This window comes from Mytilus edulis, chromosome 2 (genome assembly GCF_963676685.1).
Source record: "Mytilus edulis chromosome 2, xbMytEdul2.2, whole genome shotgun sequence".
Classification (NCBI taxonomy): domain Eukaryota; kingdom Metazoa; phylum Mollusca; class Bivalvia; order Mytilida; family Mytilidae; genus Mytilus; species Mytilus edulis.
The window spans coordinates 69,411,161-69,692,320 of NC_092345.1; the positions used below are offsets into that span (position 1 = coordinate 69,411,161).

Below are 281,160 nucleotides of genomic sequence, written 5' to 3' on the forward strand. Positions count from 1 at the left end.
GTATGATGATTTCATGATCACACGAGAACAACTGACAATGGTCTGAATGATTAAGAATTGTGCAATTCTATATAAAAAAAAAACAAGTAAATAAATAAATTTATTTAAAACCGAACTGTAAGAGAACAATTGAATAATTGTTTCCATCCATTGAAAAAATAAAAAATAAAAATAATTGGAAGAAGATTTTTATTTTATTTATTCCTTTCAATGACTCTATCACTTGGCACTAGTACTCCGTATTTTAGTGGCACCTAGTTATTTGGCCCAATATGCTCAAATTGTCATGTTTGCTGAAGTTATTACTTTAAAAAGCAGATGGAAGGAAGAATCAAATAAAACTAAAAGATAGCGATATCTCAGTAGCATGGGTTCGAATCCCGGCGAGGGAAGAACAAAAAGTTTGCGAAAGCAAATTTACAGATCTAACATTGTTGGGTTGATGTTTAGACGAGTTGTATATACACAATGTACACAGCCATGTATCGCCATCATTGCTGGTGATCCGATGGATAAATCTGTTGTAGAGTTGTCACTGGTTCAGACGTACTTATAAATATAATTATTTTCTGTGACTGTATCTTACATTAATTTGTAGGATCCTTTACTATAGATAATTTAGCTGATCTGTAAAAATAACATCTTCATGCCTTATATATCATGTACTGTAGTACGACGCTAGATTAAAACTGACGTGGAAAGGTAACACCCGGCCACCGAAAGCTTCATTTTTATGAAGCCCAGGTGGTCGTGTGGTCTAGCGCACCGGTCACAGTGCAGGCGATTTGGTGTCACGATATCTCAGTAGCATGGGTTCGAATCCCGGCGAGGGAAGAACAAAAAATTTGCGAAAGCAAATTTACAGATCTAACATTGTTGGGTTGATGTTTAGACGAGTTATATATATATATATATGTCGTGTACAAGTTGCGATTTTGTACAGGTTATAACATGTACAAAATGTTTGTACATGTTATACTTTGTACAATGCCAAAATACAAGTTATAACATGTACAAAAGTACCTCATACATGTTATAACATGTACAAAACATTGCTTAAAAATGGTTTTAACTTGTACAAAATTTGAAAAATAAAAATATGTTTATATTATTACAAGACATGCCAATAACCTCAATAATATTTTCATAATTTTTTTGTTATTGTCCATTCATGTAAGTGTTATACCTTTTTGATACAGTTAATGACCAGTTTGATAGTTTTTATAATTACTTAATACCTTAAAGATTTTTAAATACACATGTAGTCAATAAAAATTTGAAGCAAGTTCTGTATCAAAGAAACCTGATAGTGAATATCCTTTTACCGAGATAGAACATAATACCAACACTGAAATTGAAACTGACAAAACAATGTCAGAGACGGACATTAATACTGACACAATAACTGAAACTGATGGTGAATTGAATGGCCATGATTCAGCAGACTATAATGAACAAACTATTGAGTTAGAAACAGAAACAATGGTAATTGAATGAAGTGATGCTAACATGAATGGTGAGGAAGTATCAGCATGCCAACTTCTGGTATACTTTCTCGAAAGAGGGCGCTTTCTGGTGCTGGTATTCCTGCTGTTAATTACAGTGAGGGTTTGTCTGAAATTTTGACATCAAGCGTGCACGAAAGGGGCCCTTTCTGGCCAGCAGGTACAAGCTGAGGCCTTGAGAAAAAACTAAAAAAACTAGATAAACTGTTCTCTTCCAATGTGATAACGTTATCATTCCTATTCCGTCCATTGACATAGGCTCTGCCGATGAGAAAAAAATAACAGGTGTGGTGATGAATGTGAATGTACATGGCGGCTATAAAATTGGAATTAAAGACTAAGTTGGACAAAAAACGGGACACTTGAGTAGGAACCAAGTTAAATTTCTTACAAATGCAACTTTAAATGTGTCTGAAGTCCCAATGATGATGCGTACGATATCATTTGAGGGTAAAGTTTTGTGCATTGTCAGTGTAAGAAAGGCAGTTGAAAATGTAGAAGAATGAAAGTTGTGTGCAACTCAAAGGCGTTGACAATATATATATATCTGTTCATTTTGATACACTTATACCATAGGAAAATCACGTACCGTTATGCCTACCCCTGCAAAAACAATAGAGTCCTCTGGCTTGATATGGCAGTCTAGGGTTATATAGAAAATGCTATGTAATAATCTATAAATAATGTCTAAAAATAGCAACAATCAACATCAAATCTATTTAGGCGTGGATCAGCTTGTGAAAATAAACTGCTACCGTTACTGAATTAAATTAAATGAATGTTTAAGAATATAACGTAACCACGCTAATTGAAACATTAAAATATTTTTCTATAAGATTTTAAATAGAACCATTTGCTTGACACACTTGCTTCATCTGGCGTGGGCATCTATCAATTAAGATGAAATCTGATGCATGACAATACCGGAGGAATTTCACTTACCGTTATTCTTACCTCAGCCAAAACAATAATCCAAATTTCAAAATAAACGCAAGTTAGGAATTTTCTGTATCAGATAATGTATTCTTCTGAAAAGGTTTGCCTGAACGGAGTGTGAATTGAGGAACGTAAACACCACTTTATGTCACATGATTCAAATTATCAACATTAAGTTATCATTTCCTAGCTGGTAAACATACATAGCTTACCTTTAAAATCAAGATTTATATGTAAAATAAGTCAATAATACACGTAAGCCTAAATATTGTTACTCTTTATTACCTGTATTAAAGATTTGCACAATGGTACTAATATAAGATGATGAGTTTTTGGTGGGGTTCGTGTTGCTTAGTCTTTTAAAAAGTTTTCTATGTTGTATCTTGTGTACAATTATTTGTCTGCTTGTCCTTCTTTTTTGGACATGGCGTTGTCAGTTTATTTTCAAACTATGAGTTGAAATTTTTCTTTGGCATCTTTCGCCCTTCTTTTATAAAATCGTGTTGACAAATATTTCGGCACTAATAAAATAGCGTTCGTCAGTGCGAATAATTTTAACAAGAATAATTGTTTGTGTAAAATAGCTCAATTTCTACATTTTGCAGCATTAGAAAATACTGTAGCACTTAAAATATTTAAGATTCAATGAGTTGTCCCCAACACATTAATGTGTACAAAACATATCTGTACTCAGTTCATAATCATCTAAAATATAAGCTTGATTATTAACTTCAACACAACAGACTTCGGGTAAGGGTTGTGGCAAGTGACTGTCCTCCGAAATAATCGTCCGGTTAACTACTTTTCTGGTGGATTTGCAAAATGAGTGTTTTGCAAATTAAAAGTGTCCAGTGTTTACAGATTTACTTATCAATACAAGAACGTATAATGATGGCATATTTAGGTCAATGACATTTGAAATGTTTAGGGCTGAGAGGGGTATTAATATATCATAATATTACTGCATTTGTTTTGTAAATATCGAATTTGAATTGATAAATGGCACATTTTGAAATTCATTTGTCGTAATTGATGATCGGCACTTAATACTCAACATCGTAATCTATTCTTACAACAATTAACCCAAAATCCAAAACAAAAACAAAATACCGCCAATCATTTTGAAAAAAGAAGCAACAAAACAGAACTGTGAAGTCATCTGAAGTTGTGTTAAGAAGTACAAAATAAAGAAAAATTAGAAACCGTGAAAGCCAGCTATAAAAAAATCTGTGCAAATGTAAGATAGAAAAAAGAGGGCATGTTATACACTTATTGATCACTAGAATTGACACTTTAAAGGAGGGGCGAAACAAACCAGAGGGACATTCAATCTCGGGAATATTGTATCAATTGGGTGATATGTACTCCGTATGCAGGCGCTGCTTGAATGTTGTTACATAAAAAAAGGAAAGTTCACAATTGGGAAGCTAAAATCATCTCTTTTGTCGTATAATTTTGTTTTCAACCGATCCTCATTGTCAATTTCGAGATGTAATTCAAGATATGAGACAGACTTTACTGTATCTGTTGTATCCTTTATCTTTAGTTCGATGGGATAGATGCGTTCAACAATGTCACCAAATTTTGAATTATTTAATGAGAGAACATCATCTGTATAGTGGATAGTAGAGTTAAGGGATATTGCTAACTTCTTTTCTTTCTTCCTAAATGTAAGATTTCTAGAATTGATCTTTATGTTTTTATAGTTAAAAATTAAAAAAAACTCCACTGTTTGTTAGTTCTATCCATAACAGAAAATCATTTTCAAGCGTTTCCATAAGAGAAAAAAAGTTTTGTTTGCCTTTTTAAAACTAGTTTTAGGACAAGCAAAACAGAATGTATGTGAGAAGCAGTTAAATGATAGAACACATGTGTTTGCCTTTTCCTCAACTTTCTTAAAATATATACTGGGTTCTTGTATTCACTGGGTATTTCCCAATCACTTCACTCATTTTATACCCAAAATTTATTACTTTTGAAAAAAAAATCACTATTCATAGTTTTCTGTACTATAAAAATGGTTATAGTTTATTTTCTGTACTATAAAAACGGCTATAGTTAGTTTTCTGTACTATAAAAACGGTTATAGTTAATTTTCTGTACCGACTGAACATTTATTTTAAGGTAAAATTATGTTTAAAAGAAATATTTTTTTAATACTAGTATAGACTAACAAATAAAGATGCAGATATACGATAAAGTCCCAAAACAAGATAAATACATATTTTTGGCAAAACTTTCGTTTACCTTAATTTTTCAAATAACATGGACAGACGGACATAAAACAACACAGTTAGACAAATAAGGTAACAAATTCAGATAGCACAATAGTATTATACAATGTTGTTTACAATGAATTGACAAATTTAGAAACACTAGTTAAAAAATACAGTTTTCTTATGTGATCGGTGACCACCTCTGAGCTAAACTGTCCGGAATATAGTCTTTCAACAATTCGAGAGAAAGTTTAAGTAATGCTTCTTGATTTTCAGTATTTCTAAAACAAAAGATAAAGTATATGGATTATATAAGATTATACATTTTCACGACCATAGGAATATAAATTATACAATAGTTAAACGATGCAGGTTCAGCAAATCAGAGGAGACTCTTATACAAAAATGCATCAATGATACCATGAATGTGATTTTGTATGTCAGCATCTGTAGCATATGGCTGTTACTAGACTGCAAGTTAAAATATTTTTAACCAAATTACGATTGACAAAAAAGCTTTTTTCTGAACTTATTTTCATAGTCAGTTAGAACCAAAGGCTGATAGAAAAGATGATGTATAAAACATTTGCAGCAGGTGTATTACTGAAAACTTAATCCATTCTAGTATAAAAACTAGGGAAATGGAACATTTTACAAAAATGCATCATATCATCCGAGTTTCGATCAAAATGCAAATATAGTCAATGCGTAAAACAAGATTCGTAACCGCCGTGTAAAAGAAATTATTGTGAATGAAAGGTGTTTGCAACGCATTCCGAACTGGTATGTGACTGGGGATGATTCAAAGCGTAACATATTGTTAAAATATTAGTCTGTTGTTGAAATTATTGTTTTCCTCCTGATGTCTGTAACAGTGTTATTTTAAATAACCATTGAGTACTGTCATTTCTCATTTACTAAAGATATTGTTTTGTTCATGTATATCATATTCACAACAATGTTATGAGAAACTCCCACCAGCCGGTGTAAATTTATGGATAACAGATAATATGTTACATAAGTTCTTTTTTTGTAAATTTTAATTCTTTTTTTGTTGTTGTTGACCTTAAAATCTTGTTTTCTTTTTTGTATAAATTGTAAGTAACTTATTTCAATGTGAATTGTTTTATCAACCTTTTTACGATTTGTTATTGCAATTTATGTCCCCTTTGGGTTTGAAAAAGGTAAATGAGCAAAAGTGCATCGTTTTTCCTGTCGAATATAGAAATTTTATTCTTGATAAAAGCTTATTTTAAGTGTACGTTTTTAGTCTGAAAATAGATAAGTTGAAAAGAAAATTCAGTTTTCTAAATGTTAAATAGTGATTAACACATGACATGGGCAAAATCTCTTTGTTCTTACTGTACTATAATCTGGATAATGCACAGCAAAGGTGTGCATTAACTACCTCAGATATACTGCACAGTTCAAATCTATTTTTACCTTTAGGGGCGGTTCCTAGATGTTGACAGGGGCGTTATTCTATCAAATTAAAAAAATATATCACCGAGTGTAGCGAGACTAAAACAATATTGACGATTTTAAGGCAAAACACGATACTTTGTCCAATCCTAGGGTGAACGATATGTTCGTCCCCACTCCCGAATCCGACTTCTGCCTTGAAATTGCGACAAAATTAAACTTTGTACAAACATCGTAGTTTCAAAATAGGAAAAAAGAAAGGTTTCTCATTCCTTTTTTTTTCATCTGAGCTTGAACATAAAAATTTTATTATATTTTGCGTACAACATAAATCTTAAATCAGTGTTTTAAAGTCAAAAAGAGAGTTAAAACAATGTTTGGTAATTTCCGCCAAAAAAGAAATGTATCTAAGAATATCCGAATAAAAGAAATCTGATTTGGATTAGTTTTAGACTCAATGGAATTTAATATAACGACTTTTTCAATATCTATTCCTAGCTGGAGATCAATCAGACTTCATTTAGATGGACGTGTCTTAAAAATTAACACAGTAGATACAAAGAAATTTGGGGGAGGGGGAGGAAAAGATTGGAAAGAGAAACGTATTTTTTGTTTATTCAACATTTAAAATTTAGGTAATATGACATCTTCCTCGGTTTATCTTTCTCTATTAAAGCACATCATTGATGGAAAGATATTCAAAAGCAATTAATCTAAACTCAATAACCCTTTCAGTTATGATTTTTTTTTTCATACAACGATTTGAAGGTACTCAAATTGTCAAAGTCTTAATCGTCACTTATTAAATAAAAAAAATGGGAATAGATTAAACAGAAACATTAAGAAAAAATCTACCATTAAATCGCAATTTTACAAAAAGTCTAAACCCCAAAAAAGTTGTCAATTTAAAACTCACCAATGAAAGTCGTATTTCCCCCTTTCTTAGGATCCGTGGATTGCGGAAAATCGTCCACATCTAAAACGTTCACGTAAATTAATGACGTCATGTGTTAAAACAGTTATTGGCCAATCAAATCGGTATATAGAATTTAATCTGCACGCGCTCAGGATGACCCTTTAACCCGAACTCCTACGTCGTTCGGGTTAATAAGGGTCACCTGAGCTGTGCAGATTAAATTCTATATACCGACTTGCTTGGTCAATAACTATAACATATCATTCAATATATAAATAAATCATTTTTGTCAAAGTTATACGGTATATGTTGTTATAAGTTATAACGAAAGCAGAAATGAATCAATAGTTCTATGAAATTTCCCTCATTTTAACAATTGTATTTACCTAGACTGGCTAGCTGTAGTTTTTGGTTTACAATCTACATAGTACACATCTCTAATTCCTTTAAGCTCAGGTGCTATTGCCGTGTAAATCTCAGTTTCTGCTCCTTGGAAAGCATTTCTAGCGCAACCTAAATGGACATTATGATAAATAAACTCATTATAGATATACCAGGATTAAATTTTGTATATACGCCAGACGCGCGTTTCGTCTACAAAAGACTCACCAGTGTGACGCTCGAATCCAAAAAAGTTTAAAAGGCCAAATAAAGTACAAAGTTGAAGAGCATTGAAGACAAAAATTCCTAAAAGTTTTGCCAAATACAGCTATGGTAATCAAGTCCTGAGGTAGTAAAGCCTTAGTATTTAACAAATTTAAAAGTTTTGTAAACAGTAAATTTATAAATATGACCATATCAATGATAATTTATGTCAGCACAGAAGTGCCGACTACTGGGCTGGTGATACCCTCGGGGAATTAAAACTCCACCAGTAGTGGCATCGACACAGTGGTTGTAAATAAACTCATCATAGATACCAGGATTAAAGTTTGTATTTACGTAAGACGCGTGTTTCGTCTTCAAAAGACTCATCAGTGAGGCTCGAATCCAAAAAAGTAAAACCTTTATACTAAAAGGTAAAATCACAAAAATACTGAACTCCGAGGAAAATTCAAAAAGAAAAGTTCCTCATCAAATGGAAAAACTAAAAGCACAAACACACCAAACGTATGGATAACAACTGTCATATTCCTGAGTTGGTACCGGCATTTTCTTATGTAGACTATGGTGGATTTAACTGGTTTTAAAGCGAGCTTAACCTCTCACTTGTATGACAGTCGCTTTAAATTTCATAAAACTGACATCAATGATTGAACAAACAAAAAAAGATAAAACAGACAAACATAAAAAAAAATAGGGGTACACCAGTCAACATTGTGTTTACATTTTAATCACTATAAAAATGAAACAATATGTCAACAAAGAATTAAAAAAATTATAGACAAAACACATTAGCAAAAATGAAAGACAGGAATACAAAAATTTACGATATTACAAGAACGGAACGACAGGATAGTACCAAGTGACGTGAAATGGATATTAGAAAAAATTTAATAAACAATAAAAGTAATAGTTTACAAAGACAAATAAAAGGACACTGTTACACGTAAGATTATAAACAACGCCATTACGTAGACTCTAAACGTCAAGCTCATCTTATATTATATGTGAAGTTGATATAGGGATTCGTTTTAAGAGTAAATAGTTATCACAGGTACCAGTGTTATAATTAAATACGCCAGACGCGCGTTTCGTTTGATGTGTTTTATCATTTGATTTTGCCATTTGATTAGGGACTTTCCGTTTTGAATTTTCCTCGGAGTTAAGTATGTTTGTGATTTGACTTTTGACGTCTACATAAGACTAGACATTTTTGTAGACACATCATATGGTCATTACGTCTGACAACATGGAAAAAGAAAGATCAATTTAACGTTTTCTGTAAACTTCGTGATAGACAAAAGAAAAGGATTCATTAGGAGCAAAATGAAAAACGTTGGTTGAAATAAAAAAAAAGATTCTTACCACAACAAATGAAGCATTTAACAATTGACGTAATACAACAAGCACCAGATTTGTCGAAATTCCTCTGAAACTCTGTTTTCACAACTCCAGGATGAATAGATAGGATTGACACATTGGTGTCTTTCAACCTTTTATTCATAAAATACATCTGCATAACCTGAAATCACAATCATGATATATATGAAAACGATATATGCTTCTTATGAGAAAAAGTAAGAACCCAAAAAATAAAATTGCAGCTTTTGTAAAGGGGATTGCAAAATAAACGATGATAACAATAAGGAAACAAGCTCAACGTTTATAACAATAGAACAACATACAGCATTTTATAATTCAAATAGTACATTAATGTTACATTTCAACTCGAACATGTCACATACTTATAAAACCTATAACTAAAACTTCAACATTGCCATCGCCATCGCCGGCAATAGCATGGAAAACATAAGCTAAAGAACACTAAATAAATGTCTTTTAAATAAAAAAATGAAAAATAAATTATATATTTAGCTTAAGAAATAAAAAAAAAAATTAAAAACGACGTTTACACATTTTTGTTCGATTTTTGTTTGTCTGTATCTACAAGTTCATTGAAAAAAGTTTTTTGCGTCCAATGAATTGGTTGATTTACTGACTAAAGGCTCTAAATAGCATGTGTTGCGCATCCAGGTTTATGATCATCTTCAATAATGCACTCTCCAACATTTTATACCAGAATATAATTTATGGATAAAATCTTTAAATGATGTGTATTGTTGGTCAATTCTTCTTTTGCCAGTTTTTCTCTATCTTTAAGATTTGCCAAAATTGTAGGAATAGTAAAACTCACAATTTGAGGGCAATAGCTTCTTAGGGGAGTGAACGAATGATATTAAGTTGTTTGTCTTTCTTGTCTTGCTGATAATATTTGCTTTAAAAGTTTCGATCCCCTCTATCAGAATATAAAAAAATGGATAAAGGGGGTTTCATCCATGGCACAATTTCAGTAAATGTGCAGTACTTTTGAAAACTTACAAAAAGCAAAGAAACAACGATTGTAATGCTGTTCTTCATCTCAAAATCAGAGAGGATTAAAAAAAAACAAACCAAAAAACCTCACCTCACTGCAAGTTTAAGACCCCCCCTTCCCCCCAGCACCGGCTGTAGTGGACTTCTTTGAAAAATTGATTCGAATAGACTTTTTAAGATAGTGCCTTTAAAGAGAACAAGCAAAAATGCAAACAAGAGTAACAAATAACGTTAAAAGAAAATAACTTCAATAAGGAGTTGACTGACGATTAAGGTCATGTGGCTTATTTGTAGATCTTTTTTGCTTCATAAAGCTGATAACTATTCATAGAAGTTTAGCTAGCTATAAAACCAGGTTTAATTCACTATTTTCTACATAGAGAAATTCTTGTACCAAACAATATGAATGGCCTTTGTTCCATTCATTCGATGTGTTTGAGCTTTGATTAGTTTAAACATATTGATTTATAGTCGATTGGGAAATAAGTATGAACTTATATTAATCCCTTTCTACTTTGCGGATGCGAATGCTGCCTTGTAGCGATATTAGCCTGCTCTTTATCGAAATCTACAAGGGTGTATCTTGTGCCATGTGATTTATGCCATTTGACACGAAACTTTCAGTTTTGAATTTTCCCTGGAGTTTTTTGTTGTCATATCACCTTTTCAACATAATAGTCAATGATGCAACGTCACAAATCAGTCAATTGACCATGTTGACTTGTTTGATCTTATCATGCTCATACTTGTTGATTTTAAAATGTTCTTTTTACCTATCTTTTAATTTATCAATTATTCATTATCAATATTCCCCAATGATGAGAATGGCTATGTTTGTTTTTTTCCCAGGTAATTTTAGAGAGGAATATTTAAATGATCTACAATTAAGAAAATTGACATCTTTGAAATAAAAAGAAATAAAAAAAACTAACATACAAACCTGATACAGTTTACTATAAGCATAATATCCCCCTTCGTCATAAGAACTTGGTTTCAAATCTTTTCCTTGCACCTTTGAAATGTCAAACGGTGGTGCAAAATCATGCACACTACTTGAAACCATAATAATTCTACAGTCGTCTGAACCTGAACTTTCCATCAGAGGTATTAGGTGTACGCATATAAGGAACTGGCTAAGATAGTTGGTCTGTAAAAAAAGCCACATGAGTCTACATCATTTGCTTACGTTTGTTTTATAGCATAAACACCATTTGCAATATGACATAATTAAGCTGTAATTGTTATTTCCCTTCTTCTGTATTTATGAATTAAGTATTCACATTATTTATTTTATTTTTTATAAAAAATATCTGGTTGAAATAATGTCTATGTTTCTGCGTTGAATACGTTAAAAATGTATACTGCAATTTTTAAAAGCAATAGTCCAAACACAAACGAACTATATATTGTGTGCGCCTGCCCAACGTCAGAAGCCTGTAAATCATTTCGTTGCTGTGTTACATATTTGCTTTTCGTTTAATGTCTATCTGATTATAACTGTTTTTTTATATTTCTATATTCCTTTATAGTTTTGAGAAGATAGACATAAAAGCAAAAAAAAAAAAAAAGAAGAAAATGTTCTATTCTTACATTACGGAACAAAACGAAAACACATTATTATTATGAAGAAGATTTTAAGGACAGTTAACGACGACGGGACATAATTTTTGCATACGCTCATTAAACCTCAGAGATTAGCCGACCTTAAACACAACATATTAAAGTATATTTAAATAACTTTGTAAAAGAATACTACCTGAAATACCAATTCGTTTCCGTCTTCTGTCATTTCTGAAAATCAACAAAAAAATAAATTTACGCTTTATAATACATTTTGTCAACTTTTTACTTTTGTTCCTTGATTTTTCCTTAATGGAATCAGAAAGGTATAGTCGTAAAATATAAATATATGTAAAAATAAACGAAAAGAAAGATTGAATTTATCAAATGGTTTTGATTAATAGTTTTTTTCCAGCTTCGTGCCTAAGAAAATTGAATACTGGCCATATTCTCTCAAATTGCTATTTGCTAACCTACATTTCTTTGGTATGCATTATACAAAATGTAAGTTGGAGTACGTTGGTCCCTCATAACACGGAAACCTTGATAATTATGCAAAAAGCATTGTTCCAATACTACTTAAGCACTTAAACAGTCGAATCCACTGACAAATCCGATCAAGACTCATCAACTAAAATTAAACCTCATTAGAAATAGGTAATTATTTGCGACGAATATCCAGAAAAGGAACTAATAGGGATCAACAATCTTTTTATTAGGTTGTTATAAAATCTCACCAGATTCAAAATGAAAGAAATCTCATAAAGTAGTAAATCTTCACCAACCGTGTGAAACTATTAGTTTTAACCCTTCTAAGATCTTCTAATCTTATACAATAGATCACACATCTGATTGAAAAGCGCAGACAGGAATTCTAGTATAGAATTGTAATAGGGGGGGGGGGGGGGGGGGGATTCAAAATTGGACTGAAAATATATGTTATAGTTATTGACCAAGCAAGTCGGTATATGGGATTTAATCTGCACAGCACGAGATGACACAATAACCCGAACGACGTAGGAGTTCGGGTTATTGGGTCATCTCGTGCTGTGCAAATTAAATTTCATATACCGATTTGATTGGCCAATAACTGTTTTAACACATGACGCAATCAATTTACGTGAACGTTTTAGAAATGTTGACGTCATTCCGCAATCCACGGATCCTAGGAAAGTTTCTTGTAGGGTAAAGCAAGGCGAAAATACGACTTTGGTAAGTTTAAAATTAATATTTTTTTTCATATTTCTAAAATTGCGATTTAATGGTATATTTTTTTATCGCTTCCTCAGGCTTGAGTAAATGATAAAAAAAAAATGTTTTGTTGATTAAAATATTTCCGTTAAATTTATTCCCCATTTTTATTTAATTGGTGACGATTAAGACTTTCACAAACTGTGTACTTTCAAATCGGTGTATGAATATAAAAAAAAATAACTGCAAGGGTTATTGAGTTTAAATCAGAATAATTGCTTTTGAATTTCTTTCCCTCAATGATATGCTTAGAGAGAAAAAGAAACGAGGAAGATATTATATTATTTAAATCTAAAATATCAAATAAACAGAAAATACGTTTCTCTTTCAAAACCTTTAACACCCCCCCCCCCCCCCCCAATCTCTTTTTATCTTCTGTATTACTTTTTAAGACACGTCCATCTAAATGAAGTCTGATTGATCTCCAGCTAATCCCCCTGTTTTAAAACAAACTGAAATATGGTCCTCATTAAATTTGGTCCAAAAATAGTTCCTTTATATTCGGATATTCAAAAAGTCGTTATAAATTCCATTGAGTCTGAAACTAATCTAAATCAGATTGATTTCTTTATATTCGGATATTCTTAGATACAATTCTTTTTGGGCAGAAATTAACAAAAATTGTTTTAACTTTCTTTTTTACTTTAAAACACTGATATAGATTTACGTTGTACACAAAATATAATAAAATAGGAGAAACCTTTCTTTTTTTTATTTTGAAACTACGATGTTTGTACGAAGTTTATCTTTGTCGTAATTTCAAGGCAGATGGCAGATTCGGGGGTGGGGGGGGGGGGGGGGGGCGAACAGGTCGTTAACCCTTGGATTTGACAAAGTATCGTGTTTTAGCTTCAAAACGTCAATATTGTCTTTAGTCTCGCTACACTCGTGGATTTTTTTTTTAATTTGATAGAATAACGCCCCATTCAAAATCAAAGAACCGCCCCTAAAGGTAAAAATAGATTTGAACTGTGCAGTTATCTGAGGTAGTTAATGCACACCTTAGCTGTGCATTATCCAGATTATACCACAGTAAGAACAAAGAGATTTTACTCTTGCCATGTGTTAACAGAAGATAATGACCAGAATAATTGTTAAGCTATGTTATACACTGTTGTACTTTTAAGAAAGATGACACGTATACAATTTCTTTTTGAGCAGTCTTTAGTTTTCTTTGTTGTGTTATGTATACTGTTATTTGCCTTTTTTTTTTCTTTTCTTGCCATGGCGTTATCAGTTTATTTTCGACATATGAGTGTGAATTTCCCTGTAGTATCGTTCGCCTCACTTTGATAGAACTGCAAACTATGCACTTCACATTTCATGAATATAACTCATAAAAATTTGTATGCCATAATTTTATGAAACCACCTCAGTTAACCTTGCCTTCGGGCGTTAGAGCCTGTGTGATTTGTATAATATAAACAATTTCCATTCTACTATAATTAGAAACGTGCTTATAGGTTGCATACTGTAAATATTGATAATGCAATTTCCCATAGTAACTCCTTTTACGGCTAAAACTGTACCAATTTTTTCTATGAAGTTTTGAAAAAAATCTTATCCTAGAATTGAAAGTTCATATGCATTACAATTTTTTTCAAAGGTCAAAATATAGGGCTGTGCGGCATATTTTCAACGTTTATATGCCCTGAACTTCTCAGATTTTAAACTAGCACTAATTTTCTTAACTACCCCTACCTCGAATGAAGGGCTACCACATATTTCAATATAAACAATATGCACATGTATATTTACTGGTAACATTCCAAAGTTATGTCTCTATAAGATGCAACATACAAATCAGAACTGGGAACCAGTATGTAAACCAAATTTATTTTCTATGAATATTCTAGATCTCCCCAAAAGAGGCGCGGTTTGAGAAACAGCTGTTTTTACAAAGTGCAACCTTTAAAGTGTATATTTTTTATTTTTATTTTTAATCAAAATGACAAGCTGACATTGTGTTCTGAAGTAAATATGGTCAATGTAGTTGCTAAGCTATTTTTTTTCATTAGTTAGTTTTGGTCTCGAAATGAGAAATATTTTTCAATGTTGCAGTCATTGAATTCGGCTTTTTAAGTCATTCGTCAATACCAAATGTCATATGGTTATCAAACAGCAAAGAATAACATTGTACATAAATTTGACAAAAAGCTATCAAATTATAATTATTAATTGACTGATGTTAGCTTTACACCGCTCCAGGATATAGAGGCTACATCGCGGCGACATTCCAATAAGTACAAGACTAGAAACTGAATAAAAGAACTACAGAAAACAAATTTACAATCCGATTCAAATGCCCGCTATTTTGCGGGTTTCTTTTAAAGTATACAGTTACTTACGCAATGGAAGAAATCCCAAACCAGCATTACAAACTAGCGTGTGCAACTTTTGACCAGAAGATTTGAAATTTTCAATAAATTTCTTGGTAGACTGTAAGGAGGCCAAATCCACTTGCATAAATGTTACATCTATATCGCCATCTTGAATGATTCCTTTGGTTCCCTTTTGCTTTTCTGTAGCGTATTCCTCTTTCATTCTTTTTATTGCCTATAACATATACGTTGAAAAAAATGTGACATACACACATATCATATATACATAGTATTAAAACAGACTTCAAGTTTTCAACATGACGCCGGAAATTAACATCGGGTCAATTTAGCCGATTTATGGAAAAAGAGCATTTGTATCAGAGAAACGTCAACATTTGTATGACATATAGTGAGTTTTGGCTTAAAACTTTCACACGATCAAGTTTAAGTTTTAAACTCAAATTAAAAAAAAAAGTTTTAATTGTTCTAGGTTGATTACGAAAAACTTCCAATTAAACCTACTAGATCGTCTTTATTAAACGAATGCAGACATCATATTTCTATAGTATTCTTTTCCACAGGGACTCGGTTAGCAGATTAAAATTTTGTAAATCAATGTTTTTAATTTATTTTTTATTATTATCTGTCTATTTGCATTACTATATTAACGTATTTAACGTTGCCTTTACTATTTCTTTGTTTTCTGGCAATGTGCAGTTTACTATCCATATCCATATACTGAAAAAACCTAAAGGGATCTAAGTCGCCATCTTGAATTGCCTTCCCTACTTTAGATAAAAAATAATTAAAAATATTAATAAATTACTATATACCTTACAACAGCCCTCATTTTCTTCCGAAATTATTCTTCTATCACATGCATATTTTGATTTGTGGATTAACAGAACCCTTACGCAGTTTCAGTTGCATTCGTGTCAGAATATTCAAATTTCCCGGCGAAAGCAACGTATCATTCGGAAACTTCCGGGTTGATGCGTTTACTACAACGATAAATCCTTAGAGACTGTTTGCTTTTACCGATAATATATAAACGGAATTCATCTAACCTACTTTTGAAATAATAAAAAATAAATTAAAAACATTGATTTACAAAATTTTAATCTGCTAACCGAGTCCATGTGTTCTTTTCATTAAATTCCTCCAAATTATTATGAATAATTATACAATCAGTTATGTTAAAACAATTGTTTCCTTAAGACTTGTTTACCCTAATCGTATAAGGGACCTTGATGTCTAAGCAGCAGAACCTCTGTATCACTACTCTGGCAACACCGAGAATGTTAGTTCGCAACTTCCAAGCAACGACCGAAGCTCATGAACTCGGCAATCAATTACGCAGGACTTCGGGAATGTCCGGAGAGCCGACAACCTTGCTTCGGAAGTTGGTTAGTTCGAATCCCAACCGTGGCAGGTGCGTTCGACTCCAAACTTAATTGACTAGGATTCCTTGTGTTTATTCTCAATTAAAAATAAGCTCAAATCGTTTACCTCCAACGCTTTGTCCTCTGATCTGCATGCAATGATGACCTTTGCACCCAACATAGCAATCCATTTTGCAGTTTCATACCCAATTCCTAAAAAATAAATCGATGGAATTAGAATTATACGAACTGCAGTGTCCACCAAGAGACTGTTTGCTTTTACCGATAATATATAAACGGAATTCATCTAACCTACTTTTGACGTTCAACACCTGCATATATGAGTAAAAATGCGCATGGATGTGGTCTTAAAACTTTGAACTTTGAATTCGAAAAACAATACTATACTGGAACTGAGTTATAGCTATAAAACCAAGTTCAATCCACCATTTTCTACATAATAAATGCCTGTACCAAGTCAGGAATATGACAGTTGTTATCCATTCGTTTGATGTGTTTTAGCTTTTGATTTTGCCATTTGAATAGGGACCTTCCATTTTGAATTTTCTCGGAGTTAATTCACTATTTTATGTGATTTAACTTTTTACTATCAGATTACAGTGTACTATTTTAATTTCTTCACAGCCTTTATAAAGTTAAGGAATTATTGACCTTTTGACAAGAAAAATAAATCTGAAATAAATAGGCTGTTACATAAAAAAGATAGTTGAAAGTCACAGAAACACTATTTATCTTTATATATTTTTTTTCCCCAACTTCAGAAAATAAAAATAATATGTTCGAAATTTCATCCGTTCGACGCGCTTTTCTTGATTTACCTTCATCAGGAACACACAAAGCCGAATCTTTGAACCCTAATAATGTCTAAGACCTGAAATAGTTGACGAGCTATAAGACATTAAAAGACCTCAAATAATAACCAAATCAATTAAGATCAACTTTGGATGACAGAGTTTAAACATTTAACATTTTACAATTACAAATCGTATTATCTGACAATTTGGAAAGGTTTGTTAAAATCATGTCATAAGGAAGTAATGACGACTGTGCTGATGATACCATAGGGGACTCATAGTCCACCAGCAGAGGTATCGACTCTGTGCAGTAAAAAATGTAAATAACACGTCATTAATTTCATGCGTCCTAAGCACGGTTCTTGCGTTACCAACATCAGGAGCGATCAAAGCCAAATATGATAAGCAAATTATGAATAGAACCGAAAGAGTTGGAGAGCTTTATGCTTAATTGTGAACTTTCCATTTCTAAGTAGCAACATTCCAGCAGCATCTGCATACGGGGTATATATCTCACAATTGATACGATATTCCCGTGCTTGCATTTCCTATCATGATTTTCTTGATAGAGGGTTGCTGCTCACAAGGAAGCTATTAAACCAAGAGTTCCAAATTGTGACGTTGAAATCATCCCTTCGTAAATTTTACGGACGCCATCACGAGTTGTTTGGCTGTTATGGAATAACCGTTTCACAAATGATATCGGATATGTTCCTTACGTCGTAACTACAATCCCCTTCCCTTTCATGAATGTTACCTACCGAATCAGACTATATACTGGATTTGTTATCACATAAGCAACATGACTACTGCCACATGTGGAGCCGGATCTACTTACGCTTCCAGAGCACCTGAGATCACCCCTAGTTTTTTGGTGGGGTTCGTGTTGTATTTTCTTTAGTTTTCTATGTTGTGTCATGTGTGCTGTTGTTTGTTTGTCTTTTTCATTTTAAGCCATGGCGTTGTCAGTTTGTTTTAGATTTATGAGTTTGACTGTCCCTTTGGTATCTTTCGTCCCTCTTTTATGATAAGAATGAACTACAAATAATAGACAATTCCATCCAAAGTCAAATTTGCCAGAGGGCTTGAAACCGTTGTATCATTTTTTTCCAGATTTTTAAACGAATCTTTTAAAAAGGTTACTGAAGTTCTGACTACTAAGCTGATGATACCCGCGGGGAGTGATAGTCTTTGAAACAACAATTTATACATTTCATGCACCCGAAGCACTTTTCTGGGTTTCCCTCATCAGGAACGCTGAAAGCTGCATATTTGGAAGCGAATACTGTATAAGTAACGAAAGAGTTGAAGAGATGTATGCCTTTAAGGACCTTGAATAATAACCAAATCCATTTAGATCATATAAAGAATTAAGTTCTGTAATACAGGCAAAAGATGAGGAACTATTACTTGCAAAACAACAAGAAGGTGCTGTGGTGAACAAGGAAGAGTTCAAAACAGTAACCCATCAAAGAGACAGAACACAAGCTAGCCAGAGTAAACCAAAAACACAGCAACATGAGGTGAAGGAAAGGGCTTCTGTAATATTAATTGGAACATCTAATATAAAAGGAATTGAACCGTCCAAATTATCCTCCAAATTTACCTTGAGGAAGCTTAATGCGTATACGTTTGAACAAACAAAAAGCCTGCTCAGAGATGTAAACAAACAACCAGATGTAATAGCTTTCCATTCTCTTTCTAATGAAATGGTGGAAAATTCAACAGAGCACTGTGTCAACAAAATGAAAGATATCATAACTTCAACGTTGGATAAGTTCCCTTTATGTAAAATTGTGCTATCCGCTCCCACACCAAGGGCGGATAGTTGTTCACTAAATAGTCAAGGTCAATACTTTATTTCATTTTTAAAAAGCTGAATATTCATAATTTGGAGGTGAAGCTCAACTTTTTTATCAAGTCAGTTAAGCAAAAACTTTGTAATAGTTTTATAAAATTTTGGAACACAAAAAGAACAGATACACAGAGAAGTAAATTAGATACTTATTTCAAACTTAAAACTTGTTTTTCGAAAGAAATGTATCTATCTTTAAACAATTTTCAATTGAGAAGTGCCATATGTAAAATTAGAATCAGTGCACATGATCTCAAAATAGAAAGAGGCAGGTATAAAACATTATATATAGTAAGAAATCAAAGGCTTTGTAAGAAATGTACTCTAAATCTTGTTGAAGATTAACATCGTTTTATGACTAGTTGTCCAGCATACAAAAATGATAGGGAGATATTTTTCAAGAAGATAAACTGTATTTGTCCTAATTTTGTACATCTTTCAAATGAGGCAAAATTTCTTTGGTTATTTACAAATGAAAATTTAAATATTTAGGGAACTATATTATTACATGTCTAGATGTTATACGAAATGTTAGTTAATGTATGTAATAACAATGATAATTGTAATGATTTTATGGTTCTGATCCTGCCTGGAACTAAATGTATTTGATTTTTATAGAATGAAGATAATAACACCTGTCTGAACTTTTTTTTAATGTTTCATTTTATTATATAAAAATGTTTTTCTGTTACAAATCATGATGTATTGTTCTATGTGTACATGTTATGCTGCCCATCAAGGGCCCTTGATTGGAATAATAAAATATTCTTATTCTTATTATTTGGCCTAGTTTCTGTATAGTTTTCAAATTTTATAAACGTACAAGTTGAGAATGATTTGGTCCATCAGCATAGGTATCATCTCAATGCTTTCAAACTATTAAAACAACACGTTATAAATTGCATGCGTTCAAAACGCCTTTCTAGATAAACCTTCATGAAAAAAGCCAATATTATATAAGTACCGAAATAGTTGAATAACTTTACGATAAAAAGAACATAAAATAATAGGCAAATCCATTTAAGGAGTAATTGGCCTAAAGGAGTTTTGTTCTTTTAATTTTCGAATTGTACAAAATAACAATATTAGAGAGGTTTATCATAAATGTTGTCCGTACTTCTAGACAAAGGTTCTAACTACTGAGCTGATGATACTCTCGGGGACTGATAGTTCACCAGGAGAGTTCGTACTTCAAGACATAGACTACTGAGCTCACGATACCACTGATAGTTCACCAGGAGAGGAATCGCATACGTGTTTGAAAAATTAGACAACACTCAATACATTCCGTGCATCCGAAGTGCTTTTCTGGATTTACCAACATTATGAGTGCTATTAAAGTCAAAGAAGTATAAGGTATATGCAACAAATCAGGTAAGAGCTATATGACCAAAAAGGACATTAAACCATAGCCAAATCCTTCTTAGTTCAACTTTGCGTGATGAAGTTGAAACCTTTATTTCTCAATAATTCATAAATTTATACGGAAATCTAAGAAAGGTTTGTTATACTCGCTTCAGAAGTACTAAACTGAAACGTTATGAATCATGTCCGTAAGAAGTACTGGCATAATTTATTACTTAGCTGATACCTTTGGGGACTGACTGTCCATCAACAACGATATCGAGTCAGTTTTATAAAAAAAAAAAACAACAAAAAAACAACACTTTTTCGAGGTTTCAGACGTCCTAATGGCTTTTAAAAAATACATTCACCAGGAACGCTCAAAGCAGAATATTTGAAAGCAATGCTATATATCACCCGAAGCAGGTGCAGAGCTTTATGACTAAATGATACCTCCTAGAATACTACGTAATAACCAAATCCACATTGGGTCATCTTTAAACCTACAGTGGCGAATGTCATAGATCACAATTTTGATTACAAACAACACAACAAATGCCCCTAAAGAGTTGCTTATCTCTGAATTTAATATTGAGGGCTAGTCAACCATTTGAATCTTTATGAAATGTGAGAATAAAATTGTATATAACAGGTATATACGTATAATGTTTTGTTCTCCATTATTAAATTGTAAATTAGTTTTAATCAACCTCTTGTTACAGTGTAATAACTGTCAGAGTGTATCAATACAACTTTAAACCTAATTACAGATCCAACAGATACGTGTTTCTTTAATTGTTTATTCAAATGACTTAACAACAATCAATTATCATTGTATTGTACAAATGCATTAAAAGAAGACATGGTTATTTGAAGAGGTAGCTGCAACTTACGAAAGCCGAGAAGGATCATTCAAAATTCAAAATTCAAAACTCAAAATTCAAAATTCAAAACTCAAAATTCAAAATTCAAAATTCAAAAAAACTCAAAAATCCTACATTAATCTATCATGATTCCCCGCGCTTACGAAAGCCAAAAAAGATCGCACTTTAACACTTCAATATACTACTGAAAGCTATTTTAGAAAGTTTGTTAACAACACGAACCCATTGAAACAAGGCAAAGGGTCCGTTACACCTTCATAGGGATACATCCAAATTTACCATTTGAAACCCTTGGTAACACAGCGTCATTGCAAGTAGCAACCTTTCTATCAAGAAAATAGGAAAGGAAACCCGAGCCCTATACTACTACAGCTGGAAAGTCGCATCACTGAAATGGAACGTTCACAATGGAAAAATTTAAATCATCGCTTTTTCGTAAAGTTTAAATATGCATGAAATATTTACCACTGGAGGTTAAGCAAACAACAACAAATCTCTTATAATAATCTAGTTTTCCATCGGAAGAATCTAGTTATTAAAATATGTATATACAAAAGACAGATTTTGTGTATCGTTTATCAAATTCTGATAATTTTATGTTGTTATATCAACACAATTCGTGTTAAGTTTTTGACGATTTTTCTTTATGTTATTTGGGAGTTACGGTCTATGATTGACGAAAGATGATACTTTTGGCATTTACTTATGTAATTCCATTTATTACGAAAGTGTATTAGGGTCATCCTTTTTTATTTATTTTTGTCAAATTGTCGACTTTAATCTTGGAATTATCAATTTTAATCTGGGTGGAGGGGCTTACTTCGATTTATTTTGGTAAGGGTGTGCTACGTTTGTTTAAAACAATGTACCCATTTTTATATAATGTTAACTAATATATAGTACCTATATTTATATATTAAAATTGTGACCCGCCATGACATTTCCAGGCTTATGGAGTTAGAACGTCATTGTTAGAAAAATTATAAACATGATAAATATCGAGATTCAAAGAAATACGTATGGCTTCTTTTTTGCGGACGCCGAACTATACATTATATATAAGTTTTGAAGAAGTTTTACTTTATCGTTTGAAGTGAAAAATATTTGAATCTACATTTTAAATTGATACACAAAAAAAAAAATCAAAATTCTCTGCTCTATAGATTTTATTTCATAAATGGAGTCTGAAATATATCCATCACAAATGCACCGTATAAAATTCATATATCAAAACACTTAGTTATAAACTGTTACGCGTCGCATACTATGTATAGAGACATGCATAATAAATATCAAATAAAAGAAGGAATTCTTAAAGCTTACTTTGACAAATTTCAAACTTAATTCATTTCAACCAGTTTAAAATCACATGTTCTAAAATAGAGCTACAAAACAAAATGCTCTGCTCTGTAGATTTTCTCTCATAAATGGAGTCTGAAATATATCCATAATAAATACAACGTATCAAATGCATATATGAGAACACCAAGACTAATAAACTGTTACGCGTCGCATACTTTGTTTAGAGACATGCATGATAAATCTAAATTAGAAGACACATTGGAAAGAAAAGGAATTCTTAAAGCATAATTTGACAAATTTTAAACTAACTTCGTTTCAACAAGTTTAAATTACATGTTCTAAAATAGAGCTAAGAATTGTTTGTATTGTAGTAAAAATTCTTTGAAATTTTATTCAAATACGCGATTGAACATTACTAAGATTCAATAAATACAATAATTTTGTATTTTATAAATTAGTGCCTTCAATAAATAAAAGTCGTCATAGAACAGTCTCATTTTCATACCGGTATTCGAATTGACTCGTTTCCTTGCTATTACAAAAAATATGTCATTACAACAGTGTACGTATAGGAGCCAGGGGCAAAAAGGGGACAAAACTATGCCCCCTCCCATTTGAAGACAAAAATTGAAACTAAAAAATGAAAATGAAAGAGAACAATCACTTAATTTAAGATTATGACACTTGTCACTTTCAGAAGTTTGCATCCCCCCTTTTCTACACACAAACTTTTTTCAAACTTATCCATTCTTATAAATGGCATATTTCTATACGAAGGTATACACAGACAGACGTGCCGCCGGAATATTCTCAGCTACAGCGGAGGGGGCATAAATTTTAACCCCTGTCCGTCTGTACGTCCATACGTATTCATGGGAAAATTTATAACTTAGAAGTTTCCGCAATTTAACTTTATTTTGCCTCAAACAAATACTATGAAACTTATACACAATTCTTATTACCACCAAACTGAGATCAAGTTTAAATTTGGCTGGCATCACTTTCACCGTTCAAGCCCATTTTTGAATGGAAAAAATGTTAAATTTGTCGTCTACGCGCTCTAATTTTATTTGCCTCAACCAAATGTTATGAAAGTTACATACAATGTTTATTACCACTTCAACAATGAGCGAACCCTATTCCACATAGCAAGTCATATAAAACCCCGATGTCATTATATAAAAAAGAGGACTGCTTCAAATGCCATCAGCACCACTGAACCAAAATGTACATATGAGACATATGCGGATAATAAGCATGTTCCAAAGAGATATACAGCCGGTAAAAACATAAATTAAAGCTGGTACTCCAGGAATATATTCGCATAGGAGTATTTTCACCTAATTTGACACAAAGCTTCTTCTTTTTATCTTTATTATACACAAAGTTTCTGTAGCCTGTTGTACTCGTCGTTTAATTGCTATTTTAGGAGGGAAATGATAACTTTATTTGGAAATGTTATTTTTTAGTGCAAATCTTTTTTATTGTTACTACCAGAAAGTGTTCTTGTGAATTTTTAACTTATAGTGTCTTTGCTAAAACATAAACCAACATTGAAAGATCAAGTTTTCAGTGTTTACTTAGAAGGTAATATTTTGACACTAGATTTCCCAATGACAGTAATGAAAAAATCCGAAAACCCTTGGTAAAATTGATATCCAGGAACATTGCAAAACATTTTCACCAGTTTCAAAGGCGGTTTCGGGTTAAAGAAATAACAGAAATAAATTAATAAATAAATCATTAGTATGTCAAAACTATGTAAGCATCCTCTACAATGAAAGAAAATTTGTCTTTTCAGACACCATGCGAAGTACTTAATTTATTACAGCATAAAACTCTCAATGTGTTCCCTCTGTGGATAAAAAAAAACAACGCTATGATCTCCATTCTTCGCCTACCTATTCTCTAATTTTAACACTTGACAATAATTCTCATTCACTACACCGAAAAGTGGACGACATATTTTTGTGTTGCATAAATGAGGATGATGCACATTCTATATGTGCCTGTCCCAAGTCAGGAGCCTGTAATTCGGTGTTTGTCGTTTTTTGCTGTATATCAAATTTGTTTTTTTGTTTGAATTGTTTTACAATTGTCATTTCGGGGCCTTTTATAGCTGACTATGTGATCTGGGTTTTACTCATTGATGAAGGGCGAACGTTGACCTATAGTTGTTAATTTCTGAGTCATTTTAGTCTCTTGTGGAGAGTTGTCTCATTGGCAATCATACCACATCTTCTTATTTTTATATGATGAAGGATTCTCAAGTCATGAAAAGAAGAAGAAAAAATTCGAATAAGGATTGAAGTGACACTCGATATCTCTCTCTCCCGGAGTAAAAGTGATATAGTCAGCACATATCCTTTGAAAAGTATATAATGTTTGTATGTGCACTATTATATTATTAATATACGGTATACTTTATCAGATCAGTTGATCAGATTAAGATCATATTTATTGTGTTTGGATTGCAACTGCAATAAAACAGGATTATCTTTCTTGATTTGCGAGTTTTGAATTCTGAATTATGAATGATCCTTCTCGGCTTTCGTAGCAACTACATATGTATGATATTTGCACATTACGAATGGGTTGAACGTAGTACTTGTGCTTTATACAGTTACTGTCCTATAAACTTTGCATTTAGATAGTCAATGTATAAAGATAACTACAATACAGTCATATTTATATCTCAAAACATAATTTTTTCTGTTCTGGCCTCGAAAAAGGAGAGTTTTGTTCGGAAAATACACTTGTTCTGTACCGGTTTCTCGATTTAATAAATTTAATATCCTGAAATTTGATAAAATGTAAATGTATTCTTTACATACAATTGAGAATGAAAATGGGTAATGTGTCAAAGTTACAACAACCCGACCAATGATCAGAAAATAGACGAAGGCCACTTGAAACATCGAGAAAATCACGCACTCAGAGACAGGCTTCAGCTGGTCCCTAGACATAAAAAATGTTTACTAGTTCAGTGATAATACACAAACGAACTAAACTAAAATTCATACAAGACAAATTAAAAAGGCCAATGGCTCATGACTTGGGACGGGCGCAAAATGCGGCGGGATTAAACATGTTTTGTGAGATATCAAAACCCACTATAATTATAGCAAATGTATCAAAAAACCAACCATACAAAAATATGCCCAGTAAAACTCAGAAAAAAGGAAGTTCGAGTCTGATGTCAGAATAATTAACAAAAGAAACGAAGCAAAATGACAATGACACATCAGTTAGCAAAGGACTACTAGCAGTTACTGACATGCCTCTAGACCTCAACTAAACTGATTGAAAGATTATTTCTTTATCATATGAATTTCAAGCACAATACACCCTGTTAGGAGTTCTGTATCATACGTATCTATATCATTTGGATGAGAACGAATATTATTTAATGAACATGCTAATATTACATACGAATTTATAAGAATGAAAGAAAAATTGGTAAAAACAAACGTTAATGTCTGAATAATAAAGTATTGCAACAATTGCTTTCATTAAAGTAACTTAAATACATGTATGCATAATTTAGCATGATTCCTTGTCAAGGCTTTTTAGAGTAAAAGTTAATGAATTATCAAAATTAAGATCCAAGTAGCCATCTATCGTTACCTGATTTTGATATTTATGATTGAAAACACTTTCTGGTTAGAAAAACACACCTAAATTAATTTTGCCAATTTTCTAAAGAGAAACATATATTTTTGAAAATGACCGCACAATTTTATGATAACAAGCTTCTTCACTCACGTGGACTTAATTTGTATGATAAGGCAAATAAATTTATTCCTAACTCACCGGTATTACCGCCTGTGACAATGACAACCTTGTTTCTGTCTAATGGCTCTCTTGGGAATGAGGTTCCTCCACCCATCTTGTAATCTATACAAACTACAGCTTGCTATCTAAGCAAGTAATGTTTTCCGATTTCTTAAAATATATACACACACACTTTATACTGTTTACAATGATTTGAATGGATCTCTATTAATAGCCTTTGTAAGGGTTTGTAGGTAGAACGACACAATAAGAATTAGAACTAAAATTAGAATTAGGTAAAATACAGGTAAGTAAACCAATCGATTTTAAACCTGATATATATAAGACACTATCCACTGGTGGTAAGCGGATGGTCGTATCTTAAACTTACGACCATCCGAAGATGGGAGACAACTCTAGTAATACATTTTTCTTTTCCGATTTTCGTGCAGTAAAAAAAATGTTTCAGTCAAACCGCTTGTCTCATACATACTTATTGTCAGTGAGTTGATATTGAAACAAAATTTGATACATAAAAACATTCCAATTTTCGTAAAATGGTCATTCAATAATTCGAGCATGATGGTCGTAACTAAAAAAACAAAAATGTTCAGGATGGTCGTAACTTAAAATTATGATGGTCGTAACTCTTTATTAAATAGGACCGAATAAGACAAGTCAAGAGTTTTAAATGTGTCTTTTGTTATATGAATATATTATATGATATATTTGTGAAGTTGTTTTCACTAAATGATAAAAACTAAAAGGGATGAAGAGAGGGATACCTGCAAAGTGCGAAAGGAAAGAAAATTGGAATGAATCGAAAAAAAACCCAATACAAAATGAAATGGCCAATCACTGTTACTTAAAATATAATGTATAAAATCGACCAAGAGGCAACTAATTATAAGCGGTTAAGTGTAATAACAATATAAATTTCTCAAAAGTGGAGAATTCATTTTAAAACACAGCTCTGGTTATGATCATTCTTAGTTACGAATTAAGAAAAGGCGCTTTTAACAAATTTGACATCACATGAAATAACAGTATCCTGATTTATTTTCTTTATATTTTGAATGTATTGAAAAGATAAACTTTTTATGTCCCACTTACGATAGTAGAGGGGCATTGTTTTTTCTGGTCTGTGCCTCCGTTCGTCCGTCCGTCCGGCCGTCTGTGCCTCCGTTCGTCCTACCAGTTAAAGTTTTTGGTCGAGGTAGTTTTTGATGAAGCTGAAGTCTGAAACTTAATACACATGTTCCCCATGATATGATCTTTCTAATTTTAATGCCAAATTATAGTTTTGACACAAATTTCATGGTCCACTGAACATAGAAAATGATAGTGCAAAGTTCATGTTAAAGTTTTTGGTCAAGGTAGTTTTTGATGAAGTTAAAGTTACATCAACTTGAAACTTAGTACACATGTTCCCTATGATATGATCTTTCTAAATTTAATTCCAAATTAAAGTTTTGACCCCAATTTCACGGTCCACTGAACATAGAAAATGATATGTCCCATCCGTGTACTATGGACACATTCTTGTTAAAAACTAGTATGTACTTACTATGTGGAATTCAAAAGAAAAATCTACAATTTAAAATTGATACTTTAAGTCGAGATAGCATAAGTAAGGAATCAAAATAATGGTATGGGGTCGTTATCGAGACAAGACCATATCTGCGAATTCGCAGGTCCGTAATCGAATCAAAGAACATACATTTTATTCTTAGCCTGGATCTTGAGAAGTCGTATTGTCATTTGGTATATAGTCAAGCTGATTATTAGGTGCAGTTTCGAAGTTCAGGTATAATTATTACCCGTGGTTTTAGAAAGTTCTGAATACGCCTATTGGTACCATGCTATCCGCTATACATCTTTGTGTTTCTTATGGAAAATACCATGAACCCTGGACCACAGGTTTTTTATTCTAAATATACAAAGGGAATGATGCATCCGATCTTAATAACCATCGAGGAATTACAATTACTGATTCATTGGGGAAGCTTTTTTAATAAGATACACATCTTTGTAAATTCTTAGATAAATATCATATCATTGATGATAGCCAAATTGGGTTTACCAAAAAAAAAAAACACGACCATGCATCTGACCATATGTTCATTTTAAAAACTATTATTAATAAGTATTGTAATACAAAAGAAGGTAGAGTGTTTGCCTGCTTTGTTGATTTCCAGAAGGCTTTTGATACTGTCATTCACCCAGGGATAAAACTTAAGCTATTGAATATAGTTAAAGAGTATGGTAAGAGATCTCTTTAGAACTAAAGTTGGAGTAAAACAAGGAGACAATTTGACTCCAAATTTGTTTAAAATTTGTATAAATGAACTTCCTGATTGTATTAAAAGTTCCCCTGATCAAGCTGTTGTTTATTCACGACCAGTTTATTCTTTACTATATATATGCTAATGATGTGCCATTTTTTAAACTTCATGAATCCCATTAAAACCAAGGTGCTTGTATTTAACAAGACAGGCAGACATATCAAACATGATTTTTATTTTAATAACAAACTTATTGATTGTGCTCAACATTGTAAATATTAAGGAATAACTTTTACTGCATCTGTACATTTAGTTCTACCTTGTAATATTATCCTAGCTACAAGGCTGGCTATAAACTACTAAATTAATATTTGATCTTACTCTTAAATTCAACGCGTGTAGCATTGTAAAATATATACCAACCTTATTCATACTTTCTAGGTTAACACAATGTTCATTGCGACACCATGGATTAAGTTTTTTTTAATTCTAAACCAATACTTAGAACAAATATCAATGATATACCACAAGATCGTCATGCAGTCGATAAAAAATAAAGACAACACGTTAAAAACACCAGGCATTTGTGGATTTTCATTAATCATGATTCACCAAAAGCCGAATATTTGAAAGCCAATGGTTTATAAAAACTGCAATAGCTGATTAAAAAATTAAAGAAGATTGTTGAAAATTGTACGTTCAATAATTTTATCTGCCGACATGATTGCAGGTAATAAAAAGTCGTAAATAAACAAAAATCTGAAAGCAAATATTCAACCATGTTATGCCTTAACGTACAGTAAAAAAATATATTAATACTCAATCCTATCATACTATTTGGCTTAATGCGAGTTGATTTGTTTTCAATGTTTCTCCTAAATGATGGTCGTTTGGAACATATCAAAAATGTATGTTTGATAATTCTTTAACTTAATTTCTGCATACCATTATCAGAGTAAGAAATGAAATAATATTTTTTGTAGTAAACTTTATATAACAACTGAGTTTATTAACATGGTTATGCATGTGCACAGTACTTTTAAAATAATTTGATAAAAGTTCGTCTAAATACTTGAGTTACGGTCATCTTTCAAAGTTACGACCATCTTTTGTCGGTTACGACCATCATCCAAAATACTATAGTTGACATTACGACCATCACAAGTTAAAGTTACGACCATCATGCTCGAATTTTTGAATGACTATTTTACGAAAATTGGAATGATTTTATGCGTCAAATTTGGTTTCAAAAACAACGCACTCACGATATGGGTATATGACACAAGCGGTTTGACTCAAATGAACCTTTTACTGCACTAAAATCGGAAAAGAAAAACTTATCCCTAGAGTTGTCTCCCATATTCAGATGGTCGTAACTTTTAGTTACGACCATCCGCTTACCACCAGTGACTATCAGGTTATAATTACTATGATTGACTTATTACGAACAACAGGAATTTCATGAGATATATGAGATAAACCTACGAACAGCTGCACCCGTATATATATTTCAATCAATACTTTTTATACTGTGAGTTTTTCTATATGAGATAAACTTTTCACAATGTGTATCATGATCATTCAGAAACATGACCGTATATGACACTGTAGATTTTGTGAAGTACACGTATAAAAAATTAATGTACTTATTTCTTTTAATAAATTATCACTTTAAACCCTTAGCTTTATATTCTAAATTTAAATTAATTAACGTGTTATCATTGTCTTCTGTATAGTTCTAAGGTAATAAGAAAAACATAATTGAAATACCATTTCCCTGTATTTGTATCAAGTCAGGAATATGACAGTTGTTGTCCATTCGTTTGAAGTTTTTTATTATTTGATTTTTCTATTTGATAAGGGACTTTCCGTTTTGCATTTACGTCGGAGTTCAGTATTTTTGTGATTTTAAAGAAACCTAAATGGATTGGATTGGTGTTAAATTCAAAACGATATTTCTTCAGGTTTTTTGGCATTTTTACAACTATTTAATATAATATTGAATGTTGGTCCATCAGAAAGTTTTCCACTTGGTTTAACTTTTGATAGAACATGTTGCCGAAAAAACTTTCGTTACCAGGATTGCCATAAACCATAACCTTTTTAATACACTCATCTAACACACGGCCATATTATACATCGTTCAAAGTCTATTTACCATGGCTTTCCTTTTTTTCTCGGTCTTTTTTGTCATATCAATATCAGAGGTCAAGAATGAACATTATTACACATTTTGCCGCCTCAATTCTAAAATAATGCAAGCAAATAAGGAAAACTTTGATAGGTTTAAAAGCGAGATTAGCAGTCACTAATCAAACTAATTTTGATATTAATGACATGTTAGTAATAAACATCATACTTAATATGCTCTTCAATTTCGTACATTACTTATTTAGTGTTTTTGATTCGAGCGTCACTGGTGGGTCTTTTGTAGACGAAACGCACGTCTGACGTACAACATTTCAATCCTGGCATCTGTTATGAGTTTGTTTACAGAAATTTCAGTGAAAATGTTAAAAAAATGAATGAAAACCAAAATATATATTGGTCAGTCAACCTTCATCTTTTAATACTAATTGTATGCCTTTTTGGAGTCATTTCGTCTCAGAACGATAAGTCATTGTGATGAAGAGTCAACCTGATCGGTACCAAGTTACAATGAAATGTGCTTCAAATCATTAACTAATAACCTGCGTAAGGTATTTATTCTCGTGATGAAGATGGGACTATAGTTTGTTAAAGTATTTAATTCATTTGATAGTTATTGCGTGTTGTTGCAATTTTGGGATTACCAGTACATTTTTCATCTCTTTTAGTCGTTAATTGGCGGCTGAAATCGGATACAAACATTAGTTGGTCTAGAGTATTATTTTTGTTCATGTCGCGCATTATTCAAATCCAAATGCGCGTTAGACCAGTACGATCAACTATAACAAGATATAGTTTTGCTATATGTTTATTAGCTTGCCTGAGCCGGTCTAATTCATACAATCAAATACACAAGTATATATACAAAATATAACGGTGTCAAGGTTTCTATTAATTTGACCATTATAGTCTTAAATCAAAAGATACAGGGATGAATATCTATTAAGTTGTCTCTATTTGACATGTTTTGACATGTTTTGACCAACCTGGAGATTGATGGTCAAAGAATGCACGTATTTCTCGTGTTTTAACTAATTGCTACATGTCACCATCTGGTCTGAATGTAAACATGTATATATATATATATATATAACCTATAGAGGTCAATTGAACAACCTTTTACAAGGTCATGTTTTTCTTAATAGATATTCCCCTGAATTCTATTCAATTTAATAAACATTTTTGAGAATATATAATCCTAAATATAAATGTAAATATATATAATATATATTTATATATATATTTTAAGCCATCATATTGTCACATTCCTCCCTTTCTTAAGAAATATAATTTTATATTTTAGTTAAAATCGGTGACAATATGAATGCTCGCAATTTCCTTAAAAACAACAAAAAGTATTCATAAACAAAATCATTTCAAAAGTTCAACAACATCTAAATGTTCAGCAATGTATAGTTCATACAATTCTTGTGTGAATAACTAAGTTCGTAACATCAAATATCGGAACTTCTTATTTCCAGAAAAAGGCGCAACCATTAACTGCGGACCGTCTTCATAACCCCGACTCCAGTGAACTGCTCCTCTGATCGTCGTTGTCAACTCCAACAATCCCTTTGTTTATCTGCAACGCCAATTCCCATCATTTAGAAGTACTGCAATTACTCCGACCTGCATGTGATCCACCATCCATCGGCGAAAATCCAACCTGCATGTGATCCACCATCCATCGGCGAAAATCCAACCTGCATGTGATCCACCATTCATCGTCGAAGATCCAACTTGCATGTGATCCACCATCCATCGGCGAAAATCCAACCTGCATGTGATCCACCATCCATCGGCGAAAATCCAACCTGCATATGATCCACCATCTGTCGTTGATTTACTCCTAACTGACCTAGCTTACCTACTCTGTTAATTCAGAGTCCCTGACTAGGTTGCTCAGTTATCACCGGCTGAAACATTACAGGCAAATCTACCTGTGATGCTGTAGAACGATTCCCTTTACCAATATAAGTTATGTGATCGTATAGTTTTATGTACATCTAATCGTCTGCGTTGTGTCCAATGATCAAAGCCAATATCCAATACTGGATAATGGTTCTTAGTGGCTGGTTCTTGTAATGGTGCAGAAGCTATTTTAACATCTCTGGAGGCAGTACCATCGCCCTCAACATTAGTTGACACCATTTGATCGCCACCAAGGTATCGTGTGACTATTTGAACCTCTCTATTACTAAATTCTCTTGGCTAAACACCTATTATTAAACTTAAGAATATTTTAATAACAAAATACCTATAAATATAGCAACAAAATGAATTAATACATTTACTAAATTTGATAGTTCAAAGTCGTCCTCAAGTTCTAACTGCTTTAATTTGAAAAAATTAAATTATCGATATGTTATCTATTTTAAATAAGAACAAAAAATAAAAATAAACTCAAATACAAAAACAATAAACTAATAAGATAAACTTTTCTCTAGTTAGGACTGAAAAATTATTTAAATAAGGTTTGACATCCAACCAACACTTTCCTTCCTTTTTCATAAACAAAGCTGTGATTCAGAGATTATTGATATTTATAGGATTTCTAATTATACAATCAACAATTTTTCAGCGATCAATCTGAAGCGAGAATTAGAATGATTAATCAAAACAAAATTATTTTATATACACATATATTCATTTAAAAACAATCATCACGAAGCCTACTTTTACGACATGTTAGACGTTCATTTTATTAAGATAACAAGAAATGTTTGAGAGAAAACTTAAAATTAATTCGTCCTTCTTTTCAGACTTTTTAACAGTTCGCTTATTTTTCTTTGGTATTCTAATTTCATCAACAGACATTTTTTGACTGCGGTCTGAATTATACCCATCAGAACTATTATTATCCGACATTTCGCTTGAACCGGAAGTGACGGAAGATTTGTCTTCTTCGTTTTCTCGTCGGTTTCTATTTGCTATTTTTTGTTTAAGTTCAGCGAGCGGAATATCATCCTCGTCGGAAGATGTTTCTCGTTCTTGTCGGTAACGATTTATGAGTCTTTCTCGAGGATTAGCGACTGGAAGTTCATTATCACTTTCGTCACTATCTTCGGGAGGTACAACATAATTTGTTTTCCTTAATTGCCTACCTTCTAGATTGGTTGGAATAACCCATTCATCAATCTTAGCTTTTTTAAGGTGTTCTAAATGGACTTTCTTAGCGACAGACCCATCTAATTGGTTTTTAAGGACAAAGGTTACCGGAGAAGTTTTTTCAATTATTCGGTAATAAGGTTTCCACTTAGTGTCTAATTTACTTTTTCTTAAATGATTTTTGAAATAAACTGGATCCCCAATTTCTAAATTAATTTCTTGTCTATTTTTATCTGCGTTTTGTTTTTGTTTTTCTTTAGACTTTTTCAAATTTCTGTGAACTAAAATGAACGATTTGTGCTGTTGTTCTAACAAAATCTTGTGCGGATCTTCACCTAGATATTTCCTTCTAGGTTTCAATAAGTTATCAATTGGAAGAACAGGGTCTCTATTGTACAAAAGAAAAAATGGAGAAAATTTTGTTGATTCATTTTTCTGAAACCTAATAGCTGCTATTGTTTGATTTAGGCATACGTCCCAAGTAGACGCGTCACTTTGCAATTTCTTTGCCATGACATCATGAAGCGTCCTGTGAAATCTTTCTACTTTCGCATTTCCCTGTGGATGATAAAAAGAAGTTGTTATGTGACTTATATTTAATTCTTTTAAAGTTTCTTCAAATATTTTAGAGGTGAATTCACCGCCATTGTCTGACACTATAACTAACGGCACAGAAAAGTTTGGGATTATTTCTTCAATTAATAAATGAACCACATTTTCCGAAGTTTTATTTGGAACAGGAAAAGCCAAAGGCCACCCACTGTAATGACAAACAAAGCTGACAATATACTTATTTCCTGACAATGATGTAGGATAAGGTCCAGATAAATCTACCCCTATCTTAGCAAATGGAAATGGTGGTATATCAGATATTTGTAATAAAGGTTTTGTTTTACCTGCACTTTGAGATTGACAGATAACACAGGAATTAATATAGGAATTAAGTTCCTTATATAACTTTGGCCAAAAATATTTTTGCCTAATTGAATCATGACATTTGTCGATTCCTAAATGACTTAGATTATCATGATAACTTTTGATTACCTCATTTCGTAATTGTAATGGAACATATAGCCTTAACTTTAAATCATCATCAGGGTGAGAAATGTAATAAAGTATATCATTGATAATAATATGTTTATTATCAACACTTCTTGAAGCCTTACCTGTGTTTATTTGATTAATAATTTCCGAAAGTTCTATGTCTAAAGATTGTTCAATTTTCATGTCATAACCAGGAATCGTACATTCCTTGACGCTAAGTTGGTCATCTTCTTTATAGTCACAACTTGCAAAATCTTTTGGATTGAACTCATTTGAATTCAAAGTATTGATTTGAAAAGCCTTGTCACTTATATCTACTTCAATTGTTTCACTTTGATTTTGATTGCCTTCTTGACCCGGAGGCCTTCTTGAAAGATAGTCAGCAATAGTATTATCAGTTCCCGCTAGCCATTCAATCTTGCAATTGTAACTTGCAATACCTAAAGCCCAAAGTTGTAATTTTTTGTTACATTGTGGCGAAAGCAATAAGTACTTTAAAGGCTTGTGGTCAGTTCTGATAATAAATTCAGCTCCATGAAGATAATGATCTAATTTTTGTAATGCATAATGAATGCTAAATGCTTCTTTTTCAATAGTAGACCACCTAGACTGTGTATCTGACAGTTTATGAGATAAGAAGTAAATGGGTTTTTCTTTTCTTAAACATGATAAATGAGTTTCTTCTTCCTCGCAAGGTTGCGTAAGACATGCACCTATGGTATCATTAGACGCGTCAGTATATAAAACATAAGGTTTCTTCAAGTCTGGGTATGCTAATAAAGGAGTCACAGTTAAACTATATTTCAAAAAATCAAAAGCTTTTTGACATTCCTCATCCCATTGAAATTTAGCATATTTTTTAGTTAAAGCAACTAAAGGTATAGAAATCTTTGAAAAATTCGGGATAAAGCGTCTATAGTATGAACACGCCCCTATAAAACTTCTTACCTCCTTAACAGTAACAGGGTTTGGTAATGTTTTTATTGCTTCAACTTTGGCATCGTCCGGTTTTACACCGTCGATATTGATTTTAAAACCTAAATAATTAGTTTCTTCCTGCAAAAATTGACATTTCTTTAATTTCAATTTCAAATTATGTTGTCTTAATCTGTCAAATACTTGTTGAATATGATTGAAATGTTCTTCCAAAGTTTCAGAAAATATCAAAATATCGTCTATATAGGAGATAGCAAAATTTAGATCTTGTAAAACTATTTCCATTAATTGACTAAATACAGCAGGACTATTTTGCAATCCAAATGGCATAACATTAAATTCGAAAAGTCCCTTATGACAAACAAATGCTGTTTTTGATTTATCTTCTTCCGCCATCTTAATCTGCCAGAATCCTGCCCTAAGGTCAATTAATGAATAAAACTTTGCAGCCCCTAAAAGTGTCAATATATCATCGATAACCGGAAGTGGATATCGGATTGCTAACGTAGAAGAGTTCAGGGACCTGAAATCTATGCAAAAGCGTGTAGTTTTATCTTTTTTATCAACTAATACAACTGGTGAGGAATAATTACTATTAGATCTTCTTATAATGTTTGCTTCTAACATGTCAGTTATTGCTTTATTGACTATTTCTCTTTTGTGTAATGGAGTTCGATAAGGTTTCAATTTAACCGGGGGATTATCCCCTGTATCGATTCTCATTTTCACAGTGTCAGTTTGACCTAATTCAGTATCCTTAAAAGCAAAAACATCTCTATTATTATTCAACAGTTGTAACACCCTACCCCTATGAACATCAGGAACATTAAGATCAGTTTCAAAAACATTCTCAATTTCAGAGTGCTCTTGAGTAGATTCAAGTGAGACAACATTTTCTTCTAAAACTGGTGAAGCCCTTCCTATTGCTATGCCCCTTCTAAACTTATAAGTTCTATTCGTAGTATTAACTATAAGTACTGGCATTTGACGCTTTTCATTAATGTTTGCAACTGAATTAGCAACCATTAAACCTGGTTGATAACTCAAATGCCCCTTGGTAATTGGTGAAATTTCAAAAGATTTAGAACTTGAGAATGTATAATTTTTATTACCTTTTACATAACAAATATTACTAGTCTGAGGTTTGAAGACAGTGGTTTGAGCAAGTCTAACAATTGAAGCTATATGAATATCTTCTACTAATGGTACATAAGTTTTATTTATCCTTAAACATCCCAAATCAAAATAAACTCTAACACCAAATTTGACTAACCAGTCACGACCCAAAATTGCATTTCTGTTCATGTCAGATACTACATAAAAAGTATGATTCATTTTGTTTCCTTTCATGTTAAAGTCTAAATTTATACTTCCTAAAACATTTAAAGAAGCCCCGTTAACTCCTTGTAAATTGACTTTCTTTTTTTCTAATTTTGGTAATCCCTTAATTGAATTGTAAATCTTATTATGCAATAAAGATACTGAAGCTCCACTGTCAATTAAACTTCTAACTTTCATATGTGCAATTTTAATCAAACAAGAATTTGGATTTCCCGCTAAATTAATTTCAAATGTTTCTACTTGTTCATTTTCAATTTTGTTTTCTGATGCATTTTTAAATAATTTTTGTTCTTGATAAGTTTCAAAATTTCTATTTTGTATATTTGAATTTCGCGCTCTAACCTTTTTATTTCCGTTGAATTTTGAATTTCGCGCCATATTTCCTTTGTTTACTTCCGGTTTTGATTTGAAATTTCGCGCCATTTCTTCTTTATTTGTTTCCGGTTTTGATTTGAAATTTCGCGCCACTTTTTCTTTATTTGTTTCCGGTTTTGATTTGAAATTTCGCGCCATTTTTTCTTTATTTGTTTCCGGTTTTGATTTGAAATTTCGCGCCATTCTTTCTTTGTTTACTTCCGGTTTTGAATAACGATTGTTGAATCTTTTATAATAATTTTTATTCTCGTGATAGGTAGAATTGTTAGAACATGCATTGTTAAAGTCTGTTGATTTGTTATTTATTTTTTTTAACCATGATTCATATATATTATATACAGGTTTTGTATATCTATAATTAATTTTTCTCTCAAACCTCTTATTTCCCTTAATTCCCTTAAAAGTCTCCCTATTGGCTTCAGCATAAAGAGACCGTCTTAGTTTAAATTTTCCCTCGGTTTTCTAAATTGTTCATTTGATCTTGCCCTACAATTTCTTTCATAATGACCTGGTTTACCACAGTTCCAACAGAAGAATGTTCTTCTTTGTTGTCCTGTCGAGTCAGACTTGTTTTGTACAGAATTAAACCTTCTAGGATATGTATTTGCATTATTACCTATCGTGTTGTCATTAAAATTGTTTTGTACAGAATTAAACCTTCTATGATATGTATTTGCATTATTACCTATCGTATTGTCATTAAAATTGCCTCGGGGTACATGTAATTCGGCACGCGAACTTACTGTGTTGACATGAAATTTAGTTTTATCCCGACAATATTTTGCCTTATGGCCAAATCTGTTACAATTGTTACATTTCACACCTATTTCTCGGTAATGCGATATGTCCATTGGAGTTATATTACGCTCATTACTGTTATTTTTCTTTAAGTCAAATTTTCGTCTTAATTGTGTTTCAGCCATTGCCGAGTTTACTGCTTGAGCCAAAGTTTGTGGATTTTCACGCATTATTTTCATTCTCAAATAATCCTGATACAACCCATTTATGAAAAAGTTAACTAATTGAAGTTGAACTATTGGTTGATTGATATCTTGCCCTCTAAAAGCATCTGTTGCTAACGTTAAAATTCGTTCTCCAAATATGGGAACATTTTCGCCAATTTTTTGATTAACCTTGTTCAAAAGTTCAAATGCATATGATGCATCAGGAATATGCCCATAACGAAAATTCAATTGAGTTTTTAGATTATCCCAATTATTATTCACCTGATCAGTTTCTCTTAACCACCTAGCAATGAAATCGCTTACTGGCCCTACAGATGTTTGATAACATATCATTTTACAATCATTCGGACCTAAATTTGTTATCATTGCATATTTTTCTATAGATCGAATCCATTGAGAATATTTTTCTGAATTTGAACCGTCAAAGCCTTCAACTATCGAATTGACACCGTTTGCAGTTAATTTTTGAGTAAGACCTTGAACTTGTGTTGCTAAATTTTGAAAAACTAACCCTACATTAAATTCTTGTTCAGCCATTTTTCGAGAATATAATAATTAAGATTATCAAATAAAATATCACACGTACCTTAGTATTTTTCAGAATTCATCCTGGCACGGTTAACCAAAAAGAGAACTTATAACAAGATATAGTTTTGCTATATGTTTATTAGCTTGCCTGAGCCGGTCTAATTCATACAATCAAATACACAAGTATATATACAAAATATAACGGTGTCAAGGTTTCTATTAATTTGACCATTATAGTCTTAAATCAAAAGATACAGGGATGAATATCTATTAAGTTGTCTCTATTTGACATGTTTTGACATGTTTTGACCAACCTGGAGATTGATGGTCAAAGAATGCACGTATTTCTCGTGTTTTAACTAATTGCTACATGTCACCATCTGGTCTGAATGTAAACATGTATATATATATATATATATAACCTATAGAGGTCAATTGAACAACCTTTTACAAGGTCATGTTTTTCTTAATAGATATTCCCCTGAATTCTATTCAATTTAATAAACATTTTTGAGAATATATAATCCTAAATATAAATGTAAATATATATAATATATATTTATATATATATTTTAAGCCATCATATTGTCACACAACGAACTCAACATTTTAATACCAATTACCCTACCAGGCCAGACATTAATACTCAATTGGATCAGAATTGAAAAAAAACAAAACTGTTTGCTAGATATTTGGTAAATCATTTCCCAAATTAACAGTTCATAATAATTTAACAAAACAGATGTGGCCAGTTACCAATCCTAGGATGCCTGGTTAGTTTTGAAATTAAAATCACAGTTTTAAATCTAAATAATGGTATAAATCAGTCAAATCCTTCAAAAAACAAAGCATAGCCAGTCACTTATTACTGTGAGAATGTGTCACAATAGAAAGGACAGAATATTTCTTAGAGGGCTGAACTGAATATTACAATTTAACGTGGTAAAGGCCAAGGAGAAATGTCAGTGAATTAAACCATTATCAATTAAATGATTTTAAATTTTTCAAAAGCATGTTCAGTCAAAAAATTTAAGCTATTGAAAGGGAGATTGACCTCAGATTCGAGGTCAAGAATCTTAGAAAACTTGAAATTTTTATTTCTCAAGATTTGAAAACAGAAAGACGAATCTTCCATAGAAGGAAACATTAGATAAGATAAGAGAGACAACTCCTGTCTAACAACAATGAGATTGAAATCAAATTATAAGCTCCTGAAAAATTTAACTTTTTATGAAATATTTTAAACTAGTAAATATTGAATAATTTCTATAAATATGTATGAGTTGTTGATCATTTTGAAGATGGGATCGGAAACCACGAATTTAAATGATATGAGCAGTAGTTTAAAAGTCAGAAATCTTAAAAACAGATTAAATAGAAAAAAGTAAAATCACAAAACTACTGAACTTAGAGGAAAATCAATTCGGAAAGTCCATAATCACATGGCAAAATCAAATAACAAAATGAAATTTTGAAGATAATTTCGAATTCAGATAAACATAACAATGAATGAAAGGTTTATTCATGCCAAAACTTGAAATGATACTACAGAAAAAAGTATAACAGATAGGGTTATGGACACTTTTCATTTAATTGACAATCAGTTGCGCATAAAAAAATAGAAAGTAGTGAAATTCCAGGAAATTTCCACACACACGAAAAGAATTATTACAAATACCTTCCGATAAACTTACTACTTTCTTGTAGGGACCGATGGAAATTTTTATCATGCAGGTCTTATTAACACAAAAATAATACATGGACAGCTACTCCCATTCCATACCTACAACCTTTAAACCGGTTTTTGATTTTGAATTTAAGATCCAACATCAGTAAGGCATATGTAATGCCTGTTACGCAAAATATACCTGATGGCTAAGTTAGATTTTGCATGGAATTTCGCAAAATGAACGCTCTTTGGGATCACGAGTGGGATCCGTTTCCAAAAAATATATATATGCTAGTTTAGACTTTTTAACTGTTGGCTCAGATAGATTTCCACGGTCGACTTACATAGAGGCGGGTGTGATATTGGGAGTTTTATATTGAAGAATGCTTAAGTAGCCATAAATGACTAGCCCAGTTCAGTTTATTGTGGTAGCGTCTGATCTCTGCAGATCAAACGTTTCAGAAATTGATAGAAACAAATATAGGAAAAATTTCCAGTATGCAAGGATATTGTTTTGCTGTTTAAAAAAAAAGATAAATAACTGAAGTTTTTTGGATATTTAGTGTGAAAAACAATATGATCTAGCTAAAATCGAATGCGTCAAAAATTATTCTCCAGCCTCAAACTAAAACAGGAAGCTTTGTATCGATTATCAGTATATTATACACATTCGTAAGTCAATATTTCTAAAGTGGTGAGTCATTTAGCTAGAGAAAAAAATGTAACTTAGCTTTTAATAATTTAAAGGAGTTAGGTTCACTTTTGCCACTTTACAAAGAAGAATGCAACTTCAGTTTGGATTCATTGTGACATTATTGGACATAGGTGCAGATCTTTCCCAAAACTAAGAGGTTGCAAAAAAGAGGTACCCAATGTCACTCGTACCTTTTTATAGGAGCCAAAGACATTACTTGACAAACGAAGAATTTCTTGCAGTTGCAACTTTCGTAAGAAAATATTGTAATATTTAATGGGAATATCAATTCGTTATACGAAGTCATCATGCCTCATCGGAGTGGGTTCAACTCTAAAGGCCTGATAGTCAATTGAATCATCATTATTGGCAATTTCAAATTTGATATTCAATATAGGAATTGGTCTTTGTATACTAATTCTGACGCATTATTCAGTACTTACTTGTGGAAGTGTTGATGTTACATATCAAGAAATTCAAAACGTGCTACCCTGAACTCAATACCTGAACGATTAATTTTACAAACAATATTTTAAAGTTAACGCCAAGTTAGAGGTCATGTGGACTTAAAGATGTTTAATCTTCCGGTCAGAAGTGATGATTTATGTCATATAGAGTAAGATAAAAGGAGATTCGCTGTCTTGTTTACCTTTTTAAACATATTGTTATATTGAAGGATTGAAATTTCTGCTGGCAGGATTACCATGATAAACATTTGATTTCATTACATGGCTGTATCTCGGTCTACGCGTTTTTATAAAAAAAAAATTATATAAAGACTTAGTTATATATAACAATAAAGAATGCATTGTAAAATCACGTTTTTTAACACCTTTAGGTTTGGTTGTCAAGAAATATGGTCACAAACGCCCTACTTTAGCAAGGGTTTAACTAATTGGCGAGTGAAGTCCAGGGGTAAACACATTTTCCTTCAAAAGACAGCACTTGAAATCGGCAAATTTCTCACAACAAAGCCACCATAATTACCTTTTAAAAGTTTAAATGTTACGTTCACTATACCAAGTGGTTAGTATCATAAACTATTTCTGTGTATTATTCAAGGTCCTGAAAACAGTCCAATCGCACTTGCAACCATGAGAGTACTGTTATTCGTTCAGTTTTATCCGGTTACTGCGTATGCTTTAAATAAAGGCAACCGTTACTGTAGTAAACCGCTGTTCAAAAGTCATAAATCGATTAAGAGAAGAAAACAAATCCGGGTCACAAAATGGAACCGAGGGAACCACATCAACTATAAAAGGAAAACAACGAAACAACAACAACAACAGCAACACTGAAGTGCAACATAAACTAACGACAATGCAATACACACAGAAACCAAATTTAAGATAACAAATGTCATTTTCCTGACTTGGTACAGGACATTTTAATGAAAAATGATGGGTTGGACCTGGTTTTGTGGCTATATAAAACTGGCGCTTTTATGGCAATGTTAAATATAGCACTGAAATGACATTACATGACAGAAATACAGTAAAAATAAATGCAAGAACATTTAGAACAGGGAAAAACACTAATAAAGAATAGAAAAGTACATTTCGATATGATAACCACAGAATAACAAAACAATGGATATCAACATCAACACTTCCACAAGTAACGGCTGCTGACAGAAAATACAAAGCATGCCATAAGGAAATAGATGTATTATTGAACGACTTTCATTGACTTTTAACAGGCACATTAGAGTTTAATCTTTATAAATATGTCATGTATGGGGTAATTGAAACTAGACTTTATAAGGGATAAGGGAAAATATCTTTGAAAAAGAGGGGCGACAGATACCAGAGGGATGTTCAAACTGATATGTCGAAAATAAATAGACAACGTTATGGTTAAAAAGGAAAAGACAACCAATACTAGTAATACACAAAACGAAACATAGAAAACTAAACCCTGAGCACCACGAACCACTGCAAAAACTGGGACTGATCTCACATGCTATAGAAGGGTAAGCAGATCCTGTGTTGCTCATGTTATTACAAAACCGGGAATAAAGTAAATTCGAAGGTTACATTCAGGCAAATGGTTCGGGATTGTAGTTAATACTTTAGAAACATGTCTCCACCATCTGTGAAACGTGTATTCCATAACGCTTAACCTACTAGTGATGTGGTCCGTTAAAATTACGAAGACATGACTTCAACTTCACCACTTGAAACTCATGATTTACTGGCTTCCTCGTGAACAGCAACACTCTATCAATGATAGAAAAACACTCTGTATGGAGGCTCTTCTGGAATGTTGCTACATAGAAATGGAAAGTATAATTGGAAAGCTGAATAATGTTTTTCGTCATACAGTTTTGTTTCAACTTACCCTCATTGTCAATTTCTAGATGTAAGTCAAGATATGAGGCAGACTTTTTATTCACCGAGGGTATCACCAGCCCAGTAGTCAGCACTTCTGTGTTATTTTGAAGTTCGGTATCTTTGCTTTTTTTTCACACCTCAAATTAAAAAAAAAGCGTTTTTACCATATTAGACAGGTACATATCTTCATAAATGGTTTCCTTTGAATCCACTTATAAATTAGGTAATTCAACTTTTACATATTTTGAAACATAAAAAAAAAAAATTGGAAAAAATACGTTATAAATTCCATGCGTCCTAAGCGCTTTTATGAATTTACTTTCATCAGGAAAGCTCAATGCCAAATATATGAAAGTTAAGGATGAAAAGTGATATGTCAGGAACTTACCAGTCACTCAAGAATAAGGCTTTAAATATTTAAACTGACATATCACTTTTCAATTGTTCATGTGTATCCATAATTTTTTATTGGTGGTTGTTCTCAGTAAGGGTGAAAACTGAAAGATTTGAAGGACTGTCAGTCCTGTTCTTCCTGGCCTGACTTAACAAATATACCATTATGAGCATTACAATGAGGAATTACTAATATCTAGCATTGGCCTTTTAAATTGCAAAATCATACTCCAAAGATCTGTCTATTCTTTCTTTTTCAATAATGCCAGCTGACAGCTCTTTAATTTGATAATATGAAATTGGATATCATTTTGATCTTTGACATTAATATTGTGATCAGGTACAACCTACACTGAAAACTTTTCCATGAGATATCCAATGATGAACACTTTTATGAAAGCGGGAGGTCTGTTTTGGCTAGTCACAAAACCAGGTTCAACCCACCATTTTTTTCTTCTTTTAATGTCCTGTACCAAGTCAGGAAAATGGCAATTGGTATGTTACAGTTCGTTTCTGTGTGTGTTGCATTGTCGTTTTTTTGTTGTTGCAATTTAATATTTCTGTTGTTTCGTTGTTTTCCTCTTATATTTGATGTGTTCCCTCAGTTTTAGTTTGTAACCCGGATTTGTTTTCTCTCAATCGATTTGTGACTTTCGAACAACGGTATACTACTGTTGCCTTTATTTATTATTACATTAGTGTTTTTGGAGACGACTTTCCTGGTTTGGAACTTGCTTGGAAAGATGAACACTTTTAGCTTGTTCTAGGTTTTACATCTGCCACCTTAGTATGCTGTAACAAAGGAAGATGTTTGATGATATAGTCACATGCAGCCACAAAACAATTTCAGACTGACTGAAGTTTTGTTTTTAGTCACTTGACAATTTAACTCATTTCAAATACAACTGAATTCTGCTCCAATTCATATCATATCGCCTCTGTTTTTTTTCTGATACTTCCTTTCAGAGCATTTTACTTTCAGGAAATTACTTGTAGAAATAATTGCATCATGTGTTTCAAATCTAGTATATGAGACAGAAGGCAGACCTATTATTTTTCTTCTTAAACATATATTGGTTTGTGACACGGATATGTTTTCGATTAATCGAATTATGACTATTGAACAGCTGTATACTACTGTTGCCTTTATATATCAAATTTTTGTCCCTTTACAACAATGTGTTAAACTTGTCAAGTAAAGGAATTGATTGTTTGAAATAAATGCTTGTTTTTCGACTACTGAATAAAGTGTGCACCATTTCTACTTTTGAGGTTAAAGTGATCTCATTTGGTTAGGATTTTGATTGAACATCACTTGACATAAGTGTATGACTGCTATGTTTGGAAGAAGCAACAGTGTAAGATTTTGAAATTGACATGTAGACTTTGATTAAGCGGGAGGCTTATGTGGGGGTGGGGTGGGGGTGGGGGGGGGGGGTGGGGGGTGGGGGATGTGGTTTGACAAAGATTTATTATTAGTTTTTTCTTTACTTTTTGTCAGCCATGCCACTTCTACTAGTTTCAAAGCCCGATAGTTTAATAGATTTTTTTTCCTTCTTTTTTTCAAAATCCTCTTCGAAAAACATTTTCAATGCTGATGATCAAATTCACGAATAACACATGATGGTCTTGCAGTATTGATTCAAGGAACTGACGTTGTTTTTCATCTTAATAACGTGTTATTTAGTTTTCTTTATTTGTCTTTGTAAATTATTAACCTTTACTGTTTAGTTCAAGTGTGGTTATATCCTTTTGGCGTGGCTCGGTACTTATACATCTCGCGAATGTGTTGTTTTGAGGTGGTCATTTTTTTGTATTCTTGTCTTTCATTTTTGCTTATGTACTTTGTATATATGCTATGTTTTTCAAAATATTTGTTTGTTTTAATAGTGATACAAATTATAAGACAATGTTGACTGATGTATCCCTATTTTCACATTTTTACTTATAATGTGTGTTTGTTTTGTTCACCCATAATGGAAATGCCGATTCCAAATCAGGAATATGACAGTTGTTATCCATTCGTTTGATGTGTTTAAGCTTTTGGTTTTGCCATTTGATTAGGAACTTTCCGTTTTGAATTTTCCTCGAAGTTCGATATTTTTGTTATTTTACTTTTTTCTAAGTAAAAACTCATTTTTTTGGGGCTACACTGACAATTATTGAAAGAGTGGAGTCGTACCCGTATCTTGGTTTGCTTTTAAACCAAAACGGGAAATTTGTTATAACAAAAAAGAAGTTAGCAGAACAAGGACAGAAAGCACTTTATGCTCTATACAGAAAGATTAGGAATATATCTATTCCAGTAGATCTACAGGTTAAGCTATTTGATTCTTTAATTGATCCTATACTTTTATACGGGAGCGAAATTTGGGGATATGAAAAATTAGACATATTGGAAACGGTGCACTTGCAATTCCTAAAGAAGGTGCTCTCTGTCCGAAGATCAACGCCAAACTTCATGGTGTACGGCGAAACAGGTAGATATCCACTAGACATACATGTAAAATTACGCATACTTAATTTTTGGGTAAAATTACTTTCGAATGATTCTAAACTGTCTAGTATTATGTACAAGTTATTGTATGAAATGAATTGATCAGGAAATATGCAATCAAAATGGTTATTAAATGTGAAATCTATACTTAATGATGTTGGCTTATCGTTTGTATGGGATAGCCAAGAAGTTCTTAGTAAAAATAGTATAAAATATTATGTTAAACAAATCTTACAAGACCAATTTGTACAAAAATGGCACAGTATGGCTGAAAGTGCCTCAAGAGGGGAACTTTATTTATCATTTAAAAGGGATTTCTGTCTTGAAGGCTACTTGATGAAACTAAATAAACAACGCAGAGTACACTTGAGTAAACTGCGATGTTCAAATTTAAAATACCCTATAGAAGCCGGAAGATGGTTAAATATACCTCGTGAGGACAGAATATGCACATTATGTGACATGGGTGTAATAGGAAATGAATTTCATTATCTGCTAGTATGTTGTAACCCTAATATTGAAAGAATTAGAAAAATACATATACCAAGATACTATTTTTTTAACCCAACTGAGGACAAGCTATTTGGTTTGCTATACTATTGTAATATAAAAGTGCTCAATAATGTTGCATTATTTTTGCAAAAAATCATGAAGTATTTTTGATAAAAGAAACTGTTTAGTACTTACCTAATTCAAGTTGTGTGTTATAATCCAATTAATCATATGATATGATATATATAATATATATATGTCATGATATGTGTATTTGTTTGGATCGTTTAAATCACGTGTTAAACAACCGTATGTTACGGTGTGTTTGATGACTTATATTAAATTGACCTGTATATATGTTTATTTCAGTTTTGTTCTGTTATTATACCACTTCTGTCAAGCTGTATATTATGTATATCTGCCTCTTGTAACAGTGTAAACTGTCAGAGTGTACAATAAAATCTTGAATCTTGACAAACACTCACGAATTAAAATAAAGGACATTGATCATGCTTGGTTGAGTAACATTGATTGGAGGTGGATATATATCAGTTGTATATTTAGAAAAATCTATCTAAAACATGTATTTGCAAGCATATCTTTCATTAATAATTTCGTTGGGTCTTTTTTTTTTAGCCATTAACTATAGTCTTTACTCTCTATAAACGGAGTTCGATAAGAGTTCACAATCCTATATTTCATGTTAGATCCTGATGCGGGAATTATACACCCAGCAAATTCAAATAAGCGGGCCTCAAGGAGGGTCTGACTCAATAAACAAATATATTTGTATTTTGCATTTTAAACTAAACTAATTCGGGCTAAGGATTTTTTTTATATATAAAATTAACTTTGCAATATAAAACTTTTGCAGATTTACAAATATATTTAAGTTACCCTTAGGAAATAAGTACTTTTTGTTTCCGTTCATTCCTTTCGTAAGACCTGCACTTTTAATAAAGGATTTACGAATTCAGAGCTGGGCAAACTGGCGACAGCCTCGTGTGTCATAAGTCAAATTTTTGATTGGGTATTGATTGTTTTATTGAATACTGTGATATGTAAATATTTGTCAATCAATATGTGACTGCATTATAAAATAAATATTTATTTATTATTATTTATGCGTACACAGCTACTTTTGTACAGATGCGATATCATTAATTTTTATCAGCAATACGTAGAGGTTTTGGTGATATTACTTTAAAAAAACCAAATACATGTTCTAGGCAAACATTCTGGCTGTATGATAAAAATTGCCTCATTGCATCCTCCATTTATACTTATGGAACGATCGAGTAAATAATGATCATTAATGTGCAAATAGAATTATTTATAATAAGAACATATAAGAAGGTAACACATCCCATTGTTGCTCACAAAGAAAGAAGCTTATAAATCAAGACTTCTAAGTGGTGAAGTTGAAATCATTACTTTTAAAATTTTACGGAAGCCATCACGAGTTGGTTGACAGCTTAATATGGAATACCTGTTTTACAGATGACAATGGAGTTCTCTTTTCCCCGAATGTGACCTACAGAATTTGACTGTAGTTTTCCAGTATGACAAGACCTGAAACAAATCAAAACGGAAAACCAATAACGTAATTTGTACTATATAATTATCATCGACAAACACTAGATTACAGGTTCGGCTCTTGTGACAGCACATACAATTGTTTTGCATGTGTGTGACAACACAAACATAATGCCAACCTTTAAAAATCAGAGGGAAAAGGTTCTTAACTTAAGATTTGTGTTTTGCACAAAAACAAATGAACAAAAAAAAAATACACAAAGGGCCCATCTAGGAGTACTCACACTTACTAACTGAAAGTTAGTTCAAAGTCCAATTTCCAGTTATAGATTAACCATGTTCTCCAGATTTTATGTAAACGAAATCACATTTGACGGATTTAGTGTGCAACTTCAAAATATAAGTACTGACAGGATGTAGAATTATGAGTGCTTATACCTGGACAACAACGCATGTTTTAAGATATGTATTGAATTATCAACGTGAATAAAATCAATGTAACTGAGTATGTTTTATGTTGACAAAACGTGCGTCTGGCGTACAAAATTATAAGCTTGATATATTTGATGAGTTTTTACACCCATAGGTTCGATGCCACTGTTGGTTGACGTTTCATCTCCAATCGTATCACCAGTCAAATAGTCAGCACTATTATTTGTTTGTCTTTTTCATTTTTAGCCATGGTGTTGTCACTTTATTTTCGATCTATGAGCTTGACTGTCCCTCTAGTATATTTCGCCCCCCCCCCCTTTTTTTCATTTTCTGTATATTAACTGTGATCAAATGTTGAATTATTCAAAATACTAGTACTATGATTTTTTTCTTTAATGCCTTACTCTTATTTAGTACAACTTTTCAGAATTGTTACTTTTAATTACTTTTCACTTTTGATTCAAGTGCTACTGATGAACTTTTGGTAGAAAAACTCGAGCCTGACTTACACAGTTTTAAAAAGCTGGTTATTTTTTTTTAAAGTTTTTAAATTTATTTACCAATATCGACCCTACTCAAAGAAATAACCAATATGTTCAATTTATACCGAAAACTGTAACTTTTAAAATGAGCTGTAATCACAAAATTAACGTACAAATTAGGATGTAATCTCCCATTTGTTATACAGTTACTACAGATTAAATTGAGTGTATCTGAAAGTAGACCGGATTTAACAACTTTTCAGTTATAAACAGGTAACGTTTAGTTAATTAAAATCTAAAACATCAGCTTGTTTCAGTAGATTAAAAATTAAAGTATTTGTTTGCATGAGAGCTAACATAAGGGGATTAACGAGGAGGGGCCCTGGAATGATATTGGATAGTTTGTCATTTTTGAAAACTGTCAATGTTACCGAATGACATTTAAGCTATTTCTTCACTGACAGATGGAAAATTGGAACGTATTCATTCCTTTTGTTTTTTTCTATTTATTATTATATTTTCACAACTTTCTTTCCCCTTGTAATAACTTCCGCTTTCTTGCTGGTCTGATGTTTATAAACACTTCTCTACAAACGTTCTCCGAGTTGACACGGGCTTTTCGTTGTCTTGTTTCATGCAGTAAAACTTTTCTAGCTGCACATGTTTTTATCCTTACTCAGCCATTTGGGAAAACCTCTATCCTTTTTGTTTTGTTTTGTTCTTAGCGTTCCGTTTGAAAGAAAGCCCAGCTATTCATTTCGTTCTTACCATTTAATAAAAAATCTTATTTTCATTTAGTAACGAAAGGTAGATATTTTGTTTTTTTCAAAGATAGAGTGTGTGTCCGAGCGAGAACTGCTCTAGTTCATTACTTTAGGAATATTTATCAAAAAGTAGTATTTCAATTTTCAGCCCCATTCTACTATTTAGTCAGCCATCAGTCCTACCGTGATATACCCTATCTTTTTCGGGTAATTAATACTGATAGCGTTTGACATTTTTAGCCGAACAGATTTATCAATTTTATATAACTTTAATTATTGTATGCTGGTTCATATTCTGGACGCTAGTCTTTGCTCCTTTATAATATAATTCACTAACAAAAAACAATTATGAAGCTTAGAAATGGAAAAGTATTAAATACTAAACTTGTTCAAAGGGTATCTACACGTCTCAATCTTCAAAATCGGTTATCTAAAAATACTACCATCGCTAACATTTTTAACAATAAAAATCGTGGTTACCCTTCTATTGATAAGTGTCATGCCAAAAAATGACTTACATGTCCCCGTCTTTCCACCAACAATACGGTTAGGTCCACGTTTAATGGTCGCACATTTTCTTTGTATTTTGAAACTGATATAACTTGAAAAACAAACAGTATTATTTATTTACTCACTTGAAACAAACCGGGATGTGGTATTCAGTACGTAGGAGAAACTGGACGATATTTATCTAAACGCACTCAAGAAAATCTGTATCGTTTTAAAAGACCCAATAAATTCAAAAGTATCATTTACCAAAACCTTAAGAGGCACAACCATCCTTTTAAATATTTAGCAGTTCAACCTTTAGAAGTAGTAAATAAGCAGCCTGGTGAATCTCATTCAAAGTTTGTACGATCACGGAAAATAATTGAATTTAATTGGATTAAAAAATTACAGACAGTCTACCCTCTCGGTCTTAATGATAATATCATGGGAATTGGTAATATATCTAGAACCGATTCCGTTAACATTTTGGATATAGTTTCTAAAACTGTTCGTAAAAACCGTTCTCACGGTCGTAGGACAAATCGCAATCAAAGAAAATTTCGGACCAATCATACCAATATTTCGGACCTAATTTCTATTTAAAAAAACAACGGCAGACATTATCTGTTAACAAAACTCTGTTCATTACCGGTTAATAAGTTAAATAAAATTTTGGAGGATTGCAACACAATTTCATATAGCAGTCCTAAGTATGAAATTGTTCAAATTATAATGGCATATTGTTATTCTAAACTATTTCCCAAAATTGATCGCCCTGAAGATCATAAAAATCATTTTATTAAAATAAAGTATGTCAATAAGGTTTTGATTTTGTAAATATTGCCGGTATATTTAACGACCATTCTGTTAAAGAACAAATTCCTCTGGATATTTTGACAATACTGAACTACCTCTTCTTTGTTATATTTACAAGAAATCTACCCGGAAATTTGTGTTTAATTATAGTCAACTGTGTAAAGATGTTAATATCAGTGAAAATACACCTACTTCATGTAATTGTAGTACCTCCGAAAATATTTATGGACCCATTTCCCATGTTATAACAGGATATCTTAACATCGTTCAAGACCGAGAGTTAAAATCATTCCTCATTGCAGTAAAGGACCTAAATATCGTCCCCCGTCTATTATTAATTGGAATGAGTGTCGTAAGATCATCCACGACTCACTCCATACTTACTGTATGAAATGGATAAAACGGGAAAAAGCTGACAAAAAATCTTTGGACTCTTTTTTTAATTTAGTAATGAAGATAGTTGATATACGTATTCAACATTTTAAAGAACATTTTACTATTAACAATAACCACAATAAACCTATTTCTCGTATCAAACATAAACTAAACGAACTAGCCAAGAAATTTGTTTTAGTCCCGGCCGATAAAGCTGCTAATAATATTATTATTGTTTGACGTAAATTTTACATTGAGGTTCTGAAAAAAGAAATCACCAATTCACCAACATTCCAACTGACTCCATTTTCAGAAAACGACATCTGTAACAAACATAAACTTTTAGCTACCGCTTTACAAGCAGAGCCAAATACAATGAAAGTCCCAACCATGTACTGGCTTCCGAAGCTACACAAAACACCTTACAAATATAGATTTATTTCGTCTTCAAGCCATTGTTCCACTACTAAATTGTCTATTCTTCTTACCAGCACACTTGGTACAATTAAAAACCTGATAATAAATTGTTCAAATAAGGCCTTCGAAAATAGTGGAATTAATTACTTTTGGAGTGTCAAGAACTCGTTGGAAGTACTTGATAAATTGCATGCTTATATTGGTGATTTTAAATCTGTTCAAAGTTTTGATTTTCTCCCTGTAAACCACATTGCCTCACATTCTCATTAAGAAAAAATTCACACACCTAATTAAATGGGCATTTAAAAAGTCAGAATGTGAATATATATGTTCAAACTCTCTTAGGTCATTTTTTAGTAGCAATAAACAAAAAAACTATGTCTATTGGACATGCTTTGATACTATATATGCCCTTGAATTTTTACTAGATAACAATTTTGTTCGCTTTGGGGATTCCGTATATCGTCAGATCATCGGAATTCCAATGGGGACTAACTGTGCACCACTTATTGCGGACCTGTTTTTGTATTGCTATGAGTTACAATTTATGACAAAAATAAGCAAAGACCCATCGAAACTACATCTGATAAACAAATTTAATAATACTTTTAGATATTTGGATGATATTTTGGCTCTCAATAATGACGACTTCAGTATGTATACTAAAGAAATTTATCCTGTTGAACTTACTTTAAATAAAGCTAATACTAACAATGACCACTGCCCTTTCCTCGATCTTGATATCTATATCACTAACGGAAAGCTGAATACAAAAATTTATGATAAAAGAGATGATTTTTCATTTCCTATCGTTAATTATCCGTTTTTAGATGGTGACGTACCCTTGTCACCATCTTACGGTGTTAATATATCTGAACTTGTACGATTCGCTCGTGTATGTAACAATGTTTTAGATTTTAACGAGAGAAATTTATGTATTACTGAAAAATTATTACACCAGGGTTTTCGATATCAAAAACTAGTCAAAACATTTACTAAATTTTATCATCGGTATAAGGACATCATTCGTAAATATAGCTGAAACATGCAGACTTCTTATACGTTCAGGTATTTCACATCCAATTTTTTATGGAAATATTCTTTATAAAGCACAAAGGTGTCAGTATTCACCTCAAAAACTAACAAAACCTTTGAATAGACTTATTAAGAAGGGATATAGTTACGATACTGTTGTCAGGTCATTAAAGATTGCATATTTTGGCGTTAATATTGATTCACTTATAGGGTCTTTGCATCGGAACTAAACACATTTATTCAAAAACCAGTTGTTGGCATGACACGGGTTATGTTCTTCTCATATATGTTATGATGGTATGATACTAAACCCCTAACGGGAAGGATTGTGCCTGATGTTCATATGATGAAATCATAATCTTTCAGTCAGTTTAATTGAAGTCTGGAGCTGGCATGTCAGTTAACTGCTAGTAGTCTGTTGTTATTTATGTGTAATTGTCATTTTGTTTATTTTCATTGGTTACATCTTCTGACATCAGACTCGGACTTCTCTTGAAATGAATTTTAATGTGCGTATTGTTATGCGTTTACTTTTCTACATTGGCTAGAGGTATAGGGGGAGGGTTGAGATCTCACAAACATGTTCAACCCCGCCACATTTTTTGCGCCTGTCCCAAGTCAGGAGCCTCTGGCATTTGTTAGTCTTGTATTATTTTTAATTTTAGTTTCTTTTGTACAATTTGGAAATTAGTATGGCGTTCATTATCACTGAACTAGCATATATTTGTTTAGGGGCCAGCTGAAGGACGCCTCCTGGTGCGGGAATTTCTCGCTACATTGAAGACCTGTTTGTGACCTTCTGCTGTTGTTTTTTTCTATGGTCGGGTTGTTGTCTCTTTGGCATATTCCCCATTTCCATTCTCAATTTTATTGGTGACTGTTAGTTCCTTAAATAGTATGGTAAGCCCAGTAGTCAGTGGATCGTTACTGCCAAACTGTCTTATATACACATTTTCAAAAAATTAGCGATGATGAATTTAAAAATTGTAAATGTATATGACTATACTGACATTCCATCTAATCTGGCAAAGTTGATCAGCTATGGTTTTGGCAATTTATTAAAGCTGCCTTTTGTAAAATAACCCCTAAAGTATGTACACATCAATTTTGGATTTTGGCGTCCCCGGTGAAGTTAATTCAGAAAAGCATTTCCAAATTTACATAGCGGTGTTTTAATTTGTTATTTTTATTATTGATTTGCCCGAAGCTATGATTTTGTTATTTATCACATTTACTTTCTCGGAACTGATTTAAATGATATTTTCTATGTACCTTTTCTTATTCCACTGGTCAAGGGAAACGTTAAGATATAAAACCTAATTAAAACATTCCATCTTTTTATGTAAAATTGAGAATGGAAATGGGGAATGTGTCAAAGAGACAACAACCCGACCAAATAAAAAACAACAACAGAGGGTCACCAACAGGTCTTCAATGTAGCGAGAAATTCCCGCACCCGGAGGCGTCCTTCAGCTGGCCCCTAAACAAATATATACTAGTCCAGTGATAATGAACGCCATACTAATTAATTTCCAAATTGTATACAAGAAACTAAAAGTAAAATAATACAAGACTAACAAAGGCCAGAGGCTCCTGACTTGGGACAGGCGCAAAAATGCGGCGGGGTTAAACATGTTTGTGAGATCTCAACCCTCCCCCTATACCTCTAACCAATGTAGTAAAGTAAACGCATAACAATACGCACATTAAAATTCAGTTCAAGAGAAACTCGAGTCTGATGTCAGAAGATGTAACCAAAGAAAATAAACAAAATGACAATAATACATAAATAACAACAGACTACTAGCAGTTAACTGACATGCCAGCTCCAGACTTCAATTAAACTGACTGAAAGATTATGATTTCATCATATGAACATCAGGCACAATCCTTCCCGTTAGGGGTTTAGTATCATACCATCATAACATATATGAGAAGAACATAACCCGTGTCATGCCAACAACTGTTTTTAGAATAAATGTGTTTAGTTAGGATGCAAAGACCTTATCAGTGACTCAATATTAACGCCAAAATATGCAATCTTTAATGACTTGACAACAGTATCGTAATTATATCCCTTCTTAATAACTCTATTCAAAGGTTTTGTAAGTTTCTGAGGTGAATACTGACACCTTTGTGCTTTATAAAGAATATTACCATAAAAAAATGGATGTGAAATACCTGAACGTATTAGAAGTCTGCATGTTGAGCTATATTTACGAATGATGTCTTTATACCGATGATAAAATTTAGTAAATGTTTTGACTAGTTTGTGATATCGAAAACCCTGGTGTAATAATTTTTCAGTAATACATAAATTTCTCTCGTTAAAATCGAAAACATTGTTACATACACGAGCGAATCGTACAAGTTGAGATATATAAACACCGTAAGATGGTGACAAGGGAACGTCACCATCTAAAAACGGATAATTAACGATAGGAAATGAAAAATCATCCCTTTTATCATAAATTTTAGTATTCAGCTTTCCATTAGTGATATAGACCTGTTATAAGTCCGGTATCTTATCAATGTTTGTCTCCAGTAACATCCTACTTTGTGTTTTCTTTTCATTTTGGAGAAGATTCTTTGATGAAATTTTTAATCTTTCTTTGGACAGAAAAGACCGTTAAAGTTCAATACAAAATTTTCAACAATAGACCGTGTCGTTAGAAATTGCAATCTCTCAAACGCCCCTAGTGTTGTAGGGTATAAATCATCATAGGCTACCAATGATATACCACCAAGACAGAATTCTCCAAATAACAAAAACAATGGCCTCACACTGGAACAGTTAGAAGGGAGATATATGTCATCCTACTGAAATACATAGGTTGGTCTATCTTTGTATTGCCCTTGCTAGTTATCTTACTTCTTTAAAGTGTACTCTCTTAGTTGTAAAAAATCGAATTATATCGCAGCTTTAGTAAATTGTGGTTGTAATGCCCGTTACATACAGGTTTAGATAAACAAATAAATTAATATTATTTTGTATTGTTTGAGTTGATAAAGATCTCGTTTGTACCTTTTAACGCCTAACAACAAATTAAAGAATATTTAAGCTAAAATCACAGTAGTAGAGTGCAATGAATCAAGAAGCGAGAAATATACGAAAACAACTGGTAAGAATTGAACAGAATCCACTCAACAAAATACTAGCAACGATATTCTTTACTTTTAGTGATCCTTGAGTTCCATGGTTCAAGATAGCATTATGACATCTACATAATTAAACCCCTCCCCCTTTTTAATAATTTAGTTTTTCTCGACGGATGAAAACATGCATATTTATTTAAAGCGGCAGTTATTTTTATATTTTAAAAGTTCTTTAAACATGCAAACATCATACATTTATGTGTTCATTCTTACTCAAAATAGAAGTGTCTTTGGTCTAATAGTCGTTAGAAATTTTAAACTATACTCCCAAATGCACCTCTTTAAGCGTATTAAATCACATATTCATTTTTATTGAAATTTAAATAACCTGTGGTATTCTGATTTTCTTCATTTTCTTTCAAGCGTGAAGTGTAAACAAGCCTGAATGACATGTGATATTTCTTCTTAACAAAACCTGTACATTCTGTAGTATATATTTCTATATCTATATCTGACAATCTTTACCATGACTCACATTGATCTGCTTCATCATTTGAGGCTGACCGAGAAATTGGCATGAGTATGACAATCTTAAGAAATAAAATACAGTTAAATGATCTTTTTCAGTCGTCAAAAATTTTATCAGACCAAACCCTTTTAAGTATCTATTATATAATATATTTGTAAATAAAATAAAGTTTAATAAATAATGGACTTGATATAAATCTTGAGGCCTGAAGGAGATAAATTCGTGTCATTCTCACGTTTTTTCAATAGGATAAGATAAGATACTTTATTTTCCAATTATGGGCCCCAAAGGGCATAAACATTACAACATCAATAATTTTTTTATAATACAATACAAACAATGAGATAAATAAAAAAAAAAGTTAAACGAGAACTTTTCAAGTTCTTAAAGAATACGTAGATAAAGAATCTATAGTATGTTTTTTTTTTTTTTTTAATACTAATGCATTTTATTGCAAGTGTGGTTGATATAGATAACAAACAAGTAGCCCAAAAAGAAAAAAAGAAAAATAGATATCCACATATGTATAGTACACAAAAAGTTGGATCAATTAAATATATAATAATTAGCCAAAAAGAAAGTAGAAATTAAACATGTCCATGACTCATCCTGTGTCAGCAGCAAAGAGGAAAGCATTATGGTTTCCTAAAGGCAGCTGACACCAGGGGGCGATACCTTATGGGCCATAGGCATGTAAAATGTGTGTAAATGTCTCTTTCCTACCTGTATCAAAAGCAAACAAGGAAGCATCATAGGTAACTTGAATGCAGTTGATACCAGGGGACGATGCCTCAAGGATATAAGAGAACATTTGAATAAATAATATATCTTAACAATTATTTTTTTTTAGTAAAAACACCTTGACATGAAAGATTACATATTTACATATTTAGACGTTATCAAATTCAATGATATTTTAACAGCCAATTTTCTACTTAATATAATCATTAAGATATGACATGTGAATGATAATTTTGTCTTTCGCCCACACACATTCTAATACACAAATTAAATGAATAAAAAATGAAAGAATGCTTAAAAAAGAATATTCTATACATATACCATGTACATTGTACTAAACAAAACGGTAAATCGATTTGAATCGTGCTAAAATGCATGTATATCTTTCATTGATTCTTGACATAATTCTACAGATAATCAATTCTAGATACGTAAGTATTTCACAATGATAGTATTATAACATAAATGCTTGGTCGGTACTGTAATACTGTATAAACTGTCTCATTTGAGAGCCTATAATTGATATTTATAGATATATGAGACAAGACACTATTACTAAACATAGATTATAGGAATCTTAGACAAAGGTGTTCGTGGAAATTAAAGCCTTGAAGAAGGAATTCTCTTACAGATAACACATGCTCTTCTATATATTACACGTCGATATTTCAACACCAATATTCAAATATATTCGTCGTGAACAGGCATGAAATATATGCCACTGGACATAAAGCAAACACCAATCAATTAAATTAAAAAAAATTGAATTTGCAAAAGGCAGTTCCTGTTTTAAAGACCTATTATTACTTATGATGATTATTCTTTATTTTTTATATTTAGCTATACGTTCTTTGCTGAGAATAAACAATTTTTTATACCAATTGTGGATGAATATAAGAGCGGAGTATTTGAGAATAAGATACCTTTTCGACGGTACAGATAGCCAATATAAACCAACATGATATCATACAACCATAGAAATATAGTTCCTCATACATTGCATTCACATGCTGTAGTTCATACGGGTAAATAGTATAAGAAGCACTTCCTTATGGATTCTATTGAATGTTCTGTATAACAATCTATCCGTCTTAAAAGCGTGCGTATTTTCAAGTGGATTGTTGACACACTTTTAAAGTACTAAATCTGATCTTAATACTTTAAAGACACTTACTCTTTTAAGAAACACGTGTATTTGGCAAACTATTTAAAACTGTTATGATTTATTTATTGCAATATATAAATGACAAAATTAGACAACTCACTAAATGTGGGTGTACATTTGTAAATATTTATGCTTGTATACCTTAAAAAGGAACACACCGGGTACTAAAGGTATTCTTGGGAATAAAAAATGTGGTCTTGAATTTCGAATGAATTCTGTGGATGTCATATAGGAAAGAAAGCATTTCATCATTGACAAATTTAGCACTCCTCTTCTTCGTCTTCTTTTGTATATTCTACCGCAAGCTCGTCAGGGGGTCTTAATTCAACCTGAAAATTATGTGCTTTTCCTTCTTTGGCAAGTTTAGTTTTATATAATTGAAATGAAGCACCCAGCGAAAGAGCCATTTTTCTTGCATTGGTAGGAGAATCACACAGGTAACCATGACATTCCATCTTTTTTGTTCTTGATGATAGTTCACTGACGACAATAAATGTAAAAACTTTCCAGAATTTCATATCCTGAACTCCATATGATATGAAATCTATTGGTACATTCCCGAACGTCACTCCATCTTTAATACGATTTCCTTGATGTTCTTTCACGTCTATTCCCTTGTTAGAAATCACAACATACACCAGAGGTAGTTCGACTGTTTCATTTGCTAGTAAAGTCTTTTTGACCTTACCCACTAATTCATCAACTGGCTTGCGAACATAATGTAAACCGTACACTCCTTTGACATCCCTTTTACCCAAGTATTTACACACAAACAGTTGAGGTAGTCTGTCAATTTTAATTTCCGATAGTTTTGTTGAATCTAATTTTGGGACTACAGTATTAGGATCAGGTTGCTTTGGTTTATCAAATTTAGTCAGTTTCTTCAATTTAGAAAACACGGATTTCTTTGGTTCTTTCGGAACCTTTCTGCCATTTTCTTTCCGTTCACTATTTTTCGTCTTATCGTTTGACTTAACACTAGAACTGTCACTTTTCTTATCGGATATTTCATCGCTTTTTAAGGAACAATCACCTACAGATCCAGTTTCTGGAGTACCGTCGTCATTTTCGTCTTCATCGATATTATAATCAGCATTCAAAGCTATATTATCCAAACGGTCTAAAGCTTCTTTGAAGCTTGTATCCATGTCCGAGACATCAATTATGTCTTCAGGTAAGGCAGTGGCTCCAAGCACCTGTTCCGACATTTCAACTATAAGTAAGTTAATCAGAAATGTTTTACACCTGTTCTTCCTGTATCATAGTTTGTCTTACTGATATCTTTATCACAAAAGATAAACAAATTGAGCATCAGAAAACATTTAGAGAAGATTGTAATGCGCTTACCTACGAACTCGTTCACACAGGTAAAATATGTTATGTTATGACTTTGTAATCGATTCATTCAGGTAACAATTGGAATTTTAAAAGAGGTTCTTTAAGGTAATCAAATTTATTGTAAAAGGTATTATATTTGTATATACATATTTACTGTAATTGGGGGATAAAACATAGAGTTACAGACTTAAACAAGATATTTGAGTATGTAGATATTTGATTTGTCATGTAAGTGTTTACTTTTAATAATCCCTATAAGTACTGGAGATTACTCACAAGTTTACGTGATGAAGTAATTCTAAGTTTTAAAAATATTCAAAAGAGGAGCATATAAATTTTAAAACAGAAATTTCACTGGTTTGTATCTGTCTATAACACGGCCGACACTCGGCTAACCGAGAGATTGGTCGGTTAATCTATATTGAGTATGCGGCTATATGGGAGATTGGTCTGTTAATAGGGTTGGTTATTATACGTCTGTTAAGAGTAAAACGCACAATTTAATGTTAAACTCTATCAAATATACAGATTTTTGGCATATTATAAGAACCAAATCAAAAAAAAGAAAAGTGCATGTCTGACAAAATGATATCTATCATAGAACATTTTTCACTTGTAAAAACATTTCATAGTCTACGCAGTTTTCAGTAAAATTAAAAGGCGTCGCGCAAGTATGTAATATTTATGCTTATACGCATAGCAATTTTTTTGATAAAAGTCGAAACAAACAATTTTAGATATCATTTAAAGGACATAAAATAGTGTTTTAGGTCTAAAAAATAAATTTACATTGGTAAATATTTCATAATTGTAATATAACGTGAGTAATACCACGTTTTAGTGAAAATTATGGGAATAAAGTCTGTAAATGGCTTGGACAATTGAAATTGTGTCAGTTAAGAGTAATTTAGCCACAGTTATTTTTGCTACCTTTATATTTACCCATAGAAAAAGTTAAGAATGAGATGTTCCTAAGTAAAAAAAAAGATAATACGGTGCAACAGTATCCTACGGAAGCGAATTAGCGCCACACATTTAAAAAAAAATGTCTTCCTATATTTGCGTTATAACGCAAACCTTTGCGATAAAACGCAGACATTTTCGTTGTAACGCAAACCTTTGCGAAATAACGCAAACCTCAAATATCTTGATTTCAATTCTTCATTAAGTTTTGTAAAAAATGTCCGTCTGTCATTCATTTCGGTTGTGATTTACTAGTAAGAGCATTTTTATTTTGACTTTCTTTGCATTTTACTGAAGGGTGTGTCACTTCAATATAGCGTGATATGGATTGGCCGCTGGAATATGCATGAATTTATTATTAACGTTTTCAATCCGAGCCTCAATTTTTGTGTCTGTTCAAAGTAGCACGTTCTCAAATCCGACTGAAAGTGTCTTTCTAATACAACACAGGGTACCGGTAAAATAAATATAAACTGTACATCTGTCCAGTGCATATAACGTGTTGTCATTCTCATACGCACATGATATTTGTCACTGGACGTTAAACCCTAATTCGTAAGCATCATCCAATTGGTTCTTTATTTCTATTACTTAATCATATGTTGTTTACAAATCATTCTCAAGAATTAAATGGAAAGGAGCGAATGCAGCTACATTTGGTCATCTTAAGTTTTAATACATTTTATTCCGTTTAGTGTAGAGGAGAACGGCAGTTGTCCGCATGTAAACTTCTAGCATTTGTCACCAATATGAGTACATCGCAATCCGTTACTGTTTCAACACTCAGGGGTGTTTCATGTCTGTATTCTTAAACAATTATTATTTTTTCTCTCTTTTTTAGCAATGCATCACTCTCTACTGTCCTTATCTATTATTCTATATTCTGCTACTCCATCCAGATTATCGTGTATACCATTTACCTTTTATTTATCTTACTCATTATTCTTTCTCTATTCTTTATATTTTAGCATCCCAATATATTTTACTTACTGATGTTTAGTTACATTCCGACGTTTATCTCTGATTTATATACTGGTTACCAATGTAGATGACAAGTTGGTGTCATTCATGACAATTAAACAGAATCCACATGACATATGCGACCATTCTTGGATGAAATTAACATTACTTTAATATTACACTTTTTGAAACCGTTTTTATCAATTTTCAATTTCCATTGTTTAAATTGTTCATTGTTCATGTGTTGTTTCCGTATATTTTAGCCGCTCGTCTTGAGCCTACCCATTTGATCCGATAGCACCCTATATAGCAATAAAATTATACTTTTATTGCCATTTATAACTCTTAACAGACCAATTAACAGACCGGGTTTTATACATCCGACCCATTAACAGACCAGGTTTTAAATAAAGATTGATTTATGTCGCCAAAATACAGATTTTCGTGAAGATTTTTCACACAATGATTTCAGTATGGTTAACAAACAGAATGCCTGTCTTTTTTCGATGTTAAAAATATTGCATGCAGGTAAATTCAACCAACGTGTCATTTTGTGTACAGTTTGTGTGTGTAAAACGTGTATAAATTTATTGATGAGTAACCCGCCTTTTCATTTTATAGATCGTACATTGAAGCTAGAAAAAATAATAATTACACCACTGGATTCAGTACATTGAATTGTTTTGTTAGACATGAATATTTTTTATGATAAAAATATATTTAAAAAGTTATACAATGAAACATGCTGAACTTTCAATGATTTTCACCTGATTAACAGACTTAAGCCAACCCGATTAACAGACCAACCGCCGATATAGCCGCATACTCAATATAGATTAACCGACCAAACTCTCGGTTAGCCTAGTGTCGGACGTGTATAAACACGGCAAAGAGTCTATTCAGCAGAAAGTATTTAAAAAAATAAATAAATATAGGTTTAAGGTAAAACTTTTCAACTAACAGACTTCACATCCCCAGTTCCATTTTTATATTTAGAAAGCTTTGTCAGTGATGTATAATCTTTACAAACAAATATTTTAATTCTATATATCTTCCACTTTTCAGCATAAGGTGTTTTTAGATTTCTGACTCGTTTAAGTATGACCAACATACAACTTATACACAAGGTTCAAACCTCCTGAGGCAAGCGTTCGATCTTATGGGTTTTATTATTTTGCTTTCAGGCCACGTTGGTGCCGTTATTGAAGTTTTTCTCCCTCTTCATTTCTTTCTAGTAAACTGTTGTTGGGTATTTAAAAGATTATTATAATTTACCCGCATCTAAATTACTAGGCAAGTTTAAAATTCGAAGTGAGAAAATTGTAAAATTATTTAAGCCTTCCAAAATTATGTTTGAACAAGGTGATATAAACTGGACACTTTAGTGCTGAAATGTCATTTGTGACGTCAATATGATGTCCTATATACGTTTGATAAATTTTACATTAAATGAGCATTTACAAGTTGCATTTTTGAAAATTGCGTATCTTTTCAGTTAAACCCTTGGCTCATGTCTTTATATTAATGACTTTTCCAGTTTTCAATATACGAAAGAAGTTTGAAACCATAGTGTAAATGAAAATTTGTAAGCCCCAAAAAATACTAGTTGAATGACCAACTAATGTCCTGTAAACAACTTGAAGATACTATTGGGAGGTTAAAAATACTTTTGAATTTACAATTTTTGCAGTCAAGGAGACAGAATAGTGACCTTAGTATCAATCCCTTCTCCTATCAAGTTGTCGTTCTCGATGATGCTGCACACATATTTATAGTACGGTTTTGTTGAAAATTCTAAATATCAAATTAAAAATAAAGATGAAAATGTCATATTTTATGATTTTCTATTGTCATACATTGACCGGAGTGGTGAGTATAGAAAAATGAAAGAACTGTCTACGATATTATATTTGTGAATTTGTCATAAGTTCCTATTCATGATATAAATATACACTTGCGTTTCCTTCATTTACCTCATTTTTTTTCTGTGAGCATGATAAATGTTCACGCACAAATATAACTATGCAAATAAACAATTGAGATTTGGTTTATTAATCAAATTTATTATTTTTTTTATATTTGATTGAAAACAAAAGATGGTACAAAAATGCAATACTGAAATCTGATTTTCTTTAAATAGCTTGTGAATTACGAAAAGATCATAGTTTAATTTTTATTAGTTTTCTTTTCAAAGAAATCGCCTAACAGATACTGTTTTACATTGATATTTATTATAAAGAATTTAAATCAATAAGCTGAACCTCTTTAATTCTACTAAATAAAAACTTATCGAGGTCAAGACCACAATGTTGACGTGTCCGTCCTTATGTGCATTTCAAATAAATGATAAAGATCCTCATGTGCATTTCACACAAGTGATAAAGCTTTGTCACAATGCCAACTTGACTTTTGATTAATAAAATTAGGTGCAAAGTGTTATATCTAAATCAACAAAAGCATAAGATGAGTGACAGTCGTATACCTATCGTCCATTCGCAAATATTGTATAAATCACTATGTAGTTGTTTATTTATAAATCCCGCCTAGCCAAACGAAAACTTTATTTTCAGATTGGGTCTTTCCTCTGACGGGAATATACATGTTTGCGCCTGTCCCAAGTCAGGAGCCTCTGGCCTTTGTGCGTCTTGTATTATTTTTAATTTTAGTTTCTTTTGTACAATTTCGAGTTTGATATGGCGTTCATTGTCAGTAAACTAGTATAAAATTGAGAATGGAAATGGGGAATGTGCCAAAGAGACAACAACCGGACCATAGAAAAAAAAACAACAGCAGAAGATCACCAACAGGTCTTCAATGTATCGAGAAATTCCCGCACCCGGAGGCGTCCTTCAGCTGGCCCCTAAACAAATATATACTATTTCAGTGATAATGAACGCCATACGAATTTCCAAATTGTACACAAGAAACTTAAATTAAAATAATACAAGACTAACAAAGGCCAGAGGCTCCTGACTTGGGACAGGCGCAAAAATACGGCGGGGTTTAACATGTTTGTGAGATCTCAACCCTCCCCCTATACCTCTAGCCAATGTAGAAAAGTAAACGCATAACAAAACACACATTAAAATTCAGTTCAAGAGAAGTCCGAGTCTGATGTCAGAAGATGTAACCAAAGAAAATAAACAAAATGACAATAATACATAAATAACAACAGACTACTAGCAGTTAACTGACATGCCAGCTCCAGACTTCAATTAAACTGACTGAAAGATTATGATTTCATCATATGAACATCAGGCACAATCCTTCCCGTTAGGGGTTTAGTATCATACCATCATAACATATTTGAGAAGAACATAACCCGTGTCATGCCAACAACTGGTTTTTGAATAAATGTGTTTAGTTCCGATGCAAAGACCCTATAAGTGAATCAATATTAACGCCAAAATATGCAATCTTTAATGACCTGACAACAGTATCGTAACTATATCCCTTCTTAAATATATTTGTATAGGGGCCAGCTGAAGGACGCCTCCGAGGGCGAGAATTTCTCGCTGCATTGAAGACCTGTTGGTGACCTTCTGCTGTTGTTTTTTTCTATGGTCGGGTTGTTGTCTCTTTGACACATTTCCCTTTTCCATTCTTAATTTTAAGTTGACTTATCCCAATACCGAAGTCACCCGTTCCTTATTCAATGACTTGCCATACGATGTCGCAAATGTGGATCGCTATGCATAAAAGATGTGTATGAATACAAGTTACATGCAAATACCGATAACTCCTGAAGTATCAGCCAATAATTGTTTAGTTACCATAAGCATTAATTTTCCTCCATCTAAATTCGTATCAAAGTAATGTAAAAACTAACTTTTATCGACAAATTATACATTACAAGTTTACACTCCACAAATATGTGTGTTGGTTTTGTTATCCTAATTATAGGGGTAAAGTTATTTTAAAGAAGTTAATACATGTTATATAGGGTAGCAATGCTGTAATAAAGTACAAATGATATAACAAAACCTCTAAACATATTATCTTGAGCAATAATAATGGGATTTGAAAAGCAGCTTTAATCTAATGACTTATTATTAAAACGCCCACTAAAAGTTTGATCATTTCAATGTGCAGATAAGAATCAGACACAACGCTTTTTATTTAAAATAGTTAATATAATGGGAAAAAAACCCGAAATCCATCTGTACGATTAACAACTTGATCTAAGCCTTCATTATATTTCAAAAATATAGATATTTGTTCACCAATTATTTATTAAAACTGATATGACGAAACTTGCCAATGTTAAAGAATAAAGTACTAGACAAAAGGAAAACTCCGAGGAATAACAGACCACCAGCATAGTAACCCAGCAATAGGCATATATGTAAATGAAATTTATACACTCATGTACTGCTAATGTTTTGTCGTCTCCCGCAGGGAAACATGGTCAAAAGTATATTTTGGAAGAAAAACCCAGATTTCGTCCAAAAAAAAAGTAATTAAATGTCAATCTATGAAATATCAATATAATTTATAACATGAAAATATATGACGATAACACTTTATTTTGGCGTGTTCTTAATGTTTTTCTGGATTGATTTTTATGAGGAACGCCCCAAAAAATTGGAACCCAAAGATGTATAAATACCCGGATACTTGAGGAGTTATATGACCAGAAAGGACATACAAAAATTTGTCAACGTGCAAGTTTAACTTTGCCTGAAGGAGTTGGAACATTAGTCTCTCAATAATTTATTTCTCGACACGGAGAACTGAAGAAAAATGTTATGAATCATGCCATTACCTAGATAGTTTAACTGAACGGATGATACCCTCTGGGTTAACAGTCAACCAGTAACGGTATTGACTTTCTGTTTAAAAATGAAAATAACACTTAATATCATTATGTAACATATTATGTGCGTTCGAAGCGCTTTTCTCAATCAACCGTCATCTAAAATACAAAACGGAACATACAAAATGGCAATAGAAATCAAAGTACTGAAGTACTGAACATCGGATGACCGCAGGTTCTTGTGGATGGTCAAAAGCACATGTCACAGAAACAGATCACATCTCTATACCTGAAACTTGGGTTAATTTACAGAGATATTTTTTTCTGATACAAGTTCGTGCTTGGATGATGAATAAATGACAGGAAATTCAACCTCGCCGTAATAACTATTATATTGTAGTGCAAGAAATCAGTATACCTTGGACTATTATACTTGTATAATAATAGTCGTAGAGAATACACTGGTTTGTTGTTATATATATTATTAATATTACGATTGCATGTATGTACCGATTATCCGGTTGTCTGCATGTTGATATCGTAAAATATCAGCTGCGAGACATAATATTAAGCTTTTTGTCGAGTAAGCGCAGCGAACGAGATCAAAAAGCCTTCATATTATGTCGAGCAGCTGATATTTTACAATATTAATACGCCGATAACCTGATAATCGATTTATCGGGCTGCATTTGCGTCTTTTGGACAAGTATTGTCTTTGACTTGATAAGTTTGGGTCAAGGTCAAACTTATCAACGTCGGTTCAAACATTATGACGTCGCTGATATGTCCGGGTCAAAGTTATTAAGGCCAGGTCAACGTATTTGACGTCACAAAGCCGTGCTATGGAGTTTTATTAAGAGCTGAGCAGATTGATATAGACAGTTGGACGACCGATAAATATCATTTTCATCTATTTGTATATATGATAATTCTATTCTACTATTATTATAGTGCAGTGCAAGTGCATGGTGGACACTCTTCTGTAAAAAAAAATCAAAGCCTTAAAGGCTGTAAAAGCAATTGCTGCCATGTTAATGTTTTGGGACACTTTTATTTTTCATCTACATATATAAGAATTAAACCTGACAGGACATGGTTGTCTAGTGAAAAGCAAGAAGGTTTTGACTTTATATCAATAAAAGACTTAAGCAGGAAATCATTTTAATATGTTTTATATTTCACAAGGAGACAACAAGTTTACCAGGCTAAAGTTGGGGGTAATTATGGATTATCCCCTGGTAGTGTTTGTAACTGGGCAATAATTACTTTTATTTATTTAATTTGAACAATTTTCATAATTAATTTAAATTAACCATTCATTTAAAACATTTCACCTTTCGAGACGCTAATGTTGAAAAATGGGACAGAAATAAAATAACTTACAAGACATAAACATGTAAAAAATAAATATATATTTCAGCTTACTAAAAATATTTTCATAGTGTTACTTTGACATCATTTCTACTAAGTCCCACACATAATTGTTCATTTGATATGTGTCATCCTCATGCGGTACGAGAAGTTTTCATGTCGCTAAATAGTCTTCTTGTCGCTTAATTTATTCTTCTTGACCGTTCTTGACGCTACTTGTCGCTAAAAGTTCTTCTTGTCGTTATTAGTGAGACCGCTATTTTTAGATTACAGGTGGTCATTTACACTACACGTATAACCTGTGTAGTGATTTTTATTTTACGATAAATTTATGAATGAACGATAATTTTATGAATGAACACGAGCACCTGACCTCTTTCTGAAACACCAATTAAACATATAAAATCGTATTTATTAAGATATAATTCAGTCAAATTTTCACCACTAAATCAACAACTGAAATGATTCCATATTTTGTTGAAACATCGTACAACCGGAGAACAGAAATCGCAGGTATGAAAATGCACTTTTTTCACTGGTGTTGAAAACCCAACACTAATTTGACTAGAATTTATGAATGACGGAAATTTAAGCGATAACAATACATCGGAGTGACCTCAAGGTCATCCTCTGTAAAAACCCAAACACGTCAAACGAAGGGAAAACATATGTCACATTTCTGGCTTGTTACTGTCAGGCATTTACAATAGACAGAATGCCAAAAAAGTTGTATAACAGTTTTTCTTACATTTATTGTTATATAAGATCAAGAGCCACCAATATATACTTAACTGCATACAAAGAAATTGTCAAAAACGAACTTCGCTTCAATTTTCAATTTTGAAATGAGAAACAACACGATAAATACTGATGAGTATCGGTTATGAAGTTGTTGCGCAGAAAAGATTGGAGCCGACTTCCAGTCCGAGTGTACTTGACATTTTTGTGAATTTATTTGACTTTTTTCCTGAACAAAATATGAGTAAATAATTATCAATGTTAAAGAATAAAGTGCTAGACGAAAAGAAAACTCCCAGAAATATCAGCATAGTAATCCAGCAATAGGCATATATGTAAATGAAAATTATACACTCATGTACTGTTTATGTTTTGTCGTCTCCTGCAGGGAAACATGGTCAAAAGTATATTTATAAGAAAAACAGATTTTGTAAAAACAAATATTAAATGTCAATCTATGAAATATCAATGTCATTTATAACATGAAAATATACGAAGACAACACTGGATTTCGGCTCGTCATAAACTCGCAATAATTTTTATTGAGAACACCAAAAAATTTGAAACATAAAGATGCATAAAAACCTGAATATTTGAGAAGCTATGTAAACAGAAAGGACATAAAAAGAATTGCCAAATTCGTGCAGGGTCAACTTTGCCTGAAGGAGTTGGAACCTTAGTTTCTAAATAATTTCTTAATTTTCGACGCAGAGATTGAAGAAAAAGAAAATTATAAATCATTTCATTACCTAAGTATTTTTATTGAACTGATGATATACCGTCTGGGTTAACAGTCCACCTGACCTGACCATCAGCGGTATTGAATCACTGCTTAAAAATGAAAATAACACTTTATGCATTATGTGTGTCCGAAGCGCTTTTCTCAATTAACCGTCATCTGAAATATTCAAAACGGAAAGTCCCTCAATTATCAAATGGCTCAATCTAATTATAAACCGATCTCTCATATGATCGCTCCTGTTTCTGATATGTCGCGTGGGAGATCTAACGAAACCCGCTTTGAGGTCACATGTGAGTGACCTCGTAGGTGTGTCTTTTTCGACCAATGAAATTGAGTCTTCCATGATCTTGGAAGTTTAACGTAAGGCAAAGGGATGTAACTCATTTTATTTACGACGAAATCGTCAGTCAAAATAATTCATAAACTTTTTTGATTGGCTTATTAATAGGTCGTCAACTCATTTGCATATCTTTATAAATTCATGACTTTTAGTTCACTCACATGTGACCTCAAAGCCGGTTTCGTTAGATCTCCCACGCGACATATCAGAAACAGGAGCGATGAGAGATCGGTTTTTAATTAGATTGCAAATGGCTATACCAAAGCTCAAACACATCAAACGAAGGGAAATTTTTTTCCTATTCCTGACATGGTACTGTCAGATTCACAATAGAAAAACTGTCAAAATAACTGTATCACGAGTTTTACTAATACATTTATTGTTATCATATAAGTCAAGGGTCATATAAACTGTACTGCATACGAGGTAGTTGTCAAAATCGAATTCGTTTCCATTTCAAAATCAGAAACAACATGATAATTACTGAAAAGGATTGGTTATAAAGTTATTGCACAGAAACGGTTGTCGACTGTCAGCCCGAGTGGGCATGACATTTTTGTGAATTTGTTAAGGTCTTTCCTCTCCGCGAGGAAAGACCTTATTGTTTTTCTAATGTTTTTTTTTCTTTTTAAGGTCTTTCCCCCACGTGAGGAAAGACCTTATTGTTTTTCTAATGTTTTTTTTTCTTTTTCTTTTTTTTTTTGTTTTTTTTCTTCCAACATTTTTTTGACATGCCTGCCTCTCGTTTCTGTTGAAGTTTTTAAGACCAAATATTGACCATCGCTAGACCTCACCAAGATGTATTATCAAATGATCCTGTTAAGGATTTCATCATCCCCTTTAAGAGTTATCTCCCTTTTATTGATTTTTTTCAACATGTCCCTCCCTCGTTGGTTTTAAAGATATCATGACCTTAATTGGACATAATGTAGATCTCATCATGATGTATTACCATGTGAGGCTGAATAGGATTTCATCGCCCCCTATGAGAGTTATATCCCCTTGAAACAATTTCTTTCCTTTGCATTTTTCTCAAAAAGTATAAGAGATAGAATCGATTTGAAAACGGCAACATGTACAGGAACTGATGGCAATGTTAATGAACATGTACAATCATTTTGTTATGAACCCTTATAAGGAGTTATTACCCTTGAACAATTGTACATAATTTTAGAAAAATTGTATTTCGAGAACCAGAAGTCGTAGAGACTTTGAACCTTCACCAATAATCTTTAATTCATTTGACCTTCAATATGCACCCAAGGTCAAAGGTCACGGAGTGCAAACAAAACTTACGCTGCAAATTCAACCTTACATATTAGAAAAACGATAAGACTTTGCTGCATACATACAGCGTGTAAATTGTTCCTCTCGACGAGCTCTACATTTTATACAATAAGCCCAAAAATGTCCAACCGTCTGTTTAAAAGTTACAACGGGATGATTCTTAAAAGTATAGTATTTTGTGTATATCTTTTTAAAGGTAACAGATATCAACCTACTATAAACTGCAAAGATGATCAGTAATTCAAGACCTTCAATTTGAGGTCAATGGCAGGTCATGATGAAATTTCACCTTGACCTTCAAAGTATACTATGACCTTGACCTTGTTATATTTGAAAGGTCAAGTTGTCCTGAGTTGAATGGTGGTAGTCCCATGTCTCTACGACTTCCGGTTCTTAAGTTTGGTATTGCATCATATATTTGATGATTAATTGTGACCTAAGTGAACTTTAAAAGTGTCCCAATTCTTTTTCTACACTGTTGTCCTTCAACTGTAGATCATTTATCATTTAACAGATTTGAGATATCTATTGTCGTTTTAGAGATAATGCAGTTTCAAGTTTTGCGAGCGGAGGCATGTATTTCTGAATCATCAAGAGCTTACCACTTAAAATGTGATAGAAATTGAAGAGGTTAACATAGTTATATGTTTGACCAAATACCAAAAACATTCCATGGAAAAAAACACCAAAAATTCAATTTGAAATTTTCAAGTTTTGCATTGACTTTTTAAGTTTCATAACTTCTATTTATATAGTTGATATTGCATCATTTTTTGCACTTTATCAAATGGGGTCATCTGATATATCAAATTGAAGGTCTTAATAAACTCTACTTAAAAATGAAAATTTTAAACCCCCTTTTCATCCCAGGAGGACGGGTGCGGTCATTTAGTGCAAACATTCAAATTTCTCAGATGGTAAGGTTGTCGCATATCAAATGAAAAAACATAAAGTGTACATTTCAAATTTAAAATTGACGTCTCCCAAAAATGGGTTGGATGGGGTCATTGAGTGCAAAAAATAAATTTTCTTTTAAGATAGGGTTGTTGTTTATTAAATGAAAGGTCATGATGTGTACATTGGAAATATCAAATCCCGACCTCCAAAAATTAGTTGGATAGGGTTATTAAGTGCAAAAATCAAACTTTCTAGAACATAGAGTTGTTTCATATCGAATGAAAGCTCATCTACTTTATGTTATTTATGTCATAATTCCGATCTCAAAAATGTAGGCGGATGAGGTCATTAAGTGTTAAAAGCGGAAAGTTTCAGAAGGTATGCTTGTTGTATATCAAACGAAAGGCCGTACAAGGTACATTAGGAAAACATCACTTTTACAGGAAAGACCTTTCAATTGTTTTAACAATTGAGATACTAGTTAAGGTCTTTCCTCTCCGCGAGGAAAGACCTTATTGTTTTTCTCCTGTTTTTTTTTTTTTTTTTTTTTTTTTTTTTTTTTTTCATCCAGCATTTGTTTAACATGGCCTCCCCTTGTTTCTATTGGAGTTATCAAGACCAAATATGGACCATCGGTAGACCTCATCATGAAGTATTACCAGATGAGGCTGTGTAGGATTTCATCATCCCCTTTAGAAGTTATCTCCCTTTTATTGGTTTTTTTCGACATGGCCCCCCCTCGTTGTTTTTGAAGATATCATGACCTTATTTGGACAATAGTTAGATCTCATCATGATGTGTTACCATATGAGGCTGCTAAGGATTTCATCATTCCCTATGCGAGTTATGTCCCCTTGAAGCAATTTTTTTTCTTTTACATTTTTCTCAAGAAGTATTTAAGATAGAATCGATTTGAAAACGGCAACATGTACAGGACCAGATGGCAATGTTAATTAACATATACAATCATTTTGTTGTTAACCCTTATAAGGAGTTATTTCCCTTGAAAAAATATAAACAATTTTTGAAAAATTGTATCTCGAGAACCGGAAGTCGTAAAGACTTGGGACCTACACCAATAATCTTAAGTTCATGTGACCTTTAATTTGCACCCAAGGTCAAAGGTCAAGGAGTGCAAAAAAAAAATACGCTGCAATTTCAAGCTTTCATATTAAGAAAACGATAAGAGTTTGCTGCATACTTACAGCAAATAAAATGTTCCTCTCGACGAGCTCTACATTTTATACACTGACCTCAAAAGAGTCCGACTGTCTGTTTAAAAGTTACGACGGGATGATTCTTAAAAGTATAGTATTGTGTGTATATCTTTTTAAAGGTAACAGATATCAACCTACTATAAACTGCAAAGATGATCAGTAGTTCAAGACCTTCAATTTGAGGTCAATGTCAGGTCATGATGAAATTTCACCTTGACCTTCACATTTTACTATGACCTTGACCTTGTAATATTTGAAAGGTCAAGTGGTCCTGAGTTGAATGGTGATAGTCCCATATCTCTACGACTTCCGGTTCTCAAGTTTTGTATTGCATCATATATTTGATGATTAATTGTGACCTTGGTGAACTTTGAAATTGTCCCAATTCTTTTTCTATAATGTTGTCCTTCAACTGTAGATCATTTATCATTTAACAGATTTGAGATATCTATTGTCGTTTTAGAGATAATGCAGTTTGAAGTTTTTCGAGCGGAGGCATGTATTTCTGAATCATCAAGAGCTTACCACTTAAAATGTTTTAGAAATTGAAGAGGTTGACATAGTTATATGTTTGACCAAATACCAAAAACATTCCATGGAAAAAAACACCAAAAATTCAATTTGAAATTTTCAAGTTTTGCATTGACTTTGTAAGTTTCATAACTTCTATTTATATAATTGATATTGCATCATTATTTGCACTTTGTCAAATGGGGTCATCTGATATATCAAATTACAGGTCTTAATAAACTCTACTTAAAAAATGAAAATTTTAAACCCCCTTTTCATCCCAGGGGGACGGGTGGGGTCATTTAGTGCAAACATTCAAATTTCTCAGATGGTAAGGTTGTCGCATATCAAATGAAAGAACATAAAGCGTACATTTCAAATTTCAAATTGACGTCTCCCAAAAATGGGTTGGATGGGGTCATTGAGTGCAAAAAATAAATGTTCTATTAAGGTAGGGTTGTTGTATATCAAATGAAAGGTCATGATGTGTACATTTGAAATATCAAATTCCCGACCTCCAAAAATTAGTTGGATAGGGTTATTAAGTGCAAAAATCAAACTTTCTAGAACATGGCGTTGTCGCATATCAAATGAAAGCCCATCTACTCTATGTTACATATATCATACTTCCAATCTCAAAAATGTAGGCGGATGAGGTCATTAAGTGTTAAAAGCAGAAAGTTTGAGAAGGTATGCTTGTCGTATATCAAACGAAAGTTCGTACAAAGAACATAACGAAAACACCACTTTACAGGAAAGACCTTTCAATTGTTTTACAAACAATTGAGATACTAGTTAGTTTTGTTTTTTTAAGGTCTTTCCCCTACATGGGAAAGACCTTATTGTTTTTCTAATGTTTTTTTTTCTTTTTCTTTTTTTTCTTTTTTTTCTTCCAACATTTGTTTGACATGCTCGCCTCTTGTTTCTGTTGAAGTTATTAAGACCAAATATGGACCATCGCTAGACCTCACCAAGATGTATTACCAAATGACCTTGTTAATGATTTCATCATCCCCTTTAGGAGTTATCTCCCTTTTATTGATTTTTTTCAACATGGCCCCCCCTCGTTGGTTTTAAAGATATCATGACCTTAATTGGACAAAATGTAGATCTCATCATGATGTATTACCATGTGAGGCTGAATAGGATTCCATAGTCCCCTATGAGAGTTATATCCCCTTGAAACAATTTCTTTCCTTTGAATTTTTCTCAAAAAGTATAAGAGATACAATCGATTTGAAAACGGCAACATGTACAGGAACAGATGGCAATGTTAATGAACATGTACAATCATTTTGTTATTAACCCTTATAAGGAGTTATTCCCCTTGAAAAATTAAACATAATTTTAGAAAAATTGTATTTCGAGAACCAGAAGTCATAGAGACTTAGGACCTTCACCAATAATCTTTAATTCATGTGACCTTTAATATGCAGTCAAGGTCAAAGGTCACTGAGTGCAAAAAAAAATTACGCTGCAATTTCAAGCTTACATATTAGGAAAACGATAAGACTTTGCTGCATACATACAGCGTATAAAATGTTCCTCTCAACGAGCTCTACATTTTATATAATAAGCCCAAAAATGTCCGACCGTCTGTTCAAAAGTTACAACGAGATGATTCTTAAAAGTATAGAATTTTGTGTATATCTTTTTAAAGGTAACAGATATCAATCTACTATAAACTGCAAAGATGATCAGTAATTCAAGACCTTCAATTTGAGGTCAATGTCAGGTCATGATGAAATTTCACCTTGACCTTCACATTATACTATAACCTTGACCTTGTGTTTTTTGAAAGGTTAAGTGGTCCTGAGTTGAATGGTGGTAATCCCATGTCTCTACGACTTCTGGTTCTCAAGTTTGGTATTGCATCATATATTTGATGATTAATTGTGACCTTGGTGAACTTTGAAATTGTGCCAAGTCTTTTCTATAATGTTGTCCTTTAACTGTAGATCATTTACCATTTAACAGATTTGAGATATCTATTGTCGTTTTAGAGATAATTGAGTTTGAAATTTTGCGAGCGGTGGCATGTATTTCTGAATCAACAACAGCTTACCACTTAAAATGTTTAAGAAATTGAAGAGGTTAACATAGTTATATGTTTGACCAAATACCAAAAACATTCCATTTAAAAAAACACCAAAAAATGATTTTAAAATTTTCATGTTTTGCATTGACTTTGTAAATTTCATAACTTCTATTTATATCGTTGATATTGTATCATTTTTGGCACTTTGTCAAATGGGGTCATCTGATATATCAAATTGAAGGTCTCAATAAACTCTACTTAAAAATGAAAATTTTAAGCTTGTTTTTTCATCCCAGGTGGAAGGGTGGGGTCATTTAGTGCAAAAATTCAAATTTCTCAGATGGTAAGGTTGTCGCATATCAAATGAAAGAACATAAAGCGTACATTTCAAATTTCAAATTGACGTTCCCCAAAAATGGGTTGGATGGGGTCATTGAGTGCAAAAAATAAATTTTCTTTTACGATAGGGTTGTTGTATATCAAATGAAAGGTCATGATGTGTACATTAGAAATATAAAATTCCCAACCTCCAAAAATTCGTTGGATGGGGTCATTAAGTGCAAAAATCAAACGTTTTAGAACATGGCGTTGTCGCATATCAAATGAAAGCTCATCTACCCTGTGTTACATATATCATACTTCCGATCTCAAAAATGTAGGCGGATGAGGTCATTAAGTGTAAAAAGCAAAAAGTTTCAGAAGGTATGCTTGTCGTATATCAAACGAAAGGTCGTACAAAGAACATTACGAAAACATCACTTTTACAGGAAAGACCTTTCAATTGTTTTACAAACAATTGAGATACTAGTTCTTTTTTTTTTCTTCCAGCATTTGTTTGGCACGCCCTCCTGCCGCTTCTATTGGAGTTATCAAAACCAAATTTAAACCATCGATAGACCTCATCATGAACTGTTACCTGATGAACTTTTGTAGGATTTCATCATCCCCTTAAGAAGTTATCTCCCTTTTATTGATTTTTTTCCACATGGCCCCCCCTCGTTGTTTTTAAAGATATCATGACCTTATATGGACAAAAGGTACATCTCATCATTATGTATTACCATATGAGGCTGAATAGGATTTCGTCGTCCCCTATGAGAGTTATATCCCCTTGAAACAATTTCTTTCCTTTGCATTTTTCTCAAAAAGTACTAGAGATAGAATCGATTTGAAAACGGCAACATGTACAGGAACAGATGGTAATGTTAATGAACATATACAATCATTTTGTTATTAACCCTTATAAGGAGTTATTCCCATTAAAAAATTGTAAACAATTTTAAAAATTTTTATTTCCAGAACCGGAAGTCGTAGAGACCTGGGACCTTCACCAATAATCTTTAATTCATGTGACCTTTAATATGCATCCAAGGTCAAAGGTCACCGAGTGCAAAAAAAAATTTCGCTGCAATTTCAAGCTTACATATTAGGAAAACGGTAAGACTTTGCTGCATACATACAGCGTATAAAATGTTCCTCTCGACGAGCTCTACATTTTATATGATAAGTCCAAAAAAGTCCGACTGTCTGTTCAAAAGTTACAACGGGATGATTCTTAAAAGTATAGTATTTTGTGTATATCTTTTAAAAGGTAGCAGATATCAACCTACTATAAACTGCAAAGATGATCAGTAATTCAAGACCTTCAATTTGAGGTCAATGTCAGGTCATGATGAAATTTCACCTTGACCTTCACAGTATACTATGACCTTGACCTTGTGATATTTGAAAGGTCAAGTGGTCCTGAGTTGAATAGTGGTAGTCCCATGTCTCTACGACTTCCGGTTCTCAAGTTTGGTATTGCATCATATATTTGATGATTAATTGTGACCTTGGTGAACTTTGAAAATGTCCCAATTCTTTTCCTATAGTGTTGTCCTTCAACTGTAGATCATTTATCATTTAACAGATTTGAGATATCTATTGTCGTTTTAGAGATAATGCAATTTGAAGTTTTGCGAGCGGTAGCATGTATTTCTGAATCAACAACAGCTTACCCCTTAAAATGTTTTAGAAATTGAAGAAGTTAACATAGTTATATCTTTGACCAAATACCAAAAACATTCCATTGAAAAAAACACCAAAAAAATCATTTCGAAATTTTCATGTTTTGCATTGACTTTGTAAGTTTCATAACTTCTATTTATATAATTGATATTGCATCATTTTTTGCACTTTGTCAAATGGGGTCATCTGATATATCAAATTGAAGGTCTCAATAAACTCTACTTAAAAACAAAAATTTTAAACCTCTTTTTCATCCCAGGTGGAAGGGTGGGGTCATTTAGTGCAAAAATTCAAACTTCTTAGATGGTAAGGTTGTCGCATATCAAATGAAAGAACATAAAGCGTACATTTCACATTTCAAATTGACGTATCTCGAAAATTGGTTGGATGGGGTCATTGAGTGCAAAAAATAAATTTTCTTTACGATAGGTTTGTTGTATATCAAATGAAAGGTCATGATGTGTACATTTGAAATATCGAATTCCCAACCTCCAAAAATTGGTTGGATGGGGTTATTTAGTTCAAAAATCAAACTTTTTAGAACATGGCGTTGTGGCATATCAAATGAAAGCTCATCTACCCTGTGTTCTATATTTCATATTTCCGATCTCAAAAATGTAGGCGGATGAGGTCATTAAGTGTAAAAAGCGAAAAGTTTCAGAAGGTATGCTTGTCATATATCAAACGAAAGGTCGTACAAAGAACATTACGAAAACATCACTTTAACAGGAAAGACCTTTCAATTGTTTTACAAACAATTGAGATACTAGTTTTTCCTTTTTTTCTTCCAACATTTTTTTGGCTTGCCCTCCCCACGTTTCTGTAGAAGTTATCAAGACCAAATATGGGTCCTGGATGGACCTCATCATAAACTTTTACAAGATTAACTTTTGTAAGATTTCATCATCCCCTTTAGAAGTTATCTCCCTTTTATTGATTTTTTTCAACATAGTCCTCCCTCGTTGTTTTTAAAGATATCATGACCTTATTTGGAGAAAAGGTAAATCTCATCATGATGTATTAACATATGACGCTGCATAGGATTTCACAATCCCATATGAGAGTTATATCCCCTTGAAACATTTTTTTTCCTTTGCATTTTTCTCAAAAAGTATTAGAGATAGAATCGCTCTGAAAACGGCAACATGTAAAGGAACAGATGGCAATGTTAATGAACATATACAATCATTTTGTTATTTACCCTTATAAGGAGTTATTCCCCCTGAAAAATTGTGCACAATTTTTGAAAAATTCTATTTCGAGAACCAAAAGTCGCAGAGACTTGGGACCTTTACCAATAATCTTTAATTCATGTGACCTTTAATATGCAGTCAAGGTCAAATGTCACTGAGTGCAAAAAAAAGTTACGCTGCAATTTCAAGCTTACATATTAGGAAAACGATAAGACTTTGCAGCATACATACAGCGTATAATTTGTTCCTCTCGACGAGCTCTACATTTTATATAATAAGCCAAAAATGTCCGACCGTCTGTTCAAAAGTTACAACGGGATGATTCTTAAAAGTATAGTATTTTGTATATATCTTTTTAAAGGTAACAGATATCAATCTACTATAAACTGCAAAGATGATCAGTAATTCCAGACCTTCAATTTGAGGTCAATATCAGGTCATGATGAAATTTCACCTTGACCTTCACATTATACTATGACCTTGACCTTGTGATATTTGAAAGGTTAAGTGGTCCTGAGTTGAATGGTGGTAATCCCATGTCTCTACGACTTTCGGTTCTCAAGTTTGGTATTGCATCATATATTTGATGATTAATTGTGACCTTGGTGAACTTTGAAATTGTCCCAATTCTTTTTCTATAATGTTGTCCTTCAACTGTAGATCATTTACCATTTAACAGATTTGAGATATCTATTGTCGTTTTAGAGATAATGCAGTTTGAAATTTTGCGAGCGGCGGCATGTATTTCTGAATTAACAACAGCTTACCACTTAAAATGTTTAAGAAATTGAAGAGGTTAACATAGTTATATGTTTGACCAAATACCAAAAACTCACTATTTAAAAAAAACACCAAAAAATCATTTTGAAATTTTCATGTTTTGCATTGACTTTGTAAATATCATAACTTCTATTTACATCGTTGATATTGCATCATTTTTGGCACTTTGTCAAATGGGGTCATCTGATATATCAAATTGAAGGTCTCAATAAACTCTACTTAAAAATGAAAATTTTAAACCTCTTTTTCATCCCAGGTGGAAGGGTGGGGTCATTTAGTGCAAACAATCAAATTTCTCAGATGGTAAGGTTGTCGCATATCAAACGAAAGAACATAAAGCGTACATTTCAAATTTCAAATTGACGTCCCCCAAAAATTGGTTGGATGGGGTCATTGAGTGCAAAAAATAAATTTTCTTTTACGATAGGGTTGTTGTATATCAAATGAAAGGTCATGATGTGTACATTTGAAATATCAAATTCCCAACCTCCAAAATTTAGTTGGATGGGGTTATTAAGTGCAAAAATCAAACTTTTTAGAACATGGCGTTGTCGCATATCAAATGAAAGCTCATCTACCCTGTGTTACATATATCATACTTCCGATCTCAAAAATGTAGGTGGATGAGGTCATTGAGTGTAAAAAGCGAAAAGTTTCAGAAGGTATGCTTGTCGTATATCAAACGAAAGGTCGTACAAAGAACATTACGAAAACATCACTTTTACAGGAAAGACCTTTCAATTGTTTTACAAACAATTGAGATACTAGTTAGTTTTGTTTTTTTTCTGAACAAAATATGTAAAACAATTGCACTTTTTTTGTAACCCATATATTTTTTATACCCTTCCCCTTACACGATATTTGCGACAATTTAACAATAATCAATGACCGCAGTCAATAAAGGGAAACTAGTTTCCTAATTTAATATTTACAATTTGAAATGTTATAAAATCATCTAGACCGTTGTACATTTAAATCCGTTTTCGTCTTTCTTGTTTTGAAGTGGATTGCTATTTCTGTGTGGTATGTATCAACTGTATGCATTCTCTAAGACATTTTGTTATACTGTAATATTATTATTATGAAATAAATTAATAAAAAGAAGAAGAAAAATCGCATTCGGTTTAGCGTAATTGTAAAAGCAATTTAGGCACTGTATACAGCAAACTAAAAGAGATAAAGACATGACTATCGGTTATGTATATAATCAGAGGTATAAGTATTAGACACTAGTAGAATGCTAGGAACATATAATTTTAATCAACTGCATAAGGTTCTTAAAAAATTGACAAAACAAAATATTATATCTGACCTGAATAAATATAAAATTACTATGCAAGGCCGTAGGGCAGGTCTGTTTAAAATGAGGCAATTCGCCGAGCGGAGCGAGGCGAAAAATTTTTGGGCTTTTTTTTTAGGGTGGTTCGGGTGCCTGACATGTACGGGAGAAGCTTTTTCTAGCATTACCATCTATAATAAAAAATAAAAAAATATAACAGAAATGCGTTTTTTTTTATTAACTAGCCTAGTAAGTAACAAATCAAGTTTCAATATTAAAGTTAATCTCTGTTGGTCAACTAAAACTGTCCTTTTCTTCTGTGACCTGTACTGCTTCAACACACGTTCTTGACTTATGTATATATATATATATATACACTGACTCAGACGTACTTATGAATATAATTATTTTCTGTGACTGTATCTTACATTAATTTGTAGGATCCTTTACTATAGATAATTTAGCTGATCTGTAACAATAACATCTTCATGCCTTATATATCATGTACTGTAGTACGCCGCTAGATTAAAACTGACGTGGAAAGGTAACACATGGCCAGCGAAAGCTCTTTTTTTGAGAGCCCAGGTGGTCGTGTGGTCTAGCGGGACGGCTGCAGTGCAGGCGATTTGGTGTCACGATATCACAGTAGCATGGGTTCGAATCCAGGCGAGGGAAGAACCAAAAATTTGCGAAAGCAAATTTACAGATCTAACATTGTTGGGTTGATGTTTAGACGAGTTGTATATATATATATGTATGTCCAACATCAAGTTATAAGCTTCTATAAGACGAGCATCGATAAGAATATATTTATTATACATAATCATTAACCATAAGAATAGGTACAGAGAAAAATAGACCAACATTGTTACTTAACCGGATAGTTTTGACGTTCTAATGTCACAAGTGATCACAAGTTATCTGTAAACATTCCGCTGGAAGACCTATCTGGATAGAAGACCTTTACTTGGACACATTATTCTATCATTTTTTAAGTCATTGGTTTGACCTACCGCGGTTCGAACCCACGACCTACCGCACTAGAATCAATGGAACACGCTTGCATACAACCAGACAATGCTGATCATAAACAGAAAAAGAAACACGAAAAAAATTATTTTCAAACAATACCAAAAATATATCATTCCTACTTTTACTAAAGATAAATAAAAATCAAGAATTGCCTTATACATTTTTAAGACTTCCATAGAAAAGGCGGTTCATGATTTTGTTTAAATTAATTATGAATAATTATTATATTTTTGGCCAATGCATTATTTTACTGTAAAGATTAATAACTATAATCGATTTAAAAATGAACCAAGGAAAGTATTAAGCCAGCATATTTATAGGGGTGTTTTTATACTCATGAGTTACCTTTTTCATATTTTTTCTCTTTAAAATACCCATCTTCAACCAGTTTTGTAACGACATTAAGATTTGTTTCAATTTTTTTTATTTTGATTTGTATTCGGAACACTTATTTTTTTACCGTCATCGATTCGCTATGGTAAAAGCTGCAATCGCTGCTGCAGATTGAACATATTGGATGTAGTAGTGTGCTGGTAGATAATTTGAAACGCGAAACTTGCATATTGATAATGTAAAATCTATAATTAAAAAAAATGACACTTTAAAAGTTTGGTCGTCGTTTCAAAAGTGAGGCATTTGCCTCATTTGCCTCCATTACGCTACGGCCCTGCTATGCATCATAACCGTATACAGACAAAATACCAAATTATCTTGCATTGTATTTTAAGCTTCGTGGACGGATAAAAAAGTGAAGAACCTCAATACTAGATCCTTTTGTAAGTAATAACATACTCTGGATAACACATATTTAGTTCATAAACAAGAAATTCTCGGAAATTCCAGTGTCCGTCCACAACAACAGAATCATAGAACCAGTTCCCGCCTTGATCATGTGATCTATCACTGCAGCGATCGTTTCTGCACGTTTTGCAAGGAGGACGCTGAAAAACCTCTTTAGAATTTAAAACAAACATTTCTCCTAGCAACATACGCAATAAAATCATTTTCTTCTCCGACTTTATATCCCTGGATTGTGGTGAATCTGACAAGAAAAGAAAATATTACAAATAACACACGTGTTTCTGTTAGCCAAAAAGGAATGAATCACAGAATATTTTGGACAAACGTTAGTTAGATATTAACCAAACAACATTTGTTAACCAAACCAGACGTTTGGAGTTCCTTATAAGGGTTCAGCGATGGGTTAACGCGTTTACAGTTTACATTTAAGGAAGTTCGCTACTCAGTTTCAAAATAACAAGCTTTTCATAACACTAGTATATATTGATACGGGTTAAATAAAGGAACCAAAAAAAGCAAAAATATATATATAGGTGCTTGTTTTTTAAGATATTAGCCATTGACATTTTGCGGGAAACTGTTCTTAATTGATTTTTCATCGCTTTATCATTGACAAGTTTATGTTCTAAAAAACTGTAAAAAAAAAAAGATTTTATAAGACTTTTACAGATGGCTTATAAATATACATATGAAAGTATTCATAAAAAGAAAAATGAGGGTCAATGGGCAAATTTTTTTACGGCATTTAAATGGAAAATCAGAGGATTCCGAAAATCTGACAAAAATCCCAAAACATCCTGTAAGATGATAGAATATTTGAAACAATGCTAATTTGTCAGAAGTCAAGATCCATGAATAGAAGAAGCATGAAAACGATTGACGATTGTTTTTGACATGGAGCAGACACGCACACATAACGGGATTAAACTACCAATTATTTGTTTTTGGTACTCAAAACACCTATAATATAGGTCAAGGGGAAATATGGATACATGGATGATATAACTACACTTCAGAAAATCTGTTCAATTGAACTTGCGAGTTTTGCTATTCTGTCTATGCTATATTACGTTGTTGGTTATTTTTTTTTTTTTTTTTTTTTTTTTATATATCTGTACGTTTTATATATTTTGATTTTCAAGAGATTTTGAATCGGAAATAGGATGTTCTAGAAACACTGTTTTATCTCCCTTTACAGTGAATTCTTCGTATAAGTTTTTAGGATGAATCTCCTTTATATTCAATTCAAAACATTTGATTAAATAAATGAAAATATTTTACATAAACCCTTAAATATGCAGGGAAACAAGCGTATTTGTGGTATCCACATGATAAACAAACCTTTAATAATATACTAGTAGACAATATATGTTTCTCACCTGCATACGAATCGCTCTTGGTACTACTTTCTGCAGCATACACAGCTGGACCAAACATCCCCCTTTTATTTAATCTGGCATCTAGGCCTTGAGTAACGATAGCATCAACTATTTCAACAGGTGTACCATGAAAGAGATAATATTCATTTACTGCGGGATACACGTCCCTTAAAAGTATGTCTTCGGTAGTTGTTATTATCGGCCCTTTTTGAGCCTTGCCTGTTTGTTCCAGCTTATTTAAGCCCACTCCTCTACCTACCTTCCGAAAAAGTTTTGCTCGATTTTCAGCATATTTTTCGAATAAAGGAGCATTTTCGACTCGTTCGACTTTGATGACCTGTAGCTTTTTATAGACTAGCGGATCTATACCTTTAGCATCTCTACCCACCCCAACTAGATCCTCCTTCCAAGTCCTTTGAACAAGTTTATTGATAGCAGTTTTTTCCAATGTTGACGCAGGTACCAGATGAAATAAGGAAGACGAATTTTGAGCTATCCATTCATCAATTCGTTTTGAATTGTCAAACTTTGTCCAGTACTTTGGAGTTTTTATTGGTCTTTTAGCCAGCCATAAATAGTGACTTGGAAGTGATGAGCTTGGTCTAGGTTCTTCCTTTTGGGAAATATAAACAACTTCCACTTTGTTTTCTCCTAAAATATATTCATTTGCTTAAGAACTATTTTGTTCATAAATATAATAGAAAATTCAAAAATATTTAAACTCAAATGGCATCAAATGCTAGCAGCAGAAATGACGGTTCCTAGATAGCCTAGGATACTAAAAATCAAGGCCTGTATTCAGTAACATTTTATTTTCAGTAACTTTGATTGCATGTTCAATAACAACGGCGGTAAAAGTTGAACATGGATAAAATATAAACTTTTGAAGTCATCTTACCTTGATAGCTCATTATTATGATAACCAAACCTCCACACAAGTACAGGAAAAATGCAATAGTTGCACATGCGAATGAACCAGAAAGTCTGTGATCTTTTAGCCAGTCTTCTTTGTGATATGTTCCGCCATATACACTGATACTAATCATTAGTAAAAATGCTGAAATTGTAAAGTATTACGGAGTCAAGACTCAATTTTTTGGACATGTTAATGTTTACATATGACGTTTATTTATTTTGCACTAATTCAGTGCTCCTGTTGTAATTTTTTCCCTCTTATAAGTTATAGTTTATGTGTTTCCCTGGGTTTTAGTTTTTAACCAGGATTTGTTTTCTCTCAATCGATTTATGACTTTTGAGCACCGGTATACTACTGTTGCCTTTATTTACACAAACTTATTGTTTCTTCCTACTTTAACTTGTGATCGCATGTATTGTTCTTTGCTTCTGTATTGTACTTTGGGCATGCCGAGATGAATGGAGTGGGTGTATGTAAAAAAAAAGTTACAAATAAGGCAATCTTCATACTGGGGATTTTATTTGTATGCAAGAGGTTAAGCGTCCCTGCTATGCATGACGTTTCTAGGGTCATCAGTATTTTATGTCAGATAACCCCGTTCACATCTATTTTCTAAGTATTACGATGTAAACGCATTTTTGACCACACCAGCTTAGTATTGATTTTTTTCCTATTCACGGCCGACACTCGGCTAACCGAGAGATTGGTCGGTTAATCTATATTGAGTATGCGGCTATATCGGCAGTGGGTCTGTTAATCGGGTTGGCTAAAGTCTGTTAATCAGGTGTTATCGAGAAAATCATTGAAAACTCAGAATGTTTCATTGTATAACCTTTTAAATATATGTATATCATAAAAAATATTTATGTCTGACAAAACTATAAAATGTACTGAATCCAGTGGTGTAATTATTATTTTTCTAGCTTCTATGTACGATCTATTAAATGAAAAGGCAAATTACTCATCAGTAAATTTATACACATTTTACACACACAAAATGTACACAAAATGACACTTGGGTTGAATTTACTTGCATGCACTATTTTGAACATCGAAAAAAGACAGGCATTATGAGTGTTAACCAAATTGATATCATTTTGTGAAAAATCTACACGAAAATCTGTATTTTGGTGACATAAATCAATCTTTATTAAAAACCTGGTCTGTTAATGGGTCGGATGTATAAAACCCGGTCTGTTAATTAGTCTGTTAAGAGTTATGAATGACAATAAAAGTATAATTTTATTACTTTATGGTGTGTTCATTTGGTAGGCTCAAGACGAGCGGCTAAAATATACGGAAACAACACTTGAGCATATACGGAAACAAAACATGAGCAATGGAATATAAAATATACGGAACAAAACACATGAACAATAACAATGTAGGCAATGGATATTGAGAATTGATAAAAATGGTTTCAAAAAGTGTTAAATTAAAGTAAAATTGATTTTATCCGAGAATGGTCGCATATATCATGTGGATTCTGTTTAATTGTCATGAATGACACCAATTTGTCATCTACATTGGTAACCAGTATATAAATCAGAGATTAACGTCGTAATGTAACTAAACATCAGTATATTGGGATGCCTAAATATAAAGAATAGAGAAAGAATAATGGGTAAGATAAATAAAATGTAGAGAAAAGTAACATAACCATTTAAAGAATACAGAAATAAACAACACCCCCCAATCCGTACCCTCATGGTATACACGAGAATCTGGATGGAGATACAGAATACAAAATAAAAGATAAGGACAGTAGAGAGTGATGCATTGCTAAAAAAGAGAAGAAAACAAATTGTTTAAGAATAAAGACATGAAACCCCCCTGGATGTTGAAACAGTAACGGATTGCGATGTACTCATATTGGTGACAAATGCTTGACGTTTACATGTGGACACCTGCAGTTCTCCTCTGCACATATGTAGAAAAGGAACTAAACGGAATAAAATGAATTAAATTTTAATACAACCAAATGTAGCTGCATTCGCTCCTTTCCATTTACTTCTTTAAAATGATTTGTAAACAACAGATGATTAAGTAATACAAGAAAAAAAAAACAATTGGATGATGCTGAGGAATTAGGATTAAGGTGGTACCGAACACTTTCACTAAAATCAATGTGGTTCGTTTAATTTGGATAAAATTTTGACAAAGTATTTAATTTGAACCTTTAACAGAAATATAAAAATTTCAAAAAATTTGAACCAACCGTTTTGTCAGAAAAATTAACTGGTTATATAGCAGTTTGACAAACACCAATTTTGATCTTCGAGAAGCTTATTATTCCCTTTACAACACAACGTAATTAAAACGTATCACTGACTTTACAGAGTTATCTCCCTGTAGTGTTGGGTACCACCTAAACGTCCAGTGACAAATGTCATGTGCATATGAAAACGACAACACGTTATATATGTACCATGTGTTGAATTAGAAAGACACGTTCAATCGGATTTGAGAACATGCTACTTTGAGCAGACATAAAAATTACGGCTGATTGAAATCGTTAATAATAAATTTTTGCATATTCCAGCGACCAACCCAGATCACGCTATATTGAAGTGACACACTCTTGAGTAAAATGCAAAGAAAGTCAAAATAAAAATGCTTTTACTGGAAGGATAGTGTTGCATCGTATTATTATTTTTTGTCGAGCCTTCGACTTTAGTCGAAAAAGCGAGACTAAGCGATCCTACATTCCGTCGTCGTCGGTGTCGTCGTCGTCGGCGGCGTCCACAAATATTCACTATGTGGTTAAAGTTTTTGAAATTTTAATAACTTTCTTGAACTATACTGGATTTCTAACAACCTTGGACAGAAGCTTGTTTATGATCATATTAAGATAGTATCCAGAAGTAAATTTTGTAAAAATGAAATTCCATTTTTTCCGTATTTTACTTATAAATCATGGACTTAGTTTGTTCTGCGGGGAAACATTACATTCACTCTGTGGTTAAAGTTTTTAAAGTTTTAATAACTTTCTTAAACTATCCTTAGTTTGTACCAAACATGGACAGAAGTTTGTTTATGATCATAAGATAGAATCGAGAAGTAAATTCTGTAATTAAGAAAATCCATTTTTTTCCGTATTTTACTTTTGAATGGACTTGGTTTTTCTGCGGGGAAACATTACATTCACTCTGGTTAAAGTTTTTAAAAATTTAATATCTTTCTTAAACTATCCTGGGTTTGTACAAAACTTGGACAGAATCTTATTTATGATCATAAAATAGTATCCAGAAGTAAATATTGTAAAAAGATAACTCCATTTATTCTGTATTTTACTTTTAAATGGACTTAGATTTTCTTCCAGTTCACATTACATACAGTCTGCAGTTAAAGTTTTCAAAACATTTATTAGATTCATTCACTATCCTAAATTTTTACTAAACTTGGACAGAAGCTTCTTACAATCATAAGATAGTATCAAGAGGAATATTTTTATTGATTTTTTTTCCTCATTTTTGTTGAGCCTGCGATTTACAGCAAAAGTAGGCGAGACACTGGGTTCCGCGGAACCCTTACAATATTTTTTTTTACTCAAGAACATCTCATTTTTAATATTTTCAATGGGAAAATATAAAGGTAGCACAACTATTTTCGTGGCTAAATAACTCTTAACTGACACAATTTCAATTGTCCAACCCATTAACAGACTTTATTCACATAATTTTCACTAAAACGTGGTATTACTCACGTTATATTACAATTATGAAATATTTACTAATGTCAATTTATATTTAAGAACCAAAGTAGTATTTTGTGTCTTTTAAATGATATCTAAATTTGTGTGTTTCGCCTTTTATTAAAAAATTGCTATGCGTGTAATCATAAATACTACATACTTGCGCGACGCCTTTTACTTTTACTGAAAACTGCGCAGACTATGAAATGTTTTTAAAGGTGGAAAATGTTCTTTGATAGATATCATTTTGTCAGACACTTTTCTTTTTTTGATTTAATTCTTATAATATGCCAAAAATATGTATATTTGATCGAGTTTAACATTAAATTGTGCGTTTTACTCTTAACAGACGTATAGCCAACCCGATTAACAGACCCACTGCCGATATAGCCGCATACTCAATATAGATTAACCGACCAATCTCTCGGTTAGCCGAGTGTCGGCCGTGCTATTGTACAATACATATAATTATTAGAACTTTTGGACGACAAAGTGGAGAAAATGCAAGACAGCTTTTCGTCGCCCTAACGCTAATACAAATACTAAGTATAAAGGAGTAGGTCCAGTAAGAACCCTTTTTGGCACATAAATATGGGCTGTTTTTGACAATACAATTCACATATGTAGGGTACTAGAAGCAGCATTAAGTCATGCCTAACTACTGAATCTTCCAAATTTAGCGTTTTAGTTAAATAAGTGGCCGCATTTGTGTTCATTCTTAATATTGAAATGTAAGTTGTATTTGATGATAATACATAACATATATCAAGGTTGAGGATGAACACGAATCCGGCCACTTTCATGTTTGACAAAAAGCATCTGAAAAGGGTAATTTTTTGGCATATTTTATAGGTTTTTTTGTCTCGCCTTGACGGAGTCAAAAAGGGAGACATAGGTATGCTGTTTCCGGCGTCGGCGGCGGCGGCGATTGCGTCAACAATATATTAGTTTGTGATTAAGTCTAGTTTATGGTGAACCGCAAGTGGTAGGTTAATCATATTTGGTATGCAGTTGTATAAGTATTGGCATATCTCATTTCCATGGAGATAATTTGGCTCTGCCCCCTTAGTCATGGTCTGTTGACTTTGAACATTTTTCTAAGTTATCATGTATTAGTTTGTGATTAGGTCAGTTGAAGGGTTACCATTAGTGGTAGGCCAATGCTAATTAGTATTCAGTTGTATAAGTATTGGCACATCTCATTTCGATGGAAGATATTTGGCCTCGACCCTCAGTCACAGTCTAATGACTTTGAAACTTATCTTAGTTTACATGTATTAGTTTGTGATTAGATCGGTTTAAGATGAACTTCTAATGGTAAGTGAATGATATTTGGCATGCAAATTTATTTGCATTTGCAAGTATCGTTTCCATGGAGATTGTATATCCCCCCTCTTCATGGTTCATTGACTTTGAAACTTTTACATAGTTTACAAGTTAATGTTTGTATTTAGGTTTGGGAACGACTTATCATAAGTCAATGGTATTTGGTATGCAGTTGTATTAGCATTGGCACATCTCATTTACATGGAAATTGTTTAGCCATGTAACTCAGTCATGGTTCATTGACTTTGGATATTTGCATGAAATGTGTAAGATGTTAAAATATTGCTATTTTGATTTCAACATTTGCATAATCAAAATTACAAAAAGGCGAGACATATATCTGTGATAACAGTTTATTTAAATATATTTTCATTATCATTGGTGGAATTAAATTGTGCACATATGAAAATCGTCATTTGCAGATTTTATACCACCGTTTAAGATTTTAGAATTTTCTAAAATGATCATACATACAAAGGGAAGTGGTAAAGGTAAAAACTAGGTTATAAAACAAGCAAATAGATTCTGTAAAACTTTCTACTGCACGTTTACTCACCTGTGATCAAATACGACATCCACACTAGTTTGTTAATTTTAATGTTGTCTTTGTATTTCGAAACACACATTGTCGCTATGACAGCGACTGCGCATCCTATGGCTGCAAACATTGACATTATTTGGAAGGCACTTGTAGTTTTAATCCATCCTTTATTAAAAGACAAAAGTTTTAGTTCAGACATTGTCTTACGCCATTTCCAATTCGTTTTATTTTATCGACTAGGCTGTGAAATAAAATACACAAAGATCTAACATAAATGTAGGACTCTTTGCAAAAATATTTCTTATATTACCGGTAGTATATTCGTATCTTTATAAAACAATTTCATATTCAGTCTAGTTTTAAAGTTAGAAAATCAACTGTTTTGATGGTAATTGACGTTGATGGTGTCTTATGTTTTACTTACACAACATGCATTTAGTTTAATCAGTATTTATTAATGAAAAATGTCAGGATAAATATTACAATGTTACATAAAGTTCAAATATAGGATTCGGAAAAAAGTTTGGAAAAACTTTTATAAATCCGTCTCCCTAAAAAAAAGAAACATCTATTTAACAAACAATATTACGTGCCAACAGTATATTCAGTTTATGGTAGCATATGATAAAATGAATAAATACACACACACAAACACACGCAAAAAAAATACAACAAATAAAATAAATGAAAAAAAAATATAAAAATGTGGAAAAAAAGGAAAAAAAAACCAAAAAAAACACGAAAACAGTCAACTCTTATTTACTTTTCTAGACAGTCACTGGAACCAACACACAAGTCCGACTATAGTCAATTACGCCGGGCAATAGCTCGATTTCACATCATATTAAAAAAAAGTCTATATATATAATATATATGTTGTGTACAAGCTATCATGCATTTGCAATACTGATATTGTACGACATACTATCACCTGAGCTTATAAAGTTTATTAAAGGGGATTAATATGAAATAAACACGAAAGGTGTTATCATTATTTCTAAAAAAATGTTAATTCCCGAAATGTACATAAATTTTTTTGCAACAACCATAAAATGACAGCAATTGATATTATTACAGTAATCAACTTCAACGTATCAATAATCCAGTTCTTACAATGAAAAGCTTGTGTCTATGCTCTTTTCCTATTTCTGGAAATTAAATACATTTGTATGTTCAAACTTACAAAATAACATATACTTTTCAAACTTTTATGTCACCTGGAACGACAAGGTATAAACCGCTACTTTATGATATACGTTATAAAACCATATACACGGGTGTCATTCGGTTTATCGAGAGAAATGATCGTGAAAGAATATCTAACGGCGGTCAAGTATTGAGAGACGATCGTGAAAGCTCTGGTAACGGATCGTGAAAGACATTTAATGTAAATTCTAGTTCAGAATCTTTGAAAAATTGCTTAATTTTCCAAACGCGGAACAAATCCAAACAAAAAACTATGTCTGTCAAAATGGTTTAACTTCCTCAACATAACTGTGAAATAAGATAAAGAAAATATCCAGTACTTTATGAAAAAACACAAAAGGCGCAATGTATGTCTATGAAATTAATTACAAATAACACGCTTTTTGTACCAATAATGGTCATATTTCAGTTTATCATGATATATTTGAAACTTAATCTTTGGTGTATCTGATAGTATAGTAAAATTAAAGTATGTTCTTCCCTTAAAAGCATTAATTTGTTTATGAAAAGCTTGAATTTGTTAAATTTCCATCAAACTTGATCGTGAAAGATCAGGCAACGCATTATTTTGATCGTGAAAGATAATGCGTGACCAGGGTTAATACTAGTAGTCAGAAATCAGTATTTCTTTTATCATTTGATAAACCTGTAACTGGTTGAAGCCTGTATCTATTTTGATAAGGATGATCATTAAAGCTATTATTTTTTCTATTCAACACTTTACATCGAAAGTTAAAAAAAACCAAATACGTGTCTAAATAAGTGTGAAAGATTAAGCTCTGAGAATCGGTCAAGTGCAATATAGGCAGACTAGACCGACACTATTTAGCCAATAATATGGATATGCAACGTTTAAACCAAAATGATATCCATCAAACAAAAAATTACAGCAAAACAGCATCTTTCATGAGTAATTTGAGATTGAACGATAACCAACATTTTGTGCAACAGTACTTTCTTTAGTTCTTGATATACAACGCAGATGTGGATTGCTTTAACTATATACTACAGACTATAGAATACCAGCGCGCAAATCCTGTAATGTCTCGTCTGCTTTACCTATCGTAGTATATTTGTTGAACGTCTATAAATTATATCAAGGGTTTTACTAGAAGTGTCAAATGCGCTTAAGATTGTCAATGGTTCATAAAAAGAGTGCAAGGTCAGATGAACCATGCCATACAGATCTCTACAAATATCCCGTACACCAAATAAATGTGTTCCAATCCTTACAGTGCCTTAGAAACTGACAAATGTAAAAGTTATGCTTGGACAATAAATTCGGAACATAAGGTCAAAAGTATATGAACCCTGACCGACAGCCAGACATAGACATCTTACTATCATTCAATATATCAAATACAATTGACGTCACCATGGTCATAATATATGAAACATGCAGACAAACATGTACATGAAATACCTTGGCGCTATAGCATACAGGTATATATCCAAAAGGCTACACAACATAAAACGAACATTGCCGAATGATGCATGATAATGAGTTCTATGTTATTTGAAAACTTGATGAAGTCTAAAATGTACAACTTACAATCATAACAACAGACAGTTATCCGAAAGCTTAACGAATCCGCAGTGACGGACTTGACTACAAAACTGAATCTTCAGGTAGCAATACACAGTTAGGAAAAACACTTAAGATTGACACTCATAATTTTTAAACACCCTCTTTCCCCTCCTGTCTAACAAATAAAGCTTTCTATGTGTGTTATACATGTATATCTATCTATACTATTAAACGAGAAGACCTCATTTTGTCTGTCGCTTCTCTTCTTTCCACAATAAATTTATCAACACGCCTCTGTGTCCTACAGGTACAGTGAATAGTCGCATTTGTATGATTATTTAGATTGAGTTATTTTGGGAGAAAATCGAGAAAAAAGGCGTCCGGATATTCTCCCGTCATTGGACGAAATTTTAAGTCAGATTAGAATTTGCGTTTTTCTGTATACTTTGAACATACACATATACTACGAGTATTGTATCTGCTATCATTTTCAAGTTTACTATCCACGGCGGTCACAGAGTTTATTAAATAGAGGGTCTGTATACTATATCAATGACCACCATGGATCGATTAGTAAACTTAGAATTGAAAGTAATTACACTTTATTTATACAATAATGAATGTTCATAATATACAGATAAGCGCCAAAATTATTCATGTGAACTTTTGATACCTTTTCTGAAATTCTCCAGTCATTAAATCTTTTATAAAATTCATTGATTACAAAAAAAGAAGATGTGATATGTTTGCCATGTTGAGACAACTCTCCACAAGAGACCCGACACAGAAATTAACAACTATAGGTCAACGTACGGCCTTCAACAACGAGCAAAGCCAATACCGCATACACAGCTTTAAAAGGCCCCGAAATGACGATGTAAAAACAATTCAAACGAAAAAACTAGCGGCCTTATTTATGTACAAAAAATGCCGGAACGAAAAACAAATATATAACACATAAACAAACGACAACCACTGAATTACAGGCTCCTTACTTAAATGTTCATAACATACTAAAGGTATGTTCTTATTGAAATTGATAGAAAACTAAAAATTAGGGACTTTGGAAATAAAGGAGGAGGGATAAAAAAAAAAAAACATTTTCCTGTCCCCAATAACCTATGACTTATGATACTTTTGCTGAAATTCTCCAGTCATTCAATATTTTACAAAATTCTTCCAACAACACTTTACATACTTTAAACTACGCTCTGAATGCCCGCGATTTCGCGGGTGTGTTCTAGTATTTATAAAAAGAAAATCTTCCATAGATTTGATTTCTAAGGGTCATAATGGTGAAATATAACTTAAGCCCTGTTGGGTATAACCATGGCAACAATCTGCATTTCTTAGATACAAAATATAGCAAAAAAGGGGGTTGAACATCTCACAAAAGTCTCCAAAATTTGGTTTTAAGGAAAATTTCAATCAATTACAGTGATACCTTTCCTGAATCAATAGGTTTATATCTATCAAGTGGTCATATGCATTTCTGTTCGTTTTTCCATGAAATTGAATTTGAAATGCTTAAACCTATTGAGGATGTTGACCTATCTAGCTTTTCTCAATACCAATAACACATATTAATTATTATATAGTTGAAGAAAATTTTGAACGTCTTCGTAGCATCAGATCCTTCACGATCCTTTTCACGATCTTCAAAAATGCGGTACGTGATCTTTCACGATCCAAAAAATCAATTTTTGTGTAACTAGTTCTTTATTTACCAATTTTCAGATTATGTTTATACAAAATAACTATGAGAACCGTTTGATTAATTCAAATAGAATGCCCTTATTTGGATAAAAGTAGTTTTTCTAGTCGAATTTGTGAAAAAATCATGTTTGTTTACATTTTTTATGTCATTGAAATGTCGAGAAGCAATCTGCCTTTTGTTGTTTTATAATAACTATGTACTTTTAACACTGGATATTCTCACATACTGATCATAATGTTGAACCATTTTGACAGACAATTTTATTTTGTCGTAAATTTGTTTGTGTAATTAATTAAATTAGAATATTTATTGACCTTTCATATGTCTTCTCGATTAAATGTCTTTCACGATCCGTTACCAGAACTTCCACGATCGTCTCTCAATACTTGACCGCCGTTAGATATTCTTTCACGATCATTTCTCTCGATAAACCGAATGACACCCGTGATATATATATACAGCGTTATCGGACTATCCTGGATAAATTGAAGGCATTTAACAAACTTTATGATCAAAACCAGAAGGTAGATATATATATAATATATATATAGGTAGCAGGAAGTTTACCAACGTCAGATCAGGTACAAAATTTGAGTTATTAATTAATTTCTTGAGGACGGCTTGAAACTTGTATATCTTTCATCGATCAAACGATTTCCAAGTAAGATAAAAAAAAAAAAAAAAAAAAAAGAATTTGCCATAAACAGGAACACAAAAACATATATTTTCAAATTAATGATTATATTTAAGACTGGAATAAGTGCAAAGCACAAAATAGATTATGTCCGAAAAAGAAGGTACATGATATTTTCTTTTACGATATATATAAGAGTTTGACGCAATTAGCCGGTTGTGTTTGTACGATCGATGCAACCACATGGATATCGAGTAAACTAAAGAATTCGAAACTTTCTCTCTATAAAAAAACTAATAGCAACTTCCCCCAAATGAAACAAAAAATAGTCTTTCCGTTTTAAATTTTACTAAGAGGTCAGTATTTCTGTGATTTTACTTTTTGTCCATTGGAAGGCAGACATATCGTTCTGTTTTCCCAATGTATTTAATGAAAGTAATCGATGCAATATTCTCCATCCTTTAAAAAATAAATAAAAGCATCGATATCTCTCTTAGTATATGAGAATACGGGTGTATGTATCTTTGAATTTACGAAATGCGAAGAATATTGCACTTCAGTTTATGTATATATTTTATTCCAGGTGTTTATTAATGGCGACGCACTAATAAACTATCTATCTATAATATATCTACCTTTCCTCGTCAGTAGAATCTAGAGTTTTAAAAACACAGTACATGATAACACAGTACATGATAATTATATTAGGCATGAAGATGGAAAAAGTATTCACAAATGGCGAAGGACTTAATACCATTTGCTATAAACGTTTTTCTCACTAGTAGATTGATATTAAATCTTTGAATTACTAAAGTAACATAAATCGAATTAAAAATAAATGATTTGCAGACTGAAAATAATATCTTAATTGTTATCCGACCAGTCATTCCTACGGAAAATAATGTACAAGCATATTTTATTACCTGGTGTGTCTTTTCCAAGGAAATTGATGATACTTTCACAGCATTCGAAGGAGCCTTGGTAAGAGGTCAGCATTGAGCAGTGATCCCAAAGTCCTAGTCGTGATGAATCTGATTCCGACCATGACGAACTTACTATACCAAGGACTATGAAAAAAAATCCTACTGGTATTATAAAAATTGTTAGACGAACATTCAATGAAAACTCAAAAAAGTTATCAGTTCCTTTAATGAGAGCGTCTGACCAGGACATCGAATTTTCAACAGTTGCCATGTCATGAACGAATAACAATCAGTACACAAGGAACTAAATTTCTTTATCGCCTACATTTCATTTACAAAATTCAACCCCTATTACCTGTAATAAAACGACTAGATATATCAATTCTTTTTAAATTGAATGTTGACTAATTTATAAACTTATATATGCATACGGAATGTTCATGCGAATCATTGATGAAAAACTCAGAGCAAATATGACGACAGTCAATCACTAAATTTACGTTAACATACTTTTAAAACAATCATGTAATGAAGATAATCTTTCAAAATAGTTCTGATCTAGCCTAATAAGACAAATAAAACAAAAATAAACAAATCATAAAGAAATCAAGTTCAAAAGTAAATAAACAAAAAAAAATAAAAACAACACGTTTAATAATTTCTTGCATCCAAAGCGCTTTTCCGGATTTACCTTCACCAGGAACGCTCAAAGCCAAACATTTGAAATCCGAAGATGTACAAGTACCGAAACCATTAATGAGCTATATGTCAAAAATACCTTAAATAGATATCCAAATTCATCTTAAGCCAACTTTGCCTGAGGGAGTTAAAACCTTAGTTTCTAAATAATTTATAAATTTATAAACGGACAATTTTAGTAAAGTTTGTTAAATCATGTCAGTACCGAAATACTAACTACTGGGCTGATGATACCCTCGGGGACTGATGTTCTACCAGCAGAGGTATCAACCCAGTGAAGTAAAAGATTGAAAACAACACGCTTTGATAATTTCTTGCGTCCGAAAAGCTTTTCTGTAACTATAAATGTGCTATGTCCACAAATTAAAGCTTTAACATTACTTTTTAGGGGGATAGTGTCATCAAGACACAAATCTCATTTAAAAATCGCTTGTAAAAAATAATTAAATATCCCAACATATTCGGTGAAGATGATCCAAATTTCACTATTAGGTTCACGAAGAGTTAAAATTGGCCCCCAAGTTTTAATTTGTTTTTTAAATCGGGCCAATTAATTACAAATTTCAAATAGAAATACTTGTGATAATTCTGTTAAGACTAAAACAATACTTTTTTGGCACTTTCCTTTAAAACTTTTGAAGCTACGACCCCCTAAATATACATCATTACGTTTGTCCAAAATCTTAATTGTTTGTTGCATAATTTATCTTGGCCGCCATCCACTAACCATCGGCATACACTGATCAAAAGAAGAACAGAATATAATAAACCTCCCATCCCCCAAAAAGTATTTCTGTTACACGAAGTGCAGATTGTAAATTAAGTTAGAATGAGTAATAGGTTTTCAACTCATCAAATAAACTGAATATTTTTTTAATATTTGATCTATACTAAAAATAAGAGCGATAATTGTCTTATTTGTTTTCACTTTTCAGTTATAGCTCGACGAACCAAAAATGTATACGGAAATAAAACTAGGGGCTCTCAAGAGCCTGTGTCGCTCGCCTGTATTTACCAATGCGTTGAAAATCATGTAAAATAGGGTTAAAGTCATGATTAATAGTAATAGATATTAGATATTTTCAGATATAATGATATCTAAAATAGAAAAAAAAAACTGCAAAATTTCCGTAAAATTGCTTACTGAGGGGCAGCAACCCAACAAGGGGTTTTCGTATTCGTCTGAAATTTCAGGAAAAATTTATCATAAAGGGCAAAAAATCCTGACAATTTTGTTCATCTTGACTTATTTGTAGATGTAACTTTGCTGTATTGCTGTTAACAGTTTATCTCTATCTATAAATATATTCAAGACAATAACCAAAACGGCAAAATTTCCTGAAAATAACCAATTCAGGGGCAGCAATCTAACAACGGGTTGTCTGATTCTTCTAAAAATTGAAGGGCGGATACCTCATTTTTTCATGTCAGATTTGCCCTTAATGCTTAAGTTTCAGAGATATAAGCCAAAAACTGAGTTTTTCTATTTTTAGCTATGTCGGCCATGTTGGTTTGCCGGCGAGGTCATCGGACACATTCTGTAAACTAGATACCCTGGCGATGACTGTGGACAAGTTTTACTTCGGCAAAGTATTTCCAGAGAATTTTATTTTGTAAAAGTTAACCAACGACGACGACAACGGGCGACGGACGCTAAGTGATGAGAAAAGCTCACTTGACCTTTCAAGTCAGGTGAGCTAAAAATCTATGACATAGCGCATTTACTGTTCCTTATTGCAACTGTTTCATTAAATAAATTAGAAATTATCATGAAACTAGGCACTGTTGAACTTGGATCGATTTGGCTATTTGTTGTATATACCGGTAACGTGTAACCAGGCATTTATTTCAAACGAACGTTCCAGTTGATACTTGGATTCTAGTTGTCCACAAACAATACGGCAATACTAAAATATTTTCTATGCTATGCACAATGAAATATAATATATACACCTCTAGATCTTTGTCGATATATAATTACAGTGAGCAATGGAACAGACGGTCACTTCCAAACAATGTTTGCTGGCACAGCTTGTCCTCCGAATGGAACTGCCTGTCGAACAGACAATGCAGATTGTAGCAGTCTGTCCTCCGAGTTGGACTGTCTGCCCTGCCAACTTTCTATGTTAGACCTTCCCGATAGGTTGTTTCAGTCTTTACAGTTCTTGTTTACAACAACGGCTTTGTTTGAACTCTACACGAAACTTACACCACTTTCCTTTTCTTACACCTTGAACAGAGCGCAATACTATCCTTCTTATTGACTTTATTTTCCCTTTTTCTCTAGTTTGTCAACTGGTAATACTTTATGATAGAAAAAAACACCCTACAAAACAATACAAAACAATGCTTTAACTTGCATAAGAAGAATTTTTTTTTATCTCTTTCATCTTTAGGGTCAAATGAAGTGGGACAAAATCCACATTTCCATTGGTTTTTTTTACTTGTTGTATTTTTTGGCCATCTTGGTTCTGCAAATACAAAACAAAAATACTAAACCTTTAAACATAAACAAACTAACACTTAATCAAGTACATAATCATCCATCTAGACTGGTCTTTTTCTTTCACGACGACCTCTTCGGTATTTTTGTTAGTAAAGATAATTACTTATAGTAAACAAAACTTTGAATTTTTGAAATACTTAGGATTTTTTACCTCAGGAATATATTACCTTAGCTGTATTTGGCAAAAGATTTAGAAATTTTGTGTCCTCGATGGTCTTCAACTTCTTCCTTTATATGGCCTTTTAAACATTTTTTAATGCGGGTGGCACTGATGAGTCTTTTGTAAACGAAATGCACGGCTGGCGTTAATATAAAATTTCAATCCTGGTTTCTATGATAAGTGTATTTCTATCGGTCCATTGTATTTTTTTTAGAGCATATTCAGGTCAATAACATTCTAATATAGCATGCATTGGATAAGATCTGTCAAGAGTTCCTATATTCTCTCTCTTCCTGCAAAACTACATTTTGTGTGTGTGTGTGTGTTTTACCACTTACATTCATCAGTCTTGACATACTTGACTGAAAGAAAAATTGACCGACCTAGTTAAAAAAAATCATTAGAATGAAATTCCAAACAGTGTGGCTGTGGCCATTGATTGACATATTAAATTCATCCATTGACTGGGACTATTTACGTGAACGTTTGTCTGTAACGATCACTGTTCACGACGTACCTACGATAGACATTTAAGCTGAGGGGTCACCAAAGGTTTCTTAACGCCTTTAATTATAAAACAATTTGAAAAATTAATCAGGAATAACCTTTATGTTTTGATTTGTATAATTGATATAAATCAAAACATCGTGTTATTTCTGATTAATTTTTCGAATTACTTTATTAAGGTGTTGAGAACCTTTGGTGACCCCACTGTTTAAGTGTCTTTAAAAAGTACATAGTGAGCAGTGGTCGTTACATACAAACGTTCACCTAAATTGTCCCAGTCAATGCATGAATTTAATGTGTCAATCAATGGCCACAGCCACACTGTTTTGAATTTCATTCTAATGATTTTTTTTAACTAGGTCGGTCAATTTTTCTTTCAGTCAAGTATGTCAAGACTGATGAATGTAAGTGGTAAAACACACACACACACACAAAATGTAGTTTTGCAGGAAGAGAGAGAATATAGGAACTCTTGACAGATCTTATCCAATGCATGCTATATTAGATTATAATTAATAGTCTCAAAATTGTTTACGCCTGGCTAATTTTTCGTTAACATTAGACTCTTTAGTGACACATAAAAGGCATCATTCTGAAAGACGTTGTCAAAAATAAGCATAGGTTATCTCGATTCCTTGGTAGAAATTCCGGTCATTATTGTATATATATAAATATATTTTTAAAAGCTTAGAGGTTTGAGTCCTAAATAAGTTAAAACCGAACATCACGTTACAAATTTAAAAACTTATCTGTCTCAGGGTATTGTTCCGATGGGGCTTATTTTGAAAGCTTCATCCTTTACCGCCGGTGAACAATCTATCAGATTTATGGTTAGATGGAATAATATTATCCACAGTGTTCCGTGAAATTAATGGATCGATAACATGATGAAGCGTCTCATAAACACTTAAAGGAGTAGGGTTAATAAGGCCCTTATTTGGCCCCAAAATTACTGCAAATTTAAAAGATACCATATGTATTCTTGAATAACTTAAAACCCGTACTACAGTACAAGGTACTCAGAGAAACAAAACAAATTTGACATTGAACAAGTTTCCATGGCAACAAATCATGATTTATTTTGCATATTTTGTAAATTTTTGTGATTTTCCTTGTTTTTTTTATCAAATTTTATGTATATTTTAGATTGAACAAATATGTGCGCACCCAAGAAACAACTTTATATTTATTGGATCATGTCAGTAGTAATAATAAAGATTCTGTTAAATTAAATCATTTGGTTGTTTCTTGCTTGCGCACGAGGTTTCCGGTATTTTTCATCGTTTTTTTGCAAATAGTACATATTATGACGTAATTGTGACGTCATCAGGTAAAAATCTTTATATTTCTGGAACCTATGCATTTCTTAACATTATGTGCCAATTTGAATAAGATATCAACCATTTATTTTTTTGGGGCAAAATCCAGGCCTTAAGCTCTTACTCCAGAATATTGACTCTTCAACAGTAGCCATGTCCTGAACGAATATCAATGTTCCTTTATCGCCTTCATTCCATCTACAAAATTTGATTCAACCCTTATTACCTGTAATAAAACGACTAGACATATCAATTCTTTTTAGATTCAACGAAGACTAATTCATAAACTTTTATATGCATAATGAATGATCATACGAAACATTGATGAGCAAATATGACGACATAATCATACCCATGGAACGAGATAGAAACGATTAGCCAATCACGAAATTTACGTTAGCATACTTTTAAGGGCATATCCAACAGTTTCAGGGGAGGTAATAACAAACGTGTCGTCTATTGTTCCCCGTAATTTCACGGTGTTTCAACGACGTCATAATGGCCGTCTGGAAAGGGCGGTTTCTTTCCTCAAAGGAAAGGGCACGGCGGGAATCGGCAAAAAACTCATTAAGGAATGACTGTAATATTTTTTCTGTCTATGAAGAAATAACATAAAAAATTTGGTGCACACTGAATAACGAGCGTAGCGGGTTATTTACAGTGTGCACCACATTTTTTATGTTATTTCGAATAGACAGAAAAAATATTACAGTCATTTCTTATAATTTAATTATAAATTCCATTTTAAACCGTAGAAAACCATGAAAAAACGTTGATGACGTAACGGTCACATGACTAAATTATGTCTTTGGGCTCATAACTGAATAACGTCAGCCAATCAGAAGACGCGTTACATCCAAAATTAAATTATTACAGAATATTAACAGAACTAGAACTTAAAACTTAAAAGAAATCTTTGTCCTTTTTGTCTATTATAAAGAAACTACAATTATCTTAATCATTACTAGAACATCCGTTTTATGAAAATTATTTTCAATACAGTAGAAAGGAAATGCGTAATGATTTATTATTGCATTAGAATGCAACACAAATTGTAATTAGTTCTTTACCAAACTTTTCCGAGAGATTGTCATTCAGGATAAAAAAAAACCTCAAAGTTTGGTTTTACTTGAGAAAGATGAAAAAAAATGGTTTCTTGAGAAAAATAAAATACGGCGTAAAACTAACATTTATCATGCATCTAGCTTTGCGTTAAAGTGCTAATATATTTACAGTAGCTCTTTAAATAAATACGGCCTTTAACCGGAAAACATTGTAAAACAAAAGATGACACAGTAATAAAAAAACATTGAACTAGGAAAACATTGTAATATATACACTGACATACAAGTGGAAAATATCTGACGATGTTGGTGTTTACTTATGTATGAGGGAATAAATATAATTTAACAAACAAAAAACCAGTGTAGGTCTTGACTAATTAGACACGCCCTCTTAAGTCAGCGGGTCCATAACAGGATTGGAAAAAAAAACAGCCATCGAAATACCATAATTCGAAATTGGGGGGTGGGGGGCTAATAGCTTAAGTCAAGATTTTGATCATTATTCAACTTTATCTAGTACGGCATACATTTTACCGCTAGTACACTCTTTATATCTTGATAATGTACATTTATCAATCATTTACTTCAGATCCATTCTCGCCTCGTCGTAAATATGCGTTAGATATTTGCCACTGGAGCACGGGAGCAATCAATTCATCAGTTTCATATAGTGATGCATAATCATTAGAGCTCAACTGATATGTGTCTCAAACAGTACTCCAGTTTTGGTATTTTATTTTTATTTTATATCTTATTTCTAAACGAAAATTTTAGAATTTCTTTCCGCATCTTTCTCTTTGAATTCATTTGTTTGAATAATCAATGTCTACATCAGTGGTTACATTGTATGCAGCCAAACTATGTACAGTAGAGGGCAGTAGAACAGAAAACAATTTCCACTGTGTATATATGCAATAACTCATATATTGAAGCGTTATACCACGGCAGTCAGGCTCGTTTCTGTGGAAAAATTACCGTGTCAATTTCATTTACTTATATATTGTAAATATGTCATAAAATCAAAAACACACGAAAAAAATGGCCACAATAACATTCAACATTTTTCGGCCGTTTCGTTTATTCTCCAAGTTAATGTCTTACTGAACTGTTTTGTTAATCAAAGTATTTTTTTCATCTACAACTGCAAAAGGCGCAACAGATGCGACTTATTTGAAGATTCATGTGACCTTTGTGGTTGTTTATAGATTTTATTCGAAGTTCGTATATCGCTTCAACCATTTATTTAGATGGTATTTTAACGTATAGATAGCGCGAAACTCTCCTTACTCTATGCGTCTGATATTACGACATTTTTATTTCGACTAAACGAGGCTGCAAATTTATACATCTGAGATATATACTGTTGGACGGGAGCAGTCCAGAGATGATCAGAGATGTGGATATTTCTATACCCAATCAATCCTTTTTTTATGAAAAAGATTTTAAAGGTATACATTAATACGAAAGCAACCCAACGACACATATAATTCAAAACACTAAGAGTCAACATACAGATTTTTTTTATAGCTAGAAGCCTAGCTGTGAAGAAAGAAAAAAACAAAACTGCAACATGAATATATAATATAGAGTTGGAGAGATTTTATACAAGTGTTTGGTTGCAAAATTTCACATGCTCTTTATTGATTTCGATATGTGAAATTATATAGACAGTGTAATATAAATCAGTGTAAGAAAAACACTAAATTCTTCTTTGTAAAGTAACGGTAAAATAAATAATGATTATGGATGACGGACGTCAAGTGGCATATAAAATGAATAATCAGAACAAAAACATCAAATGTAAATATAATATGAAAATTAACCCTGCTTTGTACTATAGACCGACACACAGAAACGGATTTCTAACGTGTAATTCGTTTGTTTTAAAAGAGGGATGAAATACCTTATACCAGAGACGGGGACTATTTTAATAGTTTGTAATTCCATGGTTTGCTAACCCGAATAATTCAATCCCTCCCCGTAATCTTAGATCAGCGGAATATAACGACTGAATTATTCGGATTAATTGTTTGCATGTTTCACAATTTTGACGAACACAATAGTAAAGCTAACTGAATTATTATCTCGTACAGATACTGGTCCATTATATATAAGAAGATGCGATATGAGTGCTATCGAGACAACTATCCAACAAAGTCACAGTCTGCAACACCGTCGCACTGCCTTTGAAAAATTAGCGGGGAAATATAACGTTACGTCCCGAAACGTCTTAATTTTTGGCGCAATTTGTGAGGCTTACGGAAGGGATAGAGTAAACAATATTATATTACTGGATTTTTCTCAAAAACGAGTATGGTCACAAATATTTTTCAAAATGTTATGACGTTCTATTTTTTTCAAAGAATAACATATCTTACTTTGGTCAAATCGACACCGTTAGAAATATTAAAAAAAATCTAAAATGTGCATTTCAAATGTACATTTCTTGCCGTTTTTGGTTATAACCATGACGTTTTTGGCTTTATTTGAGTAAGAATTAATTCTTTAAATGGTAAAGTTAGATTTTTCTAACCATCTTGAACTATGTTGCTTCAATTTGAGCCCCATTATATAAGTATATGTTGATTAAAAAATCATATTTAATTTGTTTAAATAAAAAACGTTTGTTTCTTCAAAATTGCAAAAATGTCCAATTTTCAGCAGTATTTTTTGCAAAAACGAAATCGACAACAAATATTTTTTTTGGCAAAATTTTATTCTCTGTCAATTGAAGAATGAAATATCTTTACGGGAAAAAATTCTCACCGTCAAAAATAAACTGTTGGATATGCCCTTAAAACATCGTGTAATGAAGATAATCTTTCAAAATAATTCTGATCTAGCTTTATAAGATAAAGAAAACAAGAATATATCTTTCTTAAAGAAATCAAGTTCAAAAGGAAATAAACAAAAAATTAAAGATAAATTACAGCTCGAATATTATATTTTTTGGGAATAGGGTCATCAAGGCACAAATTACATCTCATTTAAAAAATGCCTTGGAAAAAAGTCTTAAAATTCAAAAGAAGGTTATGGACAACGTACTCGAAGGGGATGGTCTTAACTTTTTCAATTCTAATATCAAATTTGATGGTTACATGTATCAGTTTATGTACAGAAAAAAACCCCACAATTATTCATCGGAGTAAAATTGTTTTTTTTGTGAGACATTCTGATTCACGGTTATTAAGATTTTTTTCAGATGCAAAAGTAATCAAAAGAGAATAATAAAAGGTGAAACAAATTTATAACAATATTTTTAATTAGAGCTGATCATATGAAAAGTTCGAAAAACTTTACACGAATTGCAGATTTTAAATTAAGTTATATTAAATATTAGGTTTTTAACTCATCAAATAACCTATATAATTACAAGTTTTTTTTAATATTTGATCTACACTGAAAATAAGAGCGATAATTGTCTTATTTGTTTTTAGTTTTCAGTTATAGCTCGACGAACAAAAACGTTATACAGAAATAAAACTAGGGGCTCTCAAAAGCCTGTGTCGGTCAACTGTATTTACTAATGCGTTGAAAATCATGTAAAATAAGGTTTTAATCATAATTAATAGTAACAGATATTAGATATTATTAGAAACTATAATGATATCTAAGATGATAAGAAAAAATACAAAATTGCTGTAAAATTACTAGCTGAGGAACAGCAACCCAACAAAGGGTTTTCGGATGCGTCTGAAAATATCAGGGCAGATAAATCTTAATCTGATGAACATTGTTGTTTCCTGTCAGATTTACTATAAATGCCTTAGTTTCAGATATCCACCAAAAATGCATTTTAATCCTAAGTTCCATTTTTAGCCATGTAAGCCATGTTGGTTGGAAGGCGGAGTCATCGGACACATTTATTAAACTACATACCCTTATGATGATTATTGCCAAGTTTGGTTAAATTTGTCTCAGTAGTTTCAGAGAAGAAAATGTTTTGTTGAAGATTGCATAGATCAAAGAAAAAATGTAAAAAATTGACTATAAAGTGCAGTAACTCCTGAAGGGGTCGACTGACAATTTTGGTCATATTGACTTATTTATAGATCTTACTTTGCTGAACATTATTGCTGTTTACAGTTTATCTCTATACTATTTACCAGAATTGTTTGAACCGACGTGGTTAATTTTTACATGATTCGATTGGTCCCTTCCTCAAACATGATATTTCTATATATTTTCATTGCACATAAAATAAAGCTGGTATGGTATTATCAATCCAACTTTGTGTTTATAACAAGGTATGATTGTGTCAAGGGGGGAAGTCAATGATAAGGGCCATTACAGAAAACAAGTTAAACATGTTGTATTTTATATAATATATAATGCTTTCATTATCCCCCTTTCATATTTTCTTGGTAAAACATTCAGTGACGAATTTGCCCAACGGCTCAATTTAAGCTACATCATTGCATATCGTATAGTCAAATATCTGTGGGAATGTGGCATTTCTTTTTAAGTATCCAGTGTGTTAAATAGAATTTAATGCTTCTTTATATCCTGTGTTGAGTTTTTCACAAACAGATCAACGAAGAGTTTGCAACATCTCCTGCTGTGAATACGAGCTTGAGAAGAACTGATCTTTTGCTTTCAAATAACTAGTGTACACACTTTCATAACTTCCCACATGTTTTAGATATAAAGCTAGTTCTTTAGGCGATGAAAAATCTAATGTGGAGATATAGGTACCTTTTGATAAAATGTTTCTTACATTCGGAGCTCCTCGGTACACTGGAATTAGGTCAAAACCGTCCTGATAGAACCTGTATGCCTTTTCAGTGACATAGTCATCACATAGAGAGTTTTCAAATGCCAAGTAAAATTTATATACTTTACTTAAATCGTTGAAACAGGAGTCATCATTCCAAGGAGAAGAACACTTTTTACCGCATCCTCCAAACACGTCAACATCTATAGTTTTATCCATCTTTTTAATATATGTGTACCTCTTTGATACAGCATTACAATTACTTACTACCCAAGCAACATTTTTCATCTTTTGAAGGAAAATTTGTGTGTAGTTTTTCTGTATTTTTGTTCTTGCCAGTAGTCCGTACGGAAAATATATATCAGCATCTGATCTATAGCTGAGTACCCAATCAAATTTATTGTCCCATTCTTTTTTTTATAAAGTTTTTGTTTGTATATGCTTTAGATTCAACAGAAATGAATACCCATTTCTGACTGAATGGCTTTTTTGGAACCTTACCATTAATGCTATTATGATAAAATAATACAGCATCGCTTTTACTAAGTGAAGTTTCATTCGATGCTACACCAATCTTGCAATTCCAGAACTTACACTTCCTAAATTTGTATTTGAGCAGAACTGTTGGTATCACGTGAGGTCGTTTATTTTCTTGTATACATTTTTATCTGTAATTCCTACTGCCTTTATTTTTATCCACTGTAACGGAAAGATATTATCGAAATAACAATTGACGAATAGAATGCCAGTGCCAATTGACATCAATGTAAAAAGTCCATAATACATAATTGTGGTCTGAGAAAAGCGTATCTTGTTAGTCCTGAAATATAATATATGTGCTATGTATCAAATATTAGTTATACAAGAATTTCAAAAAAATACAGTAGATCGACTTTCTCGACCAAAGACCTTTAATGCCAATGTAACATTAACGTCAAGTATAAAATGTTCAAAATATTTATGAGGGTCTGGATGTTATTTTTTGAAGTATAAGGAATAAGAAATCAATATTACGGAAATTGGGCTCAAAAGTAAAAACAGAGAAAAAAATAATTTTAAGTTAAAACATAAAGAAAAAAATAGAGCAGTTGGCAAAAAGTAAATAGTTTAGAGAGCAAATGTACAAAAAAAGTAATAAAAAAAAATATGAAATATTGTCTAAATACCAAAAATACAGAAATGAAGACGAAACATCGAGACCCTTACAAACTGGACTGTTTTGATAAAAATGAAAAGAACTTCTGGCCTTTTTTTTGAAGCAGAATTTAAATCATGAACATTTTCAAAAACATAGATACAGAAAAATAACTAGATATTAAAAAAAAAATACACAAATGAAGGATGCATCCCTACAAAAGCGACTCTCATATACAGTCGTCAGATTGGGACATGTATCTGAAATGTATTTTGCAATCTTTCTAATGTTTTGTCTATTGTCCGCAAATTATAAAAGATAGACACAAACTTTGAATAACTAAAAAAAAAAAAAAAAAATATTTAACATTGTTGAAATCTTCAGTCGACTCTTTATCAGAGTCATTACCCTATACTGACGAGTTTATCCATTTTTTGTTGCCCTTTAGGTTGTATTTTGTAAATACAGCTGTTTCACAAACCATGCCTCTGAGCTGTTTTGCATTGGTAAGCGCATCGGACTACAAACACAAAGTTTCCTGGTTCGATCAGGGACTGAATTTTCGGCTGTCCTTTTACACTATTTGTGAGTATGGATCTTGAGATCGATGATTGTCCGTCGGAAAGGAACAATAAATGGCTGACCATTGTTAAGAAAGAGAGCAATATCTCTTGCACGTAAAAAATCTTTTTGATTTTGAAAAAGAGCAGGCTAATGTCACTACAAGGCAGCACTAGCACCGGCAAAGAGGAAAAGGATTTATATTGTAATAACTTGTTTTTCTAATCCACTATAGATAATCATATTTAAACAAATAAGCTCATTATAGATACCAGGAATGAAATTTTATATTTACGCCAGACGCGCGTTTCGTGTACATAAGACTCATCAGTGACGCTCATATTAAAATATTTATAAAGCCAAAAAAGTACAAAGTTGAAGAGCATTGAGGATCCAAAATTCCAAAAAGTTGTGCCAGATACGGCTAAGGTAAAAACCATGCCTCTTTGGGTTTCATCTCATAAAGACAATAGTTGGGAACGTTACAATATAAATGCAAATGTTAGGCGGTGGAATTGATTTCTGAGAAATACCTAAAGGGAAGTAAGGGGCATTGCAAAATTTTAGTATAACTTCTTAAAACTTGGGTCATATAAATATTAAAGGTATGCCGCGCAGCATTATGTTAAGACCTTTGAATATAAAGTTGTCCAAACCAACTCCCCATTTTAGGATATATTTTTTTACAAGTTCATAGTGAAAGTGGCAAAAATTAGGCCGTAAAAGGAGTTTCTAGGGAACATTGAATTGTCTATATTTACAGAAGAAAGTAAAATCTCAAAAATACTGAACTCCGTGGAAAATCAAAACGGAAAGTCCCTAATCAAATGGCAAAATTAAATGACAAAACAAATCAAACGAATGGACAATAACTGTCATATTCCTGACTTCGTACAGGCATTTTTTCAAATGAAGAAAATGGTTGATTGAACCTGGTTTTGTAGCGTTAAACCTCTCAACAAGATTTACAAATAAGTCGAAGGTGCCCGAAATATTCAGTCAACTCTTTATTGAAGTTATTGCCCCCATTTTTTTTATATATATATATGACAATTTCTATCATTTGCAATTTTTGCCTATTATTTTCAAAACGATAATATACACATGGAAAAAAGTATTGCAACACCAAATTGAAATTGAAATTAAAAAAACCCTCTTTATTTTTTTGTAATATAATTTGATAAAATAGAACTAGTATAACATTATTTAAATATCACCTGAGTTTAATCAATAAATATCGACTCGATAAGTTTTGATCTGCAAATGCAGCTACTGTACCCGTAAACAGCAAAACAGATGTGTTTATCCTCATTGTTTTCAACACTTTAAATAACAAAGATTTGAAGTTATGTGATTAACACCTTGTAATGGGTCCTTGACAACTCTTAACTGCAGCAAGATGGTAGATTATCAGCATAAGAGGAGCAGGGATGTTGCTGTAACAACTGCACGTATTGTTGGTCATCACCATTCCGCTATAAGTCGTTTTGAGAATAAAAATCAGAAAATAAACACTGTTAAAGACCTTCCGAGATAATAAAGACCCCCTATACCATTTGCTAGAGAAAATCAAGCATAATGAAGGTTGGTCAGAAGGAAACCCATTGCATACAAGACAATCCTTAAAAGAGAGTGGTGGCCATACAGGAGCCTTTTAACAAGAACTGTTCGAGATCAACTCATCGCTACTGGTTGTCGTGCGATAAGACCATTTCGGAGACCTTTACTGACGAACAGACACACAGTTTTCCGTATCCAATGCTCGCCAAAGTTGGAAATTAGCATCGTGGAGGTAGATCCAATGTTCAAATGAATTTGGTTCAACTTCCTTGGCCCGATCGTAGCCTGGCTTTGAACCATATCGAGCATATATGGCACACTATTGGCGGAAAGTGCGCGAAAGGACACCCAGTTCAAACACATCATGAAATAAACATCCAAAATGGTTGCTGCTACATTAGAAACAAATTAGGCGATTTATGACTCATTTATGGCAGGAAGCAGAAGACGTTAAGATGCGGTTATCCGTTTGAATGGAGGCTGCACACAAAGTACTAATTCTTTGGCGTATAACGATCAACCATAATGTGAACAGTAATATGAAGATTAATTTTGAAATGTCTGACATTGAAAAGTTCGACCACAGTAAAAGTTGTAAAATGCATTTTTTGTACAAAAAACACTTCATTTTGTTATTAAAATTGTGGTTCTAAAATCATATTTTTTTTAAATTTTTTGTTCGTTTCGATGCCAATGTTATCATAAACTATGTTTCAATATTATTATACACACATTTTATTATATTTCATCCATAAAAAGAGGCTGATTTTTTCAAGTTTTTAAAAATCAAGGTGTTGCAATACTTTTTTCCATGTGTATAGATAAATAGGCACTTCAAAAAGGAAAAATACCAGCAAGATACGAATTACTAATATGTCAACATGACTGACTTATGAGTCAACTCTTAATTAAGTAATTCCCATATAATGTTGATTTTATTTAAAAGACGTCTATGTTGAGGATGCAGGTGAGCGACACAGGCTATTAAGCTCTATTTCATTCTATGAATTTTATTAGAAAATGAAATATATGAATAATTTCCTTAGAAAAATGAAAGCCAGACATAATCCAACATTTCTTGACTCTTTTTTCTCTGGAATTAGTCATGGTTCTAAATTTTTTATCTAAATTTTTAAATGGACCAGCTCAAATAGGAAAGAAAGACCGGGGCACATTGCCACTCATGCAACTAGTTGGTAACGTTTGATTGTGTCAGTTTTCATGGACTTCCCCTTCATTGAGTTTCCTTTGGAGCTCGATACATGGACTTCCCCTTCATTGAGTTTACTTTGTCAGTGTTCATGGACTTCCCCTTCATTGAGTTTACTTTGTCAGTGTTCATGGACTTTCCCTTCATTGAGTTTACTTTGTCAGTGTTCATGGACTTCCCCTTCATTGAGTTTACTTTGTCAGTGTTCATGGACTTCCCCTTCATTGAGTTTACTTTGTCAGTGTTCATGGACTTCCCCTTCATTGAGTTTACTTTGTCAGTGTTCATGGACTTCCCCTTCGTCGAGTTTACTTTGTCAGTGCTCATGGACTTCCCCTTCATTGAGTTTACTTTGTCAGTGTTCATGGACTTCCCCTTCATTGAGTTCACTTTGTCAGTGTTCATGGACTTACCCTTCATTGAGTTTACTTTGGAGCTTGATATTTTTGTTACATTTTTTACTACTGAACGAAATTTACTTTTACATAAATTATTTAAGAAATGACTGTAATATTTTTTCTGTCTATGAAGAAATAACATAAAAAAGGTGGTTCGCGTTATTCAGTGTGCACCAAATTTTTTATGTTATTTCTTCATAGACAGAAAAAATATTAGTCTTTCCTTAAATAAAAAAAAACGGTGATTACCATACTGCTTTTTGTCTCGCTTTGACGGAGTAAATGCACATAGATATGATGTTTCCGGTGTCGGCGTCAACAATGTATTACATGTAGTTTGTGGTTAGGTCTAGTTTATGGTGAAGCACAAGTGGCAGGTCAATGATATTTTGTATGCAATTGTATAACCATTGGTTTAACTCATTTCCAGGGAGATTGATTTGCCCTGACCCCTCAGTCACGATCTATTGACTGAAACTTTTGCTTAGTTTACATGTATTACCAGTAGATTGTGATTAGGTCAGTTAAAAAAAAATTGAAAACAACACGTTTAAAAATTTCTTGCGTCCGAAGCGCTTTTCAAGGTGGACCATTAGTGGTAGGCCAATGTTAATTGGTATTCAGTTGTATAAGTATAATCACATCTTATTTCCATGGAGATTATTGGCCCCGCTTCCTCAATCATGGTCTATTGACTTTGAAACATTTGCTTAGTTTAAATGTATTAGTTTGTATGATTAGATCAGTTGAAATCATTTCTTTCTTATAAACATGAAATTCAGGGCAACCGATGAAAATCATTCATTTCATAGTGAATACACACACTTTTAAAACCCCCTTATTGATGAGGCACACATATTTTGTAAAGTAGCAGTTTCATCAGAGGAGAGATCTTAAATTTTGATTACCTACTACAAACTTGACAATATCCTCATGCTCTTTATCTTTGCAGTAATATAAAAAAAAATCGACAACATACTTGTTGAGTTTGTTATATTGATATAGACACGCGGGCGGTATTCCAATAGATACATATTGTACATCCCTACGGGTAGAATTGTTTTGTATTCATATGGAGCAGAATTCACACAGAACCTTGAACAAGACAAAAAATGTAGCACCTTTTCATTTTTATTTAGCAACATTCCATCTGCGCCTGCATACGGAGTATATATTTCCTGGTTGATACGATACTCCAGGGCATGTATTTCCAATCATGATTTCGTTGATAGGGGTTGCTGGACACAGCGAAGCTATTAAACCAAAAGTTCTAAGTGATAAAATTGAAATAATTTCTTCGTGATTTTACGGACGCCACCACGAGATGGTTGAACCATTACGGAATATTTGTTTTAAAATGATAGCATATATGTTGCCAATGTCGGAACTACAATCCCGTTCCTTTTTCCGAACTTTCCCTACCGAGTAAGACTTAGTACAGGGTGTGTACTAACATGAGCAACACGACAGGTGGCACATGTGGAGTATGATCTGCTTACCCTTCCGGAGCACCAACAAATGAAGTTTTAACGATCTTGACGGGCTATACAGCCCTTTCACGGTTGGTCCAGAACGCCTGAGATCACTTTCAGCTTTTGTAGGTTAGTTTTGTCTTAAGTTTTCTATGTTGTGTTTTGTGAACTATTGTTTGTCTGTTGGTCATATCCTTTTTTTAGCCAAGGCGTTGTCAGTTTTTTTCGACTTATGAGTTGGAATGTCCCTTTGTTGTCTTTCGCCACTCTTTTTCAACTCTCAAACTTCAGTTTTAGATATATAGATGATGCGTTGGTACTCAATGACCCACATATCAGAATTTTCAAGTATGCTTGAGATTAAGGATATTACCATTACTAGAAGTTATACTTACGAGCGTGATCCTAACCTGGATATTGAAACCGATGGATGATTTTAGACCAGAAACTATGATAATAGTTATCAAAGGTACCTTGATTAAAATTTAATACGCCAGACGCGCGTTTCGTCTACATAAGAATAATCAGTGACGCTCAGATCAAAATAGTTATAAAGCCAACCAAGTACAAAGTTGAAGAGCACGGATACCAAATATTCCAAAGAGTTGTGCCAAATACGGCTAAGTAATTTATGCCAGGGATAGTTTTTCGAAAAATTTAAAGTTTTGTAATAGGAAATTCATAAAAATTACCACCAGAGTGCTGACTATGTTAAAGGTACGTAATGATATCAACTTTGAAATTATCAACTTCCAAATCATTACCAGTACCAAATTATCTGCGCCTTCTGGCATTTACGTAGAAACGTGCATGTTCATACTGCATGGTGTTCAATAACAGGGTTGTACTCTATACACAAAAACTGATCGAACAGATCCAAAGGTCCTAAAGGTATGGGAGGAAGTAGCATACCGGTGTTTAAAAGTCATAAAACGAATGAGTAAAAACAAACCAGTGTTACAAACCAAAAACCATGTCAACTATAAGAAAGACAAAGGAACAACCGAACACTGAAGTGCAACAAAAAAACAAACAAACGCCAAAGTCACAAATAGACATAGAAACAAAATAACTACTATATTGCTGATTTTGTAAAGGATATTTTAGAAAAAAATGGTGGGTTAAACCTGGTTTCATGGCATGTCAAACCTCCCGCTTTATGACAATTGAAAAAAACAATGCCACACGAAGAGCGATTGAAATCGATAATTCATATTTTTTTTCAGTCAGCATCACGAATTATTAGAAGAAACATTAATCATTTTTTATCTCGTAATTACGAGATGATTATCGCGTAATTACAAGTTAAGATTAGTTTTCTCGTAATTAAATATTTTGTTTTACCCGAAACGAATAGGCGTTCGTAGTGTAATTTATTAATACGATTCTGAATTTTATATAAGAAAAGTAATGAGATGGTGAATTCGATCTAACAATTAAACCTGGGGCATAATAGTTTAAAGATTAGAAAATTCAAATGTCTTAACGTTGCTGCAAAATTGCAGACCTTAAGAAAAAATTTGAGAATCCATATCTAATTGACACCACTGGTTGAATATATCTCATCACAAAATTTTTGAAGCTAGAAATAGTAGTAAGCACTTAAAAAGATGTGTAGTCGAAAATCGATGATCTAGCTATATATTATTCTTTATACAGAGTGTTGTTAAGTTGTGGTATTCAGTATAATAGACGTAGATTTCTTTATCTTCTTTAATGTTATTACCAATGGAAAGAAGGGCAGATTTGTGATTTTGTAAATTATCATACTTTCTGAATGATGTTTAAGAATATACAATTACCAGCTGTGCTATTTATTGCAAGGTCTTTTGTGAGACATTGCAAATAATGTTTTTTAATGTACGAGGACACAATTATTGGAGACTTTATCTGCTGGAACAACAACACACTTGCCATGCAAAGAGAATCGAGCATCAACACCCCACGGGTTCTTGGATGGGTGAGAAACTAAACCAGTTATAGATACCATGATTGAAAGACACGCGTTTCGTGTAAAAAAAGGCTCATCAGTGACCCTCGAATAAAAAAAAAGCCAAATCAAGTTCGAAGTTGAAGAGTATATAAACCCGTATACTTCAGTTTAAATCACATCTAACCAATCTTTATTGCTATCCGTAGGCAGAAAACCTGTTAAAGTATTTGATTTTACGAGACCCGAGATAAAACTTTTGATCTCCAACTCAATTCAAACATTCTACTACGAGAGCACTGACCTCTTCAACACAGATAAGCATTTAATATTTTGTTCATGTGCTCCATTCTGATCATATTTTTCCTATGATAATAAAACACCGAACAAATTGATGATCTCTTTAGTGGATTTAAAAGAGTCTAGTCCAACGATAAAATAATTTGACGCATGTACATGTTTAGACAAATCTGCAAACATACTTCCTATTCTTAAATTAATAGTCGATTTAAACTTGATATTAATAAACAAAACCTTTTAAACATACACAAATGCAATATGCATGAATAACTTTCAATGGAAGAAAGCTTATTTATGTTTATTGAATTCTATTCTTATATCGAATAATTAAATCAGAAATTTCCAGTACTAAGAAAACGAAACAATTTCAAAAAATGATCCTGACACCCACACTCATTTTAATATTTAAAAAGGCAAAAAGGGCTAACAAGTGTTTTATCCGAACATAATTTTTGTACATTTTTAATTGTATCTATCACTTTATCATTAAGATGTCTGAGGACGAAACAAAAAACCCTTTAATTGTTGGAATAGATAATTTCTTTCAATTTCCTTTGCGTGTCCGAATGACAACAGCAATAATTCCAGTAGGACTTATTTTCCTCATCGGTGGATTGGGTAGTCCGTCGTGGTCAAGGTCAGAATTGTCTCAACTTGGACTGTGGAAATATTGTGTATTTTCTGACATATTTACTTGCTGTGATAATTTACCGGGCGGGTCACCAGGTAAGGCTGATAGAAAGTTTATTTTATTTTATCTGTTTAAACGTGACTGTTGAAAAGGTATATTTTGCACAAACTTAATGGATTTATTCGCGCAAATGTGAAAAATTTCCATTATCTATTTCACTATATTCTATATACAAAAAATAAAATATTGAAATAATCGTTTAGAATCTTCAAAGTTTTGTACAATGCAATTCGCTTATATCTTCAATAATCAGATAAACCATACAATATAAAAAAGAAGATGTGGTATGTTTGCCAATGAGACAACTCTACACAAGAGACCAAAATGACACCAAAAGTATCAACTATAGGTCACCGTACGGCCTTCAACAATTAGCAAAGCCCATACCGTAGTGAGCTATATAAGGCCCCGAAATGACGATGTAAAACGATTCAGATGAGAAAACTAATGCCCGCGTCACACTCCCGATTTTTACGCCGATGGCAACACGATTATGAAAATTTTCAAAATCGGGACTGATCGTATCCAGATCGGGCTATTCGTAGTGCCATCTTTAACCATCGTAGAACCATCGGCCACTTTTTCTAGCCTTCGGGGACAACTTCGGGAAGGGTTCTAAATTTTTTAACATGTTAAAAAATCCCCGAAGGTGCATCCGATGTTGAGGGTTCGTATGTGAGTTCGTATCACCATCCTCACCATCGTAATGTCACCGGAAATGCATCTTTGAACATCGTATTGCATTCGTGTTTCCATCGTTTCCATCGGGCAGTTTTGGCATAACGATGTCTACACGAATGAATCACGAAGCTACCCGAAGGTCTTACGATGGCAACACGACTTCGTGAAGACCTCGTAATCCCGTCGTGATGCCATCGAATAAAAGTACGAAGGTGAAAAGATGGATTTACGACGGCAATAAATCCAGCTAAATGTAAGTTAATTTTCGCGCTTTAATACATTTAAAGTGCCATGCGCGATATGCACTGGTCAGTCTAATACGACAGTTAAGAAAGACGTTCACAAAACATGGAGCTCATATCATATGATTCTATGAGAACAAGAAAGGCGACAGCGTTGTTTCTATTAATTCAAATGGAACAAGAAGAGCAGGTATTACAGGCTCGGGATTTACTTTTACAAATAAAATATTATTTTTTGTCAATTTTTCATATCAAATAACATAATGAAAATCATAAACGCGCCTCGTATACCAACACTGCAGGTACACGTATATAGGGAAACCAACTTTTTCTTCATTATTCTGATTTTTTATGTATCGTCTGAGATGTTGTCACACGAATGTTTACTCCATAAACATTTTGTTTTCTATATGTCATATTTTGCAGCATTTGTTGCTTTCCCCACATCCTTCCTTTAGTCTATATTATTATGATATTCTCCTGGAAAGAGCTGTTTTTGAATAAACCCATTACCTTACCTTTAAGATAGATCAGTAAACATGGGCATAATTGTGGGTGATTATTCAGACTAGTGCACACATTTTACAGTTCAAACAAGGCAATGCCGAGCGTGGCATCCCCTCGTATGTAACATATTGGGGACAAATATGGACACTATATTTGTATATGACACATGCAGAAAATGGTAAATTGAATACGCATATTTGATACATAAACTATTTTTTTTAGAAATCAACCAAATTATTCAGTAACTGGAAAGACCCACGGTCTTCCGTCTTATGATTAAACCAAAAATTAAATGTACAATATAATATATATTCAAAATTGATCAAACAATTTAAAACGCGTGATGCCTCCGGCATGTAATTTAATGCATCGTAAGCTGTACAGACATCGTATATATATGGCCATCGTGCCATCATCGCAATCCATCGTGTAGCCTTCGTGATCAATCTTGTAGGCTTCGGCTGAGATATGAAGCTTAAATACCGTCTTCGGTTAACCTTCGTATGTCCATCTTTTGTTATCGTATATACTTTCGGTACCCTCGTATAGACTTCGTTATTCATCGTACTTGCTTCGGTCACTTTTTGGTATTTTAACGAGATCGGGACTAACTTCGTACGAACTTACAATTTTCGCATTCGGGTGTCCATCGTATATAAAAATCGGGACAGTGTGACGCGGGCATTCGGACTAATTAACACAAAACACGAAAAACAATTATGTGACACATAAACAAACGACAACCACTGAATTACAGGCTCCTGACTTGGGACAGGCACATACATACAGAATATGGCGGGGGTAAAACCTTGATCAACGATCAACTTTTTTTAAAAAGGGACGTTTTAACCTACCCAAGTCTTATTAAGTGTTTCCTAACGCAGGAGATCAGTTTGCTCCTCTGTATTTGGCTCTGTTTCGTCATCAGGAACTACACGTGTGCTACTTTTAGTGTTAAAGGTATATTCAGTGTCAAAGTTACAAGTCATTGGGTGGTCTGTCCAATGCTTTTCTAGACGGTGTAATACATTTTTGCAGTCACTACGATGTGTGTTAGGCTATTCCACACTTCCACTACTCGGTTAGTAAAGAGTATTATTAGTAAAATAGTGTGCTAGTGACCTAATACGGTATATATGGAGTTTACTGACCACATATATTCCGTATTACGTCACTAGCACACTATTATGACTATAACGAATTTATCTTACCGATTATCTTAACGTGTAAAATTTAGACTTGTGATCTATCAAAATGAGCAAGCCAGTCTTCAAAACTATTAGCATTAAGAAACTGCTACCATTGGTCCTACAAGGCCAACGATAACAACTTGTTAGGTTTAAATGTGTTTAATGAACTTATTTCAATCTTAATCATCAATTTCTTCGTCTGTTGAAACTTTAAGATATTTTTCTCAGTTCCGTTTTGTTTTTATAATGAGACTTAGCACCACTACTAACCGTGTATGAAATAAGCCCCGCCTCCCTACTAGCCTAATATCAAATATACACGGTCTTCGCGCGGACACTTTTAACCAATCACATTCCTAGAAATGTATAACCCCGTGAATTCCGGCATACGTCCGTGAACTTCGGCACGGGTTACATTAAAGTCTGTAGGTCTATAATCGACACTATGGCTGCTTTAAACGCAAGACCGTATAAAAATATATACAAATTTATTAACACAAGTTTACAGTTCGAAAGCTAGGGGAAGACTGCCCCAGCAACAGTTTACAAATTATAAATTAATTCAAAGATAAGGGTATTAAAACATGAAAAGGTTCGTATAAAATATAAATATACATGTCCAATGTTATGTAATAATAATAGGATAATTGTCCTCCGGCTAAACTTTATAAAATAGCGATACATGTATTATCTCTCACACTCTTGACAGCCATCGGATTAAGTTGTAAAATAGTAAATCTATAATCTCTTTGGATATTTGAAATAAGAAACATTATGTTTAAGAATGAAACAAGAAATATTCAGCTAAAACTAAAAGGAGAAATATTCAATTTAAAACTAAAACGAGAGTTCATAGAAATATCAAATCTTAAACGAGAGTTCATATCAATATTCAATCTAAATTGGGAGTTCATATAAAGCACTTTTCGAATTATGGTAAAAGTTTCCAACGTCACTTTTCTTCCGGTTATAAATGTATAGGAGGTAAGATAATATCTTATGTCTAATCTGTCTCTATTTCTAACCAATATTATTGAGTTGCCTCTTGTTGTCGAGCTTGTATTACGAATGAATAAACCTTATGTATACTCGAGTCATATACCCCTGTTGTTAATTTGTAGGTTCCTATCAATTCGCCTCTTAGCCTTCTCAGTTTTAAAGTAGGAATTTCATAATTTCAATGGTTCTTTGTATGACTGATTCTTGAGGTTGGGTAACATTGTTGTTGCTCTACGTTGTACATTTACAATTATCTCGATAGCTTTCTTTCTGTGTGGGTTTCATACAGTACTATCATATTCAAGATGAGGACGGGCTAATGCCTGACATAGTAGACAGAAGCTTTTATAGTATAGATATTTAGAAGTTCTTCTAATAATTCAAACTAGTTTTTGCTTTGTTGACTTGTGTCTGTATATGTTACTCCTACATCTTTCTCTGATTGAACTGTTTCTAGTGTGATTTCAGATCCGTCGTATGTCGACATTTAATACGTGCTTTCTTGCACATAATTGTAATTGGTAGAAAAGTTTCAATTTCGCTATGTAAAGATCTATACAGTGTCGAATCATCTGCAAATATGCATTTTATTCTACTTATGGAAGAAAACATTGATTAGTTATAAAGACTTCGAGAATGCTAAGACATTGTTAACGTCAACGGACACAAATAAATTGAATTAGTACAGTATTAATTTATTTAATTGGGGAGAAATGTGCTTATTAACAATAGCACATGCTAAATGCTTAGTACGAATCAAGTTGCGAATTCATGTTTTAAATGGCAATTTACTCAGTGCTTTTAAATATAGTAATCTAATTTTGTACACTGTAAAAATCGTGATTAGAAATTAAACACATGTATTACATGTTTATTTCTAATCGTGTTTAGGATTGTATTTAATATCTAACCAAATGTTTAAGTGAGAACATTAAATGTGAAAATGTTTTGAATTTGAACACTTTTAAAAGTGTTTTCTATTCTCAAAAAATCCTAAACACAATCATAAACACAACCTAAATATGTTTAGAAGAGGGACAAAAGATACCAGAGGAACAGTCAAACTCATACTGAAAACGCCATGGCTAAATATTTAAAAAAAAATAAAGAAGTAAAACTGCTACACGTTTAGATCAAAACGTGAAGACCTAAAAGTAAAAAAAAAATGTACAAAAGTTTTGTTTTGAACTATGTTTATATTCTAAATACTATTTTTTACAATATTTATACAGATTTGCCTTTAAAAGCTGATTTTTGCAGGATGGGTAAAAGCAACAATAGTATTTCATATCTTTGGGATGTTCGGAGGAGCTGTTTGTCTGTTATTTACCATATTTACAATGTGTGTCTCGAATTTCAAGTTTCACACTAGAGTCCATCACGCCATTTGGATAAGCAGTGCACTTACAGGTATTATTAAAATTTATTTTATCGCATATGTTTGTGGACATTGATTGGTATCGCGTCATTCAACACATTAGACCGAAAACATATACAAGAGGGTTTTTCTACGATTAAACATCTTTAATTATATATCGTGCAATTGATTTTCTGAAACTCAATGGATGCCCTCATTAACGAATAAATAAATGTACCGGAAGAGAATATATGCGTCAATGCAAATCGTGTATCAAAACAAAACAAAATCACATGAAAAACGTATTTACAGTCGCGATTTAACCTAAGCTTTTTAAACTTTTATAACCAACAAGTGCATACATATACAGAATATACGTACACAATAGATATAAAAGCATAAAAATCACACACCATATATTTCAAGCGCAGTAAGGCATAGCTAAATAAGGTAAACGCAAAAATACACATCGAATGCATGCATGAATTAGGATTGAACACTTAGCTTAAATAGTTTCATAAAACAGGAAATGAATAAAACAAAGACGAAGGAAAACTACTGGACTTTCATTTCCAGACGGACAGAATCAGGGTGCATCGAAAACGTTAGCGTATTCTGTTGTGTATTCATTATATATAGCCGCCATAAAATCCAGACAAAAACGTGTCAAGAAAGGAAAAAATAAATTTTCATAGCAAACCACTTTCCTGGTATTTTAGAATCCAAAAACCGTTAACCCTAACCCTAACCTAAAAGAGTTATACCCGTAGCCAGGGGGGGGGGGTTCGGGGGGTTCGTCCGAACCCCCTTGAAATCAAATAAGCACTATTTAAGTCAACCTTTTGTTCAAATTGTGACTGTTAAAGTCGAGTACATGAGTCCAACGAACCCCCCCCCCCCCCCCCCCCCCCCCCCCCTGGAAATTCCTGGCTACGGGCCTGAGAGTGTTTTCCTGTGTTGAAGATTGTTTGTTTGTTTGTGTTCAAATAATTTTGATATACGTTGCACATCAGTGTCCTTAATAACGTTCATAAAAATTAAAAGTTGGAGTCATACAGAAACACACAAGCAACCATCTCTTTGTTTAAATGATTCGTAAAGAAAACCTTTATATATTAATGCTAAAAAACATATCTTTCTTAAAATGTTGCAGTTTTTTGTCTTGCAATTAGTGTGGGGATATTCAGTGCAAACTACCACAAAGAATCCTGGTTGAGCGGACATTACACATCTGCTGGTTTTCATATTACTGTCTGTGCATGTGTTGTATTTTTAGCTATATGTGTAGCTATGCTTATTTTTAGTTTTCAGGGTAAGTACTCATCAGTTAATATACACTTGTTTATAACATACTCGTTTTAATAAATGTATGAACGTATTTCAATCATATGAAAACTATTATACAGTAGTCAGTACCAGTCATTGACTTGTTTTGAGTACACATCAACATATATATATATACATGCCGAAATTGTTTGGATTTAAAGTTTTTGTTCTCCCGCATCGGCTTTCGAACCCGTGCGTCTGTGACATCGTGGTAACACCTTCTGCAACAGGTACAGCACATCAGACCACTCGACCACCACATAAATATAACGCTTTCGGTGTTCGATGTAAAGTCTTTCCTAGATGGTTTTATCTAAGGTTGTTCCCAATACATGATGTATCGTGGCACGACGATTGTTTTCATTCTAGATCAAGATGAAAGGCCGTCCGGGATGAAGTTTGATGAAATTTAGACTGCCATTGGAAATTATGGTATTTGGATAGGGACGGAAATTAAACTTGCAATAGACAACCTACGGACCCCTCTAAGAGTTGTTGCAAGTGTGGCACCCTCCTTTCACGAGACATCGACTTTAACATCCCAATTCTAACCGGACCTTGCTCTTTACGTGTACATCCCACACGGACAGACGGACGCCCACACGGTCCGTCATAGAATTCTCATATGTTTCATACACTTCTTTTCCATTACTAGTACTATTACTTATAATTTTTAATTTTGTGTAAGAATACGAAGATTCACCTGTTATATTGTACTTTGTAAAAAAAACACTCTATCATAAGTAGAGATGGCTGCCGTCCTTTACATCCAAAGACACCAAAAGGTAGAAAGTAGTTCATATAAGTATATATAAAGATATAACTAATGAACATATATTTAGACGAAAACTGCTATGATATTCCTATTGATGTCATATTTTTATTCAGAATCTTCACTGATCCTCTGACTCGGCATCATTCCAGTGAATGTTTTTTCCGATCACTACAACTTTTATACAGATAAAGTCGTTGTTGTTGTGGTCCGACTGTTTGAAGTGTTAGACATGGTTTTCAAAGAAAATATTAGAATGAATTCTTCAGATATAATAAAAAATATTTTTTAACTTCGACCCACATATCAGTCTAAAGATGTGAACAACGATTCTAAAATAAGTTATTTTTATACGAACATTATGTTATAAACTCATAAAATATTTCGCCTCAACAAATGGGTTTCTTTAGTCACAATATTTTTCCTGCATGTAACAATAAACGTACAATGTGAATCATTTATGTGTAAGTGAATGAGCGTACTCTCAGTCCAAACAACCCGTACAGAAACACCCCAATGGCCACTAGAGTGAAATCAACAAGACAATCATTATCTTCCAGTAATCAAACAGTCGGACCACAACTACAATGACTTTAACTGTATAAAAGTTGTAGTGATCGGAGGAAACATGATTCAACATGTAATAATAAAAAAGTATAGAATTCTTAAGTTAAAAGAATTAAAAAGATTTTTTGATTAAGGACCAACATCAAACAATATGGTATTAAAAAAGGGTATTTTGAATTTTAGACCACAACAGAGTGCAAGACATTTCTAATTACATGACACCAATCAACTGGACAAAATACAATCAAGATAGAAGTTTAGAAGCTTGGCTTTCACATATTGATCCTAAATTGGACAAAATAGAAATCAACGAAGCATCAACGAGAGAAAAAGACGCAATAGTGCAATTGATAAGTCGTACATGGAAACCTCATTTGGCTGGCAAAGGTCGTGACGCGCAACAAAGAGGATATTCGCAAATGAAAGTAGTTAAGGTAGAAAGAATAGAAAATCCATCTCTTTTCCTGAAGTATGCTCAGAATAGACACGATTTACTTCGTCGTCTTGACACTACAAATCGACCATTTAAATTCCCTGGAATGACACAACATGGACCAATCGAAACAACTGTAAACATGAACAAGAATGTATTTGCAGATATATATCCTGAAATAAATGAGCATTATTTGTTCCATGGTACCTCAGATGCTACAGTCACAGCTATTGCTTATGGTGGCCTAGATGCACGTTTAGCAGGCGATGGTATGTTTGGGCGAGGAATTTATGCGGCAGAATGTCCAACGAAGAGTGACCATTATACAGGTTATATTTTATTTTTCTCGTTTGAATTGTTTAACATTCGTAATTTCGGGGTCTATTTAGGCTATTGTAGTTTGTTTTGCGGTATGGGGTTTCTCATTGTTAATGCCGTACGGTTACTTATAGTTCCTTACTTCTTGTGTCTTAAGTAGAGATTTGTCTCATTGGCAATCATACCACATATTCCTAGAGTCTAGACATAGATACAAGTATCTTGTCTTGGGAAGGGATAAATCATACCTTGTAAAGAATCACTCTGATTCAAACAAAAAATTCTCTGAAACTGAAATTATCAAGATGCTTGATTTTGACAACATAGTTGTTACGATTGGAGGACGTATTTTTCAACAGACTGTCGGATTTCCAATGGGAACCAATTCTGCCCGTCTTCTTGCCGACTTGTTTCTTTATTATTATGAGGCTGACTTCATTTAGTAACTTTTTGGAAAAAAGATAAGCAGTTGGCAATATCCTTTAATTTTACGTTCCGCTATATAGATGATGTTCTCTCACTGAATAATACAAAATTTGGTGACTATGTTAAACGAATCTATCCCATCGAACTAGAGACAAAGAATACTACAAATACAGTTAAGTCTGCTTCATATCTTGACTTGCATCTAAAAATTGATAATGACGGTCGGTTGAAAACAAAACTTTACGACAAAAGAGATGATTTCAGCGTCCCAATTGTGAACTTTCCATTTTTATGTAGTAACATCCATCAGCGCCTGCATACGGAGTACATAGTTTCCAAATTGATACGATATTACCGGCTTGTATTTTCTATCATGATTTCCTTGATAGAGGATTGCTGCTCACAAGGAAGCTATTAAACCAAGAGTTCCAAATGGTGAAGTTGAAATCATCCCTTCGTAAATTTTACGGACGCCATCACGAGTTGGTTGACTGTTATGAAATAATCGTTTTACAGATGATATCGGATATGTTCCTTATGTCGTAACTACAATACCCTTCCCTTTTCACGAATGTGACCCACCGAATAAAACTATTTGCTGGATTTGTTTTTTTTTTTTTTTTTAACAACATTATATATTTATTCATCAAATATGCTTGTTACATTGTTACACCAAGAAACCAAGCTTTTCTTAATGCATCCTGTAATATTCCACCGATTGCCCAGGTTAGCAATCAGCTGCTGGTATATATGTATATATTATAATAATATGTATAAATTTCTTGAAATACAATTATACAACATTTTAATACATTATGTTTTATTCTATCAATCGTCTAAACTTCTTTTTAGTGACTTTAGTAATGGATTAAGTTTCATTGTTCTGTTTTCGTTGTATCTTTTTATGTATTCTCGAACAAAAATTTGATAAACATTTACCTTTGTCAATTTCTGATTAGATACATAATATGATTTGTATATGGAAAAACCTAAGATTGTTAGGAAATAATTCAGACCAAAATAATTTTTGTCAAAAATTTTATATCCAAAGACTAATTGCTTTAATGATACTCTATAATTTAAATTTGATTTTATCATTAACTCATGAATACTTTTCCAAAAATTTTCTAAAAATCGACAAGAAATAAAAAAGTGGTTGTAATCTTCTTCTTCGTTACATACATTACATAGATTGTCATTCGTCTGTTTAAACAATAATTGTTTTGTTGGTAATATGAATTGTAAAAATTTCCATCTATATATTTTTAACTTATTTTCTTCTAAATAATGAAACATGAAAACATATAGTTGGTTAATACTAAGGTTTTCATTAGTTTGTAAAATACGCATCCATTTGCTAACACCAATTGATGGTTCAGTTTTATCTTTACAAATTGACTTATATAATATATTTGTTGAAAAATTTGAAGCCTCAATGTAATTACCTTTCCAGATTAGTTTCTGTCTAGGAATATTTACAATACTTTTAATAGAACTCTCAGACTGTAACATCTGAAGCCAGTCTTTTGGAATGGCTTTTTTTTAAATATTTATTTCTGCAATCCAATTACTCTTGCATTCTAATTTATCCAAAATAAAATGTTGAGATATATTGCCAGTGTCGTCTATAATATCATTGACAAATATCAAGTTACTCTTAATCCAATTTTCAAAAATAATAGTTTTATTTTTAAAATTAATCTGTTTGTTCCCCCAAATTACCTGTTTCCTTACTTCTGTGAAGTTGGTAGGTTTTTTTGTTTGTCCACCGCCTGATATTACCCAACATTTAAATACTTCTCTATAAAATTCAGGGATATGTTTGATATAGTCCAGAATTTTCTTCTTTTCAAAATTCATCTTAAAAATTAATCAATTAATACCAACCACGCTGAGATATTTTAATGGAATCAACTTCCAGTTTGAAATATCATTACTAATGAGTTTACTTACCCAAGATGCTTTTAGAGACATAAAATAACTTTGTATGTCGATCATTTGTAACCCCCCTTCTTCGTTTGACTTTATCATGGTATTTCTTTTAACCTTATCTGGTTTACCATCCCAGATGTATTTATAACATTTACTTTCTATTTCTTTTCTGAATTTCTCCGGAACTGTACAGGCACTTGCCAAAAATGTAAAAAGTGGTAAAACTAATGTTTTTATAATAAGAATTTTCCCGATTAAAGTTAAATTACGTTTCCCCCATGAATGAAATAGTTTATTCATTTTCTCAATTTTATCCTCCCAGTTTAATTTTTCACATTCTTCTCTGTTATGACCAAAATATATTCCCAATGCTTTGACTGGTTTGTTTGTCCAATTAATCTCAGCTACCTTATCTTTACTATTTTTCAGTTTTCCTATCCATATACCCTCTGTTTTATTTTTATTCAAAGTTAACCCAGAAAATGATCCAAAAATTTCTATTTCATTCATAGCAGCTTTGATTTCTTTCTTATTACTGAGAAATAAAGTAGTATCATCCGATAATTGTGAAATTTTAATTCTATGATTTTTATTATCTAGTTTAACTACGAACCCTTTGATATCTCTGTTTTTTTCGAAGTCTTAAAGCCATGATCTCCACGGATAAAACGAAAAGAAGAGCTGATAAGGGACACCCCTGCCTTATTCCTCTTGAGTTATGAAATATTTCTGAAATCCATCCATTATTAATAACACAAGTTTGTAACCCAGTATATAATGTTTTTACCCAGTTTATAAAAGATTCATTAAATCAAAAATGTTTCAAAGTGATTAACATAAAATCCTATTCTAAAGAATCAAAAGCTTTATTAAAATCTACAAAAACTATTGCCCCTTCAATCGAATATGCATCCGCATAATCAATAATATCTTGAATTTGTCTCAAATTAAAACCAATAAATCTGTTTTTAATATATCCTGTTTGATCTTCATTAATAATTTTTGGTAGTATCTTTTTTAAACGTTGCGCTAGAACAAATGACAATAGTTTTAAATCTACATTTAGTAAGGAAATTGGCCTATAATTATCTAATAATAAATGATCCCCCTTTTTGAATAATAATGTCAAAATACTAGTACGTTGTGAGTGCGATAGACTTCCTTTTTCATTACCAGTGTTTAAAACTTTGACTAGAAAATATCTTATTTTTTCCCAAAACATCTGATAAAATTCAACTGTTAGACCATCTAGCCCTGGTGCTTTATTTAATTTCATTGTATTAATAGCTGAAGTACATTCTTCAATTGTTACTTCTCCGTCACAAACTGATTTGTCAACATTATTTGAATTATTTTCTAATTCAGTTTCACAAATATAATTTTCGACTAAATCTTTTTTTTGACATTTAGAACTGTACAGTTTTTCATAGTATTGTTTAATTTTTGTTAATAAATCGGCCTGGTCTGTTGTTATATTTCCATTCTCGTCACTTAGTTTATTTATCGACTTTTTTATCTGTCTTTGTTTTTCTAAACCTAAAAAATATGCATTATTTTTTTCCTCATATTCAACCCATTTCTCCCTTGACCTAACCTGTGCGCCTCTAGCTTTCTGTTCGTATATCTTACCTATTTTTAGTTCTAAATCTTTTATTTCTTCGTCTAAATATGCATCTTCCTGTGGTAATGCATCTCTTAACTTATTTTTCTCTTCCAGGTTTTTTTTCTAGTTCCCGACTTAATTCTCTGTTTGCCTTTGCTTTATTCTTACAATATGCTATGCTTACCTCCCTTATTTCTACTTTTAAAACGTCCCACAATAATTGACAATCGATATTATTATTTCCATTAGTATATTTATGAATAAGATTACTGATTATCTCTTTGTATTTTTCCTCTTTTAAAATAGAGTTGTTAATCTTCCAATATCCCTTACCTCTTTCTGACACACCAGTCCTAATACTTAAGAAAACGCTTTGATGATCAGTAGAATTAATTACAGCTGGTTTAATTTTACAATTTTCTACTAATGACTTAAAATCTGAGCCAATTAGTATCATGTCTATTCTACTTGCCTGAGTTTTATCTCTCCTCCGCCATGTATATTGTTCAACGTTTGGATTCAAACATCTCCAGATATCGATTAGTTTGTTTGATTTTAACATTAATTTCAAACTATTTACTGGTTTTGAAATCTGGCTATTTGGTCGTGTTGTTTTTCTATCTATAACATGTAAAGTATCATTGAAATCTCCCCCAATAATCGGTATACCGATACCAAATTCTTTTATATTATCACTTACCTTTTTAAAAAAACGTATTTCTAGATGCTTTATAATTTGGTGCATATATACATACCAACGTAAATATTGTTTCGTCAATTTGTATATTGAGCAGAATTTCTCTCCCGTCAGCGTCTCGATTTTCATTAATAACAGTAACATTTAAACTACTCCTAATTAAAATAGCGACCCCCCTACTTGCTGTCGTGCCATGACTACAGAATATATTAAAATCTTTCTGTATCGACATTTCTTTACTTACTTTTTCGTCAAAATGCGTTTCTTGCAAAAAGGCAATGTCACATTTATGAGCTTTTAACCATTCGATAACCCTCTCTCTTTTATTCCTATTGTTTATACCATTTACATTGAGACTACATACATTTATTAATTTTTTTTTAACCATATTGTGTTATCTAATTCAATTTTCAAACATGTTACATAAATAAAAATACTACACTGTGAAATATATACAATACTTCTACATAGAAGTATCTCTTGTTTTCTTTTCAACATAAACATTATAAACAATAACAGAATACTACAATTAAAATGTGTTTTGAATCCGGCATGCGAATTACCACTAGATTTAACGATGTGATACATAGCCTTGTCTGTATGTTTACCTATCCGTGACCTTATTAATCTATTTAAATTCATGTTGAAGATAAGTTGGCCCTCTGGGCACGTGTTTTTGTTGTGTATTTTAAATAGTATCACGACTAGAAATGTTATGATTATCATAAATAATAACTGTAAAACTGACGTTTCTAATTTGAATATTAATTCATATATATTATGTGTATTGAAATTTCGACACCTTTGTGCGTATAAGTATCCTAAAAGTGTTCGACTATCAGCGTTAAAGTGGATGTTTTTGTAGCGTATTTTTGCATTTGGATTTAACACGAAACATGTCGACAAATAAGCGATATAAGGTATTTCAATATCTTTTGACAAACAAGTGAAAATTTGTAATTGGAAGCTGGATTTGTAATAACATAAGCAACACGACGGGTGCCACATATGGAGCAGGATCTGCTTACCCTTCCGGATCCCATTAGATCACCCCTAGTTTTGATGGGGTTCGTGTTGCTTAGTTTTTAGTTTTCTATGTTTTGTATTCTGAACTTTTATTTGTGTGTATGTCTTTTTCATTTTTAGTCATGGCGTTGTCAGCTTATTTTAAATCTATGAATTTGACTGTCCCTCTGGTATCTTTCGTCCCTCTTTCCTATTTTCACATATTTAGATATCAACGAAAAAATATGTTCCATGTCATTTTATTTAATTTCTAACACAAATCCTATCTGTTTGTCATCATTTAGATCAGAGCCTATAGATATGCAAAATTTTATGCATTTTTCAAAATACGTTTGTACCTTGAGCGACTGATATCCACCTTTTTAATTTCGATGACCGTCATGCTCCGATCGGTTATCGATAGGACGATTATACTTCTATCAAAATTTTGAACTGACTGTAATGAATGATACTTGTATAAAAGTTGGAACGTATATATTTACCTATTGTATTAATATTTTTAATATTTTGTAGGTACAGCTATGTCTAACCTTAAAATGATTGTTGTACGCATGCTCCTAGGTGAAATTTATGTTACCAATGTTGCATACCCATTCCAAAGACCACCCTGCAAACAATGTATACCTGGTAATATTGATAAGTGTAACAATTCGGCTCATAAACATGACATGTTTGACTCTGTCATGGCGGCTCTTGATGGAAAGCATAGAGAATTCATAACTTATGAACAAAACAGATGTTCTAGTTATCCAGAATATATAATAACTTATAACAGAGAATGATAACACGATATTTATGTGCAGAAATTTGACAATCTTAACATTATTATTTATGTTTTTGTTGTTACAGAAGTGTGAAATACTTTGTACAGCACTTGACTACACAGTAAAGCATACGCATATATGCATAATTATTATCAGTTAAAGTAAAATACTGTTAGAATTGCCAAGTTTTCGAGAATGTCTTTTAATGCATTGTGACATTTACATAATTACCAGCCCACTGAAACTTATTATTTACACTTATATGGAGTATTTAAAAATGAACTTATACTAAAGAGTTAATTTGACCTGTTGATATAATTTGTAATGCATTTTTTGTTATTTAATGTTTACTTATTTAAAGTTATATCTGGTCTCTATATGTTTGCCAGCTTTGATCATTGTTTAGTAGGACTATAAGTTTCCACTCCTGTTCTCGAACGATGAACACACAAATATTTCCGATTTCCATTACCTTACAAAATTAATTTCACCTACCGGTGTACACTATTCTATATACTTTTTTTTTATGGTGATGCTTGCTTTTCTGAAACTGTTTAACATATCACCCCTTATTTTATTGATTTTGTATTTACATTGTGTCATAGATCCAATTTATATGTTCAGTGTATATCCATTTGTTTTTGTTAATATGTTTTTGACTGAGTTAAGCCATTTCAATTGATATTTTATTGTTTGTCTTTCTTGTGATGTTACAACATATTTAGGTAAGGGTTAAGGTTGGACCTTTGAACGCGCTGCATTTGTTTGCACCTGTCCTAAGTCAGGAACCTGATGGTCAGTTGCTGTCGTTTGTTGATGTGGTTTATAAGTGTTTCTCGTTTTATATAGTTTAGACCGTTGTTTTCCCCGTTTGAATGGTTTTACACTAGTAATGTGTGTCCCTTATAGCTTGCTGTTCGTTGTGAGCGACGGCATTGTGTTGAAAGCCGTCCTTTGAACTATATTGGTTTACTTTTACAAATTGTGACTTGAATTGAGAGTTGTCTCATAGGCACTAATACCACATCTTCTTATATATAAGAACGTTAATACTGAAACAACACATCATGTACAGTAAGTTATTGTACAATGACTTTTGAAGTGTTAACAAAAGTGCTGAAGTTATATATATTGTACGACTTTGCCCCCAGCAGAGCTAATTAAACAGTACAATAACGGGTGTTACACGGACACCTTTTTATCTTCATCTACACTCTAGTAGGATCCATAAGTACATTGATAAAATTGAGAATGGAAATGGGGAATGTGTCAAAGAGACAACAACCCGCCCAAATAAAAAACAACAGCAGAGGGTCACCAACAGGTCTTCAATGTAGCGAGAAATTCCCGCACCCGGAGGCGTCCTTCAGCTGGCCCCTAAACAAATATATACTAGTCCAGTGATAATGAACGCCATACTAATTTCCAAATTGTACACAAGAAACTAAAATTAAAATAATACAAGACTAACAAAGGCCAGAGGCTCCTGACTTGGGACAGCCGCAAAAATGCGGCGGGGTTAAACATGTTTGTGAGATCTCAACCCTCCCCCTATACCTCTAACCAATGTAGTAAAGTAAACGCATAACAATACGCACATTAAAATTCAGTTCAAGAGAAATCCGAGTCTGATGTCAGAAGATGTAACCAAAGAAAATAAACAAAATGACAATAATACATAAATAACAACAGACTACTAGCAGTTAACTGACATGCCAGCTCCAGACTTCAACTAAACTGACTGAAAGATTATGATTTCATCATATGAACATCAGGCACAATCCTTCCCGTTAGGGGTTTAGTATCATACCATCATAACATATATGAGAAGAACATAACCCGTGTCATGCCAACAACTGTTTTTAGAATAAATGTGTTTAGTTCCGATGCAAAGACCTTATCAATGACTTTACGTCGGCACATCGCAAATAGACCGTGACTTATTTAAGGAATGACTGTATTATTGTTTCTGTCTATTCGAAATAACATAAATTCATTTCTTATAATTTAATTCTAAATTCTATTTTAAACCGTAGAAAACCATGAAAAAACGTTGACGACGTCACGGTCACATGACTTAATTATGTCTTTGGGCTGATAACAAAATAACGTCAGCCAATCATTACTTATTCATGACTTTTTTTACATAAATTGTCATCCTGCCTTTTAAACTTAAACTCCTACCCTGCCTTTTTTCTACTTCTATCGAAGCTCCCCTCCTCCACCCTATAAAAAAAAACTTCTATGCGACCGGTATTTTTGCCGAAATTCGTGAAAACTTTTTGTCTATTACGATTTCATACGGATTTTCCTTCGATCGAAATTTTTTACACATGCCCATTAGCGCGTCTGGCGTAAATATAAATTTGTTATCCTGGTATCTATGATGAGTTTATTATTAGTTAGATCTAGGGTTAAAGAAAATGGATTTGCTTTCAAATAAGTTTTTTGTTGGTCCGATAAAAATTCAACTTCTTGATAAAAACAATACTTTCCTGAAAAAAACCCATTAAGATCTGCACCAATACAGTTTTTCGTATTAGATCTACAAAACGTACTGTATTCTTGAAAACAGTCGACCACCTTTTTGTATAAAACCGTAGATACTTTTATTTCTTTTAAGTTGGTTAAAATGTTTTATTATTTTGTCGCCCTTCAAACAATTAGACACCCTGTTTAAGTATTACTTGTTCCTTTCTGATTAATTATTGTTAAATTTGTACAACTAAACTACATCTTTTTTCGTTCGAAAAACACATCAACCCAAGATTCTCTGCATATACAATAATCGAATTGTGGAATATTCGTATATTAACACTGTTACGGAATAAAAAGGATTTAATGCCTTCATTTACCTTATGTAATCAGTAGTTGCATTGACAGATGATGGTAAAGATTTGACGAAGGTGAACACCAGGCAATTTAAGGGTTACCGATATGTTGATGCAGCCGCCATTCCACGAACGCCTTAATCGGCAAAGGAGCGACATATCTAAAAAGCCATTTATCTTAGTGAGCAAACTATTCAAACTGATGGACCAAACTTGGAATTCCTTGGATCGCATGCAAGTTCTAGAGATTAAAGATCATCGAACAGAACATTCACTGGAATAACGTGTGTGCCATATTGTCAATTTCAGACGATCCGGTACCTATTATGTTTGCTTGTTGCTTGTTCTCTTTAAACTCTAGTGATATGTACATATATTATAAGACCCTATACATACACTAATATATATCTTATATATATTCGTAAATGATGTTTCTTGTCTAGTCCACAATTGTTTTTTTTTATGCCGGAGGTCATGGTGAATCTTGAACATTTATTATTCATTTGACTTTCCTTCACCAGCCGAGATTTTATTAACGAAAAATAATTTAATTTTGCATCAACGAGAGAAAAAGACGCAATAGTGCAATTGATTAGTCGTACATGGAAACCATATTTGGCTGGCAAAGGTCGTGACGCGCAACAAAGGGGATATTCACAAATGAAAGTAGCCAAGGTCGAAAGAAAAGAAAATACATCTCTTTTCCTGAAGTATACTCAGAATAGACACGATTTACTTCGTCGTCTTGAAACTACAAATCGACCATTTAAATTCCCTGGAATGACAAAACATGGACCAATCGAAACAACGGCAAACATGAACAAGAATGTCTTTGCAGATAAATATCCTGAAATAAATGAACATTATTTGTTCCATGGTACTTCAGATGCTACAGTCAGAGCTATTGCTTATGGTGGCCTAGATACACTTTTAGCAGGCGATGGTATGTATGGGCGAGGAATTTATGCGGCAGAATGTCCAACGAAGAGTGACCATTATACAGGTTATATTTTATTTTTCTCGTTTGAATTGTTTAACATTCGTAATTTCGGGGTCTATTTAGGCTATTATAGTTTGTTTTGCGGTATGGGGTTTCTCATTGTTAATGCCGTACGGTTACTTATAGTTCCTTACTTCTTGTGTCTTAAGTAGAGAGTTGTCTCATTTGCAATCATACCACATATTCCTAGAGTCTAGACATAGATACAAGTATCTTGTCTTGGGAAGGGATAAATCATACCTTGTAAAGAATCACTCTGATTCAAACAAAAAATTCTCTGAAACTGAAATTATCAAGATGCTTGATTCTGACAACATATTTGTTACGTTTGGAGGACGTATTTTTCAACAGACTGTCGGAATTCCAATGGGAACCAATTCTGCCCGTCTTCTTGCCGACTTGTTTCTTTATTATTATGAGACTGACTTTATTTAGTAACTTTTAGGAAAAAAGATAAGCAGATGGCAATATCCTTTAATTTTACGTTCCGCTATATAGATGATGTTCTCTCACTGAATAATACAAACTTTGGTGACTATGTTGAACGAATCTATCCCATCGAACTAGAGATAAAGGATACTACAAATACAGTTAAGTCTGCTTCATATCTTGACTTGCATCTAAAAATTGATAATGAGGGTCGGTTGAAAACAAAACTTTACGACAAAAGAGATGATTTCAGCGTCCCAATTGTGAACTTTCCATTTCTATGTAGTAACATTTCATCAGCGCCTGCATACGGAGTATATAGTTTCCAAATTGATACGATATTACCGGGCTTGTATTTTCTATCATGATTTCCTTGATAGAGGATTGCTGCTCACAAGGAAGCTATTAAACCAAGAGTTCCAAATGGTGAAGTTGAAATCATTCCTTCGTAAATTTTACGGACGGCATCACGAGTTGGTTGACTGTTATGAAAAATCGTTTTACAGATGATATCGGATATGTTCCTTATGTCGTAACTACAATACCCTTCCCTCTTCACGAATGTGACCCACCGAATAAAACTATTTGCTGGATTTGTAATAACATAAGCAACACGACGGGTGCCACATATGGAGCAGGATCTGCGTACCCCCCCCGGATCCCATTAGATCACCCCTAGTTTTGGTGGAGTTCGTGTTGCTTAGTTTTTAGTTTTCTACGTTGTGTATTCTGAACTTTTATTTGTGTGTTTGTCTCTGCCATGGCGTTGTCAGCTTATTTTAAATCTATGAGTTTGACTGTCCCTCTGGTATCTTTCGTCCCTCTTTCCTATTTTCACATATTTAGATATCAACGAAAAAATATGTTCCATGTCATTTTTTTCTTCTTACACAAATCCTATCTGTTTGTCATCATTTAGACCAGAGCCTATAGATATGCAAAATTTTATGCATTTTTCAAAATACGTTCGTACCTGTTACAGTCAGGCATTTTATATATTGACTAATTTTTGGATGCAATTTACAAACTGCATAGAAAAATTTATAAAAATGAAACGTTCACAAATCTGAACTATTGAAATTATCGAACAACGGAACAGTTTTGCTTCTGTTTGAATTTTGATTTTTCAAAAATTTCAATTGTTTAAAAAACAGTATAACAAAAATGCTCAAAGACAAGATCAAAGGGGAAATCTATAAAAACTGAAAACATCAAACGCTGTCAATGAACTGAACAAGTCACGGGAAAACAACTGCCGGATAATCCTGACTTGGGACAGAGATTTTTATAACTACCTAAGCCTCCCTCCCACTTGTATAACAATTGTGTATAGTTCCGTTATGTTGACAGACATAGGTAAGTCACACAAACAGACATGATAGGTATAAATGTATCACAAATAGAGAATTCTAATATGACGTGCTTCTTTCGCTTTGTGAATAAACCCATGCTATAAATCTAATAAAATTTGTTTGCACATGCGTATATTGACTACTGCAAAAATAATAAATTTTATCAAATTGTCATGCATTTTATATATTTCCTTAATTTAACACTTCCAAACTCTTAAATGATGCACATGTTGTTACTAATTCATTAGTTATTACTGTAATGTGTTGCATTTGGAAATTGACATATTTTATATGACAACCGTTCATGCTGGCTTTTCAAACACCTCCATCTGAAAAATCACATTGCCAGTCGTTTGCTGGTTTACAAACAAAAAAGGGAGGTTCATGGAAGAGCATACACAAACACGCTACACTTATAACAATCTGACATATAAATTGCCCTAATTGTCCTAATCAGAATCGAAATAATTGATCCAAGCTAATACTTTATTGTAGTTTTAACATGGGTAGGCATTATATTCGTGTTATTTTAGCCCTCACTATCGCTCGGCCAAAAATAATCACGAATATAAGGCCTACCCAAGTTAAAACAACAATAAAGTATAGCTTGCATCAATTATTCCTTAACTAGCAACCAGAACTATGTAAACATACAAGGCAACTGACTATAAAAATTTCAAACAAACATACAAATCAACGGTGTGTGAATGTTTCCAGCAACGCGTCACGCGGAGGAAAAACAATTATCTAAGCTACATGTAGTTCTAAAATCTGAAAGAACCTTCTTGGTGCCTGTAAGTTTAGAACTTGCTGAATTCTAAACTTGCTGAAACGAGTTAAGAACTTTTTGAGGTACCTTGCTGATGGGAATAAATGAAATGAAGATGAACAACTTCTGTCGTGCTTCTAATTGTCAATCAAAACAAATACCCATTATCTTCCCTACTTGTATTTTTAAACATAGTAAATTTTTTAATTTGCTAGATTTGTTCATAAACAAAATGAAAAATAAAATTGGCACTGGCCCTTTTTTTTGAAAATGTTTTTTCTGACCAATTCATTTCATTAAATCATTTAATCCTGATATAATAAAATTTAGTACTGATTTTTGACAAGTGTTACATTCATACGTACCATCATCAGGTTGTTGTTACATTCATACGTACCATCATCAGGTTGTCTGCAAATTGATATTATACAATTAAAGCCTTTGTATGAGGTCCGATATAGCATAATATTGACCTCAACCAAAGGCCATAACTGTTATTTCATTAATCAACAACTATATCATGAACAATGCAAATTTAGAATTTTCTAGAATATATTTGTTGTAACAAGCTACACGTATATATTGTGAAATGTACTGTTTTTAGTAATTTTTGGTTCATTTGGATAAATCTTCTTTCTTTCATGTAATTTGAGGGACTGATATCCACCTTTTTAATTTCGATGACCGTCATGCTCCGATCGGTTAGCGATAGAACGATTATACTTCTATCAAATTTTTTAAACTGACTGTAATGAATGATATAAAAGTTTGAACGGATATATTTACTCATTGCATTAATATGTTCAATATTTTGTAGGTACAGCTATGTCTAACCTTAAAATGATTGTGGTACGCATGCTCCTAGGTGAAATTTATGTTACCAATGTTGCATACCCATTCCAAAGACCACCCTGCAAACAGTGTATACCTGGTAATATTGATACGTGTAACAATTCGGCTCATAAACAGGACATGTTTGACTCTGTCATGGCGGCTCTTGATGGAAAGCATAGAGAATTCATAACTTATGAACAAAACAGATGTTCTAGTTATCCAGAATATATAATAACTTATAAAAGAGAATGATAACACGATATTTATGTGGAGAAATTTGACTATCTTAACATGATAATTTATGTTTTTGTTGTTACAGAAGTGTGAAATACTTTGTACAGCACTGGACTACACAGTAAAGCATACGCATATATGCATAATTATTATCAGTTAAAGTAAAATACTGTTAGAATTTGCCAATTTTTCGAGAATGTCTTTTAATGCATTGTGACATTTACATAATTACCAGCCCACTGAAACTTATTATTTACACTTATATGGAGTATTTAAAAAATGAAATTGTATTCATACATTGAAATGTTCATTAACTTTTTCATTAATAATATATTAAGAACTATTTCAGTTCCGATTAATCTACAAGTAACTAAAAAGTTAATTTGACCTGTTGATATAATTTGTGATGCATTTTTTGTTATTTAATGTTTACTTATTTAAGTATAACATTAACGGTGCCAGTTTCCTGCACCAGATGCGCATTTCGACAATACATGTCTCTTCAGTGATGCTCGTAGCCAAAATATTTGAAATCCAAAGCTTATATAAAAAATTAAGAGCTATAATCCAAAAGGTCCAAAAAGTATAGCCTAATCCGTGAAATGAATCAGAGCTTTGCATGAGGGAGATACATTCCTTAATTTATAATGATTTCTAACAATTTGTAACAGCAAATTTTAACAACACAAACATCCGTATTTTCATGCCGGTACCAAAGTACTGGCTTCTGGGCTGGTGATACCCTCGAAGACTAACAGTCCACCAGCAGAGGCATCGACCCAGTGGTAGTAATAACATTAACGGTAACGGTAACAATTTTCCTGCACCAGATGCGCATTTCGACAATGCATGTCTCTTCAGTGATGCTCGTAGCCAAAATATTTGAAATCCAAAGCTTATATAAAAGATGAAGAGCTATAATCTAAAAGGTCCGAAAAGTAAAGCATAATCCGTGAAAGGAATCAGAGCTTTGCATGAGGGAGATACATTCCTTAATTTATAATGATTTCTAACAATTTGTAACAGCAAATTTTAATAACACAAAAAATCCGTATTTTCATGCCAGTACCGAAGTACTGTCTACTGGGCTGGTGATACCCTCGGGGACTTACAGTCCACTAGCAGAGGCATCGACCCAGTGGTAGTAATAACATAAACGGTACCAATTTTCCTGCACCAGGTGCGCATTTCGACAATACATGTCTCTTTAGTGATGCTCGTAGCCAAAATATTTGAAATCCAAAGCTTATATAAAAGATGAAAAGCTATAATCCAAAAGGTCCAAAAAGTAGAGCCTAATCCGTGAAAGGAATCAGAGCTTTGCATGAGGGAGATACATTCCTTAAACGGACACATTTTTATCTTCATCTTCACCCTGGTAGGATCCATAAGTACATTGATGACTTTACATCGGCGCATCGCAAACAGACCGTGACTTAAAAGGTTACACTTCTGTTTTAATAGCAAAAATTAGAAATATGAAGTAAATTTTATTATCTTAAAATCATTTTATACGTTTTTGTTGTTACAGTAAAGCGAAACTATTTAGCACTGAACTATACAGTGAAGTATACGCATTCATGCATATTAAAAGTTGAATAACTGTTAGAATTTGCCGATTTTTCGAGAATGTCTTTTAATACTCACTATGTATATATATTATTACTTAGTGTTCAAATGTATGCACGTTTTTTACTAGTCATTCATGACTTTGTTTACATTAATTGTCATCCTGCCTTTTTCACTTAAACTCCTACCCTGCCTTTTTTTCTACTTCTATCGAAACTCCCCTCCCCACCCTCATAAAAAAAAAACTTCTATGCGACCGATATTTTTGCCGAAATTAGTGAAAAGTTTTTGTCTACCATGATTTCATACGGTTTTTCCTTCGATCGAAATTTTTACACATGCCCATAAGCGCGTCCGGCGTTAATATGAATTTGTTATCCTGGTATCTATGATGAGTTTATTATTAGTTAGATCTAGGGTTAAAGAAAATGGATTTGTTTGCAAATAAGTTTTTTGTTGGTCCGATAAAAATCCAACTTCTTGATAAAAACAATATTTTCCTGAAAAAAAACCCCGTTAAGATCGGCACTCATACAGTCTTTCGTATTATATCTACAAAACGTACTGTATTCTTGAAAACAGTCGACCACATTTTTGTATAAAACCGTAGATACTTTTATTTCTGTTAAGTTGGTTAAAATGTTTTATTATTTTGTCGCCCTTCAAAAAATTAGACACCCTGTTTTAGTATTACTTGTTCCTTTCCGATTGGTTATTGTTAACTTTGTACAACTAAACTACATCTTTTTTCGTTCGATAAACACATCAACCCAAGATTCTCTGCAAATACAATAATCGGATTGTGGAATATTCGTATAGAAGAAGATATCATTCATAGTTAACAGCACTGTTACGGAATAAAAAGGATTTAATGCCTACATTTACCCTATGTTATCAGTAGTTGCATTGACAGATGATGGTTACAATTTGACGAAGGTGACCCCATGGCATTTTACGGATTATCGATACATTGATTAGTTAATGCAGCCATTCCACAAACGCCTCAATCGGCAAAGGAGCGAAATGTCTAAAAATCCTTTTATCTCATAATCTTAATAGCATGTGTTCAATATTGTCAATTCCAGACAATCCGATACCTATAATGTTTGCTGGTTGCTTGTTCTCTATAAACTCTAGTGATTTACACATATACCTGAAGACCCCATACATACTCACATATCTCATATATATTCTTAAATGATGTTTCTTGTCTAGTCTACAATGGTTTTTTATGCCGGAGGTCATGGTGAATCTTGAACATTTATTATTCATTTGACTTTCCTTCGCCAGCCGCGATTTTATTAACGAAAAATAGTTTGACTGTTTAATCAATTAGAAAAAGATATTCCTAACCTATTAAATATTAAATATTTGAATTAAAATATCATGCAACAGTTTTTTTTCTCATTTAATTTGTACAATTTTCCTTAAAAGGATCGGGTTTTTTTGTCTATTGATTAACTTTTTTTTTCACATATAAAATGAAATTTGTTGAAATTTAACTTTTATAATTTTCCAATTCAATCTGTATAACCACTCTTTTTTATTTGAGTAGACTAATTTTTATTTAAATTCATCATTTTATATCTTTATGCTCTATTTTATAATCAACATGTACATGATTCAACACTTTTTAATGTGTGACAGGTGCATTAATTCTGGGAATAGAATTGACGTCAAGGGGTAAAGTCTGCAACTACATATGTAACGTCCCGCAGATAGTGACGTTTTGCGGGAATTCGAACGCTTAACGTTGCGCCAAAAGTTAACTCCCTTGAAACTGTATCGGATGCCCTAAACTAATGTAAATATTGGCTTTTATTTGAAGAACTGGAACCCATGACTTCAAACTCAATCATTCATAGGGGAAATTACTGAAGTAAAATGAAATCAAAATATGAAAAATTACTTAAATCTTACAACTAATGACCGTAACTCTGAAACGGCAAACCAGATAAAAATCCGAATTATAAAGTAAAGTGTTGGTGCAATCAAGGCATGCTGGAGTAAGTTGTCGATATGTGAAAATGCATTAATTGTAACAATCAAGTCCTATACTCTGAAGGTTAACAAATTTCAGTTAATGTTTGAAGTATTATCAGTATACACATTTCTCTAAACTGAATGTTTACATTAAGTAACAATGTACACAAGTAGGAGATATAGTTTTAAAGCTGTTGATAAAATCTGTTTCTGTCTTTAAGGAGGGAAAATGTAATCTTGTGCAGTTTATCATAAATAGTGATAAAATCTGTTTCTGTCTTTAAGAAGGGAAAATGTAATCTTGTTTATCATAAATAGTCATCATAGATTCAAGACGCACAAGACTCATCAGAAGCGCTAGAATCAAAACAGCCAAATCAAAATTGACAACAGAAGTTCAAAAAGTTGTGCTATTGCCATCTATGCGTAGAGAAAAAATTAAGTGTTTTGAATTATTTTTACACAGCTATTAACAGGTCAGGACGGATAGGCTTACTTTTCGGCTGGTAATAACCAATCTATCTCATTTAATCAAAAACTGAGGGAAATGTGATCGAAATGTAGAAAAAATGATTTTCTTCAGATGCTGAAAGCAGTGATTCCAAACCCGACATTTTCACTCAATCGAAAACAATCACATACTATCCAGAACGATTACAGTAACAGTAAACCGAAAGGCTGGACAAGGTTTAGAAAGGTAAATATTTTTCAATGTAGCATTTGGTTATGTTTATAGAGCTAGACGATAACCGTAAAGTTAACGATGTTTTAATGTTATGTTTTAATTTTGGTCCCCAGTGCTCTTTCACTTCGTACTTTATTTGGCCTTTTAACTTTTATGGATTTGCGCGTCACTGATAAGTCTTTTGTAGACGAAGAAACTTTAATTCTGGTATCTATGATTAGTTTATTAGGTCTTTCCACCTTTCCGTGGAAAGACCTATTGGTTTTCTTCTGATAATATTTTTTTCTTCCGCCTAATTTTCTTTCCTTCGCTGTTTTTTTGTTTCACAAGATGTCGCTTAGATATATTGTATATGATATCACAGGGTTAATACGCTTTTGAAACTGACACCGTGTAACACAAATCTTTTCCGTGTAAGAGTTATCTCCCCGAACACTGTTTTTCTTGTTATCACTTATATGTCGCAACCATATAAGAAACCGACAAATCTATTTTACCAAATTACTCGTTATATCCTCAGGATGAATTGAATAATTTTAATGGAAGTTATCCCCCTTTTGTATATGATATAAGTGATATGCATTTCTAACTGGTAAACCATAAGTGATAGAGACCTATGGTCTATTGATTTAAGATCCTTGGTCCAAAAAAATGAAAATTAGGTCAAGGTCAAAGGTCAAGGTAATATTCTAAATTTAGATTTTGGCTAATTTTCACTCATTTTCATTAACATTATAAGATATCGACAAATTATTTTTACTAAATTGTTAGTTGCGACATGTCGTAACTTATAAATTTTGGTTGAAAGGGTGTGTAAACAATAAATGGAAGTTTTCGCCGCTCTTATATCTAGAATTATGCGTAAAGTGATATTACTCATGAACCATACATATTAAGGAACTAGTGTCTTTTGATTTGAGATCCTTAGTCTATGACCTTGAAATTGAGGTCAAGGTCAAAGGTTAATTGGACGTTCTAGATTTTGACCTTTGCTTCAAATTCATATTTAGACATCATAAAGTCATAGGAACTGACATATCAATTGAATTTTTAATATTTTCACATCAAAATATGTTGTAAGTGGTGGAAAGACCATCAATGGTTCTCTGAACAATTGGTTTTTAATTTTTTTTTGTTATCCATGGTTGAATATACTCAATTTTGTTTTACCAATTACAGAAGATAAATTAGTCGAATAATTTAAAATTTTAGTTTTGTTTTTAATGGCATAAGGGCCTTTTCCCATTCTTGGAAATAAAAAAAGTAGCATTTTGTTATAAGAATGAATTAAAATAAATTAACCTTCTAAGCTACAAATATTAATTCAATGGGGTTTACCAATGAAAGCTTACACCATGTCTAACTGAATAGAAAAAGGAGTTTTACATTCTGTGTATTCTTATTTTTGAACAGAAAAGTATTTATAAAAATCAAAGACAACGAGGGACGAACAGAACATTATAAACGTTTTATTATTGTACGAGAAGAACATGTAACAAACGATGCAAATCCACCAGAACTTATTTTCTTGGATTTTGTAACCTCTTGTCAAAAACACACAAAGGAAGGCACTTGTAGTTTTTATCCATCCTTGATTAAGAAATTAAAGTTTTTGCTCAGACACTGTCCTACGCCCATTCCATTTCGTTTCATTTTATGATATCGACTTATACCACAAGATGTATATGAAAATGCACGAAGATCAAACATAAATGTAGGACTCTTTATTATCCCGGTTTTTACAAGTTATTTTTTTTTTAAATATTTTTTATATTAGTTTATTCGTATCTTTATAAAACAATTTCATATTCAGTCTTGTTTTAAAGTTAGAAAATTAACTGTTTTGATGGTAATCGAAGTTGATGGTGTCTTAGGTTACATACACAACAGGCATTTGTAATTCCGATATTGTACGATATATTATCACATGGCTGGATACAGTTTATTAACGGGGATTAGTATAAAAAGACACGAAGGGTGTAATTATTGGAGCGGGTGTTTATTTTTCGAAAAGAAAATTTTGGAGATATTGATAGCCTTTTTGTTATTTAATTCCTTTTTTAAATTGTTACCGAATCATGCCACAAAATAAATACAGGACGTATTTTATGATTTCAAAATTGTGCTTACATATATGACATAGGAGAATAATATATCAAGTTGAAATCCAATGAAACAAAACATGTTTTCCAAACCGCTTTTGGCTTAAACTTTTCTCAAATAATGTTAATTACTGAAATGTAAATAAAAAAATTGTCATAAAAAACCATGAATTGACAGCAATCGATAGTATTACAATAATCAACTTCAACGTGTCCATTTATCCAGTTTTTACAATGTACAGCTTGTGTGTATGCCCTTTTCCTATTTATGGAAATAAAATACATTTGTATGTTTAAACTTACAAAGTAAGATATACTTTCTAACTTTATGACACCTGGAACGACAAGATCTAGAGGTAAGGGCTACTTTGAGTTATATAACCATCATATAAGGCGTGGTTATTGGACTATCCTGGATATATTGAAGGCATTTAAAAAACGTTACATTCAAAACCAGAAGGCAGATATGTATATATAGGTAGAAGGAAGTTTACCAACGTCAGTCCAGGTACAAAGTTTGAGATATTAGTTAATTTCCTGAGGACGGCTCAGTACTAGTATATCTTTCACCGATCTCACGATTTCCAAGTAAGGTAATAAAAAAAAGGATGTGTCATAAACAGGAACATAAAACCCTATATTTTCAAATTAATCATATTCAAATCAGGAATAAGTGAAAGGCACAAAATATATCATTTCCGAAAAAGAAGGTACATTATATTTTCTTTTAAAATATATATAACTATATAATGCGAATTATTCACTCCATAAAAACATCCATAGAAACACCACCCTAGAGCAACGAAAAATGTTTTTTTCGTTTTGAATTTTACTCAGAGTTCAGTATTTTTGTGATTTTACTTTTTGTCCATTGGAAGGGAAAATCCAATGTATTTAATGAAAGTAGTCGATGCTATATTATCCATCCTTGAAAATAAATAAAAGCATCGATATCTCGCTTATTATATGAGAATACGGGTGTATCATTGTTTTCAAAACTTTGAATTTACGAAATGAGAAGGAAATTGTGCTTCAGATTACCTTATCTCTACTATACAGAATTTTTGGCGATCTAGACCACTTGGACACCTCGACTGAACCAAACATTCAGCTTTTGATGGTGTAGTGTTACATTTTGTCTCTTATAATAATTTTAAGAATGGCATTAATAACTATTTTATGTTTTTTATTATATATGTATACATTTTATTCCATGTGAGTATTAATGGCGAGACTTCAATAAACTTATCTATCTATATATCAATCTAATAGACGTATTTACATGTGTATGCAAATTTGTCCGCCATTACAAAAACATCATACAGGTTCCCGTAAATTTTGACAGCATAATTCAGAACATTTGACGTCACATCTAAAAAGTGATTGTTGCTTGACGTCTTAAGGTTAATCGGAGATGATATAAGGTCATTCGGAGTCACAATACCAAAAGTGTAAATACGTTTATTAAAAACCGATCTCTCATGGCTCCCGTTTTCTGTTATGTCGAGATGAATGATTTGCAGACTGATAATAATATTTTAGCATATTTTATTACCTGACTAGTCATTCCGACAGAAAATAATGTCTTTGCGTATTTTGTTACCTGGCGTGCTTTTCCAAGGAAATTGACAATACTTTCACAGCATTCGTAGGAGTGCAGCGTTGAGCAATGATCCTAAAGTCCTAAACGTGATGAATCTGATTCTGACCATGACGAACTTACTATACCAAGAACTATGAACAAAAATCCTACTTGTATTATAAAAATGGTAAGACGAACATTCAATGGAAACTCAAAAAAGTTTTCAGTTCCTTTTACTAGAACGTCTGACCAGGACATCGACTTTTCAACAGTTGCCATGTCCTGAAAGAATATCAATCGTTACACAAGGAACTATATATATATATAAATACCTTTATCGCATTCATTTCATCTACAAAATTGAATTCAACCCTTATTACCTGTAATAAAACGACTAGATATATCAATTCTTTTTTAATTGAACGGAGACTAATTTATAAACTTATATATGCATACGGAATGATCATACGAAACATTGATGAAAAACTCAGAGAAAATATGACGACATAATCATAACCATGGAACGAGATTGAAACGATCAGTCAATCACGACATTTACGGTAACATACTTTTAAAACTGTTTAATATTTTTTAGGTACAGATATGACAAACCTTAAAATGATTGTAGTGCGCATGCTTCTAGGTGAAATTTATATTACCAATGTCCAATACTCGTTCAAAAAACCACCTTGCAAACAATGTGTACCTGGTCATCTTGGTTCATGTGATAAATTGGCTCATAAACAGGGCATTTTTAACTCGGTTATGGCGGCTATTTACGGAAAACACAGAGAATTTATAACATATGAACAAAACAGCTGTTCAAGTTATCCAGAATATATAATAACTTATAACAGAGAATGAGAAAACGATATTTATGTACAGCAAATTTTGTAATCTTAACATTATATATATTATATGTTTTTGTTGTGAATTGATGTATAGTGAAAAAACTTATACAGCCCTGAACAATACAGTATAGTGTACGCATATATGTGTATTAAAAGTTGAATAACTGTTAGAATTTACCTATTTTTCGAAAAGGTCTTTAAATACATTTGGACATTTAGTCTACAGATATTTATTTTGGACATTATAATTATGGAGTATTGAAACTGTTTCAATTCCGATTAATCACCAGCCATAGTGAAATAGTTCTGATGATATCAATTCCAAAACAGAACTTGAAACGTTTATACTGAAACTCAACATTAAGTAATAATTGTACAATGACTTTCGAAGTGTTATCAAAAGTATATACTGAAGTAACACATATTATTACATTAAATTTCTATCATAACAGTGCAGTAAAATATTCAATAGAGCTCAGATATGTATAAGCAAACGACATACATCAGATACGTGCCACTCACTATAATTATTATTTGTTAGTGTTCCAATGTATGAAGAGTATGATAGCTTAATAAATATTTGATTGTTTAAGACTATCCCAAGTGACAACCGTAGATACTCTTATTTCGTTAAGTTGGTAAAGATGCTTTTATTATTTTGTCTCTTTTAAAAAAATCAGTCATACTGTATTAGTAGTTTTTGTTCCTTTCTGTTTGGTTATTGTTATCTTTATACAACTGTTACACTTTTTTGTTCGATAAACACGTCAACACAAGCCTATATGCATTAGTTGTAATCTGTTTGTGTGGAATATTTGTATAGAAAAAAATATCATTCATAAAGAAAAACACTGTTACGGAATGAATAAGATACCAGGCCTTCATTTACCGTAGGTAATCAGTAGTGGCATTAACATATGAAGGTAAAGATTTGAGGAAGGTGAACACCAGGCAATTAACGGGTGACCGATATTTGATGAGTCAATGCAGCCATTCCACAAACGCCTTAATCGGCAAAGGAGCGAAATGTCATAGAAGCCATTTATCTCAGTGGGCCAACAGTTTAAACTTTTCCTTTAATCGCATGCAAGTTCTACAGATTGAAGATCATTGAACAGAATATTCACTGTAATAACGTGTGTGCAATATTGTCATTTCCAGACGATCTTTTCTTAACTTTCCTTCACCAGGCATGATTTTAATAACGAAGATAAGACATTTTGACTGTGTAATCTATTAGAAAAAGATTTCCTAGTTTTTTTAACCTATTAAAAATTGTGTCGATTCACTGTATGAATTAAGTGAGACTTGGTCATCATATTCAGTTTTATTCTAAAAATATCATTCTATCATGTATTAAAAATAAACGCTTACAATGAAAACTGATCAAATAAATTGATATTTATCATTTTATCAATAATGTGATAATTCCCTAATCTCAAACACTGATAATGTTGACATCATACAGTAATAATGGGTAGGAGCTCGGGTGGGTTCCATTCTCTGTCTCTCCTGTTTTTGTTTTGCTTTCTGCTCACCAAGCATGGTAGCTTATCTGCAGAAGAGAGTAGTACATCACAGGACGAAGAGAATGGTTCAACATTAAACTGGACACCGGCTACGGTAAGTATGATGATAATATTGTCCTTGATGAACTTGTCAAATAAGGCTATTTTACCTGTATTTTTGTTAAAATCACTTCACAAGTTTCTATATTATCGTTTCAATTGTTTGAAGGTACATAACGTAAGATTAGATTCAAACATTATCAATATAATGCAACATTTTGAATTTGATCACAATGGTAAATATGTTATTCAAATATATTATTATTTTTATTTAATTTGTAAAAATTTCCATGAAAGGATTGTTGTTTTTGTTCTATTTATTAGTTTTTTATTTCACATATAAAATACAATTTGTTGAAATCTAACTTTTATAATTTTCAAATTCAATCGGTACAAATATTTTTTTTTAAATTCAACATTTTAGATCTTTATGCACTATTTTATAATCAACATGTACATGATTCATAATCAATAATATTTTCTTATGCGCGATTGTTGCATTCTGGGAATAGAATTGACGTCAAGGGGTAAAATTTTTCACTAATGTAAATATTGGCTTTTTTTGGAAGAACTGGAACCCATAAGGTCAAATTCAATCACAGAATGCAATTAACAATTTGAATAAAAAATAATAATGCATTTATCTGGAAATTACTGAATTAAAATGAAGAACAGGATATGAAATAATACTTAAATCTGACAACCAACGACCGTAACTCTGGAACGGCAAACCAGAAAGAAAAAATCCGAATTATCAAGTAGAGTGTTGGGGGTAGCAATTCAGGCATGCTGGAATAATTTGTCGAAATGTGAAAATGCATTAAATGTAACAATTCAAGTCCTATCACTCTGAAGGTTAAAACTAATTTCAGTTAACGTTTGAAGTATTGATAGTTTACCATAGTACGTCCCGTGTAAAAATTTCGCTAAAATGAAAGTTGACACTTATAATTTACTACCAATTTACAAACATAGGAGATATCAGTTTAAAGCTAGTGATAAAATTTGTTTCTGTCTTTAAGGAGAAAAGAACACTGTAATAGTTTGTCAGTTTACCATAAATAGTATTCATAGATTCAACGTTTACAACTCAGTACGCCAGACGCACAAGAATCATCAGAAGCGCTAGAATCAAAACAGCCAAATCAAAATTAACAGCATTGAAATAAAAAAAAAAGTGCTATGGCCATCTACGCATAGAGAATAATCTTTGTGTTTTTCTGTTTTTTTCTTTCATTTTAATGAACAGTCCGGACGGGTTTGATTACGTTGCGGCTGGTGATATCCAATCATTTTCATTATATAAAAAAAACAGAGGAAAATATGATAGAAATGCAGAAAAGAAAAAAAAGAAGAAAAGTTGACACAATACAACAGTAATGATGTATTTCGTTTGTTGTTGTTGTTTTTTTTTTAGAAAATATTAATACTTTAAGTAAGAGAAGCTTTAAGATGAAAATATTTAATTTCAATGCTTTACTTTGATTTAACGAAGATATGTTTGATGATTTCAGTCCGTAGTACCTCATTTTGGTTTTTCTGACGTTAAAGTGGCCATAACAGATATAAGTACAGGTACATCAATTTAAGATTTAAATTTCTTAACGTTTTGATAGTGTTAAATCTCATTTAAAAGAAAAGTAAGCTTCTTATTACTATCATTCAAAGACACAACAAAAAGAAATGAAACAAGACTCAAAAAAGACACACAAGAAATTTTTATGTAAGTTCAGGGTGTTAATGAACCAAGCCAACTGTAATATTAATATCACTTGTTGCAGGATTTCGTGTAATTCAAAAAAAAAAAAAAAGCTTAAGAAATATGGGATTATTGACAACGACATAATTATGAATCAACAATCAAAGTCCAGATCTAGTCAAATCTGAATTTAGAATAGGAAAAGCAATGATTAAAATAACAGCTTCAAGAAATTTAAATCGCAAAGTCCCTTGTAAAAATTTCAAGATCAAAGCTCGAACACATTAAACGAATGGAAACTGTCATATCTTTGACTTGGTACATGCATTTCGTTGTGTAAAAAATGGTGGATTGAACATTGTTTCGTAGATAACAAAACTCTCACGTGTATCATACTGAGTTCCATTCAATTCTATTATATTGACAACAATGTGTGAACAAACTAAACAAACATAATACTAGTAGGTTAAAATAGCAAAAATAGGGGTACAAAACCATTTTAGACTGCATTCCCCTAATACAGGCAATTCTTCAAGGCTTAAGTATTTATAACCAAGTTTTTTGTTTATTTGTTTTTTTCTTAGAAATGCCTGTACCTGGTGGAAAATTTAGATATACATTTACTGTGACCAATACTGGAAGTACAACACGAAATATTACTGTTACCACCAAGGTTGACAATTATGTAAGAAACAATTTGGCCATCTTATTCAAGTACCATAATATTAACGAACGAAACGCGCCCTTTGTCTAAAGCCTGTGAGTTTTATTAATGATATGATTAACAACTGTACCAAACTTATGGTCTGACACTAGAATTTATTAATCGTTTGATACACAAATGTAACAGCCCCAGTTGTTCTTTGGTAACGTGCCTGCCTCGAATGCGGGAAATGATGGGTCAGACATAGCCAAAATCAAACCCTTGACATGATGTATTCCCAGCATCTCTACTTAACATGCTGTTTAGGGGTAACGGCAAGTATTAGGTTCGATATCAGGGAACGTGTCAAGGTAGAGTCACGTGTCGTGTTGTGTATAACAACTTTAAAATCCGGCTAATAGGATAGGTCTCATAAAGAGCTTGATTAACATTCGTATCAAATTATCATCATCATCATCATATTTGTTTTCGTCTACGGCGTCGTAGTTCTAATCTTCATTATCATCATCACCGCCATCATCATCATCATTGTGTCGTCTTTGTCGTCTGTGTTATCGCCATCATAAAATGTGTTATGATTGTCATTGAGACAACTATCCTCCATAGGACGTACACGCTCACGTAAGCATCTGTTATATTATCGTATGGACTTAGAAAATTAGCAACACGCGTACTGTAAAGTGACCTATCAAATGACTCTGTTTTATAAAATGGGAAAACGAATCGTCAGCTTTATTGATAAACACATATGACATACATACGATTATGGTTATGATTGTCGATGAGACAAACATTCACTATAAAAGAAGAATCGACGATATAAATGAGTAAACCGTGTTCTTATTTTCAAAAAAATAAAAAAAAGTATTTCATGTTTGTGCGGTAGAACAAGTCCCGATGACCACTTGAGCATATGCCAAAGCTGAATGGTAAATCTTGAACTTGTTATTCTTTGTTGAAGTGCTTTTTAATACTTATAATACTGTGAAAGGACATGATTTTCTTTAGATGCTGATAGCTGTGATTCCAAACCCGACATTTGCACTCAATCAAAAACAATCACATACTGGAACGATTACAGTCACAGTAAACCGAAAGGCTAGACCAGGTTTAGAAAGGTAAATATTTTTCAATGTAGCAGTTGGTTTGGTTTATAGAGCTATGCAATAATTGTAAAGTTAACGTTAATTGTTTTAATGTTATGTCTGTGATCAATGGTTAAATATATTCATGTTCATTTTTTTAACCAATTACAGAAGGTAAATGTGTCTTTCATATTCTTGGAAATATAAAAAAAAATGAATTTTGGTATAAGAATGAATTAAAATAAATCTACCTTCACAGCTACAAATCTTATTTCAATGGGGTTTATCATGAAAGCTTACACCATGTCTAACTAAATAGCAAAAAGTAGTTTTACAATCTTATATTTTTATTTATACAGAAGAGTATTTATAACAATAACAGACAACGAGGGACGAACAGAACATTATAAACGTTTTATTGTTGTACGAGAAGAACCTGTTACAAACGATGCCAACCCACCAGAACTTATTTTCTTGGATTTTGTAACCTCTTGTAAAAAAAGCCCAAAGAAGCATACTCGATGTGGGGTAAGAATTCACAAAAATAAAAATATTGTTATTAAACATTTTGTGCATTGACTCGTTTCTTTCTCTCTCTAATTTCCTTCATAAAAACGCTAATTATAAAGAAAATTAAGGCCAAGGATGTATAAGAACTTGGAGAGCTGCAGTATGTGATCAAAAGGATCATAACAAGATTAACCAAAGTTACAATTTAAAACTCTTTTCTCGTAATCACTACATAACAGATCAAAGTTACTCAGAACTACACATATGTGTTTACCAATGTTGTTTTGGTTGGGTTGTGATTAAAGTGAAAGCAAAATGAGTTGGAAAACAAAAATGACAAAAAATCAGATAAATCGGCAGACGTAGAAACAAATTTTTTGTAACAATTGTATTGTTACACATTTATAGTTCGTACAATTCTCTCTCAGTCAATTAAGATATGTTCAGTTTGTGTTCAGGCTATTCAGTACTTGCTGTGTACTAGTACTTGTACAAATCAACATCATACTGATTTGTCTCATAAAATACTGAACAGTCTTGAATTGACCGTAAGCGATTTATTTTAGCTTCACTGAATTTTTCTCTGAGTGGGCAGTAAAATTCCCTATTGTCCTTTTGTTTTTATTTTGTGTGTTTGCTGTCATCTTGTAGTACATCACATATCTCTCCCTTTTATTTAACATTATTGTTTCAACGTGTCACACATCTCAACTTAATTTAAAATCACTTGATTTTGTAAAAACTATTAGATTTTTATAGAAGAAATGGGATGCATTATCATTTAAGATAAAACTAATGTCCTTGGTACACCAGAACCTTTGTGTGCTGCTCAAGACAAAATTAGTAATTGCCTTCGGATGTTTCTTATTCTTTTATATTTCAAAGACCGGTAATTGGACAGTATTGTTTAGTGCGCAAGACACAGAATCTGGTCTAAGCATTATAGATGTAGATGACCATACCATATCCACTGTATGGACAGAGGATTATTCACAAGGTCAAGTCATCAGACCAATTAACGGTAAAATCAGGTAAAAATCAAAACTGAATTAGCAAAACATGTTTTCAAGAAAAGTGAGCTAGATTTTATCAACTTGTAAATAGATATAAATATTTTGGTACCCCAATCATTCGCTTAAAGTACTCTTATTTAAGTAGGACACTATTATTTCACAGTGAAGTTTGATTTAAAAATAACTGCGATTCATACTTTTCCAATCCTCAATATGATATAATTTGTTCATAAGTTAATATGAATTTTTTAAGTGTACTTTCTAGCAGCTTATATCCATTCAGTTTATATTGAAAATAACACTCAAGTGATTTCGTGCGTACCTGTGTACCCTTTTGTATGTGTACCTTTAACAGGAGCACACAAACAATATCATTCGAAACACAGCATAGAAAACTAATGACTTGTTAACAACAATCCCACCACAAACTGGAGACTATCACTTAGTCTCAAGCATGATATAAAGCAGATCCGTATCAACATGTGCCATCCTGGGATAAGTCTAAATCGATTTGATAAGATTTATGTGGTGAATTGGTCTTTGGTCAGACTTCGCGCGATTATGTGTTTGTGTAGAAATTACATGTAGCTGTAGCGCTCGGACTTTTAAAAGTTTCTGTACCAGACTCTAACATTGTCAGCTCTTAAAAATAGATCTTCTAAGATCACCAAGAATCCAATCTGTTGAACTGTGTTCATGTGCCAAGTTTTTTCGTATTTCACAAGGCATTTTGTTGAGAATGAATGGTACTAAAAACGAGCCGTACGAGTCTTGAGCTTGTCCGAGAGATTCTAGTCCACGTATGTATGTTTCTGTTCTGTCATAGTAACTTCTCAGGTGTGTAAGCGTATTCTTTGGTGCGGGTATGTCTAGAAGTGCTTGCATGTACGATTGAATGATCTTATGTTTTTGTCCGAGTCTTTCATGTATAACTTCAATAGCTTTGTTGTAGTTTGTATGCTTAAGAGCAAATCCGGCAATGGTGTATGACGCCTCTTCTTCTAGTAAAGATTTTAGGTAGTTGAACTTTTGAACATCGGTTAGAGTGTTGTTGTGAATTGCTGAATCAAAAGAATCACAAAAGAATTGCCATTCAAGTACGTTTCCATCAAATGTAGGTAAATTCAATTTCGGTTGTTTGTGAAAGTTGCTCATATTAACGTTAGAATTTGAACGTAAAGACGTAAAGTTATATGCGAGGTCAACAATTTGAATGGGTGGCAGTGTCTAATTGTTTGGCAAAAAACTTCTAGCTGCTGCATTTAAATCAGATGTTTGAACATGAATAAATTTAAGAATTTTGCGTATTTTCGTCTCTAAATTAAATTTACTCATCTGTGTCAAGTATCTCTTGCTCTATATCCTCCTCCTGTACACTTTCCAAAATGTCCTTATCCAAATCCTTCAGAATATCTTGCTTTTCCTTCAACGTATCAAGAATTGCTTCCAACTCGTCCTCTTCCAGTTTTTCTTCTGATTCACTCCTCTCGTCAAATCTTCTTAAAATCCTAGAATCTGCGCTTCTGTGTCCCGTTTGAATATATTTAAGCTTTGTAGTCATCTTCTTCTGGTCACGATACCAATATCGTAAAGTGGTTTTACTAAAACTGCATATGTAATTAGAAAGACGTCTAAACTGTATGAATTTGTATTGATGACTGAAGTTCAAGGTAACGTCATATGTTAACGACGTTAGATATACGATAATGCCGCGTTACGTTAACGTTCTCTTCTGTGCGTGATTTCTAAAAAGGTCCAATAAGTAGATTCACACTTTAAATCTTCAAAATGCGATCCTGCAACACGTGTTTAAAATTGATTATATAATCGCAATTTGTTTGGTATATGTGTTAGACTCAGATCGACGTCTGGCCTCTAATCGACGTCCGTTCCTCAAATCGACGTCCGTTTCTCAAATCGACGTCCAAATCTGACGTCACATTCTCAAATCAACGTCCAATATTTTGATACTCTAATCTACGTCCAATGTGACGGTATGTATTGCCAAAACTACGCCCGATTGATTGTAGTCGTCTTTAATCGATGTCCATTATCAATAAATAATAAATTACTGGACAAAAATAAGGCCGTTAGTTTTCTCGTTTGAATTGTTTTACATTGTCATTTCTGCGAATTTGATAGCTGACTATGTGGTATGGGCTTTGCTCATTGTTGAAGGCCGTACGATGAGCTATAGTTGTTAATTTTTGTCATTTTGATCTCTTGTGGAGAGTTATCTCAATGGTCTTCTTTTTTTATAGTAATTGTTTATACTTATACATGTACATATTTTGTAGGGTTCACACTCACACATTAATACATACTTTACATATTTTACATATCGATTTTTTTTCAACCCGAAATAGGTATCATGCATATTAAAGTCTATCTTGATACAAAGTTAATCGAATAGATCTACATAGTAGTGTGTCATTCCTATTCATGTTAATAAATGACATGTATGAAAGCAACCTAACGACAAAGAAAACCAAACGACATCTAGAGGGCATTATTTAATCTTCAACATTAGACAAAATAAACAAGTACAGCCAATTGTGTTTTTTTTTAGTTTGGACTCTGTAAGATATTTTTCAACTAATTTCTGAGTTTACACCTAGAGTGAAACATATACGCAAGAAATTGGCATTATGTTTTTATGTTGTGCTATTACACCACCGTTCTAGGTTAACACATGCTTAACCCCAACATATTCTTTATGGGCCTGGAGTGCAGTGGTTTTCGCCGGATGGTTTATATAAAAAAGAAGATGTGGTATGATTGCCAATGAGATAACTATCCACAAAAGACCAACATGACACAGACATTAACAACTATAGGTCACCGTACGGCCTTCAACAATGAGCAAAGCCCATACCGCATAGTCAGCTATAATAGGCCCCGATAAGACAATGTAAAACAATTCAAAGGAGAAAACTAACGGCCTTATTTATGTAAAAAAAAAAATGAACGAAAATCAAAAATGTATATGACTGTCATATTTGTTTTTCAGATTTTTTTTTATAAATAAGACCGTTAATTTTCTAATTTGATTTGTTTACATTATTCATGTCATACCACATTTCCTTAATTTTATGTAATTTCTGAAATTAAAAAAATTTCACAACCTGTTTACATATTTAGTCTACTATGTGATACATCCTTAAAAAATATATTTAAATAGATCCTATTTGTCACACATATGTTTAAAGTTTTCAGCTGCTGTCGATTCTAATAAAAAAAGGACGTTGATTAGAGAAAATAAAAATTGGACGCCGATTAGAGAAGCCAAAAAATGGACGTCGATTTGGAAGGATTTATTGTGACGTCAGATTTAGACGTCGATTTGAGGAACGGACGTCGATTAGAGACCGGACGTCGATCTGAGTCTTACATATGTATAATAGATGAAAGGAACAAACTTGTCTTAAAATTGGGAGGGATTTTCGAGTGAACCGATTTATGATGAAAGATGGCACCAAGACGTTTGTCGGCAACGGACTAATTCTTCGTTTTATCTTATTCACAATACCGAAATAAAAAAAATTAAAAAGGTAAAAGATAGTCATTATAAGACAACTTTGTTTAATATCTCGTGATAGTTGATTATCGCATGTCTAAATTTACTTTCACAAGAATCGCTCAAACCCAGTTGCTATGCTGTATACTTTAAAACTGTTGTTGAATTATTATTTTTGTTATCTATTTTGCAGTACTGATTGTTGCCGCAAAAGAACAGTTATTATTGTCACAGATAACAATGGAAACACAATTAGGATACCTATTTATTTTCCAGATGTACGTAAAAAAACATGAAAGATAATAGTAATTACTTGCTCTTTTAAAATGTTTGGTCTCGATCATCACTGACAAAGTGCAGCTACATTAGTACTGATTTGCCTTTAAATACCTTTAAATGTTATAAGCATTAACTAAAATCGCAATATTTTTTTGTAAAACGTAGGGCTGGCTAGTAACTTTGCTGTTTAATTTTGTGAATGTGTGTGGCAACATTTTGTAGCTTCAACATGTTTGGACCAGTGTTTGACATTGTATTAGTTTTTTAAGGGATATTCAAATAGAATGAAATTCAAAACAGTGTGGCTGGGGCCATTGATTGACACATTAAATTCATCCATTGACTGGGACAATTTACGTGAACGTGTGTCTGTAACGACCCCTGTTCACGACGTACCTACGATAGACATTTAAACTGTGGGGTCACCAAAGGTTTCTTAACGCCTTTAATTATAAAATAATTCGAAAAATTAATCAGGAATAACCTTTATGTTTTGATTTATACAATTGATATAAATCAAAACATCGTGTTATTCTTGATTAATTTTTTGAATTACTTTATTAAGGTGTTGAGGACCTTTGGTGACCCCATAGTTTAAGGGTCTTTAAAAAGTACATAGTGAGCAGTGGTCGTTACATACAAACGTTCACCTAAATTGTCCCAGTCAATGGATGAATTTAATGTGTCAATCAATGGCCACAGCCACACATTTTTGAATTTCATTCTAGTATTGGTAAATTCAGCTAGATGGTTTGATTGTTATTAATTTCAATATAGCATTACTTTTATAATTTTAGTACCGTCCCACCAGCGTTCCAACAGCAAAGAGTCATCGACCAAAATCTATCAAGATGACTGCAGTTGTAGTTAGCGGTTTTGGAATTTGTTTATTACTCGTTATTATTGGTACAGTAACAGCACAGAACTGGAAAAAAGTCGCATGTAAACGCCGAAACAAACAAGCCGGGCGAACTATCCGTATGGATGTTACTCCAAAAATTAGTTTAATTGTTTGAGATTTACATAAACAACTGTAAATAACTGTGCAATGGTGTTTCGAAAAGGCTGATTTCATTTTTACCAATAGATTTATTTTTCTGAAATCAACTTTAATAACATTAAAAGTAGGCATAAGTCTGGCATCGTCGTTGATAAGTATTAACTATATGCAGGACAAATGATAAATGTATGAATATGTGTACTTTGAATATAGTTTTTAATATTTTGTGTCGAATATAAATTAATGTTTAGATAAAATCTTCACTGCCAATAAAACTTGCTGTTTTCTATTTCAGATCATTCTAAAAAAGTTATAAATTCTTACATTAACATCGGGTATAATGCCACATGATAAGGGACGACATCAAAAGATCAATGTAAGATAATATAACATTGCCGGTACATATTGTACCTAAGGAACCGATCATGTTCATCAATTCCGTAAATCCAAAGTGGATGTCTCTAATATGCCGTCTTTTCAAAATCTTCTTGGTTTTACAGTTAAATTTGTCTCGAAGTGTTGTTTCTCCTTGGTGGTATGTTTCACCGTCACTATATGTGTTGTATTTTTTCTTCAAATTACAATTTCGTTGCATTTGTTTCATGTCCTAGAATACACGCCTTAGTGAGCTTCGGTGTAAGCTTCATGTGCTGTTTCATGAGAGGTTTTTCAGAACTATCCTCTTAAGCGATCTCTCATATTTCCTGACATTCATCACTTGTGATAAAACTATTTAAACATAGAAATATTTTCACGGATTCAAATAACGGGGGTGGTCTTATATAGAACGAAACTAGAACAAGACAAAGACAATTTTCATTCAAGAAATTTTCGTCTTTTTTTCTCAACTGATAATAATAAGAGTCTTCTGAAATCGAGTATCGATCATGAGTTGTTAGTCATTAACTGCCTGTTTTTTTCAAATACGAGGAATATAATTAGTCAGCAATTATAGCTCGTCGTTCCTTTTGTTTAGTATTGAAAACGAGATGTCTTATTTTTATTGAATAAATTGGACAAAGGAATTGACAGGTATGCAAGAAAAATTGGGTTCTTGGTACCTTCTCTCTCTTTTTACTACTTTTGTAGAAAGTAAATGTATTAAGAATTGGAGTATGGTAATCGTGTTATTTTCTGTCATGTTTTTTAGTCTGACACTTATTTTGCTATTTCGATGGTCTTTTGTTTCTGTTTCATTAGTGTTCAGTTATATTGTCAAGCAGTATCCTTATAATTTAATTTTCTGTTTGATACTTTTCAAAGGTTTTTCACAAAATAAGGGTTACACCATTTTTCTTTTGATTTTATGTTTCTAACAACGTTTGAACAGTCAGTAACTATAATAAATAACTTTAAAACAAACATGCAGTAACGAATCACTAAGACATATTTTTCTACATAATAACAAGAGGCTCTCAAGAGCCTGAATCGCTCACCTGAATTTTTTTGGTTTAATCTCTCATCAATGATTATTTTGGCTTTTCAATTTATTTAAATGTTCTTTGAATCGTCCTATTTTCTTCAAAAGCAAAAAAAAATCATTTTCTCCTATGTTCTATTTTAGCCATAGGAGCTATGTTTCTTGACATACAAGGAAATGAAATATAAAATTTATACTAGATACTCTGAAACTCTGAAACTCATTTAGCCTAAGTTTGGCTGAAATTGATACAGCAGTTTCATAAGAGAAGATTTTTTAAAGTAAGTCAACATGGTGAACAAATTGTGAAAAAAGTCTTTAAAGGGCAATAACTCCTAAAGAGGTCAATTGACAATTTTGGTCAAATTGACTTATTTGTAGATCTTACTTTGCTGATCATATTTGCTGTTAACAGTTTATCTTTATCTATAATAATATTCAAGATAATGACCAAAAACTGCAAAATTTCCTTAAAATTACCAATTAAGTGGCAGCAACCCAACAATTGGATGTTTGATTCATCTGAAAATTTCACGGCTGATAGATATTGACCTAATGAACATTTTTACTCCATGTCAGATTTGCTCTTAATGCTTTCGTTTTTGAGATATAAGCCAAAAACTGCATTTGACCCCTATGTTCTATTTTAAGTAACGGCGGCCATGTTTTTTGACGGATCAAAAATCAAAGCACACACTTTGTGCAGGATAATCTAAGGAACAACCATGCTAAGTTTTAACCAAATCCATTCAGTAGTTTCAGAGGAGAAGATTTTTTAAAGTTAGCAAATATGATGAACAAATTGTGAAAAATTGTTATTAAAGGACAATAACCCCTTAAGGGGTCAATTGACAATTTTGGTCAAATTGACTTATTTGTAGATCTTACTTTGCTGATCTTTTTTGCTGTTTACAGTTTATCTTTATCTATAATAATATTCAAGATAATGACCAAAAACTGCAAAATTTCCTTAAAATTACCAATTAAGTGGCAGCAACCCAACAATGGTTTGTTTGATTCATCTGAAAATTTCAGGGCTGATAGATCTTGACCTAATGAACATTTTTACTCCATGTCAGATTTGCTCTAAATGCTTTTGTTTTTGAGATATAAGCCAAAAACTGCATTTGACCCCTATGTTCTATTTTAAGTAACGGCGGCCATGTTTTTTGACGGATCAAAAATCAAAGCACACACTTTGTGCAGGATAATCTAAGGAACAATCATGCTAAGTTTTAACCAAATCCATTCAGTAGTTTCAGAGGAGAAGATTTTTTAAAGTTGGCAAATATGATGAACAAATTGTGAAAAATTGTCATTAAAGGACAATAACCCCTTAAGAGGTCAATTGACAATTTTGGTCATATTAACTTATTTGTAGATCTTACTTTGCTGATCTTTTTTGCTGTTTACAGTTTATCTTTATCTATAATAATATTCAAGATAATGACCAAAAACTGCAAAATTTCCTTAAAATTACCAATTAAGTGGCAGCAACCCAACAATGGTTTGTTTGATTCATCTGAAAATTTCAGGGCTGATAGATCTTGACCTAATGAACATTTTTACCCCATGTCAGATTTGCTCTAAATGCTTTCGTTTTTGAGATATAAGCCAAAAACTGCATTTGACCCCTATGTTCTATTTTAAGTAACGGCGGCCATGTTTTTTGACGGATCAAAAATCGAAGCGCACATTTTGTGCAGGATATACTAAGGAACAATCATGTTAAGTTTCATTCAAATCCATTCAGTAGTTTCAGAGGAGAAGATGTTTGAAAAATTGTTAACGACGACAGACGACGACGACGACGACGACGACGACGACGTCGACGACGACGACGACGACGACGACGACGTCGACGACGACGACGACGACGACGGACGCCAAGTGATGAGAAAAGCTCACATGGCCTTTTAGGCCAGGTGAGCTAAAAAGTAAGGATATTTCTACATTATAACATATTTGCCTATTTCATTTTCAGATCACCTACATATTATTTCATTGTCAAATTCTTTTTTTCCTGGCTATAATTCAATGTATACATCCAATTCAAATGAATCAAAATTTATTTTTTAAAGAGAGTTATTGCACTTCATTCTAATGTGACTTCTATTGCATAAATTTTCTTATTACTTCTATTGCACTAATCTTCAGAATGTCATTTTATATCAAATTTCTGAAATACAGTGTATTATAAATTGTTGAGCTATAAGGAGTAAAATATTATTGAAATAACGTCTATAACTACATTTGAAGCTGGGATCTATATAGAGTTTAAAGTTTAAAGTTTACAGTTACAAGTTTTCTTTTTCTAAATATTTATACCATACACTCAAGATCTGACGTCAAAAGCTACTTTTTTTTTATCATCTGTGAAAGTTCAATATTAAGTTCGTGATATGTAAATATCTTCAGAAAGAATCACGAAGCTGTGGTAGCAAGTTGATTGAAAATGAAAACTGGTTGAATGCATGAAAAAGATTAAAACCGCTTTTTTCTACACATATATGTGTCAACAGTACTACATGTATCAAGAATTATACATATTAATTAGTAGGTATACTGACTAAGCTACATATGACACTTTTCGTATTTAATTTCATTCTAATTTCAGTTAAATAAAACAGTAGGTGGTCACGACATTTTATATCTTATATACAAATTTCGGAAGTAAAAACCCAAAGTTTTATAAGGATAGAATTATTTACAACCGTTTTGAACAGCAATGTGAAAATCTGTTTTAGGGTAGAACTGTCCATAACCAGTACTATTTGAAAACGGATCTAAGCTATAACATCTTGTCATAAATAATGTTCCAAATGTGTTAGGGGAAACGCTTTAGGACTGTGGACTGTTTGACTGACCCTTTCTTGTTATTTTAAGATATTTTAGAACTGATCCCAAGTGTATACGGCCAAAGGTGATATAAATATAATAACCCAATATATATAAGTTCAACAAATTAGCTTACAGATTATTTTCAAAATGAATTATAAATGTGTGCAGCATGCTGTTTAGAACAATAACATATATTTGGCATAAGATATTTTTTGACACTGTTTATAGCGCAAGCCTACGAAATGCACCGTCTCTGACGCGAAAAAAATAATTCGAAACATGCTTATAATATGGCGACAGGATAAAAAAATCCATCTCAAAGTGATACATAAAGATCATCTTCTCACTTGATTATTCATACACGAAATTTCTTTAACACTCTTTTCATTATCAATACGAACTAGGAAAATTTAAGAATCTTATCTTTAATTAAAACTTCCCTGCACTTGCCTTGGATTTCAACATGTATTTTCCCAGTAGCAGTGTGAAAGGCGAAGGTTACCTTTGCAAATGCAATTTAATGTGCTGAAACGTCAATACCAGTGGGCATTGCGACTGTTCTTATCGTTAAGCCTATTAAGTTCAGATATTCATATCCAACTATAGCAGTCATCACGTGACTTTGACGACGTTACACATCACCCGTTTCAAAATGATATTAAAAATTTATGAAAATAATAATATCATGCTCGTACTGATAAATATCGTAAGTTCTATAAGACAATATTCATGTAAATTCAGAATTCAAATGTACCAATAATCTTGATACAGTAGTTCTTTATACTAAGTGTGAATAAAGAATAAGCGGGTGGTCTTTAAGAAGCAGATACTTAATAACAATAATCAAAATAAGTATAGTAACAAGAATAATATAATAAAAATAAACCATAACTTTCAACTTATAAATACAAAAACAGTCATGTGATAACTAGCAGGATTTTTATCAATTAAAAATGCTTTAAATAATTCTGTAAATGTATATACACATTTCTGATCCATAAATTATATCACATTTTTATAAGAATAATGTCTCATCAAGTAACGAACTACATCATGACTGATTAACGTGGTACAAGGAATAATAAAAATATCACACAAGAAGGAATGGTGACACTAAGATGTAAAGATTCGAGCAAACATTATTATTGACATCTGATTATCCGTAAAATATAACCACTGCTTCATATAGCATGCTGAGATTGATAAATATTCATTTCTTAATCTACAAGTTCTTCATATTTGCTTGCCTCAGGCTTTTTTGCCAGCTGAAAAAAATCGAACAGGTTAATAAAATATATACATGAAATACATAGATAAATAAGAATGTCTTTTTACATGTATATAAAAAAAAAGCAGGTAAGTATATCAATTGTGAATTGATTTAAGATCATAAACTAGTTCATGTTTTAATAAAAAAAAAGTAACGTATTTACAACGCACTTAACATCTCAAATTACAAAAAGAATTGTTCGATGAAAAAAAGTCATCAAAAAGAACATGTGAATAATGTATTGCATGTATATAAAATGCACTACAGACGGTCCTAGTAAACATTAAGTTTATTCTATTTTTAAAATAAATGAGTTTTCAACGCTAAGTGACCAAAATATAAAGCAGCACATAAACTTTAAAAAATATGTGCATTTATTGAATAAAAATCTGTGTCATTGATTGTGACTTTCTTCATGTTTTCACTTAAGGCGGCTCGCGGGTCTAAATGATTTTTTTATTTAATATAGGATTTCTCTATATTTTTCTATAAATGAACTTTATCTTATACTTAATAGAAAAATGAAATAAAAAAATGGGGTCACCGTTCATTTACGCTCACAATCTGCTTTCGAAAGAAGCATACATTTTTGTTAATGTCCTTTTTTCTGTTGAACTAATAGGAGAAATAGCGGTAATATCGAAATAAAAAAAGAACTAAATTACAGAAATCGCTAAAATTTTATAATTATTTAGTTTATGTACAGCTTATTCGAAAACAACAATAAAAAATATAGGTCACCGATGAGTTAAAAAAGATATTTCAATTTTAATGCCACAAAATGGCATTTTTGCACCAAAGGGAGATAATTTGGAGCTTTTTAAGTGATATCTACATTTTAAAAGTCTGCTGGGGCCAACACGAATTGATTTTTTTGGAATGATTTTTGTACCACATGATAAAGTAACAACTACTTAAGGTAATAAATAAAATTTGTAATGAAAGTTTAATGTTTAATTTTTTTCTGAAAATCTTATACCCGCGAGCCTCCTTAAGGTTATCGTCTTTATATTAATGCTAAGTATTTACATGAAAAGCCAAATCTTTTCATTTGTAGCAGGTACATGTCATATCTGATCAAGTTTGTAAAAAATTATCAGATCCTCTTTTAAGTGATTCTCACACATTATATAATGCAAAAATGTAATGTTTAAACTAACTTATTTCATGGAGATTTAAATTTAATTTGCTGTATTTTTAAAAATCCCGATAGTCCTTTCTAAATTTGTCTGTTTTAAACTTTAGAATTTAAAACGAGCTGTTTCAATTCGCACAAGCAAATTAGGTTTGACCTTCGAACGATTTGTCTGAGTCTTTTTAAACTTTAAGTCTCTTTTGTCAAATAGCTCTTGGACTGTTTTCGTTCTTATATATATTATTGTATTTCAAATATTCGGCTTTGAGCCTACTCAGTGATGAAGGAAAATCCAGAAAAGCGTTTCATACTCATGAGGTTTATAAAGTTTTTCATTTTGACAGGTTCAAAAAGATAAACAACTGATGCCTTGGGCTTTAATGATCCAACTGAGGACAAAAACAATTTCTTTTTCATTTTGTACAGTTTCATTGTTTCTTCTGTTACCATTTTGTTAAAACAATACAATTGTTTAACATGTTTTAAAATCCTATAATTTAGTGTGTATATTGTAGAGAAATGTGTTATATTATGATAACTGGCAACTGTAAACTTTTACTATGATCATATAATAAAGTTGTATTTACTAAATTCAATGCTAAGGTAAGGACTCATTATACCGTAAACGTGTGTCTTGGTAATTGTATCACATATTATTCGACACAAGAAGGGGACATACGAATACATATTTTACCAACAATTTCTTCGATTTAAAACTGCTGATAAACAAGTCTTCACAAGGTATACTTAATTTAATGCTATAACTTACTATTTGTACTACGCTAAAAGTTATCAAATTAAATCCAGAAACTCCAGCAAAGACCCAAAACGTGTTCTTGGCTCCAAGTTCTTCCACCAGTATACCACCTATCATACTTCCCGTACCGGATCCGAGACCCCAGTACACTCCATGTATAATACCTTGCAAAGTACCCAACATTTCCATTGGAACGGCATTGCAAAAATATACGGTCAGTACACACCAAACACCAGCAAACGTGAAGCCTGAAAATACAATTGAAGCTTTAAAATTTCACCAGCTTTGTACTTATCTTTCATCATATGATCTTCAAACTGAACTATTTTCCATAAACATATTTGTGTAAAGATGTCAAAAACTCGTTGGAAGTACTTGATAAATTGCATGCATATATTGTTGATTTTGAATCTGTTCAAAGTTTTGACTTTTTCTACCCTATATACCACTTTGCCTCGTATTTTCATTAAGAAAAAAATCACATCCCTAATTAACTGGGCATTTAAAAAGTCAGACTGCGAATACATATGTTCAAACTCTTTTATGTTATTTTTTAGTAGCAAGAAACAAAAGAACTATGTCAATTGGACATGCTTTGATACTATATATGCGCTTGAATTTTTACTTGATAACATTTTTGTTCGCTTTGGAGATTCCAATTATCGTCAAGTTATTGAAATTTCAGTGAGGACTAACTGTGCACCACTTATTGCGGACCTGTTTTTGTATTGTTATGAGTTATAATTTATGACTAAAATTAGCAAAGACCCATCGAAACAACATTTGATACAAAAACAATACTTTTAGATATTTGGATGATATATTGGCTCTCAATAATGACCACTTCAGTATGTTTACTAAAGAAATGTATCCTGTTGAACTTACTTTTAATAAAGCTAATACTAACAATGACTACTGCCCTTTCCTCGATCTTGATATCTATATCATTAACGGGAAGCTTAATATAAAAAAAATATGATAAAAGAGATGATTTTTCATTTCATAACATTAACTATCCATGTTTAGATTGTGACGTTCCCTTGCCACCATCTTATGGTTTATATATTTCATCTTGTACGATTCGCTCGTGTATATAACAACGTATTAGATTTTAGCGAGAGAAATTTATGTCTTACTGAAAAAATATTACATATTTATAGTTTTCGATATCACAAACTAGTCAAAACATTTACTAAATTTTATCATCGGTATGAGAAAATAATTCGTAACCTGCAAACATCTTATACGTCCAGGTATTTCACATCCAATCTTTTATGGTAATATTCTTTACAAAGCACAAAAATGTCAGTATTCACCTCAAAAGCTTACAAAACATTTAAACAGACTTATTAAAAAGGGATATAGTTACGACACTGTTGTCAAGTCATTAAAGATTGCAAATTTTGGCTTTAATATTAATTCACTTATTGGGTCTTTGCATCGGAACTAAACACATTTATTTAAAAAGTAGTTGTTGGCATGACACAGGTTATATTCTTCTCATATATTTTATGATAGTATGATACTAAACTCCTAACGGGAGGGATTGTGCCTGATATTCATATGATGAAGACATAATTCAATCAGTTTAATTGAGGTCTGGAGCTGGCATGTCAGTTAACTGCTAGTAGTCTGTTGTTATTTATGTATTATTGTCATTTTATCAATTTTCTTTTGTTACATCTTGTGACATCGGACTCGGACGTCTCTTGAACTGAATTTTAATGTGCGTAATGTTATGCGTTTACTTTTCTACATTGGTTAGAGGTATAGGGGAGGGTTGGGATCTCATAAACATGTTTAACACCGCCGCAATGTTGCGCCTGTCCAAATCAGGAGTCTCTGGCCTTTGTTAGTCTTGTATGATTTTTAATTTTAGTTTCTTGTGTATAATTCGTAGTTTAGTATGACGTCCATTATCACTTTACTAGTATTATTTTTTTTAATGGCCAGCTGATTGACGCCTCCGGGTGCGGGAGTTTCTCGCTACATTGAATACCCATTGGTGGCCTTCGGCTGGTGTCTGCTCTATGGTCGGGTTGTTGTCGCTTTGACACATTCCTCATTCCTTTCTCAATTTTATTGTCATTTTTATAAATAAAATAGCAGATGTGCAAGTTGGTCATATAGATTTTTTATTTTGTAGACGTGTTTTTTATGTATATTTTGGGGTCCTTTGGATGGCTAATCGGTGTGAGCCAATGATCCGTGTTGAAGGTGTTACTTTCGCCGTTAACTGTTAACTTTTAAACATTGTGACTTAGTTGGAGAGTTATCTCATTGGCACTCAGACCACATCTCTTAATTTCTATATATTAATTAAAGAGATTTTAGAAAAATCATATTTGGTCCCTCATCTCGGATTAGCATAAAGAGGGCAATGAAAATGTCTTAAAAAAAGAATCCGTATGAATTAATAAATAATCGGTCATTGTTGATAATCGATCTAAACATCCTTTTAACTTCTTTCTACCATTCTTTCTACAGTAAAAAATCTATTAAAATATTCTATTCATATATACTAAGGAAGCATTTTCAATCAGATGTGCATTCTTAAAAATCCTTAAGATCAACTCAATTTTTTTTCTCATAGTCTTCAGATTTGCAAAAACATAAAAAACAAACAAAATTGATTTGACTACCTCCTAGTCTACTATTTTCTGTAAACAACTTTCGTACAAGTCGGAGGTTAAACTAGCCATAAAATGAGGTTTAACCCATTACTTTCTTCGGGAAATATCTGCACCAATTAGGGGATATTTCTGTTGTATTTCACTCGTTCAGTTGACTAATAATGTTTGATATTTTTCAGATTTTATGGTCTTTTAATTTACCTTGGATTACAGTATTGTTATATATGTACTTCTATTCGCTAAACTGAATTAAATGGTCAAATACATATTCCAATTCCAATTTTACTGCAAAATCTAAATCTCTCGCTAAAAGTCATGGCAAATTTTACTTTGTTAAAAACAACGCTGATTGCAACAACAAAACATAAAAACACCAATGACAATATCATTAAAAACACTGGACTGATTGATAGACAACATTTGTATGGAGTTTGAAGGATTGTCTCTTCAACGAACAGTCAATGCATAAGTACTGATTGTGCATGCCTGATTGGCGACTTATTGTTTTAATTCATTGAAACAGTATTTATACAAAAACCTCTATTAAAAAACTAAAAGAACAAGCGTTTTGAACAGTTCTTTAATTTCACTTTCAGATATATATTGATGATGTCCTTTCACTCAATAACCCAAATATCTATGAGTGCGTTCATCGCATATACCATAGTCAACTAAAATGACTAAAAACTGGGAACCGAGACAAACATTACGATTTTAGCTTTCTTTTTTTCAACTTTCCATTTTTTAGTATTAACAAACTCTCAATCTTATCGTATGTTGTAAACATAACTCAAAACGAGAACATACCTGGCACCTTATAAATTTATGAGTTAACTGATATACATTACGTGTTTTCATATTCGGACTTCATTTACAGGGGTACGTTCTTGGCCTTTAACTTCTCAAGCCAAAGTTATTAAGAACAGATAAAGCAGTCTGTTCTTAGATTTATTGATTGATTATTCCCCATTGTGAATTATTCAATCGGCGCGGATTCGATTGGCGAAAAAATGCATGCATAGCAACGGACGCTAAACTGTCTAGTGCTTCTTTTGGTTTTTAGTAATTTTGGTTTATATAGATTTACAAAAAAGTTACATCGGTAAACTACGTTGCCTCTTGTTTATGAAAGATATGATAGAACTGCACGTCTAATAACGAAAACTGCAAGTTCAGTATGCATTCATGATGAATTTTCCTTAGAATATTTTTACAGCAAGTAAAATTGAAATGCACTAGTTATGAAATACAGAAATATTTACATTTTTAAGTATTTGGTCTTTTCAAAACTGTTTGAAGTTACACATGTATATAAATATTCTACATACCTTGTAAAACTTCAACAGGAAGTATAAACCATGGATTGTTGATAAAAGCAAACACACAAAATCTAGCTATATATCCCAAGATACCCAATATCATAAAAGGCATTACACCAACTTTCTTTATTAGTGGAAATATGACGAAAAAAGTGATAATTTCAGCAATGTTGTTAACTACAGATGATAAACCAATTAAAAGTTGACTAGCACCTGTAAATAAATAATATAATTGTGTTAGTTGTCATATGTATAAATTTATTTCTTTAAATATCAGCCCAACAATGTTAGATCTGTAAATTTGCGGAAGCAAATGTTTTGTTCTTCCCTGGCCGGGAACCGAACTCCTGCTGCAGAAATATCGTGGCACAAAGTCGCCTTGCACTTTGCCCGTCGCGCTAGACCACTCAATAACTTAGGCTACATATTATATATATCATATAACTATCATAACTCATTTACAAATATTTTTTGGTTAATAACATTATATTCTCCATTTTTCCAAGATATTGATGATATAAAGTTTTGGTTTTATAAAATTATGACACGAACTGAAGTCATGAAAGTGCCTACAAAGCCGGACAGAGAAACGCCCAGCACTTATTCGTCTCACATTCAACATTCCAACAAGGAGACAAAAAACGAACCAAAACCCGATCTGGAGTAACTTAGAAATTCCTAGTTTTAAATATTACGGAGAAACAAACATTCCTAGCTGTGTTTTCTGTAAACAAAATAAGAATTTATTTTAAAACTATAAAAAAATGTCATATATACATGTACATGTAACATTTGCTAGATGCAATTGTATATATCATCATATTATTTTATATAAGTAAATATATAAATGCAAAGTATTTTGTCCTATTTTTTGGTACTTGAGTAAAATTTATAAAACGCAAAATCTCCTACAAAATTTGTGCAGCTATGGTTCTCAAATTTTCACTCGATAGAACATGGATGGTGCCCTTTCTGGATATTAGGGAGTAAACTAAATGACGGACTCCTATAGGTTACATAGGAATTGGGTTACATGTGTTGCAATGCGCCTTTAATCTTCTTTTATGACCGGATAGTTGTATAAGTTTTCCAGTTAATTTACATTTCAATATTTCAGAATCGGCTGTCTAACTTTGAGAAATTGGTATACCATAGAACAAAACTTATGGCTCGAACAAAATAATCTAAAAGTACACATTATAATATGAAAATTTTATATTTACCCAAGTTTTCCATGTGCCAGTACAGAAAGGCCCAAATAACACCATTACACATGCCCATAACAAACATGCATACCAGCCATGAACAGTAGTGAGGGGTCATAAATAATTTGAATGTGTGTTTTATGTTTGGTTTTGGTTTGTTGTCTGCTTTGGCAGCTTTCTCATGCTGGAATATAGATAAACATATAATATAGTATTCATATACTTGAAAACAACATTATATTTTGTTACTTATTGAAGGTATTGTGTTCCTTTCAAAATGAATTACACGAGCGACAGCAACTCGACAACCTAAACAAACCAGAATATGGTTTTAGAGGTCATTTTACATCTTGACAATTTCAAAGTGTACAAAGTCTAGCCGAGTAAATAAAATTCAACAGATTCATATAATGTTTCAAGTTATGCATTTTCTTATGTTGTGCAAATTTTGAATAGTTTTCAAAAACTATATCTTCTGTGGCCGAAAACGAGCCTTAATATCCCTATTCCTTTAGTTTTCCAATTACAAAGTTAGAAAAGTCTTAATATTTCATCTAGTTTGATAATTCAACTTAATTCGATTACATACTTTATCTGTTAGACTTGGTTATAATGTACTAGAATAAAGTATAAATAAATCACCACCTTCACCATCGAAAACGACATAGTTTTGCGGACACTTACAAGTTGTCTTCACAGCTGTTTTTAAAATGACATTTAAGACGGGGTTTCCTAGTACAAAATGTATTATTCACAGAAATTATCCATTAGTTCTTTAATTCAACCCCGAAAAAAATATAGCCATTGTTTCTATTTATAGATAAGTGTTATCGCAAATTTGTTTCAATGAGAGGGGAGTAGCTTTGATAGACTATAGTTTGAAAAAAAACCCGATCGAAACTTTATAGCTGTTTTTTTAACTGATCACCCAAACTCGATCGTTTTCAGTTAATTTGAATTTTAGACAAAAACACCTTTTACTGGAAAGTATTGCTACAACAATGATAACCAATCATTAAATGATATTCATTCGATGAAAACATTTCATCACTGACGTTTTCATCACTGCATCAAGTTTCAGAAATTACTGTTTAACGTTTAATGGCTTTATATAGTTGCGGTATATTTCTTCCCAAGCTAAATGAAAAGATCTTCTTTCTCCTTAGTACCGCTTCAGCCAATGGTGACACAAATGCGTTGATTGAATAGCCTTATCTAGATTTGACTTGACAATTGCTGTTTCAGGACCCGAGTTTCAGCTGAAAACTTGTATATAAAATGGAGTTATTTAATTTGAATGACTAGCTATGGGCAAGGTGAGCTTAAAATAAAAAGAAGGAAACTTGTTAACCCTGAAATAAAAAGAAAATTACATTCTATCAACCACTTCAATAATAAAGTACGTACCGGAAAGGAAAACATGAAGGCCGAAATGATTACTATTATCATACATCCAGCAAAGAAATAAAAAGCAACATGGTAGTCACTGAAAGTCACACTAATTCCACACACTTCTACTGGAGTTCTGGTTTTATTTATAACAGCACCAACAACTAGAGATCTGGAAATTTGCAGAAAAACTCTATTAGATTCAGATATAAAAAAAAAATGTTTTTGATATATATGTAAACAGAATTTTATGGTATATTAAAGTGCAGAATATTTGCTTTTGAATCATGCAAATCGGAATTAACACTAAAAAGGTTCTATTTCAGATCTTGAATAGTTTTTGCAGCTTTTTGAGTCCAAAAAGACTGAAACCCTTTACATTTGGGAACTTATTCTAAAGATTTATGGTTGGGGTTCACTGTAATAAAAGGTTAATTCAGCTAGTCATATTTGGTATATATACAATCTTTTTCATTGCTGAAAAAATTCTCGATAAATTCCAGGATCGTTGCAAAAATCAAAATAAACTGTCATTTCACCGATCATCACCTTCATCAACAAAAAACGTATAATGTTGTGACCACTTCATATAATGTTGTGACCACTGCATATAATGTTTGGACCACTTCATATAATGGTGTGAGCACTGCATATAATGTTGTGAGCACTGCATATAATGTTGTGAGCACTGCATATAATGGTGTGAGCACTGCATATAATGTTGTGAGCACTGCATATAATGCTGATCATTAACAAAACATGGCGTTCCATACATTTCTCCTTTTTTATTAGTTAACCATTCATTTTTTTGTACAATTAACTCACTGTACATCTCAATATACATGGAAGGAAAGTTAACATTTTGTTTTCATGAATTATTTCACGTTTATGGCCACAGGCACTTGTATCAGAAAATAAGGTATATGGGAAATTTTTTTCTGAGACAAGTGCCTGTGTTTATGGCTACTTATTTTAGGCATATTTTGTTGAATAAGGTTGAAAAATTGTCGTAATTGGGTAAAAACCTAATCAACTTTAACGAAATTAGTTACTAATACTTCTATTTGACGAAAGTCAATGACTCCAACTAAGTGCAGTGATTAGGAAATTAACTGGAATCTAACTTGGATATTATATTACTATTGATTGTACACAGATATACTTTCGAAATTCAACCCAATTTGTCACGGCCTGGAATGAATATGTTTTATTGTTATAATTTTTACAAAAACATTGTTATAGTTATATCATGGAGAGTAAAAGAATATTTGTCAAATAATATCTGATTCATTTAAGACTGCTGTACTTAAAATACTAATCATTTTAGTAATTATGATATAATTATAATATTCAACGTTTTAATAAATTTTATCCAAATTTCTCAACTTCTTTAATATTATAAAGGTTAGAATATTGACCAATTCCAGTGGCGCATCCCAACCATGCATTTCACAGTGAGTACAGTACCCCAACCCTACCCAAGCAGTTATCTGGATTAAAACAAAAACTAATAATGATAGATACTTAACCGAAAGCAAGTATAAAGCTTAGTTCAATTAGTCAGATGTTTTTTCATGAGATAACGAATTTGATATAAGTAATACTTACAATAAACCGAAACCAAATGAAGCCCAACATCTTTGAAACCCATATTTATCGACATTCTCCATTCCTATATGTTCTATACATCCAGAATCTGAGAGTGCAGAGAGTGGAGATTGTACTATTTCCCCTAGAATAACCAATGCTATGACCATGCCGAATACTCGTATAAGTTGTGAATCAACAAACATCCAACCTCTATCTTCCAGCAATTTGTTCTGTTCACTCGTACTTAACTTTTTGTATACAGAAGATAAAGCATCTTTACCTGAGCTTGTATTGTGAAGACCTAGCGTAGAGTTTACAAATACAAGTTCAAGTTGACAATTTTTATCCGTAGTTGCAGCTGGAGGAACAAATCCTATCCCCATTAGAAAAGTTAACCATCCAAAAGTGCTTATCAACATCATCATCTTCCTTATTCGACACCTGTCTGCGATTGATCCCCATAATGGACCACTCATAAATCCAATCAACGGTCTAACTCCAGAAATGATTCCAATTTGATTTGGACTAAAACCAAGCTGTTTGTAATAAACTGAGAGAAATGGGAATACGCATCCTATTGCTCCTCCGAAACCAAAATAGAAAAGTTTATAAATTAATAAATCCGACTCAATTTTAAAGATGTTTCGTTCTGTAGACTTAGTGGATTCTTCTGTTGCTTCTTTTTGTAAATGTAGCTCCGCCGCGACAACAGGTCTTTTCTCATTGCAGTTGTCCATTCTTTACTTAAGGTCCCAAATCTATCATTGGAATTACACATGATGATCGTAGGTCATTTTGCACATTTTTGTCTTCTGTAAAAGATAATACTAATATGAAAAAAATGTCAACAACTGGATTGCAACAGATGTTCACTTTTACTTTTTATGAATAATCCATATATGTGAAAACATCGATATGTATGAAAATATTATAAATTGTATGTAAATAAAAATAGAAAACTATATAATAAAAAAGTGACTATCTTTTGGCAATAATATTTGTAAAATAAAGTTAACTGGCAGCAACCGATCAAATATGTAAAGATCATGCATACGCCGGAAGTCATTTTGACACATTGACAGGACATTTGAGCGGAAAAATGGACATTTAGCGCAAAAGGATAACCAATTTAAGCGCAAGATTTTAAACCCAATTTCGGGCAAATGTTACAAGTCCGTTCTAGTGGGAAATTTATCTCAAAGAGAACGAACGTAAAGGGCTCTTGATGTACCCCTTGTGCAATTATGTTCATAAAAGTTGAGTAGGAACTGTTCCTCTTCTTTATTTTATCTAGACTGAGGTGAACATGCATCTAACTTCTTATTTTGATATAAATGTTGTTGTTTTCAATTGCATGCTAGTATCTAAGAGAAACGTATATATAACGTTATGTCCATGAATCATGATTAACTAAACTGTAAATTTGGAATTTCAACCAAAGATGAAGAACTGGATCTGCCATCACTATATTGGATACCTAAACTGCATAAGTGTCCTTACAAACAACGGTATATTTCTGGGTCTTCCAAGTGCTCCACGAAACCTCTTTCGAAATTATTAACATCTATTTTATCAGCAATCAAAGACGGGCTTCAAAGTTATTGTGAAACTGCCTATTCTAGAAGGGGCGTGAATCAGATGTGGATACTTAAAAATTCCAAAGATGTTTTAGAGTACATACAATCTAACTCTCTTTCATCGTGTAACAGTATTAAAACATTTGTCTTTTCTACTCTTTACACTAGTATTCCACATTCCAAACTAAAAGACAAATTGAAAGAGTTGGTATTTCTTTGCTTCGTAAAAAAGAATGGCCAACGTAAATACAAGTATCTTGTCTTAGGGAGGGATAAATCCTACTTTGTAAAGGATCACTCTGATTCGAACAAAAAATTCTCTGAAACTGATATTATCAAGATGCTTGATTTCATGATTGACAACATATTTGTTACGTTCGGAGGACGTGTTTTTCAACAGACTGTCGGCATTCCAATGGGAAAACTGTGCCCCTCTACTTGCCGACTTGTTTCTTTATTATTATGAGGCTGACTTCATGCAGGAACTTCTTAGGAAGAAAGATAAGAAGTTAGCAATATCCTTTAACTCTACTTTTCGGTACATAGATGATGTTCTTTCACTAAATAATTCAAAATTTGGTGACTATGTGGAACGCATCTATCCAATCGAGCTTGAGATAAAGGATACTACAAATACAGTTAAGTCGGCCTCATATCTTGACTTACATCTAGAAATTGACAATGAGGGTCGGTTGAAAACAAAACTTTACGACAAAAGAGATGATTTCAGCTTTCCAATTGTGAACTTTCCATTTCTAAGTAGCAACATTCCAGCAGCACCTGCATACGGGGTATATATCTCCCAACTGATACGATATTCCCGTGCTAGCATTTCCTATCATGATTTTCTTGATAGAGTGTTTCTGCTCACAAGGAAGCTATTAAACCAAGAGTTCCAAATGGTGAAGTTGAAATCATCCCTTCGTAAATTTTACGGACGCCATCACGAGTTGGTTGACCGTTATGGAATAACCGTTTCACAAATGATATCGGATATGTTCCTTACGTCGTAACTACAATCCCCTTCCCTTTCATGAATGTGACCTACCTAATTATACTATTTACCGGATTTGTTATCATATAAGCAACACGACGGGTGCCACATGTGGAGCAGGATCTGCGTACCCTTCCGGAGCACCTGAGATCACCCCTAGTTTTTTCGTGGGGTTCGTGTTGTTTATTCTTTAGTTTTCTATGTTGTGTCGTATGTGCTGTTGTTTGTCCTTTTCATTTTTAGCCATGGCGTTGTCAGTTTGTTTTAGATTTATGAGTTTGACTGTCCCTTTGGTATCTTTCGTCCCTCTTTTACACATAAGGCCAGCATAAATTACTGTTCGTGGTTTTAGTATGATGAACATTATTCAATCAGGTTTGCGCTAAAATGGGCTATCGAAAATACATATGAACAGAATGCGCTAAAATGGGCTATAATTTCTGCGCTTAAATGTGACGTCTTGCACCCCATTCATATATATATCTTTGTTTTTATATGAATCATATTACAATGTTCAATTTCATATTGTTTCTAAACATGTATTTATATTTTGTCTATTATGATTTATTTGTTTGTAATTGATATGCCTATAAGGGCCCTTTGATTAGGAAATAAACATATTTTATTTGATATTTGATTTGATTTGATTATAGATCCCCGACTCGTGACAACAGCCGTGTGTAATAACGACATGGTGAGAAGAAATTACTTTATCGAGAACAGTTGGTTAATCGATGGTTTTCCTTTTTTGGGGTTTTGCTGGATGGATATTTTTTGTTTAATCAGCGTTCCATAGATTTTTTCTCGACATACAGCACGGCGCTGTGATCCTTTAATTTATCAGTTTTTATTCATGACAAGAAGTTTAAAAAAAAATCGGTTTCTATAAAAGTTAAGGCTGTCGGGATCTAAATACTTTTCAATTACATAAAAGACCATGCAGCCGGACAGCAAATCCCTGATTTGTCCGTTAAAACCCCGGATTTATTATTCGAGAATCAAGTGGAGATAATTTCTGTGAAACCCGTCAATAGATGTCGCTGCGCTAGAAAAAAAATTGTTGCCGAAAACGACACCTTGAAAAATCACATTTTTCAATATTATATAAACGGAATAATGGTCCTGTCGGTTAAAATTTCAATCAAAGGCATAAAAGCATAATAAATTTAAAAAGAAATTGAGGTGACATTAGCCAGATAAATAAAATCGAGCGATTATTTTTCACTTTTTGGGATAGCCATTTTTCCGCTTCGACTGTCGATGGCCAATTTTCTGCTCAAAACGAATTGACACATTGCCGTTTTACCTAGTGTAAATAAATATGACTGGGTTATTTGGGTACATTGAGACACGGAGAATAGCTACAGTATGGTCACATGACGTTACCAGGCGATGCAAATGCGCAATCGGCCTTTCCGCCCACATCCATAATATTGTAAGGTCATACAAAAAAATCTCCTAATTATTTCAGCAATACAACACCAGTTGAAATCATAACAAAGTAATAACTGTACAAAGCTTTCACCAACGAAAAGATCTTCAAGTTTTCTAAAAATTTCACTCGGCCAAATCAGTTATTTGTGTTTAATTTCCCTTTTAAATGCCCCAAATGACGTAGTCCAGATTAGAGGTCACAGTTGAAAAGACTTGTTTACAAACAAAGTTTGCTTACACGTTTTGTAATTTCACCTTAAAACTCATTGTTTAACATAAGGAAAGGCAATATTATATCAGAGCTATACATTGGGCACTGTCCATTGATATTTTGAGCACATTTGTGTACTTTTTCTGGTTTTTGTGTAAAGAATTTTCTTCCCACATTTCTATTGAGACTCTCTTTACCCCACACACATTAAATTTTTTAGTGCCTGCAGCTTAGTATTATAATATTCAAATATACAGCTTATTTAGTCTTCATTTACACATAGTATTCAATAGTATTTAATGTAGGACTGATAAAATCTGGGACATAATGTGACAGTCCCTCTCCCAGAACTTGTGAAGGTGTGGTATAGCCTTGCCCACAGATATTTCATTGCATTTTAATATTTACTGATTTTAGGAACCTCTTTTCCATTAACTTTTTTAATTTACTGCTTACTGTACATCATCCCCTAACATCAGTAACCAGATTTCCCTGCCTTTTTTCATTTACACTTGAATTGGTATACATTTAATTTACTGATAGTCATAAAATATTTTGTTTTAAAAATATAATTTTAAAATATAATTTTTGATTGTATAATTTAGTTCGATTCCGTTTATTTTATTTCAATTTTTAATTATTTTTATGTGATTGTTTTAAAATGTAAATATGCCACGCAAGAAAAACTGTGATATTGTACATGAAGGTAGACAATCAGGACCATGTGTTCACTGTCGGTTACATGAAAGAACAGACCGATATATCCATCTGGTGCAAAAAAAGGAAAGTGCTCCTGAATTTTACACTTTTGTAAAACAAATATACCTTATTGAGGATGAAGGGTGCATTTGCAGAAAATGTGAACTGAAATTAATTAGAAGCTATGATCTACAAAAGCTAAATCAAGATATTCAGGATGAAGCTACTCCAGTAAAACAACAGTGTTTTCCACATGAATGTCCTCCAAGTAAGAAGAAGGCATTGTGCTATCTTGCAAAACACAACTTGTGTAACTCAGATGAAAAACTTATAACAACCTCTGTTGAAATTGGACCATTCGAAACTTGCTTTCATGTAGAATTTGACAAGAAATATCTCCAACCTGGTAATGAGCAAGTAACACTGGATATTTGTCACATTCACTATATGTACTTTAAAAATTATGCTGCAAGATCAAACTGCTCTATATGTGAAAGAAGCACAACAAAATTAAAAAGGGTCAATGTAGAGGACCGGCTACAGTTATTTAAGGTATATTTGAAAGAGGAGTTACAACACGAAACACCTGATGAAGATGGAAAACCTATTGTATGTCTTTCATGCTACAAAGCTTTCAACAAATACACAAAGTCTGATGAACAGGAAAAATCTAGAGCAAAAACAGATATGTATTTGACCGACTGTCTCTCTAGTATTGAAATCATGGAGTGTAATACACGCAACATTGATACATACTGCTATCGAAATATATTGAAATATGTGGTCAGCAGTTTCTTATTATATAAACCACTGTTATTATCAAAAGTATACAATGTTTATGCATCAGAGGTGGACAAAGCAGTTAAGGACTTCAATTTAGTTGTTAATGATGACCGTCTTAGAATTGTACAGCATAGTGCGACTTGGCTTTTTACAATGTTGAAATCTTCTCTGGGACCAGCACTTGTTTTACATGTTGCACAAAGCAAAAAACAAGGAAGAATGATTTACAGGCTTGGAACTAACTTGATTCAGTGTTTACATTCCACTATTTCAGACCACCATAAAGAGAGTGATGAGCTTAACAATAAGATTAGTGCTCTGGAGAAAAAAGTAAACAGTAACATAGCATCAAGCTCATCCTTAAATACAATGGAATGCCTGGATAAGACTGCCAGACTCTTGAAAACTGATGTAAAGCTTTATGTTCAAGACGCAATCAAGACACAACTACCAGACATTCACTGCTTTGATTTATTTAAGGAAATTAAGAAAATAAATCCCACATTATGGAACTTCATCTATGTGTTAACATCAAATGAGGAAGAAGAGAAAATTTGGAGACAGAGTTATTTTTCATGGAATAAGCATTATATGCCAGAGGATATGCAACAAAAATGTAGGCTCTTTCCTAGACTTTACATTGCCAGTTGTATCTTTCATGCCAACAGCTCACATTGTGTTCAGCCACTTCATCTACTAGCATCTGATATATTAGATAAATACAGTAATTCCTCATCGGATCTCTTGACTATTAATTCCAGACTTGGTGCCGGAATTTCAAAGGACACATTAAAGAGATTTATTACAAACAGAGTGATGCAACTAAATAGAGATAATACCATCAGTTCGGAAAGTTTCGCTTTAGCTTCTTTCGATAATCTTGACAAAAATCAGAGCTATGCATTAGTGGGATCTGGAAAAGACAAGTCAGGTTTTCATGGTACAACTATTCAAGCTGTGATACCTAAGCCAAGTGAAAAGAATGAAAATGTAGATATTGCATCGCCTGAACATATTGAAAAAATAGATCACAGAAAACGAATTGAAATGTCTAGCAATAGAACCTTACCATCAGACATAATCACATCCTTAAAGGAACCGAACAACTTAATTGGTGAACCATCTGAGGTGAAGTATAATAAATTTCAAGCTTTAAAACTGGTGGATTTTCATGAATCTAAAGTTGAAATACATCAATGGAATACATTTCAGAGTATATTGATATCCTATGGCTTTGTAAAGGATCATGTAAAGGAAAAGCACATTATCATACCAGGTCTAAAAACATATCTATCATATTCTCAAAAGACAACCGAAGCTTCAACGTTTCATTCAATTGCAGTACTTGATGATCCCGCCGATTCCAAGGAGACAGTTGTCAAAACACTAAATATTTTGCATGACCGGTTTCAGATTGGAAATAAACTACAGTACCTAGTTGTTGTTGGTGATGGCAAGTCATATGATCATCTCATTAAACTTAAAGCGGAATATGGGTGTGTGTTAGACTGGGTTTTACCATATCCAGGAGATTGGCATATTTTGAAAAACATCTTGCCAATATTCATCAAGATTTTCTATGATGCCGGATTGAAAGAATTAGCAGGAATTTACCATCATGGTGCTACGCTAAAAGTGTTGACAGAGTGTACTAAGTTTAGTGTTACCCACAGATTCTTTTGTCATGTATGGGAGGCAATGCTCAGATGCCAAATAAATGCATACAAAAACCAGGAAACAGTAATGGATTGGCGTAAAGAATTAGACATTGTGTTAAATACTGTGTTGAGCTCTTGTGATCATACACCTGACACAAGTGAAAAGTGCGCCGGAGATATTTTAGATTGTGAAATGTGGAAAAGTTTATTACTAGAGAAATCAAAACTTGAAAGCTTGCTTGAGGGTGTGCGCACTAATTTTGATCAGTGGAGGTTCCATAATTGTACAGCCAGTGCTACATTTCAGTTCTGGGACACATTTGTCCACACAGATTTCATGGCTTACCTAGGATTATACATTGGAATTAGAAGCAGAAACTGGAATTTAAGGAACGTATCACTGAAAAAACTGGCATGCTTATTTTATGCATTTGACAGACACAACTACCTCCGTATGATTCCTTACCATTTAGCTGATCTTCAGACTTTTCCACAATCAGTTCTAGACCATTTTGAGGCAGGATGTTTTTCCGTTTCCATCACTGGAAAAAATTATTACTGTGTTGCGTTGGATGAGGCTCATGAAATGGAAATTAATCTAAAAACCAAGCAGGCAATAAATTCATTTAGCCCAACATCTCTGGCTACTCTAACACATTACTTGCCATATAGAGCTGAAACATTGCACAATATTAAAACCCAGTTGTGTATAGAAAAAAGTGATTCACAATACAGGGAGACCAACAAGCCCTTCATTGAAACAGAAGAACTTACTATCAGGCAGTATTTGAGTGAACTTAACACCACATCATTATTTCAGGAGAATTCGGAGTGTCCACTTGTACACATTTTCAAAAAAACAGTGGCAACAACAGATCAGTCTAACAGCATGTTAAATTATAGGGAGTATGGGAACACAGACATGCAAAAGTATATAACATGCTTCCTTATTAAATCTACTGAATTATCTGCTAAACAGATGCATGGAAGAAAGCGAATGAATTTGAAAACCTTTGCGCCAATGAAAATTAGTATGCATAAACAGAAAAAGGAAATCAAAGACAACCAAACAGTGATTTCTTGCCTTCGCAAACAGATTGCATTTTCGAAGCACACTCAGAAACCAGTGACAGACTTGGATCAGTTTATTTCACTTCCAAGAGCAATAAGTGATGCCTCAGGCCAACCTCTAAAAGGTACAAAATCCAATGCATTGAAAGTAATAAAATCAACCTATGAAGCTGCTTTTCTGTCGTCACTTCCAGTCATTGATGAATCTGTTCAAAGTAATGTAATTCTTGAAGGAATGTTTCTGATCAACACAATCCCGCTTTCCTCACATAGGACATTCAGTGATTATGCAGAATTTTTGTTTAACAGATGGATTGTAAAGTCACATATTCAGTTTAAAGCTCATGAGATTCATGTTGTATTCGATCATCCGAATAGAAATGGTACAAGTCCTAAGGATATTGAAAGATCAAGAAGAATACATGATTTTGTATCAGAAAAAACATACAAAAATGTTTCGTCTCATGTGCTTCTGCCTACCAACTGGAGAAATTTCCTTAATGTCCGAGACCATAAAAGAAAATTAGTGAACTACCTGAGTTATCAACTTATAACACTATCACTGCAGAGATTTCAAAACCATGAATGTGTTGTTGTTACAGCTGGAGGTTTTGATGATGAAAATATGGACAAGGCTTTGAGTTCACTTGGTGGTGTTGATGGAAGTATTGTTGAATGTTGTCATCTGAATAGTAACCACGAAGAAGGTGATACACGAGTTTGGTTGCATGCAATACAGTCCAAATCACATCGAATCATCATTTACAGTCCTGATACCGACACATTCTTTATTGGACTACCATTCATTGATTCTCTTGCTGACAAGACCATATATTTACAGCTGAAAGATTCTTGCTTTGACCATCAATTTGTAGATATGAGAATGTTTGCATTGCAAATGTCCAATGATATGTGTTTGAAAGGCTTAGCAACATCAGTCGACTGTTTGCAGATGGTGTATATATCTAGTGGATGTGATTTTGTGTCATTTTTTCATGGATATGGAAAGAAAACATTTTTTGATATATTTCGTCAAAATGCTGACTTCATTTCAAGTGATCTTTCCATTTGTGATAAGGATAACATCCAAGGATTGTGTGCATTTTTCCGCCTTATTCTATGTGTATATTTCTCAAAGCACAGGACAGCATTTCAACCAGCAATTTCAGTAAAGGAAATGTATGACAAAATCATATGTGAAAGTGCTTTAGATAAGCATGTTGCTCTTATTAAAGATTTCCGTGAGAGGATGTGGGAGCGTGTAATGTCAGAGGTCGAAATGATTCCCAATGCAGAGGCGTTGAAATTACATTGGCTAAGATGTTGCTGGGTAATGCAATACTGGAAACAAGGAAACACCAACTCTATGTCGCTGCCAGACTTGAATAGTTACGGATGGAATATATCAGATGGAGAAATTACAGTTGTGTGGGACACTGAAATAAATTTAAAAAAAGTGAATGATACCATACAGTGGTATACCAAGGGATGTTCCTGCAAAAGTGGTTGTACAACATTAAGATGTAGTTGTAAAAAATCTGCAAACAAGTACTGTTCACCAGGTTGCAAGTGTGTAAACTGCATTAACTTGCCAACAAACCTGAACCAAGCTGTTGATGTTCCAGATTCTGATTTAGAAGACAGTGAACAAGAAGAAGACATTTCATATGAATCTGATTCAGAAACAGATATCAATGAGTTTGCAGCAGATACATCTGGAAATTCATCAACTGCTTACAAAAACTACTGGGACACTTTTGAGAATTATATTTTTGCAGTACCTACAGATTAATGTAATATCCCATATATACATGAAATAACTGCATACTCATACTGTAATTAGAATGTATCATGTACTTCATTAACATTTATACTGTATTCTGGTTTAGGGGTGGGAATGTTGACCGTTTAAAGGTTTTCAAACAGATGGGGGTGGGTGACCCCTTGGGGACCTCTCTTTTATTTCATTTCATTTGTTTTATTGTCCCCTACAAGAATATATATGGTTTAGGGGTGGGGATGTTGACCGTTTAAAAGTTTTCAAACAGATGGGGGTGGGGTGACCCCTTGGGGACCTCTCTTTTATTTCATTTCATTTGTTTTATTGTCCCCTACAAGAATATATATGGTTTAGGGGTGGGGATGTTGACCGTTTAAAAGTTTTCAAACAGATGGGGGTGGGGTGACCCCCTGGGGACCTCTCTTTTATTTCATTTCATTTGTTTTATTGCCCCCTACAAGAATATATATGGTTTAGGGGTGGGGATGTTGACCGTTTAAAAGTTTTCAAACAGATGGGGGTGGGGTGACCCCCTGGGGACCTCTCTTTTATTTCATTTCATTTGTTTTATTGTCCCCTACACGAATATATATGGTTTAGGGGTAGGGATCTGGACTGTTTACAAGATAATAGCATATTCTCAAATTGAATGGGGGGGGGGGGGGGGGGGAGATGACCCCAGGGAACTTACCTTATATTCATTTAATTTGTTTTATCCTTAAATTGGTTGGAGGCCCCTTTTTGGGGGGACATGTGGTAACAGGTTAGACCCTCCCCCTAAAAAAACATTAGTTCCTGTATAAGTAAAGGCAGCAACAAATGATTTATGATTTTTACACCCATGGACAATAGTAATAACTCCCAGTTTATACATGTAGTTTAACTAATAATATCATTTAAAATTCATGACAACCCGTATTTAATCTAAATCATTTTAAACTTGTATTTATACAGAAAAGAAGAGAATTCATTTTTCATTTATATATATGTTTTAAACAAATTGTGTTATGAACAAAAATGGTTTAACAGTGTAATAAACAAAAGTGACATGTGACAAAGGACCATTGAGGTGTAGTAATAATTTTCAACCAGCATTTCCCAATTCATTAAATTTTAACATTTTCCTTATTTTTGTTGGAAATTATAAATTTCATACCACACTGACTTCTTTTTATTTTTTTTTTTTTAAGGGATCATTAATTAAGGTACTGGAATGTGCTAAACAAAGTTATATGGTATATTCAGATCCTTTTAAGATCAATTTATCTAGATCTATGAAGAACAATTTTAGATTAAAAGAAATAAAAACAATATTTTATGACCTGCATGTTCATCATGTTTTTTTCCATTATCATTCATGACCTAATAGTGACTGACACAGACTTAATGTATCAATATTATAGTTATTCTTTGTGTAAATACATGTAATGCATTTATGCTCTTTTTAATGATGCTTTAATATGATAATTAATATGTATCTTATTTTACAACCAACATTTTGTTTATGTAATTCTCTGTTTAATGTTATTATGAATTTCTGGATGTACAATTCACATTTTTCTCCTAAAATTAATGATTTTGATTATTGAAGCCAAAGAAGGTTATATTGTTCAAATATTCTGTGGAAAGTCAAAAAGGAGTATAATTAAAATCCAATTTTAATCAACTGAAATAAAAGTTTCATTTCAAAAGTCCATCCTTCTTTTTAACTAATTTAAAAATAAATACTGACATGGGAGATAACTCCGTTTACCTTAAATGACACTGGTGAATTAAGCACATTTAGTGTTGTATGGAAGACAACTCTTACTTAATTTGAAAGGTGTTGTTCACAACATTTTTTTTTAAATATTTTTAAAATCTTAAATTCAATAGTCTCCAATTTTAAGATAGGAATATATGAACACACATTGTTGTCATTAAAGTTTTACAAATTAGTGTATTATGATGATTTGTATGTAGTGTTTGTTTTGTTTGAAAATGAAGCTTTATGATTAAAAAAAGTACATTTAATACAGTAGATCCATCATCTTACAAGAACTTCCCTATTTTGTTATAATTTAAGACACTACAAAGTATGCGGTATATAACAAACTTTTTTCCCAAAAATATCCATAGCCCCCCCCCCCCCCCCCCCCCAAAAAATATCAAATGGCTTTCAAATTTTAACAAAATTAGTTTACATTGGATAATTTGGATTGCAACTGATGTTCACTAACTATTATATCAAGTTTTAAAGTGCAGATTGACTTTTAATTTTTTTGGTTTTTTTGCAGATTTCAATTCAGCAAGTTGTAAGTTTTAATATGCCTACTAGAGTGTTAGTTTTGGGTCATAGTTTTATAAAACGTTTACACAGGGATATTCTTAATCGCTGGTATCCAAATTTGGTACAGCATTTAAATTTAAGACAGGCTGGTGTAATTGTTAAATTGGTAGGTTTATCTGGGGGGACAATAGACACACTGCTTGAAGACGAGGAGAACAGGGTTCGAAAGGCAATGCTAAGATTTTCTCCAGATATTGTTATTTTACAAATTGGTGGCAATGATCTGGATGTTGTAACATTTGATATGTCTGGTTACATGGAAAAAGTCTGTCAGTTCATAGGTATTTTACAGACTACATATCTGGTAAAGAAGGTTGTTCTTTGTGAGATTTTCCCAAGAAAAAAACTTAGAAAGAAGAAGAAGATTTGTCCTTATGTATACCACTATGGGAAACATCTGATAGATCAATATTTCTATCTAAGTCTTGCCGACCATCCATCAGTCAGTTTCTGGTATCATAAGTCCAGACTGACAGCCCAGTGGAAACTGTTTTTGTTTGATGGCATTCACCTCAATGTTGAGGGAACAAGGAGATTTTTCAAGAGTCTTCGTGGTGCTGTCATGAGTGTCCTTTAATATTGTGTGGTAACTGTATAATGTAAATGAGACAATGCTGATGGCTTAGATATAGAAACTGTACGTCTTCAACAATGACCATAAAAGTCATGATATGAAATACTGTGTGCTTCTCAATACAGAAATTGTTTTTGTTTTTAAAGATTTAAGGGGGGGAAATTATGATCTTTACTTGAAAGAATTTTTAAAATTTTGAATTACAATAAATGTAAGTCACATACATTTTAAGATTACCAGTATATATAAGTTTCGTTCTTTTAAAGAAAAATTTAAATATGGTTTAACTTGTTAATATATTTTAGCTCATCATTTTTCAGGTTTAGTGTTCTCCATCCAACATAACCAAACTATTAAATTAAGACATTTACTATTTGGGAAACACACAATATTTTATAACTGGTATTATTTGAAACAACTACATTCAATCCTGTATTTAACTCCTGTGTCGGTTTAACCTACCACTAATTACTTTTAACACCAAGGCACTAACCATTCATCTTCAATGGACTTATAGTCTTTTGGTAATCAAACTCATTCTTTAGCCTTGGAAATTTTTTTTTATTCCAAAGTTATTATTGGCTTCAAACTTGCTCTTAATTTATATACTTTTTCATTGGTGTTATGTGTCTTTTGTCCTATTAGTTGTAATTTTGTTTCAGTCCTGTTATGGACTGGTTTCCATTGGTCTTTTAAAATTTGTTTTGACACAACTGTCATGGTTGGGTTAATTTATAAGTGCTCACGAATAATAATTATACCAACTTCTATATGTTCCTTTTTTATTTGACTTTAAGATATGGATTTTGCTTATTGGTACCAGCGGAACATTATTTTTTTTTTAATTCTGCAGCTGAAAGACTATTATGGAAAGAAATCCTTATTTTTTTGCCAATTACATGTACTCCATGTTGTCTTATTACATGACTTATTTAGAATGGGAACAGTTATATTTTTACGTGAAAGACACTTTATATTTGGATGAGAATCTTTTTTTTTTATAAATTACCACCCATATTTACTTCAATTACACCACTGCAGACAACAGATACATGGTTAGTGCTTTGGTCATGTTAAAATATTAATGTTTGCAATTTTTCCAACATTCAGGTCATTGCCATATATCAACCAAGTACTTCAATTTGCATCACAAAACTTTTGAAATTCATATAATTGTAAACCCCACCTTAACATCCCCAGTTTTCAGTGAAGGGTAAGCATTTGTCTTGTAAGTAATCACCCTACAGCTCTTACTTGACTTTAGATAATCCAAAAAGCTTGTCAGAATTATAATTATACATGTAAAGAAATAGCTTGACATACTGTATATAATACATGTCTTTCCTGGAAAGCTATCTGTATGCACAGACTCTAGATATAGTTTTGTCTTTGGTTTGCTGTCTCATATCTTTTTACCCCATATCTCCTGTTAATGAATTCACACATAGAAAGGTAGATTTATCAGAATGAACAATAAAATGGTAGAATTCAGGTGCTGAAAATGTGTAATTATTATAATTTAAAAGTTATAATCGTTATACCAAACATGGTATGAATAAGCTACAATGAACAAAATGTCAATATGCATCAACGGTACCCCTCATGAAATCGTCAAACCGAGGGGACAAACAAATTTATATAAGATAAGTGGTATATGTTATTGAGATATCAACCGAACATCACAATATGAGGCACTTGTATAAGTAAATTTTGTCTATTTGAATGCTTCCAGTTTTTCTAAGAGAAAAAAAAACAACTTAGGTTTTCACATTATTTTAAACCATTTATATGTTCATTTCTTTAAGTTAATATAACTATTATAGGTTAGCAAACATGGAAAACATAGTTCATTTAGTTGACATAAAGTTGGATGTGGGTGCAAAGCTAGTTGTTAGATATATTAGCTACCTTTTAATACCTTAATGTACTGAAATACACACCCCCCCCCCCCCCCCCCCCCCCTCTGACCAAACTTGCCATTCAGGGTTATTGTAACAACTATTGATCAGTTTAACTATAGTCTTGTTTCAAAACAAATGTAATACCAATGTTTATATATATGTATATCAGTGTTCCAGCTAGGCCATTTTCAGAGGGCGCGGCGCCCGCCCTTTTCCGAGTGGCGCCCTGTGCCCTTTTTACAGTTTCCAGGGCGCCCTGCCTTTTTTGAAGATCGATTGCATATTAATTTGCGTATTGATATGATACGCTAATTACTAAATTTTACCTGGGGAAAAGATTATGACTTTGTTTACCACCCCAAGCTAATCAATGGTTACAACTGGTGTCATAATCTGTTGTTATAGGTAATCCGTTTATCGGATGGGTCATTAATGATCATCAACATTAATTCGTTCAAATAGAATCGGTCAGTCGGCAATTATCTTTGAAGAAATGTGCATACAACAACTTGGGCACAATTTGCGATGTTTACCGTAGTTTCATGGAAGAAATGTAATGACAGAAAGTTGGAAAACCATTATAAACTCGTTGAAGACATTGTTTTACTTGTTTTCTGTAAAATAAACAGAAAATTCAGACGTATTTGTCATTGACTGCCTTCATTTTTGATACGAAAATAACAAAATCGGCCGCCATATTGTGATCATATTTACATCATATTTACGTACTGTTTATAATCCTCCAAAGAAGGAGCACACCCGAATAAAGAAAGATAACTCAATCTGATTTTTTTCCTAGCATTGAGTAACCCATTTACATATTCTAAAATGTGTCTCCATACTTCTTGCTTAAGAATATATATGTTTAGGTATTTATTTTGAGTTATGGGAAAAGTTAAAGAGGGTCTTAGTAGCAGTGTTGGTAGGGTGCCTTGGTCATCTTTTTCTGTATTCTTTATTTTTGATACTATTTTTCACTGTTGCTTTATATCCTAAAATTGTGAATTTACTGAGCACAGCTGTTTTGTGCTGTATTGCCATCAAGCACAGCAGGGGTAGAAAGGTGAAACTGGTAAAATGTGGTAGACCATAGAAACAGTATGAAACAGATCTCCTTTCAAAACATACTGCATATAAAGTTCAACTGTGCTGCTTGACAAGTTTTTCAGCCTTAAAAGTAGAAAGATAGAGTTCTATATGGGCTACAGATGTTGTTCTTGTATAACCTGTGATTCAACGAATAAACACAAATGTTTGATTAACATCTTTTATTAAAATATGCCCTTTTCATATTATCATATCGCGCGTTAAATGCCCTTTTTCAGGATTGGCACCCTGCCCTTTTGAAAACCTAGCTGGAACACTGTATATGTATTTGACAAAGTAGTAGATGTTTTCATGTTTATTTGATAGGTCTGATATGAAATGCAGTTGAACATGAGTCGGGCCATTTAGAGTACCACAAAATTGTTCACACCAGTTCAAAGTGTCCTTCATGACATCCTGATAAGTTGTCCATAGGGTTGGTCGTGTTACTGTTTAGGATGTCAAATTGGAGTTAGTAAAAATTTCTTAGATTTTTATGTTTACTTAATATAAGTTAAAACCACAATGACATCATGATATGTTGTACATTTGAATGTTTGTCAGCTGTGGTGATTTCAATTTCTAAAGTGATCACTTCTTGGCCAGACTTTTGTACACTAACTGCTTCATAGACAGGTTCATTTGAATATTTATGAATAATGAATAAACTTCTGTTCCAAATGTAATTCATGTTGACACAGGTTTTTTTTGAGAAGCAATTCTTGACAAGACTGTGATACATATTGTACCTATTACATGTATAAAATTGTGTATAGCAGTAACAATTGATCTCGTTCTTGGTTCTACCACACATACTCAGGCATTAAATGTTAGTCACTGACTGTGACATGCAAGTGTTCAGTATCAATGATTGTATATTTGTTCCACAGTTATTTGAATTTTACTCCTTGAAAATGTAGTGAACAATCTTTAGCCATTCGTTAAAACCAAACAGAATTCAGGTTATAATGATTTTAACTATTTTGGATTTTCCTGTTATGCTTAAGCATGTTAAGTATTAGATGATAGTAACTATGAATTTAGAACATGATTTCTTGAGCAAAAAAAATTTCTATGAAACTCAGATGTGAAAAGGGTGGAAACTGTGTAGATGTACATATTCCCTTTTACAATTAAGAACAGAAGATGTGTAATAAAAATAAGGATGCTACATGTATAAAGACCTTCACCATTTAGGCAATGTGTGGTAGTGAAAAACATACATTTTTTTTTTACTTCTCCTTGTTGAAATTCACCAATTAATATGTGCTTGATAAAATATCTGTATACCATATTACAGCCTGAAATGGTTCAGCACATTTCCCATATCATTGGAATGGAATATTTCATTTTTAGTTTATTCTTGTATGTGTGGTAAATTGGCTTGCCTATTTCCAATGCCATGTTCCCTGGGCGAGATTATTGAAGCTGAATAAGTTATTTCTTCTTCTTGGTGGCATTTATACAAATTAATTACTTTTGATTATGTTTAATTGTTTTATTTTGTTTATTATGTTATTTTTATTTAGTTTCAAATATTATTTAACTTCTGTTCTATTGATTCATAAAAAATTCTGGGTCAAAAACAATTTTAAGAATCAATATTCATTAACATTCATAATTAATGATTGTTTTCAGGGAACCTATATATTAGTAAGTTTACCTCTTTTGAATGTCTTGAAGGTTATTAAATTGATTTGATAGCCGGTGGAGGTGATACTAATGCTGTGTTTGTTATTTCAGATGCTTCTTGATAATGTTGTATAATCTCAACATTAGGTATTGGTTTAATTTTTCAATGTATTTCATGCCAACTTTTTTTATACAATAACTATCTTTAATTATTAAAATTAGAAATTTTTAAGACAGTTTTCAACATATAACCATGAACAATGCAATTTTGAATGTTTTAAAAATAACTTAATTCCACAACAAACAAAAAATTATTGAGGTCTATGGAAATTAGCAAGACCACTTTCATTGATAAAGCCCACTAACATATTATTGCTGTACAAATTGTTGAGATGACAGTAATTAAATATTTCTTTGGAATATATCTAACTGGTTTTATTAGTAAGTTGGCTTGAGAAAAAAAAGTAAAAGTGTAAATATGTCAGTATTATAAGGAGTTAATTTGTTAAGTTGTTAAGTTGTTTGTTTGATAACCCCTTTCTGGCTTTGCTGGTAATTATTTTTTATTTGTTAAAGCCAGGAGTAGAACTCTGTGTACCTTTTAAATATTAAATCGTGTTTCTGGAAAAGGGATTTTAATTTTATATATGCAAAATTTTCTAAATTAGCTTGATTCTTTAAAAGGTTAATCATAAGTCATATAGCTAAGTTCATCAAAATTATCAGACAGGTATTCTGTTGGGTTTCATTTTAATTAATGCTGGTTCAGAGTTAAATTGGTTTAATAAAGAATTTAGGAAAACAAATTACTTCAAATGTTTCTGGCTTAATTTTAACCGGCATATTATTTAAAGAATTATAAATGTCTTCTAGTCTTACATTATTACCATCAACAAAAATATTTAAAAAGTACAAATTAAAAATTTGGAAAGGCAACATTTAAGATAAAAAGCTTTCAATTTGCATACAAAAATATGATTAGCATGTATCTATAGTTTTTAAGATTAATTGGCTTTTTTAAAAACACAATTCAAGTCAGTAAAGAAAAAGAAATATGAAATGAAATAAATTTTTTATAAAAAAAATGTTCTTTTTAAATCTACATAAGTGAAATGTATTTATAAAAAAGTATTATTTTACACAAACGCAAAGCTCAATTTTAATAAACAAACTTAATTTAGTGCACTACAGTAAAATTTAAAAATAAATGTTAAATGTATGAATTAATTACAAAGGGTGTGTTTTTGGCGGTTCAGTAACACGAGTTCTGCTCATGATTCAGTTCAAAGGACACTTGCATTTTTTATTAAAAAAATAGAAGAAAAAAAAATAGAAACATGTTTGTGTCCTATATATATATATATAAAGTTTTCAAAAGAAATCATTGAAAAATTGCATCTTTATTAAAGTTAAATGTGTTTCTGTCATTTGAACTGGATTGCTAGAGGGCCTCTTGACATTGTAATTATGCTCAAATGAAATACATTTCTGATCTTCAGGTACTTTATAAAAACAGTTAAGAAAGATTTTTCTTTCATGGAAACATCTAATTATAACACAGAAATCAAATAATTCAAAACAATTCTTTTTCTCATAATTATTATTTTTTTTTTTGTGATGTGAATTGTATCTGTAAACCAGAAATGTATTTAACATAAGCATTAGAAATGTCATGAGTGTATCCACCAATAAAACCGGTGGACGTGTTAAAATCAAATTAAAGCTATCACTTTGTTCAGTAACCACAAAGTCCAACTGCCCAGGGCTTGTAAATACCTTCTGTACAAGCCAATCCAACTAAAAATTCATCCTCATGCTTATGGGCAGTAATATTTTTAGGAAAAAAATATATAGATGGAATAATTTTCCTAGTTCAATGCATATACAATGTAGGTAAGCAAGAAATGAGTGATTCAAAGTATGTGTTACTAGAAAAATTAACATTAAAGACATATTTGTTATGTTATTATTTTTGAAATTCCAGAAGAACCACATTTCATAGCCAGATCTAGGGGAGGGGGTGCCTGTGGGTAAACATTGGTTGATTATATAGGGAATCACTACAGCATGACGACTTTTTTTTTGAGTGCCTTCCAGTTTTATTTCAGTCAGGGGGTACCCCTTATGAAAAGTTCCGGATCTGCCACTGAATTTATAAAAAATATGGAAACCATAATAAATTATTTAACAGAAGGCAAATTATTTGGGAATAAAAGATATTACTCCACACGTGTTTCAATCGAAAACAAACTGTATGCTGTATCGTCAATGTTCAGATCAAACGTGCCCTAAACTAAACTTATATAGATAGTTGTCTCATTGGCAATCATACCACATCTTCTTTTTTTATATTATCGCTATTTCCATGTTACTTAGGAACTTTCAACTTCTTATAAAGATTTATGATATTATCTTTTGAAATTTATGTGAAGAGTCGTGATTCGCAGGCAAAAATAATGTCCTTGTCATTTCTTGTCGCCGCCCATTCTTTGTTTATGTTTGGCATGTTGTTTAGATCGAGTTATTCCCCTTTGATCGTTCAATTTCGGGGCTTGTTGAATTGACACAATGCCGTTTTACCTGGCGAGTTTTTCTATCAATAGGCATTTTCTGTTCATAAAATCAGGAGGAATCATTCATATAAAGGAAATCCCGTTACCATTCCGTTTGGTATTACAATTTACATTTATTTAATTTCAAGTGTCACTTCCGCGGAACTTTTTTTCAACTTCAACCATCAAATTTGCAAGAAAGTCTTGAGTTTTAACTCTTTAAATATGAACACAGTGAAAGTCTGAAACCTTCCGTATCAAATGATATATGTAGTTAATTTTGGGAGAAACTTAAAATGTATTTACGCTGACGTTTTCGTGGCGTCATTGCCGTTTAAAAAAAAAGCCATTTTTTGAATCCGAAATCACGTGACTATAATAATAAAATCGACGCCATTATGGGATTTGCTGTCCGGCTGATGACTATCTTGTGTGCCAGGATCTCTCGGATTTTAGAAAAATGTCCCACTCCCAGATACAAAGTACAAACGTTAGAATTTTCTGACAAAGCAAAACACTGACATCTGTATCCTTAGAATTCGTATCCTTTCATCATCTAAATCCGATTTCGTTCATTAAAACTTTTGGAATGGGTTTAACAAACTTGCAGCCTTCAAACTATGACCTTTCTATTTGGATAACGTCCCTTTGTTGTTATGGACGGCCGTTAGCGTTATTAATTTGGACGTTTCCGTTGATAATTTTGAACTACCTTACATTGATTCTACACTGTATTTTTGCCAAAATGATTTTATGAGACTTTTATATGCAGGAAAAACTTATGTTGCAATATTTTTTGTTTTCTGAAAATTTAATGTATTTGAGGGTGATAATTGTTCGTAATATTATAAAGATCTATATATACACAAAGAGATAAAAAAAAAAAAAAAAAAAAAAAAAAAAAAAAAACCGTTTTCCTTCTTTTAGTTGCAACAGCCTGATTTGTGTGCCACAAAATTTGAAAAACAGTTTATCCAAAAAGGCCGAATGGCTCATATAATTGTTCATTTAAAGCCGACATAAGTTCATTCTAGTGCTAACTAGTATTAAATTTTCTTAGGGCACAAAGGCCTATACTGAAGGTTTAAACAGATCAATCCCTTATACTTTAAAAGGTATTTTGTTGGTATTTGACGTAGTTGAATTTAATTATATGCTATAGTTAATAACAAGTAAAACGGATTTCATCCCATCTTTATTAGTTCGTGAAGAAATATTTTAATATCAGAACTGAAAACTAATTTATTTGTCAGATAGAAGATAATTTATCTGAAAATAAAAAAAATCATCTCTCGGTATATACTCTCTTTCAAAAGAATTATGGTTGTACATGTAGGCATGGCATCCTGGTTAAACCTTATATTTGCTGTCAAGCAGTGAACGATGTCCTACGGTCCTAGGCTAGCGTGACATGTACGTGTTACTGTAAAGTTGTCTCTTGATTTACAGATAATCTCCAGTGTAAAGGACAAATGTGACAAACTGATTATCATATACTTTTGTATATACCAAGTGTTAATGAATTTAAGTATGAAATTAAAAAAAAAAAAACAAAAAAAAAACAAGAGCTCACATGTTTATGAAGATTTGTGATTAAGTCCATTTCAATGTTAAAATTATACAGTTCGAAAGTGACGTGTTAAACAGTAAAGTGTTAGTTATTCATATTTAGTTAGATAAATTAAAGCAATATAGTATTCACAATGCTATGTGTAACAATTACGACTCAACTATGGCTGCATTAGAATAATTACGCATTAGATTGCGTGAGATGATGAATAGAAAATATGAGCAAAGCAATGCCATGTTTAACTTAATTGATTGATTGTTCATTGCTTTACGTTCAAACGCAACTATTTCATACGTTCTCTGGACAAATACCAATTGCAGAGGGTCCTGATAAGGGGGGCGGGGGTTTCTCATCACGATTCACGAGTTGATTTTTTTGTCAATCACGATTCACAGAAAATAAATTTCCATGATCACGGATCCCGAAAATATAAAAAAATAATAAATCTGTAGAAAAACGGATCACGATAGCGAAAACAGCGCCGATCACGAAAAACGAAAATAACCCATCAGGCCCCTCATTGTAGGACTAGCCTATAAAAATTGACTGGAAACTTATGGAAAGAAGCGGGTTATATATAGTTATATATCTTTATTCTCATCACCAAATACATAGGTACAGAGAAGACATGCATGTATAATACAATATATTAACTACATAAACATAAATATACAATATATACAACAACAACAAAGACAAAAAGAACTTATTCAGGAGGACACACTCGCTTGTTTATAGTTCGTATAAACTTACATAAATTAATGAGATCTGTCCTATTTGTAGACGACATAATTTCAGTAAATACTATAATATTTGGCCTTATACTAAAATTTCGATTTATAAATCTATTTCTCTCTTCTGTAAAATGTGAACAATTAATAATGTAATGAAATTCATCTCCAATATCTAGCTTACATAAATTACACTTTCTTTTTTCCCTTTCTATAAAGAATAAAGAAGTATTTTTGAAACAAGTCTATTGGGATAGTAATATATGTACACATTTTTTTTTTTACAAAGTAGAGGTCTATACTGCCAGAATATCGATGCAAAAATTTACTGCAGACTTATGGTGTCGCATTGTCTTGATTCTGATATATGATAATATGAGGGTATGAATGGGGTTCTTATTTCAGTACCGGTATTCAATAATATTTAATGTACCTCATCTCTATTTCTCAATTTGTTTGTCCTTTTTCAATATTCTTTATTTTTTTAGCATATGTTTTCTCTATTCTTTATTATTTTAACTTATTTTTTCTATCTTCTTTACTTTTTCCCGGTAATCCCCATCTAGACCCTCATATAATTACACTTACTTAAATCTTCCATATAATACACTTTGTTTGATCATAAGCCTGTATTGGTGGTTGTGATTTGGGGCGATATCTTTTTATCATTTTACCCGTGATTTGAACCGTGATTTGACGGTAAAACAAAACCATAAATTGTGTTATTACTGCAATCCGAATGGAAAATTATAAAATGCTTAAAATGTTTTTTTTTTAGATAATTGATGATATGGTAATTAAACTGGCAATCGTTTATATATATACCTTTCTGCCTTGTTAACTGAAGGTTAAATGGCTTACTACGAACATTGCCCTATCAGAATTAAATTTGTTCATTCAAATTCAATGACTAATTATTACGCATATGGAATAAACATAATTATAGTGAAAAACAAAAACATCAAACCAATTGCATATATTTTAAAATACTGTTTTAAATATTATGGAGAGAAAAGTCGGTTGATTTGCGGATTGATTATTATCAAACTAGACAATATTTAGTTTTCCTAAAGATTATTTAAATGAAAGTAATAGAATAAAATAAAGCATTGACGTGGTCATACATTATTACTAGCATGTCTTGCTGGAGAGAGGCGGAAGATAACAAAAGGGATATTCAAACTGATATATACGTCGATTGCAATTGACCAAAACCGCCATGGTAAAAAAATCTGCCAAAAGACAAACAACAGTAACCAAAAAGACAACACAGAATTTATATAGCATTAATCTTGTGAAGATGCTTAGTATAAAGTGCTTCAGTCAACGCTTTTGCACCCCAATATTTCTAAAAGAAGCTGTCAAATCTTCAATATTATAGTTAATTTTTATGATTATTACATAGAAATTGGAGGGAGACAACTATAGAATATCCCCTTTTACCGACATATATCTTTAAAACAATTTCTGTACAACAGCAACTTTTAGTCAAAAAATTATAAAAAAAAACCAACATATATATGTTATGCCACAAACATTTTATTTTTGTGGCATAACATCAGGGCCACAAGTTTATTGTTTTCTGTTTAGTATTAAATTCATATTAAGATCCATTTTGTTACATCTCGTGATCAATTTTATTTGGCAATCGCCAATGGCAGTCAGCAGGGTTTAAGAACATCAGTTGTTCGACCTGTTAGTCAAATGCGTTTTGTTTAAATATACTTTTTCACTTTTTTGGTCTTTTGGAAAATGTTGTTTGTGCTGTATTTAGACCCTTCTACAACGAAATTTGTTTTACATGCACTCGTATAGAAATTGCGGTTTTTATCTAACGCAATCAAAGGTTTGAACGTAGTTTTCAATTTAGACTCGTATATATGTAGTTTTCAATTTAGACTCGTATATATGTAGTTTTCAATTTAGACTCGTATATATATATAAATATATACGCCACATACAGTATGACAATATATCATTTAGTCCACGAGTCAGAGGAGAAAAACCGACAGCTTGATTTCAATGTTTCAGCAATGGACCAAAAAACAAATGTGGAGAGCAACCAACGATAACCAAAGAAATACAAGTTTTGGATTCAAAGACACACAAAACAATGTTGCGGGGTTTAACATGCAAGTGGCCGCTCAGCATTCCCCTAACTAGTGGTGTTAAATTGTACAACATTATAGCTCAACATGTGAAAATCAGTTTTAACGCCTTGGCTCATCAAGTCGGTCTTGGTGGGGGGATGGGGGGGGGGGGGGGGGGGGGTTAAAAGCACTCGCAGTTTCTAGAGGCTATAGTTAAAACCACAGTTTCAACTAAATAAACTTTGGTCACCTAGACTTATCAATCAATACACATCCGATGGATTAAGTGTAAAGATAAAACATGCAGTTTCTGAAAAGTTTTACCATGTGTTATGTGGAAAATATAAATATATCGAGTGGATGACGGACTATAAATGTTTATTTTTAGAAAACAATACATGTTTAATTATGCATTACATTTTTAAACTATCAAAAGTGAAATTAATATAAGTACAAATAAATTTTTAGATCTTACTGCTGAATTACTAACCTCTGAGACCAAATTTATTTGTTATGTTTGCCGTAATGCGGTCTTCTTTCGTTTTAACTTTTGACCCTAACCTATTATATTTTTTAAATAGCATGAAAAACGAATTTTTAATTTTTAATGTAGCATGTTGGTTAATTATTCTTTTAACAAGAATGTGTCCAAAGTACACGGATGCCCCATTCACACTATTATTTTCCATGTTCAATGGACCATGAAATTGGATAAAAAATATAATTAGGCATTAAAATTAGAAAGATAATATCATAGAGAACATGTGTACTAAGTTTCAAGTTGATTGGACTTCAACTTCATCAAAAACTACCTTGACCAAAAACTCTAACCTAAAACATGCACTGTCATTTTCTATGTTCAGTGGACCATGAAATTGGGGTCAAAAGTTTAATTTGGCTTTAAAATTAGAAAGATCATATCATAAGGAACATGTGTACTAAGTTTCAAGTTGATTGGACTTCAACTTCATAAAAAACTACCTTGACCAAAAACTTTAACCTGAAGCGGGACAGACGGACGAACAGACAGACAGACAGACGGACGAACGGACGCACAGACCAGAAAACATAATGCCCCTCTACTATCGTAGGTGGGGCATAAAAATACCATTTTTCAAATTTCACGAAACAACTAATATAATTACACTTAAATACAAATTAGTGACGGTGCGTTTGTTTTAGTGCATATTTTACTTATTATAACTAACTTTTTTCTGGTGTACAAGGTAATAAATAGTCATTTACAATTATAGTCTCTCATTTCATGATACATTTTATAGCCTTATGGCAAATTTTACTTATTTCAAATATAAAACATAACAATATGTAATATGTTTGAGGCTGTTGTAATCTATATGAAACTAATTCACGCTACGGTAGTCTCTGAAAGATTTGTTTGGTGATATTGAAAATGAAATCTTTAAATCTAAAATGAAAAACCAAATTTATTCATCAACAATCATGTCACAACTTTCTCACATTAAAACAAATTACAAACGTCTAAGTGTAACACAAAAGTCCTATATACATGTAACCTTAACATTTTGATAAATATATTTTTTCCCACATACTTATTTGTAATTCGGATATTATTATTGTGAGGTTTTTACTAATACGAGTAATGCGCCTGGGTGAATTTCGCACTAATAATCAGAATTCTCATTCGAAAATCCGATTCATTTTGATATGACCAGTTTTATCCGGAAATCGCAATATTTTTTTTTTTAATTCTTCAAAAACGCAAGCAATGATTTTTGAACTTAAAGTACATGATATGTTCATTATTGTAATCCCGTACATATACAATGTACGACAACCGTTTTTTTCCCTTTGTTTGACTGAAGAAGATAAGAGAAACCCAAAAGAAACTTAGAAACCCTCAAAAAGAATAAAATGGATTTAAAAAAACTGACAGATTCTTAAAAATTCGCATATCAATGCAAATGCAAAATATTCAAGGATTTGCATTAATTTTGTTAAAGTCTTAACCTACCTCAATTGAATTGTCAGGTTACCAGTTTAAAATCAGTAAAATATTAGTCCATGAGATGTTCCGTTTGCCGCTGAGATTTACTCCTTTATCACTTTATTAATTTCGGTAATTGTCGGAAAACATATGAAAACACATATTTGCGGTAATTAATACACACATATATATATATGTTGTACGTAATATTTGGTCATGGAGCTCCCACTTATAAATCCGACAGTTAATGTAGTAGTTATTCTAGTTATTATATAAATGAATAGATGTAGTTCGACTCCGTTTAGTGCTTCACATTTAGGTTATATTACTTATTATTACAGTCTCTGTTTCTTTTTCTTAACCTTTTTCATTTATTAAATAAATTTGTCGAAGATTCCAATTTAAATTGCTTAATTTTTTGAGAGATATATAAGTACCAAGCCACGGTCTTCTAGTTATACTTAGTCAAAAATTATTATTACATTTTAACGGCCGTTTGTTCGCGATGTTTAAATATTCAGACTCTGTTGTACATGTAGCTATTTTACTCTGTCAAATTCAAATATTTTAAAATTTAGATCGTTTGAACAGTGCTGTCTATTTTGGTAATTTTAAAGACGTTATCATGCTTATACATGTTATACCATCATAATGGTCGTTCTCGTTAAAGTTTTAGAATTGTGCTGGTTCAAATCGCACATTATTATTTGTATTTAAAGCATATATGTGAGCTCTCTGTTGTAATAAGCCATATAACCTATGTCATGTTTAACAACATTTTTAGAATGATGCAAGCGTCTTAACTGATGTTCGGTTTGACTTTTTTATTGTATAAATTTCAAGATTTAGTAAAAGTTTAATCTAAGAAGACTTAAAGATGATTCATTTAACATCAGAATCTGACTGACGAAGGCTATCTGTTATCCGAAATATTTCTAAATAATTACATTTATTACCTTTTTTTTGTATTTAATGAATGGCTGTTATTTATTTTGAATTTATTGAACCATAAAATTAATTTTTGACTTTTCATATTGGATAATCCGCGAAGCGGATTATGTTAAATGTGAAGAGTCAAAAATTAATTTTATGGTTCAATAAATTCAAAATAAATTATTGCCATTCATTATAAATAAATTTCTATCAAAAATAAGGCTCAAAGATATATATATTAATACGAATAACAACGTACACAGATGTTTACGTATGAATACACAACGTTAGAGTGGGCGTGTCGCCAGAAAAATTGATAACATTAAAAATAAAGCTAATTCTTTTAACCAATTAGAAGACAGTAAATACATCAAATTTATTTATTTGGAGTTGTTGTGTACACTTTTTTAGGTGTTTATATAATTTATTTATTGTGTACATGTATCGTTACTCGTAACGATCCAGCGCCCTCGTGGGGAAAATCGTTGACTACGTTTAGAAATGTGTCCAAATTCAGCTCAATGAAGATAACATATAAAGTGATAAAGTGGACATACACAAGTGGAACGACAGTCCTTAACTGAAGAACACATTCTGGCAATGCAAATGAAAACGAGATGGAAAAAATCATATTTACAAAATCAAAGGATCTCACAGAAAAACATTACCATAGTATTTGCAATTTGTTAGCCTTTTTCACGAGAAAACTAAATATTAGAGACAAAGGACGAGGATATAAACAACTATAGGATCGTAATCCTTGGCTAGCGACGATGATGCCGTTAAGAAAACGGTTATCAAACTTCATATTACATACCCCTTATATGACACGTTATTGCTCGTAAGATATTTATCTCTATATCTCTATTTATTTGCTCAAACTGAGTGAAACAACGACAAATCTTTAATTCTACAGAACTGTTATCCGCAGTATATACATAAAATAAAATAGAAACTGAACAAGATGACAGAAACATAATCATATATTCTAGTCAATATCATCTAAAGTTAAAAACAACATGTCCAAAATTGACATTTACATTAACAAAGTTTATAAACTTTTCTTCGGAAAGTTATCAATGGTTATATAATACATTAATGAAAGCACTGAAGGTCAAAAAATAAATAAACGAAATAGCTACACTGATGACATTTCAGTGTATTGGCATTTGTCCGTTCGTTGTATCTAGGTTCAATCTGATTAACGCGCCATAACATATATTATTAAATCTAACAAAGAAAAGTGAATGATCTGATTTTAATCAGATTTATTTATCACGGTATGGAGCAAAATGAGAAAAAAGTATATTTTATTTTCACTTACTTGCATGTTCAAATTTAAAATGTTTCGATTACACTGGTTACTTTCCGTAAGAAAAAAAAAATAGCCGGAGGTTAAAGATTATCCCTTGTCGATTTTTGAAGTACACGATAAGGTGTTTGAAATAAAAACATTATAGGTTAATTACTCAATATTACTTTTGTGAAATGACAAACCTTATTATTTTAACAAATCTAACTTTATTTGTGTCAACAAGAATTAAATCAAATGTATTTGACAATAACAAACCTTTGATTCAAGTTTTAATGTCTTTTCATATTAACTTTAATTCTTTTCAAATTTTTCTGTTCTTTAAAATAAAACCTTCATTTATTTTTTACATCATTAAGATTTAACTCATACTCGGTTGACATGAAAATGATTTTTGTAAAGTCAAATGCGTAAATAACATGGTTTTGGAATTAACTGTACTGTTAAATTTTCAGTGTGTTTCACATTTGTCAGATATTTTCATTTGCATTACAATAACTATTTATAAGTGAGATAAAGTCTTATTATATTGCTTTCCTTTACTAGTTAAAAGTATGAATTGAAGAAAAAAAAATAAAGAGAAATTTGAACACAGGCGTGAGCCATTTAAATTAAAACATGAACATGAAAAACAAGACATTTACTTGTTTTTTGTAATTAAACAAAGGTACTTACATAAAGTGTCCACAACCAACTTTGAAGAAATGTATATTAATATATGTATACTAATACATTGAAAGTATGCAATCCGCTTATATGAACTAAATCACATCCTTTTGCTTCAACAAGTTGTTATTTGAAGCATAACCACGTAAATTCGTAATCATTGAACTTCATTGTAATAATCAATATATATGTACACGTCTTTTAACATGGTAAACTTATAGTTACCGAAAATCGTGACAGTTCAATTATTATATACATACAAAATATGTATATACACGTCTTTTAAACTCACAGTTCAATAACTTATTTATTACTTTCATTATTTGCTTCGTTTTTATTGCAAGAAGCTTAATTGTAAAGGCATTTCAAATAACAAGTTCATTCATTTCTAACCTTTTAACCGTGACGCTGAGAGAAAGATAAAAATTTAAGTATACACATGGAAAAAAGTATTGCAACACCAAATTGAAATTGGAATTAAAAAAACACTCTTTATTTTTTTGTGATATAATTTGGTAAAATAGAACTAGTTAAACATTATTTAAGTATCACCCGAGTTTAATCAATAAATATGGACTCGATAAGTTTTTATCTGCACATGCAGCTACTGTACCCGTAAACAGCAAAACAGATGTTTTTACCCTCATTGTTTTCAACACTTTAAATAACTAAGTTTTTAAAGTTATGTGATTGACACCTTGTAATGAGTCCCTGAAAACTCTTAACTGCAGCAAGATGGCAGATTATCAGCACAAGAGAAGCAGGGATGTCGCTGTAAAAACTGCACGTATTGTTGGTCATCAGCATTCCACTATAAGTCGTTTTGAGAATAAAAATCAGGCAATAAACGCTGTTAAAGACCTTCCGAGATAATGAAGACCCCCTATACCATTTGCTTGAGAAAATCAAGCATAATGAAGGTTGGTCGGAAGGAAACCCATTGCATACAAGACAATCCTAAAAAGAGAGTGGTGGCCATACAGGAGCCTTTTAACAAGAACTGTTCGAGATCAACTCATCGCTACTGGCTATCGTGCGATAAGACCATTTCGGAGACCTCTGCTAACGAACAGACACACAGTTTTCCGTATCTAATGTAGTGCAGAGCCCGCCAAAGTTGGAAATTAGCATCGTGGAGGAAGATCCAATGTTCAAATGGAATTTGGTTCATCTTCCTTGGCCCGATCGTAGCCCGACTTTGAACCATATCGAGCATATATGGGACACTATTGGGCGGAAAGTGCGCGAAAGGATACCCCAGTTCAAACACATCATGAAATAAACAATGCCCTTCATCAGAAATGGTTGCTGCTACCTTAGCAACAAATTAGTCGATTTATGGCAGGAATCAGAAGACGTTAAGATGCGGTTCTCCGTTTGAATGAAGGCTTCGCACAAAGTACTATTTTTTTGGCATATAACGATCAACCATGATGTGAACAGTCATCTGAAGATTAATTTTGAAATGTCTGACATTGTAAAGTTCGACTACAGTAAAAGTTGTAAAATGCATTTTTTTGTACAAAAAACACTTCATTTTGTTATTAAAATTGTGGTTATATAAATCATTTTTTTTCAAACATGTTTTGTTCGTTTCAATGCCAACTATGTTTCAATAATATAATACACATATTTTATGATATTTCATCCAAAAAAAGAGGCTGATTTTTCAAGTTTTAACAAGTCAAGGTGTTGCAATACTTTTTTCCATGTGTATAGAATAAAAGTTATCATATGTTTGTGTCGTTTTCGTCGCTTTCATCTAGATCCCCACAGGCGTTTGTCTCTAAACATTGTTACCTATACATGTAAATATATATGTTATTTCTGTTGTCAAATGTCTGTCAAGTTAACACTGTACATTAAAAAACTATAAATATGAATGTCCGTGATTCATGAGGATTCATATCGTACCAAAACATTTATCATTGTTTTTACAAAATTTAAAACATTTTTGAGGAATTTTGAGGGATCAGTCCCCGATCGGTTGATTATATTTTTTCTCATTATTTTAATTATTTTAATTATTTTGTAATCAACGTGAGATCCGTTTGATCTCAGTTCTCAAAATAAACCGTATGATGTAAAATTTTCATGCTTTTATCTGATTTAACCCGACTTTGAACCATATCGAGCATATATGGGACACTATTGGGCGGAAAGTGCGCGAAAGGATACCCCAGTTCAAACACATCATGAAATAAACAATGCCCTTCATCAGAAATGGTTGCTGCTACCTTAGCAACAAATTAGTCGATTTATGGCAAAAATCAGAAGACGTTAAGATGCGGTTCTCCGTTTGAATGAAGGCTTCGCACAAAGTACTATTTTTTTGGCATATAACGATCAACCATGATGTGAACAGTCATCTGAAGATTAATTTTGAAATGTCTGACATTGTAAAGTTCGACTACAGTAAAAGTTGTAAAATGCATTTTTTTGTACAAAAAACACTTCATTTTGTTATTAAAATTGTGGTTATATAAATCATTTTTTTTCAAACATGTTTTGTTCGTTTCAATGCCAACTATGTTTCAATAATATAATACACATATTTTATGATATTTCATCCAAAAAAAGAGGCTGATTTTTCAAGTTTTAACAAGTCAAGGTGTTGCAATACTTTTTTCCATGTGTATAGAATAAAAGTTATCATATGTTTGTGTCGTTTTCGTCGCTTTCATCTAGATCCCCACAGGCGTTTGTCTCTAAACATTGTTACCTATACATGTAAATATATATGTTATTTCTGTTGTCAAATGTCTGTCAAGTTAACACTGTACATTAAAAAACTATAAATATGAATGTCCGTGATTCATGAGGATTCATATCGTACCAAAACATTTATCATTGTTTTTACAAAATTTAAAACATTTTTGAGGAATTTTGAGGGATCAGTCCCCGATCGGTTGATTATATTTTTTCTCATTATTTTAATTATTTTAATTATTTTGTAATCAACGTGAGATCCGTTTGATCTCAGTTCTCAAAATAAACCGTATGATGTAAAATTTTCATGCTTTTATCTGATTTTTTTACTGCGATGTCACGATATAAGACGACCATGTATGCTATTATATGTAGAGAACTAATTTTTTTCAGACCACTGAAAAAGAACGATACAGTTTATCTAAATAAGTCTAGAAATCATTAGACTGAGAACACAATTTCCACCATAGACACTCGTATAATGATACAGTATTTAAATTTGGAATATTTAAATATCTCTGCAAGACTCCCGTTTAGAGTATGGAAATTTAACTGCCTGAATTGGAGAAATATCGTACTACCACACTCGATGCCGTGGTAGAATCTTCATATAATCATCATGTAGTGCGTTTCATATCAGTGCTTGATGTGTCAAAATTCAAATTTGTACCGACACAAAAAAAAGGCATACTAGTTTTCTCCACTCTCGGCAGTTGAATTTTTAAATTTGAAACGCTTCCCAAGCCTCGGGTTTTAAATTTTAAGTGTAAGAAATTAGACATAAACCTAACATAGGTACGTGTAGTCCAATACCATAGCCTTCGTAGGTTCATATCGTTTGCTTTCGACTTTTATTCTTATATTGGATATATTTTTTTACTTAGTCTTATCAAGGTTCGGCATTGATAATTAAAAATGTATCATATAAAAAACCGATGTGGACCTACGAAGGTTTATGTTACAGTGTATATAGATCTAAAGTATACTTCGGGACAACACATTTGTTCGGTGCTCCCCCTTTTTTCGAATCAGTGACCGCTGTGGATAGCAAACTAGCAATTGATATTAAATCGTATACAAATTTTGTTTGTGTATATTTATGTAGATATAACACAGAAAAAAACCCGCAGATTTTGGCGTATCGGGCAATTTCTGTTGTCCTATCCCTAAACTCAACAGCGAACACATCTGGCGTGACGGAATTCACCTCACTGACAGAGGAACGGCAACACTTCTCAGACTATACGATACACTTGTCAAAGTCATCAAAGAAAAGTCGGACACAACATCTTTAAATCACAACAACTTTCAGTTTCACGTTGGTGTTTGTTTTTTATGTGGCGAAGAGGGACATAATTCTCGATTTTGCCGCCATGAGACAAAAATACAGTGTTGGATCTGCTCAAAATATGGACATAAAATGAAAAACTGCTGGTATTCATCAAATTAGGACACTGGCAATGCATGCTATGTCGAAACTTTTCTTTAAAAAATTTACAAACAATGAACAAATTTGAATGTTTAAATAATATATGTACCTTGTGTGATAATATTGAATGTAAATGTAAAGGAATGGAAAATGATCAATACTTTTCTTCCATAAGTGCAGAAAAAACTTTACACTTACAGAACACTACTTTAAAGAAAAACAGATGTTTAAATAATAACAGAAAAGAATCAATAAAGGCAACTAAATATCAAAATATCGAAAATAAAACTACAAAATATTTAGAAGAAACATATTTTGGCCTTAAGAAAAATGGATTAAAAATTTCTCATTTAAACAAAATCATATCTAAATTTGATGAGATGAAATTATTTATAAATCAAAAATATAACACACATATTATGGGAATATGTAAAACATTTCTCACAAATAACACAGAAGACAGTTTTATTAGTATTAAAGGATTTGAACTCGAACGCAAAGATCGATGTGAAACAAGTGAGAAAAAGGGAGGGGTGTACTTGCTTACCGGCGTTTCTAGCTCTTTAAAATATACAAGAAGAACTGATTTAGAAATAAGTTCACTGGAAAGTATATGGCTTCAGATTCATTTCAAAAACTCCAAATCCCTATTAATATGTTTTATCTACAGACCTCCTGATATGCCACAATCGTGGATTGATGAATTTGAAAGGAAATCGAGAAGGCAAATGAATTAGAACTAGAAATGATAATAATCGGCGATATCAATATCGATTTTACAGGGGGTGCTTTAACAATAAATGGGAAAATCTTTTACTAACACAATCTATTGTACAATTAATTGATACTCCTACCCGTATCACATCAACACCAAGTACTATCATTGATCATGTTTATGCTAACAACCCTGAAAATATAGTTGAAACAAATGTCCCAAAAATAGCCCTTAGTGATCACTATCCAGTATGTATTACGAGAAAAATAAACCAAAAAGATGTTCCAAGCTTACAGCATAAACAAATTCGGTATCGATGTTTCAAAAACTTTAATGAAAACAAGTTTTTGGAGGATTTAAATAAGACAAATTTTGCTCAAATTGAACAAATAAGTGACATTCAATCTGCCACTGACATGTGGTATAAACTATTTCTGTCAAAGTAAAAAGAATTAAACATATACGCCAACCAGATTGGCTTACCGATGAGATAAAAGACGCTCAAAAGAAAAGAAACCATTATCAAAGCAAGAAGGAATGGGAAAAATTCTGTTATTGGCGCAAAAATTGTACTAGATTAATAGAAAAATCTAAACAGTCCTATTTCAAACAAGCAATAGAAAATAACAAAAAACCTAAAGAAATTTGGGCTTTACTCAAAGATTTAAAACCCAAAACCCAAAATGAAATTCCATCTACCATGAATTTTGAAAATAAAGAGTATGATAATATGCAAGATATATTAAATCATTTCAACTCTCACTTTACAAGTGTCAACGATAGGTGATAAATATGTTACAAATAACACGCAATATCAGTCAAGCAAATAAATTAAATGATTATGTTCAAGATAAAATACCCGGTGGTGTTAGATTTACTATTCCGTTTATTAAACTAGACGAAACTAAGAAATTACTTTCTAAACTAGAAACATCAAAAGCCACTGGACTTGATGAAGTTGGTCCGTTTTTCATTAAATTGTCATTGGAAGCTTTAGCCCCAAGTATAACGTATTTAATAAACTTAAGTATACTAGAGGGTGTTTTCCCGGAAAATCTTAAATTAGCTAAAGTAACTCCAATATCTAAAAATGCCAGAAAACTACAGACCTATATCAATACTTCCTACATTATCAAAAATATTTGAAAAACATGTCGCAAAACATTTTTATCTATATCTGTCAAAATATAAAGTATTACATGAGGCACAATCTGGATTTCGATCTAACCACTCATGTCAGACAGCCCTTACCAAATTAATTGACACCTGGCTCAAATGTATTGATAGTGGTAATGTTGTAGGTACAGTCTTTCTAGATTTAAAAAAGGCATTTGATCTCGTTAATCACACCATTCTCTGCCATAAATTACATTTATACAATGTCTCTAATCATTCAATAAAATGGTTTGAGTCGTACCTGTCTAATAGAAAACAAAAAGTGTGCTCTGGTAATACAGCCTCAGAATCTAAATGTATCAAATATGGGGTTCCCCAAGGGTCCATTTTAGGTCCCCTTTTGTTTGTCTTATTCATAAATGACATGACTTTAGAAGCCACTCATACAGCCATTGATATGTATGCTGATGATACAACACTTCATACATATGGAACAAATAAGGAAGAGATAGAAAGAAAACTAAATTACGATGCCAACACCATAAATAATTGGTGTCTGAACAATAGGGTGGTTATAAATCCCTTAAAAACTACTTCTATGCTAATTGGAACAAATAAGAAACGGACTTTGCTAGAAAATGATATGAATATATGTATACAAGATAGCCCAATCACACCCGTTGAAATACAGAAACTTTTGGGTGTATATATTGACAAAAATTTGGACTGGAAATTTCAAATTGACTATGTATGTAAAACCTTAAGTTCTCGTATCGCACTGCTATCTAGAATTAAGAAATTTTTGGATATAAGTAGTAGAAAGCTGTTTTATAATGCTTATATCCTGCCCATATTTGATTTTTGTTGCTCAATATGGGGAAATTGCTATGAAGATGGATATAAAAAAATTATTAAAATGCAGAAAAGAGCTGCAAGGATTATACTTGATGCACCAATACTAACACCTAGTATAAATTTATTTAAAGAGCTAAAGTGGTTGAATTACAAATTTAGAATTTCATATCATAAACTTATTCTTGTTCATAAAATTCTTGACGATAAAGCACCTGATTACTTAAAGGAACTCTGTTGTCCAATTGTTAACCTACATACTAGAAATTTAAGGTCATCTGCAAATAATAATTTAGCTGTTGTACGACCGAACACAAATTCAATGAAGAAATCTTTTGCATATAGCTCATCTATACTTTGGAATAAACTACCAAATGAAATAAAATGTTGTGAAAACCTGGAATCCAGAAAAGCGCTTCGGACGCAATAAATTATTAAACGTGTTGTTTTAAATATTTAAACAAAAATGTGTTAATTTCTTGACTTTAATTGATTTATAACAACTTACTCAAATATTCTAATGATTTGTATGTTATGTATATATATCTATATATATATATGAATTTATGTTTCTCTTGTTCTACAGACAATTTATAGTTAGTATGAATAGTGCATTTACATAATATGTTAGAAACTGTAAGCTTTGTAAATTAATAGTTGTACTGTTTGTTCTTTGTGAGGGCCTCAAGGTAGATTAGCGAAAGCTAATTGAGTCACCCTCTTTAAATAAAGTCATTACTTACTTACTTACGTACTAAATCTAAAAAAATATAACCTAACTCCTAAAACTTCCCCCATGTTTTGCACATAAATTTTTTGTTTATTAAATAAAAATATCAGATTATTTATATCATATGCCAGTCAATTAGCAGGAGAAGACTGGTTTAGCTCTACTTAATCTTTGCATTATCTAAAGATTTCACTCTCAATCAGACTTTGACATATTTCGCTGAAGTTGCATTTCACCACCACGCTTGGTAGATGTGATAATTAATGTGTAACCCTATACTTCCTGTGGGTTTTCCCAAGAGCCTTTCGTATTTTGAGCGCTAATTTTCACAATTCAGTTATTCAACTGTTCAACCCAGAATCTTATGTAAAATTCCTGCTGCTTGAAAGAGCGCAAACGTTTTGTAAGTACTTTATTTTTTTTCATAAATGCTTTTTAAAATGTTTATATTAATAGATATAGGAAGATGTGGTATGAGTGCCAATGAGACAACTCCATCCAAATAACAATTTATAAAAGTAAACCATTATAGGTCAACGTACGGCCTTCAACACGGAGCCTTGGCTCACACCGAACAAACTATAAAGGGCCCCAAAATGTAATTGCATAATAAGAAATCATCTGCCATTCATTTGATGTATGTAAGGATAAGTATAACACATTATTGGTGACAATAAGTCAACACGGACAAATTTATAGACAACTCCACTATTTTTTTCTGTATTAACAACTGCTTGCAATTTTTTGTATCAAGTATTTGACTGCATATGTTTGACCATCACATAAAACAAAATAAGTATACTAGAACACTCCAGCTTTAAATTTATAGTATAAAAATGTCTAAATGTAATGTCCACATCAATCTAGGATCAACCTTGTACTAATTATATATAAGTAAGTAAGTAAGTAATTTTTATTGGTTTAAAATCCAAATTTACAGGATTGATACCAAGACAATACAAAGAAACAGTCTCTTCACTATCTTTAAAATGTTTTGTTCAAATCAAAGTTTAGTTTGAAAGATGAGATTACTTAAATAAAAAAAGTAGTCTCAGGAAAATCATATTAAAGCAATTGTAACTTTTCATGTTTTTATGCCCCACCTACGATAGTAGAGGGGCATTATGTTTTCTGGTCTGTACGTCCGTTCGTCAGTCTGTCTGTTCGTCCGTACGTGACGTTCGTACGTTCGTCCCGCTTCAGGTTAAAGTATTTGGTCAAGGTAGTTTTTGATGAAGTTGAAGTCCAATCAACTTGAAACTTAGTATATATGTTCTTTGTGATATGATCTTTTCAATTTTAATGCTTATAAATTTTTGACCCCAATTTCACGGTCCACTGAACATAGAAAATGATAGTGCTAGTGGGGCATCTGTGTACTATATAGGGACACATTCTTGTTTTTAAATGTTTTATTGTGTCTCGAGGCCAATACAGCAAAACTTGAATCTATACCAGTGCCAATACAGAAACAGCCAGTAAATAACACTATATTATGTCCCTGGCTGATACTGTCACGTTGATAAATGAACATATATTTTTAAACAAGTGTCGACAACTGGACATCTTTGATTTTATATTTGAAGAGATAAAGTCATAGAAATAAAAATTACCACATTTTTATGAAATTTTCAAATGAAAATATAATCTTTACTTCTTCAATATGCATGTTTATCCTTTCAATCATGTAACACCGCATATATAAAAGCTATAATTATAAAAAAAAACTTTTTTCCAACCTAATTTCACTTCATCTACACTAAGAGAGATAACTCAAAAAATAAATACGTAATGTTTCATTTTTGGAAACGAAAAATAGTTATGTCCCTTGTTATAGCTCTCGTGAATATGATTTACCAAATCCAATATTGAAAAACAACATTTTGACAGCTGAAGTCTGTGAAGATATCAAATATGTCTTTCGATACTTTTAAGCAAGTACATGACATATAAAACAAAAACGTAAGTTCTCGCATAATATTATACAAATACTGCCAAGTGTATTTTTTGAGAGGTCTAAAAAGTGAAATCACAAAAACTCCCCATTCAAATAGCAAAATCAAAAACACCAAACGAATGGATAACAACTGTCATATTCCTGACTTGGTACAGGCATTTTCTTATGTAGAAAATACAACTTATCGCTAATCCCGGCTGACCGGTCGCTTGAACTTTTGAGGCACACAACAATTACTTTTCCATTGTGAGGGTCTCAGTGGGGGGTTCCGATCCCGGATCCCGCTGATTGTTTTGTCAGATTCCCGTATCACGCTTACACTATGTACGTAAGCAATTCTCATTTTTTTGTCATTTCCCGTTCCCGCTAGACCTAATTTCCAGTTTTCAGGACACAATAATTTGACTTTCATGTGTCACGCTTACAAAAAATCGGCAATCCCGCGTCATGCTTAGACCCCAATGAGACCCAGATTGTGGCGTCAGATATTTTGCTTTATGACGTCAAAATTTAACGGGAACCTGTGTGATTTCCTGATGGCGGACAAATAGCTATAAGGTGTATGGTGGATTGAACCTGGTTTTAAAACTAGCTAAACCTCTCACTTCTATTACAGTTGCATCAAATTCCATTATATTGACAACGATGTGTTAACAAAACAACAAAAACAATAGGTAAACATGTCACAAATAGGGGTAAATAGTCTAATTCAGTAGGTTACATTCGTGAAAGGGAACAGGATTGTAGTTACGACATAAGGAACATATCCGATATCATCTGTGAAACGGATATTCCATAATGGTCAACCAACTCGTGATGGCGTCTGTAAAATTTACAAAGTGATGATTTCAACTTCACCATTTGGAACTCTTGGTTGACAAAGACAAATACATGTATTTTATTAAATTGTATACAAAATAACAAATATTTTTATTTACCTGAATAATTACAGTTTAACTGAACAAAAGGTGATTTAATCTGTGTAACTGAGTGGACTGTATCAAAGGAAATATGTTTGCTTGATTTGCTATCTTCTGCAGACTGGAAAAAATGCTCATGATCATCATCATGATCACACAGGCACTGGAGAATATAACATATGGGTAATCATGGTAATGGGAAGAAAATAGTGTCTATATAAAAGGAAACCATTTTCTTCTCATAGCGCATATTTGTAAAACTAAATAAAGTGTATTTACAATCTAGGAACAGTATATCTAACATAATACATAATATATATGTTCCTGTTACAATTAAAGGCAACTGAGGGCCTTTAACAATAAAGTTTTATTGGCGCTTTACAATAAACATGATAAACAAACTAGTCACCCTGGCTTTATAAATGAACATAGGGGGACATGAGTGGTCAAATATCTTGGAATTGAAAAAAATCCAAAAAAATCAGGTAGAGGCAAAAATGTTCAGATAATCATGATTATCAAGATCTATTATTTACATTTTTCACCAACATATCAGATTTTAGGTTTCCTAAAAATTAAATGCATTAAAATTACATATGTTGACTAATTTTTCGAGTTATAAGCCTTAAATGTATGATGTTGAAGATTATAATATATTCGTTGAAACTGTATTCTAAAAGGAAAATTTATCAGCAATACAAAAAATCTTTAAAAAAATGTCAAAATACCATAAACCATCAGATGGGTCTAAAATGCTGAGGTGTAAAATAAACGTATTTACACTTTTGGTATTTAGATGTATTTTGCCTCCGAATGACCTTATATTACCTCCTAATAACCTATTGACGTCAAACAACAATCACTTTTTAGTTATGATGTCAAATGTTTTGAATTATGATGTCATATAGGTTACAGGAACCTGTGTGATTATATGTAATGGCGTAAAAATTTGCATACAAGTGTAAATATGTCTATTGACAAAATCTATATCATTTCTAAGAAATTGTTCAACATATTCATAAATTGAAAACTAGCTATTATAAGTTATAGAAAAATTAAGTAAAATACAACTTGAAAATTAAATTCAATCATGATCAATAAACATGATAAAGTATTAAAAAAATCAGAGCATTAAAGTATGTGCATTTACACTCTTGTTTTCATGGGGCATAAAATATTTTTACCTAAATGAAAAAAAAGTACTATACAAGTTGAGGTTAGTTTATACATGTTATAGGACTGTAGAAATATTATCATTATACTGTACTTTAATTTATTACACTCTCCTTTTTTTTCCAGATTGCTTTTCAACGTTAATCCCTAAGTTCAATGGAAGGATCAATGCAAATGTTTCAAACATCTCCTCCAAATCAAGGAAATGATTTGTGTTTAATTTGTAAGCGTCTTTTCTTTGCCAAAAGTGTAGAAAAGATCTGCATCAACTGTGAATTGACCACTTTAAGATCTATTGTCCAACAAACACATGTGCAACCGGATATATACCAGAATGAATCACAAAGCTTAGAATGCAAGATGAAGAAACATCATAAACACAGATGTGATTTGTGTGGAAAGACCTTTCAAAACACGTCATTCCTAAAAATACATCAGAGGACACATACTGGAGAAAAACCCTATCATTGTGATATCTGTAACACGGCTTTCTCCCAATCATCATCTCTAAACACCCATAAACAAATAAAACATTCAAATCAAAAGCCATATGATTGCAATATATGTGGGAAAACATTTGCAATAAAAAATTATCTAACTGTGCATTTACGCACTCATAGCAGAGAAAAGCCATATAAATGTAATTCATGTTTAAAAACATTTACACAGAAATCTTCCCTAACAACTCATATAAAAATGCATCAGTAAAATTTAGTTAAAATATATATATACATGTATCATATTCATAAGCAATAGATTATAGCAGTAAAATTAAGCAATTATCATAGTTTAGAAGATAAATTGACAGAAAGTCACAAAACTAATAGCCTATTAGTACATGTAATAGGACAAAAATAAAGTTTACAACTGTTCGAAGATTTGAATAGAAAATTCTTAAAATGGTTTCATTTAATTTTATTTTTAGCAAATTATTCATTTACATGTTTACTTTCTAAAATGAAGATTTAGAAATTTTTATTATTTATTAAATAAATTTATTTGCATACATGTATTTGCATCGTACAGAAAATTGAATAAATAGACTATTTTGACAGTTATTGTCTAAAAGATTTTTTTTATCATTACCAAAAGTTTGACAATTTTATTTTTTAACAAACATTGACAAAGTATGAAAGTTGTTCAATTTTTTAGAAAAGAAAAACATTTAACCCTCCAAAAAACTTTAAAAAATAGTCTGTTGTATCAAAAGTGAATTGTGACTTTCTGTCGTACTTTCTTTTAGCCTTATACATTTGTACATGTTATATGTTACTGATATTAATTTTTGAATTATTCCCACTTCTCTGTATAGGTTGAGTTTTATGATTATTCATGGGTTGGTTATAGCAGGAATGCCTAATGATAAATTTTGGCACATTTTTGTTGTCAATTGAGAGAAATTGTATAAAGAATTTCTCTTAAACTAGCCTGTACTTCAATAAAAATTCAGAGAGTTGTAATCGAAAAAAAAGTAAAATAACAAAAATACTGAACTCAGAGTCTCTAATCAAATGGCGAAATCAAATGATTAAACACATCAAACGAATGGATAACAACTGTCATATTCATGACTTGGTAAAGGTATTCTCAAATGTAAGAAAATGGTGAATTGAACCTGGTTTTATAGCGCTAAACCTCTCACTTGTATGGAATCATTTTCAAATATCAATAAGAAATGCCAAAATTGGAAATATCTTGCATTAACTGAATGAAAAGTGGGAATAATTGTGATCCATGAGTGCTGTGTTTTGCAGTCTGTAGACATTCTGAAACTAATGTATACTAGTATATATGTCTGAAAACTGAAGGTAGATGTAATAATGTACATGTAACATGATATATGTATGTGCTAATCTTTAGCAACTTAACATTTTTGATATTATGTATAATTGTAAATGCATTGTTAACATGGTAAATAGGAGATACTTTGTTGTGTCATGCACTTCCTAAATATATATAAGTGGCTTTCATGTTTTGCATGCTTATCAATATTTATAATAATTCTAGAACAATAAATTTTGTGTAAGGTCTGGTTATAAAGAATTAAGTATATATGTGTAAATATATTGAAACTTTGCATCAGAATCATTTGATATTGTAAAAAAATATTTTAAACAATTTCTGAAGGGAGCTATTTATGTTAAGACAATTTGTATTTTGGATTTGACTGTAGATAGCTTGTATTCTGTAGTTTCTATTTGGCATATCCATGCTAATCCATGTTTCATTTGTCTTTAGCCTTCATCTTAGTTTAACATTAGGTTTTTGTGATTTGGTCAATTTAGCAATTACCATAAGTACTACATCTAAATGGGGGTCAACTATATTTGGCAGATGCAAATCCAGGATTTAATAAGGGGGTTGAGGATAGGGCCCCAAACTAGTCAATGTTTAGAGTGGAACATGTATAAATTCTATGCATTAACCATATATGTACATGTAGCTGCATATGGAAGGCTAAGGCCCTCTGCCCCTCCCCCTAAATCCTCTTCTGTTTGGTCTAGAGTCTTTAAAGTGCTACATGTAACTCAAACCTGCAACCTTAAGGAGGCTTGGTTTGTAACCTTGAGACCTGACATCTCCTTTAAAATTAAAGGACATGTAACCTTTAACTCAGGTTAATTGTTAAACAAAAACATTGTTTGAATGGTTTAACACTTGTTATTTTTAAGGCCATTTATGTAAATGTAGCTTGCTGTTTGTGTGAGCAAAATATTAAAACCAATTACATTGGGTCCTTAGAAAATTGCCTTAGAGGTACTGTATGTGTGATTGCTTCTGTTCTGATTTAATGAATATAGGCAGTATGGTCACTAACAAAAACAGCATTTTATATTAACATTTTAAAAACTGTATCAAAAATGTGAGGATATACCAGTTTTCATTATCAGTTAGACCATCAGCAATGGATAATACATGTAACTAATTTAAAGCTTTACCATATATTGGAATCAATCTTTGATGTAACAATCATGACAATGGTCACATGTTATGAGAAAAATAATCCATATTTATTTTGAACTCATCACCTCTAAGATCAGGTCACATGAACTATAATGTGTTTTTATTGGTTCTAACTCAAGAACCTGAAAAGAGAATAAATCCAACTTTTTTGTAGATACATGTAGCTACCAATTGGTTTTTGCTGTTTCATATATTCCATATTGCTTCATTGGTTTATTCTATAACTTTGTATACTAATTATTATTTTGGCCTGCTTTTCTCTATACTTCACATTTTTTGCTCCTTATTCTGCATTTTTTGTCCATTATTCACAATGTTGGAAACCCCATTCAAGTCTATTTATATGGAATGGTGAGTTTGAATGATTCCAAGAAAGGTTCATCTTTTAATTAGTGCTCAGATTATTTTATTTTCTTCCTTAATGTTTGTTTTTCAAGAAACTAAGTTAATGATCAGAAAAAATCCCAACGTGTTTTCTTTTTTTATCTTTGATAATGGTCATGGTTTTCAAAAGGCCCTGCATTTTTGGGGCCTTATGAACCTTTTAAGTACTATTAAGTGCTTATGTACCTGGTAAATGATACAATCTTAACTTGCTGTGATACATGAACTTCATATTATGAAACTTAAATTTTGTACATGTATATGGTACATGTATTTTAAAATAAGTTGGAGTGTATTTAATGGATATAAACTTTGTTCACATCTGTTTGTCATGCATACACATTTAGTATTTCTTTCTTTACCATTCAAAAATGCCATAAAAACATCAAAAACTTAAATTTCTTATTCATTTAAAATAGTATGATTCATTTGTTTGATTCCAAATACATGTAAAGAAGGAGGAATTATCTTCAAATACATGTAAAGAAGGAGGAATTATCTTCAAATACATGTAAAGAAGGAGGAATTATCTTCAAATATAAAATCCTTTAATCTGAGTCTGCTTGAATGAACAATTCAAAGAATGGGCCACACAGAACCAGATAAATATTATTTGCATTAAAGCTAGGTAAATATTGCACATGTAGTTTTTTTTCCCCCCTCTGTGTTGATGCCAAGGAGAGTGTGTCTAATTACTGCTTAATATAAAAAAGAAGATGTGGTATGATAGCCAATGGGATTCTTCACAATTGACTAAATGACACAGAAATTAACAACTATAGATCACCCTGTATGGCCTTCAACAATGAGAAAAGCCAATACCGCATAGTCAGCTATAAAAGGCTCCGAAATGACAAATGTAAAACAATTCAAACGTGAAAACTAATGGCCTAATTAATGTACAAAAAATGAACAAAAAATAAATATGTTACACAGCAACAAACGACACTGTGACCACTGAGTCACAGGCTCCTGACTCAGGTCTGTTTGTCAAAAATAACATAAAGGGTTTGTTTCATCTGGACATCATAAAAGCCAAAATGAGCTTTTGTCATCTCTTTGCGTTAGTCGTCTGTTTGTAAACTATTACAAAATCTCCTGCTTTGAAACCACTAAAACAATTTCAACCGAACTTCATGATGATCAGCTGAATGATCCTTATAATATCTGGTATAAAGTTTGTTTTTTCATGTCCATCAAGTATCATGACAACCATGAAACTTTAAATTGCAAAAATGTTCAGCACAATAAGACATGCCGAGTGGCGAAGGTGTTACCAAATGTAACCCTTGACCGTCCGTTCGTGTGTTTCAAGTGTTATTTGTTCGCCCCATCATGTGTTAATGCACTCTTACTTAAATTTTTCCCATCAACATTTTATGAACCTCTTACACTATGCTCAGAACGAATCAACCAAAACTCGCAGACATGGATCGAATTTAGGCAGTTAGTCACTTACCCTACTATAGATTAATGCTCCTAATTATAACTTGGACAATTACATTTTTTTGGTTCCGTTTAGAACTACGCTTGGTATAAGAGCAGTGCCAACAAATTTCATCTGAAGAGCATTTGGTGCGTTTATTCACACATTATATCCCAGCCTGGGTCACAGGCACTTGTCTCAGGATTTTTTTCATATGTACCCTAATATAACACATATTAAGGTATATACTATATAGGAAATTTTTTTTCTGAGACAAGTGCCTGTGGTTTGGGTCTAGTCAACAAAGCCATAGTGACATGTAGTCTAGAACTTTACGTTATTTGTGGAATGAAGTGTGAATGCAGTTTTCTTCTGGTAGTATATGTATCGTTGGGTTGGTGCCTTATAAAGTTTCGAACGTTGACATATACCACAAATCTACATGGGCATTCATTCACCTGTAAGAGTATGTACAATTTTGAATTAAAACATTAAGAATTTATACATTTTTTCATAATTTAAAAAAAAAAACTGCATGTACATGTAAATGTACTCTCAAATCGTATTTTCTTGTTAATTCGACCTGTTGATACTGTTTATAATGCTTTTTTGTCATTTTTTATTTATACGGATCTTGTCTGTACACCAGCTTTGATTATTTGTAATATCTTCACTTATTCTTACAACATTTGTATAAACTTCAAGATTATAAAAAAAACCGGTTTTTTTCTAAAGTGAACATTGATTGGTTAAATATTTCTCAGTCATGTCCTGTTTTTGAATTTGTTTGTTAGCTTTTTGGTCATGAATGTTTGTCTCTAATATTTAATTAACTGTGCATTTGTATTCAGATATCGCAGATCAAATTTATTCGTTCATTGTTTAATCATACGTTTTTTGATTGAGTTAAGTCTGCCAATTGATATTTTATCGTATGTTTTTCTTTGTTGTGATGTTATGCTATTGTTTCAGAAAAAGGGAGAAGGTTTGGATCCATTAAAACGTTTAATCCCGCTGCAAATGTTTGCACCTGTCCTAAGTCAGGAATCTGATGTACAGTAGTTGTCGTTTGTTTATGTAATATATAAGTGTTTCTCGTTTCTCGTTTTGTTTATATAGATTAGACCGTTGGTTTTCCCGTTTGAATGGTTTTACACTAGTAATTTTGGGGCCCTTTATAGCTTGTTGTTCGGTGTGAGCTAAGGCTCCGTGTTGAAGGCCGTACTTTAACCTATAATGGTTTACTTTTTAAATTGTTATTTGTATGGAGAGTTGTCTCATTGGCACTCACACCACATCTTCCTATATCTATGTAGTATTAATTACACAGTCACGCAGTAGTTTTTCTAATATAACAGAGTGGAATTTGATTTTGTGCACTAAAAAATGTGTTAGGATTTATTGATGGGGCCGAATTTTGTGTTGGCTGTTGGTCGGTCGTAGTTCAGGGATGATTATGTCCATTTTGTATGGGTTTTCAAATGACCTTATTTTGTACATAACAGAAGTTAGCTTAATTACGAACAAAAAAATCCATGGACGCAATTTCAATTCCAAATCCAACAAGCAGCCAAGGACTACCAACCTATTATAGAGTACTATAATAAATAGGGCCAATATATTTAATATACCATATAAAATATATATATATGTACGGAATGATTGTAAAGTTTTAAACATTTTCGTCTAGCCAGGGATTTTCTATACTAGGCTAAGTACTTAGTACAGAAAGTCTCTGTTCTAGCAGGTATATAATCTCACTGAACTAATTTCCAAAGTTTATCGGACAATGTTTGACTTTTGTAGTTTGGGTTATCTCTCAAATATAACAAGCAGTAGTTCAATTTTATATGATGTATGGAACGAGTGAAAGGTGTTTATGTCTGTCATACTGGTTTCGTATGAACTTTGCCTCATTTCCAGGCTAAATGGTGAATAATATAATCAAAAGTTTATAATTTGTCAGTATCAGATAGTAAAAGATATAGGTCAACTATATTTGGTGTATTGAATAAGTGTAAGGTGTACATGTCTGTCTGGTACGGTTCATTGACATATGACCTTGACCTCATATTCATGGTTCATTGGTCAATGTTTAGATTTTGTGGTGTGATCTGCTGTTTCAAATGTATCACCCCTTCGTTAATATTTTACAGATTCTATCACGAGTTACTCAACTGTTAGTTGAACTTTATGGAATATCCGTTTCACAAATAATAGCAGATATGTTCCTTATGTTGCACAACTACAAGCCCGTTCCCTTTTCACGAATGTGACCTACCAAATTAGACTTATTACCAGGTTTGTACTAACATGAGCTACACTACGGGTGCCAAATATGGAGCAGGATCTGCTTACCCTTCCAGACAACCTGAGATCACCCTCACTTCTTGATGGGATTCGTGCTGCTTAGTCTTTATTTTTCTATGTTGTGTTTTGTGTATATTATTGTTTGTCTGTATGTCTTTTTAAGCAAAGCGTTTTAATTTTTTTTATGAGTTTGAATGTTCCTTTGGTATCTTTCGCCCCTCTTTTTTAGCCGGCAAATAGGGCCACTACATTTTGTGTACGGAATGTTTGTATGATGATACAAGTATGCTAATCTGATGTACAGTAGTTGTAGTTTGTTAATGTAATTTATACGTGTTTTTTTATATAGATTAGACCGTTGGTTTTCCCGTTTGAATGGTTTTACACTAGTTATTTTGGTGCCCTTTATAGCTTGTTGTTCGGTAAGAGCCAAGGCTCCGTGTTGAAGGCCGAACATTGACCTATAATGGTTTACTTTTATAAATTGTTATTTGGATGGAGAGATGTCTCATTGGCACTCACACCACATCTTCCTATATCTATCTACTGTCTGACATGTTTCATCTGACCGAGACCTCATTTTTATAGAACAAAGATATTAATGTCAAGTTTGGGAGACAGATTTGTAAAAGCAAATTGCTTGTTTCTGAATCCTTAATATTATTTCATTGTATAATATGTTTAATGTTGATTTATCTGAATAAATATTGTTTAAACTAATGTCAAGTTTATGTGATACTTATAGTAAAATCTTTATATTACATGAACCTTATGATAAGTAAAACAGGCGAGATATTTTTGAAGTATGTGCACTGTTGTTATATATGATACCCAATATATACATTCCTTTTTTCCAATGATTCGTCGGGCGTTGATTGGATCCAGTCAATTTTAAAAGGAGTTCCAACGCATGCAAAGTCATATAAAAAGGGCACAGGGTTCCAACGCTTTGTCCCACTACAAAAAGGATGAATAATTAACCATTAATTTAATTGTCAAACAAACAAAAAAAGGGGGTGTCCAACGTTTTTTTAAAAACATTTATAACAAATTCATAACGTAAAATCGAATACCGACATTTCATTCAGTGATTGATGATCGAAACTTTGGAAGCTTACCGTCCGCCGATCGTGAAAACCTGTAAAGTAGACAGGCCGAATGATGGAGAACGTTAATAATGAATGGGATTGTAAAAAGATTTTCTTTTTTTCATATTTCCATACGTTTCCATCTGTAAAGGATAATGATATTATTTTTGACTCATTGTGAGATATTCATAATCCTCTAGTTTTAGCAACGTAGTGCCATTAAAAATTTTGCTCAACCCTACTTTCTTTTCATAATATTATAACATCTATTTTAGAAGTTATTTTGGAAAATCTTGTAAGATCCTTGTTGGTCTGTGTAGAATCTAACATTTTTCAATTCAATTTAAAAAAGGGTTTAAAATTTTTAATAGATTTTTAAAATTTTGATAAAATTTTAAATATCAAAATCCAAATTTTAAGATAATGTTAAATGTTTTCCAAATTTTCACCAAATAATTGAAATTTAAATATTCTTAATATCGTTTTTAAATGTGCAAACTTTAAAAGTAATAAACTTAAGAGAAACACTTCATATGACAGTAAGAGTTATTAAAAATGGGTACGAGATTGAAAAGGTACGAGTCGACATAGATCCAACATTTTTTCTATTACCTCCCCTACCATAATTCTTCAGAGTAAAATTTTTAGAGATTTGTGAATTTGCAGTTTTCACCGGGCAACATTTTCACAATGGTAAAACGATTGTTTTGAATTCCACAAACATCGAATATGATTTTCATTGCATCTTTCGTTTTAGTTTATTCAATCCGTGAACTAACATTCAGAAAATGAAAAGTTTTGCAGCAAGGAAAAAAAAAACCACGTACAATAAAAAAAAAAGGGGGAGGGGTGTTACACTTGCAGACACTTCCAAATAAATCAATACTAATCACAACATTTATTATATGAGTGGAGCTTCTCGAACCTCTTTCCAAACTGAAGTTCATTTTGGCACCATCTGCCATGTCTGCAGGAATGAAAACAAAAATAAATAGCTAAAACCAAAAAGTTGAATATTTTCAGCGACTTAAAATGCATTTAAAATTTAATTATCTAGTTCCTGTCATGCATTACAACTTTTTGTTAAGGTACACAGGTTTGTGTGTGTATATATAGTAACCAAAAGGTTATTTCTCAACAGTAAGATTATTTGATAATATTTAAAAGAGGGATGAAAGATACCAGAGGGATAGTCACTCATAGATTGAAAATAAACTGACAACGCCATGACTTAAAATAAAAAGACAAACAGAAAAATAATAGCACAGAAGACATAACACAGAAAACTAAAGACTAAGCAACAAGAACCCCATCAAAAACTGGGGGTGATCTCAGGTGTTCCAGAAGGGTAATTAATATATATATAAGCAGATCCTGCCCCACGTGTGGCACCAGTCATGTTATTAGGGCTTCTTTAGTTTAGTAGGGCTTCTTTTGCCAAGCTGTCTTAGTGTCTAGGTACCTTAGTTAAGTGTAGAGGGTCATCTAGAGACAAGTAGCACAAATTTAAAATATGTTCAGATTGGGTTATACAATGTATATACATGTTCAATGTATATATGACCATGTATATACATGTACGGTTGTAGGTGAAGCACAGAGTTCCAAACTCCTAATTAGCAGAGAAATTAGTTTCTTTTATTAAATGCCTTGCCCTGTATGCAACTTTAATATTAATTGATTATTTTACAGTCTTCACCAAAAACTTTTTCAACTAAATATATAGCTACTACATTATTTACTAGTCCGAAGACCAATATTCTGACATTTTTCTTATTGGGCCAAACAAAGTTTTGCGAAAACTTACTACTCCTAATGAAATTTTACTAGTCTGGGGCATCTGACTAGTGGCTAAACATGCAGACTGATTTGAGCAAAAAATTATTTAGTTACGCAAAATTTATCAAAATGAATAAAAATGCAATCATTTGTTTTGGCAAAAAGTTGAAAGAACTTTCTGCATAACCTTGTGCAACAGGGGTTCATCATATAAAAAAAGAACAAAGAATTATTAAAATATATATTAATATTAAATAAAGTGCATACCAATAATATATTGTATATTTCTCGCAAGTATTTATTTTTTGAAGAATAAGAACACGATATAGATATATAAAAGTGATACCTGTATGCCATTTTTTGTTTCAGAAATTTAAAAAAAATTTGTTGTGTAAACACAACAAGTTTTGCATGAATGTAGTTTGCTTATACATGTATTTCTTTTACTTTTTCTTTTTAGAGTATTATGGAATATAATGGTGCGGCTATTGTAGCCATGAAAGGTAGAGATTGTGTAGCTATTGCTGCTGACAGAAGATTTGGTGTACAAGCACAGACAGTGTCAACTAATTTCCAGAAGATATTTGAAATGGGTGACAGACTGTACATAGGCTTACCTGGTCTGGCCACAGATGTACAAACAGTGTAAGTTAGGGAAGTTGTAGTATGAACACAATGTACATTAAGTTAGGAGAGTGGATGAACAACACTGTGTTTGTTTAGCATGTTTATAAAAATGAGATGAGACGAGTATTCTTTTATATTAAAGAAGAGATTGTATAAACAATATATGTGTAGGTGATCACAGGATAGAACAAAGTCTATGAGAGCTACTTTTGCAGCCTGTTTTTAGTGCTATACATCGTAACATGTAACTGTAAAGAAATTTTTTTTTGTTTAAAACATCATTAAAGAGATGTAGATAATTTTTTAAGGGAAAAGACATTGGGTTCTAGATATAAGAAGATGTGGTATGAGTGCCAATGAGACAACTCTCCATCCAAGTTTGCATATTTATAGACAATATTTTGTGAGTCCTATCATCTGTTTGCCAGACCTAATTTGAAAAAAAAAAATTATAGATGGGTCACAATGAACGTTCAGAGTGAGATTAGGGTATGCCTTAAAGCCTGGCACAGACAATGACTAACTATTTATAGAACAACCATATTCTGGCTTTTCGGAATCCTCTGGTTTTATCTATTTGAATGCCTTAAAAAAAATTGCCCATTGACCCCCATTTTTGGGATACGATTGCTTTCAAGCAATCTGTAGACTTATAACGGTGGCTCAGAGCAATTTCCCTCACGTCAACCGTTTTATTCTAAACATTAAGGAACATCTCAGATTCTTATGATTGTCTTGCTTTAAAAGGTTAAAACAAACAAAAGGATTGAACTGAATCAACTTTCCTATAATGTTCTTTTCATAATCTTCATGTTTGATAATTCCCTTGACTTCGATGCATGTTTTTAACAACACGGAAAATCAGAATTAAGCAGTATTTATATTTAGTGTAGTTATAAATTTAGAAACACGTCAGAGGGAATTCCCAGTTTTGATAAAATGCGAGAGTTCTCTGAATACCGATAAATCTATTTCTGTCATATAAGAACTGAAGTGGAGTTTTTCTTATATGTTACCGTTATGAAACTGATATTTGAGATTGTACTTCCATAAAGAAATTGAGAACCATCTAGGTCGTTTAATAAGCATTTAATATATCTTGCCCCAGGGTTTGATTTGGAAATTATGCGCATGCGTATAGTTTTTTTCTTGACTTTAAGGGGTTTTAGATTGAATGGTTGCTCTGGATTCCCCACTCAATTAATTAATTTATAACTCATGAGATCTTTTCTATGTATGTCTGCTATTGAGGGTTATTGCTGTTGCATAATTTTAAATTATATGCATCATTTAGATTAAAATAAATATATTCCACATCGTAGAACACCCCTTCAGGCGAAATGGAGTCTTCCATATTATCGTTTCGAGTTGTCTCCCTTCAGGCAGTAACTTCCGTGAATTCTGAATATAAACAAGACGTCGAGTATTAGCTGGTTCTGTCAATAAACATCGTATTATATTAAAAACGAATGCAATTTAAACATGTTAAACCGATTAATGTGTACGGAAAGGAGCCATGATGACTGACCCAAAGGAAATTAAATATTTAAAGAGTTAGGAATGGGGTTCCTCCTAGAATTAACGTAGGAAAAAGGTGATAAGATACGAATTGAAATCTACATAGATCTACATCATACGACGATAGATCAGCACATTGATGACTATACATCGGCGCATCGCTAACAGACACTTAATAAAATATAATGTTACCAATGAGTGAAATAAAATACCTTCTCTGACATCTCTCACTCTGAGTCAGTCAGTGACTGCTGTGGAAAGTAAACTTGGTATTGATAGTACAAAAATAAAACACAATAGACCTAATTACATTGTTCATACACTTTTATCCGGGTTTGGCTATTTTGTTACTATTTTACATGTCTGTTTGTCATTTGAATTAGTTTTGAAAATAATATTATCCAGCTACATGCATACATGTGTCAATGAAACAATGGCAGTCGTATCCCTCAGAGCAATCTGCTCTTTGATTCTTTTTATGCCCCACCTACGATAGTAGAGGGGCATTATGTTTTCTGGTCTGTGGCTCCGTTCGTCTGTGCGTCCATCTGTGCGTCCATTCAGGTTAAAGTTTTTGGTCAAGGTAGTTTTTGATGAAGCTGAAGTCCAATCAACTTGAAACTTAGTAGACTTGTTGCTTGTGATATGATCTTTCTAATTTTAAAGCCAAATTAGACTTTTGACCCCAATTTCACGGTCCACTGAACATAGAAAATGAAAGTGGGAGTTTCAGGTTAAAGTTTTTGGTCAAGGTAGTTTTTGGTGAAGCTGAAGTCCAATCAACTTAAAACTTAGTACATTTGTTCCCTATAGTATAATCTTTCTAATTTTAATACCAAATTAGATTATTACCCAATTTCACAGTCCATTGAACATGGAAAAGGATAGTGCGAGTGGGGCATCCGTGTACTTTGGACACATTCTTGTTATAAATCTTTTACCAGTTTACATGTATAATGATAAGCCATCTGTAAAAGTAATTTGATTTATTTTTTAATAGTTTTTATACGACTTCAATTTTTTGGTCGTATATTAGTCATCCGAAAACATTTGGTTTTCGCACTATAACTTTAGAATAAGTAAACAGAAATCTATGAAATTTTAACATAAGATTTATGACAACAAAAGGAAGGTTGGGATTGATTTTAGGAGTTTTGGTCCCAACAGTTTAGGAACTAGGGGCCAAAAAAGGTCCTGAATAAGCATTTTTTTTGGTTTTTACACAATTACTTTAGTATAAGTAAATAGAAATCTATGAAATTTTAACACAAGGTTTATGACCACAAAAGAAGGTTGGGATTGAATTTGGGAGTTTTGGTCCCAACAGTTAAGAAATTAGGGTCCAAAAGGGGCCAAAATTAATCTTTGTTTGATTTCATCAAAAAATGAATTATTGGATTTCTTTGATATGCCAAATCTAACCTTGTATTTAGATTCTTAATTTTTGGTCCTGTTTTCAAATGGGTCTACATTAAGGTCCAAAGGGTCCAAAATTAAACTTAGTTTGATTTTAACAAAAATTGAATTCTTGGGGTTCTTTGATATGCTGAATCTAAACATGTACTTAGATTTGTGATTATGGGCCCAGTTTTCAAGTTGGTCCAAATCGGGGTCCTAAATTAAACTTCTTCAATATGCTGAATCTAACCATGTATTTAGATTTTTAATATTTGGGCCCGGTTTTCAAATGGGTCCACATTGAGGTCTATAAAAGTGTCTAAAATTGAACATAATTTGATTTCATCAAAAATTGAATTCTTGGGGTTCTATGAAATGCTGAATCTAACCATGTATTTAGATTTTGGATATTGGACCATAATAGGTAAATGTCCAATTTAAAATTTTTAAGTTTTAAGTTTAAGTTCTTAGACCTCATTCATTCTGTGTCAGAAACCTATGTTGTGTCAACTATTTAATCACAATCCAAATTCTGAGCTGTATCAAGCTTAAATGTTGTGTCCATACTTGCCCAACTGTTCAGGGGTTCGACCTCTGGGGTCGTATAAAGCTGCGCCCTGCGGAGCATCTGGTAGAGAACTTAAACTTATCAATGCTTTTGAAAAGTTGAGAACTTAAACTTATCAAAGCTTTGAAAAGTCAAGAGAGAATATTTTCCTGCCAAAATTTCAATGGCTTATATCTCGAAAACAAACGCATTGACCTATATATATTTTTTTGCTCTCTTGATTCCTTTATTATTCACTATCATATAAACTAGTGTTTTGAAAAGTGAATTATTTTGAAACTGAGAAGCAAACTCCCTTAAAACCCAAATTCAATTTCATTAACTTTGAATGTATTCTATTTCTTATATCTATAGAGAATAGGAAGTAGATATGTATCTAACAATGACATAGAGATTATTGTTTGTTCATATTCTATTGAAATGAAAAAAATATTTTTTTCTTTGTGATGCATTGATGTGTTACAACAATTAATTTTGATTTACTAATATTTTCTTGTTGCATAGTTAGGGAAAAAGCAAAAATATATTTGGTGTCGTTGTTACACTTTTGCTGTGGCGTACTGTCACTGAAAAATTATATTACAAATGTATTTCATTTGTGAATGAAAGAATATCAGGGTTTTCTTTTCATTCTTAACATGATGAAATGTTTATCAAATGTTTATTATCTTTTTCAGATCACAGAGATTACATTTCAGAAAAAATATGTATGAACTTAGAGAAAACAGAAAAATAAAACCAAAAACTTTTATGAGTATGGTTTCTAATTTGTTATATGAAAGAAGGTAAGAAAAATATTTAAAAAACCAATAACAAATATCATAAGGTAATGCTGTTCAATATTCATGACCTTATCACATAGTAATATATCATGTGTATATCACTGTCAACTTATAAAAATGCAATTAGGTTCAGTAATTATATGTAAAACTTCAGTTAATGGAGTTGTAAGATAAAAGAAGAAAAGTCCAGGTTGGTAAATCAACATAGTCATTATGACTGAAAATAGAACATAAAGATATGAGCATACAGCAATTGTACGATAATACCCTGAAAACTAGCACAATTAGAGATAAACACACAAGTTAAAGGGTTGACACAGCAAGGCCAGGACAAGCTGTATCTACCCTGAAAGTTTTATAAAAAAATGTGTTAACCTCTTTCAGAGGAATTGCTTGTCAAATGTTTTTATTTTCAATTTTGTTTTGGCTGTTCTTGACTGTTGTGTTGAAAACTATTGGAGATGTGTTAAAATTGTAATGCTTTAAAAATAATTAACATGCCAAGTTCTGTCTACCAGAAAAATTGCACAAAAATTTGAAAATATTTATGGAAATTTGTCCCCGAAATGATAGTTTGTTTTACCAATTTTCAGCTTTTGACTGTTTTCTTTAAAACAGCAGGTTCTAGCTATTAGTAAAAATTGTAAATAACAAAAATGATCAGCAGGATGAGTTGAAATTACCCAGAAATTTGGAGAATATTCTACTACCTGCGTATTACCCCTGAAATATCTCTTTTTGAGGGTTTCTTGAAAGTTATAGGTGTCCTTAATAAATTGATATTTCATATTTCTGCAGTATTTGGCTGTTATTTAAAAGAAAAGGAATTTAGTAAGAAGGGTAAATTGCAAAAATTATCAGGAAGACAATATTTTACTAAATTTGTAATTTAGAATCCCATTTATAGCAGACTGGCACTTTTTCATGAAATAAGCTTCTTGTTATAACATACCTGTCATATAACCATCTATTCAGACATAACTTTCATTGAATTTCTTTTTTCTTTGAATGCAACAATTACAAGCAATGAATTTTTGGGTGTCTTTTTTAATTTTCGACATGTTGAAAGAAGAAAGAAAGTTTAACACTTGAAAACGATTTTATCTGCTGATAAGAAACTGAAAAAAAGCAAAATAAATCTTTTTTACCTGTCCAATTGGATTTATCATTTGGGCATTGATTTCTTTTTATTATGGTTAAACTTTCAACGTGAAACTAATAATCTGCGAGAGATTTTCAAGTGATAGTAATGATATCAATTATCAAATTGTGTAACCTTATTATTTTCTTTTCTTTCCAGATTTGGGCCATACTTTGTTGAACCTGTTATAGCTGGTCTTGACCCTAAGACCTTTGAACCTTATATTGCATCAATGGATCTGATTGGTTGTCCAATGATAACAGATGATTTTGTTGTTAGTGGAACATGTAGTGAACAAATGTATGGAATGTGTGAGTCACTATGGGAACCTAACATGGTAATTTTGTTTATTCACAAAATAGATTACAAGAGTAACCAAAATATTGCATAGTACAACCGACAACACATAACACCGTTACCTTAATTTATCAGACAAAATACTGTAGATTCATTTATTTTTGTTGGAATCAATTTTCATGGATTAAGGAAAATTGCATATTTGTGGATATTTAATTTCGTGGTTTTCCTGAAGTTTGCCTACAAACATATAGAAAATGAAAATAACACCTGTTACTCATTTTCAAATCCAGTGAGGCCAAACATAAGACATTATACCAAATTTATAGACCATCTTTTTGAAAGTTGAACTATTAATTACCAGGTGTCATATTTATCTCCTTTAATAACAGGAACCAGATGATTTGTTTGAAACTATCTCCCAGGCCCTGTTAAACTCAGTAGACAGGGATGCAGTGTCTGGATGGGGAGCAGTAGTACATATCATGTAAGTTTTTCATAAGCATTTGAAGAAGCTGTTGTTTAATAGTAAAAGAAATTAAATTTGATTATTAATAGACATGAAGAAAACTATAGAAGAAAATATGTACAGCTGAAGGAGATAAGTAATTTTTGGGTAACAATGTCAACCTGTAAGAACATGTTTATCATTCAGTAGGACACATCTAATTATCTTTTTTTTTAATATAAATACAAATAAATTTTAACAAAATGTTAGTGCAATGTTATTATAGTTTCTTTACAGGTTCATATTAGCACAAACAGTGGAATTTATGATAAGAGGCTTCATAAATAAGACTTATTAATATCTATCATATACATAAACTGATTAAAAATAAATTTGTGTACATGCCACCTAATATCATGAATATTGGAATTAAGTATTATACGACAAGTTATAATATGATTTAAATCATGTGTTCATTTGAGTTCTTCGTGTTATCTGATTAGAAATTTTATCAAGTCCTTTTGTTTTTATAGATTATTGCATTGGATTCCCATGTTAAACCAGCTAAATGTGAAACCTTCCAAATATTCAACTACGATTGTTTTTAATTTCAGAGAAAAAGATAAAGTAACAACGAAAGAACTCAGAGGAAGAATGGACTAATGTCTGAGTTTAATAATTGACCAACACAACTTTTCATCAGTTCATTTATGTTATAACTTACAGATAGTGTGACAAGAAACTTTGTTGTATAAGTGCTATTGACATCATTCTGATTATTAAATTCACTTTCTACATTATATTTAATTTTGATTTGCTTTGAAATAGAGAGAAAACATAGCATTTAATGCAGGTACACAAAATAGAATATTTGACCAGGAGTCCATGAATAAATGTATTGTGTTTAGTGATATGTTTACATGTGATATCACACATTTTGTACAATATAAATATCACACATTGAACAATGATCCCAAATTTTAAAAGAGGAACGAAAGATACCAAAGGGACAGTCAAACTCATAAATCAAAAATAAACTGACAACGCCATGGCTAAAAATGAAAAAGACAAACAGACAAACAGTAGTACACATGACACAACATAGAAAACTAAAGAATTAACAACACGAACCCCACCAAAAACTAGGGGTGATCTCAGGTGCTCCGGAAGGGTAAGCAGAAAATGCTCCACATGTGGCACCCGTCATGTTGCTTATGTGATAACAAATAGGGTAAATACCGGTAGTCTAATTTGGTAGGTCACATTCATGAAAGGGAAGGGCATTGTAGTTACGACATAAGGAACATATCAGATATCATTTGTGAAACAGTTATTCCATAACGGTCAACCAACTCGTGATGGCGTCCGTAAAATTTACGAAGGGATGATTTCAACTTCACCATTTGGAACTCTTGGTTTAATAGCTTCCTTGTGAGCAGCAACCCTCTATCAAGAAAATCATGATGGGAAATGCAAGCACGGGAATATCGTATCAATTTGAAGATATATACCCCGTATGCAGTGCTGCTGGAATGTTGCTACTTAGAAATGGAAAGTTCACAATTGGAAAGCTGAAATCATCTCTTTTGTCATAAAGTTTTGTTTTCAACCGACCCTCATTGTCAATTTCTAGATGTAAGTCAAGATATGAGGCTGTCTTAACTGTATCTGTAGTATCCTTTATCTCTAGTTGGATGGGATAGATGCGTTCCACATAGTCACCAAATTTTTAATTATTAAGTGAAAGAACATCATCTATATAGCGGAAAGTAGAGTTAAAGGATATCGCTAAGTTTGATCTTTCTTCCTAAGAAGTTTCTGCATGAAGTCAGTCTCATAATAATAAAGAAACAAGTTGGCAATTAGTAGAGGGGCACAATTTGTTCCCATTGGAATGCTGACAGTCTGTTGAAAAAACATGTCCTCCGAACATAACAAATATGTTGTCAATCAAGAAATCAAGCATTTTGATAATGTTAGTTTCAGAGATTTTTTTGTTTGAATCAGAGTGATCCTTTACAAAGTAAGACAAGATACATTTGTACTTGTATCTACGTTGGCCATTCTTTTTTATGAAACAAAGCAATACCAACTCTTTCAATTTGTCTTTTAGTTTGGAATGTGGAATACTTGTGTAAAGAGTAGAAAAGTCAAATGTTTTAATACTGTAACAAGATGGGGGAGATTTAGATTGTATGTACTCTAAAAGATCTTTGGAACTTTTAAGTATCCACATCTGATTCACGCCACCTCTAGAATAGGCAGTTTCCCAATAACTTTGAAGCCCGTCTTTAATTGCTGATAAAGTAGATGTTAATAATTTAGAAAGAGGTTTCGTGGAGCACTTAGAAGACCCAGCAATATACCGTTGTTTGGAAGAACACTTGTGAAGTTTAGGTATCAAATACAGTGATGGAAGATCCAGTTCTTCATCTTTGGTTGAAATTCCAAAGGAACATAGAACAGACCTATGATTATCCAGGATTTCCTCTTTGGTAAGTAAAGTACTGTAACGGATTTCGGCCTCGTTGTTCAACAGTTTTAGTCCCCTCCCCCTTTTCACTTTTATCAGATTAAATCTCTGTTTAACCGTATTGGATACTTATAAATTTTTGAATATGTTTCTTTTTATTAGAATAAGTTATCTTGGATATTTATTATGAACAGTAACTTGAGCAAAGATAAAAATAACGTCAAGTCCTCCCTGAAACTGAGTCGCCTTTCTATTTATTTTTGTACAGTGTAAATACAGAATTTCCTTATGCTGGACCTACCTTTATATATTTGTTGATGATTGTATTATGTTGTTTTAATCTCTATATATATTTATATTGAGTGAATTAGTTAACCTGGTCAAGTTTCTAGAGACTCAGAGTCTCTCTTTTTCCTTGTAATGTCCGCCATGTTTACTTGAGTCGCTTTACCGTAAACCGTCAAAGTGCACTGTCGTGAACGGCAATATTACGTTGAAATAGAGTCTTTCGAGTCGCTTTTGACGTCAATATGAAGTCTTTCAAGTCTTTTTGTTGTATATATACTGCACTACCATTGAACGCGTTAGTCGTGATCGGACTACCGTGGCAAAAGGTTGCTTACAATCACAAGCCTAATAATAAATCCTTTCTGCACTGTAACTTACAATTTGAGTCTTGCACTTTAAAAGGTTAGGAAATATTTTGTCAGAGTTTTACTTTATGTAAAACATAGCTTTATAAATTTATATTATAAGGGACTCTAGAGATTAGAGATCATTAGACGTACAAAAAGTTATATACTGAAAAGTACAGAAAAGTCAGAAAATATAAAATATTCCATATTTTATACAGAGACTCGCCGACGCAGTCTCGAGTCTTAAGGTCGCTTTTAATAAGACGTCAATAGAGTTTTTCTTCAGAGAAAGTAACAGTTAAAATTATTCTTGTATTATTTACTCGATATACCAACAGTATAGAAACTGCAATTATTAACGATTCTTTACATATATATTACGAATTCGAATATTCACAAAAAGTACAGTAAAACCCGGAGTCGCAACTTATACATTTGAGAAGTCGGCATCACTTATATAATTATAGAGATTTCTATAATTACTTGTTAATAAGATTGTTTATTTAATACATGTGTATATAGAACTTGACCAGAGTACTCACTAGCTTGCATACTATTTAAGTGTTATTTATTGTGTTGATCTAATGTAAAAAGATATACAATATTGAAATTGTTTGAATGACATATATATATAACTGATCATAGTAACACTTCATTAAATCATTAACTTGAAACGAATTATTTATTTCTGTCTTCTGAAACAACGCATCTTTAAATATACCTATTGGATTACAGGGTTGAGTTAACCCAAGGGAGCAGTCATTTGAAACAGTATTTATTGTGGAGAATTAGTTTGTCTGGCTAATTGTCTAGTTTTGTCAGTGGGTCAGAGTTTCACTTCAGGGTAACGAAAACGCTATAGCAACACCGAGCGAAAACGTTACAGTACTATATCACTGAATTACATAAAAAGCATTTAATTCTTATATTCCAAGTAAAAATGACAGAATTAATTAATTATACGACTTAAAAGATGGTATGATGATGGAAATAATAGCCGGACGAATTATTTTCGTTTTTCTCCCAAAATAAACTAAACTGAATAATCATAAGAGTAGATGACAAATGACACTATGCATGGTACCTATAAAACTCCGAGTCATGATGATTAATTAATTATGGAAGGAAGAGAGGTGACACACAAAATGAGGTCTTCTCGTTCAATAGTATAGGATTAAACGCCTTTTTGTAGGAATTTATTGGTGTACAAATGAACCAAGTCACTCAAAAAACGTATTGGTCAAGTTTATACACTCACCAATTCCTTTAATAAGGCGTTTAATACTGTAGTACATGCTATTTGCAGTTTATCAACAATTCCACATGTTCCAAAATGATCAGAAGTTTCCAAATGGCATGAAAGTTTGTCAAAGTACAATATGGCATGTTTGATCCAATAATGTAAAACAGATTATGTGAAATGAACACTCTTAAAACATAGAGGTATATAAAGGAAACAGCAAACAGAAACATTACCAGGACATTCTGAGGCTTTAGTTTGTTATGCAGTTTACTGGTATTTGTCTTTTGTTAACATTTTTGTTTACCAAAAACAGGAAACCTAAATAAAAAATCAAGTAAGTTTTGATTTTATATCAATTCACACTGAAAATATTTTTTTTTACATAGGAAACATAATAATTCATCCAAAAAAATCTTACGATTGCAGAATTTTTTTTGATAATTGGGAGTATTCTCATTCGTTCATTTAAATTAAAAGGCATATATTGTATATGACAGCATCTGCTGTTTAATTCAAGAATGCAATAATTCATCTTGTTCAAATCACTTTGCTTATCGCTAATTTGTTGGGATTATTGAAGACTAAAGGTCGGACCTTTCTTATTAACTTTATTTTATGTCCTAGGATTTATAAAGATGTTATTTTCTTCCAGCTGTTTATCCATGTTTAAATACTTGGCCAAAAAATACCACTTAAGACCATATAATTAACAACATATAGGGTTGTTTATTAGTTATTCAAAGGAAATTGGGAATAATCAATCATTTCATATACTTCAAAAGAATTAACCTTTACCACTGGCTGGAGTGATGTTATGCACACACAAAAATGTTTAAATTTGTTCAAACATTTCATACTTTCATACTAGTTCAGTATGAGCTAGTGTATATATTTGTATAGGGGCCAGCTGAAGGACGCCTCCGGGTGCGGGAGTTTCTCGCTGCATTGAAGACCTATAATGTGACTTTCTGCTGTTTGTTCTATGGTCGGGTTGTTGTCTCTTTGACACATTCCCCATTTCCATTCTCAATTTTGTTTAGATATTACACTCTAAATAATTAATACAATTCTAATGTCAATATTTCAAATCCTTGATTATGGTACATTTAAAATATATACATTTTAATGCCGCTGTTGTGCCATATCGGGCACTAAGTTTTACTCTTGTCTGTCGTTACATCTTTTGTCCCAAAATTGGTTTCTGTATCCTATCTTTAGTTTGCCTTGACTAAATGTTATGAAACTTATACACAATGCTCATTACCAAATACACAAATCAAGTACGAATTTTGGTAGCATAAATTTTACTGATCTTGGGGTTTGTCCCTTTATAAAGTTATATGCAAGTGGGATCATCATTCGTCTTATGGACATCTATGGGTCCCCTACTGATCAAGTCGAAGAGGTCTTTTAGGCATGAGCTTTGTCTGTCTACATGTTCATCTGCAAGTCTGGCAAATGAGTTTTCCACACTTTTTTTCTTCATGCCTGAAGATATTGATTTGATATTTTGTGTATTGTTTTATCATGACGAAATACAGACCAAGTTTTGTTTCGGTCTTATGAATTTGTGCAGAGTTATGTCCTTTTGACATAGAAAATTCACTAAAATGATATTTTTTTTGCTCTTTTAAGCTCATCTGGCCTAAAAGGCTTTTCTCATCACTTGGCGTCCGTTGGTCTGCATCCGTCGTCGTTAACTTATATGAAAATCTTCTCCTCTTGGAGCTGGACCAAATTTAACAAACTTGGCCATAGTCCATATTGGGGTATTTAGTTTAAAAAAGTGTTTCTGTCGTTCCTGCCTGCCAACCAACAAGGCTGTCATGATAAAAATATAACATAGAATATACAATTATCTGCAGAAGTCATATAATCATATAAGACTACATATACGCAATATGAAAACTTGTTTATATTTTGGGTGATTTCTGATTTTGCCATGACTTTGTCAGTTCGTTTCGACATGTAAGTAAGTATTTGGTAACTTCTGCCACTCTATCATAAATATTATTAATCACGGATTGAACAAATGTTATTGTATTTAAGGAGAATCTGATTTATTGTTGCAAATATCAAAATATACCCCCAAAGTGATTGTATTTAGGACAAACATTATTCCTGAAATCTAATTGTGGAGGTCCTGAAATCGAATTATTGAGGTCCTGAAATATTTCGGGAGGTCATCAATGATTTATTGATATCATAATTTGAATAATGGAGGTCCTAAAATATATCAGAATCTCCCTATATTCAATCATTTTGACAAAATCTGTGCCTAAAGAATGATTGGGCATAATGTTTTTCACTATCACTAAATGTTCAACATAATGTATTTCCTTAATCGATTGATAGACAGTTTTTGTAATTTTTTTGGACAAGTAGACAAACAAGGATAAAATATACTTAAGCTGGTCGAATTTTTATTTTTAAACCAAATATAATTGCCACCAGATACTTGTCTGTGTGGTTATCGATCTTTATCTCATATCACAAATCATATAGTAAGTAAACGGATTTTAGTCTTAAACGGTCATTTTAATCCAAAGTTCATCTGAAAAGTGGGAACAATAAATAATTAAGTCATGATCAGTCTTTAAGTCAATTTTTAGATTAGTTTTCTGAGGTAAAATCAGTCCTGTTCAAACAATTGTCTTACAGTCAATTCAGTACTGTTCAGTAGCTTGTCAGAGTTTGTTTTTGACCTATTCAATTAGTTAACTAGTAATGAACAGTTTGAACATAGACTGACCATATCTTGATTCACTGCAAGGAAAAGGACTGAACAGTTCTGAATTTAACGCAGTGGATAAGACTGAAAATTGACTGAATCAAACTAAATGATAAAATAATTAAATGTCCTTTCAAGAGCTGATCAGATCTAAATGACCATTTCAGTCTAAAACTCTATTACTAGTGATATTATCAAATATACATAATACAATTTACTTACCGCTTATTATCCCAAATATTCAAATTATTATAAAGAATCTAAAATAATCAAATTTTTCCATGTTTTGTTTTAATTAGATATTTATCAAAATGGATAAGTTGCATAGTACTTCAATGGTTTGTCATTTACACACTTCAAGATACTTTTATATTCCGTGTATACAATAAGTAACAAATTCAAGTTATTACTCTACGCTTAACTGTTGTAAGTGTTGTTTTCTTTGCGTTTTTAGTCCCAGTTTTTCCAATATCATAGGACAGCGCGGTTTCGGAAATGAATATTTAGTCCTCGTAATAACGGGTAAAACATTCATTACCTAAGACAAGATGAATATATATAATTTTGCCAAACAAAAATCGGAAAACATGTTTGAAAATACATTATAAAATGTCAGAGCCGCGAAACATTTATAAGCCGTACTAGCAACAGATGTAAATGTATCTACGTTCCAAACCCTCCCATTTCTCCAGAAATCAAAGTTATTCTCATAATTTATAAGGTATTGTTGGTTTACTTTCTCGTTTATTATACATTTATATAAAGTAGAAGCGAAATACTAATACTTTATTGGTCGTCCCACTGTCGATATCACCATGCTCTCTTCTTAATATTATTCCATATCACGGCTGTGTGACGTCAAATACGTTTACCCAGCCTTACTAACTTTGACCTGGACATATCAGTAACGTCATAATTTTTGAACGGACGTTGATAAGTTTGACCCAAAATTATCAAGTCAGCTTCCAGTTGCTGGTGAAATTAAGAAAACAATTCTAAAAGACGCAAATACAGCCAAATAAACCGATTATCATGTTATCTGCATATTGATATTGTAAAATATCAGCTGCTCGACACAATACGAAGGCTTTTTGATCTCGTTTGCAGCGCTCACTCGACAAAAAGCTTCATATTGTGACTCGCAGCTGATATTTTATAATATCAACTTGCAGACAATCTTGCTGATAATCGGTACATATAAGCAATGATACATACAGTTTCTCCTTTAATTTGATATACCATTTGAGAAAGACGAACCGTATGCGAAACTGTAGTTCAAGTGTATGTTTATTGATGAAAAAAAAAGAATCTCGAGTAGTTTATTTAACAAGGGAATCTCGAGTAGCCTATTTAACAAGATAATATAGAGTAGTTCATTTTGACACACTAAAAGAGGTAACTGTAAATACAAATATCCACCGAATGCCGTGTAACGACCTTATAATACAACGATATATTTGAAATATTTCCTTGAAATGAAATATGAAGATCTAAAATATTAAGAGAACATTCTTTAAAATCTTTACACATAGTTCACCGATTTCGATTGATATACATGGAAATAACTTGATTTATTCATACATGAATAATTTATTTTGATAAAGGAGCTTTACAGATCAGTAGTTTCTCCGGACAATTCGGCTTTATACACTAAATAAACTTACTGCATGTTTTGTTTGTCTTTTGATCTTTTTCTTTTTTTTTGCACTGGCCTTAAATTTGAATGTCCCTTTGCTATCTTTCGCCTCTCTTTCAAACTGATTCTAACGTCAATATAATAACATTAACACTATATATTGGCTAATTGAATTCCACACATAACCTTATAATGTTTCATTTTTCTGCTGAGTTAGCGTGTTAATTACTATCCTTTAGGTTAAAATGAAGTGATTATTTACATTGCCAACAATGTTAATATTTCCCCCTCTCACTCACTCACTCTAGCTTTAAGGAGGAATTTGTCTTTTAAATCACAGAGTATCATACCTTTGGGTGTAACAGTTGTTCAGTACCAAAAACCCATATGGTGCCACAACTGTTTTTACTGTAAATTTTGGTTCTTAACAACTACCGTCTGTACCTAATGATTGTGTCAAAAATTGGAACGTGCACCTCTACAACAGATAGATTAAGACAATTATTAATGATCCAATAAAATTATTTAAATGCATACATAGTGTTGCATTGATACATAACTTTCTTCTACCAAAGTAATTTCTTTAAATATCTTATATATTCATATTTTTTTTATATCTACTTCTTGGCTTTTTGCTGGATGTAAAAACCAGGTGACGCACACAACTGTGTTTACTTCCTTGTAACCTTAACACCTGCAACTCATATCTTTATATAAAGTTTTTTTTTTCTTTTGCAGACTTTTTACAGAAAACATCTCTTCTGCAGATTAGTGCCCTTCCAATAGTTTAAATGTAGCTAATTTTGTTATTTTGCGACAACATGGACAATGCATTCATAGTAATATACAGTTAGTATTTCAACGTGCATTATTGATTTGTTTTTCTGAATAAAGTCCATGCGTCCTTTGAGCTACTGATAGTTAACAGTCAGATTTGAAGCTTCCTGTTTTTACAAATAAAAGTATCAACAAAGAATCTTTCCGTTGCATCGAATAGCCTTTCAAAATATCCGTGTAAAAATGTCACGTTTTCTTTAGTGACACCTGGCAAAAAAATATCACTAAAACACGTGACCTGTTCACGAAAGTTGGTACTTTAATTTTTTTCCCTTTCACTGAATCTTTCCGCTACTTCTGTTTCAGACATCCCCATTCTGTTAGTTACAGCTTCGGGTCGGGTATGATTTAAATGATAAATTTTGTTTGTAAATCGAAAAGTAAAAAATATGCAGTTGTACTAAAACTAAAGTGAACCCACAGAGATCGTTTTATTTTGCAGTTCTTTTAAGTCCCTTTTCTCTCTCTTAAGTTGTATATCAAATATTTTCCAAATTGTTTCCGAGCAAACGTGGAAATTGTACCCAGAAACAAATGTTGCGTGCAATCGGAATAACGCATTTTGTTTCTATTCTTGCTGTGATACTATGATCAGTCCCAAATGGTATCGAGCCAGTTGTATTGCTTTGGTGTTCGTTTAACTTAAATGAAGAATAATTTGTCTGTATATTTCGAGACCTATAGTTGTTAATTTCTGTGTCATTTTGGTCTCTTGTGGAGAGCTGTCTCATTGGCAATTATACCACATCTTCTTTTTTTTATACTATTTAAATTTGGAAAAATATGTCAGACATCACATGTGCAAAGTTTCTCTTAAACAGTTGAGGTTCTCTCTTTGGAAAGCGTTCGTAATTTTTTTATTTTTGACTTTCTAAACTTTTTATCTAGATGATAAATAGAGAATAATACATGGCAAAATCCGTATCATATGTGGTATCTTCCCGAGACATCAATATCAGCCCAAGGGCCTTTAGGCCCGAGGGATGATATTGGTCGAGGGTGATACGGCATGTGATACGGATTTTGCCATGTATTATACACTTTATCATATATTTCAACAGAAGAGTATTATATTATATGAACTGTTTTCTGATCCATAGCACTGGGTTACCTTCAGTTCTACTTTTGTCTTGTTTCAAAGACCTTAAAAGAACTGCTCAATTACTTATCCGAAGCACCTGGGTTACCTTACAATTTGCGTGCTGTTGTTTTAAAAATATTTTGTTTATTATTGTATTAATTTGTGTGGTTTGTATTTTTCATAGTTGCATTTAGTGTGCCAAAAAATATGAAAACTTGACGTTCGTGACGTCACATACAATATGAAAACTCGACGCTCGTGACGTCACATACCAAACAATGACGTCATTCAAAAAATTTACCTATTTTGAGGAAAATTTTTCTTAAGCAAAAAAAAAACCAAAACTGACTTTATGTAAAAAAAAAAAAAGTAGGGGTGTGATAAAGGGTATGCGATAAAGGGTAGGGGTGTGATAAAGTGTATGCGATAAAGGGTGCGCATCAAAGTTGCGCGATATGGATTAAACAGCAGGCTATTTATCACATATGCAAAACTACTGTATTTACTACTAAACATATGATAAATGGATGATACCTGCAGAAGGTTACTTTTGTTCCCAGTACCGTGTTTATATAACATTAAATGTACTACTGATACTGTACCCGATACGCATTTTGAAATTAAATATCTCTGCTGAAGGCTCAAATATTTGAACATCGAGAACATTATACAAAAGTGAAAGAGTTTACAAAACCAAAAAGAACCAAAAGTAAAGGCAGACCGAGACAAAGAATCAAAAGTTTGCATGAGAAAATCTTACTGTTTGTGTTAATTTAAGAATCTTAAATAAAAAAAAAAATAAAGCAGTATTTGGAAGTACTGCACGTGGATTAAGTATAATTCGTTGAATACCAATTTTAGTGGATTTCGAGGCTAAAAGGGAACCTTTAATTATCAATGTACAACGAATTACTAATTTTCTTTTAAAATGTATTCAGACTTTGATAAAACCACGAAATCAAATATCCAAGAAAAGTTTTTCCTAAACCACGAAAATTGGTATCCTCGAAAATGAATTAATCCACAATAGTAGTCAATTAGTCAATTAGTTAAAACTTGATTGAGACATTGAACAATACAAAACTTGACTCGGTATATATTTTAGGCATTGTTTTATTGGCTATGTTTTAACTCGTTAACGTTATTACACATCTGCTTGCAATAGGAAATTAGATTTTTAAATTAAATTAAAAATCATTAATTTATTTGAACTTTTGTCAAATTAAAATCAATATAGTTACAATTACAATTACAATTTCAAGTCAAACAACTTACATGTAAAAATGAGGTTGTATTTTTGTAAAGTACAATTTATTTTGTTTGTATCTTTAAATATTCCCCTCGTAGCCTCATCAAAGACTCATGTAGAAGAAACTGTGCGGACAAAAATATCATGTTACAATTACTAAATAACTTGATATCACATAAAAAGAACCAATGTTAGCTGTAGAAAATCTCATTAATATTCAATAACATGATGTACATCAAACCATACACTGCTCATAGAAGGTAATAATTGAACATGTAACACGTGTTCTTTATGACATGTAGATGGGGAAGCATTCTAATTTAATTAATAACTTCAAAATAATAAATAATATATATGATATAAAGTGGTGAAATAAAGTTTGAAAGATAATACATTGTAAAATTCTGAGCCACTATAAACAAAAATGAGTAACTTATTTCGTAAAATGAAAGCCACTTTACCTCCTTAATAAACCTCATTTTGGAGATTTTATATGTTTCAAACACTTTCGGTTAGAACTGTCAACAAAGATGAGGTTGACATTAGTGTTTCTGGTTGCCGTGTTAATTCTAACAGCAGTTTCAGGTAAGTTTTAATGACGCAATATTATGTAATCAATTGTTTCAATATTATTCAACAGATTTAATATTTTATAGAACTATGATTTTGGTTAAAATCCTGGCATTATACTTTAAAGAAGATGTTTCTAAATATTTTACGTTTTAATGGTAACAGATATGTTATGAGGAAAATTGGTAATTGATTGTTATCTGCTTGACAAATGAGTTAGGACACAATGACCAGACTGGTAGTGAAAATGCAGAACACCATAAACGCATTTAGAATGTTCACAACCATTTTTGTTATATAGAAAAAGAGCAGAACGAAAGTTTTTTAGAGTTTAAATTTTTACCCTCGATTGGTCTTATAGATGGTTATTTAAGGAATACTACCACTGTTAAATAAAACCAGTAACATGTATGTACTGTAAACAGTAAAAATGTATTTAGAGGACAGTGTATGCAACACGCCTCCGTTCTGTAAACTAAATGGGTTTTTTTTTCTGACACACATTGATTACAAAAGAGACGTCCATTACCACTGAACTAGTATTAATATTTGTTTAGGATCCATCTGAAGGACGCCTCCGGGTGCGGGAGTTACTCGCTGCATTGAAGACCCATTGGTTGCCTTCGGCTGTTGTCTGCTGTATCGTCGGGTTTTCTCTTTGACACATTCCCTATTTCCACTCATAATTTTATTCTTTTTGAATTTAGTTGTTGCTGACTATCCCAGCCTAGTCACAACTCCTTTATTTGTTGACATGAATTATTATTAATATGATCATTATTTTAGATTATCTGATTAAAACACTTTTAGTTGTTCTAAATACTAAGGATTTTCTATCCAAAGAATATATTACCTTAACTGTACCCTTTCTGAATTTTGGGTCCTCGGTGCTTCAACTTTTTTTATTTGGACGTTTTGTATATCTTATTCGCACATCAATGACGAGTCGTTTGTATACGAATCGCGCCTTTGGCTTTCACAATTTAAATCTTGGTATCCATGAGTATATACTGCCAGGGAGGTGGATTAATACAAAACCAAAAAAACTTATGGTCAGAATATCATTTTGCCTTACTCATTAAATTTCAATGATAAAGCAAACTATTCCAACATCTTATTTGTTGAGTTTAATGGAATGACAGTTTAACATACGGGTGTATTTTCATTGGATACATATTGTGCAGCTCTACTGACCGATTTGTAATTATACTCACAAAGGAAGACTTCATACAAACCTTTTCATGGACGAATTGTTTTTTAAACAAAATCCTTTTATATCTCTACAAATATATTAAGAATGTCAAGTCACTCAAGACCTACGTTTCAGTGAGTGCTTCCATCTCAATTTTATGCGACTGTCATACAAGTGGGTTCGTAAACCAGTTTGAATCCACTATTTGTTGCATAAGGAAATTCTTGTAGCAATTTATGAAAATGATTTTTTTTCTATTCTTTTGATGTTATTTTACTTTTTATATATCCCAGTGAAATTGAGATGAAGGATACTACAGAACTAGAATTTCTGAATCATATCTCGATATTTTCTTCGAAATTGACAGATAGACGACTTCCAAATAGAATCTATGACAAATATTATGATTTCAAATTCCTAATTGTTAACATCCAATTTCTCAACAGTAACATATCCTCTGCTCCATCGTATGTATACGGAATTCGTAACCAGAATACAAGGATAAAAAACATTAACAAAAACATATCAAGAAAATATAGGCTTATAGTTATTTTTTAAACATTCCATCTCAATTGCACCCCATAAAACTAATACTAAAAACACATAGAACATGTTGGCAACTTTTCGGAAAAATAAATTAAGTACAGCATGTAACTGTAACTTTTTTTTTTCATAAAGCAACCTGTTTTGCCTATTCAGACATTGCCTGTATTTTGTTATGTATATCTTTCAGTCTTAAATGCAGGACCTTTAAATCAATTAAAAAATGTTAGGAAAAAACGAGATACAGGAGGAAAACCAGGCCAACCACCACCATTTGTTGCAAGAGGTACGTAGCACTTAATTTTATGTTGAAATTTTCAAATTATTCAGCAATGCATCATTTTTTTATGTCCTCATGATCAATGCTTTTAAAACTTTGCTCTTGATAAGGGTTTAAACACTCTTGTTTCGAAATTAAGAAATATGGCTTTTGTAGATGAAACTAGCGTCTGGCATACAAAAAATATGAGCCTGGTATTTTTCATGTTGTCTTTTTATCCATTTGTAAATTTGAAAAACTGATGTTTATTTACATAGAATACATTGTCTATATGTCTGCAAGTCTTCAAAAAATATTCATTCAAAGTGATATTTTGTTATGAGGCTAAAAACTGACAAAAAGAGGGATTTACCGAGCCGTTTAGTAGCTTCGTGTCGAATGAACTATAATGTAATATATTATTTACTTAGAATGTATTATTTCATTTACTTATAATGTACTGTTTACACACGAAAATATAGATTTGATGGCCTGTTGAATATTCACTAATTTTGAACCGATGTATTTTATTTAATATCTTAATATAAATGTATATCGCCCATGAGGAGCAGTGGTATGATTTGTAATTAAAAAAAACCAACTAGAAATGGCACTATTTTCTATAAGGTTAAGATACATTTAAGTTCAGTTAATTTCGTTGAACATACGTAATAAAATTCATTAATATGAATTAAAACAACAGTAGTCCATACCGAATTAAAAAACTTGGCTTCTATTTTTATTTATATTTTTCTGAAAATGGACACAAATCTTATGTAACACAACTTGTATAGCGAACAATGCAACGGACAAAAGATGTATGTTGTGTTTAACGGAATCTGACAATTTTCCAATTTTTGGTACAAACTCAATATGGTAAAATCGATTGCAAAATAAGTGATGACGAAAAGAAGATTTATAACATGTTTCGTACATAAGGAATGCTTTTTACGTAAAGTATGTATGGCAGGATTATAAAGTCGATAATTGTAAAATGGACTGTTACAAATAAATTGCTGGGAAAATATGCGGTTTACATTTTTAAGTTCTGAATTCTGATAATTTTAATCTTGCGTTTTTTACTGAACACGACAATTTGTTTAACACAATAACATTTTCATTGAACTATTTTTTTTTTAAATTCCAAATTTTACTATCATATCACATATTTTTGGGGTAATTATTAGGTCTTAAAGAGTGTATATTTCATCATTAGAAATAACGCTGTACAAAGAATAAGATGATGTAGTATGCTTGCCAGTGTGACAACTATCCACCATAAACTAAATAACGTTGACGTAAGGAGAACAAACGAAATAAAAATCAGAAATAAATAAAATTGATACCAAAATAAGAGAAGCAAAACAAATTTAAGTAGGGTATAGCTTTGATAAATTGTTTCGACTAAATATTGGGTAAAAGAAAAAACATTAGGCGAAGCCTTTTTAAATGTCAATAGGAACATGATAAAAATTAACATATACACACCTTTGAGTGACGATATGGTTCAGATACGGATTGCATAGATTTCCAGCTTATCCATAAATATATATTTGTGACATTTTGGTGTCAGATCTACTTATAGTCTTTGATCTAATAATAAGTCAACACTATTTCAGAAGACATAAGGACAAAAAGGGAGGTGAGTATAAAATGCACAAACATTTATAAAAATATATGCCTACGTTTTAGTAACTCTTAGATACTGGAAAGATTTTAACAATTCATTTGTTCATTTTTATGTTCTTTTTCTAAAAAAAACTAACTACCGAATTAAGTATGGGTGAAACATATATCTGAAACAACCTTCATCCTACATGCTGAAAGCATAAATAAAAACGAAAGTTGTTTACCGATGTTAAATTTCAAAAAATCAATTATGAAGATTATAAGGAATTAAATCTGGGGAATCAAATGAACACGAAAATGAGCAAGACGGGGTGCGTCGAGAGTGTATAAGTATCTGCATCAATCAATGATTTCATACTCATTTAAATCGTTTAAAAGACACATCAGTTTAGTTACATACCGCGTCTTTAATAACTTTCATCATACATACTCGAAGCCTAAACATATGTCTGTCATAACCATCAATATATATGCTAGAATCCCAAATGTGTGTCGTAAATAACATTTAATGTGTACGCAAGAGAAGGAGAAGTCAAACAACATATTACTCTTAAAAACATCATATAGAAAAAGGGAACAATCAGAAAGATAAAGTTTTTTATGAGTAAAACGTTTTAAACTATTATCATGTAATTGATCTTGGTCAACTGTCAGAGTATGCACATATTTTACTCTTCATTCCAATTTCTGTGTATACCTTGCTAAATGATACCAGTATTCATTTCAGTATAGTAATTCATATGTTTAATAAAGATGATTTCATGTTGTTTAATATCATTTTCTTTCCGATTTCAGGTCAAGCCGAAACCGGATGGAATCTTACGATAATTACCATATCCTGTGAATACTAATATTATTTTTGTTTTTTTGTTTTGACGAATAAACCATTTACAGCTGTGTCATACCAACTTATTTTGCGGTGTTGACACTCAAAATATACCCAATACTATAAATGCTTTTTTGTTTGTATGCTATATGCTTGCGTAAGGTGGTACCTAACACTACAGGGAGATAACTCTGTAAAGTCAGCCAAACGTTTTAATTACGTTGTGTTGTAAAAGGAATATTAAGCTTCTCAATGATCAAAATTGGAGGTTGCCAAATTGCTATATAACCAGTGTAATTTTTCTGACAAAACGGTTTAAAATTTTTAAAATTTGATATTTTTGTTAGTAACTTTGACAAAATTTTATGATAATCAAACGAGTCAAATTAATTTTAGTGAAAGTGTTGGGTACCACCTTAAAGGATAAAATTTTGAAGAATAAAAAAATCAAAGGTTAACAATAACCTGCAACGTAGTCGTCAGCACTTTGTGTTAACATGTATACGACGGATATTTCATTTACTGGTAGTTTACTGTTGATAAGATGTTATCCGAATCACTTTAAAACCTCAGGCATAGATTGTCCTTTCGGAATTGATGGGTATTTTTTATTCTCTTTCACTTGATTCTTCCTTCCAAAACGAGGCAAACGATACCAAAGAGAATTTAAACTAGTAAGTTGAAAATGAACTGACAACGCCATGTCTGAAAAAGAAAAAGAAAAACATACAAACAACTGTACACAAAAAAAAACCAACAACACATAAAACTAAAGATTTAGCAACACGAAACCTATCAAAAACTAGGTGTGATCTCATGAGCTCTGGAAGGGTTAGCAGATCCTGCTCCTCACGTCGTGTTGCTCATGTCAGTACTTCCTGAAATACGTCTCATTCGATAATTCACACTCGGAGAAAAGGAAACGGAATTAAAGTAACGACAATGGGACCATATCATCGTCATTTGTGAAACAAATATTCAATAAAGGTCAACCAACTCGTGATAATATCCGTTTACACTACACATATATGTTTTCAAATTCACCACTTGTAACTCTTTGTTCAGTAGCTTGTGTTGTGAGCAGCAACCCTTTATAAAGGAAATCATGACAGAAAATACAAGCTACAAAGAAATAGAAAGTTCACAAATGGGAAGCCTTATTCATTTCTTTCGTCGTAAAGTTTTGATCTAAACGGCCCTTATAGTCTTATGTATTCTGCCAGAACCAAATTATGAGCCTCTGACTAGATTTCATCATATATAATTTCCAAACAACTTTACGTAATTTTTTTTTTTTGTAATTTTGTTTCGTCTGATAATTTTTCTTCCAAATGCTCTAGAGCTAAGTTTTGATAATTATCTATATTGTCTCTTGATCTGCTTGTTTTATTTTGTCTGTTATAATCCACGATATATGTAATTAAGGACGGATTGAATAACGTTACATTGTTGATTAAGTTCAGTGATATTCGAACGTATTATGTATTTTGAAATCTAAAAAAATATGTTGCATTTAGCATTTCTATTGTTTCTTAATTTTTTTGTTTACCACTTACAGTTGATTTGTTTCCTTCAGTTTTAGTCTTATACCCGGATTTGTTTTTTATCAATCGATTTATGACTTTTAAACATCGGTATGCTTCTGAAACCTTTATTTAGGCCTTTGTGTTTCATTTTGTTGTTGGTCCGTAAATTTACTTCATTACTTGAGTACAGGTTTAGTTGGCTGACATGTTTCGAATATTATCTTTTACTCAAATCGAACAATAAGCGCCAACTATATTAGTTAAGGTTTACTCATATTTGACATCCTTTGCTTATTGTTTTAATTATTTGCTAATTGTTGTTTGAGTACTGTGAACACACCAATCCTTCCAAAATTCGGTACAACAAAAAAAGTCAGTAACATCAACCAAATTAAAATGCACCAGTTGTACATTTCGATCATCAATATCACGTCAGTGATGGTCAAATTAAAAGTATTTGAAATTCCAAAACCAGGTACACATTGCACAGCTGATAAAACCAAATCGGAACTGAGTGTTTTAGCACTATATGCATTTGTAGTTTTTGTCACCATGGTAATAATAAGTTTTGGTTAATGTAAAACAGTTGAAAAGTACAAAGACCTGTTGTACATGGAATTATGAGATCAACCATGAACACTCAAGGCAAATGATTACTACAGCAAAACAAAGGATATGGGGAATCTGTCTATGACACACAATCAGTATGACTACATGCATAGACAAATACTCACATAAAGCAGAGGAACATCGCTTTTATTGCTGTTCATCACGATCTATCAATAAGTTCCGGAAGTTGACAATGAATCGTATACTATTGTAAATAAATATCACCAGACGTATTACATTATAATATTTGAACGTAATTGACAACTAAAATCCCCAAAAGACAACCAAGATAGGTCTTTCTTTTTCACGGGAAAAAAAAATCAATTTATGTTCAAGATTTGTGAGGTAAAGTATGTCGTTGATACTGGGTAGATTTAAGCCATAGTTTTCTGAAAGTTATAACACCTCTTTATAGTTGAAATGTAGTTAGTTGTAGCTTGATATTTAACGATGAGAAATTTGAAAATTCATGATTTATAAATTCAACCAGTCTATGTTATTTTTAGGGTCAAAATAACTCCCATGTTATAAGTTTCATGTTCCACTAAAAAAAATCCATTATATTGACTAACATTCTGTCCGCAGTGAAAGAGGGTCTTCAGAAATACTGTGAAACTGTTTACTTGCGTAGTGGTATTAACCATATGTGGATTCGACAAATCGCCTGAAAGAAATACTCCACAATGCCCTTCAACATTAAAATGGTAGTATACGCTATAAATGTATTACTCTAGGATATCATAAGGCATATTTTGTTTATAGTGACAAACAAAAAGGTAAAACATGCTACACAGAAGAACAAGTGATCAGTATGCTAGAGTTTCTTATCGACAACATATTTGTTGAGTTTGGAGGTAGACTTTTTCAACAAATTGTCGGCATTCCTATGGGAACAAACTGTGCGCCTCTTCTTGCCGACCTCTTCTTATTTTCATATGAATCGGAGTTCCTTCAGACACTTGTAAAAAGCAACAGGATCAAAGAAGCCATATTATTTAATTTCACTGTCAGATATATTGATGATGTTCTTTCCATAAACAATTCGAACTTTTCTGATTGGGTTCCATTAATATATACCCAAGAACTAGAAATTAAAGAAACAACAGACACGGCTTCCTTCGCCTCATTTTTAGATTTATATCTCGAGTTTGACTTACACAGTCATCTTAGTACCAGAATCTATGACAAACGAGACGATTTTAATTTTGAAATTATAAATTTCCCCCACCTTAGTAGCAATATACCAACTTCACCTGCATATGGTATATACATTTCCCAACTTATTCGATATTCGAGAGCTTACAGCTCCTACTCAGACTTTTTAAAACGTAATCAGTGTCTGAGCAGAAAGATGACGAACCAGGGGTATGTCAAAGAACGTCTCGTCCTTTTTCTAAAAAAAAGTTCATCGGAAGGTACCTTGTTGATAAATATTCCGTATGGTCTTGATGTATAGATTCTGCTTACTGATGTTGTTTATCGTCTTAACAACGTGGTATATTATTCTTTCATTTGTCTTTGTTCTATTATTAATACTAGAACACACCCGCGAAATCGCGGGCATTCAGATCGTAGTTTAAAGTATGTAAAGTGTTGTTTGAAGAATTTTGTAAAATATTGAATGACTGGAGAATTTCAGCAAACGTATCATGAGTCATAGGTTATTGGGGATAGGAAAATGTTTTTTTTATCCCTCCTCCTATATTTCCTAAATTCCTAATTTTTGGTTTTCTATCAATTTCAATATGAACATACCTTTAGTATGTTGTGAACATTTAAGTAAGGAGCCTGTAATTCAGTGGTTGTCGTTTGTTTATGTGTTATATATTTGTTTTTCGCTCATTTTTTGTACACAAATAAGGCCGCTAGTTTTCTCGTTTGAATTGTTTTACATCGTCATTTCGGGGCCTTTTAAAGCTGAGTATGCGGTATGGGCTTTGCTCGTTGTTGAAGGCCGTATGGTGACCTATAGTTGTTAATTTCTGTGTCATTTTGGTCTCTTATGGAGAGTTGTCTCGACATGGCAATCATACCACATCTTCTTTTTTTTTGTAATCAATGAATTTTGTAAAAGATTTAATGACGGAGAATTTCAGAAAAGGTATCAAAAGTTCACATGAATAATTTTAGCGCTTATCTGTATATTATGAACATTCATTACAATAACTATATAAATAAAGTGCATTTACTTGCAATTCTAAGTTTACTAATCGATTCATGGTGGTCATTGATATAGTATACAGACCCTCTATTTAATAAACTCTGTGACCGCCGTGGATAGGTATTGGCTTTACTCGTTGTTGAAGGCCGTATGATGACCTATAGTTGTCAATTTCTGTGTCATTTTGGTCTCTTGTGGAGAGTTGTCTCAACATGACAATCATACCACATCTTCTTCTTTTTTGTAATCAATGAATTTTGTAAAAGATTTAATGACAGAGAATTTCAGAAAAGGTATCAAAAGTTCACATGAATAATTTTAGCGCTTATATCTGTATATTATGAACATTCATTACTATATAAATAAAGTGTATTTACTTTCAATTCTAAGTTTACTAATGGTCATTGATATAGTATACAGACCCTCTATTTGATAAACTCTGTGACCGCCGTGGATAGTAAACTTGAAAATGATAGCAGATAGAATTAAAATACACTTTATAAAGTTAAATTTGTAGTATATTTATGTTCAAAGTATACAGAAAAACGCAAACCGGAAGTCTAATCTGACTTAAAATTTAGTCCAATGACGGGACAATATCCGGATGCCTTTTTTTCTCGTTTTTCTCCCAAAATAACTCAATCTGAATAATCATATGAATGGATGACAAATGCGACTATGCACTGTACCTATAGGACACAGAGGCGTGTTGATTAATTTATTGTGGAAAGAAGAGAAGCGACACCAAAAATGAGGTCTTCTCGTTTAATAGTATAGATTACTTTTACTGTTGGATTGTTTTGTGTGATATCCATTTAACGTGGCTCGATACCTATACATCCCGTCAATGTGTTTGCATTTTCTTTCATTTTCGCTGGTGTGTTGTGTATATGCGACTTTTTGTGTTTCTTTGGTTCTTATAACGTGACTATGTCAGTATGTTATTGTTTTATAATATGTCATTATGATATATTTCTATTATGAATTAGAAAATACGTTGAACCACAAACGTCAAAATTATTCAATCGCGTAGTGGAATGAACTATTTGTGGATTCTTATAAATTCTATAGAACTTTGGACTATTTTAAATATCGGTCTATTTCTGTAATAAATTCTTACATACTTTTGATTTTTAACCCTGTATGCTAACGTTGCCGATGTGAAATTTTAAAATTGTTTGTATAAACATTGAACGACAAAAATATGTGTCGTATTCAATTTTCTGACGTCAGACACGCGAAGTAATGAATGTGTTTGTAGATAGATGTTTTTGTGTTCTGTTAAATTGTTCCTTTTATAATTGTTACACGATGATGACTGCTGTACCCATATTTTGACTATTTTATTTATTATGTCTGTTTAGTTCACGCGTCATTGTAAATATAACGGAATTTGATAAGACTGTCAACAAAGTGAGAGGTTTAGCGCCATAAAACCAGGTTTAATCCATCATTTTCTACATTTGAAAATGCACAGGAATATGACAGTTCTTGTCCATTCGATTTTGTTGTGTTTTGTCATTTGATTTTGCCATGTGATTAGGGACTTTCCGATTTGATTTTCCTCTGGGTTCAGTATTTTTGTGATTTTACTTTTTTCCCCGTGTCGCTTTTAACGTCATTGTTTAATGAACTTGAACATGTAAAGTATATATCACAGGTTGAAGACAAACCAACTAATTAAAAATGTGGGAATTAATCCAGTAAATAGAAAAGATAAGGCAAAACATCAATATGTTTGTTGACATTCTTTTTACTAGTTATTATAGTAATTGATATTATATTGAGTATAACACAATGTAGACTGCTTTACCCCTATATGACATTTTTATCTATTATGCCTTTTTGTTTTGTTCACAAATTGTTGTCATACAAGTGAGAGGTTTAACTAGCTATACAACCAGATTAAATCCGCAATTTTCTACACACAGGAATGTCTGTACCATGTCGGGAATATTACAGTCGTTATCCATTCGTTTAGTATGTTTGAGCTTTTGATTTTGCCATTTGCTTATAGACTTACCGTTTAGGATTTTCCTCGGAGTTCAGTTTTTTTTGTTAATTTACATTGTAGGTGTGCAGGAAGAAATAAAAAGAAAATTATTCAAAGTAGTTAATGGCAATATACTACTTCTGACATAACCGAAAGTGATCAATTGTAATCTGGAAGGATATGCTTTATTATGTTATTAAATGTACAAATTACATTTGTATTTGACTAATGTCCTAAATTTATTGCACATTAGCAAAAATTGAACCAAAGTAACATCCCCAAGTGACATGATACATGTTTGGTAGCTATATACCGAAAAATATAAAATGTCACAAATGATAAATGAAAAAAACAACTTTATTTGTAGGTTACAATTATCTTCTTAACTGCCTTTTCCGACGCTTGGATTTCCAAAAGGATTCGGTATTTTTTCATCTTAAATAGAAAAAAAAACATTACTAGTAAGAATAATAATTAAAAAAAAAAGACTGAAATCTTTCAATAATATTATTTATTGTATAGCACATTGACCAAGGGGCCAGACTATATGTTTTCTTCTCAAACAAGCAAGTATTCGGTATGCTGAAAGATGTTTTAACGATTATCAATTTATAGTTCAATGGCTATTCCCTTTTAGTCGTTGCAGATTTTGATAGAAATGTTGCCTATCAAGACCATAATGAAAGCCTTACTTATAACAGAATATGCGATATAAGTTGCACTGGCACATGCGTATCTGCTGAAATTGCGATAGTCAAAGAAACCTTGGTATGCTAACCATTTTTTGGTCTTAATTAGATCTATCAAATTGCAATTAAAAAGTGTCCACAATTTTTCAAATACCATAAAAATAACGGTTATATAATAACTCATCAGCGAAACTAAAACAGAATCTAATTTCAAACCGAATATCTAAATATCCACAGGAAAAAAAGATAAAAAAAAAGTAAACAGTGGAATTATCAGAATACAACTGTAATCTATTGCACAGGACAGATAATATCGTTCGATTATAAAGTTTAAATTAAAAAAATGAAAATATTAAATTATGTATATATAGCAAAGCGAGCGAAAATAAAATACTGAATCTAAAAAAAAACCCCGATTTGATTGACAATTTATTCCTCTCACATTTTTGTAACTATTAAAGCTTTCATTTTCATTACAAACACTATGACTAGCTACATCTGTCTAAATGGTTAGTACGTGTACTCACCTCTCTTATCCCTGACTAAGACTACTAAAATGAAACGAACAAAAACATATTCAATTGTTATAATGCAAAACAAAATGATTGATTCCAAACCTTTGCAATATCAAATACAAAACAATTTGTTTAATAGCAATTAAGTGAAAAAGACTACGAATCGAAATAGATTGAAACAGACTTTCACTGAAATATTCTATCAGTTATTGTCCAACAGTGAAGTTATATGACCTGTAGTTTACGATAGGCGAAAGGTTTCCTGGATTACAGTGGTACATTATTGCTTGTAAATAGCCGCGTTAATGTATGCAAAAATGGTTGGTGAAGTAACCAATTTTACCTTAAACACAAGAAGACGGGGGACAACAAATAAACTGAAGACCATTTGTGTTCAAAACTATATTTAGATATACTATGTATAGTGAAACTTGACGTTCAAAATAGGAACTGTAACACATCTGTTTTTTTTTTTTATATAAATGGAAAAGACATGCTGTCACGGTAATGGACATTTTGACATTAGATTAATAAAGTTGTCTAATCTGTTATTTTATCGAGTTAGTGCAAGAGTGGGATGTGTCGAAAGGATATGATATCTTGGTGTGCATGAATCATATATCATGCAAATCAAGACTCAGTCAGAAAAGTACAATACCATTAAAATATCAGATCTGCATAACTTTTCCACTGGAAATTCTATAACTAGTAACAGGTATACTTGGACTAACGTTATCAAACGAAAAATATGTTAAACCAGTAGATTTGAAATGAAATTTATTTAAAGTTAAAAAATATATTTCAGATACAATGACTTTACTGATATCTAAAGATCTAAGACATATCACCAGTGAGTTAAGACACAAATAATTATATTTCTTATTTAATAAAATATTTGTATTTACTTTTCTTTGCGCAATAAGAAGTAATTTGGCTTTAGACCTTTATATAATTTCTTTGGCGCCTTTTTCTTATTATCGAGAAAAAACAAAAGCAAGTTCGGCAGTTATATTTAGATATCATTTTTTATAATGCTTTTAGTTGGCAATTTTTCTGGTTCTATTTCATTTTATTTGTATTTGTAGATTGTGTTTCCAGGAGTGTGCCGATAATTTGAACTTTAATGTAACTTAATATTATTTGGACTGCAGTATAATGAATATAAATGAAATATATTTTTGAAATACCTCACGCTTATCAAAACTGCTTTGGTGCATCCCTCAATTCATACCTGTACTAGTCTTCAGTTGTCTTATTTTGAAGTAACCAGAGAAGTTTTATGTTTGGATGAGCAAAGCGAAGGAGAACATTAAAGTCTTGTTGGTGAACCAATTAACGATCTTGACAGTAAAACTAAAATACACCTTTTTAAACCTTTTTTGTTTCGAGTGTCACTCATAAGTCTCTTGGAGACAAAACTAGCGTCTGACATACAACATTTTAATCCTGGAAGCTATGATGATTGCATATACTTATGAATATAAACAAGAAGATGTGGTATTAGTGTCAATGAGACAACTCTCTATCCAAGTCAAAATTTGTTAAAAAAAACATTATAGGTCAAAGTAATACCTTCAACACGGAAGTAAGTATAGTCCGAACAAGCACAATTATAATGCATCAATTAATATATATGAACGCCATATGAAGGAGCAAGTGATATGTTTCTGTTGAAAAATGAGAACTCATCACGTATGTTATGATATCGGATATGTTCCTTACGTCGTAACTACAATCCCCTTCCCTTTCATGAATATGACCTACCGAATTAGACTATTTACCGGATTTGTAATCACATAAGCAACACGACGGGTGCCACATGTGGAGCAGGATCTGCTTACCCTTCCGGAGCACCTGAGATCACCCCTAGTTTTTGGTGGGGTTCGTGTTGTTTATTCTTTAGTTTTCTATGTTGTGTCGTGTGTACTATTGTTTTTCTGTTTGTCTTTTTCATTTTTAGCCATGGAGTTGTCAGTTTGTTTTAGATTTATGAGTTTGACTGTCCCTTTGGTATCTTTCGTCCCTCTTTTATGTATTGTAATTTGAGGTCGTCCATCTGTGCTTATATCGAGGGAAATTCAAGAAATGGGACATATCTTCTTGTTCGAATAATGTTTCATTATTTTTTGGACACAACTATATAGATTTTGAAAAAAATCAACCTTTCTTGAATTTTGCATTGAATTTACCTTTGTGCTTGATGGATCTTCTCTCTCTAACTGGAAAATCTGAGAAACAGAAATACTTTGAATATCCATCATTTCATTTTGAATTTGTTTCAGAAAAGATTGTTAATATTGAATTTAACTTCATCTTGCAAAACCTAAATTATTTATGGCAGCACTGTAAAAGATTTGGTATGATAAGAGGTTATCCCATTAACTAAAAATCGATTTGAACAATTGTCAATTTTATTGCTAAACGAAGAAGAATGTATAAACTGGACACTTATTATAAATCATTTTCACATTCCAAATATTCTGAAATCTACATACTAGCATTTGACAAAAATGACGTTTCAGCCATTTTAGCCTGTATTTTATACTGCAATGTTAAAAGCCTCTCGCTTCGATTTTCAAAATAGCTCAGGAACCTTGATTTTTTCAACGACAGTCATTATGTTTCGTTCAAATGGTGTATATTGTTGTGTATATCTATTTTCTGCCCCGGCAATCTGTCTGTCACTTAAATTAAAGTTAAAATAGACATTTTTTCAAAAATCCCTATCATTTCAATATAATTTCCGTGACCCGTATCCGATTTTATTAGTATAATATTCAAATGAGCAAAGTGGCGTTGATTTCTGGATATGGAAGGATTTTCTTATCCAAGGATTAGATTACCTTAGCCGTATTTGGCACAACGTTTTGGAATTTTGGGTCCTCAATGCTGTTCAACTTTGTACTTGTTTGGCTTTATTACTATTTTGATCTGAGCGTCACTGATGAGTCTTATGTAGACGAAACGCGCGTATGGCGTCTGAAATTATAATCCTGGTACCTTTGATAACTATTAAGGCAAGAATGTGAGACAAAATCGAAGAAAACAGATACTGAAACCTAAAAGACCGATCATTACTTTTCCTGTTTAATATTCTGATATAAAAAGGTTTGTGGAAATTGAAAGACTGCTGAAACATTTAAACTGAAGGATCGAGTTTTGTATTTTTTATGTAACAATACAATCTATTTTACCTGTATGTACTCTGTCGCCTACTGTATCCTCGTTACCGCCTAAAAGGAAAAAGAACTTGAAATCAGGATCAACTATACTTTTCTATTTAAATGAAAGTCTTGAACATCTAAAACAACTAGTATGAATTTAACACATAATGAAAAGGTATAAACTTACATGAAAAATGCATCAAAGTACTCTCACGTGTACAATTTTTGTCGGATTTTTATCAAATTTTTATCAAAGTTATTTCAGCAATGTCTTGGACATGTTCGAAAAGGAAACCGTATATGCATTCAACTATTCATTTCTCTAAGATATTGATGAATAATAATTAAAAGAACAAATTCATTTTAGTTATTGCCTTAGGTCAGACAAAACATATGTACAACACGGCGGACATTCGAACTCTGTTCTTTTTCATCTGTTTTTTGCTAATATATTATAACAAACTAATAACGTTGGCAATGTGTGAAAAAGTAACACAACATTAATGTGAATGTGGACAACGTTGCTCATTTACATTTTGAAATGGACGAATCTACAACAACACAATCGTACATACCAGTTAGGATAACGATACTTTAATATGTATACTAATCATTTGATTTTTGCCCTACAACTTATATGTACAAAAAACATTTAAAATATATACAACACGTTATAAAATACAAGCGTTCGAATCGCTTTTCTTGATTTGCCATGCAGTTTCAAAGCAGAATATTCAAATTCAATCATATATGAGAACCTGAACAAATGCAATGTGTGTAACCGAAAGAGAAGACATAAAAAAACAACCAAAATGCATCAAAGACCAACTTTGTTTGATTTAATCAGTATTCAGTTTTCACAAAATTTGACAAGTTTTATGAATTGTATCAATTGATATTCCAGTGCATATATGAACTTTTAACTATTAATTATTAATTATTGAAGAATATTTTCAAAATCATATTTCTGTGGTTCAGATAAGTCTGTCAAAATATGCATTGATTGACAAAATATCAAAAATGAAGAATTCGACAAGCATAAAATGTTACATGAAGTCTGAGATATCCCTTTAATAGTTTAACCTACATACCATATTTCTTCTGATATTATTGTCTTAGCAATACTCACAGGCACCCAATGTCGACAAAGCGGACAGACATATTATAATAAATAACCACTTCATTATATACATCGGTAAGATGTTCCAAAATATCGTATGCTTAAGTCACCGTTATGTAAATTGTTAGTCCGACACAACAGTTCAGCTAACTTAAGTTCACATAGACTCAACTATCTAAAAGGGAAACACTTTTGGGCAGCTGGATCTGTTTTTCTATAAAGAAATCCTAATCACTATAATCAATCAGTAAGTGTGGTATGTACGAGTTACAACTGTACTTCGCAAACTTGCAGATTCAAACATTCAAGGACATCATCAACAAAGTTAATCAGGTGAATAGTAAGTCAACATATGTTGGAGAATAATACATCTTAATAATGTACGATGATAACAAATATATATTTGCATTGGAAAATATATCAAAGTAAAGATTGAAATTGGATGCGAGGCGACATTGAGAGAGATTCAACTAACTCTGTCATCAGGTTTTGTTTTCTATTCTTCACGTTTCTTAGTCAATAGAACCATAGATGTTTAAACACATCTATGTTATATACATCTAAGATACGATAATAGATAACTGCTCACATGTAAGTGTTAATCTACATACAAATCAGGCAGTTGTGAACAAGCAACAAGCAACACAAATCAATTTTAGTACAAAATGTATATAATCCTCGTTTTCTTTTTCTGCTCTGGTATCGCAAGTTATCATTTGGTTGACATGCACTATAAATTAACATTAAAGTAGAGTCAACTCCTAAATTTGCTATCATTCTCACCAACACGTATCAAGAAATTTCTAGAATGAACAGATACGTAGAAACAACAATCTTATATTTCTAACTCAAGAGAAGAGTAACTTTAAAATATATTTGTAAAGCCGGCGGATTTTTCCAAACATATTGTGTTGCCTGGTAAATTGCCTAGTTCTAACAAAAATTGGCACATACACATTTATTGTCGTTTTCCCTATAATTCTTTGATAAATTTGCACTTATCAATTTTTGTAGAATCTATCTTTGTTTCAAATAATTTGATAAATGGCATAAGTAAAGTTGTATCCTGTTCAGTACTTTAGAAAAAAATTCAAATAACATTTCATTGCATATAATATATATACAGCACTGAAAGTTAACCAATCAAATGTTATATCATATGTTTATGACTCAGAATTTGTTTACTGCAATGAAATGTTTGATTAATTTCCTATAATTGTCAAATTCAAGAGAATGCTATTCTACAGTATGCAACCGGATGTGACGTACTATGATTTACTGGTACTACACTTATATAACAGATCGATCATTTATACATCTATGGTTCTATTGACGAGCAAACGTTAAGAATAGAAAACTATCATCATCAGTCGATAGTTGAACAACATCATGACCTAGTTAATTGAATCTCTCTCAATGTCGCATCGAACTCCATTTAATGTTTACGATAATATATTTCACGATGCAAATAGATATTTTTAATTATCGTATATCAAAAAGATGTATTATTCTCGAACATATGTTGACTTATGGTTCACTTGATTAACATTGTTGATGAATAATTTCTTTATGCTTTAAATAGAATCTATCAGCACGTTTTCGAAGTCCAGTTGTTAGCCTTAACTCACAACTATGTATATGGTTGACTGCAGTGGTAAGCAATTTCTTTGAATGATAAAAGTGCCAGCTGCCTATTTATGATTATCCTTTTAAGATAATTGTGTTTCTATTTTTATACTGCAACTAGTTTCCTAAATATAATAACATAGCTATCTTTTGTAGAATGTCAATTTCATCAGAGAATTTTTTCTTCACAATCAGGGGTACATTAAGGGATAAAAATAAGTTTGAAATTTGTGTCAGTATTTAAAAAAAACTATCAATGTAGTAATTTAAGTTGCATATAAAAACAATATTGCGTTAATGTCATAAAAGTATAAACTTTTTCTGTACTGGGCGTAAAACTGGGGATGGGCTCGGTAGAACCTCGCCCTTCCCCTGTTTCCCACATCATACAATTTGTTTTATATTTTCTTGGCATGGACCTAATATTGTATATATTTGTGTCAGATGAGCTGTTGAGCCTAATTTAGAACTTGAACAGAACGTTGACATATTCATACGATACGGAACATCAAAACAAAGTATATAATGAAGTGGTTATTTATCATGATATATCTGTTCGCCTTGTCGACATTTGGTACCTGTGAGTATTGCATAATTAGTTATCAAAGGTACCAGGATTATAATTTAGTACGCCAGACGCGCGTTTCGTCTACATAAGACTCATCAGTGACGCTCAAATCAAAAATATTTATAAACCCAAACAAGTACAAAGTTTAAGAGCATTGAGGATCCAAAATTCCAAAAAGTTGTGCCAAATACGGCTAAAGTAATCTATGCCTGGGATAAGAAAATCCTTAGTTTTTCAAAAAGTTCAAAGTTTTTTATACGGGAAATTTATAAAAATGACCACATTATTGAAATTCATGTCAACACCGAAGTGTTGACTACTGGGCTGGTGATACCCTCGGGGACGAAACGTCCACCAGCAGTGGCATCGACCCAGTGGTGTAAATAATTATCAAAGGTACCAGGATTATAATTTAGTACGCCAGACGCGCGTTTCGTCTACATAAGACTCGTCAGTGACGCTCAAATCAAAAATATTTATAAACCCAAACTAGTACAAAGTTGAAGAGCATTGAGGATCCAAAATTCCAAAAAGTTGTGCCAAATACGGCTAAGGTAATCTATGCCTGGGATAAGAAAATCCTTAGTTTTTCAAAAAGTTCAAAGTTTTTTATACGGGAAATTTATAAAAATGACCACATTATTGATATTCATGTCAACACCGAAGTGTTGACTACTGGGCTGGTGATACCCTCTGGGACGAAACGTCCACCAGCAGTGGCATCGACCCAGTGCTGTAAATACTTATCAAAGGTACCAGGATTATAATTTAGTACGCCAGACGCGCGTTTCGTCTACATAAGACTCATCAGTGACGCTCAAATCAAAAATATTTATAAACCCAAACTAGTACAAAGTTGAAGAGCATTGAGGATCCAAAATTCCAAAAAGTTGTGCCAAATACGGCTAAGGTAATCTATGCCTGGGATAAGAAAATCCTTAGTTTTTCAAAAAGTTCAAAGTTTTTTATACGGGAAATTTATAAAAATGACCACATTATTGATATTCATGTCAACACCGAAGTGTTGACTACTGGGCTGGTGATACCCTCTGGGACGAAACGTCCACCAGCAGTGGCATCGACCCAGTGCTGTAAATACTTATCAAAGGTACCAGGATTATAATTTAGTACGCCAGACGCGCGTTTCGTCTACATAAGACTCATCAGTGACGCTCAAATCAAAAATATTTATAAACCCAAACTAGTACAAAGTTGAAGAGCATTGAGGATCCAAAATTCCAAAAAGTTGTGCCAAATACGGCTAAGGTAATCTATGCCTGGGATAAGAAAATCCTTAGTTTTTCAAAAAGTTCAAAGTTTTTTATACGGGAAATTTATAAAAATGACCACATTATTGATATTCATGTCAACACCAAAGTGTTGACTACTGGGCTATAAGACAATGGATAGCAGATAGTAGGTTGAATTATCATTGACAAAGAATATTTCAGATTTCATTAAGCATGTTATAGTTTTCGATTTTTTTTTTTATAGCAACACCATTTTGTCTATGCGTGTCTTGTTTTCGAAAGATTTTTCTGAATCAATTGCATATGATTTTGAAAATATACCATTTCTGTCATATTTCAAAATTGCTTTTGTCTATATATTAACTGATACAAAGCACGAAGCTAGTCAAATTCTACAAAGGGTGTATAGTTTCAACATGCATTGCCAAAGTGAACAATTCTATAATACAAAGTATATGTAAATTTAGGGGGAAATATAACCGATTAACAACAGAAAAAAATGACAGACCACGTTTAGTTTTGAAATGAAAAGCCAATCAAATCTTCACTTTGAACAACGTAGTTATCCTGTTTACTAATCTAAAACAAATGACTGTATATTAAAAATCATACTTAAATGAAGATATTCAGAATCTTTCAACTCTTATTTAATAATATAAAAAAGAAGATGTGGTATGATAGCCAATGAGACAACTATCCACAAAAGACCAAAATGACACAGACATTAACAACTATAGGTCACCGTACGGCCTTCAACAATGAGCAAAGCCCATACCGCATAGTCAGCTATAAAAGGCCCCGATAAGACAATGTAAAACAATTCAAACGAGAAAACTATCGGCCTTATTTATGTAAACAAATGAACGAAAAACAAATATGTAACACATAAACAAATGACATGTTTTCATGTTCATTTTCTTTTTAGTCGGTAACGGGAATACAGTTGGCGACAGAGTACATGCAGGTACAAACATATGCTATTGATATAAAAGAAGCTAGATGTAACAGTTTTAACGTTTCAGTAATCCTTCAATTTCCATATATCATTTCGTATTAGTATCTTAAACAGGAAAAGATATAATATGTCTTTCAGGTATCATTATCTTTTTTCTTCGATTTTGTCTTATATTCTTGCTTTTAGGGTTTAAACATTCAACACAAAAGTCAAAATAACCTTATGAAAATTCAACATTGTTTAAGGATGTCTGATTGTCTCACTGATGTCTAAAGATCCATTGTCGCGATAGTTTGTCTTATTTTTGAATGGTGGAAACAAAATGTACTATTTTTTTCTATTTCAAACCTCCGTTTTTATGTAGCAACGTTCCAAGTGTATCTAAATTTTGCAATTTTACATATTTAATTTTGACAAGAATAACTGGTTAGTGTTCCTCAATGTTTTTTACTATACCATTTGAAGCAGATGCTTACGTGCTAGTGCATCAGGTTGGCAGATTCTGTTGGAGTGTAACGATAGCATTATTGTCTTGATAAGCAACACTTCCTATCTTGATCCGCGAATACTTATAGGGTATAACCAACGAACTAAAATCAATAATCGTTAAACCTTTTTTTAAGAATACCTTTGACTTGCTTGTTTAAGGAGAAAACACAGAGTCTTGCGTTCACTGAACCTTAAGTCGCAAGTATAAGTCATTTTCGGTAAAATGTTTATTTCCACTCAGGATCAGGATAGCTTCAAAAACGAATAGCAAGGTAATTTTTGTTTTGGCCATATTTTGATTTTCTTCTAAATTACCTGATTCTGTCGGTTAAATTCAAAAAGACGATAAGTAAAATTAATCATGAAAAGAGTAAAAAAAATGAAGACAAAAGAAAAAAAACAAAAAGACATAACTTAAAATAAACAATGGACAGCGAATACAAAAAAATAATGCGTTCGATGTAACCTGGTGTAAAATTAAATGGCAGCTTCAGTTCTGAACGCTGGCTCAACATATGTACTTATATATTCAACTTATGTGAATGCTTACCGAGGTAACTATAAAAAACAAATACAAGGCAGTGATACATGTCACAAGCAACAGCTTGTGAACTTGATATCAACAAAACAATAGGCATACCATTCTGTTTATTCAAAGCTATTAATGCCAACCTTTCGTTTAAATAGAGAGATATGTAAATATATTTCATACATAGATACATCCACAAGTAATACTGTCAAAGAATGTAAGTTCTTGCAAAAATTTTAACTATACGATTTAATATGAGAAGAACAATCGGTCTTATTTGTGTGCTCATCATCACTGCATTACCTGAGGACATATGTAGATGTAAGTTATTATTTCCTTTCACTAGAACACACCCGCGAAATCGCGGGCATATATACAGCTTGTAAACTGTTGTAGGATGAAGTTTTGTAAACAATATTATGACTGGAGAATTTCATATAAGGTATCAAAAGCCCTTTCCCTTTTTTCTAAAGTCCTTTATGTGTTTTCTTTCTGTTAAATTCAATTATTTTTCGTGTTTCTGGCCTTATACCACAATTATTCTTCCCCTTTGCTACAATGCACTTTTTGGTAAAAGTCAAATTAAATTAAAAATTTGCACCGCTTTAAACATGAAATAAATGAAACTGCTTATAGACCATTATTATTCTAATAAAATGTGCTTTTAGGGCAATCCATCAGTTCTTTTCCTTTTGAGAGCCCTTTTAGCATGCCAGTGGTAGGATTTAAATCTCGTATAAATGACTAAGGCTCATTTGAGGGGTGGTCTGAGGGGCCCTGATCCCGAAATCCCGGGCTTAAAAACATGAAATCCCGAGGTGCGTATTTTAACAAAATTCATATCCCGACATCCCGAAATAAAAAAAAAATATTCCCGCATCCTGTAAAGATCAATCCCGTAACGTCCCGAATAAGTCCTGCCTCCCTCTAATCTCTACCCTATTTCATTTTGGCCAAATCATTACTTTCACTTTCAACAATAAATTTTTATGCCTCATTTATGGGAATTATGTTTTCTAGTCTGTTCGTCCGTTCGTCCGTCTTTCTGTCCGGCTTCAGGTTAAAGTTTCACTTTCAACAATATTTTTTATGCCCCATTTATGGAAATGGTGTTTTCTAGTCTGTTCGTCCGTTCGTTCGTTCGTCCGTCCATCTGTCCCGCTTCAGGTTAAAGTTTTTGTCGGGGTAGTTTTTTTATGAAGTTGAAGTCCAACCAACTCGAAACTTAGAAAATATGTTCCCTATGATATGATCTTTCTAATTTTAATGCCAAATTAATAGAGATTTTACCCTATTTCACGGTCCACTAAACATAGATGATCTTTCTAATTTTAATGCCAAATTAATAGAGATTTTACCCTATTTCACGGTCCACTAAACATAGATGATCTTTCTAATTTTAATGCCAAATTAATAGAGATTTTACCCTATTTCACGGTCCACTAAACATAGATGATCTTTCTAATTTTAATGCCAAATTAATAGAGATTTTACCCTATTTCACGGTCCACTAAACACAGTAAATGATAGTGCCCATATGGCATCTGTATACTATAGACACATTCTTGTTTTCACATGTTTTACTTATTTCAATATATATGCAACTGGCATGACCCCTTAGATAGTAAATATTTCAGAAAAAAATAGACAGAATACAGAGAGTCTCTGTATATTATAGTAGTATAATCGTAGTTTACAGGTGGATAAACGCGAAAACATAATTGTCTCTAAGGAGGTATAATAGTTGTGGTTCTTGCGATCTAAAAAACATGATATGGAGAACGCTCTGATTGGCTTATTCATTTTTCACAAATAATACACGATGGTCTTGAAGTATAGATTTTGCCTACTGACGTTGTTTATCATCTTAATAACGTGTCATATTATTCGTTTATTTGTCTTTATTAATATTACTTTTACTGTTAAGTCTGTTTTTGAGATATCCATTTGACGTAACTCTCTGCTTATATATCCCATCTTACTTTGAACGACAAAATTATTATTTTATGATGTGACTCTGTACCTATGTATCTTGTCATAATTTGAATGACAAAATTATTTATTTTATTTATTAATATTATTACTGTTAAGTCTGTTTTTTGTGATATACATTTGACGTGACTCTGTACTTATGTATCCCGTCATACTTTGAACCACACTATTATTTTATTTATTATTATTACTTTTACTGTTAAGTCTGTTTTTGTTATATCTATTTTACAGGACTGTATTTATGTATCCCGCCATACTTTGAACGACAAAATTATTTTATGTCTACCTGCGCGCAATTTTACACCAGTACTTAAAACCTTCCATTCTTTATGGGTGCATTTTACGTAGATAAATAAAATCGTGTAATATAAGCAAAATGAGGATGTTAATTTTGATGTATGCCTTTTTGTGCTTCTTCATTACATTTGTTGTTTTTATAGTTATTAAGATGATAATTAACACAATGTTGACTGCTGTACCCCTATTTTTTGACATTTTTACCTATTGCGTCTGTTTGTTTTGTTCACGCATCGGTGACAATATCCATTCGCTTGATGTGTTTGAACTTTTGATTTTGCCATTTGATTGGGGACTTTCCATTTTGAATTTTCCCTGGAGTTCAGTATTTTTGTGATTTTACTTTTTCTTTAAAATCGAAAGAGTAAAAAATTGAAATCTATCAAACTTGGGCTCTCAACATTAAGTGATAGGTATGACTGTTTGGCTTAAATAATGTAGTTTTTACGTTTCTCTTATTTTTCCTGTACCAAGTCTGGAAAATGGTAGTTTTAGTTCGTTTCTGTGTACGTTGCATCGTCGTTTGTTTTTGCTGCACTTTACTGTTTCCGTTGATTCGAAAAAAGAAGGTGACTTAACAGTAAAGGTCAGTAAATGTTTAGAAGGATAAAATAGTAAAAATCATTGAAAATGTAACCATTATGATCTAACAAAAAATGAAATAAGAAAAGTGACAAAAGGCATGAAAGACAAAAAAATGATTTTTAGTTGAATTGTATGTCCGCCTGACACAAAGTAAAGTAGATTTCGTTCGTGATTGCACCATGTGTACTTTTTATTGATTGATCGTACGATGCATATTTTGTCGAATTTAGATGAAAGATTCTAACAAAATGGCAGTAACATAACATGAAAATGAAAAATAAAGCATTCACATTTATTTTGCTTAAAATTGTAATTATGAAATTCCGTGAAAATTAATGATTACTAAGGGCAAATAATTTCTTGAATGAAGAAAAAAAAATACTCTCAAATCATAAATCCTCTTCTTTTTCCTGCTAAGGAAATGTTGCATGATTTTTCTTCTATAAACATGTTTACAGTTATGCAACAGCTTTCTATTTGTATACATCTGATAAGTTAAGATTTTTTCAACTGATTGTTTATAGTTCGTTCTTATGTTGTACTGTTACACCATTTTTCTAGGTTAGGGGATGGTTAGGAGCCTGTCATTCAGTAGTTATTGTTTGTTGATGTTTTACATACAAGTTTTTCGTTATTTTCTGTACATAAATTAAGCCGTTAGTTTTCTCGTTTGAATTGTATTATATTAGTCATGTCGGGGCCCTCTATAATGTCTATGCGGTATGGGCTTTACTTATTGTGAAAGTCCGTACGACGACGTATAGTTGTTAATTTGTTAAGTTCTGTGTTATTTGGTCTCTTTTTGAGAGTTGTCTCGTTGGCAATCATACAGCATCTTCTTATTTATATTCTATAACATTTCATAAAGTTAACGTGTGGTAAAATGATATAACATCATTTATATTGATATCAAATTAAAAAGGTGACAAATACCTATCATTTCGTGCCACCACTTCAAGGGAATATTACAAGCGCAAAGTGGGCTTTTATCAAAGTTTCCACTTGCCCCTATCATTCGTCTGCCTTTATCACCATTTGTATGATGTTTTTGAATTGATCACTTAAATGATAAGACTATGAAATGACATATGATACATTAGCAGGAATTATGTATTGAAATGACTCATCTGCTCTCATTCCGATTGGATGTCGTGGGGTATTGACTCCTATGTTTGAGTGTTTTAAACCTCATCATATGGCAAATATGTTGGGGAGAAATACAAAAAAAATTAATAAAGTACGATTTTATGCTTTACAACACAATCCAAAGTTGATTTGAACTATATTTGTAGTAGATGGGCTGAACCCTAGTTGCAGTCAGACAAAGAATGCCGATAAGATACAGGGTAACTACATTTTTAAATCTTTGAAATATCTATCACATCATTCATATGTTATTTTAGTAAAGAAAAGAAAAACACAAATAAAAACATTAGAATCTTAGAATAAAATAACAAAACAGTGTTGAAAGTGGCGTAAAACATTAATCAATAAACCTTAAAAAATATTCGGAGATTGTTTTGATATTTTATGTTTGTATTGATTAGTGTTTTACGCAACTTTCAACTTTATTGATGGAGGTAGCCAGAGGTCCCAGAGAGAAACACAAACTTGTAACTAACAAGAATTTTAAATTTTTAAGCACTTGCTATTTCATAAAGTTTTTGATGGAAGTTAATCGAAATGACAATTTACATTCTGTATAATGAGCGATCAAATTGTAAAAATGAGCTGACTTTATATATTATTGTACAATTTGATTTAGAATATAGATATTTGTTAGTCTGCTAATGAATGAAAATATCTTTATGTATCAGTCATCAACACCTGTTGGCATAGGAACACGAATAATTTCATTCAATAAATTCATCTTAACCTTTCATTCCTTAATCTTGTTGTTTGATATCTCACTTAATACCTATACTAACAATGACATACCTTTAAATTGGCATATATTATCGACCTAGAATACAGGAATGCTCCTTTTTATAGAGAAAAATGAAGTAAAATTAACAACATATTATACTGAGGATATCATTGAATTACAGATAATTTGCAAATTGACATTTCTAGTATTACACGTTTCTAATAGAAAAGAACATTTATTTTGCATCACTACAAGATACATGATTAACACAGAAATCGAACAGACAATCAACGTGGATATAAAATTTAAATACTGGTTACAAAAGACCCGAAACAGGCATTGTTTTCTTTTAGGGTTCTCTCCAACGTATGCGCTCTGAATTTCATCGGTATCTTCTGCTCTTTTTTTTTTTTTTTTTTACAAATATTCAATAATAACACGATGGACGTTTAACGTATTGAGGAGTACAGTGTATATACATTATTTCAGAAAATAAGTTGTAAAAGTCGTATAAACATATTCCTGTGTAAGTTTTGCAAATTTTCGATTCATAAAATTAAAAATACATTCGAAATACTGAGGTTTTTCCTATCCCAATGCATGGTTGTTTTTTGCTAAATATGGCACAACTTCTTTCAATGTTCAACATCAGCTTTTTCATCGAGAGCAAACTATGATTCTTGTATAGACGAAGCTCGCTTTTGGCGTACACAAGTATAGTCCAATAACTTTGTTGGACTTTATACTAACTAAATCGGTGCCACTACTGGTGGACGTTTTGTCCCTCCAACGTGATTACAACTCCTGGGCGTACGTGAAATGTAATGATACGCAGAATTAACTGTCCATTAAGTTTTTAAAAAAAAATTGAAATACTGTGGTTTAGTATCTCCAAACATAGCTGGAATCTTACTTCCTCATTTACTTGGTTCTTAACTCTTGTAATACAAGCACCATGTAAGATGTCGTGTAGATGAAATGCGTATCCTTCATTCAAATACAGCAACCTTGTGTTTCAGATGAGTTTACTTATACGCAGTTAGTCGAATTTTTAAAGTGCTAGAGCATAGAATACTCATTATTCAGGTTCTGATATAAAACGTACATGATGACCTATAACAGATTTGAAATCGAATACCCTACACTAAAATCAATCGACTTATCGTTCTTTAGCCAGGAAAAAGTTAATGCGTGAAATTATGTTTGTAAGTAGCTACATGTAACTAGTTCAGAATGCATTACACATAACATCTTCAACCTACAATATACACATGTAAGAAACAGAAATCCCCCATTGTTTTGGTCATTCTGGCAGCTCTCCTTTTTTAAATGTCGAAATTCAGAGTAGACAAGGGACAGAGACAGGCATATATGATATACTTCAGATGTATGGGAGGAAAACTTAAATAATTCAAGTATTAAATTGTCTACTGGAATGTAACCTCGGGTATCAAAGGTTGGTTTCTTCAATCGAGGTTCATCTGTTAATGATGAACAAATATTAACAGATAGAGAAACAAAATAATTTATGTAACAAATCTTTTTTAAATAACTTCCATGACTAAAATGTCTATTTTGAATAAAAAATGCGTGTGATTAAGACTAGATGATCCGATATTATCAATAATGGGAATATTTCTTTAGGGTCAAATTCACTTTTTTACAAAATTATATTTATCCTTTGATTTCGCGAAAAGACTGATTAAACATGGAAATAAATTGCTACTTATATTTGAGCGGATTTAAATTTTGTCAGGTCTATTGTTTACACGAATTAACCTGAGTGTTTATCTGTGTTCTAATCCAGGGAATAAAAGTTTACTGTATTGATTAATTATTATCACAGTAGGACTTATTCGCCTATGTTAACCTTTAAAATATTTCGTGTATGTCATAGCGTAGTCTTGAATACAATACATTATTTAATTACACGTTATGTAAGAATCCTGGGTTTTGATTGGTTGATAGCCCGTGTATTTTTCACCAATTTATTGTTATAAAATGAATATCGTTCATTTTGAACGCCGCCGGGGTATATGCAAAACGGTCATGCCTTTTTTACCCTCTCTGCTGTGGTATTTGCCAAAAAATACACTATCCGACTGGACGCTTGTAATGTCACAATCATCAATGCGTTTTTGAAAGTTTACATTCGGAGTAATTAAACAGATAAAGCAGGTTCTTGAGGGGTATTTGCGAAAAATACCAATCCAAAATTTAACATTCTCTCGACTGGTATTTTTTGCAAATACCCCTCCTTAACATGATATATCTGTTTAAAATTCCTCGATTGAAACATTGTAAGCGCGTACTAAACGCATTGTTTTGGAATGCAACACAGTATATATTTTCTAGAAAGTACCAATCCATAAATTAAGTCAACTGCAGTTTACCATTATTCAAAAACACGAAAGGTAATACATTTATAGTAGCAGATGGGGACTTTGAGAATAAACGTCTTTTCTGTGATGCTCGATTCTCATAAATAGATTAGGAAGACATATTAATGTTATAAAAAGAAATTTGGAAATTCGCATAAACTCTGAAAAGAGCCAGTCTGATTCTTTTTGTACTTATCTGGTTCTTTTGTCTCATTGATTTGAAGACTGGATATCGCTATCGCTAGTATTTTTTAAAGTACATAGTCGTTTGAAGTGGCAGTTAATCTCAACTAAGGCATTGATGGTGGGATGAATTTAAAAAAATGTATCATTGTTACAGTTGGTAAAGGAATCTGGCCCATTAATTTTTAATCATTTATTGTTTTCCTTGTGAACAACCGTCTTAATTATTTGCCAAAATTTGGACAGACTGCCAACGGTTTAGTCAACAGAACTGTAGTAGCATTTATTTTAAGAAGCATTTTACAATAATCCAATCTATCAATCTGTTTGTATTATTTTGAATAATTCTTTTGTAGGACCAGAACGGCTTAAACGTAGGTATATTTTTTTAGTATCCTAAAAAAAGTGGTATTCAAAGTCGAAGAAAAACAACTCATTGGCCAAAAGAAAAAAAAACTATACAAAAGTAGTCACAAACACAAAGTTAAAGAATTTTCTTATCCCCGGCAGATAACCTTAATTAGCCGTATTTGGCACAATTGCTTTGGATGTTTTGCTCATCAAAGCTTACATCTTTGTTTGGATTTCTTTGCTATTTTGACCTGAGCGTAACTGATGAGTCTTACGTAGACGAAACACGCGTCTGGCGTATTAAGTTATAGCCTGGTATCTTTAATAACTATTAGCTTTTCATAATGTTCTATTGTATTGTTTGTTTGTGTGTTTCTCTGTCCTGCATGTTGTCCTTTTTAATTGTATTATAGTCCTGTCATATAATGTTGTCATTTTAATGTTATATTTAACATAAAAACGGGAGGTTTCGCTAGCCACAAAACCAGGTTCAACCCACAATTTTTTTAATTAAAATGTTCTGTACCAAGTGAGGAAAATGGCCATTGTTATAGGTCGTTTCTGTTGTGCCGTTGTTCTCCTCTTATATTTGATATGTTTCCTTCAGTTTTTTTTCTCTCAATCATTTTATGAATTTCGAACAGCGGTATACTACTGTTGCCTTTATTTACCGGTTTGCTTGATAACTCTAGTCTAAATTAGATGAAGATAAACTTATTAAGATTTCGATAGTACAAAGATTTCCGTTATTCATGAGGAATATTATTGTAGTTTAAAAGTATAAATCTATGTTGTTGATTCAACACTTCATCATATATTCTGAAAGACCAGTCATCCTTTAGATTTTCTTATATTTTGTGTCGTCGTTTAGTTACTCTCTCAAAGACGTTCACTCTACATTTTATATATTTAACAAATATATGTTTTCCATCCAAATTCTTTCTCTTAAATGAAAATCCGTCTTTCACTCTGGTCAATCAGAACAGTTTATCGGGGCGCGAAGTACCATATTCAGGTGTAAACTAAGAAACATTTCCAATTTTTGTCCAGATATTCGATGTTCAAGCTGTTATAATTTCCTGCCGTTGTTCGGATTAAATGCATCAACCGTATGAACCGTGTGAACATACATGAACTTTTTAGCAAAAAAACATCATACAATGACCGAAATTTACAACGGAGGGACGAATGATACCAGAGTGACATTCAAACTCATAGATTGAAAAAAAAAATGACAACGCCATTGCTAAAATTAAAAATACAAAAAAAAAACAGAAGACAAAACATAGAAAAACTAAAGACTAAGCAACACGAAACCCACTAAAAACTGGTTGCAATCTTAAGTGCTCCGGTATGGTTAGCAGATCCTGCTCCACGTGTGGCATCCATTACAAAACTGCTTGATGTAAATCATGATTATAGCAACTATTTATAATCATTGCAGATAAATATCATGGTGCAGAAACAAACAAAACAATGCATTAATATGTGTCAGGGATTTTATCAAATATGGGCTTATTTGTGAATTTAAAATGTAAAGGATTTTACAGAAAATTTCTTTGTACATTTTCTATTTTGTAGGTGAATTGAAACCTTTTGATCTACCTGGAATACCGGGATAACATATGACTGCAGTTTCAATGTATCTGAAAATAGCTGAACAAATTTTGTAGCTGAAATATACCGAAACAAATTACGTTAAATGATAATTACATACATCTCTTGCCTTTGTATGCCTTGTATGATTTTTAAAATTTTAATTATTTTTTATCTATTTCGGACTTTAGTATAACGTCCATTATCACTGAACTAGTACATATGTTTGTTTATGTGCCAGCTGAGCACGCCTCTGGGTATGGGATTTTCTCGCTGTATTGAAACCCCATTGGTGGACTTCGGCTGTTTTCTTCTATTTGTCGGGTTTTGTCTCTTTAACACATTCCCCTTTTCAATTCTTTGACAATTCTTTAATTGTATTTATAGTTCAGTCAGAGTATTGTCTTAAATTGTAAAACCTTATCACATAAGGGAATGTCAAGTGGTTTTTCATGCATACTAATTAACCTGAAAATACCAACAAACATTTAGCTTGATTTGATGAAAACGTCTCTTTTACACAGAATACTACTATAATGAAGTATAGTAAAGTTATTCGTTGAGCAAACAAATAGCATACATACCTAAGAGAAATGTGAAATAATACTTGGTCACTGTCATCATTTAAATGACAATGAACCCTGCCAAAGCCAGGGACGAACTTCGATGCTATTTGGTAGGTACGTTATTGCCACTGTATTAGTGGACCCGCGACAAGGATAACTCCAATAAAACGGGGTTTTTTTTTGTTTTTTTTTGTTTTTAATTTTATTGAAATATCTATTGATTGCTTTTTTTTAGCGTCGAGTCATATTCATAATTTGCACTGTTTATTGTAGAAAAAACATTAATTACTTGCCTTACAACGATCTGGTATAGTTGGCAATGAGACAACTTTCCACCAAATGACACAGATATGAACTGCAGTTCACCTTATGGCTTATAAAAATCAGCAAAACGATATTGCACAGTCAGCCATAAAAGGCCACGAAATGACAAATATTTAACAATTCAAACGATAAAACAACGAACGAAAAACAAATAATCAAGATACACAGCAACTGTTACAAACGATAACCACTGAATTGTAACTAATGCAAGAAACATTTATTAGTTGCAGTGTTGATTGTTAAGAAGTCTTTATAGATTCATTGGCTGTGTCTCAATCCTAAAGCAAACATTATTTGGTCTTCTTTTCATGATTTCTACAGTATATTTAGATGTTTGACTTTTTTCACCTGTGCCAAAAAAACAAAACAAACATCAAATAAGATTATTTTAACAACATGAACAACACGAACACAACTAAGAGCCACAAATCATCAACAGCGCATACAGAGAATAATTTCAGGTCCTTCTGAAGGGTTTGCCATCTCTATTTCACAAGTAACACACGCTTAAAATATGTAATAACATGCTCATCACTATAAGTTGCCTCTCTGTCAAGGTAAACAAAGTCATTATTTAGACATATTTTATTTAGAAAAAAAAGATAACAAGAATAATTTGAAGAGACATATGCCCGTATGCAAAGAAAACAGCAACATGATAAATGCAACTGTACGAAGGCTATTTAAATTCTGCGAGGAATAACTCAAAATATATCACATCAATAACACTGACTTTCAACATGGGTCAAAATATGAATAAAGACAACAGTGGTATATAAAGGAAACAGTAGTATGCCGGTGTTCAAAAGTCATAGATCGATTGAGAGAAATAAATCCGGGTTACAAAACAAAACCAAGCGAAACACTTCAATTATAAGAAGAAATAAAGGAACAGGATCACCGAAGTGTTACAAAAACAAACGCCAACAAACATAGACACTAACTATTTCACAACAAAATGTCATATTCCTGACTTGGTACATGACATTTTATGAAAAAATACGCGTTCAACCTGGCTTAATTGGTAGCCAAATTTATAACTTAATAACAATAAAAAATATCGCTCAAACACTACGTGACATAAATACAATAAAACACAAGCAAGAACATGCATAACAGTGAAACGCACAAAGAAATAATAGCCTAGGCAACACAACATGTAAACCGCAGAACAACAACGAACATAGTCCATCAACAACCATTGGTTATAAAAAAAAGTGACTCGCTCACGTAACTAACATACAATATCAAACTTTATTCCCGTTTGAATGGTTTTAAACTAGTAAATTTTGGGGCCCTTTATAGCTTGCTGTTTGGTGTGAGCGAGCCAAGGCTCCGTGTTGAAGGCCGTACCTTGACCTATAGTGGTTTACTTTTATAAATTGTTACTTGGATGGAGAGTTGTCCCATTGGCACACTCATACCACATCTTCCTATATCTATTTATAAACTTATTTTCATAATATTCCACTACACAATTTTCATGACAATGATGGTATGAAAAGTTATCTTAAAAATTGGGACTACAAACGTTAAGATAAAACAGATTATCCAAACGAAACGATAACAGAAAAAAATACATGTTGGATGTACAAAACACCGAGAAACACTCAGTATAACACTCATATTCGGGAAAATGAGAATGATGGTATTGAAAGGCAAATTTATAATTATTTGGATAACAAACGATACGACATAACACATAATACAACCGAAACTAAAACAGAAACATTAAAATTAAAAACATTAATGTTGGATATACAAAAAACTGAGACACGTCGTATAGCAATGCAAATTCATTCTCAGTATACTAGTAACAGTCAGTTTTGGGAATAGACAAGTTTGGTACTTAGCAGACAGACGACATAGATGTTAATCCACAATTTAAGACGTAGTAAAAATGGCATTATTTACTTTAGACAAAGACACATCGTTTAGATCAACAAATTCTTGATGGTGTCCATAAAATTTACGTAGTGTCATTTTAAATCTTTCCTCCTCATAATTCTGTTGGAACAGCTTCTACGTAGAATCTGTAATCACCTATAGTTTTTTGTGGGGTTAAAAAATCGTTTGTGTTGCTTAGTCTTAAGGTTTCTATGGTGTGTCTTGAGTACTATTATTAGTCTGTTTGTCTTTTTTTTTAACCATGGGGGTGTCAGTTTATTTTCAATCTATGAATTTGAATGTCTCTCTGGAACCTGTCGTTTCTTTTTTATGGCGAAATTATGACGAAAACGGATAGAAATCATGTAAAAGTATATATAAAATAGCAATAATAAGGGGTGAGAGTTCTGATATCTATATTTAATAATGTTACAATAATTGTAAAATTGAACATGTTTTACTTTCTGAACAAGGGTTTATCAAAAATCTAACCATTTGAGATTTGTAATGTTTGACAGTCCAATTAGTTCGGTTAGTAATATTAGGGTGTTTATCTGATTTTCATAAAAACAATATACATATAGTGTAACGGAATACAAATAAACATGATAAATAAATATATATAAGCAAAGTTAATAGAGGTTTTCTGCTGTAAAATACATATTGCAGTATTTTTCATACTATTGGTTTGAATAGGCAACTTTGTTTGTAATCCACAGATTAAATATCATAAAGAATTTTTGCACAAGTAAACTAATAGCATTTTTTCCCAATTTCATACAAGCCAGGCAAAAAATAAAGATAAACATTCCAAATTTCCAATTGGTCACCATATTCAACGGTACAAATTTTACGGCACGGGTGCGAATTTCGAGATGTAATATCTCTTCAGTAAACCTCAATGAAATTATATTGAAAATCAAATAGAAACGTTGAAGAGCTTATATTATCGAAAGGCCAAAACTATTGCCTAGCCGAGACAAAAGAATAGTATTCCTGAAACCTTATCAATAAGTTGTAAATTCAAAGACCTGGTTAACTTTAAGTGCCGACCAAATTCAAATGGTTACTAGACCAATGCGTCCTTTGAACCGAGATCTATTATAAAGAATTACCATAAGGGTTTTCTCCAACACGTAAATAAGTCCGCACGAAAGTAAAAGATCTGCATTATGGGTTTTGCATAGCAGAAGACTAACCAATCGCAAACTCCATCTTGCTCTGCTTTGAGTGCATGCGGTTTCCTCATGTTTTGTCTATTTTAAACTTATTTCGTGCATTTTAAATGAATTTACGATATTTTGGACATCTGTAAACTGCTGTTGACGTTGGTTTTCTTTAATAAAAGTTATAAACATTATATTATGGAAGACGTACCAATTACATATTGTGAATATTAGTATTCAAAGAGTTCAATTCTAAACGACTAGAAAACCCCACAACCAAAATAGAGGCTATCGTACTTCCCTGAAAACAAGAATCCAATGATGTAGTTTCTATTCTGCTGTACCTCTATTTTTGACATTTTACCTATTATGTCAATTTGTTTTGATCACACATCGTTGTCAATATAAAGGAATTTGATGCGACTGTCATACAAGTCATAGGTTTAATCAATCATTTTCTACATAAGAAAATGCCTGTTCCAAGTCAGGAAAATGACAGTTATTATCCTTTCGTTTGGTATGTTTGAGCTTTTGATTTTTCCATTTGAT

General features: G+C 32.2%; 13 protein-coding genes and 3 long non-coding RNA genes across 26 annotated transcripts in view; 7 read left to right on the forward strand and 9 right to left on the reverse strand.

The window, feature by feature from the left end:
* Positions 1–2,674, reverse strand: part of LOC139512779 (retinol dehydrogenase 12-like) — a 15,708-nt gene extending 13,034 nt beyond the window's left edge. For 4 of the 9 annotated variants that reach the window (XM_071300689.1, XM_071300683.1, XM_071300688.1 and 1 more), the window contains exon 1: positions 2,448–2,586. The gene's annotated coding sequence lies outside the window, so the exon portion shown is untranslated. Of the gene's footprint in view, positions 1–2,094; positions 2,110–2,447 lie in introns of those variants that run through there. The other 5 variants (XM_071300690.1, XM_071300685.1, XM_071300684.1 and 2 more) reach the window with 4 other exon arrangements.
* Positions 2,675–4,759: 2,085 nt separating this feature from the next.
* Positions 4,760–26,707, reverse strand: LOC139512782 (WW domain-containing oxidoreductase-like). Its single transcript, XM_071300693.1, has 8 exons — positions 26,499–26,707; positions 16,613–16,698; positions 15,131–15,338; positions 11,728–11,762; positions 10,912–11,118; positions 8,964–9,120; positions 7,382–7,508; positions 4,760–4,938 (listed from the first exon to the last, which is right to left on the reverse strand). Exons 1-8 carry the CDS (start codon positions 26,572–26,574, stop codon positions 4,839–4,841), a joined length of 996 nt encoding a protein of 331 aa, XP_071156794.1. The 5' UTR covers positions 26,575–26,707; the 3' UTR covers positions 4,760–4,838.
* A 10,907-nt stretch (positions 26,708–37,614) lies between these two features.
* LOC139512771 (uncharacterized) lies at positions 37,615–39,268 on the reverse strand. The gene is made up of 2 exons (XM_071300673.1): positions 38,382–39,268; positions 37,615–38,312 (listed from the first exon to the last, which is right to left on the reverse strand). Exons 1-2 carry the CDS (start codon positions 39,196–39,198, stop codon positions 38,134–38,136), a joined length of 996 nt encoding a protein of 331 aa, XP_071156774.1. The 5' UTR covers positions 39,199–39,268; the 3' UTR covers positions 37,615–38,133.
* Positions 39,269–59,191: 19,923 nt separating this feature from the next.
* On the reverse strand, positions 59,192–60,550 carry LOC139512783 (uncharacterized). The gene has a single exon (XM_071300694.1). The coding sequence runs from the start codon at positions 60,350–60,352 to the stop codon at positions 59,405–59,407; it is 948 nt and encodes a 315-aa protein (XP_071156795.1). The 5' UTR covers positions 60,353–60,550; the 3' UTR covers positions 59,192–59,404.
* Positions 60,551–83,268: 22,718 nt separating this feature from the next.
* Positions 83,269–97,610, reverse strand: LOC139512772 (uncharacterized). The gene is made up of 5 exons (XM_071300674.1): positions 97,258–97,610; positions 91,265–91,414; positions 85,671–85,829; positions 84,773–85,423; positions 83,269–83,634 (listed from the first exon to the last, which is right to left on the reverse strand). The coding sequence occupies exons 1-5, from the start codon at positions 97,526–97,528 to the stop codon at positions 83,357–83,359; spliced, it is 1,509 nt and encodes a 502-aa protein (XP_071156775.1). The 5' UTR covers positions 97,529–97,610; the 3' UTR covers positions 83,269–83,356.
* A 10,433-nt stretch (positions 97,611–108,043) lies between these two features.
* LOC139510985 (glycoprotein 3-alpha-L-fucosyltransferase A-like) lies at positions 108,044–108,445 on the reverse strand. Its single transcript, XM_071297548.1, has one exon. The coding sequence runs from the start codon at positions 108,443–108,445 to the stop codon at positions 108,044–108,046; it is 402 nt and encodes a 133-aa protein (XP_071153649.1).
* A 4,271-nt stretch (positions 108,446–112,716) lies between these two features.
* On the reverse strand, positions 112,717–113,112 carry LOC139510986 (uncharacterized). The gene has a single exon (XM_071297549.1). The coding sequence runs from the start codon at positions 113,110–113,112 to the stop codon at positions 112,717–112,719; it is 396 nt and encodes a 131-aa protein (XP_071153650.1).
* Positions 113,113–117,160: 4,048 nt separating this feature from the next.
* LOC139512773 (uncharacterized) lies at positions 117,161–132,700 on the forward strand. The gene is made up of 5 exons (XM_071300675.1): positions 117,161–117,518; positions 122,363–122,512; positions 123,613–123,771; positions 125,308–125,886; positions 132,073–132,700. The coding sequence occupies exons 1-5, from the start codon at positions 117,284–117,286 to the stop codon at positions 132,339–132,341; spliced, it is 1,392 nt and encodes a 463-aa protein (XP_071156776.1). The 5' UTR covers positions 117,161–117,283; the 3' UTR covers positions 132,342–132,700.
* Positions 132,701–135,715: 3,015 nt separating this feature from the next.
* LOC139512774 (protein mono-ADP-ribosyltransferase PARP12-like) lies at positions 135,716–140,230 on the forward strand. The gene is made up of 2 exons (XM_071300676.1): positions 135,716–136,157; positions 139,522–140,230. The coding sequence occupies exons 1-2, from the start codon at positions 135,815–135,817 to the stop codon at positions 139,788–139,790; spliced, it is 612 nt and encodes a 203-aa protein (XP_071156777.1). The 5' UTR covers positions 135,716–135,814; the 3' UTR covers positions 139,791–140,230.
* A 9,757-nt stretch (positions 140,231–149,987) lies between these two features.
* On the forward strand, positions 149,988–160,154 carry LOC139512775 (uncharacterized). Its single transcript, XM_071300677.1, has 8 exons — positions 149,988–150,167; positions 151,627–151,687; positions 152,396–152,496; positions 153,484–153,593; positions 153,920–154,088; positions 154,956–155,101; positions 158,794–158,878; positions 159,677–160,154. Exons 1-8 carry the CDS (start codon positions 150,018–150,020, stop codon positions 159,893–159,895), a joined length of 1,041 nt encoding a protein of 346 aa, XP_071156778.1. The 5' UTR covers positions 149,988–150,017; the 3' UTR covers positions 159,896–160,154.
* Positions 160,155–165,062: 4,908 nt separating this feature from the next.
* On the reverse strand, positions 165,063–205,230 carry LOC139512784 (major facilitator superfamily domain-containing protein 6-like). Of its 3 annotated transcripts, none has more exons than XM_071300697.1 (7): positions 204,997–205,230; positions 175,457–176,250; positions 173,867–174,020; positions 172,478–172,643; positions 171,264–171,467; positions 167,315–167,550; positions 165,063–165,405 (listed from the first exon to the last, which is right to left on the reverse strand). In XM_071300697.1, the coding sequence occupies exons 2-7, from the start codon at positions 176,173–176,175 to the stop codon at positions 165,358–165,360; spliced, it is 1,527 nt and encodes a 508-aa protein (XP_071156798.1). In that variant the 5' UTR covers positions 176,176–176,250; positions 204,997–205,230; the 3' UTR covers positions 165,063–165,357. The 3 variants fall into 3 exon arrangements, with proteins under 3 accessions (XP_071156798.1, XP_071156797.1, XP_071156799.1); XM_071300696.1 differs by lacking the exon at positions 204,997–205,230 and adding an exon at positions 196,210–196,377; XM_071300698.1 differs by lacking the exon at positions 204,997–205,230 and adding an exon at positions 196,242–196,371.
* LOC139510987 (uncharacterized) lies at positions 187,952–188,551 on the forward strand. The gene has a single exon (XM_071297550.1). The coding sequence runs from the start codon at positions 187,952–187,954 to the stop codon at positions 188,549–188,551; it is 600 nt and encodes a 199-aa protein (XP_071153651.1).
* A 9,140-nt stretch (positions 205,231–214,370) lies between the features above and the next one.
* LOC139512786 (uncharacterized) lies at positions 214,371–220,574 on the forward strand. Its single transcript, XR_011662334.1, has 2 exons — positions 214,371–214,500; positions 216,715–220,574. It is a non-coding gene; the product is annotated as an uncharacterized lncRNA (long non-coding RNA).
* Positions 220,575–225,359: 4,785 nt separating this feature from the next.
* Positions 225,360–234,118, forward strand: LOC139512785 (proteasome subunit beta type-3). Its single transcript, XM_071300699.1, has 6 exons — positions 225,360–225,453; positions 227,000–227,184; positions 231,328–231,435; positions 232,733–232,910; positions 233,263–233,357; positions 233,933–234,118. Exons 1-6 carry the CDS (start codon positions 225,451–225,453, stop codon positions 233,979–233,981), a joined length of 618 nt encoding a protein of 205 aa, XP_071156800.1. The 5' UTR covers positions 225,360–225,450; the 3' UTR covers positions 233,982–234,118.
* An 11,479-nt stretch (positions 234,119–245,597) lies between these two features.
* On the forward strand, positions 245,598–250,298 carry LOC139510650 (uncharacterized). Its single transcript, XR_011661941.1, has 4 exons — positions 245,598–245,788; positions 247,699–247,794; positions 249,387–249,409; positions 250,192–250,298. It is a non-coding gene; the product is annotated as an uncharacterized lncRNA (long non-coding RNA).
* A 6,564-nt stretch (positions 250,299–256,862) lies between these two features.
* On the reverse strand, positions 256,863–262,249 carry LOC139510651 (uncharacterized). Its single transcript, XR_011661942.1, has 5 exons — positions 262,009–262,249; positions 260,910–260,948; positions 259,905–259,943; positions 257,728–257,751; positions 256,863–256,946 (listed from the first exon to the last, which is right to left on the reverse strand). It is a non-coding gene; the product is annotated as an uncharacterized lncRNA (long non-coding RNA).
* Between the last annotated feature and the right edge of the window lie 18,911 nt (positions 262,250–281,160).

Bases quoted from the DNA above. Each gene is read 5' to 3' on its own strand.
- LOC139512782 (XM_071300693.1), bottom strand. From the start codon at position 26,574: ATGGGTGGAGGAACCTCATTCCCAAGAGAGCCATTAGACAGAAACAAG. The intron at 16,699-26,498 runs GTGAGTTAGGAA...TTTATTTTTTAG, and splicing joins TGTCACAGGCGGTAATACCG to GAATTGGGTATGAAACTGCA. The intron at 9,121-10,911 runs GTTTGTATGTTA...TTGTGATTTCAG, and splicing joins CTTATAGTAAACTGTATCAG to GTTATGCAGATGTATTTTAT.
- LOC139512771 (XM_071300673.1), bottom strand. From the start codon at position 39,198: ATGGCTGAACAAGAATTTAATGTAGGGTTAGTTTTTCAAAATTTAGCA. The intron at 38,313-38,381 runs GTAATAATGCAA...ACAACACGATAG, and splicing joins TTTTAATGACAATACGATAG to GTAATAATGCAAATACATAT.
- LOC139512783 (XM_071300694.1), bottom strand. From the start codon at position 60,352: ATGTCGGAACAGGTGCTTGGAGCCACTGCCTTACCTGAAGACATAATT.
- LOC139512772 (XM_071300674.1), bottom strand. From the start codon at position 97,528: ATGGCAACTGTTGAAAATTCGATGTCCTGGTCAGACGCTCTCATTAAA. The intron at 91,415-97,257 runs GTAATAAAATAT...CTTTTAATAAAG, and splicing joins CCTTGGAAAAGACACACCAG to GATGGATTAAAACTACAAGT. The intron at 83,635-84,772 runs GTGAGAAACATA...TTTTCTTGTCAG, and splicing joins CAAGAGCGATTCGTATGCAG to ATTCACCACAATCCAGGGAT.
- LOC139510985 (XM_071297548.1), bottom strand. From the start codon at position 108,445: ATGGATAAAACTATAGATGTTGACGTGTTTGGAGGATGCGGTAAAAAG.
- LOC139510986 (XM_071297549.1), bottom strand. From the start codon at position 113,112: ATGAAGGGTAAGTCCATGAACACTGACAAAGTGAACTCAATGAAGGGG.
- LOC139512773 (XM_071300675.1), top strand. From the start codon at position 117,284: ATGTCTGAGGACGAAACAAAAAACCCTTTAATTGTTGGAATAGATAAT. The intron at 117,519-122,362 runs GTAAGGCTGATA...TGATTTTTGCAG, and splicing joins TTTACCGGGCGGGTCACCAG to GATGGGTAAAAGCAACAATA. The intron at 125,887-132,072 runs GTTATATTTTAT...AATATTTTGTAG, and splicing joins GAAGAGTGACCATTATACAG to GTACAGCTATGTCTAACCTT.
- LOC139512774 (XM_071300676.1), top strand. From the start codon at position 135,815: ATGAAAGTAGCCAAGGTCGAAAGAAAAGAAAATACATCTCTTTTCCTG. The intron at 136,158-139,521 runs GTTATATTTTAT...AATATTTTGTAG, and splicing joins GAAGAGTGACCATTATACAG to GTACAGCTATGTCTAACCTT.
- LOC139512775 (XM_071300677.1), top strand. From the start codon at position 150,018: ATGGGTAGGAGCTCGGGTGGGTTCCATTCTCTGTCTCTCCTGTTTTTG. The intron at 152,497-153,483 runs GTAAGAAACAAT...GATTTTCTTTAG, and splicing joins CCACCAAGGTTGACAATTAT to ATGCTGATAGCTGTGATTCC. The intron at 153,594-153,919 runs GTAAATATTTTT...TTATTTATACAG, and splicing joins GCTAGACCAGGTTTAGAAAG to AAGAGTATTTATAACAATAA.
- LOC139512784 (XM_071300697.1), bottom strand. From the start codon at position 176,175: ATGGACAACTGCAATGAGAAAAGACCTGTTGTCGCGGCGGAGCTACAT. The intron at 174,021-175,456 runs GTAAGTATTACT...GCAAATTTCCAG, and splicing joins TCATTTGGTTTCGGTTTATT to ATCTCTAGTTGTTGGTGCTG. The intron at 165,406-167,314 runs GTAAGTTATAGC...GATTTTTTTCAG, and splicing joins CTTTTAGCGTAGTACAAATA to CTGGCAAAAAAGCCTGAGGC.
- LOC139510987 (XM_071297550.1), top strand. From the start codon at position 187,952: ATGCCTACTAGAGTGTTAGTTTTGGGTCATAGTTTTATAAAACGTTTA.
- LOC139512785 (XM_071300699.1), top strand. The intron at 227,185-231,327 runs GTAAGTTAGGGA...TATCTTTTTCAG, and splicing joins GCCACAGATGTACAAACAGT to ATCACAGAGATTACATTTCA. The intron at 232,911-233,262 runs GTAATTTTGTTT...CTTTAATAACAG, and splicing joins CACTATGGGAACCTAACATG to GAACCAGATGATTTGTTTGA.